At 46.1% G+C, this 232,842-nt stretch overlaps 3 protein-coding genes across 39 annotated transcripts; 1 reads left to right on the forward strand and 2 right to left on the reverse strand.

The window, feature by feature from the left end:
* Positions 1 to 26,869: 26,869 nt before the first annotated feature.
* MAPK8IP3 (mitogen-activated protein kinase 8 interacting protein 3) lies at positions 26,870 to 182,038 on the forward strand. 32 transcript variants are annotated; one of them, XM_073362979.2, is made up of 34 exons: positions 26,870 to 27,363; positions 70,579 to 70,699; positions 73,284 to 73,354; positions 73,847 to 73,938; positions 84,930 to 84,953; positions 97,244 to 97,388; positions 105,227 to 105,473; positions 106,920 to 107,022; positions 112,610 to 112,728; positions 119,070 to 119,081; positions 120,554 to 120,571; positions 123,208 to 123,265; positions 125,052 to 125,204; positions 129,312 to 129,393; positions 141,858 to 141,988; positions 145,059 to 145,115; positions 145,644 to 145,814; positions 154,053 to 154,212; positions 155,007 to 155,120; positions 156,897 to 156,992; positions 159,132 to 159,293; positions 160,737 to 160,902; positions 161,364 to 161,549; positions 162,238 to 162,424; positions 163,058 to 163,180; positions 163,446 to 163,526; positions 164,577 to 164,644; positions 166,146 to 166,294; positions 167,273 to 167,444; positions 167,580 to 167,693; positions 170,008 to 170,046; positions 177,654 to 177,833; positions 178,169 to 178,312; positions 178,948 to 182,038. In XM_073362979.2, the coding sequence occupies exons 1-34, from the start codon at positions 27,046 to 27,048 to the stop codon at positions 179,067 to 179,069; spliced, it is 4,185 nt and encodes a 1,394-aa protein (XP_073219080.1). In that variant the 5' UTR covers positions 26,870 to 27,045; the 3' UTR covers positions 179,070 to 182,038. The 32 variants fall into 32 exon arrangements, with proteins under 32 accessions (XP_073219080.1, XP_073219088.1, XP_073219075.1 ...); XM_073362987.2 differs by having other exon boundaries at positions 129,312 to 129,366; XM_073362974.2 differs by having other exon boundaries at positions 26,871 to 27,363; positions 141,837 to 141,988.
* A 14,444-nt stretch (positions 182,039 to 196,482) lies between these two features.
* On the reverse strand, positions 196,483 to 214,202 carry NME3 (NME/NM23 nucleoside diphosphate kinase 3). Of its 6 annotated transcripts, none has more exons than XM_073363007.2 (6): positions 214,099 to 214,202; positions 211,703 to 211,744; positions 211,401 to 211,531; positions 209,501 to 209,602; positions 209,050 to 209,162; positions 196,483 to 206,359 (listed from the first exon to the last, which is right to left on the reverse strand). In XM_073363007.2, the coding sequence occupies exons 1-6, from the start codon at positions 214,142 to 214,144 to the stop codon at positions 206,242 to 206,244; spliced, it is 552 nt and encodes a 183-aa protein (XP_073219108.1). In that variant the 5' UTR covers positions 214,145 to 214,202; the 3' UTR covers positions 196,483 to 206,241. The 6 variants fall into 6 exon arrangements, with proteins under 6 accessions (XP_073219108.1, XP_073219112.1, XP_073219113.1 ...); XM_073363011.2 differs by having other exon boundaries at positions 211,703 to 212,191; positions 214,099 to 214,183; XM_073363012.2 differs by having other exon boundaries at positions 211,703 to 211,811; positions 214,099 to 214,177.
* A 5,842-nt stretch (positions 214,203 to 220,044) lies between these two features.
* Positions 220,045 to 224,683, reverse strand: MRPS34 (mitochondrial ribosomal protein S34). Its single transcript, XM_073363013.2, has 3 exons — positions 224,286 to 224,683; positions 223,325 to 223,367; positions 220,045 to 221,440 (listed from the first exon to the last, which is right to left on the reverse strand). The coding sequence occupies exons 1-3, from the start codon at positions 224,601 to 224,603 to the stop codon at positions 221,157 to 221,159; spliced, it is 645 nt and encodes a 214-aa protein (XP_073219114.1). The 5' UTR covers positions 224,604 to 224,683; the 3' UTR covers positions 220,045 to 221,156.
* Positions 224,684 to 232,842: the final 8,159 nt, after the last annotated feature.

Here is a 232,842-nt window from a genome sequence, read left to right on the forward strand (position 1 = left end):
TATTTTTAAACAGCCAGGCTTCCCTGTCGCAAACAAACAGACACCCTACTGCCCGCCCCCTGCAGGCTAGCAGCCAATCAGACACTCACTCAGGCTCTCACACTGCCCCCCCAGCAAACACACGCTCGGATACTTCCTCAGCAAGCAAACAAACACACACTCGGATACTTACCAGTTCCAGGCAAACTCCTGCTGTGAGCTGCTCTGCTGTCCGGCTGCTCAGCTGGTTCTCCGCCGCTCAGCTGGTTCACGAAGCTCTGGCTATTTTTAAACAGCCAGGCTTCCCTGTCGCAAACAAACAGACACCCTATTGCCCGCCCCCTGCATTCATCCATTTATCCAGCCCCCTGCATTCATCCATTCATCCAGCCCGTACTTCTTTAACTTGCTGGCAAGAATACTGTGAGAGACTACATCAAAAGCTTTACTAAAAAGGAATAACATGTCCACTGCTTTCCCCTGATCCACAGAGCCGGTTATCTCACCATAGTAGGCAATCAGTTGGTCAGGCATGACTTGCCCTTTGGTGAATACATGTTCACTATTCCTGATCATCTTCCTCTCCTCCAAGTGCTTCAAAATGGATTCCTTGAGGACATGCTCCATGATTTTTCTGGGGACAGCGGTGAGGCTGTAGTTCCCCGGATTTTCTTTCTTTTTTTAAAAAGATGGGTACTATGTTCCCCTTTTTCCAATCATCTGGGACCTCCCCCGATCACCACGAGTTTGCAAACATAGTGGCCAATGGCTCTGCAATCACATCAGCCAACTTCCTTGGCACCCTCGGATAAAAAGCCAGGTTCAGTTTGTTCACCCCTTTTCCTGTTTGCTTTCTGGTCCTTCAAATTCTGGAAAATCATTTTTATAAGGCAGCTGTTAGAAAATGACAGTAAGATGTTATCGGGCTTGGCTGAAAATTTTGTGTGGTGTTATAGCTGTTGGTATCCATTGTATAGAGTTGTTTCAAAAATATCCATGCATTAAGGTTTTGGAAGGTTTACCTAATACTTTTTATGATGAACATTTATTTCCTAGTAAAAAAAGTGAGTAGTTTATTACAGATGATCTAATGGTGTCTGCTTGTCAAAGGGGTGAAACTGAAAAAGCCTTTACAAAATATGTACACCACAGAAACCTAAGTATTATGTGCAACACCTGTCAGACCAAAAAACGCCGATTAATTTCAATAGTAAGTGTACAGTTCTTGTTTAACCCTCCCCGCAATAAACTGCACTGTAGCCCAGCAAATATACCCTGGTAAAACATAATTCTTTTTGGAGGCTTTTGAGGACGCTACTAAAAAACCCTATAGGTATCTGCTGGTGGCTTTAAACGCTTCAGCGCGTGAAACCTTCAGTTTAAGAACAGGCCTCTCCCCCCCCCCCCCCCCCGGCCATCTGGCCCTCTGTATATTCCTTAAAAAAAACCATAAAAACTTATTTTTAATCAAACTTCCATTTTAAAAAAGAGCATTCCCCCTGACAAGCATGTCTAGCTATGTGCAGCGACACCTGGCTCTTTTAAGATTTCTCATCAAAGCCAAGCCCCAGCAAAGGAAGGCTCTTCTCTGCTCAGCTTCTGATGACCTAGTAGCGGCCATCTCAGAAATAGCGCTCAACACTTTAAAAAGAAACGTTTCTCTGAAACCCCGACAAATAAGCAGTCCTAAAAAGAAAACGGGGGATTATTAAAAAGCTGATTGATAAAAGAAAAAAGTTAATTGTAAAACAGGCCGGGGGCTTTATCGGATTTTTGTTGAGCTTTGCACTCACTTTACTGTCAGGCTGTCCCCTTCAGCCCCCAACTAAAACCTCTCCAGCGCATCATCAAAGGTCTACACCCTATTCTGAAAAATGATCCCTCACTCTCACAGATCTTAGGTGACAGAACGGTCCTCGCTTACAGACAGCCCCCTAACCTGAAGCAAATACTCACCAGTAACTACACAACAGAACCACTAACCCAGGAACCTATCCTTGGAACAAAGCCCGATGCCAACTCTGTCTACATATATATTCTAGGGCCTAATCACATTAGCCACGCCATCAGGGGCCCGTTCACCTGCACATCTACCACTGTGATATATGCCATCATGTGCCAGCAATGACCCTCTGCCAGGTACATTGGCCAAACTGGACAGTCTCTACGCAAAAGAATAAAGGGACAAAAATCTGACATCAGGAATCATAACATTCAAAAACTGGTAGGAGAACACTTCAACCTCTCTGGCCGCTCAGTAAAAGAATTAAGGATGGCAATTTTGCAAAAGAAAAGCTTCAAAAACAGACTCCAACGAGAAACTGCTGAGCTTGAATTAATATGCAAACTAGATACCATTAACCTGGGTAGGTCATTACACATATTGAATCTATTTCCCCATATTAAGTATCCTCACACCTTCTTGTCAACTGTCTAAATGGGCCATCTTGATTATAACTAGAAAAGTTTTTTTCTCCGTCTAATCATAGATCATCTTAATTAATTAGCCTCTTATAGTTTCTATAGCAACTTCCACCTTCTCTGTATGCATCCGATGAAGTGAACTGTAGCCCACGAAAGCTTATGCTCTAATAAATTTGTTAGTCTCTAAGGTGCCACAAGTACTCCTTTTCTTTTTGCTGAAAAATTGTACCTCGTTCCTAGCCATCAGTTATAACTACTAAAGCGTGCTTCTAGAGATGAAAGAAATATCAGAACCACAACCACTCGCCAATTGGCTTCAGAGATAAAAGACATTCTTCAAAGATCCGGTTTATCCGACTACGAAAAGGCTAAACTTTACGAGGGGGTCCTGCAAAGATACCTGGTATTGGCCAAGTATGGTGAAATGGAAAAGCCTAAAATAAACCTCTTTCTACCCAGGCAAGAGCAAGAGCAAAAGGAAATTCGACCTCCTGAAGTCCAGGAGGGGGGGCTCATCGGACTTTGTCGCTCGGGAAGTATTGTAGGGGATAAATCCACGCTATAAGAAAAAAGGTGAAATATTGTTAAATAAACCCAAACAGCGTAAAGATGTTTTTTCTTGGGCAAATAATGGCAGTAGTGTGTACTGGGAGAAGCGATTGAATCGCGGGGATAACCGACTCTTATTCTTTTGGTAACAAGAGGTGTCGTAAAAGGTGGAATGTTGTTATGAAAGCCTTTGCGGAGCTGAACGTGCCTACTTCCGTTGTAGGACTTGTTACCAATAAAGAGTTTTTAGAACCTCTGAAAACGGGGCTAATGCCTATCAAGGCCATAAGTAGCATCACGCCTTTTAAAAAGTCCTTATTAAAAAACGAAAAATCAAATGGTTAATGGTGTAAAATAAAAGAAGTAAACAAAATTCAACGTGTGCTTATTGATGTGCCTCGTTAAACTCATAACAAGATAAGACAAACACGTCTGGGACATGTTGAAACATGTTTGGAACAAGTCTGGTCATGCCTGGCCTTTTCCCAGCAGGTCATTGTTTCGTAAATCATTGGTGTATAATTTTAAAATGCGATCAAAAGATAAACCCCTACTATGTTGTTTAAAAAAAAATACAGTGATAATCGCGTTTCAACTAGAGGGTCCTGTAGTTGTCTCTGATGAAACACAATGTTATTAGAGTTAAGGTTTAAAAAAGTCATGATAGATTTAGGAAAAAAGTTACTGTCTGGGGGAAATCTGTAGGAGTAAAAAACTAACCAGGTCCTTGTTTTGGCAAATAGAGGGTCAGCCAGTGTTCCCAGGTAAGTCGTGGGGCTGCGTGCGTGTTAACAATAAGCCCCAAAGGTCTTCTGGACACAAAACCATTCGGGAGCAAGTCGCTTGGAAAAACATCTAAAAAGAAGCGTCCTTGGATAAAACACGCCTTAGCTGCACGGTGTTCATAATCACATATAGTCAAACAGGACGTTTCTTCTATGGTTCACTTCGAGCATGTTATTGCCGGCACCTGTTCGCCATCCACATACAAGGCCAGAAAATTAATGTTATAATGTCTAAAGTTAAAAGGGTATTTAACGTAGCTGTCGCTGAAGGCATTGTTATCTATAAAACCGAGTCCGAGCTGCTTTGCTGACTGGCCCAAAAAGAGGTTTTCCTGATTACTAACTGGACTGCTAAACATCTTTATGCCCACCCTGTGCTCTGGATCCTTAGCATTGGCTGTCATTAGAGCTTCAGCGTGCCCCAAATGGACCCCTGGGGTCACTTTCACCCATTTAGAAACAGGGATGCTGAAATATTGTAAACTTACACCTTTTCAACTCTGGCTTCAGATAGCATTAGCCTTGTTTTAACCTCTGATCCTCTGTGCTAACCTAAGGATTTCCCAACAGTTGACTAATAAACTAATAAACCCTATTCTATATTCGTTGGGCAGAGCTCACCTTGAAAAACAGGCGAGGTAGAGCCAAGAGGCCAGTCTTAGAGGTGTTGAGGCCTGGTGGAAAAGTGTGACCGCCTTGAGGGGTTAATACCAAGAGCCTTTTTAAAGCCCAAGGCAGAGCCCAGACATACTGACACTCACATAAATGGAAGCAATGTGATGCTGTGAGCCCCGAGAGACTGCGGGACAGAAACACCTGCATCCTATTCCCGTCTCTGCCACTGACTCTGAGTAGTATTGGCCAGATGGAGTCTGGCCTTTTCACATTGCTCAGGCAGAGAGGTTCTCAGCCTATTTACCATTATTTACCATTTACCAACGTCCACTATTACCTGTATGGCCCTGAGGATGTCACACAGGACAGACCTGTGTACGGAGTGGGCCGCAAGCAGTCCATGGGCTACGGGATGAGAACTACTCTGGCAGAGTAATAATTTCAAAATCCCTTTTCAAAAGTGACTTTTCTAAAAAGATTGTGGAATATCCCTCCTAAACCAGCCCCGTACATGATGGGTAATCCTTGATATCCCGGTAAGGCATAACCAGTCTGGGCCTTGTAGTAGTTCCTATACAAAAAGGGATCCCCGTAGTTTTTTATAGTCACCATTCTTCAACTTTCCTGGGGCGCAAATGTAGTTTAACAATCACCTTCCCAAAACTAAATGTAATGTGTTTATTCTGATCCATCTTTATTTCAATAGTAATGGTACCGATGTGCTACTTACTCATGGGGACGTAATGCGGTTTGTCATACGTGATGGTAATAAATTTCTTGTTGCTACTGCGGATGAAAATGCAGCGCAACAACAGCACGTAGTAGTCCCCTACTAACTGATGTTCCCCTATGTCCGTGTACACGTTGTGACAGGGTCAGGCCAGATGGCTACAGGAGAGTGATAGAAGGCAGATATATTAGCCTCAAGTGAAGTAGGTCCCTTTTCCCTGGATAAGGTAACAGGGAAGGTTCCAGAATAATCAGGAAATTTCAGGCAGACAGGCTGATTAGAACACCTGCAGCCAATCAAGAAGCCAGAATCAATTGAGAGAGGCACGCTAATCAAGGCACCTGGGTTTAAAAAGGAGCTTACTTCAGTTTGTGGTGTGTGTGCGAGGAGCTGGGAGCAAGAGGCACAAGAAGCTGAGAATGAGAAGGTGTACTACTGGAAGACTGAGAAGTACAGGCATTATCAGACATCAGGAGGAAGATCCTGTGGTGAGAATAAAGAAGGTGTTGGGAGGAGGCCATGGGGAAGTAGCCCAGGGAGTTGTAGCTGTCATGCAGCTGTTACAGGAGACCCTGTAGACAGCTGCAATCCACAGGGCCCTGGGCTGGAACCCGGAGTAGAGGGTGGGCCCAGGTTCCCCCCATCCCTCCATCCCCCCAACTCCCTACTTGATACTGGAGGAGTTGACCTGGACTGTGGGTTCCACCAGAGGGGAAGGTCTCTGGCCTGTTCCCCGATCCACTAGGTGGATCAGCAGAGACTGTAGGGATTGTTCGTCTTCCTTTTTCCCATGCTGGCCAGTGATGAGGCTAACTGAGTGAACGGCATATTTGAGCTGCGAAAGTGGCCAAACTGAGGACTGCCATGAACCTCTGAGACGAGCAAATCAGCCAATAAGCGCAGGACCCACCAAGGCAGGGGAGGAACTTTGTCACAACTGGTGTTAGCAGTGGGATCTGGTGTGCACAGCGTGGTGGAAGAAGGAGGGTGTTTGAAAAAGAAAAAGAAAAAACAAAAAAAAGGGGGAGCGGGTTCATTTTTTTTTCACCACAATGGAAGACATAGTGCGGGCACTGATACAAGCCACGGCTGCCCAGCAGGAGGCTACCCGTGTCCAGGCAGTTGCCCAACAGGAGGCAGTGCAGCTGCAGCAGGAGACCAATCGCCTGTTGATGGACCAGGCCGCTCAAGACCGTACTGTGTTGCGGGAACTGGTAAATCAAGTGAAGGCCCTTACGGAGATGAACTGCAGCCATGATGGGACGCGGATCATAAGGGCCAGCAATTGCCTGCAGAAAATTATGAGGGAGGATGACATAGAGGCATATCTCCTGGCCTTTGAGAGGACAGCCCTATGGGAGGCCTGGCCTCGAGATCAGTGGTCTGGCATCCTCGCCCCATTCCTGTGTGGGGCGGCCCAGAAGGCCTACTATGATCTGCCTGAAGAAGCTGCAGCAGACTATCCCCAGCTGAAAGCAGAGATCCTGGCCAGATCTGGGGTAACGACCGCAGTGAGGGCCCAGCGGTATCATGAGTGGAGGTACCAGGAAAACAAAACCCCGGGGTCCCAATTGTATGACCTCATCCATTTCACACGAAAGTGGTTGCGAACTGAGTCCCAGAGTCCAGAAGAGATACTAGAGGTTCTGGTCATCAACATGAGGGGACTACTGCCAGACCTTTGCGCATAGGTAAGCCAGAATGAACCCTCCACCTATGACGAGGTTCTCGCACTTGTAGAGAGGCAAAGGACAGCAAGGGAGCTGACCCAACCAATTAAGGAAGAGGCACCCCGGGTTAAATAGCAGCACCAAGCCCTAGAGCTCGGGTGACTGAGCCATCAGAAGAGCCCAGGTGGAAAAAGAGAGGGGCTAAAGGCCCACCAGAAGCCACAAAGAGTCGGAGCACTGAGGGGGAAGAGGATCATGTTAGAAGGCCCAAACCAAGAGACTGGGGAATGCCTAAGGCTCCATACAGATGTTATGCCTGCGGGGAGTGAGGACACATAGCTGCACAGTATCCCAATGGCGAGGAGCCTATGCAGTGTAACCTGGGGAACTGGGCAGACCCATGCTCCCTAATCCACCTTGTGGGGGTCTCACTAACCCCACATATGTACATCAGACCAGTGAAGATAAATGGGGTAGAGACCACGGCACTGGCTGATTCAGGGAGTGCTATCATGCTTATCTCAGGGAAGCTCGTGAAGCATTGTCAGCTGCTGCAGGCTATACGTATGGGGATAACATGCGTCCATGGGACAGTTAGTTACTACCCCATTATCCCAGTAAAAATTGAAATCCAGGGGAACACTTCTGAGGTAGCAGCAGGTGTAGTCCCAAACTCCCATACCCGGTGCTCACAGGAAGGGACTTCCCAGGGTTTGGAGACTTACTCCCAGTAGGGGGATTGGAGAGAGGGGTGGGATCCGGAAATTAGTGAGGTGTCCACAGTAGACTGTCAACCCCCAAGGTTCTCTGAAATATCCCCAGATTTGTTCTCCCCTCCCAGACTGGGTAGAAAGACGAAAAGGGAAAGAAGGGCAGCTAAGGCCTTGGGAACTCGAATACTGATCCAAAGCCAGAGGGTCGCTCTCGTAGGTAGGCGGACCCAAGCAGCTGAACAGGAGGCTGCCCAGGAGGGAGAAGCACCCGAGTCTGACCCCCACCCTAATGCCTCTGAACCAGTCAAGGCAACAGAGACTGGCCCCGTAGAACTCAGGCAGATTAGCCCCAGGAGAGGAAATTTTGGACAGGACCAGGCTGAAGACCCAAGGTACGACAACATTAGGAAGGAGGTAATAGAAATAGATGGGGTTCCTGTGGAAGGGACTTCATAATGAAGAAGGATCTCTTATACCGGATTGCACTAGTACAGGGACAGAAGGTACAGCAGATCCTAGTACCTCAAAAACACCAGAATGCTGTATTAAGTCTTGCCCATAGTCATCTTTTTGGGGGGCATTTGGGGGTAGAGAAGACCCTGGCACTGGTCCTATGATGGTTCTTCTGGCCTGGAGTACATGAAGAAGTGCGGAAGTACTGTGCATCCTGCCCAGAATGTCAGCTGCACAGTCCCCGTCCCCACTTGAGGGCATCTTTGTACCCCTTCCCATCATAGAGGTCCCCTTCGAGTGAATAGCCATGGACCTGGTGGGACCCCTGGAGAAGACAGCGCAGGGCCACCAATACATACTTGTTATTTTGGACTATGCTACTGGCAACCCAGAAGCTGTCCCCCTGCGGAACACGGCCTCTAAAATGATAGCTAAAGAGCTGGTGGGGATCTTTGCCTGAGTGGGGCTACCAAAGGAAATATTAACAGATCAAGGAACCCCATTTATGTTGAAGCTAAAGAAGGATCTCTGTACACTACTCTATATACATACCCTGAGGACTTCAGTCTATCATCCACAGACCGATGGGTTGGTAGAAAGGTTTAACCGAACCCTCAAGGCTATAATAAGGAAGGTGGTAAGTCGGGATGGGAAGGATTTGGACACCCTACCTTATGTTCACCATCCAGGAGGTACCTCAGGCCTCAACTGGGTACCTCAGGTCTCAACTGGGTTTTCCCCCTTTGAGTTATTACACGGGCACCACCCCCGTGGCATACTAAATATCGCAAAAGAAATCTGGGAAGAGGAACCCAATGAGGAAAGAAATATAATTGACCATGTATTGCAGATGTGAGACCGGATAGCCCGGGTCACCCCTATTGTACGGGAACATTTGAAAAGGCACAGGAGGCCCAGCGAATCCACTACAATCGCCAGGCAAAAGTCCGACAGTTCCAACCAGGGGATCAGGTGATGGTGTTGGCACCCACGGCAGAAAGCAAGCTTCTGGCTCAATGGCAGGGGCCCTATGAGGTGGTTGAACCTGTGGGGGAAGTAACCTACAAGGTGTGGCAGCCAGGATGCCGAAAACAAGAACAGATTTATAACATTAACCTCTTGAAACCTTGGCACCAGCGAGAGGCATGTGTAGTAGCCCAAGAGGCCCCGATCCAGGGAAATAACCTACATGAACAGATCAGGATATCCCCTGATCTGACACCGAACCAGAATAAGGAGGTAACTGAGATGATCGACCGGTACTAAGACATGTTTTCAACCAAACCAGGCCAGACCACTGAAGCATATCACCACATTGTCACAGACCCTGGGGCAAAGGTAACTTTAAGGCCCTACCGGGTCCCTGCGGCAAAAAGGGAGGAGATCAAGGCAGAGGTAAAAAGGATGTTGGAACTGGGAGCCATAGAAGAGTCCCACAGTCAACAGTTGAGCCCGATTGTGTTGGTGCCCAAACCTGATGGCACCACTAGGTTTTGTAATGACTTTCGCCGGCTGAACGAGACATCCAAATTTGATGCATACTCCATAAACCATATTGATAAGTTAGTTGACTGCCTGGGCAATGCCCGATTTTTGAACACCGTTGATTTAACAAAGGGATACTGGCAGATTCACCTTGCCAAAGATGCAAAAGAAAGGACGGCATTCTCGACACCAGAGGGTCTGTTTCAATATACTGTTCTTCCTTTTGGACTGCATGGGGCACATGCCACCTTCCAGCATCTTATGCACAAGCTCTTGTGACCCCATACCAGTTATGCAGCTGCATACCTGGATGATGTAGTTATCCATACCCCTGACTGGGAGACCCACTTGGAAAAGGTGGAAGCGGTCCTGCACACGCTAAGACGGGCTGGCCTTACAGCCAATCCAGTCAAGTGTGCTATAGGGCTAGCTGAGGCTAAATACCTTGGCTACATTGTAGGAAGGGGCATGGTCAAGCCCCAACTGAACAAACTGGAAGCTATCCAAAATTGGCCCCGGCCAAATCGGAAAAAGCAAGTCCGGGCGTTCCTGGCGGTGGTGGGGTACTACTGGCGATTTATTCCCCATTTCACTACCAGAGCGAGTTCCCTGACAGACCTAATAAAAGCCAGGGGTCCGGACATGCTAAAGTGGACTGGCGCTGCGGAAAAAGCATTCATGGATCTGCGGACAGCTCTCTGCAGTAACCCTGTGCTTATAGCCCCAGACTTCAAAAAAGAGTTCATTTTACAAACAGATGCATCTGAAGTAGGATTGGGAGCTGTCCTATTGCAGATGGTCGGAGACGAAGAACACCCAATCCTCTACCTCAGCAGGAAACTCCTCCTGAGAGAGCAGAAGTATGCCATGGTTGAGAGAGAGTGCCTTGCTGTGAAATGGGCCATGGAAACATTACGTTATTACCTTCTGGTAAGACGGTTTACCCTTGTGACTGACCATGCACCCCTCCAGTGGATGCAGCGAAATAAAGAGAAGAACGCAAGGGTGACCAGATGGCTTCTGTTCCTACAACCTTTCCAATTCACCATACAATACCAGGCTGGAAGCCATCATGGCAATGCAGATGGTTTGTCACAGGTACACTGCCTGACGTCCCAAGTTGCCCAACCCCATGGTGTTGAGCAGGGGGGGATTTGTGACAGGGGCAGGCCAGATGGCTACAGAAGAGTGACAGAAGGCAGATATATTAGCCCCAGGTTAAGTAGATCCCTTTTCCCCGGGTAAGGTAACATGGAAGGTTCCAGAATAATCAGGAAATTTCTGGAAACAATTAAGGCAGACAGGCTGATTAGAACACCTGCAGCCAATCAAGAAGGTGCCAGAATCAATTAAGACAGGCAGATTAATCAGGGCACCTGGGTTTAAAAAGGAGCTCACTTCAGTTTGTGGTATGCATGTGAAGAGCTGGGAGCAAGAGGCACAAGAAGCTGAGAATGAGAAGGTGTACTACTGGAAGACTGAGAAGTACAGGCATTATCAGACATGAGGAGGAAGGTCCTGTGGTAAGAATAAAGGTATTGGGAGGAGGCCATGGGGAAGTAGCCCAGGGAGTTGTAGCTGTCACGCAGCTGTTACAGGAGCCACTGTACACAGCTGCAATCCACAGGGCCCTGGGCTGGAACCCGGAGTAGAGGTGGGCCTGGGTTCCCCCCATCCCTCCATCCCTACTTGATACTGGAGGAGTTGACCTGGACTGTAGGTTCCACCAGAGGGGAAGGTCTCTGGCCTGTTCCCCGATCCACTAGGTAGATCAGCAGAGACTGTGAGGATTGTTCTTCTTCCTTTTCCCCATGCTGGCCAGTGATGAGGCTAACTGAGTGAATGGCATATTTGAGCCACAAAAGTGGCCAAACTGAGGGCTGCCGTGAACCTCTGAGGCGAGCAAATCAGCCAATAAGCACAGGACCCACCAAGGCAGAGGAGGAACTTTGTCACAACGTATAAAGAGTTAAACCCTCCTGTGATGTCTGCAGGGTGTGGTGCTAACTTACATGGATGATTCGGAATTGTTCCCAATATTGCTGCCAATTCTCCCTGTGCGGGAAAAAAGGTAATTTTCATTGTTTGCTTTTAACCAAACTCTTCTAGTCACCTAGCTGTAAATGATGCTGACCTTTGGTTTTTCGGAATCTTTGTCGATGTTCTTGTTGATGTTCTCTATTAAATGCTGAATGCTTGAATAATAGCCAGTGTCTATGTTGTAGGATTGAATTTCTTTTTTCGATGCTAACACAAACAGTGTATCGTGAAAGATTGTATTCCACGAGTGACAATAATGTATTTCCGATAAAGCGACATCCCAGTAACCTATCAAATTTTAAGGCTTGGCCAGTTGTATCGTAAAATTGGAACTAGTATTTTAAGGAAAAGCCCCCGCAGAGGCGTTGCTATGTTAAGTAATGTAAAAACCCCATTCAGTCATTCCTCCCTCCCCCTTTATTAGCAGTCTTGAACTTGAGATGCTTTAACCCAACTATTACATTTTTCAGGCCATCCTCTCCATTTCACAAAAAAATACTCATTCCTTCCCTGGCCTTTCTTCGCTAGAATCTTTTCTACCCTGTAAACATGGTCCTGGTTAGGGTTTACTTTTTACTTCGGGGTAAAAAGAGCCTGCAACTTCCTCTTCTCCATAATCTTGTAATGCGTACACACACCTCTGTCCTTGTAATAAAACCCCAGACATGATAAATATTTCATCAGTAAAGGTTTGCTGATATAACGTTTCAAAAGTACCCTTCTTATAGATACCCTTACGTGATTCGCCTTTCTTAAAAATCACTCGCGGCGCCTTTATTTTAAAACTATTCCCGTAGATGGTTTTCCATACGCTCAGCACGTTAGCATGTGTCACGTCAATCGGGCGTCTTCTGATAGTTCTGTGATAACTTCTGTTGTAACCATCAATGAAAGCCTGCAGCACATTGATGTATCGAAAGGTGCTACAGGCAGTAAAATACCTCCACATCTTTGATTTTAAAGTTATGTTGAACCTCTCCATGACCCCGACGTTGACTTCATTATTGGTAACAAAATGGTATAGCCCATGTTGCTTAAACAAAGTCTTTAAAGCTTTGTTTAAAAACTCTTTTCCTCGATCTATTTGAAATTTTTGAGGCAGGTGGCCTTGTCTAAAAATAGCTTTAAACGCCTTTGCCACCTCTTCCCCTGTCATATTCTTGAGAGATACCGCCCAGGCGTATTTAGACAAAATATCTATCACCATTAAAATATACTTACGACCATCATTGTGGTTAAAATAGGAGGTCATGGCAACCAAATCCGCCTGCCATTGCGCGTCCACATCAGGCACAACCATTTCATTTCTTTTAAATTTAATCCTAGCCGGTTTATGTAAAAGTGTAAGCATCTTGAGCCGCAAGCTAAGCTGCAACCTGCTTTCTGCTCAAAGTTTTACAGTGCCTTTTAGTGGCCTGAAATAAGTGTGTTACACCCCCAAAACTCCCAACTTCTCCAGGACAGTAATAAATTTTCTTTAGCAACCTCACCGTCTAACCCGTCTTACTTTAAAACATATCATAAAATATCAGGGTTGGAAGGGACCTCAAGAGGTCATCTAGTCCAACCCCCTGCTCAAAGCAAGACCAATCCCCAAATAAATCATCCCAGCCAGGGCTTTATCAAGCCTGACCTTAAAAACCTCAAAGGAAGGAGATTCCACCACCTCCCTAGGTAACCCATTCCAGTGCTTCACCACCCTCCTAGTGAAAAAGTTTTTCCTAATATCCAACCTAAACCTTCCCCATTGCAACTTGAGACCATTACTCCTTGTTCTGTCATCTGCTACCACTGAGAACAGTCTAGATCCATCCTCTTTGGAACCCCCTTTCAGGTAGTTGAAAGCAGCTATCAAATCCCCCCTCATTTTTCTCTTTCACCGACTAAACAATCCCAGTTCCCTCAACCTCTCCTCATAAGTCATGTGCTCCAGACCCCTAATCATTTGTGTTGCCCTCTGCTGGACTCTTTCGAATTTTTCCACATCCTTCTTGTAGTGTGGGGCCCAAAACTGGACACAGAACAGTCTAGATCCATCCTCTTTGGAACCCCCTTTCAGGTAGTTGAAAGCAGCTATCAAATCCCCCCTCATTTTTCTCTTTCACCAACTAAACAATCCCAGTTCCCTCAACCTCTCCTCATAAGTCATGTGCTCCAGACCCCTAATCATTTGTGTTGCCCTCTGCTGGACTCTTTCGAATTTTTCCACATCCTTCTTGTAGTGTGGGGCCCAAAACTGGACACAGTACTCCAGACGAGGCCTCACCAATGTCGAATAGAGGAGAACAATCATGTCCCTCAATCTGCTGGCAATGCCCCTACTTATACATCCCAAAATGCCATTAGCTTCTTGGCAACAAGGGCACACTGTTGACTCATACCCAGCTTCTCATCCACTGTAACCCCTAGGTTTCTACCCACTTTGTAGTGCATCCATCCAGCCCATACTTCTTTAACTTGTTGACAAGAATACTGTGGGAGACCGTGTCAAAAGCTTTGCTAAAGTCAAGGAATAACATGTCCACTGCTTTCCCTTCATCTACAGAGCCAGTTATCTCATCATAGAAAGCAATTAGATTAGTCAGGCATGACTTTCCCTTGGTGAATCCATGCTGACTGTTCCTGATCACTTTCCTCCCGTCTAAGTGCTTCAGAATTGATTCCTATATACTTATATAGGATCTGGGCCACATTCAGTTTAGAAGAAATACATCTAATCTGGTGAAATACTTCTGAGCAACCCCAAAAGATACACGGGTGACTAAGTGGATTGGGAGCATCTACCATACAGGCTGTAGAATTTCAAAAAGCTGTTTTTTCAAGCTGTTAGCCTTCTGTTTTTTCAAGCTGTTAGCCTTCTGTTTTTTCAAGCTGTTAGCCTTCTGTTTTTTCAAGCCGTTAGCCTTCTGTTTTTTCAAGCAGTGGTAAATGGCTTTTACTACAACGGCCCTAATAATCTTGGCCATAACATCATCTTCGCAGCTCTGGTGGTCACCCTTCTTACTTTTTACAGTATTTTTTTTAAAATCTTGCTTCATGCAAGAACAGCAGGTGCATATCACGGTTATTCTTCTCAAAGGACGTCTCTCTTTATCCTCTTCATCCTCTGAGGACGTCTGGCAAAAGCAGAGAAAAAATATGTTTTAAATTCTTTGTTGCAATCATTTAAAAATAAAAAGGCAAACAATTTACTCATGCTACCTCAATCATACTCTCATCTGATTCTGAATCATCATCATTATCCCTGGCTGTCGCACTGTCGGGCACCGTGTCAGGTCCCTGTTATTAAACACAAACATATAGCCATGTTTAACCGCCCCCCCCCATTATATATATATATTTCTTTCAAGATGCTCTAAGTTGTTTTTACCTCATCATGTTCTTTTGGTTCTACATTTGACGACTGCTCGCTACACACCCTGGCTGTGTCATTTGTTTCTGAATCACCACAGGCAGGAGTTCCATCGGTAATCGTTTCAGCAACCTATTATTAAGCACAACTGTATAGTAGCATTTAACCACCACCTTACATAGATATATTTCTTTTCTTTCAAATAATTTAAGCTGCTTTTACCTCATCATGCTCTTCTGGCTCTGCATCTGTTAGCCACTCATTACACACCAGAGAGGTGATTCTGTACGGCCCTGACTTGGTTATCTTGGATATAAACTGTTCAGGAAGGACAGGCAGGGCAGAAAAGGTGGGGGAGTTGCATTGGATGTAAGAAAGCAGTATGACTGCTCAGAGCTCCAGTATGAAACTGCAGAAAAACCTGAGAGTCTCTGGATTAAGTTTAGAAGTGTGAGCAACAAGGGTGATGTCGTGGTGGGAGTCTGCTATAGACCACCAGACGAGGGAGATGAGGTGGACGAGGCTTTCTTCATGCAACTAATGGAAGTTACTAGATCACAGGCCCCGGTTCTCATGGGAGACTTCAATCACCCCAATATCTGCTGGAAGAGCAATACAGCAGTGCACAGACAATCCAGGAAGTTTTTGGAAAGTGTAGGGGACAATTTCCTGGTGCAAGTGCTGGAGGAACCAATTAGGGGCAGAGCTCTTCTTGACCTGCTGCTCACAAATGGAGAAGAATTAATAGGGGAAGCAAAAGTGGATGGGAACCTAGGAGGCAGTGACCATGAGATGGTTGAGTTCAGGATCCTGACACAAGAAAGAAAGGAGAGCAGCAGAATACGGACCCTGGACTTCAGAAAAGCACACTTTGACTCCCTCAGGGAACTGATGGACAGGATCCCCTGGGAAAATAACATGAAGGGAAAAGGAGTCCAGGAGAGCTGGCTGTATTTTAAAGAATCCTTATTGAGGGTACAGGAACAAACCATCCCGATGTATAGAAAGAATAGTATATATGGGTGTCTGTTTGTTTGCATCAGGGAAGCCTGGCTGTTTAAAAATAGCCAGAGCTTCGCGAACCAGCTGAGCGGCGGCGAACCAGCTGAGCAGCAGGGGACAGCAGAGCAGCACACAGCAGGAGTATGCCTGGGACTGGTAAATATCCGAGTGTGTGTTTGTTTGCTTGCTGAGGAAGTATCCGAGCGTGTGTTTGCTGGGAGGGCAGTGTGAGAGCCTGAGTGAGTGTCTGATTGGCTGCTAGCCTGCAGGGGGCGGGCATTAGGGTGTCTGTTTGTTTGCGTCAGGGAAGCCTGGCTGTTTAAAAATAGCCAGAGCTTCGCGAACCAGCTGAGCAGCGGGGGACAGCAGAGCAGCACACAGCAGGAGTTTGCCTGGGAGTTCGCCTGGAGTGAGCCCAGTGAGGCTTACGTCTTGGAAACTGCTCTGTGGAAGCTTATAGTAGGAAGGTGATATGGAAGCGGGGGGTTCAGCTGTTGTGACCTGCACTGGATGTGCCATGTTTGTCTTTCTTCCACAGGACAGAAGCGACTTTGTCTGTACAAAGTGCAAGCTGGTCTCCATATTGGAAGAGAAGATTGAAGGTCTGGAGCAACAGATAACGACCCTGCGTTGCATACGAGAAACTGAGGATTTTCTGGACAAAACTCAGGATAGGCTTCTAGGGGCACAAAGCTCTAAAGATATAGAGCAGGTTGCACAGAGGAGCCAAGAGGGCAGTGAAGAAGCTTGGCAACATGTGACCTCCAGAAGAGGTAAGCGGAATGTCCGGGTTCCAGTAACACAGACACAGGTAACTAACCGCTTTCATGTTCTCTCCACAGGTACCGTTGAGGAGAGTGGACCAGATGATATGTCTGAGGCAAGAAAGCAGAAGGAGACTCCGCTGGTTGGAAGGCATGAGATGCAATGTCCTGAGGTTGGGGGTTCCACGACCACCACTCCCAACAGGAGAAGGCGGGTGGTGGTGGTCGGGGACTCTCTCCTCCGGGGGACTGAGTCATCTATCTGCCGCCCTGACCGGGAAAACCGAGAAGTCTGCTGCTTGCCAGGGGCTAAGATTCGCGATGTGACGGAGAGACTGCCGAGACTCATCAAGCCCTCGGATCGCTACCCCTTCCTGCTTCTCCACGTGGGCACTAATGATACTGCCAAGAATGACCTTGAGCGGATCACTGCGGACTACGTGGCTCTGGGAAGAAGGATAAAGGAGTTGGAGGCGCAAGTGGTGTTCTCGTCCATCCTCCCCGTGGAAGGAAAAGGCCTGGGTAGGGACCGTCGAATCGTGGAAGTCAACGAATGGCTACGCAGGTGGTGTCGGAGAGAAGGCTTTGGATTCTTTGACCATGGGATGGTGTTCCATGAAGGAGGAGTGCTGGGCAGAGACGGGCTCCATCTTACGAAGAGAGGGAAGAGCATCTTTGCCAGCAGGCTGGCTAACCTAGTGAGGAGGGCTTTAAACTAGGTTCACCGGGGGAAGGAGACCAAAGCCCTGAGGTAAGTGGGAAAGCGGGATACCGGGAGGAAGCACAGGCAGGAATGTCTGTGAGGGGAGGGCTCCTGCCTCATACTGGGAATGAGGGGCGATCAACAGGTTATCTCAAGTGCTTATTTACAAATGCACAAAGCCTTGGTAACAAGCAGGGAGAACTGGAGGTCCTGGTGATGTCAAAGAACTATGACGTGATTGGAATAACAGAGACTTGGTGGGATAACTCACATGACTGGAGTACTGTCATGGATGGTTATAAACTGTTCAGGAAGGACAGGCAAGGCAGAAAAGGTGGGGGAGTAGCACTGTATGTAAGGGAGCAGTATGACTGCTCAGAGCTCCAGTACAAAACTGTAGAAAAACCTGAGTGTCTCTGGATTAAGTTTAGAAGTGTGTGCAACAAGGGTGATGTCGTGGTGGGAGTCTGCTATAGACCACCGGACCAGGGGGATGAGGTAGATGAGGCTTTCTTCCGGCAGCTCACGGAAGCTACTAGATCGCATGCCTTGATTCTCATGGGTGACTTTAATTTTCCTGATATCTGCTGGGAGAGCAATACAGCGGTGCATAGACAATCCAGGAAGTTTTTGGAAAGTGTAGGGGACAATTTCCTGGCGCAAGTGCTAGAGGAGCCAACTGGGGGGGCGCTTTTCTTGACCTGCTGCTCACAAACCGGGTAGAATTAGTGGGGGAAGCAAAAGTGGATGGGAATCTGGGAGGCAGTGACCATGAGTTGGTTGAGTTCAGGATCCTGACGCAGGGAAGAAAGGTAAGCAGCAGGATACGGACCCTGGACTTCAGGAAAGCAGACTTCGACTCCCTCAGGGAACGGATGGCCAGGATCCCCTGGGGGACTAACTTGAAGGGGAAAGGAGTCCAGGAGAGCTGGCTGTATTTCAAGGAATCCCTGTTGAGTTTACAGGGACAAACCATCCCGATGAGTCGAAAGAATAGTAAATATGGCAGGCGACCAGCTTGGCTTAATGGTGAAATCCTAGCGGATCTTAAAGATAAAAAAGAAGCTTACAAGAAGTGGAAGGTTGGACATATGACCAGGGAAGAGTATAAAAATATTGCTCGGGCATGTAGGAATGAAATCAGAAGGGCCAAATCGCACCTGGAGCTGCAGCTAGCAAGAGATGTCAAGAGTAACAAGAAGGGTTTCTTCAGGTATGTTGACAACAAGAAGAAAGCCAAGGAAAGTGTGGGCCCCTTACTGAATGAGGGAGGCAACCTAGTGACAGAGGATGTGGAAAAAGCTAATGTACTCAATGCTTTTTTTGCCTCTGTTTTCACTAACAAGGTCAGCTCCCAGACTGCTGCGCTGGGCATCACAAAATGGTGAAGAGATGGCCAGCCCTCTGTGGAGATAGAGGTGGTTAGGGACTATTTAGAAAAGCTGGACGTGCACAAGTCCATGGGGCCAGACGAGTTGCATCTGAGAGTGCTGAAGGAATTGGCGGCTGTGATTGCAGAGCCATTGGCCATTATCTTTGAAAACTCGTGGCGAACGGGGGAAGTCCCGGATGACTGGAAAAAGGCTAATGTAGTGCCAATCTTTAAAAAAGGGAAGAAGGAGGATCCTGGGAACTACAGGCCAGTCAGCCTCACCTCAGTCCCTGGAAAAATCATGGAGCAGGTCCTCAAAGAATCAATCCTGAAGCACTTGCATGAGAGGAAAGTGATCAGGAACAGCCAGCATGGATTCACCAAGGGAAGGTCATGCCTGACTAATCTAATTGCCTTTTATGATGAGATTACTGGTTCTGTGGATGAAGGGAAAGCAGTGGATGTATTGTTTCTTGACTTTAGCAAAGCTTTTGACACGGTCTCCCACAGTATTCTTGTCAGCAAGATAAGGAAGTATGGGCTGGATGAATGCACTATAAGGTGGGTAGAAAGCTGGCTAGAGTGTCGGGCTCAACGGGTAGTGATCAATGGCTCCATGTCTAGTTGGCAGCCGATATCAAGTGGAGTGCCCCAAGGGTCGGTCCTGGGGCCGGTTTTGTTCAATATCTTCATAAATGATCTGGAGGATGGTGTGGATTGCACTCTCAGCAAATTTGCGGATGATACTAAACTGGGAGGAGTGGTAGATACGCTGGAGGGGAGGGATAGGATACAGAAGGACCTAGACAAATTGGAGGATTGGGCCAAAAGAAATCTGATGAGGTTCAATAAGGATAAGTGCAGGGTCCTGCACTTAGGACGAAGAATCCAATGCACCGCTACAGACTAGGGACCGAATGGCTAGGCAGCAATTCTGCGGAAAAGGACCTAGGGGTGACAGTGGACGAGAAGCTGGATATGAGTCAGCAGTGTGCCCTTGTTGCCAAGAAGGCCAATGGCTTTTTGGGATGTATAAGTAGGGGCATAGCGAGCAGATCGAGGGACGTGATCGTTCCCCTCTATTCGACATTGGTGAGGCCTCATCTGGAGTACTGTGTCCAGTTTTGGGCCCCACACTAGAAGAAGGATGTGGATAAATTGGAGAGAGTCCAGCGAAGGGCAACAAAAATGATTAGGGGTCTAGAACACATGACTTATGAGGAGAGGCTGAGGGAGCTGGGATTATTTAGCCTGCAGAAGAGAAGAATGAGGGGGGATTTGATAGCTGCTTTCAACTACCTGAAAGGGGGTTCCAAAGAGGATGGCTCTAGACTGTTCTCAGTGGTAGCAGATGACAGAACGAGGAGTAATGGTCTCAAGTTGCAGTGGGGGAGGTTTAGATTGGATATTAGGAAAATCTTTTTCACTGTGAGGGTGGTGAAACACTGGAATGCGTTACCTAGGGAGGTGGTAGAATCTCCTTCCTTAGAGGTTTTTAAGGTCAGGCTTGACAAAGCCCTGGCTGGGATGATTTAACTGGGAATTGGTCCTGCTTCGAGCAGGGGGTTGGACTAGATGACCTTCAGGGGTCCCTTCCAACCCTGATATTCTATGATTCTATGATTCTATGGCAGGCAACCAGCTTGGTTTAACAGTGAAATCCTTGCTGATCTTAAACACAAAAAAGAAGCTTACAAGAAGTGGAAGATTGACAAATGACCAGGGAGGAGTACAAAAATATTATTCAGGCATGCAGGAGTGAAATCAGGAAGGCCAAATCACACTTGGAGTTGCAGCTAGCAAGAGATGTTAAGAGTAACAAGAAGGGTTTCTTCAGGTATGTTAACAACAAGAAGGTGGTCAAGGAAAGTGTGGGCCCCTCACTGAATGAGGGAGGCAACCTAGTGACAGAGGATGTGGAAAAAGCTAATGTACTCAATGCTTTTTTTGCCTCTGTCTTCACGAACAAGGTCACCTCCCAGACTACTGCACTGGGCAGCACAGCATGCGGAGGAGGTGACCAGCCGTCGGTGGAGAAAGAAGTGGTTCGGGACTATTTAGAAAAGCTGGACGAGCACAAGTCCATGGGGCTGGATGTGCTGCATCCAAAAGTGCTAAAGGAGTTGGCAGATGTGATTGCAGAGCCATTGGCCATTATCTTTGAAAACTCAAGGGAATCAGGGGAGGTCCTGGATGACTGGAAAAAGGATAATGTAGTGCCCATCTTTAAAAAAGGGAAGAAGGAGGTTCTGGGGAACTACACGCCAGTCAGCCTCTCCTCAGTCCCTGGAAAAATCATGGAGCAAGTCCTCAAGGAATCAATTCTGAAGCACTTAGAGGAGAGGAAAGTGATCAGGAACAGTCAGCATGGATTCACCAAGGGCAAGTCATGCCTGACTAATCTAATTGCCTTCTATGATGAGATAACTAGCTCTGTGGATGAGGGGAAAGCAGTGGACGTGTTGTTCCTTGACTTTAGCAAAGCTTTTGATACGGTCTCCCACAGTATTCTGACCAGCAAGTTAAAGAAGTATGGGCTGGATGAATGGACTATAAGGTGGACAGAAAGCTAGCTAGAGTGTCGGGCTCAACGGGTAGTGACAATGGCTCCATGTCTAGTTGGCAGCCGGTATCAAGCGGAGGACCTCAAGGGTCAGTCCTGGGGCCAGTTTTGTTCAATACCTTCATTAATGATCTGGAGGATGGCGTGGATTGCACCCTCAGCAAGTTTGCAGATGACACTAAAGTGGGAGGAGAGGTAGATACGCTGGAGGGTAGGGATAGGATACAGAGGGACCTAAACAAATTAGAGGATTGGGCCAAAAGAAATTTGATGATGTTTAACAAGGACAAGTGCAGAGTCCTGCACTTAGGGCGGAAGAATCCCATGCATCGCTACAGACTAGGGACCGAATGGCTAGGCAGCAGTTCTGCAGTAAAGGACCTAGGGGTTACAGTGGACGAGAAGCTGGATATGAGTCAACAGTGTGCCCTTGTTGCCAAGAAGGCTGATGGCATTTTGGGCTGTATAAGTAGGGGCATTGCCAGCAGATTGAGGGACGTGATCGTTCTCCTCTATTCGACATTGGTGAGGCCTCATCTGGAGTACTGTGTCCAGTTTTGGGCCCCACACTACAAGAAGGATGTGGACTAATTGGAAAGCATCTAGCGGAGAGCAACAAAAATGATTAGGGGTCTGGAACACATGACTTATGAGGAGAGGCTGAGGGAACTGGGATTGTTTAGTCTACAGAAGAGAAGAATGAGGGGGGATTTGATAGCTGCTTTCAGCTACCTGAAAGAGGGTTCTAGAGAGGATGGATCCAGACTGTTCTCAGTGGTAGCAGATGACAGAACAAGGAGTCATGGTCTCAAGTTGCAGTGGTGGATGTTTAGGTTGGATATTAGGAAATCTTTTTCACTAGGAGGGTGGTGAAGCACTGGAATGCATTACCTAGGGAGGTGGTGGAATCTCCTCCCTTTGAGGGTTTTAATGTCAGGCTTGATAAAGCCCTGGCTGGGATGATTTATTTGGGGATTGGTCCTGCTTTGAGCAGGGGGTTGGACTCGATGACCTCCTGAGATCCCTTCCAACCCTGATATTCTATGATTCTATGATCTGTCCAAAAAACAAAAAAAATCATTTTTAAGCGTATAAATGTAATTTTTTTTCACAACTGGTAAAGCTTTCACTTGCTTTTACTGTAACAATGTCGCCATCTTTCCGTGACTCAGGGTTTATCGTTTGCTTCTCGACATCACATGGTTGCCATGTCCTCGTATACAGACTCTTCTTCCATTCCTACCTATAAAAAACAAAAATATTTAACCATAAATATTTATAAAACATCTGTAATTTTTCAACAATTTGTTATAGAAAGGGCCTTACCTCCGCCTATGAGTATGCTTCCTCCAAAGCCATTAACAAATTTTTTCTCACACTATCCTCTTTTACATCTGGCAGTGAGTCCGTAAAGGCTTCCTGTTTCTTCAGTTCAATTTCAGGATGAAATGCGGGGTTCGGCAACGGGTCTGCCTCTTTAGCAAAATAAGTGTAAATGGGTCTTCTCTACTGATCATGAGCTGTGGCACCCACAGGCAATTCTGGCTTCTTGGCATCTGTAGGCATCTTGCAAAAGGACATGGCTCTTGTGTCTAGGCTACCAATTTTAAAAGCGCTGTTCACAAAAATGACATGGTTTTATACACAAGGTCAAATGCTCATTGGCTAGAGTTTTTCAAATAATCCACCCCACGATAGTCCGTTTCTGAAGGGCTTTAAAGGTTTTAAAATCTTGGTATGAAAGGATTGGTTCAAAAAGTGCATTCTGTGATGTACCTGTAAAACAGCTATGGATTGATCCACTGAAAGGCGGGGCTAGCTCCCAAGGTTCGATGCACAGAACAGTTATCATTTCACTACCCACAGTCACTGGGGTAGGATGTTTTGCTCTGCATCTCACCTCAGTCCCTGGAAAAATCATGAACTGTTTAGCCTGCAGAAGAGAAGAATGAGGGGGGATTTGATAGCTGCTTTCAACTACCTGAAAGGGGGTTCCAAAGAGGATGGCTCTAGACTGTTCTCAATGGTAGCAGATGACAGAATGAGGAGTAATGGTCTCAAGTTGCAGTGGGGGAGGTTTAGATTGGATATTAGGAAAAACTTTTCCACTAAGAAGGTGGTGAAACACTGGAATGTGTTACCTAGGGAGGTGGTAGAATCTCCTTCCTTAGAGGTTTTTAAGGTCAGGCTTGACAAAGCCCTGGCTGGGATGATTTAACTGGGAATTGGTCCTGCTTCGAGCAGGGGGTTGGACTAGATGACCTTCTGGGGTCCCTTCCAACCCTGATATTCTATGATTCTATGATTCTATGACTATAAATCATCATGTTGTCTAGGGATGCAGCTGAATACCAGCTATGGGGGTGGAGAACTTGGTCCATTAGTTGCTGTAATGTGGCCGGGGGGCCCACGCAAACTGAAGGGCATGGTCTTGAATTGGAAGAGACCAAAGAGGGTAGAGAGAGGTGTCTTTTCCCTGGAGTTGGGTGTGAGGGGGTTCTGCCAATATCCTTTTGTTAAGTCCAGAGTGCTGATGTACTCTGCCTTTCCTAGCAGGTCAAGCAGCTCATCAACGCGTGGCATCGGGTACGCATTGAACTTTGATACTGCGTTGACCTTGTGGAAGTCAATGCAAAAGTGGGTGGTTCCATCAGGTTTAGGGATCAATAATACATGGCTTTTCCAGTCACTGAAAGACTCTTTGATCATCCCCAACGCTAGCATTGAGTGGAGTTCCTGTTTCATGGTCTCTCTTAGTTTCTGGGGAAGGGGCTGAGGGTTTTCCCTGACCTTAACTCCTGGTTCCGTCTGAATATGATGGGTTATCAGGTGAATCTGCCCTGGTTGGGTCGAGAAAACAGAAGAGAAGGCAGTGATCAGTTGCTGCACCTGATTTCTCTGCTCTGGAGTAAGATTGTTCCCAACCTTGTTGTAATTGGTAATTTAGGTAAAATATCTTGCATATTTGTTAGAATGTGGCGAATTTAAAAGTGTAAAGTAGGTAAAAACGAACTAATTTATATCATTTAAACTTATTTACACAGAATATATTTCTCTTCTTTAGAAGGGCCACTCTGTTCTGTAACTTAATTCATAATTCCAGACCTGGAATGACTGTTTGCCTTGATAAAACTTCCTTCTGATGTCCAGAATATTGATGTGAAGAACTGGATTTGAATTTCAGCAGGGATAAAATGTGAAGACCAAAATATGAGACTGGAGCTTCAGTAAGGCTACCTTATTCTTTAACATAAGATAACAGGATCCCAGCATATAATACTGTTACCAGATTTGGCCATTACTTTGGGGTATGCTCATTTATTAGGTGCCACAAGTACTCCTTTTCTTTTTGCGAATACAGACTAACACGGCTGTTCCTCTGAAACCTGTAATTTATTAGGGTTACTCTTCTGGGTGAGGGAGGTCTGTAGTTCTATCAATGTACGGCTTGTGTTATTGTGTTATCATACGGAGCTGTACTTCTCCCTGCTGCAAGTTCCCTCCCAATGGAGGTTAATCAGCACTCCCAAGCTGACCCCTTATATGACCCTGGACTCAGTAGGCTGGGTCAAGCAGCATTTCCGAGTTGTCACCCTCATAGGTCATGGGCCCCGCACCGGAACAGAGCACGCCTGAGCAGGCTGGGTCAAGCAGCACTTCCAAGCTGCCATCCTCATATGTCCCAGGTTCAGCATGTCCCTCTCCCTACTTTCACGTTACAATTGTTCTGGTAGTAACCCACTTGATGAGCAAACACCACAGGATTTTTGGGCGCTGCAGGGGTCTTTAGCTTAGGTATGAGGAGTGTTGCTGCAGAGCGAATGAGGAAGCCAAAGAACACCCACGAGGGGGAGAGGGAGAGAGGGAGAGAGAGAGAAAGAGAGAGAGAAGCAACCAGCTTAACCAAGATATTTATTGCCAGGTAATAACCATAGGGGAGCCAAACAAACGAAACAGTTATAATATTAAATCTAACTTAAATTTGATTATAAAAGTCAGGTTTAGAAAACTGTAACTGATCACACAAATTGGGCTCAGAAGGCTATACCGAGAGAGAGAGAGAGAGCTGGGTTCTCACCACTCCGTGAAGCTTGAATCAATTGGGGGTCCCGGGCAGTGGTGGTAGCTGAGGGTCCGGAGTGCTGGAGACAGTCAGAGCCCACAGCACGATCAGTCAGGAGAAGATGAAGTCCCAATGCAACTGATGCAGATTTTGTATTCAGGCATCAGAACACTTACTTGAGCATGGGTAGCGGTTTTTATAGGGAAACAACAATGGTTCACGGGAGAACACTAGATTTATTTATGGGTAAACTGATGGCTCAAGGGAGTATACCAAAGTTGTTTTGTTCAGGCTAGACAATAAGATCTGATCATTCCTGGCTATGTACGGTGCTCCTTGGAGGGAGTTCACAATGCAATTAGGGAGCTTCACTATTTTGGATACCAATAAAGGATTTATTACTAGAATTGGTCTGATAACTACTGAGCTGTGTGTATGCAGGTGTGGGTTCATTAACATCTGGAGCAGAGATCCCCCATCATGCAGCGCTTCCCTGCTGTTCTGGTCCCAGAGTTCCATGCAGTTCTTGCCTTGGAATCTCTGTTCTCCATGCCTCCCTGTCCCATCTTCAATGCAAATGAAACTAGGGGAGTTTCCTTAATCCTGTCACCCTTGTCTCAGGGGTTTAGGTGTGTCTCCAACTGCCTTTTCATTGCTTTTTGTAAGTCTTTCTTCTGATTGGTTTTGGTTCAAGCAGAGGCTGGGGGGCAGGGAAGGTCTTTCGTGAGTCAGACAGGCTGGGTACTGTGCCCTGGTTCGCCACGAACACAGAGCTGATGTAGTTTACCATGATAACAGGATCCCAGCATATAATACAGCTTTGCTGTTCAGGTCAAGATGCTGCATTGGGTCCATCTCAATCAAATGGTTAGGGTGCCTTCATGGTGGGGATCTCTCATTTTGTACCCCTTAGTCGCACCTTTGCAGCAATCATGCAGGTTACTACTCCAGCTTGTGCATTTTGTGTGCAGTCCTTGAGTTTAGATAACTCTTCAATGAACCCCTGAGGCAAGAAACCCACCAAGCCTTGAATATCTAGTTTCAGGTAGACTTCAGTGTATCCTGTGGGTTGTATTACAAGACTGGACTCTGCTGGCACCTAGATATTTGAGGGGGCATGGGCGGTTGTGCAAATGACATAAATGCAAAGATAATGTCTGTCTAGTAGAGATGAAACTCATCCAGTCTGCCGAGATTGGGGACAGAGACCCTGGTTTTGCTATATGCTATACAGTACCTAGTATACTAAATAGTGAGTCCTTAAATCGAGAACCATGTAAGTATTTAATTTACTGCAATAACCTTCCCCTGCCCCCCTTGAAGCTTTCTAATTAACAAACAGACTATCTGGGTCCCTTTTGGTTAACTCCTTAAACAGATGGGGCCCGTTTCATTAGTAAAAACTACCCCAGGATCATTGTTGTTACCAGGACTACTGCAGGTCTTCTTGCATAAAAGGGTGGAGTAGGGGGTTTTGGAGGGAGAGTGAGGATGGAGCGGAGTTTACTTTTAACCCTTCAGTGTATGATTATGTTGCCTTCCTTATGGGTAGCCTCGGCCGGAGAGGCCTGGTCCCCTCCCCCGTGTGTGGAGCTGGCGATGACACAGCACGTAGGAGGCGGCGCTGGGAGTGCCCATTGGCGCAGGGAGAGGAGGACGGGCACAGCCCGGCGGCAGCCTTAGCCTCGACGTCCAAGGGGAAGCGGAGGCAGGCTCGGCGGCAGCGGCAGGTGCCTCGGCGGCGGTGCTCTCCCTGGAGCCCGGCAGGCCGACGGGCAGCAGGATGCTGGAGATCCAGCTGGACGATGGCGGCGTGGGGGGGTACCCGGGGGACGATTACTGCTCGGGCTCGGTGATGTCGGAGCGGGTGTCGGGCCTAGCCAACAGCATCTACCGCGAGTTCGAGCGGCTCATCCGCTGCTACGACGAGGAGGTGGTGAAGGAGCTGATGCCGCTGGTGGTGACTGTGCTGGAGAACCTGGACTCGGTGCTCACCGACAACCAGGAGCACGAGGTGGAGCTGGAGCTGCTGCGGGAGGACAACGAGCAGCTGCTCACGCAGTACGAGCGCGAGAAGGCGCTGCGCAAGCAGGCAGAGGAGGTGAGCCTGGGCCGCTGCTTGACCAGCGCCTGCGGGCCGGGCCGGGCCGGGCCGCGCCGCGCCGCGCCGGCCATCCATTAGGAGCGGGGGCGGGCTCTGCGCCAGCCGCTGCGGGATGCCTCCAGGGATCGGGCTGGGAGAGGCCTGCGCCACCCTAGCCAGGGAGCCCGCACCGCTGGATCCCCCCCTTCTTTATCCTCGGCACCCGGTCATCCCCGGGGGGCAGCCTGGCCCCCTCCGAGACAGCAACCAGGGTCTCTCTCATCCCCGGCGCGGCCACGACCTCCTTCCCCAAGGACCCCCGGGTACCCTGAATTCTTTACCCCACAGCTGGGGGCTGACTCAGCCAGTTTGCTCCTCCCACCCTAGGACTCCCTTTCCGGCTCCAGTGCAGCTGGGATGGGAGAAGAGGGGATGCGTGCCAGCTGCTTTCCGAGGAGCACAGTGCCATGGCAGAAAAGCATCTAGCTTGTTCGGGTACCAGTAGCAAAGTGTCATTGCTGCATCTAGCGTGGGAACTCTCGTTTGTAAACGTTAGAAGAGGAGCCAAGAGCTCAAGTTGCTTGTTGTAGGGGCAGTGCTGTGTCTGCCAACTGTAAATGAGTGCGGTGATGGAAGTGGAGCTCCATGGATTTTAGCTGTAGCTCAGGAAAGCTTATGCTCAAATAAATTGGTTAGTCTCTAAGGTGCCACAAGTACTTCTTGCCTGAGCCACTCAAAGGGATTGACAGCTGTGAGGTTTGGTTTAGGGTGAGGTAACTTGATCATCTGGTTATATTGTCAGTCTTTTAACTGCAGGCTTGTTGTTGAGTCATATCGGGTGCGTCCTACATTGTAGGGGGCAGAAATGTTCTGTGGATTGGCCATAGGCAAGGCAGGAGTAAATCTTTTCTCTTATATCGGCAGGCCCTGGTTCCTATCTCTCTTAAGTAAAATGTAGACGGTCAAAGTGTTTTCATTCCAATCTCTAATAGTGATTCCACCCACCCCCCCCCATACACACACACACATCACATTAGCATGCAATATGGACAAACTTGGGGATGAAGGCAGGACAGGGAAAAGCAGTGGTGATTGTAAAGAAGTTTGACATGCAGTGGGAAGACCTAATAATTCTGGAATATCTTTCGACAAGAACACCTTGTTCTACAGCTAGGATGCTATCAATGTGTGGCATACATCATGTATTTTTAAGTGTTGTCCCTTAGCTGTGATTAGATATACTCCTGATTTCATTGTTCCAGAGCCATAAATGTTCTTGACAGCTGTGACCTTACATTCCCTGCAAACATATCCTGGAGACTTTTACCTTAATTTTTAAAGTGAGATAAGATCAATCAGACAATCGTCTTTTCCTTTGTCCCTGAATCTAGGATTGTATTGTGTGAGTAGGCAGGATCCATTGAAGATCAGTATGAAAGTAAACGAAGTCGAGAGGTCAGCATTTGGTGAAGCTTCGCTATTAAAATAATTGTTGCCAACTTAAAAGCAAGAAAGAGGAGAATAAACTAACAAACAAAGTAACTGGGGTTCCGTGAATTTGAAGAATGTAGTTTTAAAAAATAACAAAATAAACCACTTGGAACCTATGCTGCTAATATTTGTTTCTGATGAGAACAAAGAAATTTAAAAAATCAGTTTACTTTTTATACTTCACTCAATTTGGTTCAACAATGGTAGTCCGTGTCACTTCATTAGGCTAGTGGCTACACAGTGATGTAATGTTTGGAAATGCTTTTAAATCTAAACAATAAGCTGTTCATTTGGAGTAAAAACAACTTTCTCAAGATATTGGTCTCTAATTCTAAAAGAATTTATTTTTTACCAGACCTACACTTTGGGCCTTAATAACATGGCGTCTGCAACCCAAAATGTAAGGTTTGCTGGCTGCCAGTTCCACTCTTATCTTAAAAAGAAAAGGAGTACTTGTGGCACCTTAGAGACTAACAAATTTATTTGAAAATAAGCTGCTACGCTGAAACTCTTATCTTAGCCACGTCTAGAGCAGTGCAATTAAGTTGATGGGGAACAGCCTGGAAGTAGCTCATGAGAGACACAATCACCTGGCTGAAAGAGGAGCAAAATTCCTTGATCGCTAAGACCCAACAGGAGCCTCGGAGGGAAAGAATAGCTCAGTTCCACACCTCCCTCTTGCTGCCTGTGCTCCTGCCACTACTAATTCCAAGAGCGGCTCCTCCACTTTTACAGCTCATCCAAGCACTCTGTGGAGCCTTTTCAAAACAGCAGTCTCTGAACTGTAGGGAATGAAATCCATCCAGTTGCATCAGCCCTTCCCTCCCCCCCACCCTCCCAACAGTCAAATTATTGTCCCTTAATTAACCCAGGATCATGTTGATTTATTTTTTACCATTTTGGACCAACTTCTGTTGGTGAGAGAGACAAACTTTCACGCCACACAGATTTGGTCCAATAAAAGTTATTACCTCATCCACCTTGTGTCTCTAATATCTTGAGACCAACATGGCTACAGCACTGCATACAAAGATATACTAGATCATTCATGTTATTTCACTTTTAATCTTTTAAAACTATGTCCCCCCTTTAATTTTACAGTTTGGTGTGAACTTTAAGTATCTCATGCTCAAGGAAAATGTGTGCATTAGTATCAAAATTATATCATTATGGAGTTACTTCATCCTAGGGTGACCAGACAGCAAATGTGAAAAATTGTGACGGGGTAGGGGGTAATAGGAGCCTATATAAGAAAAAGACCCCAAAATCGGGACTTTCCCTATAAAATCGGGACATCTGGTCACCCTACTTCATCCTGCTTTCAGAGATTTAGAGTATTGGCCAGCTTCGTTGGGTGTAAGTCTTCTCTAGAAATCTAGAAAAGAAAAAGAAATCTAGAAAAGTGATTGGAGCTGAGGGCTTGGAAAACAAGAATGTTTCCTAACATGTTTAAAGAAGAGAGGGTATCATAACTCCATCTTTTCCTTGCACCGCTGGTTAAAGCCTCTTGAACTCCATAGAACAGAACTCAGATTGGCACATATCAATGGTAGGTCTAACTTTCCAGTGAAAAGCTTTTATGCTCTGCTCTCTTGACTGAAGTTCAAGGTCTATAAGCAGCATCCACTGGAAAATTGCCACCAAAAAAATCCATTTTGATTTTAAATGAGCAATCTCAGCAATTGTGACTTCTTATTTCTGAACAGTAAAGTTCGCTTCTTGCCTAATCAAACTTTCAAGCTGCTACATTTGAAAGGTTTTGTTTGCATTAGCTAAATAAGGATTAGTTTAATCCTTTGCTTTTAACTTTAGGAGTCAGGCTTGAAATACCTGCTGAAAACTCAGCTATTTGTATTTTGCATTACATGCCCTTTAATTCACTACCAGAAACATGTGTTCGCCAAGCCATCAGAGTCTCAAAGATTTCTTCTACTTTCAAAGCCCCTGTCCGATCTGACACTGGAGCTGGTGAGGACCGCTCCAGAGTGGGCCTGTGATGTGACATTTTCCCTTCTATTAGCCCTAGAACCTGTTAACAAGTTGATTTTAAAATATAGCCTGCTGGAAGCTACTATCTTTGAGACCTCCTCTTGACTTCTTGTGTGTGTTTCTGTGCTCTGATCCCCTCAGCCTTTTTAAGGGTCTAGAATGGCGATTGACTGGGCCTTTGCAGGGGTTGCCACTAATATGTGGAACTCACTGCCCTTAAGCGTCTGGCCACCATTCCTTCCTAGTTCCCACAGCCAATAAAAATATTACTTTTCAGGCATGTGTTTTTGTAATTTTAGGTAGCCACCATTTAGGATTTCCCCGATCCTCCTCTTTCTTTTTAAAAAAAACAAAAACTTTTTGACAATTGACTATTTTGTTCTTGTGTGATGATTTATGATATCTCAGTTGTTTGTTTCTAAATGTTTGTGGGGAAAAATATAAATGTATCATTAAATCCTATTGGAGACTGGCCAGTGGTTACTTTAGGTCAGCTTTTCAAAGATATTTAGGTGCCTTAAGATACAAATAGGCTCCTAGTGCAATTTTCAGAAGGGCCTAAGCAAGTTGGCAGCTTTTGAAAGTCCCACTATGCTCCTATCAACATTTGTAGGTGCCCAAATACCTTTTGAAATATGGCTCTACCTGCCCTGTTGAGGGACACTTTTATACACTGTCTCCCCTATCCCCACACTCTAATTTTCTTGTAAGGTATCTAGGAGACAGTAAAAAAGTTTGTCTATTAGATTGTAGCTATGGTGTATACTCAAAGATCTGTTTCTCTCCCTTGTGACTTTTTTTCTTAATTGTCTTGGTTTTTTCCGTCTTAGTGATGTGAATCTCACAGTCTAGGAAAGAACTTACTCTTGCCCCATCCTGCAATCTGACCTCAGAAATAGTTGCTTGATGTAAATTTCTGCAGATTGGTGGTGATCTCATACCACAAAAGACGAAAAACATTCTAGCAGACTCTATATAAAAAGAGACTCGGCCCATCATACTATACTAATAACTAAGTGCCATTCCCTTTATATTCTTCAGACCCCTATTCACCCGCTCCTGTTGGTTGCAGGCATTGACATGAGTGAAGATGAATAGGAGAGATGGGTGCATTGAATTTCACCCACAGAATGAGCAGCACAATCTCTGTGTTTATGTTGTCTTTTGAGTTCTTTTGTTAAACATTATTGTTTTTAATCTTTTTAGTCTTGAAACAGGATGGCTACTGATCCTGGAAATTTGTTGGAAAACACTGAGAAATTTCTCTGAGACTAGATTTTTTTTTTTTCCCTGCTGAATGTATAAATGTTAAATTTTTGAATTACGACACTTTCCATCTGACTTGTTATAGACTTCAAACGTAAGCAGATTTTGTGACCTGCCCTTTCAACTAATCAGAAATAAAAAGGAGTATGACTGAGTGGCTATGATGGGATGGTCTAAAAAATTCCAAGTGTTGGTCAGGTATTTAACATAGTATCTTCCTATCTGTCCCTCTAGTCAGAACTGTATTTGGGTTTAGAGCTCACTAGGTTTTCACAAGTTATGATTAAAATTCAATACTGGATGTAATCAAAAAACCAAGTTTCCTGGAAATCCTGCAATTTCAAATTCAGACCTCAATAAATATTCAGTGGAGGTAAAATGTTTCATTTTCCCCTTTCATCTGACTTATGTTGTGGGCAAATAAGAGGAGTAACTATTCCCTTTAGCAATAACAAACATAGAGTCAATAGTGTGATTGATACCAACATCAGGGGACTGGAACACATGACTTATGAGGAGAGGCTGAGGGAACTGGGATTGTTTAGTCTGCAGAAGAGAAGAATGAGGGGGGATTTGATAGCTGCTTTCAGCTACCTGAAAGGGGGTTCCAAATAGGATGGATCTAGACTGTTCTCAGTGGTAGCAGATGACAGAACAAGGAGTAATGGTCTCAAGTTGCAGTGGGGGAGGTTTAGGTTGGATATTGGGAAAAACTTTTTCACTAGGAGGTGGTGAAGCACTGGAATGCATTACCTAGGGAGATGGTTGAATCTTCTTCTTTTGAGGTTTTTAAGGTCAGGCTTGACAAAGCCCTGGCTGGGATGATTTAGTTGGGGATTGGTCTTTGAGCAGGGGGTTGGACTAGATGACCTCCTGAGGTCCCTTCCAACCCTGATATTCTATGATCAGATTGTGTATTGCGTTAGTGTCAGTTACTTTTTGCTTTTTTCTTCTTTATCCATGGTAAAAACAAAGCAATCAAATGAATTCCTCTTCTCCCTCAAAAGATGCAGTGATATTACTCAGCTGAAAGTAAATAAAGTAAGGTATGCCCTCCTGCCCTGTGAGGACAGGTGTGGGGGCTGGTTACTGGCTTAAGGAGTGTCTGAAGAAGCAGCTTTAAATTGCTTCCTTTCCTTCTTTCTCTTCTGTCAGCTTGAGGTAAATGGAGAGATCATCTAAAGCAGCTTGGGAGCAACATATTACCCTCTCCAACTCTCCATTATGTGTTTCAAATACCTGACTTGATTTTATTTATATCCTTGTTTGTGCACTGTTTGATCAGAGAGGACAAAATTAGCAGAACTTGGATGAGGTTTATGTGTGGGACAGAAATAGGGATTTAAATTGAGTTTGGCAACAGTGTAATGTCTTGTTAAACACAGAACACCCTGGTTTGCTCTCTGGGCCTTGGTCTACCACTGCCTAGGCTGGGCAGTGATAATCTCTCAGAGGCAGAATATTCCACCCTGGTTAGGTGGGGGGCAGAGGGGAGATGTATACCTCCTATCAATCAGGAGCAACTCTTCTGATATACTGAATAGACTTAGTGAGTGCCAAAGAGTTTTCTAATGGACACAACACACCTGCTCAAACGTACAGACAAATACAACTAAAGCTCATACACCAATCAGGCTATTTTTCCTACAGTCTGGGAACAGAGTACAAATGTCTATTTTTAAGTGTGTGGAAGGTTCACAGATTATGGTAATGAAGGACCATCTACATGAATCCTAAATACAAATATTTTTAAAGTCAATCTTTTTATTAGTATTTATGATTGTTACCATTACTTAAAAAAATCTGAACTTAGAAATTCAAATAATATGAGGAATTACTTTTATGTAAAAATCAGTTCAAAATGATTGTGTTCCCAGGCATTAATAAACGAAAGCCATAGTCAAGTACCCCTCAACACGCACAACTAAATATGACACACTGTAAACTCCAAATATGCTCCACTGACATCTTCTCTTGATGAAATGCAACAATCTGTTCACTACTGAGTGAATTTTCCAAGGTTATCTTTGGAGCATTCCAGATGTAGGAAACAGGGACATATCATTTTTCTGGTTTGGAGAGAGGGACTAGATAATAAGGAAAGGCCAAGAAGGTAGCAGGCTTTCTAATTCTTTAATCTTTGTCCCATGGTACTTTTGGAAATGAATTTGGCCAAATAAAATTTAAAAAATTATCATAAAAAGTGTCTGACAGAGCATCAACTCAGATGTTGCTGTGGTGAAATTCTTCATTATTTGTATGAACCAGATTATCCTCTTTGTAGAGCCAACCTATGTACCTAGTATGGGAATTCCTTAGTGGCATTCCTCACCTATTCTAGTTTTTAAAATCAGTTCTAAAACAGTTTAATCAAACATTTGAGAAATCCTCTCTGCAAATCCATGGGGAAACATCACCATGAAAACTAGTAACTTTAAGCTGAGATTTTCAAAAGAGCCAAAGGGAGGTAGACACCCAGTTCCCACTGAAGTTCAATGAGCTTTGGCACCAACTCCCTTTGTTTATGATAATAAATACACCAGGGTAATGATAGTTTGCTTTGGGGGGACTGTTTGTGGATTGCTTCTAGCACACTGTAGACCTTAACAATATAATAATAATAAACAGGCTCCTTTGAAAATCCCAGGCCAAGGGGATTGTGTCAGAGATGACAGGTCCATAGTGTTCCTACTGTAAAGAGCTCTGGCACTGGAATTTCAGAATACTTTAATCTGCAAAAGAAAAACTGCAGCCCTGGAAAAAAATCTAAACTTTTCTTTCTGTTGAACTAACAAGCAAGTCCTCTGTGTTCTGGCATTGTGATTTGTCAAGCATCTAAACATGTGCAGGCTGCCCTGCAAAAACTAGTAAAGAAATAGTTCTTGCCCCAAAGATCTAACAATATGGTCAATGTGTCCCACAAAATGAAGGTCATAAACAGACCCAAAGCGTGAGTGTGAGTGTGTGTTCGGGCAGAGGGGATGTGCAGAGGAAGGACAAAGTGAAGATCACAGATTACTCAGGAGTCATATTGCATCTTGGTGGTTCTGTTTCCTCCTCCACTCCAAGACGTAGGCCATGTCTACACTACGGGTACTATAGCAGCAGCATCGCTATTGTAGCAATGCCAGCATAACCCCATACTATAGACACAGTCTAGTGTTATGAAAGGGATTTTTCTGTCATTGTAGGAACACCACCTCCCTGAGTGTTGGGGGTCAGATGGTAGCTAGGTCCATTGATCTAGCTGCATCTACACCAGGGGTTAGGTCAGTATAGCTACAGTGCTCAGGAGTATGGATTTTTCACACCCTGAATACCTTAGATATATTGACAGAAGTTTTACACGTTGACCTGGCCTCAAGATGTAGTTGAGTAGGAGAAGCTAGTTTTTAGGAGGGAGCTGAAAGAGATGGCTATGGAATGGTTTTGCAGAGGAATAGGGGTTTTGTTTTAGAACTGTCTACTGTTGTGAAAAGTAGGTTTGGTCATTGCAGATACTCTGCTTTTGGAAATTGACTGGCTTTGGTTTTAGAATATGAAAGCTAAAATGGGTCAGGGGGAAGTGTTTTTGAACTGTGTGTGTGTGTGTGTCTGAGAAATCTCTAAGTGGATAAGTGATATCAGGTAGAAAAAAGCATTCAGGACATTGGAGTTTGATGGAAGGGCATGGGGGGCATTGTCTCCCAAAACTGCAAGCCTCAGACAGGCAGCCTGAGTATGCAACGTAATGAGTTCTGCAGAGAAGACAGGACACATGCTGCTACCAGCTTGTGCTTCTGAGACAGGGAGTCAGAATTTTTTTATAAACAGGTGATTAAGATAAGAAAGGGCTGATGAAGTGAGCTGTAGCTCACAAAAGCTTATGCTCAAATAAACTTGTTAGTCTCTAAGGTGCCACAGGTACTCCTTTTCTTTTTCCTAAAGTTAAATGATCTGTTCCAAGCTTGGTGAACTGCAAAAAGTAAAAAGAAAAGGAGTACTTGTGGCACCTTAGAGACTAACCAATTTATTTGAGCATGAGCTTTCGTGAGCTACAGCTCACTTCATCGGATGCATACCGTGGAAACTGCAGCAGATATTATATACACACAGAGATCATGAAACAATACCTCCTCCCACCCCACTGTCCTGCTGGTAATAGCTTATCTAAAGTGATCATCAAGTTGGGCCATTTCCAGCACAAATCCAGGTTTTCTCACCCTCCACCCCCCTACACACAAACTCACTCTCCTGCTGGTAATAGCCCATCCAAAGTGACAACTCTCTTCACAATAAGAAAAGGAGTACTTGTGGCACCTTAGAGACTAACCAATTTATTTGAGCATGAGCTTTCGTGAGCTACAGCTCACTTCATCAGATGTTTACCGTGGAAACTGCAGCAGACTTTATATACACACAGAAATCATGAAACAATACCTCCTCCCACCCCACTGTCCTGCTGGTAATAGCTTATCTAAAGTGATCAACAGGTGGGCCATTTCCAGCAATGTTGATCACTTTAGATAAGCTATTACCAGCAGGACAGTGGGGTGGGAGGAGGTATTGTTTCATGATTTCTGTGTGTATATAAAGTCTGCTGCAGTTTCCACGGTAAACATCTGATGAAGTGAGCTGTAGCTCACGAAAGCTCATGCTCAAATAAATTGGTTAGTCTCTAAGGTGCCACAAGTACTCCTTTTCTTTTTGCGAATACAGACTAACACGGCTGTTCCTCTGAAACCTCTCTTCACAATGTGCATGATAATCAAGGTGGGCCATTTCCTGCACAAATCCAGGTTCTCTCACCCCCTCACCCCCCAATGTGATATATGCCATCATGTGCCAGCAATGCCCCTCTGCCATTTACATTGGTCAAACTGGACAGTCTCTACGTAAAAGAATAAATGGACACAAATCAGATGTCAAGAATTATAACATTCATAAACCAGTCAGAGAACACTTCAATCTCTCTGGTCACGCAATCACAGACATGAAGGTCGCTATCTTAAACAAAAAAACTTCAAATCCAGACTCCAGCGAGAAACTGCTGAATTGGAATTCATTTGCAAATTGGACACTATTAATTTAGGCTTAAATAGAGACTGGGAGTGGCTAAGTCATTATGCAAGGTAGCCTATTTCCCCTTGTTTTTTCCTACCCCCCCCCCGACGTTCTGGTTAAACTTGGATTTAAACTTGGAGAGTGGTCAGTTTGGATGAGCTATTGCCAGCAGGAGAGTGAGTTTGTGTGTGTGTGTTCCCGGGGGGGGGGGGTGAGAGAGCCTGGATTTGTGCTGGACATGGCCCACCTTGATTACCATGCACATTGTAGGGAGAGTGGTCACTTTGGATGAGCTATTACCAGCAGGAGAGTGAGTTTGTGTGTGTATGAGGGTGGGGGGGTGAGAAAACCTGGATTTGTGCTGGACATGGCCCACCTTGATTATCATGCACATTGTAGGGAGAGTGGTCACTTTGGATGAGCTTTTACCAGCAAGAGAGTGAGTTTGTGTGTGTGGTTTTTGGAGGGGGGTGAGGGGGTGAGAGAACCTGGATTTGTGCAGGAAATGGCCCACCTTGATTATCATGCACATTGTGAAGAGAGTTGTCACTTTGGATGGGCTATTACCAGCAGGAGAGTGAGTTTGTGTGTAGGGGGGTGGAGGGTGAGAAAACCTGGATTTGTGCTGGAAATGGCCCAACTTGATGATCACTTTAGATAAGCTATTACCAGCAGGACAGTGGGGTGGGAGGAGGTATTGTTTCATGATCTCTGTGTGTATATAATATCTGCTGCAGTTTCCACGGTATGCATCCGATGAAGTGAGCTGTAGCTCACGAAAGCTCATGCTCAAATAAATTGGTTAGTCTCTAAGGTGCCACAAGTACTCCTTTTCTTTTTGCGAATACAGACTAACACGGCTGTTACTCTGAAACCTGCAAAAAGTAAGTAGCCTAAATGACCGAAAGTAATTGTTACTACCTATTGAATACAACAATTGAAACAATTGTAGAAAAATCTACAAAGTTACTAATACGTTTCGTTGAGACGATAACTGATTTTTTTAGACAAAAGAAGTACAATAGATCTAATTTACCTGGATATCAGTAAGGTATTTGATACAGTTCCACAAAAGAAATTATTAGTTAAATTGGAGAAAATGGGGATTAATATGGGAACTGAAAGGTGGATAGGGAACTGGGTAAAGGGGAGACTACAACAGGTAATACTGAAAGGTGAACTGTCAGGCTAGAGCAGTGGTTCTCTGCCCTGGCCCACATGCAGCCCAATTAGCACCCAGCTCAGCTGTGTGCTAAAGGCTGCCCGCATGCCAGGTTCTTGGCTGCCTGGTGAGGAGGGGTCCAGGCTGCTGGGCTGCCCCATGTGGTGTGAGTCTGGGGTTGGGACTGTCCCCATGGGGTTGCGGGTCTGGAGCTCTGGGCTGGCCCCGAAGGGTAGGGGTTCAGGGGCAGCTGCCTGGCCCCATGAGCTCTGGGGCCGGAGCAGCCGTGCGGTGGTGGTCCGGGGTTGGGGCATCTGGCCAGCCCCGCGTGGCCAGGGTCCAGAGTCCAAGGCTCCTGGCTGGCCCCGTGGGGTCTAGGGCTCCTGGCCTGCCCCGCAAGCTCCAGCTGCGTGGGGGGGATCCCGGGTGGGCTGGGGTCCGGGGCAGCCGCGCGGTGGAGGGCGTGATTGGGGTCCAGGGTTGGGGCACTGCTGGACAGCCCCACGGGGTCTGGGGTCCCAGCCCCTGTGGTCCAGGTAACACATTGTGAACTGCATATGCATCCCACAAGGTATAATAAGTTGAGAGCTACTGAACTAGAGGGAGGTTATTAGTGGAGTTCCTCCGAGATCAATCTTGGGACTAGTCTTATTTAACATTTTTGTTACTGACCTTGGCACAAAAAGTGGGAGTGTGGTAATAAAATTTGCAGATGACACAAAGTTGGGAGGTATTGCCAATACAGAGGAGGACTGGAATATTGTACAAGAAGATCTGGAGGACCTTGTAAATTGGAGTAATAGAAATGGGATGATATTTAATAGTGCAAAGTGCAAGGTCATGCACTTAGGAACTAACAAGAAGAATTTTTGCTATAATCTGGGGACATAATAGTTGGAAGTGACATAGGAGGAGAAAGAGCAGGGTATATTTGTTGATTAGAGGATGACTATGAGCCATCAATGTGATGTGTCTGTGAAAAAAGGCTAATGTGGTCCTGGGGTGCATCAGGCGACGTATTTCCAGTAGAGATAGGGAAGTGTTAGTAAACCTCTACCCCGATATAATGCGGTCCGATATAACACGAATTCGGATATAATGCGGTAAAGCAGCGCTCCGGGGAGCAGCCCCTCTCATTATGTCTGAATTAGTGTTAAATTCGTGTTTAAAATCACAAATTCGTGTTACCACAAGCGCTTCCTCTACACCCCCCCCTTACTTGCTGCAGCCCCCCCGCCCCAACTCACCTCCACTCTGCTTCTCACCCATCCCTCCCTCCCTCCCAGGCTTGCCACGCCAAAGAGCTGATTTGTGGCAAACCTTGGAGGGGGGAGAAGTGGAGCGGTGGCAGCACACTCAGGGGAAGAGGCGGAGCGGAGGTGAGCTGGGGTGGGGGGGGGTGCAGGGAGGGCTGCAGCAAGTAACTGGGGAGGTGGGGGGAGAGGGCGCAGAGGAACTGCTCCCTGCTCCAGCTCACCTTCGCTCTGCCTCCTCCCCTGAGCGCACTGCCGCCGCTCTGCTTCTCCCCCCGCCTCCCTTCTGTCCAGGCTTCCCGTGCCAAATAGCTGATTGGCACAGCAAGCCTGGAAGGGAGGGAGGCAGGGAGAAGCGGCATGGCGGTGGCGCGCTCAGGAGAGGAGGCGGAGCAGAGGTGAGCTGGGATGGGGAGTGGGTTCCTCTCTCTACCCCAATATAACGTGGTCTCACCTATAAGACAGTCAATTTTTTTGGTTCCCGAGGACCGCGTTATATTGGGGTAGAGGTGTACTATTATACAAGGCACTGGTGAGACCTCATCTGGAGTACTGTGTGCAGTTCTGATCTCCCATGTTTAAGAAAGATGATTTTAAATTGAAACAGGTGCAGAGAAGGGGTATGAGGATGATCCAAGGATTGGAAAACCTACCTTATGAGAGGAGACTCAACGAACTTGGCTTGTTTGGCCTAACCAAAGAAGGCTGAGGGAGATATGATTGGTCTCTATGAATACATCAGGGGAGGGAGAAATACCAGGAAGGGAGCGGTGTTATTTAAGTTAAGCACCAATGTGGACCCCAGAACAAATGGATATAAACTGGCCATCCACAAGTTTAACTTGAAATTAGGTGAAAGTTTCTAACCATCAGAGGAGTGAAGTTCTGGAGCAGCCTTTCAAGGGGAGTAGTGGGGGCAAAAAACCTAACTGGCTTCAAGATTGAGCTTGATAAGTTTATGGAGAAGATGGTATGACAGAATCGCCTACAATGATGTGTGGCCCAATGGTGTCTTTCTGTGGCAAAAATCCCCAACAGCTGGAGACAAGACGCTAGATGGGGAGGACTGTGAGTTACGACAGAGAATTCTTGCCCAGGTATCTGGCTGGTGGGTCTTGCCCATATGCTCAGGGTCTAACTGATCACCATATTTTGACTTGGGAAGGAATTTTCTCCTGGGTCAGATTGGCAGAGACCTTGGGGATTTTTCATCTTCCTCTACAGCATGGGGCACGAGTCACTTGCTGGTTTGAACGAGAGTGAATGGTGGATTCTCTGTAACTTGAAGTCTTTAAACCATGTCAGTAACTCAGCCAGAGGTTTGGGGTTTATTACAGGAGTAATAAAGGTTTGGGGTTTATTACAGAGTGAGGTTCTGTGGCCTGCAATGTGCAGGAGGTCAGACTAGATGATCATGATGATCCCTTCTGACTTTAGTAAGAGTATCTGAGTAAGAATTACATTACGATTTTAAACCTAACCAGTGGCCCTTAAGTGACTTGCCACAAGATGTCAGAACATGTTAGTATTAGAGCTGAGTGGGTCTAATATTTATTTAATTTTCTTTCTTGATATAGGAACTAGATACAATGCTCCTGTCGGAGATTTCTAAGTTATTATCTGCAAAAAACCTAGAGTTTTCAGTTTTCCAAGTAGACCCTGGAATCATGGTTAAAGTTGCCCCTCCACCCTCCAAAAAATCTGAAATGGCACCCCTGTGGGCAGGCATGGAATTTGCCCCCCCACACATGGCCCCATTGGCCTGACTGGCGCAGCCCCACAAATATAGAAGTCAAACTATGCCTGTGAGTCAGGACTAATCCTGTATGAAGTATAGATGTAAGGTTTATTAAATGCTGTGAAGAGGCTGATACATTAAGGAGTATTTTTTTCTTCTTAGCCTCTTCCATGAATCCCCATATTTGAGGTATTTTATTTTTAACCTGATGCTGTCTATCTTCACTTTCCATTTCAGTTATATTAGCTGTTGTTAAACTTAATAGTATCACTAAAGTCCTGTGGGGCTGTTCCTTAGTTAGTAAAATGTCCTCCACTTTCTACTGGGTATAGATGGTGGATTTTCTAATGTTTCTTGTGTTCTCTCAGTTTCAGTTACCTGAATTTGGATTAAAACTCAGTTGCCTAGTTCTGGAGTCATATGATGCTTCTCTGGAAGAGAAGGTGGATGTGTTTGTAATAAGAAGGCAAAGCTATGACCCTAAACTCCTGCTCTGTAAGAGCTGATATTGTAGCAGAAATAGATAGCTACACCTGTTGGGAATCTCAGAAGAAAAGCTCTATTGGATTTGATCAGAGTACCTTGCAGTTGCCCAGTAATCTTAGGGTTGTTTCTTGCAAGAGCTGTGCAATTAACTGAGCTGTTTTTCTGTTGGACTTGAAATGTTAGGGCACAGTATAACAGTACACACCACATATTTCTTATAAATTCCTTTTTGCAGAAAAGGGAGATTGAGATGTTTGCTGAAAGGGGTGGAAAAAGGGATTGAGAGAATTAGATAAGGGGAGAAGAGAGTGACTGTCCCAGCAGGCCTCTTCCTGTTCTTTTCTTGTATGAGCCTTGGAATTCCTCCACTATTATAACCCATGTGGAAAATGTGTGGGTGGGTACATTAGTTTTTCACCTTCGGAGTATATCTATAGCAATTAAACACCCATAGCTGGCCCAGGTTTGCTTGCGGGACTCAGGCTGTGGGGCTATAAAATTGCTGTGTAGATGATAGGGCTCAGGCTGGAGTCCGAGCTCTGGGACCCCCTCCCCCAGCTGAACATAATTGTCACTCTTTGCTCAGGTGAACTCCAGATTGAAGTGCACTGGCAGAGCGGTGTGAGGTGTCAAGACTAGACTAGAAGGGAGCACTACCAGCCATGATCAAAAAGACGTAGGCGAAGTTCTGAGGGAAAGCTTGCCTCTCTACCTGGTTACGCTATGTCTGGCTCTGGCTAGTGTGGTTGTCCCCTGGCTTTAAGTCATGACCCAGCTAAGCATGTAAGTGTGTTCTTAACTTCAAGCACATCAGCAATTCCATTGACTTCAGTGGGACTATTGATATGCTTGAAATTATGTTTTCGATTAAGATTTGTGTTGGCTCAGGACCTTAATGAAGGCTAAATTCACCCAATAATTAAAAGTTACAATGCAGAACATTAAGGTTGCAACATACCCAGGAAAATGAAATAGATATTCAATTATCACCTCAAGTTTTTAAAATTTACAAGACTATAACATTGACTGTTGACAGGGCGAATCTTAAAACCATAGCAAATTCTCCAGTTAAGAAATTACCTTTTTATTCCAAGACACTAATTTAACTGACTTACTAGAAGAGTCTGAAGAAAGAGTCTGAAGAGTCTGGCTAGGTCTAATAATTCATGTAGAGCCTGAGGCTCATGTGGGAGTGAGATATGGATGGCTTGACTGCATTATAAGCAACTTTCTTTTAAGCATTTTAAATCTGCAGATTTACATGCACAGTCCTACTGCTCTTGTTTGGTAAAGTAGAAAAATGAGGGGAGCTTGCAGATTGGAGTCTAGAGATCTGAGATACTTGCTCATTTAACTTTGATTTGGAATGAGAAAATAACTGCAACTAATGCGCAGTCTGACCTTTTGAAGATCTTCAGAAAGGCTGCTAGTGCACAGGATTGGGGGTGAAGGAATCTGAATTATTTTTCTGGTTCTGCCACCAACTTTCTTTATGATCTTGGACAAATCAATTAGCCACTTTGTTTTAATTTTCTAATCTGTAAAATATAGATAATGACATGGCTATTTCTCAGGAGAGTTCTGAGGTTTAATTAATACTTTGTAAAAAGCTTTGAAATTCTCATATTGACAGTGCTGTAGGATCATAGAAATGTAGGGCTGCAAAGGGATGGCCCTCTGTGCTGAGGTAGGACCAAATATACCAAGACCATTCCTGACAGGGGGTTGTCTAACCTGTTCTTAAAAACCACCAATGATGGGGATTCCACAACCTGGTAACCTGTTTCAGAGCTGAATTATCCTTGTCACAAGTGCTGACTTTCTGATTTCCCTGGCGGCACTCAACCCCTGCCCCGCACCCACTCTTCCTCTTCCCGTGCCACTCTTCCCGCCCCTTTTGCCCCCTCTCCTGAGTGCGCCCTGCCCTTCCACCTTTTCTTGTCCCTGCTCCTCCTCCTCTCTCCCAGCACCTCCTGCCTGCCGCTGAACAGCTGAGCAGTGCTGGGTGGAAGGCACTGAGGGGGAAAGGGGAAGGAGCTGATCGGCAGGGCTGCTGGTGGGTGGGAGGGAGGCGGGGGTGGGGGAGGAGCTGATTGGTGCGTGTTTTTTTTTTTTTTCCCCGTGGGTGCTCCAGTCCCTGAGCACCCACGGAGTCAGCACCTATGATCCTTGTAGTTAGAAAGTGTTTCCTAAATCTACCTGACTATTATTTGTCCTGCCTTCAGTGGATATGGAGAACAATTGATCACTTTCCTCTTTATAACAATTGTTTGAAGACTGTTATCAGGTCTCCCCTCAGTCTTCTTTTCTCAAGACTAAACATGCCCAGTTTTTTTAATCTTTCCTCATCCGTCATGTTTTCTAAACCTTTCATCGTTTGTGTGTCTCTCTTCTAGACACTCTGCAAGTTGAAGTGCAAAGTGTGATGAGATTTACCTTGCTGGTTGCTCTCAGTCAGAATGTTTTTATTTTGCTTTGTTTGTGGTTGGGATTGTAAAGTGATACCATCAACTTAAAAATCACACTTTGAAAATTATTTACCTACAGTTGTATGTGTACTGTCTCTCACACACAGACACACACACACCCTTTGTATTATTATTGTTGTTGTTACCCAGCCGTAGCCCCATTCCTGGTGATTTGGTTGCATGGACAAGAAGTCACAGCACTGCAGCTGCACTAGTGCCACTGGCCCTCCCACCTGGACACATCCCCAGCCTTGTTGCAGCTCCGCACCTGGCCAGGGGCCTGGTTGCCTGCCACCACTGCGGCATGGCTGAGTCTCCGTCCCCCACCCCTGCCTCCAGTTTTGGCCCGGGCCATGGCTCTGTTCCTGGCCTGGGGCTGAGGCTATGAGGGGGAGGGCCCGACTGCTCCCTCCCCGGCCCTGCTCCCGGCCCCAGACCCGCTCCCAGCCCCAGACCCACCCCCAGCTGTGGCCTCCTTACCCCTGTCCGTGTCCCCGCTCCTGTGTCCCCAGCTCCGTGGACAGGGGTAAGCAGGGGGCATGACGCCCAAAAGTTTGGGGAGTGCTGCGCTAACGGATCTTCTAAGCAGGTCCTTCTCATCTCGCCACAAGTGGTCACTCCACTGAGAGATGGTGGTCAGTGTGATCTTCCAGAGGTGGGGGAGTCCCCAGGTGGACCTGTTTGCGTTCAGGCAGAACAGGAAGCGTCACCAGTTCTGCTCTATTTGTGGGCTTACCAGAGGTTCCCTATCTGATGCCTTCTTACTTCAGTGGATAGGGACACTACTATATGCCTTTCTACTGGTACCACTGGTTCACAAAGTCCTCTTGAAGATCCAGCGGACAGGGCAAAGGTAATCCTGATAGCTCCGGCGTGGCCGCGCCTCACTGGTTTGGCATGCTGTTAGAGCTTCCACTCTGGCCAGACTTACTCTCATAGAACCCCGGCCATCTGCTGCACCCGAACCTAGTGTCCCTGCACCTAATGGTGTGGCTGCTGCATGGCTTAATTTGGAGGAACAAGCATGCTCAGCGCAAGTTCAACAAGTCCTGATCAGTATCAGAAAGCCCTCCACCAGGGCGACCTACCTAGCCAAATGGAAGTGTTTTACATATTTGGCCTCGGACCAGAACCTTTTCTCCTTCTTTCTTGGACTACCTGCTACATCTCAAGCACCAAGGCCTGGGCCTCTTGTCAATTAAAGTTCACTTAGAGGCTATCTCAGCCTTCCACCCTCCAGTCCAGGGTAAATCCGTCTTCTCTCATGACATGACAGTCAGGTTCCTAAAAGGTCTGGAGAGACTTATCCTCAAGTTTGTGACCCTATCGCACCTTGGGACCTGAACCTGGTGCTGTCAAAGCTCCTGGGTCCCTCCCTTTCAAGCCGTTAGCTTCTGTTTGCTGCTGCTCCTCTCATGGAAGGTCTCTTTCCTGATGGCAATTACTTCAGCCTGAGGAGTCTCTGAACTTAGAGCCGAACTCCGCTGTATGGTGTTCTACAAGAACAAGGTCTAGCTGCAGCCCCACCCAGCCTTCTTACCAAAGGTGGTGTCACAGTTCCACACTAATCAGGACATATTTCTTCTGGTGTTCTTTCCAAAATGTCACAAATCCAGCAAAGCGCGCAGGTTGCATACTCTAGATGTTAGGCAGGCCCTGGCCTTCTACATTGAAAGAACCAAACCCTTCCATAAGTCGACGGAGCTCTTCATTGCAGTGGCGGAGAGGATAAAAGGTTGGCTGGTTTCTTCTCAGAATCTCCTGCATCAGGTTCTGCTATGAACAAGCAAAAGTGTCACTGCCGGCAATTGTAACCACCCATTCCACCAGAGCACAGGCCTCATCTGCAACCTTCTTCACGTAGATGCCGATTCAAGACATCTGCAGAGCCGCTACTTGGTCCTCAGTCCATACCTTCATGTCCCATTATGCCATCACCCAGCATGCGCAGCATGCCAGCTTCAGCAGAGCAGTGTTGCAGTCAGCAGGTCTGTGAACTCCAAGTCCACCTCTACGGGATACTGCTTGTGAGTCACCTAGCATGGAATGGACATGAGCAAGCACTCGAAGAAGAAAAAATGGTTACCTACCTTTCGCAATGGTTGTTCTTCAAGATGTGTTGCTCACGTCCATTCCATGACCCATCCTGCTTCCCTGCTTCGGAGTTGATGGCAATAAAGATCTGAAAGGGTGCAGATCTGGCAGCGCCTCAGACCGGTGCATGAGTGCAGCACTCCAGGGGGCACCAGAACCGGCCCTATGGATACACCAAGGCAAAAATCTCAGGCAGCTGTGCATGTGAGTGTGCATGCACCTAGCATGGACGACAGTTACGAAAAGTAGGTAACTGTTTGTTTGTTTTTATGCCTACCATTAGGGTAGGTGCTTCCAACCACAGTTTGAGAATTGCTGCGCTAGTATATTGAGCTAATACTCCAGTTTTCACAGTGAACATTTTCATAGCGCTTTAAGTTGTAGGGTTTAAGAGAGGTGGAAGCTTTTATTACTTGTGTGAATTACAGAGGGTTTATTTCGGTTTGTTGTACACTGACACACAGTGGTTGCTAATGGTTACATGCGTTTTAAAAGTGTTAGATACTGAGCAAAGTTTAGCCACACTGGCAATAAATTGACATCTTACTGTCAACAGGTCAGGCTGGACTCAGTAAACCCCAAAGATGGAATGATCCTATTCCTTTCTATCCCGCCAGGCCTTCATCTGTTACTTCAGAAAAACACAACCAAGCATGAATTAAACTAGTATAGTTTGTAGCAAAGTGGTGAATACCCAGTTGGGTATGATTCCAGTTAATCCAAAGGTGTTTGGGTTTTTGAACTCCCCCACCCCCAAAGAAGTACAAATATTGTAAAGTGTGCTAGTGGTGCCAAGCTGTGCCCTCTTGTGGTCCCACATGCTGGGGCGTTGATATGGATTCAGCATCCAACAGATTCTGATAGTGAATGTTTAGTTGGAAACATTCCCAGAAAAGTTAATTTCTCCCATCCCTAATGTGACATCCTGGCACCCCAGTATTCACCAATGTCATGTAATTAGGATATGTTTTGCACAAAGTGTGCCTTGTGAGGTATCATTCTAAAAGTCTTGATCTTCTAGACATTAATATCTTGTTGGATTGAATGTGCTATCACTGTATGTGAAGTTATGAAGTTTGGCTACATATGTGTTACTGAAACATGTTGTGAGGTTGAAAACACCCACAAGCAGCCTTTCAGGTACAACAGTAAAAAGGCCAAACAAGATTAATGGCTTAGTGAGGAAATGCACACAAGCACAAGGATTACCCCAGGAACTGTGTACAACAGAAACCTCTCAGAGATAGCATTACACAATGGGAACTGTTTGACCCAGGTCACAGCAAAAGAACTTCCCAGCAAGTGGGAAGAAGATAAAAGGGGAGAAATGACATCATGATGGGACCTCACTCTCCCTACAATAACACACCTGGAAACACCTGAGGAACAAGGACTGAACTGTGAGAGGTGATGGTACCAGGCTAGAGGGATTTCTAGCCTGTGTATGAAATCTGGAAAACCCACGCTACAGAGCCAAAGCAGCTTGTGTTGTGCCTTAAGAATCTGCCAGCCTTTTTTATCACTCAGGATGAGAATTTGCTACTGATATCCGATCTCTTCAGTATATTAAGCTTAGATTGTGTTTTTGTTTATTTGCTAGGTAATCTGCTTTGATCTGTTTGCTATCCCTTATAATCACTTAATCTATCCTTTTGTAGTTAATAAACTTATTTTATATTTTAATGTAAACCAGTAAGCTTTGCCTGGAGTGCTTGGGGAAAATCTCTGCTTGGTTACCACAAGTGTGCGTTGTTCTCTTCACATTGAGGGAGAGGCAGACTGGGTATTAAACCCCAATACTGGCCAGATTTGACCAGAGCAGGATGGTACTGCTCTGGGGTCCTGGGCTGGGAAGCTGGGTGTGTCCCTACCTGTGTGAATTCTGGTGAAAGTGCAAGCTTGGAGGGCTTTGCAACTTGTCACAGCAACATTGTGTGAGAAGGAGCCCATGCTAGTGGGTCAAAGGGCTCAGTGGCACTCCAGTTCCACGTAGCACCCTGGGGGGAACCCGTCACATCTGGTAGTTTCTAATACTGTCAGGAGGGTTGGTTTCACTGCATAGTTAAATTTTTTGGCATCAAATCCTGTCTTGGAAGATCTTTTGGTTAGGGAGGCATCTCCAAGCCTAGTCTGTTCATCAGATTGGGGTTTTGGAAGAGAGAAGTAGACGGGGATGAAGTGGATTGCACCAGAGCCCCCTTGTAAACTCTAGTGATTATTTAAATGCATGTTCCCAATCACCCCAAAACAGCTTTGCATTTTACAGTGAAATCCAAAACCATTAACTGAATTTAACAGATTTAAATTGCAAATACTTAAAACAAAATATTAAAAAATCACTTCTTCCTTTATTTACCTGCTGGGTGCAGGTTTTTGTATTTTCTTTTCAAGAGTGGAGAGTATATCTGTTTAAGTGAGTGCAGGGAATGTTATATTATGTGCTTTATATTATGTGTGTTAGCTGTCACAGCAGAAACAGTAAGTAGGTCTGAATTTCCTCTGGCTGATGTAAATCGAAGTAACTCCATGGAAGTTAATGGAGTAAAAACTATGAGAGAAGAGAATTAGTCCCTAAATCTTGTTCTTATCTTGCAAGGTAAGTGAAAAAGGAAACTGATGTTCATATATTTTGTTGAAAAAGTGTATACAGTTCAGCATTTAAATATGCCTATTTTGTTAATGGCTTGTTAATTTTTGTAAAGCTGTGTAGTTCACCTTTGAACAAGCAGCTGCATCAGTTTTAGTCAATGGAGCATTCTGAATGCTCATAAAGAGAGAAGCACATTTTCCCCTGCATCAGCTGTTAATAGCAGTTGAAATGGAAATAGTCTCTAAAGCCAGCCTCCTGCTGGTGGCCTCACACAGCTGAAAAATGGCATGATTTGGGTGTTCTCTTTCTGATTGTTAAAGGAAGAAGATGAAAATTAAGTGCCTGGTGCTGGTGTCTCAGATATCATGATTTGGCTGTACAAGAACCACACTGAGAGGCTGAGCAATGCTGATTTGAATTCCAAATACTATACAGTAGACATCTACCTGGTGGAAAAATTAATTTATGTTATGACCCCTAAATCGTGAACCCAGGTCTGTAGGATTCATGGAGTAGCCTCACCCCAAACCTCCACTTGGCAACCTACTGACAATCACTTACCTGGGATATATGAAGCCCAGCCCCAATGTGAGGCTTCATCCCTGAGGTCCAATTTCTGAAGTCCCAGAATGGCTGACAGACCTGCTGGCTCTACTTAAACCAGCAGCAGGAACAGTAAGCTGTCTGAACTGGGCTCCACCCTGCTCTGGACTGTGTGCCTTGTGCTTCCTGTCCCTGCTCTCCCAGCTTGATTTCCTGGCATCTGAGCTGTGGTTTCTGACCTCCAGCTTGGCTCCTTCCTCTGACTCTCTGGTATCCTGACTCTGGTTTCTGATCTCCAGTTTGTCTGCTGCTTCTAGCCTCCTGGTATCTTCACCCAGCCAACTCTTGACTACTGTCTCATGACTGCTGACTCTGACTCCAGCTACTAGGTCTGGCTACGCATGACCTGGCTATGACACTACGTGTGACATTAATGTTGAGTGAAATAAGTACGGCTTCTTGTTAAGGGAACGGAACAGCCTTTCATCTTAAAAAAATAAATAAAATACAAATCTCACTCATGTAGGTCTGATTGTGGGTTTGGGTTGGAATAGCTGATGGCAGTACGTTGCTCTGGACTATGTTTATCTCTTGACCTCTCTTTTTCCAGTTAAAACATTGTCAGCCTAACTTCCTGCAGGGCCAGCCTTATCAGCAACTGCTTGTCTAGGGCTTAGACATCAAATAGAATCATAGAATCATAGAATATCAGGGTTGGAAGGGACCCCAGAAGGTCATCTAGTCCAACCCCCTGCTCGAAGCAGGACCAATTCCCAGTTAAATCATCCCAGCCAGGGCTTTGTCAAGCCTGACCTTAAAAACCTGTAAGGAAGGAGATTCTACCACCTCCCTAGGTAACGCATTCCAGTGTTTCACCACCCTCTTAGTGAAAAAGTTTTTCCTAATATCCAATCTAAACCTCCCCCACTGCAACTTGAGACCATTACTCCTCGTTCTGTCATCTGCTACCATTGAGAACAGTCTAGAGCCATCCTCTTTGGAACCCCCTTTCAGGTAGTTGAAAGCAGCTATTAAATCCCCCCTCATTCTTCTCTTCTGCAGGCTAAACAATCCCAGCTCCCTCAGCCTCTCCTCATAACTCATGTGTTCCAGTCCCCTAATCATTTTTGTTGCCCTTCGCTGGACTCTCTCCAATTTATCCACATCCTTCTTGAAGTGTGGGGCCCAAAACTGGACACAGTACTCCAGATGAGGCCTCACCAATGTCGAATAGAGGGGAACGATCACGTCCCTCGATCTGCTCGCTATGCCCCTACTTATACATCCCAAAATGCCATTGGCCTTCTTGGCAACAAGGGCACACTGCTGACTCATATCCAGCTTCTCGTCCACTGTCACCCCTAGGTCCTTTTCTGCAGAACTGCTGCCTAGCCATTCGGTCCCTAGTCTGTAGCTGTGCATTGGGTTCTTCCGTCCTAAGTGCAGGACCCTGCACTTATCCTTATTGAACCTCATCAGATTCCTTTTGGCCCAATCTTCCAATTGGTCTAGGTCCTTCTGTATCCTATCCCTCCCCTCCAGCGTATCTACCACTCCTCCCAGTTTAGTATCATCCGCAAATTTGCTGAGAGTGCAATCCACACCATCCTCCAGATCATTTATGAAGATATTGAATAAAACCGGCCCCAGGACCGACCCTTGGGGCACTCCACTTGATACCGGCTGCCAACTAGACATGGAGCCATTGATCACTACCCGTTGAGCCCGACAATTTAGCCAAATAGTCTGAGGAGAACCAGACTGCCAGCATGAAAGCAAAGTTTTCCTCTCCTCTTCTTCAATTAACAGTTTTCATGTTGCAGTGACTTCCCTAGGAAAACCACATGGGGTATGACTTGCACTCCCTTCAGAGTTCCAAACTGACTTTATATCACCCAACAAGGGTCACTGTTAGATCTTACTCCTCTCCTCTTCTCGTGAACTGCTAGTGCCTCTTCCACAGTGCTTCCATCTCCCAGCACCATATCAAGAAAGAAGCAGTGACTGAGATTCAACCTCTAATACTCCATGTATGGTAAAATACTATCTTACCACCCCTGTGCCAGCTTCAGATTGAGGCTGTGTTGTAAGATTTCCCCATATGTGTAACTCCAGAGACTCTACTTGATTTATTGTTGGTGTGATATGATGGTTTATGACTGTATGTGACTATATTTATTCAGTGTCTTTCCGTGGCAGATGCCAGCAAAGGAAAGACACTGCGTAAAGGAAAGATGCCAGTGGGCCAAATTACAGGTGCCTTGTAAACACTTTTACAGGGAAAGTTATTTTTTGCCTTAATATGATTTTGTGCCAGATATTTTTTCCCTTTAAAGCTTCTGTTGAGTGAGTCATTGCTGATTACTGCATTCTAATCCTGGATTATTACAAACCGGTTATATTGTTGAAATCTGGGGATAGAATCCAGTAGGAAGAAAACAATGACTAATTTTCTATACAATAATTTCATACTCCAGTAGGGTGTGCATTGATTTTACATGTGTGATTGGCAGTTTACAAGAACTCCTGTTCCTGGAACTCCTCATATTTTTGTAAAACAAAATATTCATATTGGTAGTCTAGGCCTCAAATATGACTGACTATAACTAAGGCTAAGATTTTGTCATAGTTTTATTTTTAATAAAAGTCACAGAAACAAAAATTCACAGAAGCCGTGACCTGTCCGTGACTTTTGCTGCTGCAGCTCCATGGTTTCCCGCCACTGTGGTGGCTGGGAGCTGTGGGGTTCCCCCTCTGCCCGCAGCAGCTGGAAGCTGCAGGGTGTCCGTATTTCCCAAAGAGAGAATGGGATACCCCCAGCCGCTTGCCTGAGGCCCCTCTTCCCCCCACGAGGCTGTTGCCCACCACTGGAACCCTGAGTAGGGATCCCTCAGCAGTCTGTCACCTGTCACTGGAACCTTGCCAGGGTCCTGTGGACTGCCAGCTCCAGAGTCCTGCAGCCCCTCGAGCTGAAGCAGAGAATGTTACGGAGTTCCCTGGAAGTCATAGATTCCATGACTTCCATGATCTCCATGACATAAACATAGCCTTAACTATAACTCTTGTATACACTGGTGAGAAATATCCTGTAGAGCCTGTTTTATATATGTAACCTCACTTAGGGGGTTGTATGAGTGCAGATGGATAAGGCATGGCCCATTGTGTGTAGTGTGTTGCGTTTTGAAACAACTGTAATCTGTGGTTTGAGTGTGTGTGCATTTTTTGTGGGACCAATTTAAAATATTAATAAATAAAAATAACTCCATTAGTTCCCCTGGTGTTTATTTCTGCTTGTATCAGGGATGCTGATGCTTGGAAAAGGAAGTAAACAAACATGTTATATTAGTTTCAGGTCTATTAGAAATGCAAACACTAAATTTAAAGTGTTTACCATGTAGAGAAGGGCACAATTGACAGGGAACGTTTACTGAAGCTTTTAAGAGAGCATGGAACAATTTCAAAGAAAATTTAGACTGGAAAAAATGACTGGACACTGCCTGGCAGTAATATTATGTTTACAGTATGTTTTATAATTCAGATCTACATGCTGACCTCTTTTTTTTTTTTGGTATAACAGTGTTAATCAGTCAAAAATCCTTTCTTTTAGGGAAAGTGAGTTTTATTAACAAGTGCTGTTTTTAAAACTGAAATCCCTGTTCTCTAGAACTGTGTATAGTATTTGTTTTTCTTTTCTTTACTCTTTTTTTGAACTACTTTCAAGCTCTCGTTATCAAGATTCTTTTTAATAGGTCTGTCAGTGAAGAATGAATAGATTGGTTTAAGCATCAATACAATTGTTATACCCTTTATCCCCTCCCCTTTTTCTTTTCTTTTCTTTTCTTTTCTTTTCTCTTTTCACCTACTCAGCTGATAAAGCTGCAATCTCCTAAAGTTGCTGAGGCTTGTGTTCTAATATGGTTTCTTATGTTGAAGTGTTAGGAAGAAACCAGATATTTGCCCCAATCCTGCTAACACTTACTTACATGCTTAATTCTACTGCTGTGAGGAGCCCCATTTGAAAGCAGTAAAGTTGAGCACATGCATGTTTCTGAGATCAGGACTATTATCTTTCTAGTATTCACTTAAATGTGTCTAGAGCCCTGCTTAAACAGTGTGCCTTGAACTGTTTTTTTAGAAGTCTTAAAAAAACCCAACTACTACTAAAGGTTGTTTTTTGGCTTCCCATTAATGTTTGTAAGAGCATTGTCAGTAAGGGGGAGAAACTGAGCAAGCAGCTGATCCAAAGCCCATTGAAGTCACTGGATGTTGGATTAGTTCCTAAGGCCCCATTTGTGCAATTGGATTCATGTGAGTGCGCCCTTCTGCTCTTATGCATGAAGCCTATGTATGCCTCATTTTCCTCTGTACTTATCATTGCTATCCAGTGGGGCAAAAGGGTTAAGTCTGCTCTTGAAGTGGAGCAGGAGATGAGGTGTGTATGTTGGAAGTTACTTACTGTCTGGGTTGAATGAATGAGTCGTGAAAGAACGGGTTGAAACTGACCCAGCTCAGCAGAAGATCCAGAACGACCATGAGACCCCCAATGACTGAACAATGGACACACAAACAGCAGGAAACCCCAGCAGGTGCAATATGTGAACTCAGCTGGAGAATAAAGGAGAAGAGTGTTGAGCGGCTGGAATCAGGACTGCCCAGTGAAGAGACAGCTCATCTTTGGCTGGCAAAGAGAGAGCCAGAATAGGGGTGCCAATTGGCTGGGTGGGAGCGGCCCTCCTCCCCCCCGGGTTTCATATAGGAGGTGTGCAAGGTCCCAGGTGGAGCTCTTAACTACAGCCAGCAATTAGTGTGAAATATGAGGGTGTGTCATCACTAGCAATGTGAAGCATGACAGCGCTTTAACGTGGCTGTGTAGTCATGGCACCAGCGCTTGGAGAGCGCTCTCCCAGCGCTCTGAAAAACCCACCTCCCCGAGGGGAGTAGCTAAAAGTGCTGGGAGCACGGCTGGTGCACTGTCTACACTGCCACTTTACAGCGCAGAAACTTGCAGCGCTCAGGGGGGTGTTTTTTTCACATTCCTGAGTGATATAGTTGCAGCGCTGTAAAGTGGCAGTGTAGACAAGGCCTAAGTTCTGCAGAGGAGAGGTGCCCCTGGGGCAGGGAGTCAGTATTTTGTTTACAAACTGAGGCAGGGTCATTAAGATAAGAAAAGGCTAATGATTAAATTAAAGATCTGGAGGTCTAGCCTGTAAAACAGGAATCCGCTGGTGGAGGGGAGGAGTTTTAGAGTGAAGGCAGGGAACTGAGGCCCTGTCTACACTGGCAAGTTTCTGTGCAATAAAGCAGCTTTCTGCGCTGTAAGTTCTGAGGTGTACACACTGCCAAGCCACTTTGTGTGCAGAAACTGCGCCGTTGTAGTGCTTTAAAAAACCCACCCCGACGAGAGGCGTAGAGCTTTCTGTGCTGGGGGTGCAGCGCTCTGGTGCCAGTGTAGACACCATGGCGATTACAGCTCTGTGATTGGCCTCCGGGAGGTGTCCCACAATGCCTGTTCTCACCTCTCTGGCCATCGGTTTGAGTTCTACTGCCCTGGCCACAGGTGACCAACTGTCATCCCTACACCATAAATTCCTTCAGAAATTTGAAAGTCCCCTTCCTGTTTGCTTGGTGATGCATGCGGTGGTCTCAGCACATCTTTCCAGGTGGCCATGCCTGCTTCACGCACCAGGTGATCCCCCACTTGGAGCAACACCGAGCTGCTGGACCTCATCAGCATTTTGGGGAGAGGAGGCTGTCCAGTCCCAGCTGCGCTCCAGCCATAGGAATTATGATACCTACTGACAGATTTCACAATGCATGACAGAAAGGGGCCATGACTGGAACACATTGTAGTGCAGGGTCAAAGTGAAGGATCTGCGGATCGCCTACCACAAGTTGCAGGAGGCAAACCGCCGCTCCAGTGCTGCACCCACGAGCTGCCGGATCTACGAAGAGCTGGACACGCTATTCGGTAGCGACCCCACCTCCACTGTGAAGACCAACGTGGTATACTTTGGTGGCTCGCGTGCCAGTTGAGAGTGGACTGAGCCAGGAGGAGAACATCTTGGATGAGGATGTGGCAGGGAGGGGGACCCAGAGGCAGAGGATGACTCAGAGGCCAGAGATGCGTGTAGCCAGGAGCTCTTTTCTACCCTGGAGGAGGCTAGCCAGTCACAGCAGTCGGAGATTGGCAAAGTGCAAACGGGAGAGGAGGCCCCTGGTAAGTGGATCTGATTTTGGAAGTTGCTGAAATGAGTTGTTGGGGGCAGGAGGGCTGCAGAAAGCAGGTTTGTCTCCCACCACATGCCTAGTCTGAGTGGCAGAATAGGCTGTTGATTGACTCCCTCACTTCATGGGAATCTCACTCTGAGATCTTCAGGGAACTCTCTTGGAGATACTGGGCAATCTGCTGCCGCAGGTTCTTTGGCAGAGCTGCTTTGTTTCTTGCCCCATTAATGGTAACTTTCCTGTGCCGTCAGGGCAGAGTGCGGGGGCATTGTTGCACACAGGCAAGCCACATAGGGGCCAGGGCAGAAGCCGCAGGCGTGGAGAAGACCTTCCCTTGATTCCCTGCTCACCCTCAGCAGCGAGATATCTTCCATAATGATCAGATCCTGTGGAAAGTGTGGGGACAGGAATGATTATCAGGCCCCCCCTACAGTGCTGGACTCCCCCAAGAGCCATGTGCCCAGGGTACAGCAGGGTCCAGGAAGAGTGGTTTACCCTGCCCTTGTGGCTGCTCACTATTTTGGGGGTCTTGTGGCTCATGTGTGCTTGCCATGGGTCAGCAAGCTAGTGACAGGTGTGTGAGTACTGACTGTGTTTTAAACCACTGAATCAGTGTTGTCTGTGTTGCAAACAATACTGCTTCTGTAAAATGTTGCATTTAAACTTCACAGAGATGACCTTGGGAGCCCAGCCTCCCTCTTTGTTATCGGCAGCTGAACGGCCGCACAGAATTAGAAAGCGACTGATCAGTAGCAGTCTGGAGTAGCCAGCTTCCACAGTGCGATCACCACACACTTCTCCAATGGCAGGTCAGCTCTCATTCTTGTGTCTTTGTACTGTAGGGCTGGGGTGAACTCATCACACAGTCCCATGAATGTGGCTTTCCTCATCCGAAAGGTCTGCAGCCACTGCTCGTCATCCCAGATGTGCATGACGATGTGATCCCACCACTCAGTGCTTGTTTCCCGAGTCCAAAAGCGGTGTTCCACTATGGTCAGCATCTCTGTGAATGCCACAAGCAATCTCGTGTCGTAGCTACTACGCGTGGCGAGATCAGTGTCGCACTCCTCTTGCCTTTGTAGTTTAAGGAATAACTCCACTGCCATTCCTGACGTGTTAGAGTGAGCAGCATACTGGTCAACAGTTCAGGATCCATTCCTGCAGCCCGAAGAGGCAGTACACAAACCATTGAAAGATGGCGCCAAATGCGGACGGAAGCACAGGGATTGCTGGGATGCGAAGCAATGCATCATGGGTCATTGGACAGGATTCAGGATGCCCTGTGACCCGCTCCACCTTCCCACAACTCTTAGCGGCAGAAGAGAAAGAGATGCTCTGTGGGATAGCTGCCCAGAGAGCACCGCTCCGAATACCACTGCAAGTGCCGCAAGTGTGAACACGTTATTGCGCAGGTAGCTGACAGTGTGAACACACAACTGTGGTTTCCCTTCAGTGCTCTCTGAGTGGCGCTGTAACTGACGGTACTATAACTTTGCCAGTATAGACATGCCCAAAGAAAAAAATACAGCCAAGCCCTCTGAGCCAAGGTTACATTCAGAAAAGGGGGAGATTTGGAGGTGTAGGTGAAAAGAAGGGGTCAAAACCAGGGGAAGGGCTAGCAATGGTATAGAGAAGTTCCCATTCTACCTGTAGCACTTATGTGGCCCCATTACCATAGTATCTGAGTGCCTCACAGGGTCTAACCTATTTCTCCTCATAGCCCCTCGGTGAGGTAGAGCAGCACTGTTCTTCCCATTGTACAGATGGGGCACTGAGGTACAGAGATACTAAAGGCCAGATTTTCAAAGGTATTTAGGCGCTTAGTGGGATTTCAAAAACACCTAGAAGGTTAGGTGCTTTGTAAACCCCACTAGATACCTAGCTGCATCTTTGGATGCCTAAAAACCTTTGAAACTCTGTCCCTAAGGCACTGGCCTGAGGTCATACAGAAAGTCCATGGTAGGGGTGGGGGGTTGAGAGTAGAACCCAGGTCTTTCAGGGCTAGCTCCCCATCCAGCAGACCAGCCTATCTCTCTGCTGCATGCTGGAAAAAAAAAAAAAAAAAGAGGCCTCTGATTGATAGGAACAAAACCAAGGCAGCCAGTTCTCTGAGACTCCAGGAAACTGTCCTAGGAAGTTGGGATGGATGTCACGGTTGACAGCATGAAAAGCAGCACAGAGGTCAGGAAAGATGGAAAATGAGAGTCTGACTCATTTAGCATGTGCAAAGTCGTCTAGCCAAGCGATGGCATCTTCAGTGGCATGATGCAGTTCTTCTAGGCCACCGCGGAACTTCGTCGTCAGGCATTCATCGACACTGTGCGTCATCGCCTGTGCTGCACCAGAGCTGCACAAAGCGCTGTCATGAAGTCCCCAGCGATACTGGTTGGCTGCACAGAGACCTTGCCTGGTCCAGAACCTGCTCAACAGGGACCATGAGTCAGATGAGAGGAGATCACTTAACTCCTAAGGGGTGGCAGATGCTGCCCCATGCTGGGTTGTAGAGCAATGGCTGCTGTGCAATTTTACATTTTAACTGAAAACCATTTTGTCGTTTTTTGTTCTAAGTCTGAGGAAAGGAAGGAATCAGAAAGTGTCGTCGTATAAGTATCAGACATATTTATGCCTCAAATTCTTAGGGTTTCAACTGTATCCAAGCCAATTCCAGAACAAGGAACAGAAACTGCATCCACAGAGTCCATAAAGTCGATGATTATTGTCATGATTTGTATTATTCACTGGGCATCATCTGTGGTGCTCAGCACTATTCAAAGTATGCCAGAAAATGTAGTCCCTGAGTCAATGTCTACAAAATGTGTAGCCCTGGATAAGATGGCTCAGATATTTAAGTATGAAGTGTATAGTTATTAAGTACATGTTAATATCTATGAGGGGAGGCACTGATAGCAATAGAAGTTTTACTGGATTAAGGACTAGAAGATTTGAAGATTTTGATCTTCAGCTTTCTTTCTAGAGGAAGCACTGCCCAGAGCTCCTGTGCCTGTTTGTTTTTCTTTTCTGTGTGCAGTGGCCCTGATATACCTCAGAAGTCTGGGTTTTTTTTCCCCTCCACGTTAAAATATAGAATTTTCTTGGTTTAAATATTTAATATTCTCCTGTGAGAACTGCAAGTCAATCACTGTAGTGTTTAAGACCCTTCTGGAAAGTAACTAGCCTTTAAACAAAAGTAAAAGCAGTGTTGGTAACTGTCTCATGATTTTGTCATGAGCCTCATGATAATTGTTTTCCTTAAAGCCCCAGCTCCTGGGGTCAAGTGGATATGTGATAATTTCAGCCTTCATTCTTAAAGAAAAATGAAATTTCTAGCCCTTGTGGCTGTAGGGAGAGCTTCAAAATGTGCGCCCTAACAGCTCTAAAAAGCAGAAGGCAAACTGATGATTTTAAAGCCAATCTCATGATTTTTGGTGAGCCTGATTCATGATTTTTGAACATTTGGGATTAGCAATACTGTGAAAGTGACTTGAAAGTGTCAGTTTCACTCCTGTTTTAAGGTTAGTTTCTAGTCTGTTACTTGTAGTGAGATAACACACCCAGAGCCCCAAACAGAAACCACAGTAAGGAATTTTCTTTACTGGGAAAGGCTACAGTTGTAAATACTCTCCTCCCCCAGCCTGCTTGAGTTGTCTGTTTTTCAACCGCTCTCTGTGGACCTGGGATCTTACTCCCTCTCAGCCATTCAGACTCCATGATGCACAGAGTGAGACCTCAGGTGAGGTAGCCTCTGGAGCAGGGGCAGGCAAACATTTTTGGCCTGAGGGCCACATCGGGTTTCTGAAATTGTATGGAGGGCCGGTTAGGGGAGGCTGTGCCTCCCCAAACAGCCAGGCATGGCCTGTCCCCCACCCCCTATCTGACCCACCTCTGCTTCTCACCCCCTGACGGTCCCCCCGGGACTCCTTCCCCATCCAACCCTCCCTCCCCCCGGAACTAATCCCCCCTCCCCCCCGACCCACTCCCTGTCCCTGACCACCCCCAGACCTCCTGCCCCTGACTGCCCCCTGCCGCCCCATCCAACCCCTCCTCTCATTCCTGACTGCCCCCCCTGGAATCCCTGCCCCATCAAACCACCCCTTCTCCCTGTCCCTTGGCTGCCCCGACCCCTATCCACACCCCTGCCCCCTGACCACCAGCCTGAACTCCCCTGCCCTCTATCTAACCCCCCCGCTCCCTGCCCCCTTACCGCGCTGCCTGGAGCACCAGTGGCTGGCGGTGCTACAGCTGCCCCACCCAGAGCAGGCAGCTGCGCCACACGGCTGGAGCCAGCCACGCTACCGTGCAGTACAGAGCACTGGGTCAGGCTATGGCTCTGCAGCTGCACTGCTGCCCGGAGCATTGCGCCAGCGGCACAGTGAGCTGAGGCTGCAGGGGAGGGGGAACAGCAGGGGAGGGGCTGGACTAGCCTCCCAGGCCAGGAGCTCAGGGGCCGGGCAGGAGGGTCCCGCGGGTTGGATGTGGCCCATGGGCTGTAGTTTGCCCACTTCTGCTCTGGAGTATCATCATCAAAAAAGCTATTTCAGAGCCTGGCAGGAAAAGCAGCCTTTCAGAGACTGAGTGGGCCAAATTCTGCCACCAGTTACCTGTAGCAGGACAGAGTGCAAACTTTGCGTAAGGCATGTATATGATGCTTTCATCCCCTATGGATATTAATTACAATCTTAATCTTAAATTGAGTTGTCTCTATTGTTTCATTCCTAAATACAGTAGGAAGCTGTTAAGTACTTAGTGTACAAAGAAAAATATAAACGGTGAGTTGCCAGTTTCTTGTTTCTGTGATTGCTCAGAGATTGCAAAATGCACATGTCTGAATAAAGTGACATAGCCAAGTGCCAGCCTTTCATTAAATATTTTAAAAGAATTAGCATTTTAATCATTCTCCTTGAATTAAACCAAAACATTGGGGATAAGCCAGTTAATCCTATTAAAAGTGACCTGCAAAATGGGAATAACATTGGTGTTGTGTCCTCTATTGCTTCCTTGTAGAGGACCCAGAAGGCTCTGAAATACTTTTTAAAAAATCTCTTTGATGGTTTTTTAACATTAAAAATGTAGGTCCTGTCTAGTTTTGGGAGACTACCTGATGGCGGGAGAGCTAGTAAAATGAGGACATCTCAACAGTCAAGCAATTGACAGTTGAGCAAGTGAGAGGAGAAGGGGATTTAGTCAGACTGTATAAAACTTTGTTTCTTGTTTGTCTTTGTTTTAAACTACTTAATTTTGTCTGATTGACATTTTGGAGAAAAGAAGCCTTTGTTAAAAATTCAGAGCCCACCATACAACCTCTGAGACACCCAGAAAGTCCTCCAGGAAAACCATGGACAGCAGCGTTTGCATTCCTAATGTTTCTAAAGTAGAAAACCCATCATGGAAGGGAAAAAACAAAAGCAAAACAGACCTAATAACAGCAGCCCAAACAAACAAACAGAACTTTTTAAAAAACAATCAGTCCAAAACTTCTCAAGCTCCTTTGTGTATCACAAAGTTAAGGGGGGGACGGGGACACAAGCCCAATTTAAAAAAAACTTTAGCAGGTCCCTGAGTGCAGGAAAAAACTAGATGTGGCTAAGAGATTCTATGTAAAGTTCAGTTTGTAACGAGTCACTTTTTATATGTCTAATTAACTAGGCAATTACAGGGATGGTCTAGCACATTGGTTCCCAAACTGGGGGGTGCACTCCCCTGGGGCGCTGTGAAGAAATTCCAAGGGGGGTGCGAGGCTGCCTGGCCCTTGAGCTCCTGGCCGGGGAGGCTAATCCCCGGCCCCTCCTGTCCTGTCCACCCTCCCCTGTAGCTACGTGGCAGGCAGCAGGGCTTGCCCCTGCCCATCTCCCAGGCTTTCCAATAAGCCTGTCCTGCTGCTCTGAGCTGCCTGGTAAGGGGGTGGGGGTTGGATAAGGGGCAGGAGGTCCGGGGGGCGGGCAGTCAGGGGACAGGGAGCGGTTGGATGGGGCGGAGATTCTGGGGGGCGGTCAGGAGACAGGGAGCAGGGGGGGTTGAATGGGGAGTGGGGTCCCAGGAGGGCGGGGACAAGGAGCAGGGGGGGTTGGATGATGGTAAAGAAGAGGTGGGGGGTGTGAGGGTTTATCGAAAATTAAAAAGGGGGCGTGATGCTGAAAAGTTTTGGAACCACTGGTCTAGCATGAGAAATGATGTGATTTATAGAGAGACGATCCAGTTCACAGACACCATGATGGTTACAATGTTGTTGCTGAGCCCACTAAAAGTAACAGAAAATGTGCAAGGGACTCTTACAGAGCACATTGCAGGGGAAGTAGACTCTACAGAATAGTGTCTATATAGCTGTATATTTAAAAAAAAAACCACCCTCAAACAAGTGTAGTGCAACTGAACATTAATTTCCTGGAGTTCCCTGGAGATCCTTGACAATAGGCCTGGTTACCACTTATCACTGTCGGAATGATGGTGTGAGTCTGCTGAACTAAAAAGAAAAGGCATGCCATTCTGCATGGTAAGCCTAGAGAAGATGGATCAGTTATTTTATTATGTAGATGAGAACATTCATGGTCTATTCTGTAGGGGCATGACAATATTTGAAGTTGTATGCAGTGTTGTAGCCATGTCAGTCCCAGGATATTAGAGACACAAGACAATGATAAAAGACAAAAATACCACATCACCAGTGCGTGAACACTTTTCACAGAGGTCAGACACAGAGTGATCGTTATCCATCCATATCCTCAAAGGAAATCTGCACAACACTTTCAAAAGAAAAGCCTGGGAACTTAAATACATAACTTTGCTAATCACTAAACATCATGGTCTGAATAGAGACACTGGATTTATGGCTTATTGCAACAAGCTGTAACCCACTAACAACTCCTCCTGCTCACCTTCCTTCCATTCTTCTCTATGATTGGAGGGGTATAAACGGGCCACATTACCTTGAAAGGTCCCTTGGAATACGTGTAGCCACTCGTGCTAAACAATCTGTCCCCCCTTGTATTTAGCTGTAACACTCTGAGTATCTTTCCCAGGCCTGAAGAAGAGCTCCTTGTAAACTGGAAAGCTTGTTTCTGTCACCAACAGAAGCTGGTCCAATAAAAGATATTACCTCACCCACCTTGTCTCACTATTTTAAATTGTCAGTGCTTGCCACCTGTAGGTGCAATGTTGTTTATGCCAGCGTGCAGAGGAAGTGGAATAGAAAAGAACCATAGAATATCAGGGTTGGAAGGGACCTCAGGAGGTCATCTAGCCCAACCCCCTGCTCAAAGCAGGACCAGTCCCCAACTAAATCATCCCAGCCAGGGCTTTGTCAAGCCTGACCTTAAAAAACTTCAAAGGAAGGAGATTCCACCACCTCCCTAGGTAACCCATTCCAGTGCTTCACCACCCTCCTAGTGAAATAGTGTTTCCTAATATCCAACCTAAACCTCCCCCACTGCAACTTGAGACCATTACTCGTTCTGTCATCTGGTACCACTGAGAACAGTCTAGATCCATCCTCTTTGGAACCCCCTTTCAGGTAGTTGAAAGTAGCTATCAAATCCCCCTCATTCTTCTCTTCCACAGACTAAACAATCCCAGTTCCCTCAGCCTCTCCTCATAAGTCATGTGTTCCAGTCCCCTAATAATTTTTGTTGCCCCCTGCTGGACTCTTTCCAATTTTTCCACATCCTTCTTGTAGTGTGGGGCCCAAAACTGGACACAATACTCCAGATGAGGCCTTACCAATGCCGAATAAAGGGGAATGATCACGTCCCTCTGTCTGCTGGCAATGCTCCTACTTATACAGCCCAAAATGCCGTTAGCCTTCTTGGCAACAAAGGTACACTGTTGACCATATCCAGCATTTCATCCACTGTAACCCCTAGGTTCTTTACTGCAGAACTTCTGCCTAGCTGCTCGGTCCCTAGTCTGTAGCAGTGCATGGGATTCTTCCGTCCTAAGTGCAGGACTCTGCACTTGTCCTTGTTGAACCTCATCAGATTTCCTCTAATTTGTCTAGGTCCCTCTGTATCCTATCCCTACCTTCCAGCATATCTACCACTCCTCCCAGTTTAGTGTCATCTGCAAACTTGCTGAGGGTGCAATTCATGCCATCCTCCAGATCGTTAACGAAGATATTGAACAAAACCGGCCCCAGGACTGACTCTTGGGGCACTCTGCTTGATACCGGCTGCCAACTAGACATGGAGCCATTGATCACTACCAGTTGAGCCCAACAATTTAGCCAGCTTTCTATCCACCTTATAGTCCATTCATCCAGCCCATACTTCTTTAACTTGCTGGCAAGAATACTGTGGGAGACCATATCAAAAGCTTTGTTAAAGTCAAGGAATAACACATCCACTGCTTTTCCCTCATCCACAGAGCCAGTTATCTTGTCATAGAGGGCAGTTAGGTTAGTCAGGCATAACTTGCCCTTGGTGAATCCATGCCGACTGTTCCTGATCACTTTCCTCTCCTCTAAGTGCTTCAGAATTGATTCCTTGAGGATCTGCTCCATGATTTTTCCAGGGATTGAGGTGAGGCTGACTGGCCTGTAGTTCCCCAGATCCTCCTCCTTCCCTTTTTTAAAGATGGGCACTACATTAGCTTTTTTCCAGTCATCCGGGACCTCCCCCAATCGCCATGAGTTTTCAAAGATGGCTCTGCAATCACATCAGCCAACTCCTTTAGCACCCTCGGATGCAGCGCATCTGGCCCCATGGACTTGTGCTTGTCCAGCTTCTCTAAATAATCCTGAACCACTTCTTTCTCCACAGAGGACTGGTCACCTCCTCCCCATGCTGGGCTGCCGAGTGCAGTAGTGTGGGAGCTGATCTTGTTCGTGAAGACAGAGGCAAAAAAAAGCATTGAGTACGTTAGCTTTTTCCACATCCTCTGTCACTAGGTTGCCTCCCTCATTCAGTAAGGGGCCCATACTTTCCTTGACTTTCTTCTTGTTGCTAACATACCTGAAGAAACCCTTCTTGTTACTCTTAACATCCCTTGCTAACTGCAACTCCAAGTGTTATTTGACAGGAGGACAGGACAAGGAGTAATGGTCTCAAGTTGCAGTGGGGGAGGTTTAGGTTGGATATTAGGGAAAACTTTTTCACTAGGAGGGTGGTGAAACACTGGAATGCGTTGCCTAGGGAGGTGGTGGAATCTCCTTCCTTAGAAGTTTTTAAGGTCAGGCTTGACAAAGCCCTGGCTGGGTTGATTTAATTGGGGATGGGTCCTGCTTTTGAGCAGGGCATTGGACTAGATGACCTCCTGAGGTCCCTTCCAACCCTGATATTCTATGATTCTATGATTTATCCTTGTTGAACCTTATCAAATTTCTTTTGGCCCAATCCTCCAATTTGTCTAGGTCCCTCTGTATCCTATCCCTGTATCTACCACTCCTCCTAGTTTAGTATCATCCGCAAATTTGCTGAGAGTGCAATCCACACCATCCTCCAGATCATTTATGAAGATATTGAAGAAAACCAGCCCCAGGACCGACCCCTGGGGCACTCCACTTGATACCGGTTGCCAACTAGACTTGGAGCCATTGATCACTACCCGTTGAGCCCAACAATCTAGCCAACTTTCTACCCACCTTGTAGTACATTCATCCAGCCCATACTTCTTTAACTTTCTGACAAGAATACTGTGGGAGACCATGTCAAAAGCTTTGCTAAAGTCAAGAAACAATACATCCACTGCTTTCCCTTCATCCACAGAACCAGTAATCTCATCATAGAAGGCGATTAGATTAGTCAGGCATGACCTTCCCTTGGTGAATCCATGCTGGCTGTTCCTGATCACTTTCCTCTCATGTAAACAATCCATACAAACAGCCCTGGATAGAGTGTATCAAGAATTAGGGCTAGTGCCAGCATGGATCCACTGCATTTGGAGCTAAATTTAATGTCTGTTCCATTCAAACCCTTATGTGTATCTCAGTGGTAATTTTACAGTGAGCACTTAACAGAACTCTTAACGTGAAATAAGGTATTTTTCTGCTGTATTTCATTATCTTATTTTGTATTTGGGAACATGCAATCAGAAGAATCTTTTTCAGTTCTACATTCTATTCAATAAGCTACGCTGCTATTTCTGCTGTCACTACAGTGTTGTTACTTCTAAGATGAGGTATGGGAGCTGAGTAAACTCTAGTCTTTCTCCTCTCTTTAAGAGCTACCTACCTAGCTTTGTCTGCTCCTGTCTGCAAGTTCAGAAGTTGTTCCCTTTCCACATTCAGCTTCCCCACCTGCCTCACCTGTCCTTCCAGCTGCTTCTTCCTCAAGGAGTCATTCTTGAAGTCTTTATCAGGAAGTCCTCCACCTCTGGATGTTGCTGTTGCTCTGAGCTAACCATCCACTGCTGTAGAGCCCTGCACAGGACCATTTTTCAAAATCCCGCTCCCACATTGTTTCTTGCATTTTTATCCCGCTCCCGCCTGCAAAAACCTTAGATCCCGCATATCCGCAACAGAGAGAGATTCAGCCATGCTATTAAAAAAAAGATCAGATAACACATTATATAACACATTTATATATATATATATATATATATATATATATATATATATATATATATATATATATATATATAATTTTATATACACAAACATAATTCAGACAGTTTTTACCATTAAAAGAATAAAACAAATCTTGCTTAAACCACGTAAAAATACTTTAACTCCTGTTGTAATAGACATCAAATCTCTTTCTATCCCTCACTTAAATTTAAGTATTAAAACATTTATTTAAAAAAAAAAGTGTTTTCCAGCAAATTACTGCAGTCTGTTTTTTTTCCCCACCCAATCCCGCCCACAACAAAGTACATTTCACCTGTTCCCGTATTATGGCAGGTGCTTCTGTGGGACCCTTGGGATCCCAGTCGCTGCAGGGTTCTTCATTGCTGTTTCCCCACACAAGTCAGGAGAAGGATGAGGAGGGGTAGAGAAGGAGATCAGGCTTGGAGAGGAAGCCGTTTGTGGTTTGTGCTTCCTGGCAGGGGAAGGCACACTGTCTGCATAGAAATCTTACCCAGCAATTCCCCTTGGCAACTACAGACCATCGCTGCTACATCACCCCTGCAGGCTCTTACTTAACCCAGGAAACCAAAGATGTAAAACCTCTGAGGATTTCTTTGTAACTTAAGGGTTATATTTATTTATAGTCACCTTATTATCCTCTCCTCATTCAAAGTCTACTCTCGTTTAGAAGTAATTGTAAGTGTACAACCGCAGGGATCAGAATTTATTGTCTAGAATGGAAATTAGCAACAATCAAAATTCAGCATGGCAAAAGGAGGCACCAATACTTTTGAAATCAGTCGAGTTTCATAGGCTTATGTCAGTGTTTCATTTGGACCTCAGTTTGTAGATTACAGTTCCCTATTTGCAGCTGACATTTCTGGTACAGGTCATAGAATCATAGAAGATTAGGGTTCGAAGAGACCAAAGGAGGTCATCTAGTCCAACCCCCTGCTCAAAGCAGGACCAACACCAGCTAAATTTTCCCAGCCAGGGCTTTGTCAAGCCAGGCCTTAAAAACCTCTAAGGATGGAAATTCCACCACCTCCCTCAATAACCTATTCCAGTGCTTGTGAAATACTGTTTCCTAATATCCAACCTAAACCTTCCCCACTGCAACTTGAGACCATTACTGCTTGTTCTGTCATCTGCCACCACTGAGAACAACTGAGCTCCATCCTCTTTGGAACCCCCATTCAGGTAGTTGAAGGCTGCTATCAAATCCTCCGTCACTCTTCTCTTCTGCAGACTAAACAAACCCAGTTCCCTCAGCCTCTCCTCATAAGTCATGTGCTCCAGCCCCCTAATCCTTTTTGTTTTGCTCTGGACTCTCTCCAGTTTGACCACATCCTCTCTGCAGTGGGGGGCCCAAAACTGGACACAATACTCCAGATGTGGCATCACCACTGCAGAATAGAGGGGAATAATCACTTCCCTGGATCTGCTGGCAATGTTCCTACTAATGCAGCCCAATATGCTGTTAACCTTCTTGGCAAGAAGGGCACACTGTTGACTCATATCCAGCTTCTCATCCACTGTAATCCCTAGGCCCTTTTCTGCAGAACTGCAGCCAGCCAATCAGTCAGTCCCCAGCCTGTAGCAGTGCATGGCATTCTTCCATCCTAAGTGCAGAACTCTGCACTTGTCCTTGTTGAACCTCATCAGATTTCTTTTGGCCCAATTCTCCAATTTGTCTAGGTCACTCTGGACACTATCCCTACCTTCCAGCATATCTACCTCTCCCCCCAGCTTAGTGTCATCCGCAAACTTGCCGAGGGTACAATCCATCCCATCATCCTCTTGGGCCACTGCTGGCTGCCAACTAGACATCAAGCCATTGATCACTACCCATTGAGCCCGATGATCTAGCCATCTTTTCTATCCACTGTGACAAAGTTCCTGCTCTACCTTGGTGGGTCTTGTGCTTATTGGTGGATTTGCTCGCCTTGGAGCTTCACGGCAGCCCTCAGCTTGGCCGTTTTTCTGAATTCACAGTCCAGGTTGTCTCCTCCTGTGTCTGACCAGGAGTTGGGAGGATTTGGGGGGAACCCAGGCCCGCCCTCTACTCCGGGTTCCAGCCCAGGGCCCTGTGGAATGCAGCTGTCTAGAGTGCCTCCTGGAACAGCTGTGCGACAGCTACAACTCCCTGGGCTACTTCCCCATGGCCTCCTCCCAACACCTTCTTTATCCTCACCATAGGACCTTCCTCCTGGTGTCTGATAATGCTTGTACACCTCAGTCCTCCAACAGTCCGCATTCTCACTCTCAGCTCCTAGTGCCTCTTGCTCCCAGCTCCTCACATGCACACCACAAACTGAAGTGAGCTCCTTTTTAAAACCCAGGTGCCCTGATTAGCCTGCCTTAATTGATTCTAGCAGCTTCTTGATTGGCTGCAGCTGTTCTAATCAGCCTGTCTTAATTGTCTCCAGAAGGTTCCTGATTGTTCTGGAACCTTCCCTGTTACCTTACCCAGGGAAAAGGAACCTACTTAGCCTGGGGCTAATATACCTGCCTTCTATTACTCTTCTATAGCCATCTGGCCTGACCCTGTCACACCACCTTATAGTCCATTCATCCAATCTAAAAATTTTTAACTTGCTGGCAAGAATACTGTGAGAGAACGTATCAAAAGCTTTACTAAAGTCAAAATATGTCATGTCCATGGCTTTCCCCATATCCACAGAGCCTGTTATCTCATCATAAAAGGCAATCAGGTTGGTCAGGGTTCACTTGCCCTTCGTGAATCCATGTTGACTGTTCCTGATCACCTTCCTCTCCAAGTGCTTCAAAAAGGATTCCTTGAGGAGCTGCTCCATGATTTTTCCAGGGACTGAGGTGAGGCTGTAGTTCCCTGGCTTCTCCTTCTTCCCTTTTTTAAAGATGGGCACTATGTTTGCCTTTTTCCAGTCATCCGGGACCTCCCCCGATCGCCACAAGTTTTCAAAGATACTGGCCAATGGCTCTTCAATCACATCAGCCAAATCCCTCAGCACCCTTGGATGCATTAGATCCGGACCCATGGACTTGTGCATGTTCAGCTTTTCTAAATAGTCCTTAACCTGTTCTTTCACCACTGAGGGCTGCTCACCTCTTCCCCATACTGTGCTGCCCAGCGCAGCAGTCTGGGAGCTGACCTTGTCTATGAAGACCAAGGCAAAAAAAGCATTGAGTACTTCAGCTTTTTCCATATCATTTGTCACTAGGTTGCCTCCCCCATTCAGTAAGGGTCCCCACTTTCCCTGACCACCTTTTTGTTACTAACATACCTGTAGAAACCCTTTTTGTTACCCTTCAATTCCCTTGCTAGCTGTAACTCCAATTGTGCTTTCGCCTTCCTAATTATATCCCTGCGTGCTTGAGCAATATTTTTATACTCCTCCCTAGTCATCTGTCCAAATTTCCACTTCTTGTGAGCTTCCTTTTTGAGTTTAAGCTCCTCGAAGATTTCACTGTTAAGCCAAGCTGGTCACCTGCCATATTTGCTATTCTTTCTGCACATCGGGATGGTTTGTTTTTGCGCCCTCAATAAGGCTTCTTTAAAATACAGCCAGCTCTCCTGAACTCCTTTCCCCCTCATATTAGCCTCACAGGGGATCCTGCCCATCAGTTCCCTGAGGGAGTCAGAGTCTGCTTTTCTGAAGTCCAGGGTCCATATTCTGCGGCTCTCCTTTCTTCCTTTTGTCAGGAGCTTGAACTTGACAATCTCATGGTCTCTGCTGCCCAGGATTGCCACCCACTTCTACTTCCCCTACCAATTCTTCCCTGTTTATGAGCAGCAGGTCAAGAGGAGCACGGCCCCTACCTAGTTGGTTCCCCCAGCACTTCTGCCAGGAAGTTGTCCCCAGCATTCTCCAAAAACCTCCTGGATTGTCTGTGCACTGCTGTGTTGCTCTCCCAGCAGATGTCAGGGTGATTGAAGTCTCCCATGAGAACCAGGGCCTGTGATCTGGAAACTTCTGTTAATTGTCCAAAGAACGCGTCATCTACCTCATCCTCCTGGTCTGGTGGTCTAGAGCAGATGCCCACCATGACCTCACCCTTGTTGTTGTTGCCTCTAAACTTAACCCAAAGACTCTCAGCAGGTTTTTCTCCAGTTTCACCCTGGAGCTCTGAGCAATCATACCGCTCTCTTACATACAGTGCAACTCCTCCACCTTTTCATCCCCACGTGTCCTTCCTGAACAGCTTATACCCATCCATGTCCTCTTTTCCTGGTTGAAATACTGTAATCTGCAATACTGACTCTTAAAACGTAACCTCCTGTTTTTGTTACTTACATTCTCTCTCGGTTTCCTATTTTTGTAGGGGACAGAAAGGGAGGCAAAATGGGAAACAGTGCACTGCGTGTTTGTTTCTCATCCTGGTCTCCTTCTTTGTTTCTTTGCCTGTACAGAAGTTTATAGAGTTTGAAGATGCACTGGAACAGGAGAAGAAAGACCTGCAAATCCAGGTTGAGCATCTTGAATTTCAGACCCGGCAGCTGGAGCTGAAGGCCAAAAACTATGCAGACCAGAGTAAGTACAGTAATGCAACAAACATGCTTATATGGTTGGGCTTCCTTGGAAGCTAGGGTGTTGCTCTGAAGTTTCTTTGTTTCATGCATCATATTCAAAGCCTGGAAGTTTGACATTCATAACTCCAGTGCCAACTTTTGAGGAGCCTAAGGGGAGAAATATGTTCAACATTTAAGTTGATAGTAGCTTTATTGTTTCCATTGCATTTAGTATTATAAGAAAATATGGCCAACTGCAGCCTTTGGGGACATTATGGAGCTTCAAAAACTTTGTTTCATGCCTGTTCTGTATATCAATTATCTTACTGTCTACAGCAGCCCTTGGAATCCCACAGCTTCATACTGGAGCAAGTACTAGCTGTTTTAAACAAATTTGTATATTACATGAAGTACTATTGGATGAGACATGATAGATCGGTGAAGTGCATTTGGCAGTAGTTTGAGGGGTTCCTGTGTTATTTTGCTGAGTTTCTTTAGAACTACCTAGACTTTAGTCCTAAATCACCCCTGGTATAACTTGTCTGAAGTCACTCGAGTTACACCAGGGATTTATTTAGTCCTTTGAGACCACGATTCCAGTTTCTGCAATTTACACACGCTCCTTACATCTTTCAGATTATAACATTTTATAAAATATCAGGCAAATCCCTTGTCAAGGTTCCTTCCCCACTCTGAACTCTAGGGTACAGATGTGGGGACCTGCATGAAAACCTCCTAAGCTTACTTTTACCAGCTTAGGTTAAAACTTCCCCAAGGTACAACTATTTTACCCTTGGACTTCCACTGTCACCACCAAACTTTATCTGGGTTCCTGAAAAAACGTAGTTTGGAAACGTCTTTCCCCCCAAAATCCTCCCAACCCTTGCACACCACTTCCTGGGGAAGGTTTGGTAAAAATCCTCACCAATTTGCATAGGTGACCACAGACCCAAACCCTTGGATCTTAGAACAATGAAAAAGCATTCAGTTTCCTTACAAGAAGACTTTTAATAGAAGTGAAAAAGAATCATCTCTGTAAAAGCGGGATGGTAAATACCTTACAGGGTAATTAGATTCAAAACATAGAGAATCCCTCTAGGCAAAACCTTAAGTTACAAAAGAGACACACAGACAGGAATATTCATTCTATTCAGGACAGCTATTTTCTCAGCCATTTAAAGAAATCATAATCTAACACATACCTAGCTAGATTACTTACTAAGTTCTAAGACTCCATTCCTCTTCTGTCCCCGGCAAAAGCATCATACAGACAGAGCCAGACCCTTTGTTTCTCTCCCTCCTCCCAGCTTTTGAAAGTATCTTGTCTCCTCATTGGTCATTTTGGTCACATGCCAGCGAGGTTACCTTTAGCTTCTTAACCCTTTACAGGTGAGAGGATTTTTTCCTCTGGCCAGGAGGGATTTTAAAGGTGTTTACCCTTCCCTTTATATTTATGACATCCCTGTTAAAATGCAAAGAATTGTGTGTGGGATATTTCAGGTATGTGCCCAACCTAACTTCTAATACATTTCCTAGATGGTGTGTGGTAATGAATTTCTTTTTCCCAATAAACAGGACATTTAAAACCCTTCTTTGCTATCAAACATTTTATTGCATTAGAAAGGACTTCTGATGCCATGATCTTAGATCATATTATTGAAAAGTGGGTGTAGAGGAGCATGTACTGAATATACATCCTATTTCGTTTTGGAGGCAGGAATATGGAACTCTCTTTGTCAACTGTGATTGCATCTACTTGGTAGAAAGTCCAAAGGAGCTTTAAGTGGCAAATCTCAGTCTTGTAGTTAACAACAGTTGAGTTGGAGCTTTAAGTTAGTTTCCACTGTAAATACTTTCTGGCTGGATCAACTTTTAAAAAACAAAACAACTCTTTTTCTCCAATAACGCATAGTGGGCCCCAAACTACATGTGATGGTATTCACTACTCAGCTCTGGCCCTTTGCAGTTGGACACAGCCAGCTGTAATGTGTTTAATATAGAGCATACCACTTATTTCCCTCTTGTCCCTGAATGGGTTCTCCATGCCTTTTCTCATGCACCAAATATTCCACCTCATTTTTTGTTTTTGTTCTCCTTTCCCTAATGTGCGCAGTTGTGGTGGGCTGGACAAGGCTTCCTCCAGAATTCAGCAATAATGTCCAACACAACTGCTCCTCAGGTAGTCAGAAGAGTCATAAAAGAGCTGTGTGATCCTTGCACTGGGGTTGAGGACGCAGCCTTCAGAAGCTTTGGATCCTCTAGCAGCTCACATACAAAGGATAGAACTAATGCTTAACTTGGATTGGCCTTTGTTTGCTCATTTGTCTACTGGTAGGTACTGGGCTGGGCCCTGACAGACCCACTTCTAAAATTAGTATTGCATCACTTTGTATGTTCACCTTGAGGGCATTTTGATACCTGTGAAATGAGTTCGGGAGTAATACCACATGCCATACAGACATTATTGTGTTTTTCATTTTGTAACAGGAATGAACTCCTATTTACCTATTTTCTGTAATATAAGATACTTCCTTGAGAATTATCTGGTGTTCCTTTTGGGGTTTAACACAAATGCTCTCTGATGGGTGGAATACTTTCTTTTCCAGTTTCACGGCTGGAGGAACGTGAATCAGAAATGAAGAAAGAGTACAATGCCTTGCACCAACGCCACACAGAGGTAGGTTATCATCTCTAAGTAAGTATCATTCTCTTATTCTACATGTGGGTCTACAAACATATTTTAGAAAAGACTATTTGAATGATTAAAAACAAGAGGTGTCTGTAGCTGCTAAGCCCTCTCCTGCCCCCATGAGGTGCAATGCTTTGTTATCCCATTTCCTCTAAGCTTCAAGAGGCTACCACTGCTGTCTAGTTTCCAAGAAGCTTTTTTTCATTGTTTTTCTGCATATATTTTGTCACATACCTTCTGCCATTGTACTGGGCTTGAGGTTTGGTATTTATTTGGCCCCACTCGCTTTCATATTAGACCCAGACTTACTGCTCATTCATTGTGTCATCAGCCTTAAAGAATAGCAATGACAGATATAGTTATGCAAAAAAAAGGGGGTGGGAAGAGAGAGAAATGGGTGCTGGAGGAAGATTAAACAGAAGAGGAACCTGTGTCTCCTTTTCACTGCTGTGTGGCTCATGGGTTTTTCCCTCTTCACAGATGATCCAGACCTATGTGGAACACATTGAACGGTCCAAGATGCAGCAGGTTGGGGGAAATAGTCAAACTGAGGGCGGTCTACCCGGGAGGAGGTAGGGCCATATCCTTCCACTGCAATATATGCCATTCAGGGGCTTACGGACTGTGTGCATGTGTGTGTGAGAGAGCAACCAAAATCTCCCCTGCTAGATCACTGGGAATGGACTGTAGTTGAACCTTGCTATTTTGTTCTAGGCAAGTCTTCAGTGTAGGCACAAAAGTACTTGTACATATTCTGTTTATTTGCAATCCTAGCTCTTGTGTAGGCTTTTGATAAATTACCCTTTTATATTTAGATGACAAGTGCAAAATCTGCACATAGGATGGTCCACAGAAAAAAAGAGTCATGGAGGACATGAGAAACTTGCCTTCCCAGTTCAGGAGTACATTGTCACAATCTGATTTCCTCTGTTTCATCCCCCTCTCCCTCCCCCTGCTGTCCCCCCAAAAAAAGATTTCTGTAAAAAGACCATCCCATATGGACTTCTTTTTTTTGCCCAAGGTTTTGATGAATCCAAGATAGTGAGTTTTTTTGTTCATCTTCCCACATCCAAAGCAATGAGAGTCAGAAGCCAGCAGTGTGGAATTATTGATCCTTATTCTCTTCTCACACTAGTTTTAAAGTGGTATAATTACATGGACTTTAATGCAATAACTCATGATTTATACCAGTTAGAGGAGAATCAAGTGGATTCTCTGTACTGATCTTACACTCCAGTAATACTGCCTTCGGAGCGAGGAATGAAGAAAGTGAGTTCCTAAAGAATATGATTTAGTGAAGTAATAGATTACCCAGTACTGCTTGAGGGACATAACCCAAATCCACTCAAGTTGATCACAAACTATCCAGTAACTTGGTGAAGAGAGAAGTATTCTCTATGTGACTTTAAACTAATGTCAAACTATTTTTTATTAATCATTATATGCCAACAATATACTTAGCATTGTAAAGACATTCCCTGAAGAGTTTATAATCTAAATGGTAGACACACCTAAAACAAGATACACTGGGAGACCCAGAGGGAGTTGCTAGCTGAGTAAACATTTCCTTCTCTCCTATAGAAGGCATTTGGTGTGGGTTAATGTTTGTGAGTCTCAGGAAAGAAGTCTTCAGGGGAGAGATTTGACTCAGGCAAGAGTGGGGCCCTAACACATTGGGGCTGGCAGATTGGACTGTGCATAGAGAGGACAGGAAAGAAGGCATGGAGATGTTGGGAGTGAGAGAAGGAAACTACAGAGTAAGCAATGCTGGCATTGTTGGCAAAGCAAAGAAGGTGAACTGGACAAGAAATAATGGGCAAGCAGGAATCAATGAGAGAGTTTAATAGAGGAGTAATGTAGTCTGATAGGAATGATGAAGGACGAGGAGAACAAAGCGGTAAATGAGACAGAGGGAAAATATTCTGGAATTATGGATGGGTTCCCTTTTGGATATTTTAGAGCCTTGTAAACTGATGTATGGGCACAGCAAGTGGCAGCAAGTCTCCAACGCTGGGTTGACAGACTTATGCTCACGCTAACGCACTAAAAATAGCTGTATAGACTTTGCAGATCAGGCTCCGAAGTCCACTCCTGTCCTAGGCTTCAGAGCCCGAGCTCCACTTGAGCCACAATGTCTACGAGGCTATTTTTAGCACAGTAGTGCAAGTACATTGACCTGGGCTTGGAAGCTTGCTGCTGTGGGCTGTGTAGATATACCCATTGATGCCAGAGTGCTAGTTGGCTAGAAATGCCTGATGTAGATTGTAGTGCATTGTGCTAAGTGGGAGAAAAATCCCAGCTCCTGGCATAAGGGATTTAAACACCCTGTGTCTGTTATGGTTTCCTTTACTGGACTTCGAACTAATTTAAAACTGGCAGTCTGAGTACAGCCTAGGTGTCAACTCCACATTGTAAATGAGAATGAGAGACCCTGTGAAGGAGGCATGGTGTGGAGAGCAGCTGTCGGGCATCTGTCGTCAGGATCTTCTGTAAATATGCCAGGATTCTTGCCAGCTCTCCTGCAGCTTTGGCATTCCTTTTCTATCTAACAATTTGTTTTCTGCCAAAATGCATGGCACAAGCGGAAGGCAAGAAACGTTCCAAGGCTGTGAAGGAATGCGCTGTGTGGCACCTAGCACCAGCTCCCAGTTCTACACTGAGGGCATGACAGTGCATGCTGGGATTGGATATGTACTGTTAACGTGGATTTATTGTAGCAAATGCAATTGGTAGTACAGCACCATTACAGTGCACATAATATACAGCACAACCCCAATGCAGGAAGGAAGTGAGGATGCTGAAAGAAAAGGACTCACTTAATAACAAGAAAAGAATTACTTGAACTGTTCTGGGGCTGGACAAAGCCTTTTCAATCCTACTGTAATTTCCCTCCTGCCTGAAAGAGGTTAAATGTGCTACAGGAAGGAGAATATCCATGCTGACATGCACTTATATCATTCTGCTATTTATATTTCCTGGATTTGGAGCTGGTGGAGTTATGTGCAACTGTGATGCAACATGGTCTGAGGTGTGTCATGACTGCAACCTTCCATCTTATTTATGCCCTACGAAGGGCAGCTCAGCCTAAATGAATTTTCATAGTCCAGAGGGTTTAACTACATGGAAGGGGCAAAGAGATCAGTGTTAGAATTTTCCCCTCTCCTTCAGGCTTTCAGTGCTTGAGGCAGGCTGACTCCTACAGCATCCCACATGGTTTCTCCCACAGCCTCTCTCAGCTTTGCCATGCATTTCTGACTCATCTCTTCCAGATGTTAGGGAATTAGGCTGAGTGGTTTCTGAACCAGTTCCTCTCTTGGGTTTTGTACTGAAATCCCAAGGATTCAAGGTCTATACAATTGATCTTTCGAACTTATTTTAGTCTTCCATGGGTATGAGCTTCCAGTATGAAACATTTATATTTGAAACAACAACTAGTGCCAGTTTCCCACTCTAGCTTGAGGCAGAATCATAGAGTATCTGGGTAGGAAGGGACCTCAGGAGGTCATCTCGTCCAACCCCCTGCTCAAAGCAGGACCAATCCCCAACTAAATCATCCCAGCCAGGGCTTTGTCCAGCCTGATCTTAAAAACCTCCAATGAAGGAGATTCCACCACCTCCCTAGGTAACGCATTCCAGTTCTTCACCACCCTCCTAGTGAAAAAGTTTTTCCTAATATCCAACCTAAACCGCCCTCACTGCAACTTGAGACCATTACTCCTTGTTCTGTTATCTGCTACCACTGAGAACAGTCTAGATCCATCCTCTTTGGAACCCCCTTTCAGGTAGTTGAAAGCAGCTATCAGATCCCCTCCCCCCTCATTCTTCTCTTCCGCAGACTAAACAATCCCAGTTCCCTCAATCTCTCTTCATAAGTCATGTGTTCCAGTCCCATAATCATGTTTGTTGCCCTCTGCTGGACTCTTTCCAATTTTTCCACATCTTTCTTGTAGTGTGGGGCCCAAAACTGGACACAGTACTCCAGATGAGGCCTCACCAATGTCAAATAGAGATGAATGATCACGTTCCTCAAACTACTGGTAATGCCCCTACTTATACAGCCCAAAATGCTGTTAGCCTTCTTGGCAACAAGGGCACACTGACTCATATCCAGCTTTTCGTCCACTGTAACCCCAGGTCCTTTTCTGCAGAACTGCTGTCTAGCCATTCAGTCCCTAGTCTGTAGCGATGCATGGGATTCTTCCGTCCTAAGTGCAGGACTCTGCACTTGTCCTTGTTGAACCTCATCAGATTTCTTTTGGCAGAACAGATGATACAGATTCCATCCTTTCAAAATAATGTCTTGTTACAATTTCATCTACCTCACTTAATAACTGCAGCCACTCCTGCTGTATTGGCTAGGATTTGACTGCAGGAATGATGTGTAGCTAGAAGACCCTGGCACTTTAGGGAAAGATCCTTCTCCCATGATGGATTATTTAGTATGATTTTTATATTGTAATTTGTAAGGCTACCAAAGGTGCTTACAGAATATACAAACACAAAGATAAGCCACAATTATTTCTAAGTGGATGGGGATGTTTTACCCTTTATTTGGTGGGAGTCAGTTGCTTCTTCTGGATGAAATATCTGATATGGTATATCTGCTATAGAGGAATTAAAATGCTCTGTGGTCTCTTGTAAATGGATTAGCTGATGTAAGGGTCACTTGTAGGTTACACTTTCTGCAGAAACTTTAAATTACTCTTGTGTCAGTAGAACAGGAATGAATGATCCCAGAAGATCGTGTTTTGTGCTATGTGCCAATCCTCCTGGCTATTCTCTTGACCCTTGCATAGTTTGAATGCAGCATCCAAGTACAGTAATTCCCCACTTAACGTCCTCTTGCTTAACGTTTTTTTGATCTTTCGTCCCTGTCCATTACAGAACATGCCTTTTTAAAGTTGTGCAATGCTCCCCTATAATGTTGTTGGCCGCCTGCTTTGTCCACGGCTGGCAGCCCCCCTACGTGCCCCCCCCAAGTGTCTCCCGCCTACCGGCAGACTCCGCAGATCCCTCTCCTGCCTCTTGAACGCCGCAATTCAGCTGATTGCTGCAGGCAGGAGGCAGGGGAGGGAAAGAGGGAGGCTGCGCACTGTGCCCTTGCTCCTCCCCTCAGCTTCCTGAATGCCCCAATCAGCTGATTGCCTTGGGCAGGAGGCAGGGAGAGCAGGGGGAAGGCACTGATCCGCGAGGTCTGCCAGCGGGTGGAAGGTGCTGGGGGGCGGGGCAAGTAGGGGAGCTGATGGGTGGGCTGCCAGCCTGTTTAATACCTGTATTAAATTGATTGTTTAAAATAGTTTAAAATGTATATAATGCCTTTTGTCTAGCAAAAAAAATTTCCCTGGAACCTAACCTCTCCCCCCATTTACATGAATTCTTATGGGGAAATTGGATTTGCTTAACATCGTTTTGCTTAAAGTAGCATTTTTTAGGAACATAACTGCAACGTTAAGTGAGGAGTTGCTATAGATAATCTCAAATTGTATCCACTTCACCTGAAAAGTCTGGAGCTAGAGTAGCATGACAGCCGCAGTAGAGAGGTGGAACAGGTAGGGTGGATGGACTTCAAATGCAAGATAAAATGTATATAATCTTTTTAAAAAGAATCTTTCTTTTTTAAAGAAACTTCTCACTGCAACTCTTGGCAGATTTTGTTCCCTAGAGTCATGGAGAGAGGGGACTATTACCACCTCTCCACAAACTTCCTAATGCCTATTCAAGTACTCATTAGAAATCTGCAAGTATTACACGTTTAAACAGCCAGATCCCAAACCTTTTGAAGTTAATAGAAAGACTGTCATTGACTTCAGTGGGCTTTGGAACAGGAGCCTAATAAGTCTTTAATTCACTGTGGAGTTAAAGAACCAATAGCTCATAGACACTCCTGTGGGTGGAGGAGCAGATGCCCCGGTATAAAACTCTCCTTTACATTAGTCTGTTTTTTCCTCTCTTTTATTTCCTGTCCCATGAGAACTGGGAAAGCTTTACAGTATACTTTCATAGCCAAATCATAGAATATCAGGGTTGGAAGGGACCTCAGGAGATCATCTAGTCCAACCCCCAGTTCAAAGCAGGACCAAGCCCCAATTTTTTCCCCAGAACCCTAATTGGCCCCCTCAAGGATTGAACTCACAACCCTGGGTTTAGCAGGCCAATGCTCAAACCACTGAGCTATCCTTCCCCCCAGAGCCTTATGTCACCAGTGTAGTGCTAGGAATTAGATACCTTTGGCTTGATTTCTCTCTCACTTATACTAAAGTAAACAGGAGAAACTCCACAGAAGTCAGTGCATTCTGAAGTGTAAAACCACTGTATGTGACAGCAGAATCAGGGCTTCTGTATTCTGAGTGGTTGTTCCTGCCATTGGCATCTTCCAAAATTAGATAGGGAGTGATGTGAGCATGGCTGCATGATGCAGGTTGAATTAATTCTGCTCACATTTCCCCTTCCCAAAGTCCAAGAAACATTAGTTAAATGTGGCTTTGTGCTGTCACTGGGGAAAGGATGCATGGTGGAAAGTTTCAAGAATTGTGACAATCTGTCTGCTCACTGTGGGGAGGAATGAAACTGTCAGCATGAATTTCCTGCTCTGTACTGCACAAGTAGCAATCTGAGTGCCTCTGAGTGCTGGTGTGTTGCCAGCCTCTTGGGAGGAGAAAATAGGAGAACCATACATCATGTGTCTGTGACTCGTGGCTCCTTCTGAGTTTGTACAAACCATTAATTGAAAGAGGCCTTTTTTCTTCATTCCAAGCTTTGCATTGTGCCCTTGTGTGGGGGGCACTAGAGTACACATTCATGTGAGCATATGTATTTATGTTGGGTGTGTTCTGCGTCGGATGAGTATAAATGAGCACATATATTTTGTGTGCTTTGCTGCAGTGGTGTGTATTTGTGGGACCCATAAGTGTACATCTCTCACTGCATTCATGGGTGTTTGTATGAGCTCATCTGTGTGCTTTGGTGGGTGGGTGCTGTGACAGGCTCCCCCCAGGGGTCCCACCTGGAACTGGGGTACCACTGGAGCCCCCTGACTTGCCACTCTGGGCTCCCTCTCACACTGTACTGCTGTGACAAGCTGCAAAGCTCTCCAGCCTACACTTTCACCAGCACACATATAGGTAGGGACACACCCAGCTGCAGTTACATGCAGGCTCTCTGACCAGCCCCTGCATAGATAGGCTACAGTTAATACTCCTTAGGGCATTCTGTGACAAAAAATTAAAAATTCTGTGCACAATATTTTAAAATTCTGCAGGTTTTATTTGTCAATAAATATGGAGGCTCCAGCATGGCAATAGGGAACACAGGTCACTGGCTGCTCAAAGGTGGGAGATCACCCTGCAGCCCCTCGCCCCCAGGACATGGACTCAGCAGTGAGGCTGCACCTGACCCTGACACAGCACAAGGCCTGGGCCTGCTCCAGAAACATTGCGGGCCCTGCCCCTCTGCACTAGGCACTGTGTGGGGCAGGCAGGCTCAACCAGGCAAGAATCCAAATGTAGAGGGGCTCAGTATGGGGGGGATCCAGGTGTGGAGTGAGAGGATTCTGTGTGGGGCAATCTGGGTGCAGGCAGCTCAGTGGGGGAGTCTAGGTGTGGGGGGATGTGGATGCGCAGAGGCTCATGGGGGAGGGGGGTGTTCCGGGTTTGCAGTGGGATTCTGCAGGGGCTTCCAGGTGAAGGTGGTTGGGGCTCAGCATTATGGGTGTGCAGGTCTCAGCAGGGGGGCCTGGGTGCAGGGGGAGTGGGGCTTGGTAGGGTGGGGGTCTGGAAGCAGCTAGTTGGAGTCAGTGGCATGGAGGTCTGGATGTGGGGGCTTAGGGTGGGGCACATCAGGGTGGGGGTTTGAGTGCAGGAAGCTCAGTGGGGGGTGGTCTGGGTGCAGGGGTGGGAGTCCAGAGGGAAGGAGTCTGGCTGCAGGGGGCTCCAGATGCAGGGGTTGAGGTTCAGTGCGGTGGGGTTTGGGTATGGAGGGCTAGGGGGTTTCTGGGTGTATGGGGTGAGGCTTGACAGGGGTGTCTGGGTATAGGAGAGCCAGATGTATGGGGGTTGGGCGGATGGGGGAGCAGTTCCCCATATGGTGACACCTCGCCCCACAGATGAGGAGCAATGGGGGCAGGAAGCAGGGGAGGATGCTGAGCTTTCTGCAGCTGCGGGAGGTTTCTGGACCTGGGTTTGACACAACCCCAGATACTTCTTGCAGGGGAAGAGGAAGTCCCGTCGTCTCCTGCCTCCAGCCCAGCTGGGATTAGCAGCTGATCCTAACTCGGGGTAGGAGTCACTTGCTGGGGTGTCCCCAGCACTGAAGTGATTTACCTCTCTGCCGGCTGCCTGAAATAATGCACCTGCGCAGCTAGGGAGTGGTGCATGACTGCTCTTGCAGCTTCCCTTTGCTTCCTTGTCAGAAAGTCATTTTTGTGCAGGGAAGCAAAAAAATCTGCAGGAGACATGAATTCTGCGCATGTGCAGTTGTGCATACTTCCCCAGGAGTAAGTTAAGGCAACTCCCAACTCCCCAGGTGCACATCAGCTCCCAGACTGCTGTGCTGGTCATCACAACATGGGGAATAGATGGCCAGCCCTCTGTGGAGAAAGAGGTGGTTAGGGACTATTTAGAAAAGCTGGACGTGCACAAGTCCATGGGGCTGGACGAGTTGCATCCGAGAGTGCTAAAGGAATTGGCGGCTGTGATTGCAGAGCCATTGGCCATTATCTTTGAAAACTCGTGGCGAACGGGGGAAGTCCCAGATGACTGGAAAAAAGCTAATGTAGTGCCAATCTTTAAAAAAGGGAAGAAGGAGGATCCTGGGAACTACAGGTCAGTCAGCCTCACCTCAGTCCCCGGAAAAATCATGGAGCAGGTCCTCAAAGAATCAATCCTGAAGCACTTACATGAGAGGAAAGTGATCAGGAACAGTCAGCATGGATTCACTAAGGGAAGGTCATGCATGACTAATCTAATCGCCTTCTATGATGAGATTACTTGTTCTGTGGATGAAGGGAAAGCAGTGGACTTTAGCAAAGCTTTTGACACGGTCTCCCACAGTATTCTTGTCAGCAAGTTAAAGAAGTATGGGCTGGATGAATGCACTATAAGGTGGGTAGAAAGTTGGCTAGATTGTCGGGCTCAACGGGAAGTGATCAATGGCTCCATGTCTAGTTGGCAGCCGGTGTCAAGTGGAGTGCCCCAGGGGTCGGTCCTGGGGCCGGTTTTGTTCAATATCTTCATAAATGATCTGGAGGATGGTGTAGATTGCACTCTCAGCAAATTTGCGGATGATACTAAACTGGGAGGAGTGGTAGATACACTGGAGGGCAGGGATAGGATACAGAGGGACCTAGACAAATTGGAGGATTGGGCAAAAAGAAATCTGATGAGGTTCAATAAGGATAAGTGCAGGGTCCTGCACTTAGGACAGAAGAACCCAATGGACAGCTACAGACTAGGGACCGAATGGCTAGGCAGCAGTTCTGCGGAAAAGGACCTAGGGGTGACAGTGGACGAGAAGCTGGATATGAGTCAACAGTGTGCCCTTGTTGCCAAGAAGGCCAATGGCATTTCGGGATGTATAAGTAGGGACATAGTGAGCAGATCGAAGGACGTGATCGTCCCCCTCTATTCGACATTTGTGAGGCCTCATCTGGAGTACTGTGTCCAATTTTGGGCCCCACACTACAAGAAGGATGTGGAAAAATTGGAGAGAGTCCAGCGAAGGGCAACAAAAATGATTAGGGGTCTGGAACACATGACTTATGAGGAGAGGCTGAGGGAACTGGGATTGTTTAGTCTGCAGAAGAGAAGAATGAGGGGGGATTTGATAGCTGAGAGGTGGTTCCAGAGAGGATGGTTCTAGACTATTCTCAGTGGTAGCAGATGACAGGACAAGGAGTAATGGTCTCAAGTTGCAGTGGGGGAGGTTTAGGTTAGATATTAGGAAAAACTTTTTCACTAGGAGGGTGGTGAAACACTGGAATGCGTTACCTAGGGCGGTGGTAGAATCTCCTTCCTTAGAAGTTTTTAAGGTCAGGCTTGACAAAGCCCTGACTGGGATGATTTAATTGGGGATTGGTCCTGCTTTGAGCAGGGGGTTGGACTAGATGACCTCCTGAGGTCCCTTCCAACCCTGATATTCTATGATTCTATGATCCCCTTTGTAGTATAAAGCCAGAATTATACCATCTTGTGCTACACAGGGAACTGTACAGAGTAAGCTCATAAAATTCGCCCTCTCCCTCAATGTGGAGAGGAATATGCAACAGCCTTTGCCCTGAGTTATGATTCCCATACACTTCACTCCAACTCACTAGTTCAGATAAAGCAAAAACAAGTTCATTTACTACAAAAGATAGATTTTAAGTGATAGCAAACAGATCAAAGCAGATTTACCTTGCAAATAAACATAACCGCAAACTAAACTTAATATACTAAATAGATTGGATATGAACAGCAAATTCTCACCCTAAGAGATTATACAAGCAGGCTGCAGATTCTTAAGGGGCAAACTGCACTTGCTTTACAGCTTGGAATCCTCAGCTGTTTCATTCACAGGCTAGAAATCCCTCTAGCCTGGGTCCAGCACTTCCCCCAGTTCAGTCTTTGTTCCTCAGGTGTTTCCAGGAGCCTTCTTGTGTGGGGAGTGAAGAACCCCAGATGATGTCACTCCCTGCCTTATATAGCTTTTGCATATGGTGGGAAACCTTTGTTCCCAAAGTTCGGTTCCCAGCCCAGTCTGTGGAAAAATACTGACATCCCAAGATGGAGTCCAGAGACATGTCGCCTGGTCACATGTCCTTGTAGAGTCCTAGCAGCCATTACTTGGAGCCTGTCTGTAGCGTTCTCAGGAAGGCTCACCAGGTGGGAGATACGCTTCTCCTAAGGCCTATTATTTTTTCCTAATGGTCCATTGCCCTGAGTAGGTCCTTCCCCACCCACTATCTAGACTGAAAGCATCTTGTCTAGTTGGCATTACCCAGGTGTAACTACATTTGAAATACATATACTTAGTCAGTATTCATAACTTCAGATACAAAAAGGCTACATGCATACAAATAGGATAATCCTAATAAGCAAATCTTAACTTTTCCAATGACACCTCACATGACTTATCTTGCATGACATACATCATAATTATGTCATAATCGTATCATAATAATATCACTGTGAAGAATACGGTGTGCAGTGTCATAGGTGCATTTTGTGTGATATGCTAGATAGGGGCATATTTGTGTGAACCCATACATACACTTGGTATGTTTGCTTGTCACTATGACTGAAGTTGGTATAAGCACAGAATAGTGTGTACATGTATGCACAAGAGACATACAGAGAGAGTGTGTGTGTTTCTACATTGTTTGATTATGAGTGCATGCATGTAATGGGTCTGCTGTATGGCTGCATGCTTATGAGGCTGTAAGTATCTCCATCACTGCTCAGGTATGTATTTGTGTGAGCACATAAACATACATGTGCTTGCATGACTTTTTGCTCTCTAATGGTTGTTTTCTTGTCTCGCTTCTTGTGTGGTTGCCACTCTGTTTTGGCTGCTATGTTTGTCACTGCAGTCATCGCCAGTCATGGAGGAAAAGGTAAATCCTATTACAGCATTTTTTTTTAAAAACTGTCACTTTGGAGATTGGGGTTGAGTAACAGCTGTCTGACTGCTGGGAATATAATGTCCTGGCTTGTGTGTCATCACCCCTACTGGTATATACATTAAGCTGGTTAATATACATGACAGTGCCTTCTATTGGTACGTGAGAGAGCCAGTCAAACTGCTGCTTTAGCACATCATGCAGAGGCTTGTGTTTTAAAGAGCAGAAGATTCAGAGGTTGAATCCAAAAACCAAATGAGCCCAGTGTGTTGAGGTGATCAGTGTATCTGTGTTTACTGTCCTAGACTGTTCTGAGGTGCTTCTGCATTTTCCCAAACCTATAAATCTGTCTTACCACACACAGCAAAACATTGACACTGTCTGAGTGGGACGTATACAGTAGAATCCTGTTTATCTGAGCCTACATTATCCGGCTCTCCGTATTAACTGAAATGAGGCTGACAGCTCAAGCCCTGGGCAGTGGGGTTTGGGCTTTCAGTCCCCTGGGTGGCAGGGCTCTTCAAGTCTGAGACTTGCCATCTGGGGGTGAAGCCCATTCTCCAGATTATCCTGATTTTTGGTGATCTGATCTAACCCTGGTCCCAATTATATCGCATAAATGGGGTTTCACTGTAATGTGTTTCATTCTCAGTACCTCCCAGAATGCACTTCAATTCACTACCTCAGAGTATAGCCTGGAAAATGGAATTCTGTGATCTGAATTTATAAAGGGTGTGTGTGTGTGTGACTGAGATATCTTTCAGTCTTTTAAACATTGCCAGATAAACAGCCATTTCGTTATTCTTTTTAAACTTTTGAACTTTATTGGGAGAGCCTCCTGATTTCCAAGTCTAAGTAACTTAGCTCCTTATTGAGTAGATGCACCTTTAAACTTCCCTGGGGACTAGGCTGGTGGAAAATCAGACCCAGGATTGGGGAGCTGCTACAAACTCCTTTGTAGTTCACTTTCCCTCCCTAGCTGGGAATCTGGGAATCTGGGCCTCTGTTCTTTGTTTAGCATAGACTACTGTGAAGTACTGGGCATGCTTACAATGTTATCTATATAATAAGATGTGGCTTTCAAACAGAAAGCTCGAGAGACTGCGTGACGGAGTGTGATGTAACGGCGTTATCAGCATGTGTTTGGGAAGGCTGCATTGCTCATGAGTGGCAAAGCTGGTAGCGAGCTATGCAAGCCATCCTAAAGGAGTGCAGATAAAATCTCTTCTATTGCACCGTCAGGTTTCTAGTGCTTCCAGTTATTTTGCAGAAAAAAAATATTTTAGAGCCTTATTGGCAGTATTCCCTCTAACTTTTTATGTCTATGTTCAGAATAAATGTTATGTGCGCTAATATGGAGGTGATGTGTGACACATCACTTTCATATTGGTGCTGTCACAACGCTCCCTCAGGGGGTCTCCTGGGTAGGCAGATCAGCATTGTATGTTGCTAATGCTGTTGCGGGCATCGCAAAGCATTTTGGGAAGGGTTAAAGGTGTAAGTGTGGAGTGGAAGATTCCTTTGCAGGTTGCAAAAGGCCGAAGAGGGAGGGAGAAAAAAAGGAACAGGTTAACTCGACAATTCAGCTAGGCTTGAAGATAAAGGGCGAAACTGCCACTCAAGGCCAACGCATGCACAAACAAGCTCCCTGCTGCTAAACAGCCAAAAGCCTGTGGGAAAGGAGAACTGAACCAAAAAAACCTGAAAAGGGGGTGCAAAACTAGTAAGAATGTGAAGGTCAGAGAATGGGAACATAACAGTCTTGCGATGCTGAAGCCAATGTGTTTTGGGGAAACCAAGGAAGCCTCAAAAGGCCGGTTTGGACTGGTACAGAGAGCACGGGGGACAAAGGTCCCTGGACGAAATGCCCCCAGAAGAACCCAGGACTTAAAACCCTCCCGAGAGCAGAAGCAAGTCAGAGATCAACAGCGGACCCTGGATGACCCGTGCACGGAACAAAAACTCCTGTCCACCCCTCCCCCTCTTCTTCTTACATTACACCCAGGCTTGGCCAGCCTCAGATAGTGCGGGTGTGAGTATGAAAGTGGGTTAGGGCTTGGGGCACTAACGCTTTGTTTCTTCCTCTGAGTGATATGGGGAACCCCCCCAGCGCTTTCCGCTGTTATATTATTATTTTATCAATAAAGCTTTAAAACTCAGTTACTTGGTGTGCTCCGTCATCTCCTCCCCTAACGATCCTGCAGCCTCAGCCTGATCACCTGATGCCTCAGGCAGATTGGTAACAGAATCTGTCACAGTTTTGGTGGAGAATTGCGGAGGGGTGGAGTGCACCAACTGCTTTGCCCTTGGTATTTCATGTTTGCTCTGTCCAGCACTGTTGGTATTACATGTTAAGGATTTTATAATTAAAGGTGAGTCCCACCCTCAGTCGTAGTATGACTGAGAAATGGAGGGAGGTTTGGCATTCCTCTCTCCACCCCGGTCAGCAGGGGAAGGGTGCAGGTGGGTCTACCCCTGGCCGTAGAAGTGCCGGGCAATAGGAGGAGGGCTTAAAAACCCTCACTCCACACGAAAGGAATCCTCGGTGCATACACCCTCAGTAGTAGCATGACTGAGCAGAAGAGGAAAACTTAGGGTTTCTCGCTGTGCCCGAGACGGGTTTTGGATTTGGTGTATGGACCCTCAGTCGTAGCATGACCAAGTAATACGGAGGGAGGCTTAGCGTCTACCCAGGGGGGAGAGGGGGGTGAGCATTGTAAGCCCCGGTGCCAGTGTGGGCGGCGTAAAATCTCAAGTAATAAAAAGACCTTCAAAGCGGTACTAATGGTTTGTGATAATATGTTCAGGAAACAGAAGGGTACAGCTGCGGACTCGAGAGTCCCGCAGTCGTGGGTGATGGCATCAATGATGGGGTCCTGGAAGGCTGGGGGACTGGATGCCCATGCCACAGGGGAGGCAGCAAAAAGGGACAGAACCCTGTAGCCTCTTTCAAAGGGGGGTGAGGACATCTGCAGGTTGGAGAGGGCTCTCACCAAAGTGGGATACAATCCCTGGGGTTCTGTGGCAGAGCTCCAAAGAAGCGTGCATACTTGGCAAAATTTGTTAGACCCATATGCCAAGTATTAAAAGCAAAAGGGTAAAAATCTAGGGCCAGCTGTGAAATTAATAAGAACTGCGGCGGCCATGTGGTGTGAAATGTTGTTGGGGCAAAAAAAGGAAGAAGGGAAGAGGTGTGTAAACAGCTAGTAAAAACTGAGCAACTAAAAACGCAGATTACTAACCAGGCAGCAACCCAAGCCTATGCCCAGAATAAGTTGCCGGCCTTAAAACAAAACTTCCAGGCAGAAAAGGTGAAACGCACCCACCTGCAAACACTGGCTAAGCAAGTACCAGTCCTTCAGGGACTCATCAAAGATTTGACCATTCGTACCCAGAATACGCCTCAACAGCAGTGTGTCCACCATAAAAAGAAAATTAAACAGTTAAAACGCCAATTGGCCGTGCATTCTGTCCAGGTGGCAAGCCTCACGGGGTAACCCTTGTAAGTAATATTGTTTAAGGAAAGGGACCAGGAGGGGGTGGGGGCTAGTTAAGGAGCCCACCCTCCTTGCTAAATTGGTAGTGAAACAAAGCCTGTGTCCATAAAAAGGGACTGTGCAGTGAGAAAAACAGGATCGGGCCCAAACAAGTGAGCAGGCAACAAATGAAAAAAATTAAAAACAGGTTGGAAGCCCTAAGGGCATAATGGCAAAAGTAAGAAAAGAAGTAAGTGCAAACATAGAAAATTCAGACCCCTAAAATAGTATTTGGAATGGTAAAACCTAAGTTAATGAACATACATGTCATTTTGGAAAATAAGCAAGTAATTTTAAGAAAAAAAAGTAAAAAGTGAACTCTGCAAAGGCTGAAGAAAATTAAGCAGTTAAACATCGTAACAGTGTTATAAATGTTATAGAAAAAAAATCTTGTTTTCTTTTCAGCCATTCTAAAAAAGGGGGGGAGGGCCTTTTCTAAAGGAATGTCTGTAAATAATCCAGGCAAAAAAACTACCTAATTAAAATCATTTGACTATAAACAATTTAGTCAAATTTGCTAAAAAAAAATATAAGGAGGTTCTATTAAAACTTAACTGCCCCAAATGTATAAAGGAAATAAGCAAAGCAGTGTAAAAGAAATGAGCAGTGTATATTGTAAAAGGGATTTAAAAAAAAAAAAAGCAAACATACCATGCTACTTAATTAAAATCCTATTAGGGCTCCAAAGGGAGCCACAATAGGTTGTATTTTCTTTTTCAAATTTTTGTATGTTTTAAAAGCAAAAGTAAAAAGTAATCAAAATTCTGGTAAAAGTTAATTGTGTCCCTTTTAAGACAAAGTCTTTGAGCTGCTAATGGCTTTAAATCCCAAAAGCAAGCCAAAAAGCATCTGTGTTAATGCAAATTACCTAACTGATAAAGGTAGAAGCCATTAAAACCTGGCTTGTCTATAAAACAAACAGAAAAAAATATGGGGGTAATTCCTCTGTTTTGCTTGTAATCAGCAAAAATATTTTAAAAAGAAAGAAATATTTTAAGCAATAATCTCTCACCCCCAAAGGGGTAAAAATATGTTTGTTTGTTTTTTGTCTTTCAAAAACACAAAAAAGCTGATACAAGCTAAAAAGCAACCCAAAATACCATAAATCTACTGTCACAATAAAAATTATGTTTTGTGTTCTGTGTTTTGTCTTGTGTTGTTTGTCTTGTTGCTAGCACTGTTGTGTATCAAATGCTGCAGAAAAACCTCCTCAGGTAGCAAACACCATATTAAAAAAATTGGTTTTGAAGCAGGGATTATAAATACTGTAGACCTGAAGGTAATTAAAAATAAATTAAGCTTTCTGTCCCAGCTACGGGACAGCCAAATAAAATAATAAAAAAATCATACTGCTATTGCACATGGAATGTACTAAAATACAAATACTTGCTTTGTCCACCCTGGAACGCAAAATGTTTTGGGTAATATCAAAAAACACAAAGCTTTTGATACACTTGCTAAAGCAAAGCAAAAGATCACTGTTTAATACTTATCAATACAAATGAATGCAGTATATTTCTGGCATAGTAAGGCCAGACCTTTTAAGTGGAAAAATTGTTGTTAAAAACACACACCAACAAGCTCTAAAAGCAAAAATATAAAAAGTTAGCCCACTCCTCATATAGCACATAAAATCCTTCTGGCTACCCCAGACTTCGAGCCAATGGGCTGGGGAGGGAGGGAAGCTATTGGACACCAGGGATTGTACCAAGTGGACTCCTCAAAAGTGGGTGTACTTGTCCTTGCCTGTTGCTCCAAAGCCCTGTAGTAAAGACATTTCACTAAAATCCTGTATGTAAAATAAATTAAATAATAAAACCACAGTACTGTATAATGAGCAATGTGTACATGTTAACTCCTGGAAAAAAACGTTTTGAAAGAATGTAAATGTTAGCAACCCGCTAGTAAACAAATGTAAATGTAATGTAAGTACTATGTTTACCAATAACCACATTTACTGTTTGCCACAACCAAAAAAGTCTCAGCTTTGCCCAGTTAAGGGAAAAGCTATGTAAAACTCACAAAGCCATAAAGTCCACTTTAAATTAAATAAAAAGGCCAAGTGTAAGGAAATCATTGTTAAAGACATTCAGAAATGGCAAATTAAAAATACGGTAATGTTGCAAAATCTGGGGAGGGCGGCCCACACTTTAAACATCAAGTGGGTGGGTCCGTACCCCATTGTGAATCACATCTCCCCAGTAGTGTACCAGCTTCAGCTACCCAGTAAACTAAAATGGGCGCATGCCAATCAGCTCAAAACATATCTCCCTAGATTTCTGTTCATGGCATTGTGGGCCTCGGTTGTAAACCAGCCACCTGCTTGAACCATCTGGGTTTCCAGCTGTCCATGGAATTATCTGAATAATTGTAATGCTGAGGACGGAAAATACCTCCAAAGGCTCTCCTTGGCTTGAGCTGCTAATGGGGCCTGAGCCATAGTGTAGCGGAAGGCTGAAGGAAAGGTGCCTTGAAAACAGTGCATAGTACAAATAAACACAGCAGGGCCACAGCAAAATACCTGGTGGGTGGCCCTGAACCACCCCTGAATCCCATGGGGGCAAACCCTGTTCCTCCTGTGGTGGCTTGAAGTAAAATTGGAATGGAAAGTCCTTTGGCAAGCAATAGCAATTACTGATCTCGAAATGTAATAATAATGTTGTTGTAACCTCCTAAACCAGGCAAACAACATCCATAACAAAAGCCAGGAAGGGCTGTAATGGGACACTAATAATTTAGGAAGTTTTTCATCTGTGCCTCAGTTTCCCCAATAGGTGCATTTGTGTTGTTCTCTTTCTTTCCCTCTTGCTTTGTTATCAAAACAAGGCAGTAATAGCAAAAGCCCAGGGACACCCCGAACAGGAGTGGTGGGACCGCTCTTGCTGCTTCAGGCCTCCAAAAGTTGTTAGTGTGATACAATGTAGGTATGGGGCACATATCTGTGGAAGTCCTCGGGTGTCTGACACTTTTGTCCTCCTTCATTAATTTTACCACTGTTCAAAATTGGCCATGGTGGGAAAAAAAGGTCAATTTATCCATTGGTGGGTGGTGGCAATTTTGGCTTAGCATCCTGGGAATGTGGCATCACATATTATCTGGAATTGGGTGGTCCATCGCGACATATGGGAGGTGGCTCCCCCCAATAACATGGCTAAGCGGTATGTGCTGACTACATCTTCTATCAGAACATAGGGATTGCAGAGAGCAACACCTGGCAATTATGGCCTATAAAGCCCCCTCAAATAATATATAAAGAAAAGGCAATGCCAGGCCGCTTTTACGAGGGGGTCAACACCTCTGCTGGGAAGGGGAGGCTTCGGGATATGCCCCCACTAAGGCCCATGTATTTACCAATAAGGCACAAAATTTTTCGGTGCATTGGCGCACAGTTATGCAAAGTAGGGTCAATATCTCTAACTATGTTGTGTTTAATTTTTCATGAATTACACCCAATGTTTTCCTGCCCTTAACGCACACCCAGGAAAAACTGACTGTATTCCAAACCTATGCCTCATCCTTTACCGTGTTGTAGCATACGTTTAATCTGAAAAAAGCTGCCTTTGCCACAGCCATCCGGATGGGGCATCTATGCCAACAGGGGGACGTGTTATGCTATGTTACTAATAAAGCCAGAAGCCACTACTGGCTAACGTATGCAATTGTTGCTGCCCTAACCATTTTGTTTGTGTTATATTACTGTTTATGTAAAAAACCAACAGTAACCCTAGCCACGGTGTCAAAAAAAAGGGTGAAAACCTAAGTGGTGACCCCTCACAACAAAATGTTGACTTGGGGTCAATGGGGGGAATGTCACAACCCAATGGCCCCCTCCCTCAAGGGGTCCCCTAGGGAGGCAGATCAGCATCGTATGTTGCTAATGCTGTTGCAGGCATCGCAAAGCATTTTGGGAAGGGTTAAAGGTGTAAGGCAGGTTTGGATTGGTACAGAAAGCATGGGGAACAAAGGTCCTTGGACGAAATGCCCCCCCCCCAAAAAAAAACAACCCAGGACTTAAAACCCTCCCAAAAGCTGAAGCAAGTCGGAGATCAACAGCAGACCCTGGACGACCTGTGAATGGAACAAAAACTCCCATCCACCCCTCCCCCTCTTCTTCTTACATTACACCAAGGCTTGGCCAGCCTCGGGTAGTGCGGGTGTAAGTATAAAAGTGGGTTAGGGCTTGTGGCATTAAAGCTTGCTTCCTTCCTCTGAGTGACGTGGGGAACCCCCCGCCCCACAGCGCTCTCTGCTGTTATTTTATTATTTTATCAATAAAGCTTTAAAACTCAGTTACTTGGTGTGCTCCGTCCTCTCCTCCCCTAACAATCCTGTGGCCTCAGCCTGATGCTTCAGGCAAATTGGTAACAAAAATCTGTCACAGTGCACATAACAAAATTCATGTGGGGCAGAGGGGTTTGGAGTGTGGGAGGGGACTCAGGGTGGGGGCAGAGGGTTTTGGGGGGTGTGAGGGCAGGGGTGTGAGGGCAGGGGTGTGAGGGCTCTGGCTTGGGGTGCAGGCTCTGGGGTGGGGCCGGAGATCAGGGACTCAGGGCTGGGGCAGAGGGTTGGGTGCAGGGGCTGAGGACTCCAGCTAGGGGTCAAGGCTCTGGAGCAGGGCCGGGGATGCGGGGTTCAGGGTGTGGGAGGGGGCTCAGGGCCAGGGCACAGGGGTTTGGGGTGCAGGCTGCCCCCCAGCCCTCTCTCACCACAGAACTTGGGGCCGACGGAGAGGTACCTCTCCCCGGGCTCAGCAGCTCCAGCTGGGCTGGGCTGGGCTGGGCTGGGCTGAGGGAGGGGCTCCTCTCCTGGCAGCTCCGGTGGGCCTTGGCTGGGGCAGGGGAGGGGCTCCTCTCCCATGGCTGCAGCAAGTCCAGGGCAGGTCCTTGCTGTGGCCCGGTGGAGAGGGGCGCCTATCCCCTCCACGGCAAATCCTCACAGGGGTAGAGGCATCTCTCCCTGATGGAGCCCTGAGCCCCTGTGCGGGGCTTAATAGGCAGCTGCACAGCCGTGCAACTTAGAGGGAACTTAGTTTATTGGGGCCTGTTTATTTTGCCCCGCCACTGTAAAGTGAGCCTCTCTTAGGGCCATGATTCCGCTCTGAGGGAGAGGGAACCTTTAAAACATCTCTAACAGTGACCTGAAATGCTTTTCTCTACCTAAAAAGAGTAACTGTTTTTAAGTATGGGATCTTGGGACCTTCAGGAGTAAAAAGTGCTATATATCTAAATGCAAAGCTGGGAGTCTCCCCTCAAGTGGTATAAAGGTCCTGTTTCTAATCCTGGAACTGACTATTGCATGTTGGTGTTTCAGGCCAGTATAATGTAGGGGATGGAAATTCCACAGGCTAGTATAATGTTGGGGGTGGAAATTCCACATTCAGGAGAAAAAGTGTTTCTGTGGCAGGTTACTGAGAAACTAAACTAAAATTTGAAGCTGTTTAGGGGATTAGAATGATAGAAGTAGTCCCAGGGGAGTGGATTAGTGGGCAGAATGCAGGTGAGGCAGCCAGAGGTGTGTGATTAATGTAGTTTATCACATGACTATGGCCATCACTAATGTGGTGAGTATGCAAAAGATACTGTATAGATAGAAAACAACTCATCTTTAACTGTACAATATTGGCAAATTGTCTCCAGAACTATAGTGTCTCCTAACATTAGAAAGTAGCAGACATTTTAGAATGACTCCTCTTGGGTAACATTTCTAAAACAAAACCAAATCAATGTACCTAGGGGTCAAGGCTCTGGAGCAGGGCCGGGGATGAGGTGTCCAGGTGTGGGAGGGGGCTCAGGGCCCAGATATCTGATATCATTTATGTGCTGTCTGTATCAGAGGATTCCTCCATCTGTTATGAACTGTCCATTTGTGAATAATGGGAACCTCAGGTCCAGATTATAATGGAGGTTGTTTGGGAAAAAAGCAGCATCCCAAAATTCTTTGCTAGGCTACTTGGGAAATGCCCTTCCAGCCCTCTGCCAATCCCAGATGGGACACAGCGAGCAGCAACTCCCAACCAGCACAGTTTCCCTGCCTTGTCAGAAGCTGTCATGGCAGTAGAATGGACTGACACATCAGCACAGCATGTTCTGGCTTTCATATGAGCAATGCTGAGAATAGAGCTTGTCAGGGTTCCCGCCCCACTCCAAACTCTGGGGTACAGATGTGGGGACCTGCATGAAAGACCCCCTAAGCTTATTTTTACCAGCTTAAGTTAAAAACTTCCCCAAGGCACAAACCTTTCCTTGTCCTTGGACAGTATTGCTGCCACCACCAAGTGATTTAGACAAAAATTCAGGAAAAGGGTCACTTGGAGTCCCTTGTTCCCCAAAATATTCCCCCAAGCCCCTTCACCCCCTTTCCTGGGGAGGCTTGAGAATAATGTGAGTACTGACCAGACCCTTTGTCTCTAGGGCACTGAAAAATCAATCAGGTTCTTAAAGGAAGAACTTTATTTAAAGAAAAAGTAAAAGAATCACACCTGCAAAAATCAGGATGGAAGGTAACTTTACAGAGTAATAAAAAGATTTAAAACACAGAGAATTCCCCTCTAGGCTCAGCTTCAAAGTTACAAAAACACAGGAATAAAACTTCCTCTTAACATAGGGAAAATTCACAAGCTAAAACAAAAGATAATCTAACGCATTTCCTTGCCCTTACCTAACATTTTTGTAAACTTAGGTGCTCATTTCAGGTATGTTTTCAGGAGATGTTTTTCCTGCCTGGTCTCTCTGTCCAGAGAGGGAACAAACAAAGAGAGCACAAACAGCCCCCCCTCAGATTTGAAAGTATCTTCTTTACTTATTGGTCCTGTTGGTCAGCTACCAACCAGGTTATTTGAGCTTCTTAACCCCTTACAGGTAAGGATTCAGTACAGCTGCTCAGGAGGGATTTTGTGCTACCCTTAGCTGTATGTTTATGACAGAGCTACTGGATGTTTTCTTTTTTTCTCCCCAAGGAAATTAAATCTCTCCAGGCTGCCTGCTCACTCCTTAACCTATTGCGTCAGCTCCTGTGTTAGTGCATTTGCTCAGGTCTCAGGGGCCTCAGGTTCCATTACAACCATTTCATGCAGATCAGAAGTGGAGTAGTTATAATGGTTTCTTGGCTGTGTCCCAGGAGAAATGTTCTCCATGTACAGGAGCAGTGTTCTACAAAATCAGCATGGAGCCTGCCTGAGAAAGGAAGCATGTCTGTATTTGATAGGAAAAGACTGACCCTTTACTCCTGCCCTGTCTTTAATGTATTAAATCCAACAAGCCTGTATGGTTGTTTGGTTTTTTTTCTGTTAAGTCTTAATATCAGTTTGTTGATCAGTTTGTCTCCTTATCCTGTCCCTGAGCCAAGTACTTCTGTTAATGGGTTGCCCACAGCTGGTAGAGTTTTTAAAAAGACACTTGAGGGTCCAGAATAATCAATTCTCGCATGTAGAAGGGTAAATCACACACACCTGTGCCCACTAGGCCCTAGCTCTGGGGAAAGACATGGATCCCAAGAGGGGGAAGATGGCAATATCAACCCTGGCCTCCCCTCCTGGGCTCATTCTGCAAAGTGGGTCAGCTTTAATTTGCATCTGGAGCTCCACAGGAGTCCTTCTATTGGAGGCTGACAAGGGCATTTGCTAAATCAGTGCATCCTCTGGCCATTCTCTGTTCCTTGGTCTTTGGGCTGCTCTGGTCATCTGCAGCCATGTGTCCCTGGCAAAAGAGAGCTTGTGGATGCTTTGTTCTGGTGCAACCTCTTCCACTTGCACCCCTTACTATAGCCTTTCTCTGCTGGGGCTCAGTCTCACAGTCTATGCCAGCAGATGTATATACACATACAGCCCATAAAGCTAGCAAAGCTTCTGCAAACCAACAAGTGGGAAAGATCATTCCAGCCATCTGTCCAAATGAATGATGTATGCTGGAACCTGTCCTGAACTTTCCATAGAGAATATAAGTCATACATTTCATTGATTGGTGAAAACTGCATGTATTTGCCACTTTCCTGTTTTAATACCTGAAATCATACATTTTGATTATGCATAGTAAAATATCAGAGGCTGGATTGTAATTGGAACAGCCTCAGATCTGAGATGAGGAAGACCGAGGGTGAAGTGGGAGGACCACCTCTACTGTTGCCTGTTCCTGGGACCCATGAAGGCCACCCTCTCAGAGCTCAGTGGGGTCAAGGCTCCACTATATTGGGGCAGGAGGAGGAAGCAGGGGACTATATTCTCTGTGGCATATCTCCCTAGTGGGCCTTCTGGTTCCCAAGGGGAAATGCTACTTAAATTGGATGGCTGTGCCCTCAGCCCCCTCTATAAACCCCAACTTTTCCAACCACGGAAGGGGTCAGTTAAGTCAGCCTATGAAGTCTCCGGCCCTTCACCCCTTCCTATGGGTTCTCCACAGGAGGGCTCAATCTGACGCTAGGAAACATTCCCAAAGGGGGTAATTTATAATTGGATTGTTGGCCTGGTAGGTCAACAATTCTTGTATGGCAACCCAACTTTGATAGTGCCTTTTAATGAAGAGATAAGGGTTATCTGTGTAGCCTAGCAATAGACAACCCAATTTTGAATCACAGAATCAGCTGCTTACTCATTCAGGCTATGGGAGTTGGGAGTCAACTCAGCAATTCAGGGATGGGAATGGGATTCAGGCCTTGTGTCATGTGAAACATTCATCACTGTGTTGTATGTGTACTTTTTTTACCATAAAGATGCTGTGGTTTTGCTAACAGATTGTTTCCTCTCTCTTTCTTTAGCAGGAAGGAGCGTCCTAACTCTCTGAATGTCTTCCCCCTTGCCGATGGAATGGTACGTGGGCAGATAGGGGCCAAGATCATCCCCACAGTGGACCACTGGCACTTGAGTGACCTCGGCCAGCTGCAGTCCAACTCCAGCTACAAGGTTTTATAGATTGTCACGGAACAAGGGTTTCCCACTGTCAATAGCATCCTACATCTTCATAAAGACAGAGACCACCATGTGTCCATAACCCTTTGCAGCCTCTCCCTTTTGTACATCTGATCCTTTCTTATAACAGAACCCTGGGTAGGATGATAGATCTTCAGATGCTGATAAATTTGACATAGGGTGGAGGACTGGTTTTGACACAACTCATGTTTTTTGCCACTTTCTGATTTTTGTTTCAGTTCTAATTCCTGCTAGTTAGTGTTTTCTGCTGATGGAGTTTGACCTTGGTTGAGGGAAGTGTGTGTGTGTGCGCGTGTGTGAGCGAAGTTAAGCACCCCTCTTGACCAGATCCAATGCTGTTTATGAATCATTTGGTGGCGGAAATGATGGAACCAGTCTTCTGCTCCATCATGGGAACTGTGTCTCACTTGGGGCTGGGCATTCTGCTGCTGTGCCATAATCTGCCCTTTCTAGTTGATCTTTGTTTTAATCTTCCTGTCTTTCCGTTCATCTACACTAGACAAAAAACGTACTGCCACCACCACTGATGGTAGCAACACCTAATGCCTACAGTGTATCGAAAACGCTTTGTGTCATTATACAAATTGTTCAGCTGCTATAGAGTGATTGATACAGTGGATTGCATTGTGCCACTGTGGAGCAAGCCTTTATGTCACCTTCACAGTCTACACTGGTGATCTGCTTGCGTGGACAAGAAATCACAGCACTGCAGCTATACTAGTGCTGCTGGCCCTCCCACCGCCATCCTACAATGCTGTGCTTCTCCTTTCAATAACTGATTTGTGCAACGAGTCCCAGCAACTGTATCCCTAGCATCACCACCAACATCTTCCCCAAGCTAATGCCCTTTTGCCTAGGGTTCCACAAGATTCTCTTTCATAGAATCATAGAATATCAGGGTTGGAAGGGACCCCAGAAGGTCATCTAGTCCAACCCCCTGCTCGAAGCAGGACCAATTCCCAGTTAAATCATCCCAGCCAGGGCTTTGTCAAGCCTGACCTTAAAAACCTCTAAGGAAGGAGATTCTACCACCTCCCTAGGTAACGCATTCCAGTGTTTCACCACCCTCTTAGTGAAAAAGTTTTTCCTAATATCCAATCTAAACCTCCCCCACTGCAACTTGAAACCATTACTCCTCGTTCTGTCATCTGCTACCATTGAGAACAGTCTAGAGCCATCCTCTTTGGAACCCCCTTTCAGGTAGTTGAAAGCAGCTATCAAATCCCCCCTCATTCTTCTCTTCTGCAGGCTAAACAATCCCAGCTCCCTCAGCCTCTCCTCATAACTCATGTGTTCCAGTCCCCTAATCATTTTTGTTGCCCTTCACTGGACTCTCTCCAATTTATCCACATCCTTCTTGAAGTGTGGGGCCCAAAACTGGACACAGTACTCCAGATGAGGCCTCACCAGTGTCGAATAGAGGGGAACGATCACGTCCCTCGATCTGCTCGCTATGCCCCTACTTATACATCCCAAAATGCCATTGGCCTTCTTGGCAACAAGGGCACACTGCTGACACACTGCTTTCCTCGAATCCTTTCCAGCAGGCCTGATAGCATTTGAGGTATTTGTGAAGCTGTGCCTGGAGCATGCTGGTCATTTCCCCCCAATTCCAGTAGGTGTGACAATAGCTGGTCTCTGCTGGAAAAATGTCAGCTAAAGTACACCAGCTTCTCTGAATGCATTATTTTAAAAAATCTGTTTGAATAAAATGCCTTTATAAACACATCCATTTATTAATATTAAACTGGGCAAAACGGAAGCTCCTGTAAAATAAAAGTTATAAACCACTAATGCTGTAAATAACACTAAAAATGTTGTGGCGGGGTGATGGGGCAAAGAGAGAAAGAAAATATTATATTTCAGCCTCGTATGTTACCCTGGCCTGTCCATGGCATCCTCATTGGGAGGTGCTTCATCAGCAATTTCCAAACACTTGAGGGAAAGACCGAAGAAGGAACATTGGAATGAAATTGCTTTGATTTTCCAGCTATCCTAACGAGGCCATACTGCCACCAAATGAAAGATGGATCTTAGTTCACATTCAGTGGCACTCCACCACCACTGATTTCCCCTTAGCTCCCTGGGCTACTGGCCTAGCAGTGTGAGGACATGGTATCTCAGGGCACATGCACAGGTCCTTGGGCAGGACTGAAACAATTCTTGGAACCCAACCACTGCTGTTCCTTCGAACCAGAAACTCGGGATTGGCTGGCATAATGGTATAAAAGTGTGATGGAACACTGACCCTGGAACCTTGGCCAAAATGCCCAGAATACCGTTCAGATCTCATGATAGTTTGCAAATTTCCAAAAAGCCCCTGTTCTGGAGAACTGTGCTGGGAACTGAGATAAGAGTCCCACAGTGCACTGGTGTGATCAAGGATTTTTCTATAAACTGATTTGCAGTCTGCCTGTGCTGCACCTCTGCTAGGAGACACAGTCCAACCAATACTTGCATGCACTCTTTATCCCCATGGCAGTGCATTCCCTAACACTTTCATTTAATCAGTTCTGTGTATCTTTTGCAGGGGAGAGTAGGGAGAAAGATGGAGTTGCATCCATTTTAATAGACTTGATGAGGCTGCTGCTCTGTAGCACAGAGACTAAAAGCTTCTTACCCATAGCTGTCTGCAATTTATCAATAACTCACTCTCTGCATTTCAGGAAATTCAGCAGAAAGTTAAATAAAACTATAGAAACCTTGAATTCTGAGTTCAGGCAGTGGAGGTTACTAACTGTATCTTTTTGGAATTTGTTTATGCTTGTATCAGGCAAAGAAATCAATTTATAATGGAAAGAAAATATTGTGCCTTGCTGACGGTGTTCAGCTATGAGCATATCCATCAGGTAACAGTGATAAATGTTCCGTGCTTGTTAAGAAAAGCCCAATTATGGGATACTGGGTTTAAGGAAGGTAGACTCTTGGGGGTGGGTTATGGAAAATCCTGGATGCATATGTTGTTAAGGTAGATATCCTAAAGCAGAATAATTCATAGCTTGTGGAAGATATAGCATGAGTAAGTGTTGGGTAGTGGAGGATACTAAGTGGGTAATGGGTTCACTGATTGGGATGGAGGTATGCAAACCTCTTAATGGCTCTCCGTTAGGCAGTACTTTCTGCTTGAAGTATTATTTAATAAATGCTCTTGCTTGGCTGTTGAAATGCATTGCAGTGCTACAAATATTTTATGGTGACTTTACTATGCTTTTCTTTTGTGGTGCTCTAAGTTCTTTCTGTGTTGGGAACATAGCTGATGTTCCCCTGCTATCAGGTGCACACTGATAGCTTACCTGCCTGGTCTTTTTTCTTCTAACTCTCTGAGCTGATTTTTCATCTTCAAGAGTCTGATTATTAAATATTTTTACATTTTCATTATTATTATTATTTTGTATTTATTTATTGGTTTTTGCATCTTACTTTTTATAACTAGATTAGGTTTTGTTTTGCTTTTGTTTTTTTACATTTAACATTTTATATTTTGGAGATTTAGTCCTTAATGCTTTTTGGGTTTGTTTTTATGTACTGTATTTTCAGTGTTAAAACCATAGAATTGTGGCTACTCATGGTGACATATTACTCCTATGAATTTTGGGCTTTTGCAATGCATTTTGGAGGTCATGGCTACACATCTGAAGTTTAGGAGGCTCACAGGTCTGACTCTAGGTAAGTGGCGGCTATGGAGAGTATCCTTTTGTATGTGAAGGATTATGGAGATCGCCCCCTGGACTGTATGATAGCTAGTCAGTGAGGGAGATTTGGTGGTAGAGAGGGGAAGAAGGAATATCTCAGCAGTGTCTAGTAGAGTTCCTGGAAGGTTAAAAGGAATATCTTGGCTTTATCTAAGGGTTTTGAAGTGGATGTTCCCAAAGCAGACTGGTTGGCTGTGGAGAATATTCCATAAGTAAGTGGAAAATTAAGATGCATAACCAGCGGTGTGTGGTAGACCATGGTGGTTATCCCATGAGTATGTTTTGATTGAAGGGAAGCAGCAATGCATGGGGCATGCTTTTGAGACAGATGTGGAATAGGAGTAGCACCCATGGCATTGGTGGTTTAGTGTTTCTGAATATGGTTTCTTTGAATAAGGACTGAATTGCAGACTGGGCCACGTATCCATTTCAAAACTATGAGCTCCTTCTAGGCTGTGGTATTGAGAAGGATGATAGGCACAGTGCATGCAGCAACATCCCAGAACTCTGCCAAATGTCTCAGGCTCAGTTTCTGGGGGAGGGTTTTATTTACATTTTACACTGAATAACAGTGCATTTTTAGCCCCTTTGCTTCCAGGCCTTGGGAGTGCACTGGCAGGTGTTTGTCAAAGTAACGTAAGTCCCAATGCATTGGAGTTGTCCACAAAACCCTCTGATTTGATACTTTGCCCTTGCACATTAGAATGGAAGCACCCAGAATAGGAATTTTAAAAAGTTGTGAGCAGTCTAATATTCAAATATAGCAGCCTAAGTAAAATGTCTGTATTTCAAATTTGGTGCCCAAATCAGCAAGTAGATTCACAAATGACCATTTAATGCACCAAGATGATGATCTGAACATCCATACAGAAGAAGTGGGTGTGCTATTTGGGCTCACAATCCAAAAAAGTCAAGCAAAAAAAGTGGATAAAATTTGATAGCAACATTGTAAAAAAACAAACAAATTCAATTTCAGTGTCTGCACCATAAATAATCAGGAAATGGGTGTGGCACGGGACACTTGGTTTCCTTACTTCAGTATACTGCAGGAATGAGCATGGACAGGGAAACTTCAATGTGTTTCTAATTAAAGTAGTATGTCAATAACAGGTACTTTTTCTTTTTTTTTTTAAATAAAGAATGCATGGCTGCCAAGGGTTACATTGCCATTTTTTCCATTATCTTCATTCCCATCCCACTTGTAACTGTTTTGTTGCATCATAAAATCGTAAGGAAGGAGGACTGTAGAACAGACTTCCAAACAACTGAGGTGCAGACATCACAGTTCCAAGACTGTGAGGCCTAAGGTAGTAGCTAGTTTTAAAGAGTAATTAACAAACTAAGTAGAAGCAGGTTTCAGAGTAAGCTTCCTAGTAACTGCACAGAAGATAAGATGCAAATAAGGATGGCAATAACTATCGTAAGGAAACGGGAGGCGCGGGTGTATATCAAATGGCTTTTCTACCCAACTGGAAAACATTGTAGTATGTTGCTCTAGAAGTTCAGGCAATGCTTTAAGTGGCCTTGGGGTGGGAGGTGTGTGTGTGTCTGTCAGTGTGGTTAGAAACCCTGCCAAGAAGACCAGGGAGATCTCATTTGGGTCTGAGGCCAACTGGTCACCGGTGAGAAGGTGAACTTGCCGAGTCTGAAACAGTGCTTCCTTAATTGGCAAGCAGGGAGTGCAGCATCAAATGCTGTAGTATTCTTGAAAGCTTCCTATATTTTTTAGAATGTGGTAGGATGAGGAATGGGACCATAATTTATGTTGAACAGGGACTTGGTTGTGCACATTTCAGGTTGGAAATACATCTCAAGGGTTTATTTATGACATCTTTTGATTTCTGAACTCTTGGTCCTGTCTTTCATCCAGTTGGGGAGAACCACATGTGTTGTCATCCTGGGTCCATTCTACGTGAGCTGATACAGGCATGTAGCTCTCCCCTACTAGTGAAATAAGACCATTTCAGCTTGATTACCACTTTACTTCAGCTGCCTAGTATCAAAAATACATACCTGTCCCTTCAAATGAAGTCGTAGCATTAGAAATCTATTAAACAAGTTCTGTGCCAATGACCTACTGTAATGATGGATCCAGAGCATCTATGAGGCTGCTTCATAGAAGGCTGTATCACTTTCCAGAAATGATTGTGCTTTCCTTCTTGCACTGGGTATCTTGGAAGACATTGGCCTGATTTTCAGAAGTGCTGAGCACCCATAAATCCCTGTGAAGTCAAAGGGAGCTGCAGCTTTTTTTCACCTTTGAAAATCAGGTCACAATCCTTTATGAAAAAAGAAAAGGAGGACTTGTGGCACCTTAGAGACTAACCAATTTATTAGAGCATAAGCTTTCGTGAGCCACAGCTCACTTCCTCAGATGCATATCGTGGAAACTGCAGCAGGCTTTATATATACACAGAGAATATGAAACAATACCTATTCCCACCCCACTGTCCTGCTGGTAATAGCTTATCTAAAGTGATTTCCAGCACAAATCCAGGTTTTCTCACCCTCCACCCCCCCACACAAATTCACTCTCCTGCTGGTGATAGCCCATCCAAAGTGACAACTCTTTACACAATGTGCATGACAATCAAGCTGGGCTATTTCCTGCATAAATCCAGGTTCTCACATCCCCCCCACCCCCATACACACACAAACTCACTCTCCTGCTGGTAATAGCTCATCCAAACTGACCACTCTTCAAGTTAAAATCCAAGTTAAACCAGAACATCTGGGGGGGGGGGGTAGGAAAAAACAAGAGGAAACAGGCTACCTTGCATAATGACTTAGCCACTCCAAGTCTCTATTTAAGCCTAAATTAATAGTATCCAATTTGCAAATGAATTCCAATTCAGCAGTTTCTCGCTGGAGTCTGGATTTGAAGTTTTTTTGTTTTAAGATAGCGACCTTCATGTCTGTGATCGCGTGACCAGAGAGATTGAAGTGGCAGAGGGGCATTGCTGGCACATGATGGCATATATCGATATATGCCATCATGTGCCAGCAATGCCCCTCTGCCATGTACATTGGTCAAACTGGACAGTCTCTACGTAAAAGAATAAATGGACACAAATCAGATGTCAAGAATTATAACATTCATAAACCAGTCGGAGAACACTTCAATCTCTCTGGTCACGCGATCACAGACATGAAGGTCGCTATCTTAAAACAAAAAAACTTCAAATCCAGACTCCAGCGAGAAACTGCTGAATTGGAATTCATTTGCAAATTGGATACTATTAATTTAGGCTTAAATAGAGACTTGGAGTGGCTAAGTCATTATGCAAGGTAGCCTGTTTCCTCTTGTTTTTTCCTACCCCCCCCCCCCAGATGTTCTGGTTTAACTTGGATTTTAACTTGAAGAGTGGTCAGTTTGGATGAGCTATTACCAGCAGGAGAGTGAGTTTGTGTGTGTATGGGGGTGCGGGGGATGTGAGAACCTGGATTTATGCAGGAAATAGCCCAGCTTGATTGTCATGCACATTGTGTAAAGAGTTGTCACTTTGGATGGGCTATCACCAGCAGGAGAGTGAATTTGTGTGGGGGGGTGGAGGGTGAGAAAACCTGGATTTGTGCTGGAAATCACTTTAGATAAGCTATTACCAGCAGGACAGTGGGGTGGGAATAGGTATTGTTTCATATTCTCTGTGTATATATAAAGCCTGCTGCAGTTTCCACGATATGCATCTGAGGAAGTGAGCTGTGGCTCACGAAAGCTTATGCTCTAATAAATTGGTTAGTCTCTAAGGTGCCACAAGTCCTCCTTTTCTTTTTGCGAATACAGACTAACACAGCTGTTACTCTGAAACCAATCCTTTATGAGTAGATCTCATATCTCACATAACTTCTGAAGACCTGAAATGCCATCTGTGTTGGTAATAAAGGAAGAGGGGGATCAGTATTTAGACCAGGTAGGATTTGCTTGCTGAGTTCTGCACAGGAACTTGCTATTCATTTGCAGTGCCAAGCAGGCACAATGAGCTCTGGGTGTTGAGTTTGTGGTACTCATTTCCCATAATTTGCTATAAAGGCATCCATCAATCCAGTGAATAAGAAATTATCTGAAACATATAGACGTGCTTTTTCCTTTCTGTTTTCTCCTTCTTTGTATTGCCATAGTGCCCAAATGATGAAATGTCTGAATCTGGGCAGTCTTCTGCAGCTGCCACTCCAAGCACCACTGGGACAAAGTCCAACACACCAACCTCATCTGTGCCCTCTGCTGCTGTCACACCCTTAAACGAGAGTCTGCAACCCATCAGTGACTACAGTGCCACAGCCAAAAACAATAAGAGGGCACGGGAAAAGCGGAACAGCAGGAACATGGAAGTGCAGGTCACCCAGGAGATGAGGAATGTCAGCATAGGTATGGCAGGTGTTTTCATCTGTATATATTCTTTGCTAGCCAACTTGTTGCATGTCTACTTTGATTTTACAATGCCCATGTATGTCTTTTATTAAATACTGGAAGAGGTCTGGGGGGACTGAAGGAATAACTAGCTTAGTTCAACTGAAAGACAATGCTCTCTGTTTATTAAGGGTACAGTTGGAAGTAGGGGACTAAAGGAGGGTGATATGCTCATTTATGCTTGATGGTAGGACTATGCTTGCTTTTTGGACAGTGGCATGTTTTGTGGAGGAAAAATAAAAGATTCATTGACATGGATCCAATTTCCAAGTGTATTGCAACTGACTTAGAGGAAATTTCTTCTGTAAAGCTCCCAAATGAGTTCCTGACAAAGTGAAACCACAAAACAGTAGAAAAATCTTGCGCTGTAGACTTTGACTGAGGATGCCAGTGTTGAAATCCCATTTTGTAATTATATTAGCAGGCTGCTTGCTACCAGGATCACAGTCCCCTGGCTGGCAGAAGGCAATGTAGTTCCTCAAGAAATACTTACATACTGGGTGCCTAACCAATAAGTCGGTATCTTTTTAGTGATGTAATTTAAGCCAGCATAGTATAATTCTCCGCACTGGGAGACAGACATAGAAGTCTCGGTTCTCTCCACTCTCCATCACTGGCCTGTATGGGTTGGTGGGAGCTTCATCTTTCTTCGTTCATCAAATAATGACTTCAGAACATGCATCATATTAGAAACAGATTAGGTTGCATGTATTTGGTACATTGCTACTTCCACTTCACAATTTCATATAATTAACAGTTAAATCAGATGTATGCATGAGAATTTGTATATTCAAGTTGTTCCTATTTAAAGTGATTCAGTCATGATTTATAACTCTAATTTTTGTTATAGAATAAATTATTGTATGTTTTTATATCTTTTACAATGTTGCAAAATGAGAGGGAGGTTTTTACTGAGAGATTAAAAGGACATTATTTGGTGTTGAATCTTTCTTAAGTGACCGTAACTGTGCCCGAAAAAGATGACCTCATTTAAAACAGTTTTACCTTTAGAATTCTGGAGTTATTTTTAAAGTTTAATATCCAGAAGTACTTCTTTACCCCAGCCCAGTTACCCCACTGGCTGATGGTATTGCCACTGGCATGCTTCCAAGAATCCCCTATTTCTCACACCTGCTCATGATGGTAGATCCCACTTCTATCTTTCCCCAGGAATTTTGGAACACACCTTCCCAGCTGTAGTTTGTGACTCACTAGAAATCCATCTACACTCTAACTTTAACACTTTGCACATGGTACCATAGCAATCTTGAGAGTGCTCCCCATTATCCTTTTTGATACCCAAACAGCTTAAGACCAGTCAGAGAATACAGTCCCTAGAGTGGAACAACTGTTGGCCTTCTATTCTGCTGGATTTGTCTCTTATCTGTGTATTATCTTTTGTAGGAATGGGTAGCAGTGATGAGTGGTCTGATGTTCAGGATATCATAGACTCTACGCCAGAGCTGGACATGTGCCAGGACCCCCGACTGGAGCACACTGGAAACAGGTACTTGCTTTTATCTTTTGTAAGTATGCTATTTACTCTCCTTCATGTAACTTTGAGGACTGAAGAGAGACTCTGGGTTAAAGAGTTTGTGTAATTAATGCTGCATAGAACTATGATACATGTTAATGCGGTGGAGACACTGGTGTATGAGCAATCATTGGATCCTTACTTCCTCTGCCTAGTGCATAATGAAGGATCCCTCAGGCACAAAACTCCCTGTTACCATGGCAAGAACACAAGCTCAAAGTCTGTGTGAGAAATCTCCTCCAGATGATCCACAGTTGGACTGGTTTCAGACAGTACAGTTTGCCATGCTCCAATGAGAGAAGGGAAGGTGGCATGATAAAAGAGAGAAGACAGACTAACGAGGTATGGGGTTTATGGGCTGAAGTGGTGAGACCTCACCTTGTATACTGTGTGCAGTTCTGGTCTCCCATGTTTAAGAAGGATGAATTCAAACTGGAACAGGTACAGAGAAGGGCTACTAGGATGATCCAAGGAATGGAAAACTTGTCTTATGAAAGGAGACTCAAGGAGCTTGGCTTGTTTAGCCTAACTAAAAGAAGGTTGAGGGGAGATATGATTGCTCTCTATAAATATATCAGAGGGATAAATACCGAAGAGGGAGAGGAATTATTTAAGCTCAGTACCAATGTGGACACAAGAACAAATGGATATAAACTGGTCATTGGGAAGTTTAGACTTGAAATTAGACAAAGGTTTCTAACCATCAGAGGAGTGAAGTTTTGGAATAGCCTTCCAAGGGAAGCAGTGGGGGCAAAAGATCTGTCTGACTTTAAGATTAAACTGGATGAGTTTATGGAGGAGATGGTATGATGGGATAACATGATTTTGGTAATTAAATATTCATGGTAAATAGGCCTAATGGCCTGTGATGGGATGTTAGATGGGGTGGGATCTGAGTTACACAGGAAAGAATTTTCTGTAGTATCTGGCTGGTGAATCTTGCCCATATGCTCAGGGTTTAGCTGATCGCCATATTTGGGGTCGGGAAGGAATTTTCCTCCAGGGCAGATTGGAAGAGGCCCTGGAGGTTTTTTGCCTTCCTCTGTAGCATGGGGCACGGGTCACTTGCTGGAGGATTCTCTGCCCCTTGAAGTCTTTAAACCATGATTTGAGGACTTCAGTAGCTCAGACATAGGTGAGAGGTTTTTCGCAGGTGGGTGAAATTCTGTGGCCTGCGTTGTGCAGGAGGTCAGACTAGATGATCATAATGGTCCCTTCTGACCTTAGTATCTATGAATCTATGAAAAGAGAAGAAGCCAATTGTCTAGTAAACAGTCAGTCCTGAATTACATTTCAAAATCCAGATCCTTCTCAGGTTTCATAGAATATGAGGGTTGGAAGGGACCTCAGGAGGTCATCTAGTTCAACCCCCTGCTCAAAGCAGGACCAATCCCCAATTTTTTTCCCCCAGATCCCTAAATGGCCCCCTCAAGGATTGAACTCTCAACCCTGGGTTTAGCAGGCCAATGCTCAAACCACTGAGCTATCCCTCCCCCCACGTATAGGTTTGCCATATATAGGTTGGCACCCGACAATGAGTGACCTTTTTGGTGAAGTCCTCTGTTGCTATGGTTTATGCTTGATTAGAACACCAGCTTCCCCTTAAGTGGGGGGTTGCCTGAAGGCCATTCATTTGGTGCATCAGTGCTGCCAGACATATAATAGCCTAGATGTATGTATGGCAAAGAGAGGCAATAAAGGGCAAGTGTTTTATATGCATATGGTGAGTGGTCTTTATTTGGACAAGCACCGTACAGGGGAGGAGACATGAAGAATTTTGATGATGCAGGAACGAGGAGTGAAGTTTCCTCTTAGGATGGCATGGCCAGAATGTGTGAGAGACATGTGTAATATTCTGAGAACAACAGCAGGAGGAACCACTGTAGCAGAGCCAGTTGTGTGTGTTGTATGCCATGAGAGTGGCTGATGTTCAGACTGATTATTCTTCATCTCATGAATAGAGAAGAATCCCAGGGATGCAGCTACAAGGAGAGAGCCCTTTAATCAAGGAAATCTGTGCACCAAGACGACAGATTGCGGGCGGCCAGCTGGAAACACAAAGTACAATGGGGTTACTGAGCCTTGGACTTGCTGCTTTATCATGCATAATGCTTTCTAAAGTTTCAGTTATTAAATTGGTCAATCCAGAAGTGGTCCTCTTGCTGTTTTTGCTGCCCACTAGTGAGGGTGTCTGTCTTGGAATATGTTGGGCTGCAGCACTGGTATTTATCTCCAATTCTTCAGTGGTATCAGATAGTTGAAGGCTGCTCGTATAGCCATGGCAGTAAAAAAAAAAAAATCCATGTCATAGAATGATAGAAGATTAGGGTTGGAAGAGACCTCAGGAGGTCATCTAGTCCAACCCCCTGCTTAAAGCAGGGCCAACACCAACTAGATCATCCCAGCCAGGGGTTTCTCAAGCCTTAAAAACCTCTAAGGATGGAGATTCCACCACCTTAGAGTAACCCATTCCAGTGCTTCACCACCCTCCTAGTGAAATAGTTTTTCCTAATATCCAACCTAGACCTCCGCCACTGGAACTTGAGACCTTGTTCAGTCATCTGCCACCACTGAGAACAGCCGAGCTCCATCCTCTTTGGAACCCGCTGTGACAGGTCCGGCACCGCAGCGCCCCTTTGTGGCAGGATGGGGTGGAGAGGCCTCGCCACTCTTACGTTGCCACACCCATACTGTAAGGGCGTTCCAATGTGGCCCAATGGCCGGTTTCCCTGTACTCGTCCCTTAGTCAGGGTAGTGGGACCTAACGGCTTGAGTCCATGTGTCACTTTGAGTATCGGGTGGTGTGGCCTGACGGCCAGGGTCCACATAAATCGCTCCCTGCGTTGGAGCGGTGCGGCATAGCAGCCGGAGTCTATACAATCCCCCAGGCAAGCGGGGTGGTGTGGCCTAGTGGCCAGAGTCTAGATAACTTGCCCCACACGTCAGGGCAGTGTGGCCCAACGGCCAGAGTCCATATAATTCCCTCTCAGGCAGGGAAGTGTATCCCAATGGTAGTGTGTGTGGGGGTTAGGGGGACCTGGGCCCACCCTCTCCACCGGGTCCTGACCCCAGGCTCTCCTATTGGCAGGGTTTCCCCTTGCGCTTAGCTCGGCGGGGATCCGCCCGCAACACGCCGAGTGTCAGTGCAGCTTTAACGCTGCCCATCTCTAAAATGTCCCTGGGTCACTTCCTACCCGCAATGTCGTCTTCTCCACTCTGGGGAGGGGGATCCTCTGGTCCGTCCCCTCCTGCCAAGACCTCCGTCTGGGATGTTAGGTGTCTCCCGGCTTGGTTGGTCCCTGGATCCAGGAGCTTTGGCTGTCCCTCCTCAGAAACTCCTTCTCCTCCAGTGGTCAGCCCAGACTGAGCACCTTTGCAGGCTTTTATACCTATTCTCCAGTTGGAGCATGCCCAGCAGGGCTTCCAGGGCGGGGCTTCCTCTGCCAGGAAGGAAGGGTTAACCCCTGCGATACCAGTGCAGGGCCACTGTGCCCCGTCACACCCACCTTCAGGTAGTTGAAGGCTGCTATCAAATCCCCCCTCACTCTTCTCTTCTGCAGACTAAAGAACCCCAGTTCCCTCAACCTCTGCTTGTAATCATGTGTCCCAGCCCCCTAATCATTTTCATTGTCCTCCACTGGACTCTCTCCAATTTGTCCACATCCTTTCTGTAGTGGGGGGCCCAAAACTGGATGCATTACTCCAGATGTGACCTCACCAGTGCCGAATATAGGGGAATAATCACTATCTGCAGGCAATGCTCCTACTAATGCAGCCCAATATGCAGTTAGCCTTCTTGACAACAAGGGCACACTGCTGACTAATATCCAGCTTCTCATCCACTGTAATCCCCAGGTCCTTTTCTGCAGAACTGCCACTTAGCCAGTTGGTCCCCAGCCTGTAGCAGTGCATGGGAATCTTCTGTCCTAAGTGCAGAATTCTGCACTTGTCTGTGTTGAATCTCATCAGATTTCTTTTGGCTCAGTCCTCCAATTTGTCTAGGTCACTCTGGACCCTATCCCTACCCTCCAGCATATCTACCTCTCCCCCCAGTTTATTGTCATCCGCAAACTTGCTGAGGGTGCAATCCATCCCATTATCCAGATCATTAATGAAGATGTTAAACAAAACCGGCCCAGAACTGACCCCTGGGGCCTTCCGCTTGATACTGGCTGCCAACTAGACATCGAGCTGTTGATCACTACCTGTTGAGCCTGATGATCTAGCCAGCTTTCTATCCACCTTATAGTCCATTCATCCAATCCATACTTTTTTAACTTGATGGCAAGAATACTGTGGGAGACCGTATCAAAAGCTTTGCTAAAGTCAAGATATATCATGTCCACCGCTTTTCCCATATCTACAGAGCCAGTTATCTCATCATAGAAGGCAATCAGGTTGGTTAGGCATGACTTACAACTGGCCAGCAGAGTATGCCTCATCTTGTCAGACACAGCTGACCACAGTGCCCCATGGATTCATGACCTCCAGGCTAGATTACTGAAATTTAGTATACCTAGGAGTGAAGCTACACAACCTGAGATAAGTTCCAGTGGTACTGAACATTGTTGTCTGTCTGCTTAGCAGAATGCTGTGAACATACCACCCAGCTGCTCCACTTTCTGCATTGATTCCCAGTACAGTAGAATGCAGTTCAAGGTGTTTATTCCAGTATTCAAACCAGTCCATGGGATTGGCTCTGGTTACCTGAAGGTTGCCTCTTCCTCAATGATCATGACCTCCTAAACCACCTGTTTTCCATTGGAGCCATGAAACAGTCAACAAATAAGAGGAAGCTCATGTGTGCAGGAAAGAGAACTTTCACAGGAATCAGACCAAGAATCTGGAACTTGCTCCCAACTGAGGATAAAAAAGACCTTGCTGTTTCCAATACTAAATGTAAGGTTCATCTCTTTGATTACCTTTTCCTAAATAAATCCTTCATACACTCACACATATATAGCCGTGCATACATGCTCACTAGAAGAACAAATTTCAGAGTAGCAGTCGTGTTAGTCTGATTCCGCAAAAAGAAAAGGAGTACTTGTGGCACCTTAGAGACTAACAAAGAACAAACAAATCCCTACAGGTGGGTAGTGGGTGCCTGCCATGTACCTGAACTGATGGAATTATAGGATTGAATGGGTGGTCTCCAAGATCTACGGTAAAACAAATGAATACTAATCATCAGAGTTAGGAGCTCCAATTAGTAGGAAACATTCTGGTTTTTATATAATCAGTATAAAACAGTATGATTTTTAAAGGAGTTTCACATTAATCTGTTGATCTGAGCTGGGCCTGCTATGCTGATCTATGGGACACTGGTGGTATATCTTTCATATTTGGAACCCTGAACGATACTTATCCTTGATATGAGGCGTAAGGTATATTTATCCCTTACATAGTAAGTCCATGGTCTCAGCCCTATGGTGAATGAATAGAAAGATATCTGTATTTTGATTGCAGTGATCTACTTTGTTCGATAATTCAGGAGAGGAATCTTCTAGCTAAAATATTTCCAAGTAACAAGATTCCTTCTTTTTATTTCCTCCAACAACAGCCCAACACAGGGGATTGTGAACAAAGCTTTCGGCATCAACACAGACTCTCTGTATCATGAACTTTCCACAGCAGGGTCAGAGGTCATTGGGGATGTGGATGAAGGAGCAGATCTGCTAGGTAAAAATATTTATAAAAACCGTGTTCACTCCACTGTAGTTAGGGCTGAGTGACAGCTTTAGAAACAGACAATTTTCTTTCTTCCTTTCAGAATTGTGACTCCTTGTCAATAAAAACAATTTGGGATGGAATTTGGGACAATCTAGGAATGAAATATGTAATAATCATAATAAAACTAACAAAAAGTCATTTTAATAGCTTTGGGATTTGTTTTGTTAGGGCTATGTTTGTCTGTATGCATAAGTTAATTTTTGTGTGTGTGATTCTCTTGCACAAACTCCCTGGAAAAACAATTGTGCTTCCTTATATTTCACCACCCAAAGATAACTTTACAGACACTTGCAACTGAATATGAAGTGACGGGTTTTTTTGAGTGATATAGATTTGAAAACAGACCATTGTTCTGCAAGAAAGTAACCACTTTTCTAATTTTATAAAAACTTCAAAAAATTTTCTCTTTTTATACAGAAATATTATAGCCTATATTGTATGTTTTACTCTGCTGTAGAGAGTGTGAAAAATGACGCAGTACACCTTTTAGAGCAGGGGTGGGCAAACTTTTTGGACCAAGGGCCACATCTGGGTGAGGAAATTGCATGCAGGGCCATGAATTTAGGGCTGGGGCAGGGGGTTGGGGTGCAGGAGGGGTGCGAGGTGCGGCAGGGGGCTCAGGGCAGGGGGTTGGGGTGCAGGAGGGGTGTGCAGTGTGGCGGGGGCTCAGGGCAGGGGGTTGGATGCAGGAGTGGTATGGGGTGTGGCAGGGGGCTCAGGGCAGGGGGTTGGGGTGCAGGAGGGGTGTGAGGTACAGCAGGGGGCTCAGGGCAGGAGGATGGGGTGCAGGAAGGGTGCGGGGTGCAGCTGGGGGGTTCAGGGCAGGGAGTTGGGATGTAGGAGGGGTGTGGGGTGCAGCAGGAGGCTCAGGGCAGGGGGTTGGGGTACAGGAGGGGTTCAGAAGGGAGCTCAGGGTAGGGGTTGGGGTGCAGGAGGGGTGTGGGCTCTGGCCCGGCAGAGGCGTGCATGGGGCCAGGGCATGCTCCCTGCCTGGGCAGAGGGCTCTGCACGCTTTCCTCGCCTGTGGGTACCTTCCCCAAAGCTCTCATTGGCCGAGGTTCCCCATTCCCAGCCAATGGGAGCTGTGGAGGGCAGTGCCTGCAGGCGAGGGCGGCGCGTATAGTCCTCTGTCGTTCCCCTCCCGCCCCAGAATGTGGTGCTGGCTGCTTCTGGGAGCAGTGTGGGGCCCGCAGTGCCATGGGGGTGGCAATCCCGCAGCTGGATCCGGCCCGCGGGCCATAGTTTGCCTACCCCTGTGTTAGGGCAATCTTGGAAGGGGCTTATTATGTCCTGAAGCCTGGGCACATCACCTGAGGTTCCTGACCAGGACTTTGGAACAGCCAAAGAAGGGAATCTATCCCAGGTTGTAGACTGAGCCCAGTGCCTCCTGGGGTAGAACTTTGGGTGTCTAGGCCCCAGTTCATGAGAGCACTTAAGCACATGATTAAGTCCCATAGAAGTTAATACAGTGCAGATATGATAGACAAAGCCTATAGTTATGTACATCATTCTCAAATCTCAATGTCTTGATTTAAGGAGTTCTCCAGTAACTTGAGACATAAGAGGGCTCTTAGAGAATGCCTTATGTGTTCTGAGTATAAGCAAGAGAGGTATTTGAAAGCATTAAGTGTGTAGGGTGAATATATTTTCTTTCTGGTTGTCTCTTGAGCTTGCTGAAATGACAAAGGCTCATGGCCTATCTCATCATTAGTTCTGAAAATACAGCATTCACCAAAGTACTTTGGATGTAGATTCAGTTAAGCCAGTTCGTGATCTTGTTGCAAAATTGCAATGGACCATCTCTGCAAAAAATAAAAAGATATTTAAATCACCTTTGACAAGAACAGACTATGAGCCTTGTATCTGAACCCTCTAAGGCCTCAAGGGTGTGTTGCTGCATAGGTGATGGTTTATAGCCTATGTATTGCAGTACCTTTGCAGCATTTAGAACAGCTGCATTGTGCAGCAGCAGCAGATCACAAAAATGCTGGCCAGTGCCTGAGTCCTAAGGCATTTATTGTTTAGATTCTGATGCAGGACTGATGAAGAATTTTGGAGGAGAGCCCAGTTGAAAACAACTCATTGTTACTGCGGCTCTTGGCTTGTATATTATGGGAGGTGGTACCTTGGCAGACATTTATTATAATTATGTTTACCAGCTCTTATGGAAGAATATGTCTGATCAAGGGTGAAGCATGAGTAGTACTTTGAGTGCTTGCTCATATTAATTCCAATTAGGTGTGTGCACGCTGCGTGCATGGCTGTCGGAAAGCTTTTCCCTAGCAGCATCCGTCGGGTCGGCCATGGAGCCCCCTAGAGTGGTGCCTGCATGGCGTTCAATATATACCCCTGCCGACCCGGCGCTCCCTCAGTTCCTTCTTACCACCCGTGACGGTCATTGGAACTGTGGCATCTTGCTCTGCAAGTTCTCCACATTTCCCTAGCTCTATAGATAGTTGTTGTTGTTAGCTTGGTTTGTAGTTCTTGGTTTTGGTTTTAGTTCATGTTAGTCGGGTTGGAGGGTTACCCTCCACCCTGACTTTTCTTCTCGGGGCTCCATGCCCAAGTGCCTGGGATTCAAGCCCTGCGAGTCCTGCTCTAAGCCCATGCCAATGGGTGAACCCCATGACTCTTGCCTAAAGTGTCTGGGGGAGGCTCATCAATCTGAAAAGTGCAGGATCTGCAAAGGGTTTCGTCCTCGGACTAAAAAGGAGCGGGACTTTCACTTGAAGCAGTTCCTTATGGAGGCAGCATTTAGTCTCCGGCCTCCTTCGGTGTGGCAGGACCTGGCAACGAGCTCTTCGGTAGTGGAGGTGGCACCGCGGTTGGACTCTGACTGAGACCTGCGGCACCGCTGCTCCCCGGCACTGCAGTCAGTGACATCGGCTCGGCACCGCTCCCACTCCCTGGGACAGAAGTGGCACCGGAAGCTGGAGAAGGGTAGCTCTCCTGCACAGAGACCTGCTTCCCTGGAGCCAGTCACTGGGGCACATCCTGGAGGGGAGCGCCCGGGAGCAAAGGCCATAGCCCCAGCACCGTCGATTCTGGCCACACGGGGGGAACCACTGAGTCCGGTGCCACTGGACTCCCCAACCTGCAGCGTGGTGGAAGTCCAGCTGCCTTCTACCCTGGACACCTTTGCGGCGGTGAGGGACCTTGTCGCCATGACAGCATTGTGGTCTCCTCTGCTCCACGCCAAGGCCCCAGTGCCCCTGCGGACGGCACTGTCTCGGGGCAAGCAGGCTTTGATCCACCGATGGGCTCCATTGGCACCTGTGGTTGAGCTTCAGCACTGTTCCCGTTCTCGGCACCATTCCCGTTCCCGACACCGGTTGTACTTGCACCGGTCATACTCGCGGCACTGCTTGAGCTCGCGTCGGTGCTCCTGATTGTGCCCCTGGTCGCCGTCATGGAGCAGATCCTGGACCCAGCGCCGGTCCTGGTGCCGTTTGTCATCTTGGCCTAGCTCCAGGCAATGGCGCCGATCCATGTCCCAGTACCACTTCAGGTCTTGGCATCACTCCCTAGGTTCACGGCACCACTCCATGCAGAACTGGAATTAATTTGCAAACTGGACACCATCAAATTAGACCTGAATAAAGACTGGGAGTGGATGGGTCACTGCAAAAACTAATTTCCCTCTGCTGATACTCACACCTTCTTGTCAACTGTTTGAAGTGGGCCACCTTGATTGCATTGGCCTCGTTAGCACTACAAAAGTTATTTTCCCTCTCTTGGTATTCACCCCTTCTTGTCAACTGTTGAGAATAGGCCACTTTCACCTTAATTGAATTAGCTCATTAGCACTGACCCCCTACTTGGTAAGGCAACTCCCATCGTTTCATGTGCTGTGTATTTATATCTGCCTACTGTATTTTCCACTCCATGCATCTGATGAAGTGGGTTTTAGCCTATGAAAGCTTATGCCAAAATAAATTTGTTAGTCTCTAAGGTGCCACAAGGACTCCTCATTGTTTTTACTTTTTCTATGGAAAGGTTTGTCCTTCCTAGAGATCAACCAGGAGAATGAACCTGTCACCAAGGAAGAATTTCGAAGACCTCCAGGATCACTCTGAAAGCTTCTGATTTTTCATCTTACATACCCAAGTTGTTACACCAAGAAACATATTAAAGCATGCCCTCACCAGCTGTCTTACTGAGGATCATAGAATAGGATTTTTCAGTAACCAGTTTTTTTGTGATTCTGCCCTAGACAATTTTCTGGTTCTGATTAGAACAACAGAACTCCATACAATCATCAGGAGGCCTCTGTGGCTCATCGCTGGAGGATGGATACTGCTTACAGTCTCAAAGCTGTGGTAATGACGCTGGCCATCTAGGTGGGGAGGCTTTTATGGATTCCCTTACAAGCCTGGGAAATGGGATGAAGTGAGGCCTGTCTGTTTCCTGGAAATGATGTTACTCTATTTAGGCCTTTTGTTGGGTTCTGGTCACCTAATCTAAGGGAAGTTTTGAGTTGGATGATATGACACACACATTGCTAGGATGGGGTGAGGGAAAGGAGGCAGGTAGAAGATTTTAGATGTTATACTTTTATATTTAATCCATCATAAGTTTTAGATGGCTCTGACTATAAATACTTTCTCAAACTCACAGACAAAAAGACTAATTTAGTTTACTGTTTCTTCTGCCCTCACACACTCAAAGTTCTAAAGATCTTTGATAAAGCTGCAGTTTAGCCAAGAAGAAGCTAGGGCTTGATTGTAGTAAATCTGTCCATTTTTCTGCTCTTATCTGACAAGTTGTTATCTCTGGGGCACTTATTTTTCCTTCAGCCCGACTACAGCCTGAAGAATCACAGAGAAAATGCACGATGTAGACATGGATCAAACAGTGGAGAGAGAGCTCAACAGGATCCAGAAATTAAGAAGCATTCTTTCTATTTTTGGACTGGATTCTGAATTCTCACTGTGTAAATCAATGGAAGCCAGTGGAGTTATTTCAGACAATCACCAGTCAAGCCTTGATTCTCATATATGGAGACCCAAAAATGGGTGCAAAGTCTTCCAAATGTATTTTTTCCCAGGTGGATTGAGATTCTTAATATCTGAGAAATGTCATTTGTGAAGCCTTTAAAACAACAGATGTCTACAGAAGTTATTTTTGTACAATCCTCAAGAAGCATGTCTATCTCCTGGTTGGAGGGATTTCAGTCTGCCTTTCTGGATGTTTGCAAAGCTAGCTTTGGACTATCATCTCTTGGCACTCTTTTTTGCAGTTTTGGGGAGAATGGTCTAAATTCATTGGTTAAATCCAGATTTCTCATTGCTTAGTTATAGCTTCATATACATTTGTTCATGTAAGGATGTAGTTCAGAGAGTGGTGTGGAATATAAACAATTATTTACTAGTAATAATTGTTAATTGAATTCCCCTCTTTCCAACTACAACCCTATGAACATTCTTCCTCATTTAATCCTACATGTTCATTTTTTACTCCTATAATCTCACTGTATTTACTGTAGGTACAGTATGTGTGTCTCTCTCTCACACACACACAAACACCTTTCCTGTTTTCACTGCCCATAAAAATCTGGAAGTGAAGGGTGAGGGGCAAAATGAATGCTGGTTATGGGCTATGGGAGGGTCCTTCTTTTCACTGCTAGGTGACCTGGCAGTGTTTACTTTGGTGACCTTGCTTTTCATAAAAGGGGTTTTGTGATGAAGAGAGAGATTCAGCTAATATACTAGTGGTAAGTTATATGTTATTTCATCACAGAAGTTGAAGCCAAATAACAAAGCCAGTCCCAGTGTTGGGGTAAAAAGACTGTTTTAAATACTAATGGCTGTCTTTGCAGGTTAAGGCATCCTTTGACTACATCATTGGTACGATGAGATATGGTTGGGAAAGACAAATATATCATTCACTTAGGTGAGGAGGAGGAGTGGGCGGGATGTGTGAACTAGCCTTTGGCCAGCAGTTTTAAATAGAACATATCATAGGAAAACAAAGGTTCATCTAGCATAGGAAGACACAGCCTCATCAGATTCTTGTCTGCAAAACTGACAACCAAGGCATGTGGTTCCAGGTTCATTGTGGATTATCTTCCCTTGATTTTTTTTTTTTATGTTCTGTATGTAGAGTCATGCCATCTGCAGTCATGGCAGGTCCTGTCCTTACTATTTCATGCGTTTTGACATTGAAATGGCTGAATCATTGTTAATTTTTTTAACAAAATTTTGATTTTGTTGGTTTCAGTCACTGATTGATCCTTTTTTCACTTCCTTTTCTCCCCTGTCTTTCTGTGCTTCGCTGGACATGGCCCTTAGGGGAGTTCTCAGGTGTGTATCTCTCCTCTGTTCAGTTTCCTTGTTTTTCCTTATCCTTGTTGAGTTTAGATTGAATGATGTGGTATACACATGATACTCCCCTGCTGCTGTCCAATCACAGTTGGCTTTGCAGCCTTTGTTCTGCCTTTTTCTGATTTGGTTGGCTTGGACTGATAGGTCCTGATATAATAGAACATCTCTGCTTTATGCTCACATGCCTGCTATGTCTTGATAAGCTTTTTTTTTTTTTTTTGGGCTGGGGGGTGGCTTTCTGTAGAATCACTCCATTCTCTTAATAAGACCATGGGAACACCCTACTATGTCTTTCCCTCTAGTCTGGGGTGGAAAGTTCCTCTTTGTCAGGGCAGGAGCTGTACCCCAAATCCAATCCAGGTGGGCACAGAAATCTAGCTTAGGCTCTTCTCCTTACTCTAAATGAATGAAGATTGAGATGGACTTGAAAGTGGCAGAACTTCTGCTCTTTGTTGAAGCCTTGTCCTCCTGGCTAAACATTTTGCAGATGCTGTCTCTGTACCTGCCTATTACGCTGTTTTTGTAAAGGAAACTCACTGCCTTAGGGCCACATTCTGCCATCAGAAGAAGTCCCTGGGAGCCCTACACTTGGAGAATTCGCTCCTTCTCTTACAGTGCACTTAGGGCCTGATCCAGTTCCCAAGTTGGATTGGGCCTTTACTGCCTATCCAAGGCAGTCGATGTGCAGACACAAATGTCTTTAGAGGCAGCACAGACATGCTGAGTGACTTCATGTCCCATCGACTCCCTGGGAGTTGAGAAAGCCAGTGCCTCTCAGGGTTGGGCCTGCAGAACACTGAGAGAGCTTTGCCAAGGAAAGGGAAAGCAGCATGCATCTTCCTTTCTTTTGGTCTGGATTTTCTTTATCATTCTCCCATGAAAGACTAAAGCCTAAGATATTTCCCTGGGAAAAACCTCACTGAAGTGAGTGGGCATGTGGAATGTTCCTGTGTAAGGAAATGGGCTTGACCCTATGTATAGAGAGGAAGGGCACCCTGGATATAAACTATGATTTCCCCCCATTTTAATTTCCCTCTCCTGCTGTCTTTCCCTTGTCCTGTCCATGCTGTCTGGTTAGTTGCCTTTGTTGTTGGGGTGGGAGGCCCAAAGATGCCTCATAACTCAGGGCAAACGATTAAGATGGAAATGGAAATCCTGTGAAGCATATTCTGATATCTCAGGCTTTAAATCCCTGGTAGGCCAAGCTCTAGTGAGCAGGTTATAGACTTGCCCCTACTGAGCATCACAATGTACACCATGCACACGTACATGAGTATGTATCACACACATCATAGTATGTACCATGCACACATACTCATACAGACTGATGAGCTGTTCTATTTGCTGTTTACAGTTTGGTACTTAATGGCTGCTTTTTTCTCTTCCTTTCTTCCTCCCCTTTGTCCCCATCTCTTTCTGTTTCCCCTTCTCGTATGGGATGGCTCTCATAGTGCGGGATGATTTCTTTGGTAAGGCAAAGGCCATTTTTAAAATATGTTTTTTCTTAACTCCTTTTGTCCACCCAACATCTCTTCATGCTTCTTGAGTTCTCTTGGTTTTGTTTTTTGTGGTGGTGGTGTCATCTCTTAGACACAGGAGACAATAACTCAGTTTCTGTGGATTTGGGCTTCTCTTTTGTTTCTGGATGTAGTTGATTATCCACTTTGATGCTTCAGACTGTGACTGTCTGTCTGGATATGGAAGATCTATAGTATGGGATGACTATAAAATCTCTCTCTCTTCCTAGGTTTTTCCTCACTTCGATTGTATGCAGGGGAACATGAAAAGATCTCCTTTTAATCCCAGACCAGAGTTCTCTTCATATAGATAGGATTGTCCCTCTGCTAACTTCTCAGAGCTTCCCCACTCTGTGCACTAAGATCAGGTTGTTTTGGAATACCATTCTGCTGCTCTGGGGAAAACTGTGTCCTGTCCTCTATTTCCATAAATAGCCCTCTGTACCATTCCTGGGGTAAGGTGTCCTGTAGTTTCCACTGTGCCACACAGGCAGCTTTGGGGAAGATATCTGTGGCTTGGGCAGTGTGGAGCTTCTAGTTCTGGGGTGATTGGCTCATCCTCTCCATCACAGCTCCTTTCTGTACTGGAGATGCACCAGTACCCAATAAGTAGCAAAGAAATCAAAATGCAGAAAGGACTAATCCAAAGAAGGTCCTACACATGAACTCCCATTACCCATTCCTCCCTTCTGCTTCTGGAACATCATTATGCCATTTCTGAAAATGCTACTAGATATCCATTTAATTTAGTTTATTGCTAAAAGCCAGTAGGAGGGGGTGGAAATGTCACTTTTAGGGATGTAAGTAGGGTTTAAAAATAGTAACTGTTTGACCTATTAAAATTCTATCAGTTAAACAGTTAGCCATTAAGGAGTTCTGCCCCACCGCGCCCAGGACTCTGCTGCCGGCTGGGGCACAAGGCTTTGCTGCCTCCTTGGGCCCGGGCACAGGGCAGCAGGGGAGTTTAATCATTAACTGAAATCAATAAGACTGATGCTTATCGGTTAACTGGTTAACCTTTTACATCCCTAGTCACTTTATAACCAGAGTCCCATGCCCATAATCGCTGAGCTTCACGGATAGCTCCATACCACATATGTGATCATCTATAGGAGGAAAGAAAGGGGGAATTGCTCATTCCTCTTCCCCCACAACACAAATACATTTTTAGTAGGTTAACACCCAGACTGGAGTGTTTGTCTCCCACTTCTGAGGTGTTTGTAGTGTCTCACCCCCAGCAACCTGAGAACACGTAGCCTGAAACATCAAAGTGATTCATTTCCTGTCTATTCAGTATTTTTTAAATTTTACTTTTTAAAATGCTGCTTCTTCTCCATCCTTGCTGGGAATTTGCTTTTGCCATCATGAACCCATCCCATCTAATTGTGGGAAGAGGATCTGTGTGTTGAAGTGTTTTTTCTCTAACATCCATTTACTTCAAGTGTGAGTCGTTTATTATTTTCCTGTATAAGTGAATTAAATAACACCTTGAATAATTTCTCTTGAAAAATATCTATATCTGAAGGAATTTTTGTACAGCAAGGTAATATAATGGAGAACTTGAACGCAAGCCATGGCAGTTGTGTGAGCTCTTTGTACTTCATCATCTGTAGTGAGAGAATGCTATCCAAGCATCAGTGTCATGCCATGAGGGGAGGAGGGTTGTCTCTATGCTTCTATCCCCTAGAATTGTGTTTAGCCCCCATTGGGGAGGGAGCTGTCTCTATAGCTGTAACCCCAAGAGTCCCTTCCAGCAGGAAACTGTCCTGGATGGGTCAGTCCCCTTTCAGCGTCACTTAAAAGTATTGAACTCAGCCTTCAGTCTTAGGCTCAGATCTTTAAAACTGTGCACGCAAAAGTGCAACCTCCTAGCCCTGTGTGCGAGCTGCATTTGTGCCATAGCAGCACACCTTTTACAATTTGGGCCTGCAGTGTTGTGGCTCTGAATTAATCTTAATATCTTTAGAGATGCTTAAATAAAAATAAAGAAACAAGGGGGCACCCTATGTAAAACCCTGCTACGATTGCAGTAGTGGGAAGAGGATGGTGCCATGGAGCCTTCATGAGCATGGAGCTGTCTACAAGAACTCTGAAAATAAGTATATTTAAGGACTGGGAGTTTGGCTTCTATTCTAATAAAAGCAAAAATCTCGTGTCACCCAGTGATGGGTTGTAAGTTGGACAACACTCTGCATTGCTATAAATCTGTGGACACTAAGAACCCCTGAACTCCTAGCTTCCCTCCATAGCAGTCGCTATAAGGAACGGTTGTAGTATGTCAGGGTTGGAGTGGGAGTCTTAGACCCAGCTTCTCCTAACCAGCTTTAGTGCAACCATCTTCTTGGCCCACCCCCTCAAGGAAGGTGAGTGGTTAAAAAAAAAAAAGAGTATCCTTTACAGAAAAGACACATGGACACTTTTGCTGCTGTTACGTATTATTTCAGCAGGAGGCACTCTGCAGCAGGACACACAGCTGTAAGGCTGCCTAACAAAAGCTATTTCTCCTTCTAAGCATCAGTCAGTTAGCCCAGAATAAGGCTCTGTGTTTCTGGAGGTGCAGATCAAAACTTCCGGGCCTCTTTTTTCAGGAATGGGCAAAGAAGTGGGGAATCTGCTGTTGGAGAACTCACAACTTCTGGAGACCAAGTAAGAAACCTTTGCATGTTCTGAACTGCTTATCTGTTTTTATACGCTTCCTGTCATCTTGGAATAGATCTGCGTCAGAACTCCTGCCTCATTGAGACATGTTGGCATCTGGTTTGGCAACCTTTCTTTGATGGTGTTGGCTCCTTGGAGTTCCTCTTCCTCAAGCCATGTTTGAGGGGCTTTCCTATGCATATTTCTTTGTACAGTCACTTGACTGAACATTCCACACACATGCTTGTAGGGCCTGACCCCTCTTGAAGTCAATGGCAGGCTTTTCATTAACTTCATTGGCAGCTGGAGCAGTCCAGAATGGGCACTGTTAGGAAACTATCATGTTCTGAACTCTTCACTGCAATGTTTGCCTTCTGCAAAACATAATTGCGACTCACAAATGTCTTAGAATTCTTTGAATATATCAGCAAAATGGTGGATTAAAGAGAACCAGTTGAAATAATTTATTTAGACTTCAAAAAGCCTGTGGACAAGGTCCTGCACAACAGGCTACTAAAAAAGTTAAGTTGTCATGGGGTAAGAGGCAAAGTATTGTCATGGATCAAAAACTGGCTAGAAGACAGGAAACTAATAGTAGGATATTATCATGGCAAAAAGTTAACACCTGGATGACTCAGGGTTCCATACTACATTCTTTGTTGTTTAGTATATTTATATGTGATCTGGAAATGGGGATGAGTAGTGAGATAGCAAATTTTGCAGATGTTTAGGTTAGTCAGACCAGAGAGGACTGTGAGGAATTTCAGAGACACCTGAACAAGCTAGGTGAATAGGCAATATGATGACAAACAAATTCAATGTTGATAAATGCAAAGTAACGTGCATTGGAGGGAAAAAATTAAGTTATTCACATACTTGTCAGAGTTGTAAATTAATTGTATCAACACAAGAAGGGGACTTGGCCATCATTATAGACTGGTCAATGAAAACTTCTGTTCAGTGTGCAGCTGTCGTCAGAAAAAGCTAACCAAATGTTAGAATGAATAAGAAATGGGCCGTAGAATAATACAGAAAAAAATATAATGCCATTACATAAGTTGGTGGGACATCCTTTTATAGAATACCTGTGTGCTGTACTGGTCGTCCCATCTCAAAATTAATATTATAGGAGGAGACAAATAAGAGGGGACATGATAAAAATATATAGAGCCATGAATGGCATCAAGAAGGTAGATTAGAAACTTCTGTTCTTTCTGTCTCATAACACCAGAACAAAGACAGTCAAAGAAACTGAAAGGAGAGAAATTCAGAGCCAATAAAAGGAAATACTTTTTTAAACAACAAACAATTAGACTGTGGAACTCACTGCCACATTAAATGGTTGAGGCTAAAAATGTAACAATATTCAAAAAATGGATCCGATGGCTATCAAGAATATCCACAGCTATTGTAATGAATGATAACAAAAAAATTGTAGAAAGGATATTAAACCTCATGTTGTGGAGCTTAAGCCAAACTTTATTAGTGACCAAGATGTGACCTAACGTGGGGGGCAGATTACACCATGTCTGCCTTTTGTGGTGTGCTCACTTGTTCCCCTGAAGCACCTGGTGCTAGCCAATCGAGACAGGATTTCAGACTAGATAGTCTGATGCAGTCTGGCAATTCCTGTGTTCCTATCTACTCCCTCCCACCACCCCAGCATTTTTCTTTGAGTTCCCACTACACTGAATGCTTTTGTGGCATGTGTGATTTTTTTGTTCTCAGCTGCCTGTAGGAGGCAGTTTCTGTTCTCAGTGCGTCTCTCTTTACTGTTCCTTTCCCTGCCTTAAAGAAATGCTTTGAATGTTGTGAAGAATGATTTGATTGCTAAGGTGGACCAGCTATCTGGGGAGCAGGAGGTGCTGAAGGGAGAGCTTGAAGCAACAAAGCAGGCCAAAGCCAAGATGGAGAACAGAGTCAAGGAACTGGAGGAGGAGCTTAAAAGGTGAGTGCTGCACCCACTGCCCCAAACAGCTTCCTAATATTTGATTGGTGGAAAGAAAGGCCACAAAAAAACCCTAGCTAATTCATACACCTCTGCTGTCAGCTTAATTCTTTTCCCTCATGGAATTTATTATTGGAATTCAAGGGCACCTCCTGGCTTAAATATGCAAATTTATTTTCTTGCTTTTTAAGTAAAAAAATATTTATATTGATTTTTTTTTTAAATTGCATGAGAACTTTGTTAGATTTTAACATTTCTCAGCAGTGATAACAACCCATTGTTCCAGGGCTTGGACACAACTGTCACATGCCCTTATGTTGTGCCAGCACCTTTTTGAAGCTACTGTCTTGTTCTCCAGAATCTCAGCTTTCACTGTCAAAGAATCTCTAGCTGTTATGGTTCAGAAGAAAACTTCAGAAATGTGGCCAGAATGTAACCATAGCAGAGATGTCTATGTGAGAATGCCAAGAGCCTGGAACAATAGCTCTCAGAAGGCTGAACTGCCCCATTCATTTCATTAGAGGGTTATCTCAGATGCTGAGTAATGATATTTAAATGTCAATATTGTTTACTATTTACTCCCTCCTGCTCAGAGTGAGATGGAGAGTCATGGATCTGCACAGTTGACTCTAAGTGACATCTCATTTTGGTGCCATAAGTGGGTGGCATTTGGGAGATACCACCATTTATTCTTTTCCCCCAATCAAGTGGGAGCCAACCCCCAGGAACCTAGCAGAGCCTATCATCATAATTTTCAGAGTAGCAGCCGTGTTAGTCTGTATCTGTAAAAAGAAAAAGAGTACTTGTGGCATCTTAGAGACTAACAAATTTATTAGAGCATAAGCTTTCGTAAGCTACAGCTCACTTCATCGGATGCATACAGTGGAAAATATAGTGGGGAGATTTTATATACACAGAGAACCTGAAACAATGGGTGTTACCATACAGACTGTAACAAGAGTGATCAAGAAAGGTGAGCTATTACCAGCAGGAGAGAGGTGGGGAGGGGGAACCTTTTGTAGTGATAATCAAGGTGGGCCATTTCCAGCACTTTACAAGAACAGTAGGAGGGGAAATATTCTGCTGCTCTCCTTTCTTCCCTGTGTCAGGATCCTGAACTCGACCATCTCATGGTCACTGCCTCCCAAGTTCCCATCCACTTTTGCTTCCCCTACTAATTCTTCCTGGTTAGTGAGCATCAGGTCAAGAAGAGCTCTGCCCCTAGTTGGTTCCTCCAGCACTTGCACCAGGAAATTGTCCCCTACACTTTCCAAAATTTTCCTGGATTGTTTGTGCACCACTGTATTGCTCTCCCAGCAGATATCAGGGTGATTGAAGCCTCCCATAAGAACCAGGGCCTGCGATCTAGTAACTTCCATTAGTTGCCGGAAGAAAGCCTTGTCCACCTCATCCCCCTGGTCCAGTGGTCTGTAGCAGACTCCCACCACGACAGCACCCTTGTTGCTCACGCTTCTAACCTTAATCCAGAGACACTCAGGTTTTTCTGCAGTTCCATACCGGAGCTCTGAGCAGTCGTACTGCTCTCTAACATCCAGTGCAACTCCCCCCCCTTTTCTGCCCTGCCTGTCCTTCCTGAACAGTTTATATCCATCCATGACAGTACTCCAGTCATGTGAGTTATCCCACCAAGTCTCTGTTATTCCAATCACATCATAATTCCTTGACTGTGCCAGGACTTCCAGTTCTCCCTGCTTGTTTCCCATTTGTGTACAGGCACTTGAGATAACTGACTTATCGTCCTCCTTTCTTAGTATGAGGCAGGAACCCTCCCTTTCGTGCTCTCCTGTTCCTGCTTCCTCCTGGTATCCCACTTACCTCAGGGCTTTGGTCTCCTTCCCCTGATGAACCTAGTTTAAAGGCCTCCTCACTAGATTAGCCAGCCTGCTTGCGAAGATGCCCTTCCCTCTCTTCGTTAGGTGGAGCCCGTCTCTGCCTAGCACTCCTCCTTCTTGGAACACCATCCCATGGTCAAAGAATCCAAAGCCTTCTCTCCGACACCACCTGCATAGCCATTCAATGACTTCCACGATTCGACGGTCTCTACCCAGGCCTTTTCCTTCCACGTGGAGGATGGATGAGAACACCACTTGCGCCTCAAACTCCTTTATCCTTCTTCCCAGAGCCACGTAGTCTGCAGTGGTCCGCTCAAGGTCATTCTCGGCAGTATCATGGGTGCCCACGCGGAGAAGCAGGAAGGGGTAGCGATCCGAGGGCTTGATAAGTCTCGGCAGTCTCTCCGTCACATCGTGAATCCTAGCTCCTGGCAAGCACCAGACTTCTCGGTTTTCCCAGTCGGGGCGGCAGATAGATGACTCAGCCCCCGTGAGGAGAGAGTCCCCAACCACCACCACCCGCCACCTCCTCTTGGGAGTGGTGGTCGTAGAACCCCCATCCCTAGGACTGTGCATTTCATGCCTTCCAATCCACGGAGTCTCCTTCTGTTCCCTTCCCTCAGATGTTTCATCTAGTCCACTCTCCGCATTAGTACCTGTGGAGAGAACACGGAAACGGTTGCTTACCTGTATCTGCGTTGCTGGTACATGGACGCTCCCTTTTCTTCTTCTGGAGGTCACATGCTGCCAAATTTCTTCACCGTCCTCCTTTCCCCCCTGCGCAGCCTGCTCTGAATCTTCGGAACGTTGTGCCCGTAGAAGCATATCCTGACATCTGTCCAGGAAATCTTCAGTTTCTCTTATGCAACGCAGGGTCGATACTTGTTTCTCCAGACCTTGAACCTTCTCTTCCAATATAGAGACTAGCTTGCACTTTGTACAGACAAAGTCGCTTCTGTCCTGTGGAAGAAAAACAAACATGGCACATCCACTGCAGGTCACAACAGCTGAACACTCCCCATCCATATTACCTTCCTTCTACGAGCTTCCTTAGGAGCTGTAGTAGCTAGTCAGAGAAGCCGGCAACATGTAAGCCTCAGTGGGCTCTCCCCAGGCAGTCTCCCTCTGTTAGCCTCTCTGCTGTTCGCAGCTGACTGGCTTTTTATAACAGTCAGGCCTACTCAAGGCTCACCTGGAACAAAGCACTCCCAATTCACACTTTTCAACCAACCAATCAAGTACACAGTCAAACTGTCCCCACAACAGACACTCAGATACCCACCAACAGAGCCTCCCTAATGCAGCCCTTAGCGTATCTCTTCTCAGACAGATCCCAGGCAAACTCCCTCTGTTAGCCTCTGTGCTGTTCGCCACTCAGCTGGATTGCAAGAGGGAAGCTTTCTTTAACAAAAAACGCTGGGGCTGTTTTTCCTATTTAATGGTTGCACAGTGGCTGATTAGGTAAATCCCAATTGTATTGTGATTTCTCAGGGCATACTGCAGACCTCATTGCTTTTCTCTCATGGGAATTGGTTACCAAATACAGAATGTAGACTTGCTTATGCTTATATCTTGTGGAGTGTACGTTGTTTTAAAGGGACACTGTCAGGTTAAATAAATTTGTTTCCATGTCTTACTAGGAATCCTTTAGGTTACTAAAACTTCAGTTCTTTAAAAAAAATCTGACATATTCTTTGCTATTTATACTGGATTTTTGCTTTTTTTTCATGTCTATTGGCTTGTGCAATGACATTGGATTAGTTAGTTTCATACTTCTTTTGGTCAGTTTCACTTTGGCACAGCACTTCAGTATTGGGGTTGCAAACCCAGCAGCGGAATGTTTCTTTTTAAATATGAGGTAAGTATATTACGCTTCGTGTGAGTTGTTCACAAAATGCATTGGAGTAATGCCCAGTTTCATACATGACACTCCTGGTCATAACTTAGACATATCTTAGGAGAAAGCAGGGATGGATCCTGCAGAAGTCAATAGGTCCTTGCTCCACAAGTAGACCCATTGATTTCAGTGGAACTGTTCACAGAGTAAGGTACTACTTAGCATGAGTAAGACTGTCAGAATCAGGCCCATGGTGGCTTGTTTGTACAGGTCACAGTGGGAAAGAGGCTTGGTAAATATATTCTATACTTTCATACTCTTTTATGTATAGTGCTCCAAAGGGTGACTTAGAATCTGTCCAGCAACAGCTGCCGACATATTACTTTCTGGTTTGTTTGATTTCTTCTTGTTTTCTAGAGTGAAATCTGAAGTGATCATTGCCCGACGAGAACCCAAAGAAGAGGTGGAGGATGTAAGCAGCTATCTCTGTACAGAATTGGTATATTACATTATTAAAATGCCTGTGGGGGAAGGGGTTAATATTCTTGTTCTGTATTACTTTGTTATCTGAATTGTAGCTCAAAGTCGCTGAGATACAGATCGCTCTGCCCTTGTTGATGGTGAGGGCAAAGCTGGCCAACCCTAGGTTCTTACTGCTGAACATTGCCAGCAGTCGGGCTCCAGCATGTGATTTCCTCTGTATATGCCTGTTTATGTCAAATCATAGGCTGGCAGGGAGCATCACTTCTCAGTGACTAAGCACATCATGTCCTCAGGGTGCCTGCTGTTCAAAGAGGTAGTTTCAGAGTATATCAGTACTCTGTTCAGCATTGCTAGAATATTGTCCTCTTCAATGTGTTCCTCCCGTAGCATCTAATTTTCCTCTTTATTCAAATTGCAGTCAGTTTAACTGGACAATCTGTGCTAGAGTTCATTATGATATTGCTTACACAGATGAGCTTGTTTGATTATGTTAGCTATGTTGTAGCATGAAAGGATTTTATGCAGTGTGTCTTGCACTGATCTGAAAACTCTAGCCAGTTCCATAGCAATGAACATTTTAACTTAATGGCTTTACATTCTCCCAATTTTGAGACAGAAATTTTTTTTACACTCTGTTTTTTCATAACGTTTTTGAACTATCTAGCATTGGCCACTGCCAGATGCAGGATGCCAGAGGAGGGGGACCAGTGATCTACTCCGTTCTGGCGAGTCTGATGGTTCTTGGTCATTTCTTTGGGTGTTTTTTGCTAAGGTTAAGAATTTCCAGTTTTTCAACCTAGTCCAGCTGTAGCCAAAAACCAGACAAACCAAGGAATGATAGAAATACCACCTGGAAATGTCACCTCTTATGTCACCGGAAATCTGATCCACCTACTCTCTCCACACTAGCACACAGAAAAGACGTTCTGTTCTTATTGGCTGAAAAGTATTGGGCCAAATTAATCACTAGTGTAATTCTATTGATTTAACTGGAGTTATACCAGAGATGAATTTGGCCTATTGAAAGCTTTGAGTTTGTGGCAGGTTTGCAAATCACTCCTGTGAATGCTGGATGAAGGGTTCTTTTTTGAGCAGAGCTGTGCCAATAGACCTGTGTTTTTAAATAAATATAAATAAAAATGCAACTCCCACTAGATTTTTAAGAGTAATTTACTCTTCACTTACATACTTCCTCTGTCTGCCACTCAGATGAGTTAATTTCAAAGAGAAGAAGGCAGGGCTTTAGCTGGCTAGTTTCCACTAGACCATTTTGGTGTAGTGTTGCACCATCCAAAAGAGCTACATCAGCCTTTTGGGCTGAAATGGGGATATTAACAATTATAGACAAAACCCAGTGCTGCTTCCTGGTATATTTAAGGTTTCCTGTAGGCAGCCTTTTTCCCCAGCTGTCGGGGGGGGGGGTCTTTGCTGCTTATCATGCATTGCTCTCATTTCCCTTCCCCTGAGGGGAGTGTAGCATGTAAGGTCTTTTTCCCTTTTCTGGTCCATATGTAGATCCACCAGCCCACAACAGCCATACTCGCCTCTACTAAAAGAAGGCATACTTATGTTATCCTCCTCAGGGAATCAGACAGAAGGTTGTTGGCAGGGACCGGGCGGGGGCTTTGGCCATTTTATAAATGCGGACATTGAGATTCTTCTTTGAGTAGATGCAGATGTGTATTCCATTTAGATATGTGCGCCCAGCAAGCTGAAGCTGGAGCTGGAGACCTTTGCCTAGCAATACCCTGAGAGTACTCATGGTACCTCTCCTGGCTATATGAGGCAGCGCTGCCCTGACCCCCTTCAGTTCCTTCTCATCTCCTGTGTCTGAACTCAGAGCTCTGTGTGGTTGTAGACTCCCACCCTTGCATTTAATCTTAGCCTAGTTGATTGTATATAGTTAGTGGTAGTTAATAGTCAGTAGATAGTGTCCCCTGGTAATGCGCTCACTGTGGTTTAAACATTGCTCTTCGTGTGGAGGGGCGATTTCCAACAGCGACCTGATGCGGTGCCCGCTTCGTCTCAGCAAGCCCCACCTTAAAGAGAGTTGTTTGATTTGTAAATCATTCAAGAACTGGATTCAGGTGGTGCAGGACCTTTGCCTCAAGCAGCTCCTGCTTGAATAGACTATGCAGCCTGATCTGGTACCAAGGCCTCCTTGGACTGAAGATTACCCTCGGGCTTGGAGCATGCTGCTGCCTCTCCCAAGAGATGGAGGAGCTGTCCCAAGAGGTGGAGGAGAATCCAGGATGTGACGGAGTGTTTGCCGATACTGATCAAGACCTTGGACCGCTACCCCTTCCTACTTCTCCATGTGGGCACCAGTGGTACTGCCAAGAATGATCTTGAGCGGATCACTGCATACTGCGTGGCTCTGGGAAGAAGGATAAAGGAAGTAGTGTTCTCATCTGTCCTCCCTGTTGAAGGAAAAGGCCCAGGTAGGGACTGTCAAATTGTGGAGGTGAATGCGTGGTTAAGCAGGTGGTGTTGGAGAGAGGGCTTTGGATTTTTCGACCATGGGATGTTGTTCCAGGAAGAAGGATTGCTAGGAAGAGATGGGATCCACCTAACGAAGAGAGGGAAGAGCATCTTCGCAGGCAGGTTTGCAAACCTAGTGAGGAGGGCTTTAAACTAGGTTTGCCGGGGGATGGTGACCTAAGCCCAGAGGTAGTGGGGGAGTGGGATACCAGGAGGAAACACAAGGAGGAGGGTACAGGACGGGAAGCCTCCTGATTCATACTGAGAAAGTAGGGCAATTGGCTAGTTTTCTTAGGTGCATGTACACAAATGCAAGAAGCCCGGGATGAAGCAGAAAGAATTGAAAGTCTTGGCACAATCAAGGAACTATGATGTGACTGGAATAACAGAGACTTTGTGGGGCAGTTCACATGACTGGAGTACTGTAATGGGTGGGTATAAACTGTTCAGGAAGGACCGGTATGGGAGGAAAGGTGGAGGAGATGCATTGTATGTAAGAGAGCAATATGATTGCTCAGAGCTCCAATTTGAAACTGGAGAAAAGCCTGTTGAGAGTCTTTGGGTTAAGTTTAGAGGCGAGAGCAACAAGGATGATGTCGTGGTGGGCATGTGCTATAGACCACTGGATCAGAAGGATGAGGTAGATGAGGCTTTCTTCGGACAACTAACTGAAGTTAGTTGGGGGTTGGACTAGATGACCTTCTGGGGTCCCTTCCAACCCTGAGATTCTATGATTCTAAGTCTCCAGATCACAGGCCCTGGTTCTAATGGGGGACTTCAATCACCCTGACATCTGCTGGGAGAGCAATACAATACAGCAGACAATTCAGAAAGTTTTTGGAGAGTGTTGGGGACGACTTCCTGGTACAAGTGCTGGAGGAACTGACTAGGGGCCATGCTCCTCCTGACCTGCCGCTTATAAACAGGGAAGAATTGGTAGGGGAAGTAGGAGAGGGTGGCAACCTAGGCAGCAGTGACCATGAGATTGTTGTGTGACAGGGTCAGGCCAGATGGCTATAGGAGAGTGATAGAAGTTACATATATTAGCCCCAGATTAAGCAGGTCCCTTTTTCCTGAGTAAAATAATGGGCTGTTCCAGAACAATCAGGAAGTTGCTGGAACCAATTAAGGCAGGATAATTAAGACACCTGGAGACAATTAAGAAGCTACCAGAATCAATTTGGACAGGCAGGCTAATCAGGGCACCTGGTTTAAAAAGGACCTCACTTCAGTTAGTGAAGTGTATGTGAGGAGCTGGGAGCAAGAGGCGCAAGAAGCTGAGAGGTGCGTAGGCATACTGCTGGAGGACTGCGAAATACAAGCGTTACCAGACATCAGGAGGAAGGTCCTGTGGTGTGGATAAAGAAGGTATTGGGAGGAGGCCATGGGGAAGTAGCTCAGGGAGTTGTAGCTGTCACACAAGTGTTACACGAAACACTGTAGACAGCTATGATCCACAGGGCCCTGGGCTGGAACCCAGAGTAAAGGGCGAGCCAGGTTCCCCCCATCCCTCTCAACTCCCTATTTGAGACAAGAGGAGGTGACCTGGACTGTGGGTCCCACTAGAGGGAAGGTCCCTGGCCTATCCCCACCAACCCACTAGCTGGGTCAGCAGAGACTGCGGGGATTGTTCTCCTCCCTTTGCCCACGCTGGCCAGTGATGAGATTAGCTGAATGAATGGCAGGTTTGAGCCACTAGCAAAAGTGGCCAAACTGAGGGCTGCTGTAAATCTCTGAGGCGAGCAAATCCGCCAATAAGCGCAGGACCCACCAAGGCAGAGGAGGAACTTTGTCACAGTTGAGTTCAGCATCCTGACAAAAGGAAGAAAAGAGAGTAGCAAAATACGGACCCTGGACTTCAGAAAAGCAGACTTTGACTCCCTCAGGGAACTAATGGGCAGGATCTCCTTGGAAGCTAATATGAAGGGGCAAGGAGTCCAGGAGAGCTGGCTGTATTTAAAAGAAGCCTTATTGAGGGCGCAGGAACAAACCATCCCGAAGTGCAGAAAGAATAGCAAATATGGCAGGCAACCAGCTTGGCTTAACAGTGAAATTTTGGAGGAGCTTAAACTCAAAAAGGAAGCTTACAAGAAGTGGAAATTTGGACAGATGACTAGGGAGGCGTATAAAAATACTGCTCGAGCATGCATGGGTGTAATCAGGAAGGCCAATGCACGATTGGAGTTGCAGCCAGCAAGGGATGTGAAGGGTAACAAGAAGGGTTTCTACAGGTATGTTAGCAACAAGAAGAAGGTCAGGGAAAGTGTGGGACCCTCACTGAATGAGGGAGGCAACCTAATGAGACGATGTGGAAAAAGCTGAAGCAGTCAGTGCTTTTTTTGCCTCGGTCTTCACAGGCAAGGGCAGCTCCCAGACTACTGCACTGGGCAACACAGCATGGGGAGTAGGTGAGCAGCCCTCAGTAGTGAAAGAACAGGCTAAGGACTATTTAGAAAAGCTGGACATGCACAAGTCCATGGGTCCAGTTCTAATGCATCCAAGGGTGCTGAGGGACTTAGCTGATGTGATTGCAGAGCCATTGGCCAGTATCTTTGAAAACTTGTGGCGATCAGGGGAGGTCCTGGATGACTGGAAAAAGGCAAACATAGTGCCCATCTTTAAAAAAGGGAAGAAGGAGAAGGCAGGGAACTACAGCCTCACCTCAGTCCCTGGAAAAATCATGGAGCAGGTCCTCAAGGAATCCATTTTGAAGCACTTGAAGGAGAGGAAAGTGATCAGCAACGGTCAACATGGATTCATCAAGGGCAAGTCATGGCTGACCAACCTGATTGCTTACTATGATGAGATAACTGGCTCTGTGGATATGGGGATGCAATATAACTTGACTTCAGCAAAGCTTTTGATACGGTAGTCTTGCCAGCAAGTTAAAAAAAGTATAGATTGGATGAATGGACGATAAGGTGGTTAGAAAGCTGACTAGATTGTCGGGCTCAATGGGTAGCAATCAATGGCTTGATGTCTAGTCGGCAGCCGGTATCAAGTGGAGTGCCCCAGGGGTGGGTCCTGGGGCCGTTTTGTTCAACATCTTTATTAATAAGCTGGATGATGGGATGGATTGCACCCTCAGCAAGTTCACAGATGACACTAAGCTGGGGGGAGAGGTAGATACGCTGGAGGGTAGGGATAGGGTCCAGAGTGACCTAGACAAATTAGAGGACTGGGCCAAAAGAAATCTGATGAGGTCCAACAAAGAGAAGTGCAGAGTTCTGCATTTAGGAAGAAAGAATCCCATGCACCGCCACAGGCTGGGGACTGACTGGCTAAGCAGCAGTTCTGCAGAAAAAGACCTGTGGATTACAGTGGACAAGAAGCTGGATATGAGTCAGCAGTGTGCTCTTGTTGCCAAGAAGACCAATGGCATATTGGGCTGTATTAGTAGGAGCATTGCCAGCTGATCGAGGGAAGTGATTATTCCCCTCTATTTGGCACTGATGAGGCCACACCTGGAGTATTGCGTCCAGTTTTGGTTTCCCCTCGCCCACTAAAGAAGGGATGTGGACAAATTGTAGAGAGTCCAGTGGAGGGCAATGAAAATGACTTATGAGGATAGGCTGAGGGAACTGGGCTTATATAGTCTGCAGAAGAGAGGAGAGAGGGAGCATTCGATAGCAGCTTTCAGTTACCTGAAGAGGGGTTCCAAAGAGGATGGAGCTAGGCTGTTTTCAGTGTTGGCAGATGACAGAACAAGAAGCAATGGTCTCAAGTTGCAGTGCGGGAGGTCAAGGTTGGATATTAGGAAACACTATTTCACTAGGAGGGTGGTGAAGCACTGGAATGGGTTACCTAGGGAGGTGGTGGAATCTCCATCCTTAGAGGTTTTTAAGGCCTGGCTTGACAAAGCCTTGGCTGGGATGATTTAGTTGGTGTTGGTCCTGCTTTGAGCAGGGGATTGGACTAGATGACCTCCTGAGGTCCCTTCCAACCCTAATATTCTATGATTTTGTGATTCTCTGTGATCAGTGCTAAGGAAGAGGTCTCATAAGACCAATCAGAACTGCTCCAGGTCTTGGGGCAACTCCTCTGCCCCAGGGAAAGTGTATACTGGCTCTGGCGCATGGGATGGTGGGGGTACCTCTGACCCTTCCCTGGTTCCAATTGGGAAGGGCAGAAACCTGATACCATTGACTCTGGTTCCAACCTCTGGGTGTCTGTTTAGTCTGGTGCCAATGAAGTCGATGTCGGTACCGATTAGCCACTGTGTCAATGAATCAGGCTGCATCAGATCTGCTCTGCCTTTCCATTTTGTCCTCACTGTTGGTCCAGGACTTTGAGGCTCCCTCCTTTAGCAGCCCCTCTAGTGGAGTATGCCGCCGAACCTTCGTGCCCCTTGGGACCATACCTAGATGCTCCCCTCCCCATAATGGGTGTGGAGCTGGTACCGGAGTCAGTGCAGGGGATGTCAGCACCGGGACCCTCTTCAGCCCCACTGCACTTGATGCTGCAAGTGCTCCCATAGCACCTCTCACTGCCTTCGACATTCGAGCACTCCGATACTGCTGTTTGTGCTGGGACCAACAGTGCCTGTGGCACCGGCATGTTGCATATTAACAGTACTGCTTTCATCAGAGGTGTTGATTCCCGCCTTGTTTTGGGCAATGGATGAATTGGACTGCCTATTGGCTTCGTTGAGCATCACTCCGCCCATGTCGCTGAGATCCTAGGCTCTGATTCAGAGTCGGAGTCGTCATCCTCCTGCTTTGCATCACTCAATGAATTCCAGGGGCCACCAGTGGACCAGTATGGCTTCCAGGATTGGCATGTGTCCTGTGGCTGGGATGGAGGTCCCTCACCTGGCTCCTACTGGCTTCCAATGCCCTATCCATATCAGTGGCCTTGGACTCAGTGGGACACTCCTCATTCATGGAGATCCTACTCTTTGTCATGTTCAAAGCCAAAGTCACCTGCCACGTTGATGGTGGTGGCTTTGGATGAGCCACAGGCCCAGGCAGCAGTGGTCTTCCTCCCTGCGGAGCTACCAGAGACCTCCATTCCGGGTACATCTTCCTGGAAGCAAGAGCCGGTTCTGGCTCAGCTGAGACCTTTGTCCTCGTTGCCAGATGTTGTTGTGCTGCCGGGTTCATCCTCCCCTTCTATTCTGGAGGACTGGAAGGTGTACCAGGACCTTTTACTCTGTGTAGCCACATCCCTGGGCATGCAGGTGGAGTTTCTCCAAGAGAACACACACAAACTGGTGGACATTTTAAGCCTGCCATCCCCAGGAGAGTGGCACTCCCGATCAATGATGTGCTCCTTGAGCTGAGGAGAGTCCTGTGGAGTATACCGGCATCGGTGCTGCTGGTGGCTAAGTGCATGGAAAAGCACTACTTGGTTCCCATGCAGGGATTTGAGGAGTTTTATTGCCACACAGACCCAAATTCCCTGGTCGTAATGGTGGTAAACAACAGGACCCAGCAGGGTAGATTCAAGTTTACCCCCAAGGACAGAGACTCCAAGCTGTGGATTTTCTGGGCAGGAAGATCCGTACCTTGTTGTTCCTACACGTGAGGATCGCCAATCAACAGGTTTTGCTGGGCAAGTCTGATTTTGTCAATTGGTCAGCCGTGGCTAAATTCGAGGACTAGTTGCCTGAGGCCTCATGTGAGAAGTTCCGGGCATTCATTGCAGAAGGCTGTTTGGTGGCCAGAATGTCCCTTCAGTCTGCCCTTGATGGGGCAGACACCTCGGCCAGAGTCATGGCCTCGGCAGTAACTATGAAAGAAGACTTCCTGGCTGCAAAACTCTGGGACCACTCTGGACATCCAGCAAGCCATCGAGGACTTACCCTTTGACCGCCACATCTTGTTCTTGGACAAGACGGATGACACTTTGCACTCCTTCAAGGATTCCATGGCTGCTTTGAGGTCCTTGGGAGTGTACATGCTGTCTGCACAAAGATGCCACTATGGGGTGCAGCAGCAGCAACAGTATTGTCCACAGCACTCCTTTCCCTCTGAAACAGCAGGACTACCCTAGAAAGAGGGATAGAGCCCACAAGAGGAAGCAGTTGGGCTCAGGCTTCAGACAGTCCACATGTCCTCCCTCAGTGCAGGCTTTTGAATCTGTAGTCCAGAGCATTGGTCCAGTCACTACCCCACCCTTTCCATCCCCTTTTACAATGCTTAGGACTTGATTACCTCCAGCAGCTGGGTCCTAGACAATATCAGATCAGACTATGCAATCCAGTTCACCTCCATGCCCCCTTCCCACATCCCTTCTGTCCTCTGCAGGGACCTCTCTCACCTCCTCATCAAACAGGTCAGCTCTCTGTTGAAGATGGGAGTGGTGGAGGAGGTTCTTCCAGAACACCGGGGGCACAGTTTTTACTTCCAGTACTTCCTGATACTGAAATTCAAGGGCAGGATCTCAACCTTTGTGGCCTCAACAAATTCATCAAGTACGTGATGATGCAGGGTCATTCTATTGGCTATTCTCCTGCATGGTCTCAGAATAACTGGTTCACTGCTCTGGACCTTCAGGGCACTTACTTTCATGTGGGAATTCTACTGAACCACAGGAAGTTTCTGCGTTTTGTGATAGAAAAATGCCACTTTCACTATACGGTTCTCCCATTCAGGCTCTCTTCTGGCCCCTGAGTCTTTACCAAATGCATGGTGTTGGTCATGGCATATCTCAGGAGGAAGGGAGTTACCATACCTTGATGACTGGTTGCTGAAAGGAAGCTCCAGAGAGGAGGTTCTTGCCCACATTGACACCACGTTGGGTTTGCTCAACCATCTGGGACTCATTTTAAAACACTGCAAAGTCAACCTTGGCTCCCACTCAAAAAATCGAGTTCATCGGGGCCCTGTTAGATTCCATGAGGATGAGGGCGTTCTTGCCAACCGAGGCAATTCAACGGCTCTGCCTCAGTGTGCAATATCAGCCTTCCATAATAGTCCACGTATGTCTGAGCCTATTGGGCCATATGTCCGCTTGCATGCAAGTGGTCCAGTTCACCAGGTTGTGCCTTTGCCTTCTTCAGATGTTGCTCAGGATGGTCTACTGTCCTGCCTTACATTCTCTAGACAGGTTGCTTCACCTTCCTCCAGCAGTCCTGGATTTCTTGCACTGGTGGAAGTACACTTGCAACGTGTTCCAAGAAGTCCCCTTCATGAGGCCCTCCCCGACCAAGTCTGTTGTTACTGACACCTCCCTTCTGGGTTGGGGGACATATCTGGACTCATTGAGGGTGCAGGGCCTGTGGTTGGAACAGGAAACCTCACTCCATATCAATGTGTTGGAACTTTGGGCCATCCACAATGCATATTGTACCTTCTGAGATCACATCAGACACACACTGGTTCACATACTCCCTGACAATACCACCGCAATGTACTATGTGAACAAGCGAGGGTGGGGGGCATATTCCAGGTTACTCTGCCTGGAGGCGATCAACCTGTGGCAATTTTGCCTTGAAGGAGACATCACTCCAGTAGCAACCCATTTGCCAGGGGAGCATAATCGTCTTAATGGACCATCTCAGCAGGGTTTTCTCCCTGAGCTATGAGTGGTCTCTGAAGGAGAGTAGTCTCTGGGCTGTCTTTGCAACATGGGGTATCCCCAGGATCAACCATTTTTTGACGAGGAAAAACAGGAAGTGTTGGCTATTCTGCTCTCGACGGGGCCTCCACCCAGGCTCCTTCCAACATTTTCCACTGCAGCTGGTGATTGACTCTTCTGTTTGCTTTCCACCTATTCCGGTTATTCCTCAGGTCATCCTCAAGCTCAAAGCAATTTGGGCCAAGCTCATCCTCATTGCTCCAGCATGGCTGAGGCAGTGCTGGTTCTCAGATCTCCTTGCTCTGTCAATTCAACCTCCCATACCACCTTCCTCTCCATCCCGACCGGCTTGCTCAGAAACACAGCCGCACCCTCCATCCTGCGATCAGCTCCCTGCACGTCATGGCTAAATTAAGAGGAAAAACAGTGCTTGGATGCTGTCCAACAAGTCCTACTCAACAGTAGGAAATCTCCAGTAGGACGACCTACTTAGCTAAATGGAAGTGGTTCTTGGTGGGGTCCTTGGCTTACGGGACCCATCTGGCGGAGACTTCCATCCAGGACATTTTGGAGTACCTGTTACCTTTGCAGAAATTGGGCCTGCCCTCAGTTCACTGAGAGTGCACTTGGCAGCAATATCAACGTTCCATCCCCCGATTCAAGGGAAGTCAGTTTTTTCCAATGCCATGGCAACACTTCATCCTCCAAGGATAAGGTAACGCTGTGACCACAGCCAAAGTTTTTATCCAAGGTGGTCTCTGTTTCATCTGAATCAGGTAGTGTGCCTGACCTCCAGAATATGGAAATGTCTAGCCTTTTATCTAGACAGAACTAAACAGTGTTGTGTTTCGCCTCGCCTGCTTGTGTCATATGCAGACCTCAAGAAGGGGCAAGCAGTCTCTGCAAAGACCATCTCTAGATGAATAAAATCCTGTATCAGGGCTGCGTGTGAGAGAACTTCAGCTGCACCTCCTCAGCGGATATGGCTCATCCAGGAGAGCACAGGCAACATCAATAGTGTTCCCCAGTGACATTTCCATACTGGACATTTGCAGGGCCACCACATGGTCATCCGTACATGCATTTATGAACCACTGTGCTATTTCCTCTTCTTCTTTCAGAGCAAGCACAGGCCTCAGAAGAGTGATCCTGTGATCTTTATTTCAGTAGACTCGGAGCCCGGCTCCAGATTGGGGTACTGCTTGTGAGTCACCCTAAGCAGAATACATGTCTGCATCTAGTCGAAGAAAAAATGGTTACTTACTGTAATTGTGCTGCTTCAAGGTGTGATGCAGACACGAATTCCATGACCCATCCTCCGTCCCCTCTGCATTGGAGTCTCCTCTCCTGGGATTTCAGTGTGAAGGAATTAAGGGAGGTCAGGGCAGTAATGCCTCATATAGCCAGGGCAGGAGTCACAGCCGTGAGTGCCACTCCTCTACGGGTACTACTAGGCAAAAGGCTCTGGCTTTGGTGTGCTGGGTGTAAGAGGAATACACGTCTGCATCACATCTTGAAGAACCAGTTACAGTCAGTAACCTTTTCTTATTGGGAGTTGGCAGAGAGGAACTAACCAGCTTGAGCCCTGCGCTTGGGACTTGCTGAACATCTTACCTGAACAATCTCCATATGGCAGGAAATTCTGCTGAGCCATACAGAAATTCTTTTGTTTTTCAAATGTCATAATTGCATGCGCCTTGCATTTCCAGTGACTAATTTTTCTAACTTCACAGGTAACCACTAAGAACATTGGAATTTTAGATTTTGAGGGTTGAACCACTTAGTTTATTTCAGTCTGTAAAAGCCTAGTGCTAGGGAGCTCTTTGAGTGCAGAGACTATGTGCCCATGTCTCTCCCAGGTCTGTGTCTAGTGAATCATGAGCAACATTCTGTCCTCCCCTTACAAATGGCTTTTCCTTCCTGGTCCTGGTAGCTGAGTATACCTTCTAACCCAAAATGCTTGTTGTGCCCCATCCTAACCTTTAGCCTTTAGCACTGGTTAGCTGGGGAATTACTGCACATGGGAATTTTGACCATGTCCTTTTCCCCATGCTGCACAGTGGTTAGTGGGAGGAAGTGCCTCCTTGGCATCCTCCCCAGAGAATCAGCCAGACTCAGAGAGAGAGCAGGTGAGTGCAGTCATGCCAGGTGACCAGGGAAAGCGTTTTCCTTGGTGATCTGTAGCAGCAGTTCCCCCTACCCCACCATTTTCTCTTCTTAGTGAAAATGAGCAGGATGCCTCCCATCTCTTCCCCCTCCATTATGAACAAATGCTGTTACATGGTGCTCCCTGCTTTTTGTCCCCAAACTGCTGCTGGAGCCATTTGGCTACAGTTAGAGCCTCAAGTGGGAGGGGAAACATTAAACAAGATAGGCAGACAGCCGACAATTATGTCTTTCATCTCCTAACTTCCTCTTTACTAACCTCAACCCCCTTCCATTTCTTGTTGGCTGAAGCAGTGCTCCTCCCCCCTGCAGGACAACATTCCCATAGCCCAGCGCCGCCGCTTTACCCGTGTAGAGATGGCCCGTGTCCTGATGGAGCGCAACCAGTACAAAGAGAGGCTAATGGAGCTACAGGAAGCAGTCAGATGGACAGAGATGATCAGGTGAGGCTGGGAGTTCCTGTACAAGAGGGTTGGGGCACAATCTGGTCACATATTTGGCTTATAGGTCGGACCTTACAATTTGTGGGGCCCAAATAAAGAAATTAGGTTGTGAATTGCTGAAGGTTCTCAGAACATAGTGAGGTCTCTGATGCTTAAAACCTGCTCTTTTGGTTCCTGTAGCTGGGGCTGGGGCTGAGAATGAGTGTATGAGTTGTCAAAGATACATGGAGGCCCTGAGTGGTTTTGTTTAAGATTGGTCCTGCTGGCTAAGGTGAATCTTGCAGAGTTCCCTGTATGTGCCTTATAACATGGGAAATGAGGAGTAAAGATGGCCCCTAATGGTTTCAGAGTAGCAGCCGTGTTAGTCTCTATCCACAAAAAGAACAGGAGTACTTGTGGCATCTTAGAGACTAACAGATTTATTTGAGCATAAGCTTTTGTGGGCTACAGCCGACTTCATCGGATGCATGCAGTGGAAAATACAGTAGAACTATTTTATATACACAGGGAACATGAAACAGTGGGTGTTACCATACACACTATAACGAGAGTGATCAGTTAAGGTGAGCTATTACCAGCAGGAGAGAAATAAAGCCTTTTGTAGTGATAATCAAGATGGGCCATTCCCAGCAGTTGACAAGAACGTGTGAGGAACAGTGGGGCGGGGGGGGGGATAAACATGGGGAAATAATTTTACTTTGTGTAATGACACATCCACTCCCAGTCTTTATTCAAGCCTAATGTAATGGTGTCCAGTTTGCAAATTAATTCCAATTCAGCAGTCTCTCGTGGGAGTCTGTTTTTGAAGTTATTTTGTTGTAATATTGCGACTTTTAGGTCTGTAATCGAGTGACCAGAGAGATTGAAGTGTTCTCCAACTGGTTTTTGAATTTTATAATTCTTGATGTCTGATTTGTGTCCATTTATTCTTTTATGTAGAGACTGTCCGGTTTGGCCAATGTACATGACAGAGGGGCATTGCTGGCACATGATGGCATATATCACATTGGTAGATGCGCAGGTGAACGAGCCTCTGATAGTGGCTGATGTGATTAGGCCCTGTGATGGTGTCCCCTGAATAGATATGTGGACACAGTTGGCAACAAGCTTTGTTGCAAGGATGGGTTCCTGGGTTAGTGTTTTTGTTGTGTGGTGTGTGGTTGCTGGTGAGTATTTGCTTCAGGTTAGGGGGCTGTCTGTAAGCAAGGACTGGCCTGTCTCCCAATATCGGTGAGAGTGATGGGTCGTCCCTCAGGATAGGTTGTAGATCCTTGATGATGCACTGGAGAGGTTTTAGTTGGGGGCTGAAGGTGACGGCTAGTGGCGTTCTTTTACTTTCTTTGTTGGGCTTGTCCCATAGTAGGTGACTTCTGGGTACTCTTCTGGCTCTGTCAATCTGTTTCTTCACTTCAGCAGGTGGGTATTGTAGTTGTAAGAATGCTTGATAGAGATCTTGTAGGTGTTTGTCTCTGTCTACATGCCTCCAGTTTTCATCCAGACCACACCACACGATCCATTGTCTACAGCCAAGCTCTACGATACAACCGCATTTGCACCAACCCCTCAGACAGAGACAAACACCTACAAGATCTCTATCAAGCGTTCTTACAAATACAGTACCCACCTGCTGAAGTGAAGAAACAGACTAACAGAGCCAGAAGAGTACCCAGAAGTCACCTACTATGGGACAAGCCCAACAGAACGCCACTAGCCATCACCTTCAGCCCCCAACTAAAACCTCTCCAGCTCATCATCAAGGATCTACAACTTATCCTGAAGGATGACCCATCACTCTCACAGATCCTGGGAGACAGGCCAGTCCTTGCTTGTAGACAGCCCCCCAACCTGCTTGTAGACAGCCCCCCAACCTGTGGTGTGTGGTTGCTTACTCACCAGCAACCACACACCACACAACAAAAACACTAACCCAGGAACCTATCCTTGCAACAAAGCCCATTGCCATCTGTGTCCACATATCTATTCAGGGGACACCATCACAGGGCCTAATCACATCAGCCACACCATCAGAGGCTCGTTCACCTGCGCATCTACCAATGTGATATATGCCATCATGTGCCAGCAGTGCCCGTCTGCCATGTACATTGGCCAAACCAGACAGTCTCTACGTAAAAGAATAAATAGACACAAATCAGACGTCAAGAATTATAACATTCAAAAACCAGTTGGAGAACACTTCAATCTCTCTGGTCACTCGATTACAGACGTAGAAGTCGCAATATTACAACAAAAATACTTCAAAAACAGACTTCAACGAGAGACTGCTGAATTGGAATTAATTTGCAAACTGGACACCATTACATAAGGCTTGAATACAGACTGGGAGTGGATGTGACATTACACAAAGTAAAACTATTCCCCCCACACACACACACTGTTCCTCGCACGTTCTTGTCAACTGCTGGAAATGGCCCATCTTGATTTTCACTACAAAAGGTTTTTTTTCTCTCCTGCTGGTAATAGCTCACCTTACCTGATCACTCTCATTACAGTGTGTATGGTAACACCCATTGTTTCATGTTCTCTGTGTATATAAAATCGTCCTACTGTATTTTCCACTGCATGCATCCAATGAAGTGGGCTGTAGCCCACGAAAGCTTATGCTCAAAAAATTTGTTAGTCTCTAAGGTGCACAAGTCCTCCTGTTCTTTTTTCCCTAATTTAATGAATCTCTGTGACTGCAGCTAAAAATGAAAAATAATATCTGAGCCCCCAGTTACCAGGGGCTGACTGTGGCCCTGGTAGTGATTTGAGCTGATACCACTGATACCACTTTAAATTGACAGCATTTGTTTCCACATCATACACACATGGAGACACAATCTACTCCAGTCTCCTTTCATTACTCAAGATGGCTGTACCTCAGCTCCTTTTGTTCATGTCATCCTTTGAATCATGTTGCCAGAAGAAATTCTTGAATGGGGGACTCCAAGTCTGCCTCCTCCCCTCTTTGCCCCTGGAGCCAACCAGCTGCCCTGAAGCTGGGTAAAAAGGGAAACATCTCCTTAGTATGATGCTGAAATTAATGGTTGTCTGAAACATTTGTCCTCAGAGCTTCCCGGGAGCACCCATCTGTCCAGGAGAAGAAGAAGTCCACTATTTGGCAATTGTAAGTTACTGGATGGTCTGTGAAGACTTAAAAGAGGATAGTGTTGCTGTTACTATTTTAGGCACCAGCCTGATAGCACGAGAAGCAGAATCGAAGTAGAGATGAGCCAAAAATGTAAGCTGTTATCTGAACCACTATACCCCAAAAACCTCATTGGTCCAGGTAAAATGGAAATCAAATCTAAACTACATATGGCTTTTGTTTTACAAATCCTGTGGAGATGACTTACAACTGGGACTGGAGAGGTGTAATGGACTCTCACACATGTACTCACAATCAGTTTACAGCAAGGGACAGTAATCATAATATAACTGATTCAGAACAGGGTAGCCTCCACTGGTGAAAACAAACACAGACACAAACCCATCTGTAGTGCTAAGGATCACTGCACTCAAACCTGGGCAATTCCATGGAAGGATTTTCAGGACTCCTGTTCTTGTGCTTGTTTCTTCCATATCTTGAATCTGTGTTGCAGATTGTCCTTCTGCTCTTCTCATTCCTTATTTGTTGGCTTCTCTCCATTCCCAGCTTTAGTCGCCTGTTCAGCTCTTCCTCCAGTCCCCCGCCTGCGAAGAGGAACTACCCATCGATGAACATCCACTATAAGTCTCCAACAGCAGCTGGGTTCAGTCAACGCCGCAGCCATACCATGTGCCAGATCTCTTCTGGCAGCCGCACCCTCGAATTCTTCCCTGAAGAGTGAGTCACCTGCTATGAGCAAAGCCAGATCCCTCTGCAGATCAGCCAAGTGGCAACCAAATTGTTTTAAAATGGGCTTTTTCTCAGAGGACTGTGGCTTAAATGGTACATTAATCAGTTTAATGAAGAAGATGGATCCCCTGCCTGTGTTACCTGTTAAGGACAGTGTTTAATTCTGTACTTAGCTGTGGAATCTCGCCAGGCTCTTGTGTATATCCACCTGACCTTTCACCCCTCACTTCTCCCTGGGGCAGGCTCAGCAGATTAGCAGTATGTGCTCTATCTTCCCAAATGTGTTTTTGGTTTTATCTTGTGCTCCGTAGGCCATGATGAGATTTCATCTAGATGAGCCAGGAGCAAAGTGACCCTGCTGTGATTCAGTTGCCCACCAGCTCTGGATCAAGTCCTGAACACCATTGGCTGCACTGGCTATGTGGGAGGATGAAGAAGGGCTTTGGTAGAGATACTGAGGACTCCACCAGCAGCCTCTTTCCTCTGTCCCCTCCAGGGCTCAACTGTAGACTCCTGGGTGCTTTCTCAGCAGCACTGCCCAGGCTACAGTATTTGATTTTAACACTTACAGTGCTGGAAGAGGGCCACTCAGCTGTTGCTGCTGCAGAATTGCCCCCTCCCCCTTTGTGCCTCTGCTACAGTGGACTTTTAATTCTTTGTTTATATTGCATGTGGTCTGTGATTTTCAGCTTTTAGTTTTTGAGGAGTTGTGTTTTGTGGAAGGAGTTTGGATTATGTGACAGTAGAATGCTGTTCCCTATGCAGCTTTGCAAGGGAGTTGTTGGAAGGGCACTGGATCAGGAATGGAAGAGGTTCTCTCTAGACTGTGAAGCTCTAGACCTTTTGCACACTGTTCAATTTCTCTTTCATACACTTTATCCAGCAATTGGCCTGCGACATCTGCTCTGTTGGGTGGACTGTATCCTGGTCTTAATGACTGAACCATGTTAATGAAGTGTGGGTTCTCATATTGTGGACTGCAGAGTAGGTCATGACCCCATTTTAATAGGATCGCCAGGTCCAACATTAGACTTGTTGGAACCTGGGGCTGAAGCTGAAGCCCAAGTTTCACCCTCACCTGGGATGGCGGGGCTCGGGCAACAGCCCCCTCTCCCCACATCCATGATGGCAGGGCTCATGCTGTGCATCCCCTACCCCCCGAGGTCATATACCGACTTAGTTGTCAGAATGGGGTTAGTGGTGCAATGATGTTTCAGAACCTATCACGGGGCTCAGACTCACCGGCAGCACCTCCTGCTGGTTGTCTCAGGGAATTAGCGTTCCAGCCTCCAGAGCACCCTCTTCAGGCCAGTGTCTCGCCTTGCTGCTGGCTCCTGTGTCCCTCCCAGGACCCCGGTGCCCCTTTCACTGGGTGCTGCCCCCTGGCAGTACCCCACAGTTCTGGGTCTCCCCCTCCCAGAGGAACCCCCCACCCACTATCCCTACCTCACCTCAGTCATAGGCTCCTGCCAGTCACCAGCTAGCCCCCACGCCCTAGGGCAGACTGCAGTATGAGCCACTCATTACAGGCAAGGCTGGGTTTGGACCTGCTGCCTCTGCCTACCCGTGGCTGCCCCTGCAACACCCGTACCTGATAGGCCTTCCCAGGCCTACAGCCGGGGGCTTTGCTAGGCCAGAGCTCCCTGGCTCCCTTGGCCTTTCCCCAGCCCTGCTCCAAACTATTCCAGTCTCTGCAGTCAGGTCCCTCCCTCTCAGAGCTAGAGAGAGAGTGCTCTCTGGATCTCTGGCTCACAGCCTTTATTAGAGCCAGCTGGGCCCTGACTGGGGCGTGGCCCCCAGCTGAGGCTGCTTCCCCAATCAGCCCCGTTGCCTTTCTTCTGCAACAGTCCTCTCTCAGGGCTGTTTTAAACCCCTCTGGGCCCGAGCAGGGTGTCCACCCCGCTACAGAACCCCTTTGCTATGTTATAGATTCCTGTTAGTTTCATGCTGTCCAGAGTGTTCTTTTGCTGCTTTTGTTTGTACATTGGAATGATAAAAACAGCCCATTGAGAGTTGAGACTGATGTTCAAAAAGCCTCTATTATTAGTAAAATATAGCCAAAGACCAAATTTTGCCCTGTTATGCCAGTGTAAATCAGGAGTTACTCCACTGGAGTCAATGGAATTTCCCAGATTTACATCTGTGTGATTAAGATCACAATTTGGGCTTCAGTAAACAGTGTGATGTGCTGTCTCAGGGGAGACCCATATGAGAGGGTGACCGCCAGCATGGATTTGATTTAAATCAAATTGATTTAAATCATGATTTAAATCATTAGTCAGGAAGACTTGATTTAATCATGGATTTCTACATAAAAGTGCATTCTTGTTGGTTGTTATAACCTTAATATAAATTCTTCACAACTCAGAGATGAATGTAGGTTTCATTTTTAGAAGGTACACACTTTACATTTTTAAGTGATTTATTTTGAAAACTTTTCAGATTAGTTTTACAGCTATATCAGAAAAGGAATGATTGTTTGGTTATTTCATTTACCAAAAGTAATTGAAGCAGATATTGATGAAGTGATTGGGAGATAAACTATCTCCAATTCAACAGGTTAATCATTAATATTTGGAGGATTTTTTTGCCATGCTGTATTAGGAGGAGACCATTACCAGACAGACATTTAAATTGTTTTATTTAACTAAAACAACAACGTTATGTATTGAAGAAAAAAATCCAGAACAGCAAACATATAATATTTTAACAAAACAAACATTAATTTTTTATTTAAACATTCAAGTTTTTTTTAAATCAGGTTTGTTTTTGTTCACGTTATTTTTAACTAAAATAGTTAAATGAAATATTTTAAAAAAAATTAAATCGACTGTGTCAGTCAGGTCAACATGAGAAACTTAAAATATTGGCTTCTCCAGCTAACTCAGTCGTCTTCACCTTCATTTTCCTGTTTGTTCATAATCTGGAAAAGAAAAACAAGCTTTCCTGCTATTTCAGGTCCCAAATGATTTCTCAATTTGGAATGACTAGTCCAAAGGAAGAAAATATTCTTTTTTACACCGGCAGAAGAAGCTACTGCTGTTAAAAGTGAGATTATCACTTCAACAGTCTCTGAATCCAAGTGCTTAAGTGATTTCCACCAGTTCACTGGTGTGACTTTCTTTAAACATCATCAGCAAACATATATTTCTTGAATGGGTTCACCCTTAGCTCTGAAGTTTATTATAATTGGCATTATGAAGGGATGATTGCTGGATGTCCATGTCATAGCCAACTCCTCTTCTTCAGCAGTTAAGGTTTGACCCCATTACCGAATATTGAGAATATTTGCAAGAAAATGAGCTGGAGATAGTGCTTGTCCGATTCGTTTTTTTAATGCTTGTAATTTAACTCTGTCATTGCATATTTCTCTTTTTAAGATCTCACTCAGTTCCTTCCAAATTTCAGCAGCGTCATCAATAAAACAGATGTTTCCCTGCATTTTCTTCAAGGCTACAGAAATAGGCTTCAGGGCACTCAGCATGTGTTCAACATTTCTCTTAAGCCCCATGTTGAGAACTTTGGCTGTGACAGTGCCATCTATTTTTTCACGATTTTGTTCACAAACTGTCATCAGATTAGGCCAATTCCTGATATAGTGCTCAAAACAGTCCACTGCTGAGTTCCATCGCACGCCTTGTGGGAGAGTTAGCTTGGTTCCTCCCACTTTTTTCAGAGCAGCTGCTGCAAAGTGGTTGTTACAGAAGTACTTTGCCATTTCAACAACATTAGCCTTTATTTCTGGGACACTGAAGTCTTTGGCTAGGAGGTGCATCAAATGAGCACTGCAACCGTGTGTTATTAGCTTTGGACTCTCTTCACTGTCTTCTAAATAATTTCTTCTCATCTTGGATTCATTTGCAGCATTGTCTGTGACCAAGCTGTGTACTAGACATTTGATTTTTTTTTCAGTTTGTTATAGCTTTTACTGCTACGTCTTGTAAGTATTCTGCTGTGTGTGCATTTCCTGGTGTACCTGTTTCTGTAAGGAAGACATTCCCTTCTTCTGTTGTCACACAAGCACATATAACAGGATCATTGTGGACATTGCTCCACCCATCAAGACTCAGGTTAACAATCTTACCCTCTAGACCTTTTGCACACTACTCAGTTTCTCTTTCATACACTTTAACCAGCAATTGGCCTGCGACATCTGCTCTGTTGGGAGGACTGTATCCTGACTGAACCATGTTAATGAAGTGTGGATTCTCAATCATATCATAGAATATCAGGGTTGGAAGGGACCTCAGGAGGTCATCTAGTCCAACCCCCTGCTCAAAGCGCTGAGGTCCCTTCGAACCCTGATATTCTATGATTCTATGAAAGCAGGACCAATCCCCAATTAAATCATCCCAGCCAGGGCTTTGTCACGCCTGACCTTAAAAACTTCTAAGGAAGGAGATTCTACCACCTCCCTAGGTAACGCATTCCAGTGTTTCACCACCCTCCTAGTGAAAAAGTTTTTCCTAATATCCAATCTAAACCTCCCCCACTGCAACTTGAGACCATTACTCCTTGTCCTGTCATCTTCTACCACTGAGAATAGTCTAGAACCATTCTCTTTGGAACCACCTCTCAGGTAGTTGAAAGCAGCTATCAAATCTCCCCTCATTCTTCTCTTCTGCAGACTAAACAATCCCAGTTCCCTCAGCCTCTCCTCATAAGTCATGTGTTCCAGACCCCTAATCATTTTTGTTGCCCTTCGCTGGACTCTCTCCAATTTTTCCACATCCTTCTTGTAGTGTGGGGCCCAAAACTGGACACAGTACTCCAGATGAGGCCTCACCAATGTCGAATATAGGGGAACGATCACGTCCCTTGATCTGCTGGCTATGCCCCTACTTATACATCCCAAAATGCCATTGGCCTTCTTGGCAACAAGGGCACACTGTTGACTCATATCCAGCTTCTCGTCCACTGTCACCCCTAGGTCCTTTTCCGCAGAATTGCTGCCTAGCCATTCAGTCCCTAGTCTGTAGCGGTGCATTGGATTCTTCCGTCCTAAGTGCAGGACCCTGAACTTATACTTGTTGCACCTCATCAGATTTCTTTTGGCCCAATCCTCCAATTTGTCTAGGTCCCTCTGTATCCTATCCCTGCCCTCCAGCGTATCTACCACTCCTCCCAGTTTAGTATCATCCGCAAATTTGCTGAGAGTGCAATCCACACCATCCTCCAGATCATTTATGAAGATACTGAACAAAACCGGCCCCAGGACCAACCCCTGGGGCACTCCACTTGATACTGGCTGCCATCTAGACATGGAGCCATTGATCACTACCCGTTGAGCCCGACAATCTAGCCAACTTTCTACCCACCTTATAGTGCATTCATCCAGCCCGTACTACTTTAACTTGCTGACAAGAATACTGTGGGAGACCGTGTCAAAAGCTTTGCTAAAGTCAAGAAACAATACATCCACTGCATTCCCTTCATCCACAGAACCGGTAATCTCATCATAGAAGGCGATTAGATTAGTCATGCATGACCTTCCCTTGGTGAATCCATGCTGACTGTTCCTGATCACTTTCCTCTCGTGTAAGTGCTTCAGGATTGATTCCTTGAGGACCTGCTCCATGATATGGAAAGGAGAGTTTGTAGCATTAACAAACTGGGCAATTTTTAATCAATTAACTCTTTTTGTAATCTGCTGGTTCTTATCACAAACTTATCTATGGTTGTTTCTGGATGATGGAGGTTTTTGGTTTTTTTGCTGCAGGTGATATACTGTGGCTATGTGACATACATGATGTGACTGAAACACTATCATTGGCAGATAACTCTGAAACTATAGAAAATGATGGTGATCTTGAAGGTGGATAATCTTGAGACCAAATAAGTCAATGCAGTTAGTTAATTATTATTACCGTACTGCTCCTTTAGTATTATTCATTGCATTCACTGACACTCAGTACTACTTTAAAGGTGAAATTGTAAAAGGAAAATCTGCCTATTTCAGCTATTTATTTTTTATCACAACTGCATCTAAAATCATAGTACCATAGAGTAACAACTATATTTTTTGCTCAAACATGAGAATTCAAAAATAGCCCAGAAGGAAGACAGGCAGCTCTTAAGGAAGAAGTATGAAATAAAAAAGTTTACCAACCTGAAGATCCTGCATGTTCAGACATGTTCCTTTCATCATCTTCAACACAGCTTCCTCCTGAGAAGGAACGCTTTTCATGATGTTGTTTCTTTCAGGCAAACAGGCCTTGCATTTCTTTGTTGCACTGTTTGCATTTTGTACGCATGCCTGTCTTACCCCCAAGTAGAGGGGAATTTGATTATTTAATTAAAATATTCCCAAACTGGATCTCTTTTATAGCCTGCTGCCATCATAGGTTTTCCTTTCTAGTGAGAGAATGGTATGGTAGATTTCAAATCAATGAAGGCTACACTCAGAAAGACCTCAAGGTTTCTGGAATATGCTGCTCAAACAGTTTCACTTGTGTTTCTACTGCCTGTCCCTCCCTTCTCACATTTATCTCCAGACTTCTCCTTGTCCAGATCTATTCCGCCCCCAATCTTCTATTCATTGAACTTTTTGAAACTTTGCACTTTTACAGAGGGGCAAGGGATTGACTCTGTGTACACAAATTTGCAGAGGGACAGTAGGGTTGAGGTTTGTTATTTCTCACCTCAATGTAGTATTTATTTATTTATTTAAAACATTTTTGCTGTTAACAAGCATGTTCTCTCTGGAGACACAAATCCACAATTTGAGAACTGCAAAACTAAGCATCTCCGATGGTATCTTCTAGACTGAGCACTAAATCCAATTGGGTAGATAGAAAGATTAACCTAAATAGTCTAAACAGAAGCCCCTGGAATCCGATAAGATTGGGTCCCTAATCCATGAACTCTCGGAACTCATTTACAAAACTTTTCTTAAACATTACATGAATATATTGTCTCATACTATAGAATTAGAATTTATAATCCCTATTCCATGATGAGATATCTTTGAGCTATAATGTATCTTAATTAAAACGATCTTTAGATCTGATTTTTTTTATTTTTATTTTTTTTAATCGTTGATTTTTATCCACTCTGGTGACCGCCACAACCTGATTCCTCACATCAGGTGAGACTGGGAGCATCATGGAGGTGATGTTCTTGGTTTCTGAACTGGAGATGAAGACATGTCACTTCTGCACCCAAGGCCAGATTTACACCTCACGCACCCTTAGGCACAGCATCTTCAATGCCCCCCCTGCCTACAGCTGCCCTTTGTGTTTTCCATAAGAAATGAAACAAAAAAAAAAATATAAACACAGCCTCTCCAGGAAGGCATGAGATCCACCAGTATGCATGGTGCTCCCAGCCTGAGGTGGGGAGCAGCCCACCCATCCCAGGTGAGGCACATGGGGGGGACTGTACCTCTCCCCACGGCTCTGCCTGTGCAAGTGAATGGGGCACTAGCCACCTCCCTCCCTTTCCCTTCCTGGCACTGGGTAGAGGTAGTGCGGCGGCCGAGATTGGGAAGGGACTGGGACGCTCCCAGCACCTGCAGCAGCTGCCCCGCCCGCCTGCGGCTCAGCTCGCCCAGGCGGCCTGACTCAGACGCTCACCCTGCTCCAGCCCCACAGGCGGGGCAGCCACCAACCCGTGCCAGGAGCCTGGCTGCCCACAGGGGAGCTGTATGTATTACATTTTTTAACTTTTAACCCACTTTTGACTTTTAGGCGCTCCTAGGCATGTGCCTACTGTGCCTAATTGGAAATCCGGCCTTGCTTTGCACCCTCTACTTGCTGGCCACTTGTTCTGCAGTTTCAAAGGAGCTGCTCACCTTCTCAGCAAGCCAACAGAGAGGGTTTTAAGACGTGGAAAAGATTAAACAGTTGATTGGAAAGAAAGAAGGAATATCTTCCAACTGAGGTCATGGGGTCAGTAAAATGCAAAGGAACCTAAGCTGATAATCTTAGGGTCTCCCATGAATGTTTGTCCCCAAGAAAGCTGATTCTCCATCTCTGAAGGGTTCTGGGTGTGTTCCCAAGGACCTGTCTTACCACAATGGGTGAGTTGGAAGGGAGCTAGAGATTAGGGCTTCCCTGGGTCCACCTCACAACAGGACTTTTATCTCTCTTGTTTCCTGCTCCTCCTTTTCTCCTTGTCAAAGACACTCTTTTATTTCCTGCTTTGTATTCTTTGACCTCTGACTGTTTGTCTTCTGCCTTCCATGGCAATGCTTTCTTGACCCTCTGCCTCTGTTTTTAACCATAGATTGAGAAGTAACACTGTTGCTTCTCTCCTCAGTGACTGTACGTCATCCACACGTCGCGAACAGAAGCGCGAGCAGTACCGCCAGGTCCGAGAGCATGTGCGGAATGATGACGGTCGATTACAGGCCTGTGGGTGGAGCCTTCCTGCCAAGTACAAGCAGGTAGGAACCATTTGCTGCAAGGCTGAGGGGGAAGAACAGGTGATTACAATCCCAAATGAAACCAGTAGAAACCTAACTCCCCCTATTGGTAAATATACTTTTTATTGGTACAGCATTTGAATTAAAGATACTGTAGACACATGCGGTCTGTCTGGTGGGCTTGGGTCAAATTCATCCTTTCTATATGCCCTCTGCAGTCATTGGAGGGGAAGTTCTCTTGCATGGAAGTTTCTGAAAGAACTCCATCTGGAAGCAGCAATAATTCTTCCTCCACCAGAGCCCATTCTTATTCTTATTTTTATTTACTTTATTTTTTTCAATTTAGTCCATACACAGGCTCTGAGCACTCTGCCAATTATTTAAAATTACAAACCCAGTCAGCTCTCTGGTCTGCCCAGCAGCAAGATCAAATACCATCACCCAATATGTTGGCCTACACTGCAACCCACCTACCTCTCATCAAAGGTCAGGTGATGGAAATGGGCGCTGCAATGTGCCCTGAAAGTTGACAAATCCCCAGGCTGCTTTGGAGCTGGGTGGGAGGGCATTCCAGTGTCCTGGGACCCTTACAGAATGCTCTGTCAGCCACCTGCTCTTGTTAAATCAAGGGGGAATATACCAGTAGTGTCTGTGCTGACCAAATGTCACATTCTGGGGGGCAATCTAGACCAGTGAGGTGTTGTCATTGCTTGCCCTGTAACTCTTAAGTGCTTCAAAAGGCTCTGCTCTGCGGTGCTCTTGTCTGGATGTTTCTAGCCAGCGGACAAGCCTGCACTGAGTTTCTGTGATTCCAGCAGCCATGCTCCGGTTACACCTGGCAAGATGACCCCAACACAATTCCAAACTTTTCCAAAACCATGTGCTCTGCAATGTCCAGCCCTCTCTTGGACCATTCAGAGAGATTTAAGGTTTGTTTGTTCCTTTAAAGATACAATATCCAACAGCTTGCCACATTAACTAGAGTTCACGTTCACTTTAATTCAAACACAGCAGTGGGTTGGGTTAGATTAAAAGTAAAACAAGTTTATTAACAATACAAGATTGGATTTTAAGTGAGTTCAAGTATAAAGGGTATAGTTAGAAATGGTTGCAAGAAAATGCCAGTGAAAAATGCCATCTAATGGCTAAGGCTTAATAAAACAATCTGCAGCCTTTATTCAGGCCTTTATTCTTACCAATCTACCTTCCAGCAAGATGGCTGACCACTCCTCTGGTCAAGATCTCCCACAAAGTTCAAAGTACTCAATTCCTTAGTCGTCTCAGGTGAAAAATAACTGTGGGTTCTTTCCCCCTTTTTTTTATAGCCTAGTGAATTTTTCTGAAGGTTACCCACCAAAGTAAAGTTCATTAAGCTATTAGGAAGGCAACATGGAGTCTGGTGGTGGAGGAAGCTCCATGCTTTTTTCTTCCCTCCCCTCCCGCAGTGTTTGGTACAATGCAAATTATTCTGTTTCCTGCAATCTCCTCCCCCTGCTGTCTTGATGGTCCTGTTTATCTTCTATGTTGTTTGCATTCCCATTATCTCTTAATGTACATTGAATGTCATTCAGCCACCTAGAAGGCATCTCCCTTTGTCTAGAGTGGAATAACTTTAGCCCTGCCTGGCAGGACACATAATTTCCAATATGTTTGTAATTTTGAGTTTGTGTTCATAGAATCATAGTATATCAGGGTTGGAAGGGACCTCAGGAGATCATCTAGTCCAACCCCTGCTTAAAGCAGGACCAATCCCCAACTAAATCATCCCAGCCAGGGCTTTGTTAAGCCTGACCTTAAAAACCTCTAAGGAAGGAGAATCCACCACGTCCCTAGGTAACCCATTCCAGTGCTTCACCACCCTCCTAGTGAAAAAGTTTTTCCTAATATCCAATCTAAACCTCCCCCACTGCAACTTGAGACCATTACTCCTTGTTCTGTCATCTGGTACCACTGAGAACAGTCTAGATCCATCCTCCTTGGAACCCCCTTTCAGGTAGTTGAAAGCAGCTATCAAATCCCCCCTCATTCTTCTCTTCTGCAGAATAAATAATCCCAGTTCCCTCAGCCTCTCCTTATAAGTCATGTGCTCCAGCCCCCTAATCATTTTTGTTGCCCTCCGCCAGACTCTTCCAATTTTTCCACATCCTTCTTGTAGTGTGGGGCCCAAAACTGGACACAGTACTCCAGATGAGGCCTCACCAATGCTGAACAGAGGGGAATGATCACGTCCCTCGATCTGCTGGCAGTGCTCCTACTGGTGTTCCGTACTTACACCAAACAGTAATATTAATGATCAGTGATTTCTATTGATAGCTTACATGACACTTTTTGGGTACAATTTATGACCTTAGTGAGTTGGAGTACACTTAACTAGTCATGCCAGCTGTAACTCACTCACTACCAGATACAGTGAGCCCCTGGCCCTCTTGCATTGGAATGCTGTTAGTGTGACACTATAACTCTGGCAGTGTATCCTGGTGAGAGAGGTGGTCTCACAGGTATACTGGTTCCAGGCCATTTGAGGCTTCATTCCATACAAGGTGTACGATGAAGCATACGCAGGCATTGGCAGTGAGTAACTGCAAGGTTTTTTTAAGGCTAAAGTTTTTTGTTACACCTTCATGGCTATAGGTCTATTGTTATAGCTGGCTTATAATCATATCACACTCTTGTACTGTCTTTCTCTGTCTCCTCTTCCTCCACAGCTGAGTCCCAATGGTGGCCAGGAAGACACCCGCATGAAAAATGTCCCTGTGCCTGTGTACTGTCGCCCTCTAGTGGAGAAGGACCCCACCATGAAGGTAAATATTCAGCTATAGACTGTTTTGCATACCATTGTGACTGTGAGTGGTGCACGTCCCCGGGTATGAATTATGGTCAAATTAATTACTGGTGCAATTTTTAGGTTGTTTGAAATTTTTGACATGGACCAATTGTTCAAAGTTTCTGTTAAATCTGAAGACTTCTACTCCTGCTTTGCCTTTGGAATGGCTTATTTCTAATGCATATAGGACAACAGTACATCTGTTTCTAAGGCTATATTTCACAGCAAATTTTGGTTGCCAGGAGACATTACTGTGGTTCTTTCCTAGGTTCTTTGCTTGTTTTTATGCATGACTTACACAGGATCAGCAACCACCTGAGTTTATAAAGCTCCCCTTACAAAGAAGCCTTAGAGCACTGTACAGTAAACCGATATAAAAAAATCAGCAAGAGCAGTTGAAGGCAGCTATGAACATATTTCTTTAACCTCCATCACTGATTAGAAATCGCCAATCTGAACCAAATTTAGCTTTGGTGTTTGTAACTCAATAGACTTCTCTGGAATTGTCTGCTTATGCCAGGCCTGAATCTATGACACTCTGAGTATCTTTCCCAAACTTGAAGAAGAGCTCTGTGGAGCTCAAAAGCTTGTCTCTGTCACCAGCAGATGTTGGTCCAGTAAAAGATACACCTCTACCCCGATACAATGCGGTCCAATATAACGCGAATTTGCATATAACTCGGTAAAGCAGTGCTCTGGGGAGCGGAGCTGCTTTACCTCGTTATATCCGAATTCATGTTACTGCAAGCGGTTCCTCTGCACCCCCCCCTTACTTGCCCAGCTCGCCTCCGCCTCCTCCCACGAGCATGCCACCTCTCCGCTTCTCCTCCCTTCCAGGCTTGCCGCGCCAATCAGCTGATTCGCAGCAAGCCTGGGAGGGAGGGAGAAACGGGAGGAGAAGCAGAGCGGCAGCGGCGCGCTCAGGGACGTAGGCGGAGTGGAGGTGAGCTGGGGCGGGGGGCGCAGGGAGGGCCGCAGCAAGTAACCGAGGGGTGGGGGGCAGGGGGCAGAGGAACTGCTCCCCACCCCAGCTCACTTCCCCTCCGCCTCCTCCCCTGACCGCACCATTGCCACTCCGCTTCTCCCCCCTTCCTCCCTCCCTCCCTCCAAGGCTTGCTGCGAATCAGCTGATTGGTGTGGCAGGCCTGGGAGGGAGGAGAAGCGGAGCAGCGGCGTGCTCGTGGGACGAGGCGGAGCAGAGGTGAGCTGGGGCGGGGAGAGGTTCCTCTTCCTACCCTGCTATAACATGGTCTCACCTATAAGACGGTAAGCTTTTTTGGTTCCCAGGACTGTGTTATATCGGGGTACAGGTATTCCCTCCCCCACCTTGTCTCTCATATTCAGAGTTGATTTTCAGACTGCAGTTGGATATTAAATGGTAAAAGAATTCTTACATTGCTGGCTGTTTGTGGTCTGAGATTCTCAGCATAGCCTGACCTATGGGGATGCTTCTGTTTGGTCTGTTTTTCCCCAGAGATTGTTGATTGTCCCAGTGTTTGGGAATAGGATTCCATCCCCAACATTCTCATAAAAACAATGTGGCTTACAGTGGATTAGGTAGTTTCTAGCACAGGAGAAGATGCAAGTCACTTCAAACTTGCAGGAAACCTGCTTTTCAGGGCCCAATCCTACATTTGTTATGCATGCTTAACCCAAATCGAAGACAAATCCGTTTTTTGTCTGCATGCATACTGCAGAGTCATGCCCTAACAGCCCTGTTTCCAGTTGTGGACTCTGTTAGTACTGCCTGTTCTGGTTATTGACGTGTGAAGAAAAGATTCTGCTTCTCCACCTAGGAGAGTCTTGGGACCCTTTTCACTGCAATGCTGTGGACCTTTCACCAGCTTGATTTTAGGTCACACACAGAGTTTATTTTCTTTCTCTTTTAATATCTGCTAATCATATTTGCTAAATTGTCTCTTTGGAAATGCAGTGGCTTCAGATTTCCTCTTTCCTTTCTCCCCTAAATTGACTGTGGTTTCTGGTAGAAATCAACCTAAATTTTTGTAGGTGTTGGGTATGTGCATGGAATGCTCTGCAGGGGTACTTGAACTGAGTAAGGTTCTGGTCCCCAAATAGTTCTTAGTCTCTTTAGATTTCTGCTTTGATCATTTAGTTGTGGTGTGCAGCTGGAGTCAACCTGATGGGGTGGAAGCCCTTTGAACAGGATTCTGGGAGTGGACAGAAGTCAGATCCTGGACGTGATCCGCTCACCTGTGACCGGGAGGTGGAAGGAGAGAACACCAAGAGTAACCACACATCTCCAGAAAAGAAAAAGGTCAGAAAAGGGACCCTCTGATTCTCTCCCCCTCTTTCTGTCCCTGCCCCCCTTATTTGGCACACTCATCATCATAGTATTAGAACTATGTCTCTCATGTACTGGCTGTTTGCATAGTCTTTCCTCCTGTTACCATTGGTTTAATATCTATGCAGCATTGTCCAGTGATAAGAGCAGGTGCTATTCCCAGCTCCACCAATGACTCTGATCTTGGATAAGTCACATACCCTGGCCAAGCCTCCATTTTCCCCTTTGTAAAGTGCTTGGAGATCTACAGATACAAGGTGCTTTATTAGAATAAAAGGATCATTTGATGCCGAATGACAATGCAGTCTTTCATAAAAAGTATCAGGATTCAGGCAGGAACAGGATGTATTGAGAATCATGGTATTGGAGCTTGGGTGCAAGATGGCTAATGCTGCTTCTGTAATACAGAAGCCTTGCTGTCCAGCTATCAAGCAGACAGATGAAGTAATGGCAGGCAACACAATGGTTCATTTCATTCAGCTTTCCATACGGCAAAACGTTAGCAGCTATGAGGATGGAAAGGGCTAAAGCCAGTGATGACTGACCTGTAACCGATAACTAGTGAAAGTGCAGTAGAGCTGTAGGTTGCTCTGTAAATCTTTGCAAGGTTGTGGCTACTCTTGGCTTCCATGTCTTCCCACAGTAGGATGGCTGCTAATCCTCTGGGAAGGAGGATAATACTGCAATAGATTTCTAATAACTGGTGGGTTTCACCCTCAAGCCCATCTGCCTCCCAGCTGTATTTTGAGCTAAGAAGTGGGTTATTGCTAGGTGTGTTTGTGAGCTCATTCCTGGCCTGTTTTACCATAGCAAGAGAGGTTTTATTGGAACGAGCTGCTGCTTCTGAACTTCCCATTCTAGAAAGCAACTTTTTTCACCGAACATAAACCCAGTAAGATACTGAACCCAATGTTACAACAGTTTGAAGCCACCTAGAGGGAATGCAGGGCTTTTCTATGATTTATGTCTGGGGAACTGTGATGAATTTTAAAAATGGATTGGTTGTGCTAAGTAGTAGCATAGTAGACAGAACCTTCCTTGCTTAGGTTGATAATTCAAGTACAGCCGAGGTTGACAGTAACTAAATGTTGTTACTATCTGACTGCTGTTTGGTGGCCTCTATGAAATGAGGCGACTTACACTAATTGTAAGTCTCAGAGGCGAGGCTTAGGACCAAACTCCCCACTCGCCCCATAGGTGGTCTCTGCAGTCTGGGCTGAGGTATGCTAGGGCAGCAGCATAGTGGAAGTTTGCATTGTGGCTGCCTATTTTTGTGTATCTTCAGATGCTAACAAGAGGTGTTCGCTCTCTAGAGCTGGAAGGCTGGTCTCTTCAATACAAATGTTGTCAAAGATTGATTGGTTAGCTGGAGTCTCAGGAGTGCTGATTCTCTCCCTTCATTTTTATCTCCTGCAGGTAAAGGAGCTGCACGAGATGGATGCCACATCCAGCCGAGTCTGGATTCTCACGAGTACCCTCTCTACAAGTAAAGTTGTAATCATTGATGCCAACCAGCCTGGCACAGTGGTGGATCAGTTTACTGTCTGCAATGCCCACGTACTCTGCATTTCCAGCATCCCTGGTAAGTGAGAAAAGGCATCTTTCAAGCTTGAACAGATTCATCAACTCCTCAGATTTGTTGCAAATGATGCTTAGTTGTTCCGTAGCTAACAAGTGGGAGTGCTGTGACCAGTTCAGCAACTGTGTCCACAGATGGTCACCCATAACCTGCCTTCATGTAGGACCAGACTGTGGAGACTTTACTTACGTTGATGAGCACCTATTCATGTAAGTAGTTCCTTTGACTTCCAGAAGTCTACTCATGTAAGCAAGTGCTCACCAGGCTGAGTAAGGGCTCCACAAACCTGGCCTTGATATGGAGGCTGGGCAAGGCACTCTCCAAGGGGCTGTGGTGTCTTCATGAGACTGGTAAACTCACCATCAGAATGTTACATCTCCATGGATATCTCAGGAATGCTGCTAAGCCAAAATAGGGTAGAGTGGCTATTACACTTACGGAAGAGTCTCTTCCTTTCCCTTCAGCGGCTAGTGACAGTGACTATCCTCCAGGCGAGATCTTTCTGGAGGGAGACGTGAATCCAGAAGAGTCATCTGGAACAGATGGAGTCCTTGCAGGAATCACTCTGGTGGGTTGTGCAACCCGGTGCAACGTGCCACGCAGTAACTGTTCTTCTCGTGGAGACACCCCCGTGCTGGATAAGGGACAGAGTGAGTCTCAGGACTAAGGTCTCATGATAATCTGGTTTTCACCCTGTAGCCACATCCTTCTTCATCTGAGTACTCCCCTTCCTGGCCTGAAGTCCTTGGGGATCCCCAAGAAGTCTTGCAAGTCTAGTCTAAGTCATAAACACCTTGGCCATCCCCTTTGTTTATACCTTTGAGACCTTCTATTTAGAATCCAGAGTGTTCCTTTCCTCTTCCCTATGAATGATCCACATCACACTGTACAGTACTGGGGTTAACAGAGTGGAATCTTTTCGACAGATGACATGCCCTTGATCTCTCACTTTTGTTGCTAATCTTAGCATTTTCCTTTCCCAACCCATGTCTTTCTATAAACTCACTAATTCATTGAGGTGAGCAAAGATGTGAGTGTGGGAACGGGAGTAAAAATACTCTGATCAGATCCTCAGTGGAACGGGCTGCCGTAGAGGGTTTCTGACACCCTACCAGACATAGACCTTACCTCACCTTAAAATACTCTGACTCCTCTCCTTCAGAATAGAGATCTCTCTTGAGTACTCTCCTCATCTATATGCAGCTTGGGGAATCTATAATAGCAGACACAAAAGCTGTCTGACTTGCAAGAATAATCATAAAACCAGAAGCTTTTTTATATATATAGTTCCCTCTTTCTTGTTTCCCATCCACCTTACAGCATTTTCCCCTTCCCTAGGTGAGGTGGCTGCAGTCAGCAATGGGAAGATCTATCAGTCCCAGTCCACGGAGGAGGCAACAGAAGCTACAGAGGTACCAGAGAGTGGTGCAAATGAAACAGAACCAGCTCAAGTCCGGCCTGGTCCACTTACAGAGCATATCTTTACAGAGCCAGATCCAGCTCAGGCACCTGTTAGACAGAACAGGTAGGCTGGATGCATGGAGTGTGCTCTTTGTCTTATACTTAGATATAAGCTCCTTGGGGCTGGGACTGTCTTTTTGTCCTGTGTTTGTACAGCGCCAACCACAGTAGGGTTCTGATCCACAATAAGGAGTCCTCAGTGCAATGGTAATACAAAAAATAATAATAACAATAATACAGTTGTGTACCATCAATCTTTGCCTGCATCAGCTGTTTGTGATGAGTAAAATGAGGTGGCCAGTCTGGTTTTTTTGGGCAGATTCAAACTCTCGTCACTTTCATGCCAAACCAATATCACAGATGGGATAACAGGGTAGAGAAGAAATAAAATGAAACAAACATGGTTCAGCTAACAGTCGTGGTTCGGCTGCCCACTACTCCCTTCCTCCTTGTGCGCCTGCCGGCCTCCTCGCCCCCCTCCCATCTGCCGCTCGCCTCCCTGTTTGCCTCCTCACCCCACTCACCTGCCTGTCTCCTGCCTCACCTCCCTGCCCATCTACTCATGATTTTATCGAAGTGTGCGGCCCCCCAAAGCACGGGGCCCGAGGTGGTTGCCCTGATTCTCCATACCCAAGGGATGGCTCTGGCCCCAGATATGACCTGTAATCAACTCGTGAGGTCTGTTTTGTCTCTGCAGTGAGAATGGGCAGCAAAAGACAGAGTCGAGCACAACACTGCCAGAGCAGGAAGTGAACGGTGATGCTGCTGGAACAGGCACCAGTGCTGCACCCACAATGTGGCTTGGAGCGCAGAATGGCTGGTAGATTCACTTCCATTTTACGGAACCCTATATGTCACCCACATTCATAAAACCCCATAGATCTAGATATCATTGCCTTTAATGAGTGTATCCTTGCTGCACTAGCTGTTCTGAGTCCCCAGTTCATCTTAGGCAGAGCAACTCACCCACACTTTGCAAATTCCTTTGATGCTAGAGTAAAAGACTCAAGCCCTACCCCACAGTTCAGCCTTTGTAGGTTTATTGGCCTTCCTGCTAACCATCGTTGTCTGCTCCTTTCTCCCAGGCTGTATGTGCACTCGGCAGTGTCCAACTGGAAGAAATGTCTGCATTCAATAAAGCTGAAGGATTCTGTGCTGAGCCTGGTGTAAGTTGGTGTACTGAGTTGGGAACTCTAAACCAGGGAATTTGTTATTTTTCTTGTCATTAGTTGGTTCTTTGCCTGGCCATCTTTTCATCACCCTGGTAGTGTTCTGTAAATCAGTAAAGGTCTGTGGGGAAGGGGTCTCAACCCACTCCCTGCTCACTGAACCATTTAAGCTTCAGAGGGTATTTCTATACTGCACACTAAGCCCAGGTCTTAGGGACCCAGGCTTACAGATTCAGCGTTTCCAAGCCCATGCTTGAGCATCCACATGCATTTTAAATCTGGGTTTATAGTTGCTGGATCTGGTTCTCTCAGCTGTGCTAATGCATCCATTCTGCACTACAAAGACCTTCTGATTTGGGTCTGTGGCTAGACTTGCATCCACACTGAAAAATGACGGGGCTTGGACCTGAGTCATGCAGGACTTGGGCTCTGACCCACCCCCATGGCTGGGTCCTAGAACCCAGGTCCTGAGTGCTTGCTAACCTGAGTTAGGCTGATTTGTGTGTAGATGGAAGTGGGGCTTGGACTCAAACCTGAGTCAGAGCCCAGGCTTAGTGTGCAGTGTAGACATATCCACACTGAGCTACCTTCTTTCCCAGTTGCAGGCTTGTACCGAATATTGGAAATAAGTAAGCAGGGGTGGGGGGACAATAGCTCAATTCTCCTCTCACTCACTCTAGTGTAAATTAGAAATCCGTGGAGTTACATTATTGTAAAGCCAGTGAAAAGAAGAGGGGAAACTCAGCAGGGCATTGGTGAGCCCCCGGCTAGTTTAATAATGAAGGCATTAGTGCTACCAATAGAATAAAGAAGCTATGTGTGTGACTCTCACATGATGAATGTTGCCTGCAAGCGCTGGATTTAGCAGGAATAATGGCATGACCATATGTGTGATTTGTTTAGATACAGGAAATGATTTATAACCAAGAGAGTGGGAGAAGGAATCTCTCATTCGCCAAACCAAGCAGACCATTAAAACATCCGAATCCAGCAGCATTTCCTGTTATTGCCACCTTTTCATGAGCATTTTCTTCTCTATTATTTCAGGCATGTGAAAGGACGGGTTCTTGTTGCCCTGGCAGATGGAACATTAGCCATATTCCACCGAGGAGAAGGTAAGGATCAAAGCAGCAAAGATGAACTAGCCTGCTTCAAGACAGAAGCAGAGTCTCTGGAAATAAATTAAGCATTTCAGTGCTTCCTTCTGATTCAAGGTGGCAGGGTGCCAGATTGCTGGGGAATTAATATTTTCTTAAAATATATGGCTACTATAAAAGTATTACCCTCATCCTAATCATTACAGCTCCTCTTACTTCTGGGTTGTAATTCTTTATCCTGCTAGCTGCAGGCTGATTTTGCATCCCTAGAGATCATCTCTGTTACACTGCAGCTCCCAGCTGCATTCACACCTGAGAACTTTAGAGCAGTTTCCAGTTGTGACCAAAGTTCCCAGAGCAACACTTCTTTCTCAGTTACTCCTTGAATTCTCTGAGTGTAATCAAAGCAGTGGAGTCAGTACAACACACTAAAGTGGACAGGCTGCTGTTTGCATGGAAACCAATTTTGATTCAACCTCTGTTATGGTTGGTTAGGCAATGTGAACTTGGAGTTTAGGTCTGATCATTCATACATTCAGAACATTCATTTTAAAGATACAATAATCCTTCCTGACCTAGAAGTCATATGTCTTCAGAAGAAGCCTGATTGCTCTAGTAGTTGGAGCATAGGTCTAGGAGGTGAGAGATCTGGGTTCTGTCCCTGGCTGTGAGTGACTTTGGACAAATCATTTAAATATGCTTCAGCTTCTCTGTTTGTAAAATGGGGAGAATGATGCCCCTTACAGAGAAGAGTGATTCATTCAAACAAGCTTTGAGATAGTTCCATTGGATTTGCTTCCCCCCACCCCCCGCTGCCCCTTTTTTTGCTGTAGCTCATTAAAAAGCTTAGGGGAGTCTATTCACCTTCTCACAATAAGAATGGAGGTTTAAATAAGCCAGATTTTGGGAGTTTTAGCACCCAACCCCACATGCACTGCCATGTGCTTAGTGTGCACGAGGCTCTGACCCCAAGTAGTATTATCAATCTATGGCCTGTTAACAGATCTAAGGAAAATGACCTTTGGTGTGCATGTCCTATAATCCATGATCCTGCACTGCCAGTCTAACAGGATTTCACACACAATGATATGTACATTCAGAATCTCCACATTCTATTTTGATATAATAAACAACCTGTGATTCATTGTGTTGCTTATTATGTGAGTTTTCCTGTAGAAATTATTTTCATTTTTGGCAGCACAAAGGTTTCTGTAGTCTTCAGGTTATGACAGTTATGTATCAGGATTTCTCTCTTGTGTTTTCTCTTGTTCTAATGGTATGAATTGTATTTCTGAATAATTTATTCTTGGGGGTTCTTGGCCAGTCTTGTGCTCCTCCATGAATACTCAGAAAGCTAAGAATATTGATTACCTATGGCTGCTTTTAAATAACTAACACAGCTTTCATTTACAGGAAAGTATGAGACAGTCCCAGAATTAAATGGAAAAGAAAATGAGTGTTGTGCATAACATCTGATGAAGTATACAACACCCCTTCTAATGTCTTTGCTTCTCCCTAGATGGTCAATGGGATCTCAGCAACTATCACCTGATGGACCTGGGTCACACCCACCATTCCATCCGCTGCATGGCTGTTGTGTATGATAGAGTCTGGTGTGGCTATAAGAACAAAGTCCATGTCATCCAGCCCAAGACAATGCAGATTGAGGTGAGGAGGCTGTGTGTGCGTATGTGTGTGTGCGTGCGCATGTGTGTATGTGAAAGTGAGAGTAAAGATAAGTTGCTGGCTCCCGGTGTATTAATTTCTCTAGCTGCTCTTCTGCAGGGGAGTGAGGGAATGCAGAGCCTTTGTATCCTTGGTGCTGATCCATGTTGGTAGGGGAAGAACTGTAACTAGAGGTCATGTTACTCTAGAAATCTGCCAGAATAGCACTCCTGACACACTCCCTCATTCCTCCCCGTATGGAATCTTCAGATCACATCTCAGTTTAGCACTTCCTCTCATTTAACTGATGAGGCTGGACTGGGCGTCTGTACCCGGCCCTAGTGTGTATCACTTGGTAGGAAGTCAGACTCGTGCTTGGCCGCAGGCAGTATATAACTGCAAAATGGGCCGGTGTGGGCAGCAAGCTGTGGGGGTTCCACTTATTGAAGAGCAAGATGCTAGTTTAAAACCCATCTTGTTGAAATTGTGATTCGTTATAATGTAACAGGAGTAACAATGTCTGTAGGATGCAACTGCTATAAAAGGGGGACGAATACAAACAGTAAATCCACAACCAGTAAATTCACCTCACTCACCACCAGCAAGATCCTCATCCTTGTGCTTTTAAAAACTTGACTGAGAAGTGCTGGGAGATTCCTTTTGCATTGTTTGAAAAGTACCCTGAATAAGGCAAAATGGTTTCATTTCATTTCACTCTTTGGCATGAGCCATTTCATTAATGTCCTAATTCCAAAGCAGTCTATTAGAATATCTAAGACTGTAACAATTCTCTCTAGGGAGAGGAAACCAGAGGAACAGGCTGGCCAATCACACAGTTGATCTGAGGAGCTTCTGCATACTGTAGTGGAGGTTTCAGAGCTATCTCCTTAGTTTATGCCTCTGCCCCAGGAGTCTTGAAAGCCAACAAGTACCCCCAGCCCAGGTATGAACTCACGCTGCTCCCCCTATGTGGCCTTTCAGAAATCCTTCGATGCCCACCCACGCCGGGAGAGTCAGGTCCGGCAGCTGGCATGGATCGGAGATGGGGTGTGGGTTTCCATCCGCCTGGACTCCACACTGAGGCTGTATCATGCCCACACCCATCAGCACCTCCAGGATGTGGACATAGAGCCTTATGTCAGCAAGATGCTAGGTGAGAAGGCAGTGCCAGTCAGGAAATGGCCTGTTTGTTATTCTTGTGGGCACGGAGCATCAGTGTTTGTTAGGCAGCATTGCTCCAAGTGATACTGTCTTCACTGATCCTGCAATTCTCATTCATGCTTGGCAGGCACTGGAAAGCTGGGCTTCTCGTTCGTGCGAATCACAGCCCTGCTTATCGCTGGCAACCGCCTCTGGGTTGGGACAGGGAATGGTGTCGTCATCTCCATCCCACTGACTGAGAGTAGGTGATGTGCATCAGACATTCTTCTGTGTTTTCTTGATGTTCGCAACGCCTTTATTTGCTAATTGCGCTAGGAAGGAGTGGCTCTGGCTGACTAATGTATCTCCACCCTGATCCTGTGCATTTTGGTGCCACAACTGGAATTCTGGTCACAGCAGTGTTCAGGGAGAAAGGAGGGAGACTGGCAATAAAGATAGCTTAGTTTGGTTTTGCACCATGTTACAGAAATGCATGCCTCAGTCTAGAGCATTCTAGGACATTGTTATAGACAGCTCAGTGAAGACCTCATCTCAGTGTGCTGCTGCAGTCAAAAAAGCGAACAAGATGTTAGAATGCATAAGGAACAGGCTGTAGAATAATGCAGAAAAATGTACAACGCCATTATATAAATTTGTGGGACATCCTCCTCAAGAATATTTTGTGCATTACTGATCATCCCATCTCAAAATGGATATTACAGAATTAGAGAGGGTTCAGAGATGGGCGACAGGAATGATAAAGAATGGCATGGTGAATAATATGGAGGATATTATAATACTGTGTTCTAGAGTGGCTTGGTTTGTGGATTGATCTTTCTAATGAGGTAACCTCCATTCAGCTTGGAAGGACTGAGAGAAATAGGCAAACCCTATAGAATTAGGGAAAGTCTGAAATGTCATCTGCAATGTTCACATGTAGTGATGTTGTTTGAGGTTCCTCATTTTTCCTAATCTGACTGGGGAGCCCTGGATCTGGTCAGACACCATTCTAGTTATGGAATTAAGAATTCACTAGAAGTTAATTTGCCCCATGTAAAGATCAAATAGACATTTTGTTCCTGGCCCTTGCAGTCCAGTTGAAGCTGTTTCCTCCTCTGTGGAGCGGGATGTTGGCTCCATCTATACACAGGCTGCTGTTGAGCACATAGGCACCGACTCCATGGGTGCTCAGGGGCTGGAGTACCCACTGGGAAAAATTGGTGGGTGCTCTGCACCCACCAGCAGCCAAGCTCCCCGCCCCCCAGCTCATCTCACTTCTGCCTCCTCCCCTGAGCGTGCTGCGTCTCCACTTTTCCTCCCAGCGCTTGTTGCCACCAACAGCTGTTTCGCGGCATAAGCTCTGGGAGGGAGGAGGGAGAAGCGGGAACACGGCACGCTCAGGGGAGGAGACGGGGAAGTGGTGGGGCCGGGGCGGGGATTTAGGGAAGGGGTTGGAATAGGGGCAGGGAGGGGACGGATTTGGGGCGGGGACTTTGGGGAAGGGGTTGGAGTGGGGGCAGGAGGGGGCAGGGCAGGGGTGGAGTTGGGGCGGGGCCGGGGCGGGTCGAGCACACACCGGCACAAGCAGAAGCCGGTGCCTGTGGTTGAGCATGATTTTAAAGTGGCTGGCAACTGTTGACTGATTCTGAAAACATTTCATGATGCTGTAGATAGCTGAACTTCTCCCACTGCAGCATCTCCCAAGGCTGAGGATGCAGAAAGTTCATTACATCTAATCAGAAACTCAGTAAAAATCAGTATCTTAAGCCAACTCTATCCAGTAAAATGAGGAGACCCAGCAAGTGCTAACAGTCAAAACTCTAGATCTGGGAAGGAAGGGGCACTAGTTTAAACATTCAGTAATGCTACTCTTTGCCTGCCAATCCACATCTAACTCACTTTCCATTGTGGAAAGTTTTCTCCTAAGTGGACTTGAACGTACTAGAATTTGCAGTCAGAATAGCAGGGCTCCCTCTTCTTCCCGTGGTGCTGGCAGATAAAGGAATGCTAGATAGAGAATGTCTGTTTGTTTTATAGAAGGAGCAGCAAATCCACTGTAGTCCTACTGAACTGGAATTGTCCACTCCTGCTGCTATTGACACCAATAGCACTGACACTAGTCATCAATGAATTAGTCATTAAATCCAACTGTCTGTGATTGTAACCTCAGAATCCCAGTTCTGAGCCCGTATCGTAAGGCATGTCCCTTCTTGGGGATGCTGTCATAACTGTGAGTTCAAGTCAATTCACATTGTAAGCAAATTCCACTAGTCTCTGATACTTGTGTAGAAATGTGATTTTTGAAAATGCAGTAAGATTTCACTATGAAGCTGATTTTTTCTCTCCCCTCCCTGATGCTGCAGCGTGTTCTTTTTAGTTAAGAAAGAGGAGAGCAAGAGCAGTGTTTTCTTACAAAGCGACTCTGAATTGATAGCATCCATTGGTGCCTTCTGTAGATTTAAAAGTTTATGTTTCTCCTTCCTGCAGTTTCTCCCAATAATTGCCTTTTTCTTCTTTTCTCATCTGCCTGTTTGTTCCCATGTCCCTCTGTTTTTCCACTTCTTGCCTGTGCCTAGCCGTAGTCCTCCACCGAGGCCAACTCCTTGGGCTCCGGGGTAAGTCCAACACCACCTACCTTCCTTCTAGATTTCAGATGTCATTCCTTGTCTACCCATCGACCTTTCCAGTCATTTTCTCACCTCTTCGTTCATCCATTTATCTGTTCACCTCTCTCATTTTAAGTTGCAATCACTGAGAAGAGACCAGAGATAATATAAATAGCCTCATTCTCCCGGGGCTGAGAACATTTGAACCCTTCTTGGCAGCCATCCCATTTGTTTTATTGTGAAATTGAGTACTTTAATCTCTCCAATTAGTTTCATTGTTTGAGTGGCTCAGATTAACCAAACTGTTCACTTTGTAACCCTAGCAGTAGGGATCTGCTTAGCCAGATGTTCCCAGGCAGACAAGGATAGACTGTCCACTCAGTCTTGCAAGATTTTCTCTGAGCACCTTCATTTTCCAAAACAATTATGGGCTTTGCCACTGTGGGACCTCATAGCCAGAAATAATTGAGCAGGACTTTTAAAAGCATTAAAAATCATTTGAATGTATGCAAGTTAAGCCAGTGATCTTGAAAAAATCAAAAGTTGATGGTTCAAGGCTTAAGATGACCATCTGCAGGGGTCAGAAAGGAATCTTTTTCTCCCAGAAGCATAGCACAATTACCCAGGATCACGCTTCCCTTTGAAGCATTAGATACTGGCCACTGCTAGAGACAGAATATTGGGCTAGAAGGATTAATTGCCTGATATGACTGGTCCTATGTAACAATTAAATGATGCCAGCCAGTGTTCCCTCTAATTTTTTATGCCCATGTGCAGAATAAGGACTCCTCCCCCTCCCTCCCCCAAGCTCTCTTGCTGCAGCAGCTTGGGTGTAGAGGCACCTCTCCCCGGCTGCAGCAGATCCGTCAGGCCTGGGCCAGGCCGAGGGAGGGGCTCAGTTCCGTGCTGGGGCTGGAGGAGGGGTGCCTCTACCCCGGCCTCGGCAGGTTCAGGGCAGGTCCATGGTGGGGTCATCGGGGAGGGGCACCTCTCCCCGCAGCGGCAGTTCTGCGCTGGGGCTGATGGGGAGGGGCGCCTCTTTCCGCCGTGACAGGTCTGCGCTGGGGCCAGTGGGATGGGGCTCCTCTCCCGCTGCGGCCCTGAGCCCCTGCATGGAGCTTAATAGGCGGCCGCACAGCTTAGAGGGAACTTAGATGCCAGCCAATTGTACCTGCTCATAGCAAACCAAATCACAAAGATGCAGAAAGCCCTTACTGTTATGGTCTCTCTTTTTGACCAGCATTTATTCTTCCCTCCAGATATATTTGAGCCTGCTAGCTGTACATCTCCTCTGATTTCAGAATTATTTCTGCATCATTTAATAACTGAAATAGAACTCAGCCCAAAATGTATAACTCTATTGAAACAATAGGTCCCTGTGGTAGCAGGATCGAAATAGCAACCACCTTATGATAGAATTGTAGGACAGTAAGGGACCTTGGGTCATTTAGTCCAGTCCCCTGCACTCATGGTAGGACTAAGTATTATGTTTTAGTTCTTCCAAGTGACTGATCACAAATGGAAGCTTTGGATTCACTACAATGTCCCTCTTAAGATTGGTTTCAGAGTAACAGCCGTGTTAGTCTGTATTCGCAAAAAGAAAAGAAGTACTTGTGGCACCTTAGAGACTAACCAATTTATTTGAGCATGAGCTTTCGTGAGCTACAGCTCACTTCATCGGATGCATACCGTGGAAACTGCAGCAGACTTTATATACACACAGAGATCATAAAACAATACCTCCTCCCACCCCACTGTCCTGCTGGTAATAGCTTATGTAAAGTGATCATCAAGTTGGGCCATTTCCAGCACAAATCCAGGTTTTCTCACCCTCCACCCCCCCTACACACAAACTCACTCTCCTGCTGGTAATAGTCCATCCAAAGTGACAACTCTCTTCACAATGTGCATGATAATCAAGATGGGCCATTTCCTGCACAAATCCAGGTTTTCTCACCCCCTCACCCCCCTCCCAAAAACACACACACACAAACTCACTATCCTGCTGGTAATAGCTCATCCAAAGTGACCATTCTCCCTACTATGTGCATGATAATCAAGGTGGGCCATGTCCAGCACAAATCCAGGCTTTCTCACCCCACCCCACCCTTTTTTTTTCCCGGGGACACACACATACACAAACCAGCAGGAGAATGAGTTTGTGTGTGGGGGGGTGGAGGGTGAGAAAACCTGGATTTGTGCTGGAAATGGCCCAACTTGATGATCACTTTAGATAAGCTATTACTAGCAGGACAGTGGGGTGGGAGGAGGTATTGTTTTATGATCTCTGTGTGTATATAAAGTCTGCTGCAGTTTCCACGGTATGCATCCGATGAAGTGAGCTGTAGCTCACGAAAGCTCATGCTCAAATAAATTGGTTAGTCTCTAAGGTGCCACAAGTACTCCTTTTCTCCTCTTAAGATTAAACTAGCTAGGGTCATAAAGGGTAACAAGAAAACACTTTACAAATACATTAGAGGGAAGAGGAAGACCAAGAACAGGGTAGGTCCATTACTCAATGAGGAGGAAAAGACAATAACAGAAAATGCAGCAATGGCTGAAGTGTTAAATGCCTTTTTTTGTTTCTGCTTTCACCAAAAAAGTTAGCAGTGATTGGACAACTAACATAGTGAACATAGTGTAAATGGGCTAAGATCTGAGGCTACAATAGGGAAATAACAAGTTAATAATTACTTGGACAACTTAGAAATCTTCAAGTCAGCAGGGGCTGATGAAATACTTCCTAGAATACTTAAAGGACTGTCTGAAGAGATCTCTGATCCATTAGCAATTATCTTTGAGAACTCATGGAGGACTGGACAGATCCCAGAGGACTAGAAAAGTGCAAATATAGTACCTGTCTATAAAAAGAGGACTAAGGACAACCCAGAGAATTATAGACCAGTCAGCTTTACTTTTGTACCCAGAAAGATAATGGAGCAAATAATCAAACGATCAATTTGTAAGCACCTAGAAGGTGATAAGGCGATAAGTAAGAGGCAACATGGATTTGTCAAGAACACATCATGTCAAACCAACCTGATAACCTTCTTTAATAGGGTTAAAGTCTTGTGGATGGGGCAAGCAGTAGATGTGATATATCTTGACTTGAATAAATCTTTTGACATTGTCTCACATGACCTGTCTCATAGGGAAATATAGCCTAGATGAACTGCTATAAGGTGGGTGCACAACTGGTTGGAAAATGGTACTCTGTACATTGAGAGTAGTTATCAATGGTTCACAGTCAAGCTGGAAGGGCATATTGAGTGGTGTCCCGCAGGGATCTGTCCTGGTCCAGTTCTATTCAATATCTTCATAAATGATTTGCATAATGGCATAGAGAGTACACTTACAAGGTTTGTGGACGATACCAAGCTGGGAGTGGTTGCAAGTACAAGATTAGAAATGAAAATGATTTTGACAAACTGGAAAAATGGTCTGAAATAAACAGAATGAAATTCAGTAAGGACAGATGCAAAGTATTCCACATATAAAATGGTAAATGACTGTCTAGGAAGGAGAACTGCAGAAAGGGATCTGGGGGTCAAAGTGGATCACAAATGAAATATGAGTCAACAGTGTAACACAAAAAAAGCAAACATCATTCTGGGATGTATTAGCAGGACACAAGAAGTCAGTCTTCTGCTCTACTCGGCACTGATAAGGCCTCAGCTGGAGTATTGTGTCCAGTTCTGGGCACCACATTTCAGGAAAGATGTGAACAAATTGGAGAAAGTCCAAAGGAGAGCAACAAAATTGATTAAAGGTTTAGAAAACATGACCTGTGAGGAAAGATTGAAAAAACTTGGTTTGTTTAGTTTGGAGAAGAGAAGATTGGTGGGGCATGAGAACAGTCTTCAAGCACAGAAAACGTTGTTACAGAGAGAAGGTTGATAGATTGTTCTCTTTAACCACTGACAACAGGACAAGAAGAAATGGGCTCAAATTGCAGCGAGGGTGTGTAACTTTGCCTCCGGGGGTCACAACTGAGAATATCAAATTCAGGACAAACTGCTGAGAAATATGGCAGACACACCCCAAAACTGGTAGTTATTCTCCCATAGGATACACCAAACCAGCAACAAACGTAAACTTCTGTTTCATCACACTGGCTAACAAGAAGTCAGAAAAGCAGTCTCCTTAGGCATGCCAATCCTTATAGCACCACCAAAAACACTAGACTTAATGATGAGTGGTTATTTAAAAGCAATTTAATCAAACAAAAGGGTTCTTCTGATCCCAAAGGACCAGCCACGTACCCAGGTGAACATACAACAGAGATCTTACCCAATAATCACGCTGTTGCCAATCCTTTAGTAACTAAAATCTAAAGGTTTATTTATAAAAAGAAAGAAAGGTGTCACGGAGTCACTGGGCGATGCTCTGGAACTACTCTGAGGCCAGTCAGGACTCTGGGGAAGCCGCCTCCTCTCTCTGAGCACACTGTCACCAGGGCAAGAAGCTTACACAGCTTCATCTTTTCTGGGTCTGACCTCAGAGCATTCAGCATCCCTTTCCACACCGTGCGCTTTCCACAGTGAGTCCGCCCATGTGGGGCTCCTGGGGAAGCCAGAGGGCCCTGCATTCCAACTCTGCAGTCAGATGTGACTCTCAGCCAGCGAAAACAGAAGGTTTATTAGTCGACAGGAACACAGCGTAGAACAGAACTTGTTATCACAGAAATCAGTGACTTTCAGCCAAGTCCATCTTGCGGGAATCCTGGGCCAGATGCCCTGGACTCCCCCTCTTCCAGTCCCCCACAGCAGACAGCCCAGCTTCCAGTGACCCGAGCCCCAACATGCCCGTTGCTCCTCCTCCTGGTCTGTCCTGCTTCCCGGGCAAAAGGTGTCACCTCGTCGCATCCCCCTCTTGGTTTGGCCATGGCCTACATGCAGACAGCTGGGCAGCCTCACCTGCCCCAAGGACCTCAGCGAAAATCACACACCCAATTCCCATCCCCTAACCATTGGTGCAGTACACAGGGAAACTGAGGCATGTGCAGTATTAGTATAGGACAGTAAGACTCACATGCAACATAAAATGAATAAACCCCACTTTGTCACAAAAGGTGAGAGTTAAAATTGGTTAAAGGAATCAAGTATATACAATAAGTGCAAAGTTCTTGGATCAGGCTTGTAGCAGTGATGGAATAAACTGCTGGCTTGTTAAGTCTCTGGTTGCCTCCAAGTCATTGGAAGGTCCTCAGTCCCTTAATTAGAATGCTCCCATTAAGTTCATAGTCCAGAGGTTTGAACAGGAAAGAGGCAAAATGGAGATGTTTCCAGGGCCTTTTATAGCTTCTTCCAATTGAAGGGAAACCTATTGTTCTCACTGTGGAAAATTAAAGGTAACAAGATGGTGTTTTGGAGTCACATGGGCAAGTCACATGTCCATGCATGCTTTGCTTAGTCACAGAAGAAGCCATTACCTATACTCCAGATAGAATGTTCACAGGAAAGTCCATTAAGTGTAGATAGGCATCTCCCTTGTCCATTGTGAGTTAAGTCCCCCTTGATGAGCCATTTAACTCAAATAGTCCTTCACAAGGTGCTGGCTAAACACCTTGTTGGAGTTTCCACATGAGCAAACATTTGAAATACAGATACATCGTTAATATTTATAACTTCAGATACAAAAATGATACATGCATACACAGCATAATCATATTCAGCAAATCATACCCTTTCTGTTGACACCTTATTTGACACACTTTGCATAACATTTGTTGCAATTATATAACAGTCGTAGCAACAATGATCTACACGGTCATATTTGAATCAGATAACATCACAGGGAGATTTAGATTAGACATTAGGAAAAACTTACTAACTGTCAGGGTGGTTAAGCACTGGAATAACTTGCCTAGGGAGGTTGTGGAGTCTCTGTCATTGGAGATGTTAGACAAAGAGCAGGTTAGACAAATGCCTATTGGGGTGGTCTAGATAATACTTAGTCCTGTGTCAGTGCAGGGAACTGGACTAGATAACATATCGAGGTCCCTTCCGGTCCTGTATTTCTAAAATTTCTACTGGCCTGGGTGTGCATGCGGGGGAAGGAGTCTCCCTCCTTGAGTAATGAGTTCTAGTCTGTTTTCACTGGTGAACGGAGGAGTTCATTTCTTCAGAGCCTGATCCTCCAAGGTGTTGAGCATCCTTGTATAAGTTGTATAAGTTGTATAAGTTGTATAAGTAGGGGCATAGCGAGCAGATCGAGGGACGTGATCGTTCCCCTCTATTCGACATTGGTGAGGCCTCATCTGGAGTACTGTGTCCAGTTTTGGGCCCCACACTTCAAGAAGGATGAGGATAAATTGGAGAGAGTCCAGCGAAGGACAACAAAAATGATTAGGGGACTGGAACACATGAGTTATGAGGAGAGGCTGAGGGAGCTGGGATTGTTTAGCCTGCAGAAGAGAAGAATGAGGGGGGATTTGATAGCTGCTTTCAACTACCTGAAAGGGGGTTCCAAAGAGGATGGCTCTAGACTGTTCTCAATGGTAGCAGATGACAGAACGAGGAGTAATGGTCTCAAGTTGCAGTGGGGGAGGTTTAGATTGGATATTAGGAAAAACTTTTTCACTAAGAGGGTGGTGAAACACTGGAATGCGTTACCTAGGGAGGTGGTAGAATCTCCTTCCTTAGAGGTTTTTAAGGTCAGGCTTGACAAAGCCCTGGCTGGGATGATTTAACTGGGAATTGGTCCTGCTTTGAGCAAGGGGTTGGACTAGATGACCTTCTGGGGTCCCTTCCAACCCTGATATTCTATGATTCTATGATCCTTAGCTCTCATTGAAGTCCATGGGAGCCAAGGATGGTCAGAATCTCTGAGGAGTTCTTGAGTGGCCAGATAGTTGAACTCAAGGTATGAGGTCTTAGGCTGGTGGCAGAATTGTGCTTGTATTAGGAAAGGAACTCTGCTCCATTTGACTCGACAAGCCCAAATGCTATTGGGATTGAGAGTGCCTTCTCTAATGCTGCAGAGGCTGTATTGCCAGCCTGAGCACTGACAGATTAGCATGAGTCCTTGACTTGACTTTCAAACTGAGCAACTTCACCAACCTGAGAAACAGCCACTACTTTCCAGGTGCATGAAGGCCAAGAATCCTAACCCTTTCATCAGGACAGCAAACTGTGCCCATCTACGTACCATGACTGGTCACTGGGGCAGAAGGCTGATGCTCTGACTCTGCAGACACTGACTCAGCCAGCCTGAGTTCAGAAGAATGGATATTGTGGCTCTAGAAGGCCTTTATTGAGATGCCCTGGACATCCTTACTCCAGCATGTGTAGGGCTGGGATTACTCTTCCAACCAACCCCTAGAGAGGAGCATTTCCCTATTACCCGTTTTATAAGAAGCACAGTTTATTAGCAACAGTGGATATGACTGTGCCTCTTTGCCAGTAGAGAGAGAGGGCCTAGATAATCTAGTAGGGTCTCCTCCATGATGCACGAATGATGGCATTAAAGAGGACCTTTAATGGGCCTCTGCACCTTTAAAGCTTTTCCTACGTGACTCTTGGTTTGTGTTTTTCTTACATACTTCTCACTCTGACTGATGGTCCATAAATGGGAACAAAGCTACTACTTGGGGTTTTTCTCCTCCCTGTCTTCAGCCAATAAGACCTCCCCAACATCAGGAGAGGGAAATCGCCCTGGCGGAATCATTCACGTGTACGGTGATGACAGCAGTGACAAATCTGCCAGCAGTTTCATCCCCTACTGCTCCATGGCTCAGGCACAGCTCTGTTTCCATGGCCACCGTGATGCAGTCAAGTTCTTTGTCTCTGTTCCTGGTAAGGTGACCAAGGCACTTCCTCATGAGGATTCTTGCATTTACATTCTTCTATTTGGCCATCTTATCCCCTAAGACATCTGTGGGCTTTGCCCCTCCAGGGGAGGCTGAGCTGCCCACTATAGAATGCTGTGGATGACACTGCACCTTTTGTAGCTCTGTAGGGATCAGTTATCCCTTTTAAGGTCCTTTGGTTTTTGTGTCTGAGTTGGAATAAAATCCAGTTTTGCAGCAGCAGGGACTGGATTGGCAGGGCAATCACCTAAATTTGTGCCCTTTAGCTGAGCATTCTGGGAGTGTGGCAGAGGTGCTGACAGGAGACCCTTGCTCTTTCAGGTAACGTTCTCGCAACCCTGAATGGGAGTGTGTTAGACAGTCCTTCTGAGAACCCCAGCACAGCAGCCACTGAGACTGAGGGGCAGAAACTGAAAAATGTCCTGGTGCTGAGTGGAGGAGAAGGGTACATCGATTTCCGGATTGGTGAGCTCCTACTTTTGGGAAGGGGTGAGGTGGGAATGGTTGTGGGTAATACATGGACCAATGGGATTAGAGATGAAACTGTGTTGTTACGTAGTGAGTTCAGAAGATGATTTCCACTTGTCATGTCTCCTGCTTTAGAGGAAGCACTTGGGCATTTTCCTCTACTGTTACCCACACTTTTCCAGGGCATGTGGTTGGCTTGACCCCATCTGTCCCAACTGGCTGTCTCTACCCCTGTCCCCAGATCAATCCCCATAGACAGTCATCAGAAAAATACTACAGCATTTTCTACTAACAGCCCAAGTGCTGCAGCCTTTGAACTGTTGTGTTTTGGAGCATACCTGTTGTTGTAAGGATGGGCTCCTCCAGGAGAGTGGGGGGACTGGTCAGTACATGAAATCAGAGATATTGGAGGGCCATGTTTTTGTCTCTTTATGAAGATCTGTTTTTTCCCCTCCTAACCAGTCTTTCTGTGTACAAGTGTCCCATCATTACACCTGTCCTCGGGCAGTGAAAGAAGAGCTCAGTTAATGGTGCCCTTGATTTTTTCTAAGTAACATGAGCCTTTTGTGAGGGGCAATAATGCTTTGGATCTCCCTTCCCGCTCATCTTTACTGTTTGTATTCTCTCTGCAGGGGATGGAGAAGATGATGAGACAGAGGAGAATGCTGAAGATACTGCCCAAGTGAAGCCAGTGCTTTCCAAGGCTGAGAGGAGCCATATTATCGTCTGGCAAGTCTCATACATCCCTGAATGAGATTCTCTCTTTTCCTGACAACATATCTCTCCCTCCTCCCGTCTGAATGCCAAGATGTACATACAGAACACCTGCATTACACCTACTGCTGGAAACTGAACCCCAGACAACTGCAACAGCTCCTGCATCGGATGGTGACCCCCATTCTAACCTCTGAACTTGTAGCTTTCATTTTGGGCCCGTGTGCTTTGAGTGGTTGGATTACTGTTCTCCTTCTGAAGCTGGTGTCTACAAGGGGGGAAAAAAGACAGAGAATCTTCAGAGTGAAGCCCGGAGTTGGGAATTGTGCAAATAACTCTCTCCAAGAAGTATGAGACAGAAGCCTGTCTTGGAAGGTTTAGCCCAGGTTGTCAGGAAGGTTGCCTCACTGCCACCTGCATGAGAAGCCGTGCATCACCCTCATGTCCTCCAATGAAACGAGGCTAATGAATCACAACAGCCCAAAGAAAATCTTTATCCAGTTCACCAGGTGGAATTCTCATCCCATCCCCTCTGCATAGATTGTCCCCAAGCACTGAATCTTATCCCAGGATCTGAGAGCAGGCAGCACCAGGTTAAACCAGAAGTCTACAGAGAAGAGAGAACAGAGGTTTCAGGAAGCACTTCAGCTATTTGGCAATAGCGGGCCAACGGTCTCATGAAAAGGGGTAGAGTGTGGAACACATGCTAAAAACAGAAAGCCCTCCCTACTCTGCTATTATTTTTTGGCCAGTTGGTAACATTAAGTAGTGCTGAGTGAGCGTGAAATCAGGGAGGACTGTTTGCTTGGTAGAGTCAGAGGCAAAAAAGGGTGTTTGGTGTCAGGCCAGAGAGTGCTTGGACACTGCTGCCATGAAAGTTTGCTGGGATCTGGTTGATTAGCAGAAGGAAGAGCCAGCACTATTTTGTCTATGTGGTATTTTTGGAAGGGGAGGTAAAAAATGCTTTGTTTCATTATTTTTACAAGCCTTAAAAATTTCAAGAGACAAGCTGTTATTTAGTGATAGTTGGTTTTAAAGAGTAGCCGGTGACATGGCTTCTGTGTTAACCCAGCAAGGTTTTATTGACTCATGAAGATGCATTCCCATCCTGGTGCTGATTTTCTGCAGGGAGAAATGCTCTCCTCTCAAAACAGAAGAGTGTTGGGGAAAAGAAAAGGCAGGATGTTGATTTTGTCTCACTTTCTCCCAATACGTAACAGCAACCCAGTGAGAATGCAAGTTCAGGTGTGTGTATCCTAAGCCATGGCACTCAGATAGGAGGGCGCTTTGGGGTTAGCACATCACTACGGCGGGATTTGTGTTTCATGGTTGTTCTCCTGCAGTTAAATCAGTCTATAAAAAGCTGGAAAGGGGACCTTAGCTCCATCCTATGCACATATCTCAAGTTTTTTTACCTCACTCCTGCTTCTGACCCATTGGTTAAAAGACCTGATGCCACAGTTTGCCTCCTGGCTCCTCACTGTTCTGGCCTTTTAAATCCTTGAGCACATGTGCACTGCCTCACTTGCTGGTTTTCTGGCTCAGTCAGTGTCTTTGTACTCTAGGATCCCAGATGACCTAGTGTACCCATGTCTATCTGCAGAACTTATCTCCCTCGTTACTGTAATATCTGAGTGCCTCACAATATGTAATGGATTTATCCCTCACATCAACCCTGTGAGGGAGGGAAGGGTTTTGCAGGTAGGGATCTGAAGAACAGAAAGACTGACTTGCTCAAGGTCACACAGAAAGTCTGTGGCAGAGCTGGTCTTCTGAATCCCTAGCTAGTGTCAACTCCCCTATGTGGATGCTGCTGGTATGAACTAAAGGGTTCCTAGTTGCATTAATGTAATCCTATTTGAGGACTATTTGTTAATGTGAACTTTTACTTCACGACTGCAGCATCCACACAGGGGAGTTAGTGCACTGCTATTGATACCCCCATAGTCCAAAATGCAGGGCAGTGAAGACAAATCCCTACTTTCTCTTTAGCAGTAGCAATGCTGCCATTGCTTTCGGGGTTTGGATTGTGCATGCGCAGCTGAGAGATAAATATTAGCCACACATCAGAGTGCTGGAAAGGCAACAGCACGTATCTAGAGAACAGAGGCCCCAACAGCCTATTTAGGGGGAGACAGAGCCTTGGCGGTGCATTGCATTGGCTACGATCAGTGTTACATTACATAGGCACTCGTACTACTCTCTGAAGACAGAGGTCAGGAGAGGATTTGAATCAAGTCCTCCAGCTGTGTACCTCTGTAAAGGGATTCCAGAGACCGTGTGACATTTCTGAATGAGTCAGGCTTTCATTCTGCTGTGGCATATTCCAGAATTGCTTTCTGGTAAGATAAGTCACTTAGGGCTTTAGACAGCAAATAATTCACAACTTTTGTTAATTAGTGTAAATTAAATTTCAGTATTTGAGCTGATTTTTAAAAAAATGTAATTGACCCCAATTATTTAGTTTAATGAAATATGCCATGTGATAATTATGAAACATGGTGTGAGATTTTTACCTGTTACAGTTTATGTTCTATATTTGTTTTATCAAAGTGACAGTACTTGGTCCTCTGTCTCCCACTGAAATTTCATGGCTACTTAAGAAAATAGGTTCCAGACCTCCTTATCTCAGCAGGTTCATTTGCAGTTTGAAGCAGATTTTCTTTCAAGAGAAGCACACTTTCAAAAAGGGGCCAGTGACAGCTAAGTGAAGAGCCACTGCTGTCATGTTCCTATCATCCTCATTCGGTGACTACAGAGCAGCAAGGTGAAAGCTGATTGGCTTAAATACACTTCCCTATCATATCTCCACTGTGATGTATGTAAAGTACCTTGTATGTTATAAAAGGATTTTAAAAAGTGTCTTAAGGCCTGTAAACTCCGCTGTTTGGTCTGAAGATGGCATTCTGTAAAGAGACTGCTGTATGAATACTTTCCCATGCTTTGTCCCTTATGCTATCAAACAAGTGAACCATATCTGTTCTGTATGTAATAAATGTGTTAACATCAGCAATGGAAACGTGTATTCATTGCGTGTACAGATACTGGGATTTCTGATCAGTCTGTGACAATGGGTTGATTATTGTAATAGTTGCTCAGGCAGTATCTCAAATTCTCAAACTTTAACATTATACTACACGTCATTCAATGAGTCAGATTGCAGGATGCTAGTTTTGCAATCCCCACAACTTCAGAGCTGGTGCTCTGCAGCAGTAGCTTCCTTGCAATTTCATAAGTGCTGTGCCAAAGGTGTGGAACACGCAGCTGTTATGGTGCAAGTGTCAGCACATAGAGTGATTCAAACCACAAACGTTGTCGTGAGGAGACACAGTGACAGAGGGGCCTGACACTTAACAAATGTTAACTTTAAATGGATTACATGTTAATGGAATTCTCTTCCCATATGGGAAGAGTCTTGGCAAAAATCAACTGTCTATGCAGGCACTCCTCCATGAAGCTGGGTGCATCGTGCTTGCTTGTTCAATTGTTTGAAAAGACACTTATTTGTCTAAGTTAATAGCTCCATCCTGAAATCTGAGGGACTTGGGTGCCCTAATGGAGAAAAAGGCAATAAAATAGGAAACTAGATAAAAGTCCTGTGAACAAGGCTATGAATACATGATTTGCCAACTATACAGTATCAGCCATTAAAATTAATGGCATCAAATGCTCCCTTGTAATTAGCCTGCTAAATAACTTGTGTCTTTACAAATGGTGGCTACTTCATTATAAGCAGTGTCTTGGGTCTTGTGACAAAATGGACAATGTTGGTATGGTGGGTCCCGTGCTTTCCTTGGCTGGGTGGGGGCTGGGACACTACCCCTTGCCCCTGCTCTTGGGGCACCGAGAGTCCTGCTAGTGGCCTGGGAAGGTGGTAGAGGAGGGAAGCAGGGAAAAGGTCTGGGTTTGCACCTCACTCTGAGCCCTAGCCCCTCTCAACCCCTGCGGGTTTCTTACCCTCTTCCCCCTTGGGTAGGGTTACCCTCGGTCCTTGATGCTGGAGCAGGGTCTCCCTTCCTCTGGTCTTTCATTTCTTAACAACACACTTCCAAACTCCAGTCCTCTCTCCTTCCTCGCTCCACACTGTCTACTTAAAGCAGGGGGGTTTTATTAGGTTCCTGACAGGGCCTTAATTAGCCTCGGGCTTCTATATCTCCCCTCTACCAGTCTCCCACTTTTCCCTGGCCCTGCTGTATCACAGTCTCTAGAGCATGAAAGCAAAATACCAACTGCCAGCAGATATCAGTGTCACGGTAATGGTCCTCACTTGGGGTCTGGTTGGGGAGGATGGCCTAGTGGTCATGGCCCCCTGAGTGCCAAGGGGATTGTGGGGAGGAGAGCCCGGGCCCTCCCATTCCACCAGGCTCCCACCCAGGGCCCTTTGGACTACCAGTAGTCTGGTAACCAAGGCTGCCCTCCCTGGGCCTCTTCCTCTTGTTCCCACCCTGCAGTCAGCTTAGTCCAAGGCTTTCCCCTGGTGGGGAAGTCCAAATCAAAATAAATCGAGGGGGATTTCCAAGGTCCACAGGATCCTTCCCTCTCTGGATGTCTCTGAAGTGGATCCTCCCTTCCCTTAGAGACGGTCCCTTTGGGCAACTGTGTCAGAGTCAGTTAGGCTTCCCTCTGCTGTGTGATGCTGGAGCTGTGGATTGTAGGTCTGTTCACCTCCAGTTCTGCCCCCAAATGAGCTAATTGCCTGCCTTTTAATTCTTCCAGCAGCTGGAGCATTTGCTGGAGGTGTGGCAAAGCGGGGATGGCTGAGCCCAAAATAATCCATTAATCCCTTGTTGCCCAGTGTGGGGTTTGTACACCCCATCACATGAAAGAAAATGTAAGACACTCAGCACATGAAGCTTTAAGATTGAGTTAAGTATAACAATCAAATCAGTTCCCTGAACTCCCCCATTCTGAGCTTAACCCCACCTTACCCCAGCAGTTTGAATAAGCTCCCTAGCCAGCCACAGTCCTCCCAGTTGTGTACAGCTTTGTCCCTCTGGTGAAATAACTAAGGAAAGGGCAGGATGTTTTCAAATTTTATTACAAAAAAAGCAACTGGACAACCATTATAAAAAACAGTTATATATTTATAGATGTAAACGATGAGAGCTGCAGCTGAAGGGGCTAGAGATAAGCAGCATGCTTTAACCCAGCAGCATAGTGCCATATAGGTGCCGTGGAAAGGATCTTTGTTCACCAGTCAGTGCTTCAAAACAGCTTTGTTTATCTTAAAATGGTCATTGGTAATATGCCCTCACACAACCCCTTTGCACTGGCATTGCAGTCAGCATGCCAGCTAGAGAGCCTGGTTGAGTTTATTGCCTCCACTCACATGGTGTGGGACGCATTCCCAACAGCTGTGGAACTAACTGCTGACTGAAGACACAGGTTTTTATGAATGGAGGAAAACAAATTAAAAGAAAGAGCACATCCCATCAGCTGGTGTGCTTGTACTGAAAGGGCTGCCAAGCCTGTCTCAAAAGATGAGGCTGTGTTATACACATTTTTCCCACCCCAGACAGCAACAATTTGCGTGAGGAAACAAAGGGGTGATTGGCAGTGACTGAAAGATGGTCTGAAACTAGGTCTCAGTCCTAGTTTGCACTACCTGCTGCCTAGCTTAGCAGAATTTTGTGAGGTACTAGCCCCATTGTCAAGTAGTGTTTTCATTTCATTGAGCTCTGAAAGTCAAGGCCAGAATTGGCAAGGAAACAGTCTCCCTCCAAAAAGAAAAGGAGTACTTGTGGCACCTTAGAGACTAACAAATGCCACAAGTACTCCTTTTCTTTTTGCGAATACAGACTAACATGGCTCCTGCTCTGAAACCAGTCTCCCTCCAAGTATATCCCTCGCATTTTCAAAGCACATTCAAGTCAGTTAACGCAATGGTAGGCAAAGTGAGGCCTATCAAGTTTCTCATCCCCAGTGGCTGCCCTTGTCTTTAACACGGTGAAGAGGACTATAGTGGGGTGGCTACCCCACTCCTATCCTAGATGGGGCTTCAGCAGGCCAGGGAGGCAGTGCAGGTGGGCAGCCAATCAGAGAAGGCTCGCTAGAGGGCCAATCAGAGGCTGCATTAGAGACAGCCAATCAGAGGCTGCGTTAGAGACAGCCAATCAGAGCCAGACTCAACCATATATAAAGGCTGCCCAGGAAGGGAGCAGGGAGTCTCTCCCTGGTGATCAAGGGAGGAGGACTGGTTCCTCTGCTGGAAGGTAGCACCTTGGACAGAGTAGTGCTAGGGAGCTCTGGCCAAGGAAAACCCCAGGCTGCTGGCCTATGCCGGGCAGGTGTAGAGGGCCAAAGGGAAAGTGGTCCAGGGACAGTAGCAGGGCAAGGGGAGAGAAGGAGGGCAGAGAGGCTCCTGCTAGAGGGTCCCTGGGTCGGAACCCAGAGTAGCAGGTGGGCCTGGGTCCCCCCCTTCCCCTTGTGCTACACCAGGCTGAAGAGGAGCATGACCCGATCCAGGCTGTGGCTAGCCCCTGCAATAAGGGGCTAGACTTAGAGGCTGCAGCCAGCCACTACAACCGGTGCAGATCGTGGGCTGCTGATAACACCAAACCCCCGGAAGGGGGTGAGACTGAAGTAGTGGGCAGTGCCGGAGGGCAGCGTCCTGAAGAGGACGCTGCCGAGCGGGGAGCAACGAGGGTTCCCAAAGCAGCAGAGCAGACAAGGGGCAAGGCACCACGTGAAAAAGGTGCTCCATGACTGGACAGAGCTAATTCCCGGAGCAACCAGCGGGAGGTGCCAGCGGTGGTGAGTCCTAACCCCGTCACAAGTGGTGGAGAATGCGGGCATCGACCAGGGCCTGCTAGAAGGACCCCTATGTAGAAGATGGAGATGGACAAGCTCCTAAAATGGCTCCTGGAAAACCAGCAGCAACAAGCTGTACAACAGCAGACACAGCTGTTGCAGCAACTGGCGGCGCAGCAGCAACTGCAGGCAGCACAGCAACAAGAATCCCAGCAACAGCTGGTTCGGGAGTTAGCTGCCCAGCACCAAGCAAGTCAAGATCGACTCTTTCAACAGGTGGCGACCTTGTTGAAAACAGCAGCCAGTCCTCCCCCCTCCCTCACCAACCCAGCCGGAGGAGGGCCAGGGAAGGGCTGCGGAGGACTACCGGTGCGGCTGATGAAGATTGTTAGGATATAGATATTCAGGCCTGTCTGTAAAGGCCTATACTCTAAGAATTTAGGTGTATTCTTATCACTTGGCTAGTGATAGAGGTATAAAAGAATCAAAATCACTGTCTGCTGGTGTAAGGGCCTTCTCTTACTGTGACAGTCTGAGGCCCTGTTCTTAGGCTAAGGCCTTTGGCTAAGCAGCAGAGGCAGCCATAAGCTGGGAAGCAAACAGTCACATCCTCACATTCCAAACTAGTCACACTGAAATAAGGTGCTATTTGGCTGTTAGGAATACAATCCTGTCCTGATAGTTCCTATCACCTCCAGAGAAAGGGAAGTGCCTAGAAAACGTAAAAGGAAACTTAGTTTGATAGCATCCTGTCTGGCAAGAACTCACTTATCAATAGCTGGGATGTGAAATCCTCGCTTCTGTGTTGTCTTGTCATTGTAGTTCCCACTTTGCTATTGTTTGTCTGTATAATCTCTGTCTGGTTCTGTGATTGTTCCTGTCTGCTGTATAATTAATTTTGCTGGGTGTAAACTAATTAAGGTGGTGGGATATAATTGGACAATATGTTAGGATTGGTTAGTTAAATTTCAGGAAAATGATTGGTTAAGGTATAGCTAAGCAGAACTCAAGTTTTACTACATAATCTGTAGTCAATGAGGAAGTGAGTGGGTGGGGGTGGGCATGGGCATGGGCACGTGGGTAAGGGAGATGGGAATGGGGGTAAGAAAACTGGAATCATGTTTTGCTAAAGGGGGAAATGGGAACAGGGAATGGGAGTAAGGAAGTTGGAATCATGTTTGGCTAAGGGTAGGAATGGGAACAGGGACACAGGCGTAAGGCTCTGTGGTGTCAGAGCTGGGAAGGAGGATACTAAGGAAGGAAACTGGAATCATGCTTGCTGGAAGTTCACCCCAATAAACATCGAATTGTTTGCACCTTTGGACTTTGGGTATTGTTGCTCTCTGTTCATGCGAGAAGGACCAGGGAAGTAAGTGGGTGAAGGAATAAGCCCCCTAACAAAGATGAGGCTGGGGGACAACCCCAAAGCCTTCTTAGTAACTTTTGAATGGGTAGCTACGGCCACTCGGTGGCCCCTTGAGCATTGGGCCACTATTCTCGCCCCTTATTTAACAGGACTGCACAGTCTGCTTACTGCAATCTGGACACACAGGCACTGCAATATGAGAAGGTTAAGGCTGCCACCCTAGACCAGATGGGCATCAGTCCAGAGATGTACTGACAGAGGTTGCGTCGAGAGAAATATCTGCTTGGGGCCAGACCATGGGCCATAGCCCAGAAGGTCCATGACCTCTGTTGGAGGTGGCTAGAGCCTGACTGCCATACTAGTTGCCAGGTGGCCGATGCTGTGGTGCTGGAGCAGTTCCTCCAAATCCTTCCCACCAGGGGGAAGGAGTGGGTGCAACTACACTGGCCGAAGACCCTCGCAGAGGCTACATCCCTCGTCGAAAACTTCATGGCGGCGGAGCCAGAAGGGCGAGTGGGTCTTAAGACAAGGACTTCAGGAGAGGGAGTCCGACCCCCAGAAGAAGCAGCGCATAAGACCAGCGGGGGAGGTCCCTGCTTGCCTGCATGGCAGTCGGGGTCTCCAACAAATCCCAAGAACCGGGGCCCCTCGGCAGCACGCCTGTCCCAAGACCAAAAGGACCCGTCTGGGGAGTCAAGCCTACCGCAAGACACCCGACCCTTGGAGGGGAATCATGATAGGTGCTACCAGTGCGGACAAAGGGGGCATTTCAGGAGAGAGTGCCCCTACATGGACTGTAATTATGGACAGGTCCTGACGGCGGACTGACGAGCCCAGAAGGACGGGCCAGCAAAGATGGTGATCCCGGTGCGAGTGGCGGGAACCCCAACCTTAGTGTTGGTTGACTCGGGGTGCAGCCAGACTGTCATTCGCACGGGCCTGGTAGAGGACTCCCTTCCTGCTGGGGCCCCGATACAGTTACAATGTATACATGGGGACGTGAAGGCTTACCCCACCATCTGGGTACAACTGGAGGTTGCCCAACAAGAGGCGCATTGCTTAGTGTGGGTGGCCCCTAGATTAGCATACCCCATGGTCTTGGGTCACGACTGGCCGGGTTTTGCCAGTCTTATGCAGGGGTGGAGCGGTCAGCCTGGGAAGGGGAAGAGAGCCCACTATGGGAAGCGTGGTTTGTTGGGCCAACCCGGGCCACAAGGGCCCTTGGAGGGGACATCAAGAGGGCCCGAAGTAACCGAAGGGAGCCAAACCCTGATCGACGTTCCGACAGGAGAAGAGATGAGGTGGCTGTTGGTTGATGGAGATTTCCTGGAGAAACAGAGAGGGGACTCCAGCCTTAGTCAAACCTGGGAGCAAGCAGACAGCTGGGATGGAGAGACCCACCCTTGGCAATATTGGCCCCAAGGCCCCCATTTTGAAATCTACAATGACTTACTTTATCGAGTGGCCCAGGAGCCAGAGACACAAGCTGAGGAGCGCCAATTGTTGGTTCCCCGAAGGTTCTGAAGAGCACTGCTCCGCCTGGCCCATGTGGTCCCCTAGGCAGGGCATTTGGGGTGAGAAAAGACGTTCCTACGAGTAGCCCAACGGTTTTTCTGGCCCGGCATACACCAAGAGGTCCGTGATTACTGCGCCTCTTGCCCAAAGTGCCAAAAGGCCAGCCCAAAGGGGGTACCCAGGGCCCCCTTGGTGCCTCTACCAGTGATTGGCACCCCTTTCGAACGGAAAGGTCTTGACGTGGTGGGGCCCCTGGAGAAAAGTAGCTCGGGGCATAGATACATCCTGGTCGTAGTAGACTATGCGACTAGGTATCCAGAGGCAGTACCCTTATGAACAACTGTGGCCCCTGTCATCGCCAATGAGCTGTCACTGATATTTTCCTGGGTGGGGTTGCCACGAGAGATACTGACAGACCAGGGGACTAATGTAACCTCCAAACTGATGGCAGAGCTCTGCAGACTACTGAACATCCAGGCCCTTAAGACCTCTGTCTACCATCCCCAGATGGACAGATTGGTAGAACGCTTTAATGGGACCCTGAAGGTGATGCTGCGGAAATTCGTGGGGGATGACCCCCATCAGTGGGACAAGTACCTGCCAGCACTCCTCTTCGCCATACGTGAGGTGCCACAAGCTTCCACCAGGTTCTCCCCATTCGAGCTCCTCTATGGGAGACGACCCCAGGGGATTTTGGACCTCTTGAAAGAAACCTGGGAGGAACAAGAGACCCGGGTCAAAGGTTTGGTCCAGTATATCCTCCATTTGAGGGAACAGCTTCGGGAACTAGGCATCCGAGCCAGAGAGAACCTGTTACAAGCACAACAGAATCAGCAGATCCAGTACAATCGAGGGACGAAGATGAGGAACTTCTGCTGTTGCTGCCCGAGTCTAAATTATTAGCCCAGTGGCAGGGACCGTTTGAGGTAGTTCGGCAGGTGGGGCCCGTTGATTACGAGATCCGGATGACCAGGCGACGAAGGGACACCCAAATATACCACGTGAACCTGCTGAAGGTGTGGAAGGACTGAGAGGGTTTTATGATTGCCCCAGAGCTCGAGCTGGGGCCCTTGGCCGGTGAGTACGAGGAGCCGGGCAGGGTAGACGATGGCCGGGAGCTCCACCCTACACAATGAGAACAGATATGGCAGGTGGTAGCCGCATTCCCCACAGTACTGTCCACTCAACCAGGAAAGACAACGGTGATCAGCCACCATATCGCCACTATCCCCGGCCAAAAGGTGAGAGAGAGAACCACCGCCCACTCCTAAGAAAATGTGGGAGACTGCGCAGAGGGAGTTGGAATCAATGTTAACCCTGCGGGTGGTGGAAGAATCGAGGAGTGACTGGAGAAGTCCCATAGTGCTGGTCCCCAAGCCAGATGGCTCAGTAAGATTTTGCATGGACTTTTGCAAAGTGAACGCCATCTCTCACTTTGATGCCTACCCCATGCCATGGGTGGACGAGTTACTGGAGAGACTAGGACAGGCAGAATTTATCTCCACCCTGGATTTAACCAAGGGTTATTGGCAGATCCCCCTTACACCTACCTCAAGAGCAAAGACAGCCTTTCCTACGCCGTTTGGCCTTTTTCAGTTTACTGTGATGCCCTTTGGGTTGCATGGTGCCGCGGCTCATAAACCAGGTACTGAGCCCCCACAGTTTGTAAGCCACAGTGTACATTGACGATATTGTCATTTATAGCTCCAACTGGGGAGACCATATTCAGCACCTAACCAAAGTACTACAAGCCTTGGGGGACGCGGGCCTCACGGCACATCCAGCCAAATGCCATTTAGGACAGCGGGAGGTGACTTATTTAGGCTATACGGTAGGGTGAGGGAAATTACGCCCCATGGTAGATAAGGTACAGGCTTTAAGGAACGACCCCATCCCTAAATCCAAAAAACAGGTACGACAATTCTTAGGGTTGGCGGGGTATTATCGGTGGTTTGTCCCTAATTTCTCGACACTGGCTGCCTCTTGACGGACCTAACAAAGAAAACCCAGCCCCAGAAGATCCAATGGACAGAGAAATGCGAGAATGCCTTCCTCGCGCGCCGAGAACAACTGACCAGGGAGCCAGTGTTAATCCAACCTGATTTTTCGAAGTCTTTCATTCTCCAGACGGACGCGTCTGGAGTAGGTATAGGAGCGGAACTGTCACAAGAGGTAGAGGGGGAAGATCACCCCATTTTATACCTCAGCCGGAAGCTCTTTCCATGCGAGACGCACTACGCTACCATAGAACGGGAGGCCCTTGCAGTTAAGTGGTCAGTCGAAACACTGCGGTACTACTTGCTGGGGAACCAATTCTTCTTAGTGACTGATCACAGCCCCCTCCACTGGATCAGCAGCATGAAAGAAACGAATGACCGAATTATGAGGTGGTATTTGTGCCTCCAGCCCTATTCCTTTCAAGTCCTACACAGACCAGGTAAGGCCCATGGAAATGCAGACTTTTTCTCCCGAATGGGAGAAAAGAAGGACGAGGAAGGGGACCAGGAAAGGGAAACCCCTACCATCGTTCTAAGGGGGAGGGTGTGTGACGAGGCGGATGGGCCCTGCACTGGGAAGGAGATGGTCAACCCTTCCCTTCTGGCAGAAGAAGCCATGCCCCTGAGGCTCTGCTGGGCATGCTCCAACAGAGAGTCAAGTACAAAAGCCTGCAGAGCTGCTCAGTCAGGGAGGGCGACTGAGGAAGCTGGACACCCAGCGGATGCTCCAACCCAGGAGCAGGGGCAACTCTTACAGAGGAGAGCTGATGGGCCCGGAAGTGGTACTAGAGACTGGCAGCTGTGGGAACCCCGGGGAGCCCCAGGGGCTGAGGAACGTGAAGGCCCGGATGCCAAAGGGACTGCTACAATGGGAGAACTGGTAGGAAGTGACCCAGGAAAGGGAAGGGAGTGGTATCTCCCACCACAATGAGGGCAGCGTGTTGTGGTAGGATTCCCTGCTGACCCGGAGTGGATCACCCCCTCAATGACAGGGTCCTGGGTCGGAGCCCGGTGAAGGAGGGTGGGCCCACGGCTCCTCTACCAGGGGTCTCTAGTGTCCCCCCCCCCGAGAGCGTCCTTAAGGGGGAGGGTGTGTAGTGGGGTGGCTGCCCCACCCCTATCCTAGATGGGGCTTCAGCAGGCCAGGGAGGCAGTGCAGGTAGGCAGCCAATCAGAGCCAGACTCAGCCATATATAAAGGCTGCCTAGGAAGGGAGCAGGGAGTCTCTCCCTGGTGGTCAAGGGAGGAGGACTGACTCCTCTGCTGGAAGGTAGCACCTTGGACAGAGCAGTGCTGGGGAAGGCCAGAAGGAGCTGGGGAGCTCTGGCCAAGGAAAACCCCAGGCTGCTGGCCTAGGCCAGGCAGGTGCATAGGGCCAAAGGGAAAGTGGCCCAGGGACAATAGCAGGGCAAGGGGAGAGAAGGAGGGCAGAGAGGCTCCCGCTAGAGGGTCCCTGGGTTGGAACCCAGAATAGCAGGTGGGCCTGGGTCCCCCCCCTTCCCCTTGTGCTACACCGGGCTGAAGAGCAGCATGGCCCGATCCAGGCTGTGGCTGGGCCCTGCAATAAGGGGCTAGACTTAGAGACTGCAGCCGGCCACTACAACTGGTGCAGATCGTGGGCTGCTGATAACATCAAACCCCAGGAAGGGGGTGAGACCGGAGCAGTGGGCACTGCCGAAGGGCAGTGTCCTGAAGAGGACGCTGCTGAGCGGGGGGCAATGAGGGTCCCCAAAGCAGCAGAGCAGACGAGGGGCAAGGCACCATGTGAAAAAGGTGCTCCATGACTGGACAGAGCTAATTCCCGGAGCAGCCAGCGGGAGGCACCAGCTGTAGTGAGTCCTAACCCCCGTTACAAGGACCTCTTCCAGTTTTCAGAGCTGCAGCCTGAATGCTGTCACTATCTCAGAATTAAAACACAGAAAGGAAGTGCTGTCAGCTGCCTCTTTTGCCAATGGCATGTGGCCTACAGCCTCCTGCCAGCGCAGAACTCTGCCTGGTAAAGTTTAAGCACCTCTGCCAAAATTAAGCAGGTTACAGCTTTGACTAGGTTTGCCATTGGGTTACTGCTACTGTCCAGCTGCAGCTCTGGAATAGATGGGAATGCAAGATTAAAGGTGACCTGCAAATAATTTTTATAACATGGGGCTTGTGCCCCTTCTTTGCAATGGATAAAAAAGGCTTGAAAGGGATTTGGGTTCACTTTTTTTTTTTAAAGATAGTTTTCTGCCTGTGTTTTGCTTTAGAAGAGTCCACTCTGGTGTCCCCTAAATTTGCTATAAGACCTATCAGATATCTATTTGAAGGCATGGAAGTATTTGGATCTTTAACATGTTTCTTCCCCAAAATGTTATTCATTTGAATTAAATAAGTATTAACAAAAATGTTTACGATTCTTACTAAAAATCACTACAGCACTATAATCTAACATATTATGTGCATTAAAAACTGGCTAATTGATAGACTTCAAAGTAACTGTTAAAAGAGAATGGCTGTGTTTCTCATAAGGTCCCACAGAGGTCTTGGCCCAATAGTCTGCAGATATCGAATAGTGTCCTTCAGATCATTGATAAAATCATTGCTGGTAAAGTTTGCAAGAGACAGATTGTGAAGAGGTATACAATAAGGGCAGGTCATGTATATAGAATGATCTAGATTGCTTGGTAAACTGGGCTCATTCAATACAGTCACATGCAAGGTGATGCATTTAGGAACAAAGAATTTAGGTCACTACATAATGGGGGACCGAAGGCCAGATTTTTAAAGGTATTTAGGCACCATGTGGTATTTTCAAAAGTGCCTACATACCTAACACTTCTGGGAATTAATGCGCTTTTGAAAATCCCAGTAAGTGCCCCTCTTCACCTTTAAACACCCTAGCTAGCTTTTAAAATTGGCCTTGTATCCTGGAAAGCAGCAACTCTGAAAAGACTTGGGGAGTCATGGTGCAATGCTGTGGCTAAGAGTTCTTGCATTACTAAACTACTCCTTACAGTTAATTTAGAACCCTGTAAAGTGTATCAACCCAAGAAAGGGACCTGGGCACCATAATGGGACAGCTCAGTGAAAACCTCTGTTCAATGCGTAGCTCAACACTACTATAATGCCTTTATATAAATGAGGGGTACAACCTCAGCTGGAAAACTGTGTGCAGTACTGGTCACCCCATCTCAAAAAGGATATTGCAGAGCTAGAGAGGGCTTAGAGAAGGGCAGCAAGAATGATGAAGGGCCTGGAGAAACTAAGCAGAAGAGTAATTAAAAAGATTAGGACTGTTACCTTAGAAAAGAGCTCAATAAGACGGGGCCACGATAAAAATACATCAGATAGAATAGAAACTTCTCTTCTCCCTGTCTCATAACAAGAACCAGGCACAGTCAATGAAACAAACCCAATAAAAGGAAATATTTTTTGTAACAATCTGTAAATAAAACTGCAGAACTCCCTGCCACATGCAGTTGCTGAGGCCAAGAACTTAAGAGCCAAAAATGAGATGACTATATGGATATCAAGACTATCCAGTTGCCATAATTAATTACTATAAAATGTTGTGGAAGTAATATTAAACCATGTGCTTCAAGGCTTAAGCCAAACTTTATTAGAGATCAGGATGCCTAGTTGGCAGGCGGTATCAAGCCAAGTGTCCCAGGGGTCAGTCCTGGGGCCGGTTTTGTTCAACATCTTTATTATTTATTGACCTTCCTGTCAACTGTCTATAATGGGCCACTCTTACCACTTCAAAAGTTATTTCTCCTTCCTTGGTATCCTGCTGTTCTTCTTGGAGTAGTGTCCCTATGGGTGCTCCACTTTAGGTGTCTGTGTGCCCCTGCACCTCTAATCGGACATTTTTGGTAGCAGTGTCCCGTTGAGCCTGCACTGCACTGGCGAACCCCTCTCTTCCTTCTCTACCGCCTTTGGCCTCAGTAGTGTTTTTGTTTTGTTACCTTTTGTTCTCCCTAAAAGTACTCAGGCTAGTGTTTTGTTTTGTTTTATTCCTTTGGTTTAAAAAGAAAAGAGAAAAAGGAAAAGAACTTCACTTTCCTTCCCTGTCTGGGGGCATTTCCCCCCCGCTCCCCAGGCATCTAGTAGGCTCATAATTATTTCTTCTTCAGTTTAAAAAAAAAAACAAAAGTAAAGATAATGTTCTTTGGCATATTCCTCCCTGCTAGAGGGGCTTGACTGGCTCTCTCCGCTCCAAGCGGTGCCTCTCCTGCCAGAAGTCATTTCCTGTAATGGCCAGACACTCACTGCCTGGGAGACCCTCACAGAAGTGCTTTAGCTGCCACACCTAAAACTGCAGCCTCACAGGAGCTGGGAGCTGAAGTAAAAATTCCTCCCTATAGAGAAAACACTTCAGTCTGCAAGGGACTCCCGTGGGTGTTGACCCCGGATCATCCCCAGAGCCTTCACTTCAAAAGGAGTCGAGTGGTGAAGAGGAGGAGAGAGAAAGAAGAAGCCACCAACAGACTCCCCCTGGAAAGGCTCCTCGGAGCAACTGGCCAGCCAGAGGGGTGTTCCCCAGTTCAGCAATCTGGCCATCTCGGTAGGATAATACCAGCAGAGGAACCTCCTGCTGTGAGCTCAGCTGCTGCTGGGGTTTGGCACCCAAGCTCTGGTAGCTGAAACCTGAGAAGGGGTTTCCTGCTGTGAGCTCTGTCCTGCTCTGAGCTCTGCTCTCCTTCCTGACAAGGGGCTTCTGTAAGCTCTGTGCTGCTCTCAGTTCTGCTCTGGGCAACTACTGCCGAGAGGGCACAGTTACCATACCATCTCTAAAAGACCGACACAGAGAAGCCCTGCTGTCAGCTCTGCTACGGCACCCAGATACCAGAGGCTTCCACTGTCATGCTCTGAGGCAAATGAGGCAAATCCCTAAGGAGAGGGGATAGTTACTGTACCATCTCTAAAAGAGCAGCATAGAGAAACCCTTTGGTACCAGATCCAACAAAACTCCCATCTAGGAAGTGTTCTGCACCTTCCCAACCATTGATACCGACTACAGACACTCCTCTGGGGTTCTGGATGAGCCCATGGTAACACAGGTATTCTGATACGCTGGAGACCTGTGGTCTCAGTACCCAGGAAGAGACAATTACCATACCGTCTCTAAAAAAGTGGCACCAACAAACTTTTTGTACCGGGCAAAACTCTCATTTAGGGAGTGCTCTGCCCAACTGTTGGTACTGACAATGTACCACGGACCTTCCTCTGTGGTACCAAATGAACCCATGGTACTGCATGAGCTCTGGTACCCTGGAGACCTGATGATTGGGGAAGAAACACAATCCCCATTACTTGGTACCAGGACCCTGGTAGCGAGCACGTCCCAGCACCCAGAATCGCTCTTAGCACTGGGCTGTATACTGCCAATACCCCAGTCAGTGGCACCCTTACCAACTGACAAATCTGACACTGGCCAGGAGAAGCTCGTTCCCTGGCCCCTCAAGGTGGCCCACCACCACACTACAAGGGTGTAACAAGGCTGGTTCTGGAGGGACCTAACTGAGAGTGCCAATTCAGGACAAACTGCTTAAAGCAGGCCAGTTACAGCCCAAGGCTGGGGTTTCTATGCCCACTAAGACAAACCAAACCAGCCAAACAGAGAAGACTTTGGTTTTACCCCACTAGCTAACCACAAGTCTCACAAGCAATTCCCTTAGACACTCCAGTTTCCTAGTATCACCCCCAGTGCCACTCGTTATGGGGATGAATGTTATGAAAACAATGCCCCAGTAAAAGAAAAAAGGTTCCCTTGATCCCAAAGGACCAAGCCCCAGACCCAGGTCAATATACAAATCAGATCTTACCCACAAATCATGCTGTTCCAATCCTTTAAAATCTAAAGGTTTATTCATAAAAGGAAAAAGATATAGATGAGAGCTAGAATTGATTAAATTGAATCAATTACATACAGTAATGGCAAAGTTCTTGGTTCAGGCTTGCAGCAGTGATGGAATAAACTGCAGGTTCAGATCAAGTCTCTGGAGTACATCCACAGCTGGGATGGGTCATTCAGTCCTTGGTTCAAAGCTTCAGTGCAGCAAAGTTCCTCCAGAGGTAAGAAGCAGGATTGAAGACAAGATGGAGGAGCTGCAGCAGCTTTTTATATTCTCCTGCCATGTGGTCTTTCTTTCTTTGTCCCAAGGACAAGCTGTCCATCACATGGTCTGGAAAAACCTCAGAGTTCTGTCCATAGGCAGGTCCCTGCATACCTTGCTGAGTCACGAGGCGTGTCTACCTTCTCTCAGTGGGTCACTTGTATAGCTGATGGTCCTTAATTGGCCATCAAGCAGGCTAGGCAGAGCTTACACCAACTTGGCTGATTGTCACCCAGAAGCATAGCATAAATTTGGAATACACACAGTATAGAGCCAATACTTGTATCATTTTTGTATTTAAAGATATATGCAAACAGATAGCATAATCCTAACCAGCAAACCATAACCTCATCTTAGACACCTTATTTGACCCCCTTTATACAAGATTTGGTGCCACTACAGGACCTTGGTGGCAACAATGTTATATACGGTCCCAGTTCAAGTCAATAACATCACAAAGGGTCATCCCCAATTCCATCACGCCAACTGCTCGTGCCTGCCTCTCCCTCCCAAGGCCATATTGTAACTCTTTGGGTATATACACACACATGGTGTGACCGTCTCTCAGGGAGAGTCCACCAGATGGTTTGCTACAGCCTGGCACCTGAGCCAGGGCTGGAGAGCACCTGAGCCAGGACAGGAGAGAGATTTTTCAGAACAGGGAAGAAGGGGGAAGGGGAAAAATAAACAAACAAAAAAACCACACCTGAAAAGGAAGCAACCTCTTCAGCACACTTTTCCTCATCTCTCCTAGATGAGACTGTGCTGCCCACCTCTCATCACTAGATGAAGATTTAAGAACTTTCTGGATCTTACCAAGAGGGTGGCAGATGAGCTGCAGATTCCCTTAAAGGAGGTGGCAGATACACATCACAAGTTGGTGGAAAGTCTGCACGCTACCTTCTCATCTAGAACTGTCCTCCCAATTAATGAGCTGATTCTAGATCCTACCAAAATCATCTGGCAGAGCCAGCCTCCATCGCACCCAACCAGCAACAGAGTGTAAACAAAAACAACCCTACATCTCTACCCAAAGAGGCAGACTTTGTTTTCAACATCCGCAACCCAACTCCATCACAGTGGATGTGGTTAATGCATGAAGCGAGCAACATAATGCCAAGTCAAACCATATGATCAGGCTTCGCAAGATGGCGTATTCATCAACAACATTACTGTTTAGAGTCATAAATTACCAAACTGTCATGGCCAGAACAATTTTGTTAATCTTGGGAAACCCAGGATGTTTCTGAAACATTACTGGAAACACAAAAAGAACAGATTCAGACCATTCTTAGAGAAGGTCAGTTAATAGACAGACCGGTCCTAGAGACATTACTGGATGTAACTGTTACAGCTGTCCGCCCAGTCTCCATGACAGTGGTCCTGAGGTGGGTTGTGGGTTGTGTGTTTTTTGTTGTTGTTGTTTTTTTTTTGTTCATTACACCTCTCTAGATTGCCCAAAGAGCTACAGACTTCCAATTTGAAGGGCCAAACTCTTTGCGGAGAAGACAGATTTTCTCTCCACATCCTGAAGGATTCTCAGACCGCACTACACTCCTTAGGAATCTACACTGTGGAACAGAAGAGAAGATATACCTCTCAACCACACCATAGATCACGATCTTCTCAATACTCACCATCTCTGTGCTGTTATGAACCACAGTGTAAGAGGCCCAGGGCTCAAAAGTGAGAACTGTCTGCACCCCAGTCCATAATCTCTCAAACTGCCTCTTATAAGCACTTTGATGAGCTAGTCGGGGGCCTGAACAATGATACCTTACAGCATCAGCTGCTATCTATACACCTGTCACGCCAGTCAGAAGTCACCTTACCTTGCTTCACTGCAGTTAGGACCAGCTCTAGAGCAAAGAGATTGATTTCTAGCCCTGAACTTACAGGGTGCCTACTTCCCTTTGAAAACTCGTGGTGAACGAGGGAAGTCCCAGATGACTGGAAAAAGGCTAATGTAGTGCCAATCTTTAAAAAAGGGAAGAAGGAGGATCCTGGGAACTACAGGCCAGTCAGCCTCACCTCAGTCCCCAGAAAAATCATGAAGCAGGTCCTCAAGGAATCAATCCTGAAGCACTTACATGAGAGGAAAGTGATCAGGAACAGTCGGCATGGATTCACCAAGGGAAGGTCATGCCTGACTAATCTAATCGCCTTCTATGATAAGATTACTGGTTCTGTGGATGAAGGGAAACCAGTGGCTGTATTGTTCCTTGACTTTAGCAAAGCTTTTGACACTGTCTCCCACAGTATTCTTGTCAGCAAGTTAAAGTAGTACAGGCTGGATGAATGCACTATAAGGTGGGTAGAAAGTTGGCTAGATTGTCGGGCTCAACGGGTAGTGATCAATGGCTCCATGTCTAGCTGGCAGCCGGTGTCAAGTGGAGTGCCCCAGGGGTCAGTTCTGGGGCCGGTTTTGTTCAATATCTTCATAAATAATCTGGAGGATGGTGTGGATTGCACTCTCAGCAAATTTGCGGATGATACTAAACTGGGAGGAGTGGTTGATACGCTGGAGGGCAGGGATAGGATACAGAGGGACCTAGACAAATTGGAGGATTGGGCCAAAAGAAATCTGAGGTTCAATAAGGATAAGTGCAGGACCCTGCACTTAGGACGGAAGAACCCAATGCACAGCTACAGACTAGGGACCGAATGGCGAGGCAGCAGTTCTGCGGAAAAGGACCTAGGGGTGACAGTGGACGAGAAGCTGGATATGAGTCAGCAGTGTGCCCTTGTTGCCAAGAAGGCCAATGGCATTTTGGGATGTATAAGTAGGGGCATAGCAAGCAGATCGAGGGACGTGATCGTTCCCCTCTATTCGACATTGGTGAGGCCTCATCTGGAGTACTGTGTCCAGTTTTGGGCCCCACACTATAAGAAGGATGTGGATAAATTGGAGAGAGTCCAGCAAAGGGCAACAAAAATGATTAGGGGTCTGGAACACATGACTTATGAGGAGAGGCTGAGGGAACTGGGATTGTTTAGTCTGCAGAAGAGAAGAATGAGAGGGGATTTGATAGCTGCTTTCAACTACCTGAGAGGTGGTTCCAGAGAGGATGGTTCTAGACTATTCTCAGTGATAGAAGAGGACAGGACAAGGAGTAATGGTCTCAAGTTGCAGTGGGGGAGGTTTAGGTTGGATATTAGGAAAAACTTCTTCACTAAGAGGGTGGTGAAACACTGGAATGTGGTGGTATTCCATATGTGGTGGTAGAATCTCCTTCCTTAGAAGTTTTTAAGGTCAGGCTTGACAAAGCCCTGGCTGGGATGATTTAATTGGGGATTGGCCCTGCTTTGAGCAGGGGGTTGGACTAGATGACCTCCTGAGGTCCCTTCCAACCCTGATATTCTATGATTCCATATCTCTATACAACCATTGCACAGGAGATTCCCACTGCTTACCTTTGGGGCAGGATCATTATAGGTACAGACTGCTCCATGCAGGGTAGTCTCCAAGGTTCATTTCACTGTAGTGGCATACTAACCCCGGTACAGTGACTGGACTTTATCAGCACCAACCTGATGCAGTACAAGCAAGAGCGCTCCTCTCATTACCCACATTCACCACCCTGGGACACGTCTCCCTAACATGCTGGGGAGCTCACCTACACAACAACAAGGTTCAGGACAAATGACCTTCCACAGAAATGACCTTCCATATCACTCTTTTGGGGTTAGGGGCTGTCAAGAGTGCCTGTGCACAAACTCTGCCTTTCATCAAAAACAACACACAAAGGTTATGATGGACTTAATGTGACCTGTATGTTTTGTATAAACTGCCAAGGAGCTGTCAGATCTCCCTCCCTCTGCAAGACAGCATTCAAACTTTGGAACTGATGCACCCATCACAATGTGCTCATCTCAGCTGTCTGTCTACAAGGGATACAGAATGGGATAACCAACAGTCTCAGTTGGAATTTTCTCATGACAATGAGTGTATACTGAATTCACAAGTGCTTCAAGATATAGCCACCCTTTGGGGAAACATTCACTGGCAGTTGCCCTCATCTTCCCAGCGGACAGGGCCCACTTGTATGTCTTTTCCCAGTTTCCTACCCTATCCAAGATTCTGTTGAAAATTCAACGAAACAAAGCGAGAGTTATTGTGATTGCCCCTCTTGACTTTGACAAGTCTGGCTCCCTTACCTGATGCAGATGGCAATATGCCCTCCTGTTCCTCTGACGTCAGCCCATTCCTCACCCGCGCTCTCAAAACAATGGGCTGACCCTTCACCCCAACCCATGGGTCCTCCGCCTCTAGGCTTGGCTCTTTCTTTGTTCCAAGGCTTAGAAGCAGAATGCTCTGACAAGCTGAAACACATGTTGCACCACAACCACAAGTTGACCACTCCACATACCTATCTACAAAATGGAAATGACTCCAAGTTTGTACCATTCCAAATGGACAGACACAACTTCATCTTTCCTCCCTCTGATTTTGCACTACATTTTTAAAGGTTTCAGAGTAACAGCCGTGTTAGTCTGTATTCGCAAAAAGAAAAGGAGTACTTGTGGCACCTTAGACACTAACCAATTTATTTGAGCATAAGCTTTCGTGAGCTACAGAGCTGTAGCTCACAAAAGCTTATGGCACCTTAGAGACTAACCAATTTATTTGAGCATAAGTACTCCTTTTCTTTTTACATTTTTAAACTCTCACTCAGCTCCTTTAAGGTACATCTCATGGCAAAAATGGCTTCCCACTTGGAGTCTGCTCAACCACTAATGCGTAGATTCTTTAACGGCATTGGGACTCTCTTCCCCCATGTGACACCACCCGCTCCAGCCTGGGACTTTAATCTAGTTCTCAGGGCTTGGACTAGACCTCTCTACGAGTCCAGGGCAACTTGTTCTCTCTTACACCTGTCCATGATTAAGGAAGTATGGGCTGGATGAATGCACTATAAGGTGGGTAGAAAGCTGGCTAGATTGTCGGGCTCAACGGGTAGTGATCAATGGCTCCATGTCTAGTTGGCAGCCGGTATCAAGTGGAGTGCCCCAAGGGTCGGTCCTGGGGCCGGTTTTGTTCAATATCTTCATAAATGATCTGGAGGATGGTGTGGATTGCACTCTCAGCAAATTTGCGGATGATACTAAACTGGGAGGAGTGGTAGATACGCTGGAGGGGAGGGATAGGATACAGAAGGACCTAGACATATTGGAGGATTGGGCCAAAAGAAATCTGATGAGGTTCAATAAGGATAAGTGCAGGGTCCTGCACTTAGGACGGAAGAACCCAATGCACCGCTACAGACTAGGGACCGAATGGCTAGGCAGCAGTTCTGCGGAAAAGGACCTAGGGGTGACAGTGGACGAGAAGCTGGATATGAGTCAGCAGTGTGCCCTTGTTGCCAAGAAGGCCAATGGCATTTTGGGATGTATATGTAGGGGCATAGCGAGCAGATCGAGGGACGTGATCGTTCCCCTCTATTCGACATTGGTGAGGCCTCATCTGGAGTACTGTGTCCAGTTTTGGGCCCCACACTTCAAGAAGGATGAGGATAAATTGGAGAGAGTCCAGCGAAGGGCAACAAAAATGATTAGGGGTCTGGAACACATGAGTTATGAGGAGAGGCTGAGGGAGCTGGGATTGTTTAGCCTGCAGAAGAGAAGAATGAGGGGGGATTTGATAGCTGCTTTCAACTACCTGAAAGGGGGTTCCAAAGAGGATGGCTCTAGACTGTTCTCAATGGTAGCAGATGACAGAACGAGGAGTAATGGTCTCAAGTTGCAGTGGGGGAGGTTTAGATTGGATATTAGGAAAAACTTTTTCACTAAGAGAGTGGTGAATCACTGGAATGCGTTACCTAGGGAGGTGGTAGAATCTCCTTCCTTAGAGGTTTTTAAGGTCAGGCTTGACAAAGCCCTGGCTGGGATGATTTAACTGGGAATTGGTCCTGCTTTGAGCAGGGGGTTGGACTAGATGACCTTCTGGGGTCCCTTCCAACCCTGATATTCTATGATTCTATGATGACAGCATTTCTAATTGCCATCACCTTAGCTAGACACATAGGAGAAATAGCGGCCCTGATGGCACACCCATCATTCATGGCCTTTGTCTTTAAATAAATAAATAAACAACCACTCTAAGGCCATATCCCAAGTTTCTCCCTACTTTTTCTGCACTTTCCATATGAATCAACAGATCCATCTCCCTGTTTTTTCCCAAAACCACATTGTGACAACTGGGAGACAATTGTGGATATGCTAGATATTAGAAGGACATTCGCATTCTACTTGGACAGAACTAAGGACTTCAGGAAATCCCCTAAATTCTTCCTTTCGTCCACAGAAAGATCCAAAAGCTCTGTGATATTTCCTCAAAGACTATCCAAATGGGTCTCTAGTTGCATTAATCACTTAGCAAGGGCGCAACTTGCTTCTGTCCATACGCACTCCATGAGATCAGTTCCTACCTCAATCACAATCCATAGGGATACCCCTATCTCCCCAATCTATAGAGCAATGATTGGAGTCTCTGTCCATACTTTCTCAGAACATTATGTGATCACTGAAGATTTGGCCACTGACACCATCTTCGACTCCACAGTACTCGCCGTAGTAAAAGACTCCGCTCCGAAGTCCCAGCCTCCAGTGGTGGGTACTGCTCCGGAGTCACCTGAAGTGGAGCACTCATAGGGACACTACTCGAAGAAGAAGAGGAAGTTACTCACCTTGTACAGTAATGATGGTTCTTCGAGATGTGTGTCCCTATGGGTGCTCCACAGCCCGCCCTCCTCCCCTCTACTTTGGAGTTCTCCATAGGGCTCTGTGGTAAAGAAGGAAGTGAGGGGGGTTCACCTGTGCCGTGCTAAATAGCCTCGAGGCAGACCACGAGGGAGGGAGAGCACATGCGCAGGCTCAACGCAACACTGCTACCAAAAATCTCCGATTAGAGGTGCAGGGGCACACAGACACCTAAAGTGGAGCACCCATAGGGAAACACATCTCGAAGAACTATCATCACTGCACAAGGTGAGTAACTTCCTCTTAATTGATTTACCTCATTAGACTGACAGAACACTTGGTAAAGCAACCCACATCCTGTCATGTATTTATACCTGCTCCTGTATCTTTTACTTCATACATCTGATGAAGTGGGTTCTAGCCCACGAAAGCTTATGCCCAAATAAATTTATTAGTCTCTAAGGAGCCACAAGGTCTCCTTGTTTTTTTTGCTGATACAGACTAACAAGACTACCACTGAAACCTATCTTTATTAATGATCTGGATGATGGGATAGATTGCACCCTCAGCAAGTTTGTGGATGACTAAGCTGGAGGGAGAAGTAGATATGCTGGAGGGTACAGATAGGGTCCAGAGTGACCTAGACAAATTGGAGGACTGAGCCAAAAGAAATCTGATGAGGTTCAACAAGGACAAGTGCAGAGTCCTGCACTTAGGATGGAAGAATCCCATGCACTGCTACAGGCTGAGGACCGACTAGCTAAGCAGCAGTTCTGCAGAAAAGGACCTGGGGATTACAATGGATGAGAAGCAGGATATGAGTCAGCAGTGTGCCCTTGTTGCCAGGAAGGCTAACGGCATATTGGGCTGCATTAGTAGAAGCATTGCCAGCTGATTGAGGGAAGTGATTATTCCCCTCTATTCGGCACTGATGAGGCCACATCTGGAGTATTGCATCCACTTTTGGGCCCCCACTACAGAAAGGATGTGGACAATTTGGAGAGAGTCCAGCGGAGGGCAACGAAAATGATCAGGGGGCTGGGACACATGATTTATGAGCAGAGGTTGAGGGAACTGGGGTTCTTTAGTCTGCAGAAGAGAAGCGTGAGGGGGGATTTGATAGCAACCTTCAACTACCTGAAGGGGAGTTTCAAAGAGGATGGAGCTTGGCTGTTCTCAGTGGTGGCAGATGACAGAACAAGGAGCAATGGTCTCAAGTTGCAGTGGGGGAGATCTAAGTTGGATATTCGGAAACACTATTTCACTAGGAGGGTGGTGAAGCACTGGAATGGGTTACCTAGGGAGGTGGTGGAATCTCCATCCTTAGAGGTTTTTAAGGCCCAGCTTGACAAAGCCCTGGCTGGGATGATTTAGTTGGTGTTGGTCCTGCTTTGAGCAGGGGGTTGGACTAGATGACCTCCTGAGGTCTCTTCCAACCCTAATCTTCTATGATTCTATGACACAATGTGGGGGCATATTATCCTACATCTGCCTACTGAAGGGTTCTTACACCACCCTCTAAAGCAACTTGTTTTGGCCCCTGTCAGAGATAGGGTACTAGAGTAGCTGGACCAGTGGTTGATCCAGTCTGCAGTTCCTATGAGCTAGAATGCTCCCTGGCTGTATAAATAGGACTATTTACTAGGAAGATAATGTTACCTCTGTATGTGGGATTAGTAAAACCACTAGTGGAATACCGTGTCCAGCTCTGGTGCCACAACTCATGAAGGATTTTGGAAAATTGGAAAGGGTTTGGAAGAGTGCAACAAGACAGATTTGAGGGCTTGAAAACCTACCTTACAGTGAAAGACTGAAGAAGCACAATCTATTTCACTTGTGAAGAGGGGACTTGATCACCACTGCTAAGTACCTGCCCAGAGAGACTTAGAATCATAGAATATGAGGGTTGGAAGGGACCTCAGGAGGTCATCTAGTCCAACCCCCTGCTCAAAGCAGGACCAATCCCCAATTTTTGCCCCAGATCCCTAAATGGCCCCCTCAAGGATTGAACTCACAACCCTGGGTTTAGCAGGCCAATGCTCAAACCACTGAGCTATCCCTCCCCCCACTACTACTGATAGTAGAGCAGTCTTATCTCACAGACATAACAAGATCCAGTATAGGTACACAATTTGAGACTGGAAATAAGGTACACATTTTTAACAGCAAAAGTAATTAACCATTGGAACAATGATCTTTAAATCAAGATTGGATATGCTCCAGCTCAACCAGAAATTATGGGCTTGATGCAAGAATAACTTGATGAGGTTTCCTGGCCTGTGTTATGCAGGAGGTCAGACAAGATCATCCCATGGGTCCCTTCTAATCAAAATCTTCAAATTGCTCAACTTTCACTCTCTTACTTCTTGTGATGTCGTCATATCAATAGTTCTCCAATCACCAGAGAGCCTTCCATAGTAGACAGGACCTAAAATTCTAATGTAACTTTCAGGCCTTTTCTGTACATTATAAAGATGCCAAAGGCACAAGCTCATTTTTCTTTCCTTTGCAGGTCATCTTGAACCCCTTGGGATTTTAGGATGCTGCAGAGCATCGACAGAACCAGACCAGCAGCACCAAGTAGCTACTATCCCAGAGAGCTGCAATTTAGTCAATTACCAGTGCAGAATAGACTTCCCATTACCCTTTCACCCACCCCAAGATAGAAACACCCAATGAAAAAACCACACTATCACAAAGTCCAGTGTGACTCCAGAGAAGGAAAAATGGAAATGGATGAGTTTTTACTGTGCCTGAGTGTCAGCAAGATACCCTTCCCCCAGACCATTCTTATTACTCATAGATCCAGTGCTCAGTGCTGTCCGCCCAGCAGGTCAGCTTGTCTGTGTGGAACCAGAGCGAAATCTCCCGCCGGGCACTCTCAATCGAGTCGCTGCCGTGAATCACATTCCTGTGAGGAAAGAGAATGGGTACTCTCCAAGTCAGATAGAGCGAGGAACTAGAGCCGGAAGTAATTTCATCTTGGCTAAAATAATAAGTTTGCTGAACAAGTGCCATCTTGTTGCATTCCTACCTGAACGATCCTCATGTTCCTTACCATTCCTCAGAACCCTACCCCAGAGCCACCCATCTTCTGGCTGAGAGCAGGACTTGCCAGTTATCCTGTGGCATGTGGGAGCTGCCAGTTCCCACCAGTCCCCTCCCCTAGATCATGTCACCAAAGCAGCAACAGTGCCTACAGCTAACCCATCTTCTGATTTTCTTACGGTGCTCCATTTTTTTTTATACAGTATAATCTCTTCTAATCTACAGTAACAGCTGCTTCATGAAGGGCTGAAAGTGCCTTTTTTACCTGTAGTGCTGCTTGTTTTTACATTAGAAATTCAAGTCTTCTGACCCCTGTTTTTCCCCTCCTGGAAGACTCTATGGAGAACTGGTAAGTTTGACATCAGATGCCAAGGAAATGAAACCTATATAAGGAAGGATGTCAGCTTCATTTAGGCATTGGCTACACTGAGAATTAGCTCTGATTTCAGCCAATTGGTGTAGCTTCATTGCTGCAAACCCCTAGTGTAGCCAGGGCCTCAGACTATTCAGGACTCTTGCTTGTCTTTTAACACCTAACTAACTCATATGCCTGACTAAGGGCTAGGAGAACAGCTCATCTATTACACTGAGCACTACCACCACTTCAGTTAATGGCTGGGAGTGCTCCCCACCATGGCTCTGGGGGCTTGTAGTGGGGTGACTGCCCCACTCCTGGAGAACAGGAATTAAAAGCAGCAAAGCTAGGCTGATTGAGGAAGGCAGCCACACCTGTGGACAGCTCAATCAGGGCCCAGCTGGCCCTTATAAGAGGGCTGGGGGCCAGAGCTGAAAGTGTTTCACTCTAGCCCTGGAGTGGGAAGGGCTAGCTGCCTGGGAGCAAGGTACCTAGAGCCAGAGTAGTGCTGGGGAAGGGCAAAGGGAGCTGGGGAGCTCCAGCCTGGTAAACCCACAGGCTGCAGACCTTGGTGAAGGCTACAAAGGTACTGGGGCTGCAGAAGGGCAGCCTGGGAATAGGCAGCGGCAGCTGGTCCTAACCCCTTGCCAATGATGAGTGGCCATTACACTGCAGTCTGCCCCAGTGAACAGGGGTTAGATGATGACTGGCAGTTGCCACTGAGGCAAGGTGGGCTTAGAGGGTTGAGGGTTCCCCAGGGAGGTATTGCTGGGGCAGAATCCCAGGGTAAAGGGCACCGGGGTCTGAGAGGGACATACCAGTGAGATACCAGCCTGCACAGGGTGCTCCGTAAACTGGAAGAGAGCTAATTGCAAGATGACCAGTAGAAGGCGTGCACCGGTGAGTCGTCGCTTCACTACAGGGCTTCAAGAAGCGACGGCTTGACATTGCTGATAGTTATACGGTAAAAGCCAAGCAGAACACCCCTCACTTTTTTGTTTTAATAGAAAAAAAGCATAAAGCAGCAGGAAAGATCTCCTCTGCTCTCCTCCACAGCTCATCCTGAGACCAAAGAGGCAGTTTAAGCATAGTGCTCTTCATGGCCAAATGTACTATGCAAACTGTTTTGTCACAGGAGATGGGCATGGTGTGAGCACAGGACTGGGAGCCAGACACTCCCAACATCTAATCCTGGCTCTGACACAGATTCCCTCTGTGGCCTGGGGCAGGTCCATGCACTCTTCCTGCCTCATAATCCCCACATGTAGAAAGGAGATTATCCTTATCTCCCTCAGTAGGGTGTTGTGAGGATCAGTTGAGTGCCCGGGCAGCATACTGAAGATGAAAATTGCTGTGGAAGTGTGAAGCAGCGTATGATGGGGCTGTCTCAGTCTAGAAGGGGTTAAAGAGCTCCCGAGGGCACAATCAGCCCCACCCCAAAGCACCACACCAGTGAGTCTTGTCAAGCCTGGAGAGAGGCAGGGTCCCAGTTCAGTTTGGGTGGCACTCAGAAAGAAGAAGGGCTGGAACTCAGAGCTTCCCCAGGCTGAGGAAACAGGAGTTGCTGCCCAGGCCCTCTTCTTCTTTTGCCTTCAGAAGGCTCTGGACTCTGCCTTTTGTGAGATATGACAGCATCCTGACTTTTTTTATTTGGGCTACTTTATGTGGCCTCCCAACCACCCCACTCCTAAACAGCACAGTCAGAGGACTGGACTCTGGGATGACCCCACAGCAATGCTGTGGTCCAGGGAGGGACCACTGAAATGTGAGGTGCCTACCCTCTCCTCAAGGGGGTACCAGAGAGTTATGGTTACAACATGGTGTTGTTAGTTTTGGCCCCAAACAAGAAGATCTCAGGTTTAACTCCAAACTGACCATACCATTAGGGTAAAAATCCCTAAAATGTAGCACAAGTGTGGCTACTTTACACAAGATGAAGAACCCCACCCTGCCACAGACCATCTGGGCATTGTTCTCTTGCTGCCTAGGTTGGGAGCCAGGCAAAGTAAGGTGTGCTCATCCCTCACAAGTGATCCTTTGACAGGAGCATTGAGAGCTGACTCTAAAGGCACTCCCCCATCTTCCCCCTCAGTCAGTGGGAGAGTAACTGGGACATGGAGCAGAACACAGAAGGAGCCTCCTCCCACCTGCAACAGGGACACAGGATTCCCCAGCAAAAACAAACCCAAGGCTCTCACTTGCTGACTTCAATGCAGAAGTCCCCTCGGATGGTGCCAGGTCTGGAATCAGCTGGGTTAGTTTCTCCAATCATTGCGCGAGCCATCTTTACCACATCCAGCCCCTGCCAGACCTACAAGACAGCACAGCAAGAGTCAGCTTCCGCAGCTTGCTGAATAGCAAGCCCAAATCCTACCCTAAGCACCCTCCAGCTAACTCCACCTCCTTGTATGAGTACGCCTAGAGATAAGTCAGGGCAGAATCTACCTCAAGAAAGCCTATGATTATCTGTTTGAATAAAAGAAAGATATGCACAGGTTTCACTTTTACATGCAACAGTGTAACACTTCAGCCAGAGGATCTGGCAGAAGGGTATGAAGGGAAGATGGAATGGCCTCAAGTTCAATGCTAATTGCACTTGCATTTGATATCCATTTCAAGGCATGAAAGGGGCCCCTGGCCAGCACTCACCATGGCTACAATAGGACCTGATCTCATGTACTCCACCAGACGGCTGTAGAAGGGGCGATCACAGAGGGCTATATAATGCTCCTTCAGCAAGTCTTCCGAGGCCTGGGCACAAACACAGCATGTGATCTAGTTTGCTAGATGGGACTGTCCTAAAATGGCTTATAATGGCTGTTCTAGTGGCCAGAAGAGTCCACTTTAGAAGTGGCGTTTAGGGACCTCTCCCTGCTCTGAGGGCTGGATTCCTGAATTCTGCAGTGCAGCTGGGAGGAGGAAATCAAGCTCACCAGGAAGGAACAACTGCCAGGTGAAACTGGATCAGTGTTCATTCCTCATCTGGGGAATCCCATTTTCCTCTTTCAGTTCAGTTCTCACTCGCTTTCTGTGTATAGCCTCACAGGACCTTTAGGGATTCAGGTAATCAACAGGGGCAGAATTCAGGCTCTGTTCAGAAAAGGCATTTGCAATGCAGCCCTTTAGATAACAGCAAGGGTCTATTACACTGATGATGAAAAAATAGTTTCCATTATAGGTCCATAACAAATGCTGCAAAACAGACTTACAATGGAACAGCCTATACGACAGTCCATTGAACAAGACAGATTGGGGCAGAGTGCTCCAAAGAAAAGAGAGACAGTAAATTCTCAAAGGTGACTAAACAATTTTGGATCCTAAGTGCTTCAAGTTGCTTTTGGAAATGAGACTTAAGAGCTCAATTCCCCTGACTGACAATGAGATTTAGGTGCCTAAGTCATTTTTGAAAATAGGACTAAAGTGCTTTGGAAAACTTGACCCTGAATGGTGGTGGCAAGAAAAAGATCCAAATTAAATTCCTGTAGCTGGGCTGGCAACCTGCACGGAGACAGGACTAGGGAGCTTTCCTTTCGTTTCCGGTCTCCATCTAGTGGTAGGAGGATATCATAGAATATGAGGGTTGGAAGGGACCTCAGGAGGTCATCTAGTACAACCCCCTGCTCAAAGCAGGACCAATCCCCAATTTTTGCCCCAGATCCTTAAATGGCCCCCTCAAGGATTGAACTCACAACCCTGGGTTTAGCAGGCCAATGCTCAAACCAAAGAGCTATCCCTCCCCCATATATATATATCTCACTACGTTGAGTTCCCATGGGAGGGATGTTGGAGAAATGGCCTCAGCAAGAGACTTTGCAGCAGCTCTGATACCAGGCATTTCTGAACTTTGTTATTCGTGGCCTAGTGGATAAAGCACTAGACTGTGACTCAGGAGGCAGGCATACTTAATCCTGCCCCAGAGCAAGGGGCTAAACTAGATGACCTCTTGAGGTCTCTTCCAGCCCCACATTTCTTTGCTTCTATGGATTCTATTGCCAGCACTGCCTCTGGGTGGCTGGGTGACCTTAGGCCAGCAGTTCTCAACCCGCAGCCCAATTAGCACACGGTCTGGGGCGGGGATCCAAGGTCAGGGCAGCCAGCCCACCCCACAGGAGTGGCAGGGGTCCGGGGCAGGCTGTTGGCTGGCCATGCATAGCAGGAGTCTGGGGCGGGCTGCTGGCTGGCCCCAACACCCAGCCCCTGCAGCCCAGTTAGCACATTGTGGGCCGCATATGCAGCCCACAATGTGAAATAAGTTGAGAACCACTGCCTTAGGCAAGTAACTTACCCTCTCTGTGCTTCAGTTTCCTCATATGTAAAATGGGGATCATGATACTGACCTATGCAAAACGCTTTGAGATTTACTGATAAAAAATGCTATATAAAAACTAGGTATTATTTACAAAGCACCATCAGCAAGCAGGATGCAAGCAGGTCCCTGCTGCAAAGATTTAAAGCCCCAAGACAGAGCATACACAGAGTGAGGCAGCATGGACTGGACCTTTAGAGACAAGGGTGCCAGGGTAGCCCTTGCTCTGCCAGCTCCTCTCACCTGCATGAGTTTCATCCCCACCAGTTTGAAGCCTTTCTTTTCAAAGCGCCTGATGATTTCCCCTATGAGATGCCGCTGCACCCCATCTGGCTTGATGGCTAGGAAGGTGCGCTCATTTACTCCAGTGCAAGCTGAAAGAAGATGAGGAGGAACACTTAGGGCTAGAGCAAACCTCAGCATACATTCAGGATCAGAGGGGTCACTACAACCAGGATCAAGGAATTAAAAAATAAAACCAGAGATAAGGGAAGAGGCAGATGCTGCTAAGGTAGGAACTCAAATAGGAATGGGGCATAGCTTACCATCAGTTTGGATTGTAAAACTGGTTTCATATATGGCAAAGGCTGGTGGAGACAAAAGTCAGAGGTTTGCAGACAGCCCCTTTCCCACTGAGAGACAGACAGTCCAATACTGGAATGAAACAGGAGCGCTCTGGTGGTTAGTGGCACACATACAGCAGGGACTCTGGAAGTCAGAGCAATGGAGATAACCTCTTTCCCCACGGCAAAGACAGGGAACTCTGGGAAGGAGTTGTTTCCAACCATGTAATCCTTTGCAAGGGGTAGCAGGCAGTCTGGTGGGTAGGGGGGTGGAGCAGAGGGATGGAGAGGACATCCTCCTGAGGTGGACGGGGGAAAGCCCTGGTGGCTACAAAGAGCAATATCCAACCACAGACTTGCATTAGATTTTAGTTCCTTTGCTCCTAGAGAATCTGGGTCCACTTGTCAGGACGACATCCCTCCTGATACCCAGCAGTGAGTTTTCCTGCTCCAGTTCCAATCCTTCTTGGACTGAACACAGAGAAGATGAAGAGTCAGCAGCTGTTACATTTATCAGCATTTAGTGCACCCTAATCAAGTCCGACATATTTTAATAAATCCACTTCCCTTAATTAAAGAAACAAAAATAAAAGCCACTGAATGCATGGCCTTTTTAATTAAAAAAATCCACCATCACAGACAGACTTGCTCTGGGTTTCAAAATGTGGGCAAAACATTATGCTATGTAATCTCAGTGAGCATGTAACAAGTCTGGGAATTTTCCAGCCCTAATATTGCCTTTGAATTTGAAATCAGGCCTCCTAAAGCGATCTGAATTTGAATCTAAACAAAAAGGCTTGTGAAAATAATCAGGGGATCTGACTGAATGATTTTTTTAAACCACACTAGAGAGCTGATTTCACCTATTTGGCTGTCCAATGGTCTACACTGGTTTGTTAGGCTGTGGATATGTTTCTTTTACAACCCTTTAAGTAAGTGGAAAACAGCCTAGGGAAGGCAGTCAGGGATATTCTTTTACACAGAACACGCAAGCTGATAGTTGGGACTTAACCTTGCAGAGCATAGATCAGGGGTGGCGAAAGTGTGGCTCGTGAGCCACATGCAGTTCTTTTACTGTTAAAGGTTTCAGAGTGGTAGCCGTGTTAGTCTGTATCAGCAAAAACAAGGAGTCCTTTTGGCACCTTAGAGACTAATAAATTTGTTAGTCTCTAAGGTGCCACAAGGACTCCTCGTTGTTTTTACCGTCAAAGTGCAGCTAATGGAACCCCCCACATTCCTCCCATTTTCCACCTACCCAATGCTGGGACGCTTGGGACCTCTGCCTTGCAATGGGGTGGTGGGGTAGGGGTCTCTGCCCAGCGGGCAGGGGAGTCTCGGGGCTTCAGCCCCACAGGGCACACTGGCCAGGCCTCATGGCTTCAGCAGTAGTGGGGCTAAAGCCCTGAGCCCCAGAGGCACCTCCCATGGAGCTAAAGCCCAGAGCCCAATCAGGCTCTTGAACTTCTGAAGATTGTTATACGCAGCTAGGAGGATCAGTAAGTTTGGCCACTCCTGTCATAGATCACAGAGGCAGGCAGTGTGTGGGCTCAGAATTAGAGATAGGAGTCAAGAGAGACAGACTCTATTTCCAGCTTTGTTAAGGGATGACTATGGGACCTTAGGAGACTCCCTTCCCTTCTCCGTACCTCAGTTTCCCCACTTGTAAAATAAACTCCTATGTGGCCTCTTTGTTCCCTCCCTGAGCTTGATTACATGCTTTATTCAGAGTGAACCAGCTGCAGTGAAATTCACTGCCACAGAGCAGGGTTGGGTACCACTCCGCTCTCAGTAGTGTCTCATCAGCAGAGCAAAAAGAAAAGGAGTACTTGTGGCACCTTACAGACTAACCAATTTATTTGAGCATGAGCTTTCGTGAGCTACAGCTCACTTCATTGGATCCGATGAAGTGAGCTGTAGCTCACGAAAGCTCATGCTCAAATAAATCGGTTAGTCTCTAAGGTGCCACAAGTACTCCTTTTCTTTTTGCGAATACAGACTAACACGGCTGTTACTCTGAAACCTGTCATCAGCAGAGCAGGCACCTTGCCCCAAGCAGCCACCTCTGTGCCTATTCCCCCCTCACCCCCTCTCCGTGGGAGTGAGTGGGGGCAGAGCTGTGAAAGTTGAAGGAGCTGAGTCAGGGGAGGCAAAGGGTGAGGAAGGGAGGGATCAGTGCCCCCACACCTGCTGTGTCCTCCCCCTGCCTAAGGGGGCATCCTCCGAACAACCCCTCCCCCTGCTGGTAAAGGACATCCCCTGACCCCGCCCTCCCCTTGCCTGGGGGGGACAACCCCCGAACTGCCACCCTCCTCCTCACCCCGCCCCGGGAGGAGGCATCCCCCGGACAGCTCCCCCACGCCCTGGGAGGGGGCACTCACCGCTGTGGAAGATGTTGGCGAACAGGATAAGCACCGAGCAGATCATGGTGGCAGCCGGTCGCGCGCTGACAGGGCTACGGCCGGGCGCGTGGGCGGTACCGCCTAGGCACGAAACGCGCGCGGGCCCGTGGGGGAGGGATGAGGGCGCGCACGTTACTCCTGGGGCCCGGACTTCTTCGTGCGCGCGCTGCGTGCTCCTGTCTACCCAACCGCCCGGTCTGCCCATCCCCACAACCAGACCGGCCGATGTGGTGACGCCCCGCCCCACATCCAAATGCCCTTCAGCCCAGACCGTGGCAAACCCCATAGGGGCCTGCAAGAAACTGGCGGGTTGATTTTGGAGTGGGGTTCTTGTGGTTTTTTTGCCTTCCCTCCGCCCCCTAGCACTGTGCCAAACAAAGCCCAAGAGCAGACCCAGTTTATTGTACACTCCACTCCCTTTAGTCCACTGTCAGCCCAGATCTCAGAGAGCCAGGTCTGTCAAACGCTCCAGCCACCAGGCCACAACTAGGGTTGCCAATTTTCTAACAGCACAAACCGGAACACCTTGCCCCGCCGCTTCCCTGAGGCTCCACTCCCTTCGTCCAGGGATTTCCCTATTCCCCCCCACCTTTTGTGAACTAGTTACATGCTGTGTTGCCAATGTAGTGATTGGACATTTGAATTGAAATTGAAACATTAATACACACATACACAATATAAAAGCATATAAAGTGTATGATACAATATGTGTATCTGAAAAAATATAAAGAACAGGAGTACTTGTGGCACCTGTGAAAGTAGAATGAATTATATTGAAATTATAATTTATTAAAGAAATGCTGCTTGAAGGGTTTGTTGAAATATAGTTGTCAGGAAGAGAAACGTTAAGGAGTGTGAGACAAGGGGTCCTCAAACTAATTAACTTAGAGTTCCCACTGAGCTAGGAGATTGGTAAACGTTAGTATGCAAATAAGCTTTGTATGTTTCTGCTTCCTTTTGTCTCTTATGTTAAATTGGCTTTCCCTTATCTGTTTAAATAAGCTTTTAAATACCTTGAGCTTTTGCAGGAAACTCACATATCTGGGTGCATTGGCAAAGCACTTTGCTAATAAACAGAGTGGTCTGACAAATTTTGTGAGTCTTGAATCTGACTTTGGCACACCTTGGAGACTAACAAATTTATTTGAGCATAAGCTTTCGTGGGCTACAGCCCACTTCATCGGATGCATAGAATGGAACATATAGTAAGAAGATATTTATACATACAGAGAACGTGAAAAGGTGGAAGTACCCATACCAAGAGTAAGAGGCTAATTAATTAAGAGGAGCTATTATCAGCGGGGGGAAAAAACCTTACAGTTGGTATGGGTACTTCCACCTTTTCATGTTCTCTGTATGTATAAATATCTTCTTACTATATGTTCCATTCTATGCATCCGATGAAGTGGGCTGTAGCCCACAAAAGCTTATGCTCAAATAAATTTGTTAGTCTCTAAGGTGCCACAAGTACTCCTGTTCTTTTTGCGGATACAGACTAACACGGCTGCTACTCTGAAACCTGAAAAAGTATAATATTTGAAAAGTATGAACATAGACTAGCTTCCTTATACAGCTATTGTTTTTATGACAATGTCAGTGCATTCGTTTCAGTGATGTTGGCCAACCTAATAATTTCACATTATGATTTGTAAGCAAAGTCTAAATGAGCTCTCCCTGACAGCTAGTGATGAGCTGGGGGCTGGGGGAAAGGTTTCAGGACTAGATTGTATTTACATTCACACCTAATCTAGGTATACAGCAAACAGAGCTGTGTTGCCCAAGTGATATATTTTGGCTGGGGTTGGGTTACAAATCACTTGAATGTGGGTGGTGGGGGCTAATTAAATGTTATTATTCTTATTGTATGAGTAAAGGGCAGTAGAACTGTACTTAGCCTGTGCTGATGGAGGGCATCAAGAGAGAAGGTGGGGACAGGTGTTTTGCTTGATGGTCTGCCTGAGTCACAAGTACTATTTGACCTGCCCCTCTCCACTGTTTAAAGACAGAGCTGATTAGGCTCCATAGATAGTCTTTTGTTTTGTTAAGTGACCACTACAGTTGAAATCACTGATAATCAGGTCTAAGTGCTGAGACCTGCTGTGGGACAGTGTTTCTGTGGAAGAGACGGCCCAGTGTGCGCTAGCAGTGAAGTTCCCCCACTGAGAGCTCAGCTGAAATCACTGAGAGCTGGGTGGAACCTCAAGAGACCAACTCACAGAGGTCACAGTGGCAGGTGGCAGCAGAAGGTGACGGCGCAGGGCCATTGGCAACAGATCAATGGAGTGAAAGGTGGCACAATGAACAACAGTGTCCAGAGTGAACAGTGAGCAGCTGGAGGACTGAGCAAGGTGCCTTCTTGCCCCCCACCTGGGTGGTGAACTCATGTGAAAGCACCTCTGAGTCTCCACCGGGTCTCCACCAAGTACAACACCAGTGAGTGTTAATGAACCTGTTAAGAATCCTGGAGACACAACACACTTCATGCAAACACACATGGCTGTGCCATCATACTTTCTATTTAAGCAAGAGATACCACACACTACAAACTGGAGCCCAATGTTAAATGCATTGTCACTTGTTCATCCTGAAGTTGAACACTGGTTCCGAACAAGACCAGCAAATGCTCACTATCTTTCTGCAAGAAACTCAACTGACTGGCTAGAAGCATATTGTGCAACAGTGAAAGACACAACAGTTGAAAAACTGAAGAACTCTCTCACCACATTCAAAAAATTTGCATACATGGCTGATGAATGCACCGATGCAAATGGGCATCAAGTATTAAATCATTGTGTATGTAATCCTGATGTCCATGGTAGGCCAATAGATTCATTTCTAGATGTTCAAGTTAGAGAGAACACATCGGCTGCATCTGTGACAACCCACATCTTAGAAGAGTTAAATGCTTCTCAGTTGGACCCCAAACAGATGGCTGCTTGTGCATTTAATGGAGCTGCAAACTTCTCTGGAAGACATGGTGGACAAGCTTTGCTCAGAGAAAAGTGTAACCCTAATCTCTCCTATACATACTGCAGAGGCCATCTACTCCAACAAGCGCTAATACGAGCTGCAGACTCTTCAAAAGTCATTTTAAAAGCTACAAATTTAATATCTTTGTTATATTCTTTTTTCAACAAAAAATATAGAAAATACACTGGAAAATATAGAAGATACACTGGGACTGAAGTTCAAATTAGTCCAACCTGGGAAAGCCTTCTGTCTTTCTCATAAGCGATCCTTGGCTGTTGTCTTGTTACTCCAGCCATTATTACTGGCTTTGGAAAGTATCAACCAAGATGGGATGGATCTAAGTAGTGAGGCTGGTGGATTACTTTTGCTACTACGGTCAGAGAAGACTGTTGCCATTCTCCCTCTTGTAAGTCTACTGTTGAACCCACTTGGGTCATTAAACAATGCCATTCAGGGATCTGCTACAACAGCAGTAGATCTTTGATCCAAATGTAGCTTCTACTGCTGGACAATCAGAGAGCTATCCATTGAAAAACTACTGGAAGAAGCAAAAACTTAAGTCCAGAAGTTGACTAATGAAGGCATTTATATTGAATCCTTAAGTGAAGAGGACAAGAAGTGTTTGTTAAGACAACTGAAAAAGTACAGACTTGATTCTTAAAAATCTACAACAGCGACTTCTAGATTCAACTCACCTCTACATAGCTTTTACAGATCCCTCTCCTGTAAAACACAGACAGTTGAGTGGAGTGAGGCACTACCAGCAATGGGGCTGCCATGTGCTCAGGACAGAATAGAGTATTTGAACACAGAGTGGTATATCATACGACAAATGAATGAAGATTTGACTTAAACTTCTTTTTTATCATCACTAGTGGCTTGACCCGATCTTTGTGCTATGTTTTCTGGGATGAAAGAAGTAGGAATTCATCTCTTGCTACTCCCAGTCACAATAGCTACAGTTGAGCATTCTTTTTCATCACTGAATAGAATTTTGTGTTCTGAAAGAAGTCACCTTCTGCCTGATCATGTGAATGAACTAAAGAGCATATCAATTGAAGGAATGGAAGTACCGGACACACAAGAAGCCACCAAAGATGAACGCATTGCATTCAAGAAGTTCATTAATAGAGTTGTGCAAAATTATAACAAGAAACCAAGAAGAATGTAGATGTAGTGCTTCATAGAAGGCTTGAGTAGCCAACTTTAAGTTGTGTGATGATTTTAAAACATGAGTTAAATCTAATAAAATGGTCATGAAACATTTTTCAGTTTTTACTATGGTGCCATACAGCCCACCTTCACCCTCACAGTCTCACCCCCACCTTTCAATTCCTGGGGAAAATACTGCCTCCGTTCCTCCCAAGCTCCCTCAACCTCACTCACTTTCACTGGGCTAGGGCAGGGGGTTGGGGTGCGGGAGGGGTGAGGGCTCCAGCTGGGGGTGTGGGCTCTTGGGTGGGGCCAGAAATGAGGAGTTCCAGGTGCAGAAGGGGGCTCCAGGTGCAGGCTCTGGGGTGGGACCAGGGATTAGGGGTTTGGGGTGTAGAAGGGAGCTCTGGGCTGGGGCCAAGGGGTTTGGGGGCTCAGGATTGGGTGGGGGTGCAGGCTCTGGGGTGGGGCCAGGGATGAGTGGTTTGGGGTGCAGGAGGGGGCTCAGGGCTGGGGCAGGGGGTTGGGGTGTGGGCTCAGAGCTGGAGTGCAGACTCTGGGAGGGAGTTTAGGGTTCAGGAGGGGGTTCCAACCTGGGGCAGGGGGTTGGGGTGTGGGAGGGGGTGAGGCCTCCGGCTGGGGGTGTGGGGTTGCGCCGGGAATGAAGGGTTTGGGGTGCAGAAGGGGGTTCAGGGCTGAGGCAGGGGGTTGCAATGCAGGAGCAGGTGTGGGCTAAGGGCTGGAGTGAAGACTCTGGCAGGGACTTAGGGTATGGCAGGGGCTTCTGGCCTGGGGCAGGAGGGGGTGAGGGCTTCAGCTGGGGGTGTGGACTCTGGGGTGGGGCCAGGGATGAGGGGTTTTGGGTGCAGGAAGGGGGTCAAGGTTGAGGCAGGGAGTTGGGGTGCAGGCTAAGGGCTGAAGGTTGGGGTGTGGACTCTGGGAGGGAGTTAGGGTGCGGGAGGGTTTCGACCTGGGGCAGGGGATTGGCGTGGGGGGTATGGGCTCCGGCCCAGTGGTGCTTACCTTAGGTGGCTCCCAGTAGGTGGCGCAGCGGGGCTAAGGCAGGCTCCCTGTCTTTCCTAGCTCGGCTTGGCTCTCAGAAGCAGCCACCATGTCTAGGTCTAGGGGCCAGGGGGCTCTGTGCACTGCCCATGCCCCCAGCTTCCCTGATCACCCCTCTGCCTAGGGGCTGCAGGGACATGCCAGCTTCTTCCAGGAGCTGCGCAGAGCCAGGGCAGGCAGGGAGTCTGCCTTAGCCCCACTGACTGGACTTTTAACGGCTTAGTCAGCAATGCTGACCAGAGCCGCCAGGGTCCCTTTTCGACCGGGCACTACACAATGGGCACTACACAATGGGAATGGTTTGATCCAGGTCACAGCAAAAGAGCTTTCCAGCAAGTAGATATAAAAGGGGGATGGAGCGCAGAATGCCATCATGGGGGCTCAGTATCCCTACAACACCACACCTGGAATCACCTGAGGAAAAAAGACTAGGAAATAATTGTCTCAGATTGAGGGAGAGGTGGACCAGGTGTTAAACCTGTATACTGGCCAGATTTAACCAGGGCAGGACGGTACTGATCTGGGGTCCCAAGCTGGGAAGCTGGTGGTTAGAGAGTCTGCATGTAATTGCAGCTGGGTGTGTCCCTACCTCTATGAATGCTGGTGAAAGTGCTGGCTAGGGGGCTTTGCAGCTTGTCACAGCAGTACAGGAGGGAGCCCAGGCAGTGGGTCACGGGGCTCAGTGATTCCCGAGTACAGGTGAACCCATCCACATGCCCCTTTTTTTGTTGTGAAGAAAAATGTTACTGACATTTCTTTATTGTACCACCAGTACCACATAAGATAACAGAAAATGATTGTAAAAATCTAATATATTTATCATCATTTATGTTATTGGTTTAAATATATCCACTTTGCTCTTCTTGGTTGGTTTCTAGCAAGTTTTAGGGCTGAAGTCTGATGGCCTAGAATGCTGCAAACACTGCAGGGGGAGGGTCTAAGAGTAGTTTTGTTCTCATAAGTGACTCCAAAAATAGGATCGGGGCATTCCATGTTTATTGTCTCTGACTTCCATGGCAAAGTGCTCCCACTGAAGCAAATGGTAGCTTGCCACTGACTTCAAAAGGAGTTGGAACTTTTACTCAGTTTACAAGAAAAAAAGATGGGTTCTTCTTTCCCACTGCCAACTTGGCAAACAATGTGGTATCATAAAGTTAAGTTGGGTTCTCTCCATTTTGCCTGTCAACTTCACAATCCTGGCTGAAGTGAGTGGTATTTATAGGCTTGGTTCGGGTGCAGCTGAGGTGATGCCTTTATGTGTCAAGGCAAAGGATTCTAAAATTGGAATTTAATTAACACTTCTGCTGATGGTCCACAAGACAGACTAGAATCCAACTCATGTCCTTGCAACTGTGCTACAGGGATAACAGATGTAAAAAAGAAATAAACATGTATTTACTGAAGTCATTCGACGGGTAGCAAGGTCTATAGATAAAGAAGGTGCCATTTTTAGAGTCATTCTTCTGACCATTATTGTGTTTTAAATTAATTGTGGGGCTAAACTATGACAGTGTCCTTTCAAAAAGAGTCTCATTTGTGGTCTTCCTGCACAGAAGGATGGTAGCTGTCATTGGGACCTGGACACCAGGAGGCATACATCAGGAGAATAGGCAGGGAACCAAAAGGGAGGACACTCTGCAAACAAAAGATTGCAAGAAATCCTGAGTGTTGCTACATCTTTCTGAATATATGAGAAAGTCGCACACCGCATGTGCACGGTACTGAGAAACCAAGGTATAGAAGTGGGCATGTTGCTTATGGTCCTGTTCTTCATTAAGGAGATTGTATGAGCTGTCAACACACAGAGTATTAGAGAGCGTTTCAGAAGCTCCATCACACTCAGCTCTAGACCTTCACACTGGTGTCCCCTTAGCTTTTTTCTGATTTTGAAAGTAGTCCTTTGTGAAGGAGATGATTTTCTCCAGATCAATCAGTGGTTCCTCTGTGTTAAGGTTTCCTTCCTTCTGCCTTTGCGCAAGGATCATGGCTCGGAGTAGAGGGGGGTATGGCACACACTGAATGGTTTCCATGCACACTGGAGTACATTTCTTGAAGGCCTCCTCTTCGTGTTTGGGCACCATCCTCCAGTCATGATACATCACCTTGTCAATCTCTTTCACTTCATTATATGTCTTGCCTAAGGAAAGATGAGGATGAATAGGTAAATAATGCTATGAACAACAAATCCCATATTGGTGACTATGCCAGTGCAATGTCTCTAATACTTCAGCTGGCCATAGCACTGGATATTTTATGGTAGTTACACTATCTCCTAAACTACACACTCCCACTACAGGTTGTATAGCAAGTAACACAGTCAACTGACTGACAGAACATCTGGATAGTAGTCCTGACTTTGCTGTTGACCACTTCTGTTAGCTTGAACAAGTCATTTCACCTCTCTCTGATTTAGTTTCCATATCTATAAAATAAAGAAAATTCTTCACTGCGTTACAGGGATGTTGAATTCATTAATGTTTATAAAACACTTTGAGATCCTTGAATTAAAGACTAGAAGTGAAAAATTTTATTAAATAAATTATAAACCTCATACATGGTCTAAAACAGCTTTCAAAAAGTGGGGAATTTCCCCTCTTCATCTTAATGAAGTACTCATTCTGAACCCTAATGATGCAACTTAAAGGACAACATTGCTATTTCATTATTGATTTTACCAGGAACATTCAGCTAGCATGTTTATCCACTGTTTTTAGTTATTATAGAAGTTAGAAATGGAAGAGACCTGATTTGTCATAGACTCCATTTCTTTGCCAACACAAATTGTTCACTATGGTATAGTCTCCAGGGTTTTCTTCAAGCTAGTTTTAAATGACGAGAGTAATTGGACTTAGAATCATAGACTATCAGGGTTAGAAGGGACCTCAGGAGGTCATCTAGTCCAACCCCCTGCTCAAAGCAGGACCAATCCCCAACTAAATCATCCCAGCCAGGGCTTTGTCAAGCCTGACCTTAAAAACCTCTAAGGAAGGAGATTCTACCACCTCCCTAGGTAACGCATTCCAGTGCTTCACCATCATCCTAGTGAAAATGTTTTTCCTAATATCCAACCTAAACGTCCCCCACTGCAACTTGAGACCATTACTCCTTGTTCTATCATCTGCTACCTGAGAACAGTCTACATCCATCCTCTTTAGAATCCCCTTTCAGGTAGTTGAAAGCAGCTATCAAATCCCCCCTCATTCTTCTCTTCTGCAGAGTAAATAATCCCAGTTCCCTCAGCCTCTCCTCATAAGTCATGTACTCCAGTCCCCCAATCATTTTTGTTGCCCTCCGCTGGATGCTTTCCAATTTTTCCACATCCTTCTTGTAGTGTGGGTCCCAAAACTGGACACACTACTCCAGATGAGGCCTCACCAATGTCGAACAGAGGGGAACGATCACGTCCCTTGATCTGCTGGCAATGCTTCTACTTATACAGCCGAAAATGCCGTTAGCCTTCTTGGCAACAAGGACACACTGTTGACTCATATCCAGCTTCTCATCCACTGTAACCCCTAGGTCCTTTTCTGCAGAACTGCTGCCTAGCCATTCGGTCTCTAGTCTGTAGCAGTGCATGGGATTCTTCCGTCCTAAGTGCAGCACTCTGCTCTTGTCCTTGTTGAACATCATCAGATTTCTTTTGGCCCAACCCTCTAATTTGTCTAGGTCCCCCTGTATCCTATCCCTACCCTCTAGCGTATCTACCACTCCTCCCAGTTTAGTGTCATCCACAAACTTGCTGAGGGTGGAGTCCACGCCATCCTCCAGATCATTAATGAAGGTATTGAACAAAAAGCTATTGACTTCTACCATTTTCCTTGTAAAATTATTCCACAGTGGACTAGATCAAACTGTTAGGAAGTTTTCCTTTTCTTAATTTCATCCAATTAGCAAGGTGAGTGGCAAGACTGCTGAGTGGCAAGAAAGCCACCACCTTTTTCCTCCCATGTCAGTTCCTGTCCCTATCCATTAACTTTTTTCTCTAATCCTGCTTGAGAGTCATACACCAAGCTCTATTTACCTCTGAATGTCAGGTATCCCCAGGCTTTCCCATGATCCAAAGTCTGCAAAGGAAACAAACACAAATTTGCTCTGATCAGTTGAAGAACTATTCCCATTCACAAGAAGGACAAACTCATTTTACAGTCTTATTACTCATGATCTACAAAAAGTGAGTCCTACACCTGGGACCTGAATAACTGCTAATCGTGGCCACTACTATCCTTCTAGAATACTTTGCAAATGCCATTAGACAATCCCTGCAATGAATTTTGTGATGAAAAATGCAGCATAATGTGTCTCAATACTATATACTGCCTACTATCAGCCCTGTAATGACTCCATGTGCCACCATTAAGGTCCTGATCCTTATGTTCATGCATAATCTGTATTACAAATACTAATCAGTGTTCTGAACTCTGAAACATAGTGGCTCAGACTGATACCATTGTTTCTACAGTGCTCAGGCACTGTCATACCCTCCCTCAGGCCTTCCTAAATTGTAGGTTTTCATTACATGGTGCCTGCTCTGAATCCATGACCTGGTGCTTCCTGGGGCACGCATGACGAGAGGAGATTCAAGCGTTTGAATATGGAGTTGCGATATAAGAGAGGCAACAGGGTTGCACAATGGTGTTTTCACAAAAAGAAAAGGAGTACTTGTGGCACCTTAGAGACTAACCAATTTATCTGAGCATAAGCTTTAGTGAGCTACAGCTCACTTCATCAGATGCATGAAAGCTTATGCTCAAATAAATTGGTTAGTCTCTAAGGTGCCACAAGTACTCCTTTTCTTTTTGCAAATACAGACTAACACAGCTGTTACTCTGAAACAATGGTGTTTTGAGATCCAGCTTTCAGGAGAGCAGGTCTCACTGGAAGGCCTCATTTCCACCGTCCTTGTCTCTATCTATGGTGCCTGTTATCACAGTACAGTATCTGAGTGCCTTCAAACCTCAACGCCAACAGTCAAGGGCTCTCACCTCAGCTGTGTAGTCCACCCTGACCTTGGTAACGACCCAGTAGCAGGGCTCGTCATACTGCCAGAGCCAATACTTGCGGGTGACCATGCGGCCGATGCCAAAGAGCCGCAGCTGGCAAAGCAGCGTGAAGAGGCGGTTCTCGTTCTTCACATCCTCCCAGGCCAGCACGGGCAGGCGTTTGTTCGTGAAGGGTCGGATCATGGTCTCGTAATCCAGGGCGAACCGCTGGGAGTCTCGGGGACGGTTCTTCAGTGCCCGATACTCACGAATCTTCTTGGCCATGGCGGCGATTGGGCGGTACAGCTTCTTACGAGCCATGGCAGTGGCAGCTCACGGGCCAGCCGGCAGGCTCAGCACAGACGGCACCAGAGAGATGCTGATGCTACTGCCCCCCCCCCCCCCCCAGTCCCCTCTTCCTCCTCCCCCTTCTTTCTTTTCTCCCCTCGGGCACCAAGCTCCCCAGCCCGGACTAGTTCCCAACGCACGATCCCTCACACGAGTCTCTGCCGCCCTAGGGCGGTGCACCACCCTAACCCGGAACTTCCCGTAGCAATGGAAACACAGCCGCCGTCAGCTCTCCCGGAAGCGCTCGGCTGCTCAGCCGGGGGGCGCGCTCCTTGGGCTAGGGCAGAGCCGGGCTGCTGTACGGAGAGGAACGTTCCTGCTGCACCGGGGAGCGGGGGACTGGTTGAAGCGGCGCGCTACAGCTGGTGCCTAGATCTGTCTGAGTTGGGAAGCGGAGTCCAGGAAGGGGGACCAAGGAGAAGGGGGCTCCCTCCGTGGGAAGGGGTGGATAGGGGGATGTATGTCTGGGCGGGAGGTGGTGGGAGTCTGGGTACATGGGTGAACGGGTTCCCGCCGCCCGCCCTTAGGCTGCCCGAGGACCCTGTTTGGGAGGAGCTGGCAAGCAGTGGGCCCCACCTCGAGCCAGAGCTCTTCCGACGCCCAGTCTCCTTGCGGGCAGTGTCCCCGAGGCTCTGCATAGCCCTGTGCGTCTCAGAGCGGACACGGCTCAGATATGCCCCAGATCTGTGTTTGGCGCTTATTGGCACCACTTCAGGCTATTTTCAGTCGTAATTCTAGTTTCTAAAAATGATCTTTCCCTTGAATATTGTAATGTGAATTGAGCACTTGTGACAGGTGCTTAATGCCAGGCCTGGACGCTACAGGAGCATTGCCTGTGATTTTATTGCAGAGTTTCACAATATGTGGTGTTTTTCTTAAAGCTCTAGAACCTGGGGTGATGGGAGAATCTCAGCTTTCCTTTTATTTAAAAAAGAAATGTCTTACCCTTGTGATTACAGATTAAAAACTTGAAAACATGACCTGAATGCATTCTGTATGATCAAAAACCACGAAGAAAAGGTTTCAGAGTAACAGCCGTGTTAGTCTGTATTCACAAAAAGAAAAGGAGGACTTGTGGCACCTTAGAGACTAACCAATTTATTTGAGCATCAGCTTTCATGAGCTACAGCTCACTTCATCGGATGTGTCACTCTCCCTAGCACATACAAAAGTTTTTTTCCCAAAAATTAGGTATGTAGCACATCTTCAAAGGGTTTACCATTACTATTAACGTCTTTGTCTTCACCCATAAATGGAGTAGCAAAAGGCACAAGATTAACAGCCAATTTATGACAAACAGACGCTGTTCACGCAGTTTGGCTTGTTCAGTGTCTATTGCATTTCCCAATCCCTTTGTGTACCCCAGTGGGTGGTCAGATACAGATTCTCCTGCCTCTTTGGAGAAGGTTCTCAATTCAGGCATGTTTCAGAGTAGCAGCCGTGTTAGTCTGTATCCGCAAAAAGAAAAGGAGTACTTGTGGCACCTTAAAGACTAACAAATTTATTTGAGCATAAGCTTTCGTGAGCTACAGCTCACTTCATCGGATGCATGCAGTGGAAAATACAGTAGGGCGATTTTATATACACAGAGAACACGAAACAATGGGTGTTACCATATACACTGTAACGAGAGTGATCAGGTAAGGTGAGCTATTACCAGCAGGAGAGAGAGAGAGAGAGAAAAAAAACCTTTTGTAGTAATAATCAAGATGGGCCATTTCCAGCAATTGACAAGAACGTGTGAGGAGCAGTTGAGGGCGGGGGGGAAACATGGGGAAATAGTTTTACTTTGTGTATTTACACATCCACTCCCAGTCTTTATTCAAGCCTAATTTAATGGTGTCCAGTTTGCAAATTAATTCCAATTCAGCAGTCTCTCATTGGAGTCTGTTGTTGAAGTTTTTTTGTTGTAATATTGCGACTTTTAGGTCTGTAATCGAGTGACCAGAAAGATTGAAGTGTTCTCCGACTGGTTTTTGAATTTTATAATTCTTGATGTCTGATTTGTGTCCATTTATTCTTTTACGTAGAGACTGTCCAGTTTGGCCAATGTACGTGACAGAGGGGCATTGCTGGCACATGATGGCATATATAACATTGGTAGATGTGCAGGTGAACAAGCCTCTGATAGTGTGGCTGATGTGATTAGGCCCTATGATGGTGTCCCCTGAATAGATGTGTGGACACAGTTAGCAACAGGCTTTGTTGGAAGGATAGATTCCTGGGTTAGTGTTTTTGTTTTTCTCTCCTGCTGGTAATAGCTCACCTTACCTGATCACTCTCGTTACAGTGTGTATGGTAACACCCATTGTTTCATGTTCTCTGTGTATATAAAATTGCCCTACTGTATTTTCCACTGCATGCATCCGATGAAGTGAGCTGTAGCTCACGAAAGCTTATGCTCAAATAAATTCAGGCATGTGTTTGAGGTTTTGGCAAGGAAAGGGTTCACTGCAACCATGCCTGCCCTTGGCCCCTCCCTCTGGAATCTCTTTGTATTGGGCCCCACCCCCTTGTGAAGCTTCCCAAATGCAAAATTTTTCTCCCCCTGCCTTGAAGAGATAGTGTTATCTGTTACAAGTGTAGCGAGAACAACATCTTTCAATGGAGTTGTCAGGGTTCCCTCCCCACTCTGAACTCTGGGGTATAGATGTGGGGACCCGCATGAAAGAACCCCTAAGCTTATTTCCACCAGGTTAGGTTAAGACTTCCCAAGGCACAGATCCTTTCCTTGTCCTTGGACGGTATTGCTGCCACCACCAAGTGATTTAGGCAAAGATTCAGGAAAAGGGCCACTTGGAGTCCCCATTTCCCCATAATAGTCCCCCAAACCCCTTCACCCCCTTTCCTGGGGAGGCTTGAGAATAATATACCAACCAATGCCTTTAATAAAAGTACAGACCAGACCCTTTATCTTTAGGACACTAAAATCAAGCAGGTTCTTAAAAGAAGAACTTTATTATAAAAAGAGGGTCTTTGACCTGGTCTTGGGATTTTCCCACTCTTTGGCACACCTCACAAGACCGGACATAAGGAGAAACATCCTTGCCCATTCCCTCCCAGTGGAAGGACTTCCCCAAACGGTCTTTGGTCCTGTTCACCCCAGCATAGCCACTCGGATCATTGAGGACTAAGCACAAGAGCTTTACCCAGTACTTAGTTGGAACTACCAACTCTCTTTGAGGATGCCAGTTCTCCTGGTGCCCATCAGAAAGAGTTTCTTTGTATAAAAGTCCTCTTTTTACAACAAACCGGGATAAATTAGAAGAGCTGAGAGGCGGTGGGTTGCTCTGTGCCACCGTCCAGGCTCCCTGGAGGCTTTCATCTGCTTCCTTCTCGGACTGGAGCTGTTCTATTGATGCTGGAGACATCAGTTCCTCATTGGATTGTGGTCTTGGGCTTGGTCCCTCTGGAAGCGATGTAGGAGATGGGGGTTGTTTCCGTTGTCTGTGGACTGCTTTCTGCTGGTGCACTATGTTTCGTTTCAGGCTCTGGCTGAGCCTCTTGCGTAGGTTTATCTGCTGCTGCCAGGGCAGGCTCGGTGGTGCCCTCTGGCGTTGGAGTTGTAGATGGGGTTGCAAGCGCTGGATTCAGAGCTGGTTCTGATGCTGGTTGCTCCGCCCATTCTGGTTCTAGGACTGGTTCTGGTTGGGACTCTGGGACTGGATCCACTACGGCTGTTGCAGTCGTTGGCAGAGTATCCAGTTCAACCACCTCAGTTTAGGGCTCTGGTAACACAGACGGGGCCCGGGTAGAATGCTCAGAAACAGCGGTAGGTGTGGAGGCTCACTTAGCCTGGCTACGGGTGACCATTCCCACCCTCTTGGCTAGCTTCACGTGGTTGGCCAAGTCTTCCCCCAGCAGCATGGGAATGGGATAATCATCATAGACTGCAAAAGTCCACATTCCTGACCAGCCCTTGTACTGGACAGGCAACTTGGCTGTAGGCAAGTTTAAAGAGTTTGACATGAAAAGTTGAATCGTCACTTGGACCTCTGGGTTGATGAATTTGGGGTCCACTAAGGATTGATGGATAGCTGACATCTGTGCTCCAGTGTCCCTCCATGCAATAACCTTCTTCCCACCCACACTCACAGTTTCCCTTCGCTCTGAGGGTATCTGGGAGGCATCTGGGCCTGGAGACCTTTGGTGTGATTCTGGTGTAATGAACTACAATCTGTTGGGGGTCTTGGAGCAGTTGGCCTTCACATGCCCCAGCTCGTTGCATTTAAAACATCGCCAAGCTGACTGGTCACTGGGGCGAGGTGGGTTGCTGGAGACTGGTGTGGTGGGACAATAAGGTGTTTGGGGTTTTCCTTGGAGTGTAGGTGGGGCCTGGGCTGCCCCCAGTGGTAGGGTGTTGTTTCGGGTTGCCCCTTCTGATATCCGCTCCAACTGCTACTAGCTTTTTTCTTTTCGGCCACCTCCACCCATTTGGTTCCGATCTCTCCCATCTTGATTTCAGATTTGGGCTTCCCATCTAGGATATGTCTTTTTATTTCCTCAGGAATACCTTCTAAGAACTTCTCCATTTGCATTAGGAAAGACAGATCTTCCAGAGATTTAACACTTGCTCCTGATATCCAGGCATCCCAATTTTTTACAATGTGGTAGGCGTGTCGGGAAAATGCCACATCTGCTTTCCACCTTAGGGCTCTGAACCGCCGATGGGCATGCCTGGGTGTTAGCCCCATTCTAATTCTGGCCTTTTTTAAAAAAAGTTTGTAGCTGTTCATGTGTTCTTTAGGCATTTCAGCTGCCACCTCTGCTAAGGGTCCACTGAGCTGCAACCTCAGCTCCACCATATACTGGTCTGTAGAGATGCTGTACCCAAGGCAGGCCTTTCGAAATATTCTAGGAAGCCCTCTGTATCATCACCTACCTTGTAGGTGGGGAATTTTTTGGAATGGGGAGCGGTACCTGCAGAAGGACTGTTAGGGTTATCTGGTAGACCCAGCTTAGCCCTTTCCAGATCTAAGCACTTCAGCTCTAACTCAGTATCCAAGCGTTTCGCCTCTGCCTTCAAGTGGTTTGCCTCCATTTCCGTCTCTAAGCATTTCACCTCTTTCCTCTCCTCCGCTTCCAACTCCAAGCACTTTAAGGCCATTTGTCTTTCATGTTCTTTCTGTCTCTCTTCAGCTTTCAATCTGGCTAATTCTAGTTTCTTTTGGACCTCACTTTCCATCATCCTAGCCTTTCTGCACTTAGCCTAGCCTAACCCGAGAGCTAGAAAGAAAGAAAAAAAAACAGCTTGTGAATTCCCTTGCAGGAACTTAACTACTCTGCCCTCAGGCAAAGAAAAAAAACTCCAGCTGCTCTCAGCTTAAAAAAAAAAAGCGTCCTTTTTAAAAAAAACCTCCCTGGTTTTCAAGTAGCCAAAAGAAAAAAATGTGTCCTTTTAAAATCCTGAGGTCTGTGCTTCTGGTTCAAAATGATCCCACCATGTCAGGGTTCCCTTCCCACTCTGAACTCTGGGGTACAGGTGTGGGGACCCACAGGAAAGACCCCCTAAACTTATTTCTACCAGCTTAGGTTAAAACTTCCCCCAGGCACAAATCCTTTAATAAAAGTACAGACCAGACCCTTTATCTTTAGGACAGGTTCTTAAAAGAAGAACTTTATTATAAAGAAAAAAGTAAAAGAAGCACCTCTGTAAAATCAGGATGGAAGGTAATTTTACAGGGTAATAAAAAGATTTAAAACACAGAGGATTCCCCTCTAGGCTCAACTTCAAAGTTACAAAAACAGGACTAAACCTCCCTCTTAGCATAGGGAAAATTCACAAGCTCAAACAAAAGATACTGTAATGCCTTTTCTTGCCTTACTTACAATTTCTGTAATTTTAGATGATCATTTCAGGTATGTTTTCAGATGTTTTTTCTTGCCTGGCTCTGGCCCTGGCCCTGGCCCCTCTCTCCGTCCAGGTCCAGCGAGGGAACAAACAAAAAGAGCACAAAGAAAACCTCTCCCTCCCCTCCCCGATTTGAAAGTATCTTCTTTCCTTATTGGTGTCCTTTTGGTCAGGTGCTAACCAGGTTATTTGAGCTTCTTAACCCCTTACAGGTAAAAGAGGAATTTTATGCTATCCTTAGCTATATGTTTATGACAGGAGTGCTTTGGATTGGCAAGATCCCCTTGGTCACCTCATTCTCTGTTTCCAAAAGGTCCGCTGGGTGGACTGTCCCCTCCAGGAGATCTGACCCCCAGTCTTCCCTTAAAACCTGATCCACAGGTGAGGGGTCTGACATTTCAGATGCAGATCCTTCACCCTCCTCCTGGGGAAAAGCCTTCCAACAAAAGGTGGGCAGACCTTCCTGTCCCCCCTCACCTTCCATCTGGACTTCCCTCTCTGGGCTCCCCTCTGAGGCAGACACTCCTGTGTCCCCCGAAAGGGAATGTGACCCTGATCTAGTTGTGGACTCACAGCTACCAGCTATGACAGACCCTTCACTGGCCAGCAAAATCCCCCCTCCCCTTTCACTCAGGTTGGGCTTGCTTCCAGCTACAGAGTCCTTGGGGTCTGTTCCCACCACAGCAGTCACCAGGACCCCAACTTCCACCTCCAGGATACATGTCTCTGTGCATCTCTTCCACTCCATTACAGCAAGTTCATGCTTTTGGGTCTCAATTTGTGCTTGTCTCTGGGCCTCAATTTCTTTGTCTTTTAAGTCCAGGATTTGCTGGTGGGCAGCCTTTTCTTTTTCCAGGCCAGCTTTTTGTGCTTCAATTTGAGCCTGTTTCTGGGCCTCAAGATCTTTGTCATTTAAGCCCAGGGCTTGCTGGCTCTCTTTCTTTCATAGCAATTTGCAACCTGTGCAGTTCTAGCTTCTTCTGAGCTTCAATCTCACCTATTTTGCGTACTTTTCTGTCCCTATTCCCTTACCCGAAATAAGCAAACAGAAAATAACAAACCAGTAACCACTTTGTCTGTTCTCCAGGCACCACACTTAAAACTCACTTAAAATCACTACCAGCATCTTAAAGCAATCAGCTGTGCACAGATCCTGCCAACTATGCCACTGTGGCATGGTTCGGTCATAGAGACCCCCTTGGGACTGTCACCTGACGTACTGGAAATACCTCTGATCCCGTTTTCCCTGCCAGTTTGGGACTCCAGAATCCTGCCTTGTTGAGCCAGACACGCTAGCCTGCTGCAACACAGACCCAGGTCTGGTCCATGCCCACAAAGCTGCAGACTTTAACCAAAAACTGGTCAGCAGGTCACCTATCTCCAGCACCCAGACACCCAGTTCCCAATGGGATCCAAACCCCAAATAAATCCATTTTACTCTGTATAAAGCTTATACAGGGTAAACTCATAAATTGCCCGCCCTCTACAGAGAGATATGCACAGCTGTTTGCTCCCCCAAGTATCCCTTACTCTGGGTTTACTAATAAACAGAAGTGATTTTATTAAGTACAAAAAGTAGGATTTAAGTGGTTTCAAGTAATAACAGACAGAACAAAGTAAGTTACCAAGCAAAGTAAGTTACCAAGACATTCAAGTCTAAGCCTTATACATTAAGAAATTGTATTAAGGTACAATCTCACCCTCAGAGATGTTCCAATAAGCTATTTTCATAGACTAGACTCCTTCCTAGTCTGGGCCAAATCCTTTCCCCTGGTACAGTCCTTGTTAGTTCCAGCAGCCATCTTAGGTGTTAACTAGGGGTTTTCTCATGACTGGCAGCCCCCTTTGTTCTCTTCCATCCCTTTATAGCTTAGGCACAAGGCAGGAATCTTTTGTCTCTCTGGGTCCCCACCCCTCCTTCTAAATGGAAAAACACCAGGTTCAAGAGGGATTCCAGTATCTGGTGACATGTTCACATGTCCTGTGAGACCCTAGCCTCCATTCTTCCTGGGCTGGCTCACACAAACACAGGAAGGCTTGCAAGTAAACAGAGCCATTTACAACCAGTTGTCCTAGTTAATGGGAGCCATCAAGATTCTAAACCACCATCAGTGGCCCATACTTTGCATAATTATAATAGGACCTCTGAGTTATACTTTGTATTTCTAGCTTCAGATACAAGAATGATACATACATAGAAATAGGAGGAATATATTCAGTAGGTTATAACCTTTGTTATGATACCTTACAAGCATAAGCATATAAGCATAATATGCATAAAGCATATTCCAGTTGCATCATATTCACACTCATAAGCATATTTCCATAAAACATTATGGAGTGCAACATCACAAAAGGAAC

The sequence above is a fragment of the Lepidochelys kempii genome, chromosome 10 (genome assembly GCF_965140285.1).
Source record: "Lepidochelys kempii isolate rLepKem1 chromosome 10, rLepKem1.hap1, whole genome shotgun sequence".
Classification (NCBI taxonomy): Eukaryota; Metazoa; Chordata; order Testudines; family Cheloniidae; genus Lepidochelys; species Lepidochelys kempii.

Bases quoted from the DNA above. Each gene is read 5' to 3' on its own strand.
- MRPS34 (XM_073363013.2), bottom strand. From the start codon at position 224,603: ATGGCTCGTAAGAAGCTGTACCGCCCAATCGCCGCCATGGCCAAGAAG. The intron at 223,368-224,285 runs GTGAGAGCCCTT...TTTCCTTTGCAG, and splicing joins GGGTGGACTACACAGCTGAG to ACTTTGGATCATGGGAAAGC. The intron at 221,441-223,324 runs GTAAATAGAGCT...ATCTTTCCTTAG, and splicing joins GGGATACCTGACATTCAGAG to GCAAGACATATAATGAAGTG.
- MAPK8IP3 (XM_073362974.2), top strand. From the start codon at position 27,046: ATGCTGGAGATCCAGCTGGACGATGGCGGCGTGGGGGGGTACCCGGGG. The intron at 167,445-167,579 runs GTGAGAAGGCAG...CATGCTTGGCAG, and splicing joins TTATGTCAGCAAGATGCTAG to GCACTGGAAAGCTGGGCTTC. The intron at 177,834-178,168 runs GTAAGGTGACCA...TTGCTCTTTCAG, and splicing joins GTTCTTTGTCTCTGTTCCTG to GTAACGTTCTCGCAACCCTG.
- NME3 (XM_073363007.2), bottom strand. From the start codon at position 214,144: ATGATCTGCTCGGTGCTTATCCTGTTCGCCAACATCTTCCACAGCG. The intron at 211,745-214,098 runs GTGAGTGCCCCC...TGTCTCCACCAG, and splicing joins CGCCAACATCTTCCACAGCG to CCTTTGCCATATATGAAACC. The intron at 209,163-209,500 runs GTGAGTGCTGGC...GCTGTCTTGTAG, and splicing joins CAGGTCCTATTGTAGCCATG to GTCTGGCAGGGGCTGGATGT.